This window comes from Oncorhynchus nerka, linkage group LG27 (assembly GCF_034236695.1).
Source record: "Oncorhynchus nerka isolate Pitt River linkage group LG27, Oner_Uvic_2.0, whole genome shotgun sequence".
NCBI lineage: Eukaryota > Metazoa > Chordata > Actinopteri > Salmoniformes > Salmonidae > Oncorhynchus > Oncorhynchus nerka.
Window position 1 is genome coordinate 79,732,396 of NC_088422.1, and position 288,358 is coordinate 80,020,753.

The 288,358-nt window shown below is 44.9% G+C and overlaps 4 protein-coding genes across 13 annotated transcripts; all 4 read right to left on the reverse strand.

The window, feature by feature from the left end:
- Nucleotides 1–14,406: 14,406 nt before the first annotated feature.
- Nucleotides 14,407–18,322, reverse strand: LOC135559573 (retinoblastoma-like protein 2). Its single transcript, XM_065012052.1, has 6 exons — nucleotides 18,240–18,322; nucleotides 17,952–18,128; nucleotides 17,700–17,771; nucleotides 17,524–17,600; nucleotides 16,811–17,420; nucleotides 14,407–16,619 (listed from the first exon to the last, which is right to left on the reverse strand). Exons 2-5 carry the CDS (start codon nucleotides 18,108–18,110, stop codon nucleotides 17,399–17,401), a joined length of 330 nt encoding a protein of 109 aa, XP_064868124.1. The 5' UTR covers nucleotides 18,111–18,128; nucleotides 18,240–18,322; the 3' UTR covers nucleotides 14,407–16,619; nucleotides 16,811–17,398.
- LOC115122163 (retinoblastoma-like protein 2) lies at nucleotides 18,294–33,133 on the reverse strand. Of its 2 annotated transcripts, XM_065012050.1 has the most exons (8): nucleotides 32,714–33,127; nucleotides 20,552–20,677; nucleotides 20,122–20,234; nucleotides 19,939–20,036; nucleotides 19,488–19,625; nucleotides 19,048–19,218; nucleotides 18,546–18,843; nucleotides 18,294–18,381 (listed from the first exon to the last, which is right to left on the reverse strand). In XM_065012050.1, exons 3-7 carry the CDS (start codon nucleotides 20,183–20,185, stop codon nucleotides 18,547–18,549), a joined length of 768 nt encoding a protein of 255 aa, XP_064868122.1. In that variant the 5' UTR covers nucleotides 20,186–20,234; nucleotides 20,552–20,677; nucleotides 32,714–33,127; the 3' UTR covers nucleotides 18,294–18,381; nucleotide 18,546. The 2 variants fall into 2 exon arrangements, with proteins under 2 accessions (XP_064868122.1, XP_064868123.1); XM_065012051.1 differs by lacking the exon at nucleotides 20,552–20,677 and having other exon boundaries at nucleotides 32,714–33,133.
- A 141-nt stretch (nucleotides 33,134–33,274) lies between these two features.
- chd9 (chromodomain helicase DNA binding protein 9) lies at nucleotides 33,275–194,694 on the reverse strand. 8 transcript variants are annotated; one of them, XM_065012043.1, is made up of 40 exons: nucleotides 194,609–194,694; nucleotides 181,969–183,758; nucleotides 153,547–153,995; nucleotides 117,298–117,409; nucleotides 112,009–112,158; nucleotides 111,504–111,572; nucleotides 110,771–110,826; nucleotides 110,222–110,339; nucleotides 107,980–108,066; nucleotides 104,187–104,321; nucleotides 103,964–104,085; nucleotides 97,755–97,998; nucleotides 96,200–96,376; nucleotides 95,726–95,869; nucleotides 93,872–93,970; nucleotides 93,593–93,749; nucleotides 90,676–90,886; nucleotides 89,078–89,273; nucleotides 88,559–88,732; nucleotides 86,393–86,578; nucleotides 86,046–86,156; nucleotides 85,702–85,898; nucleotides 80,690–80,889; nucleotides 80,337–80,496; nucleotides 53,779–53,868; nucleotides 51,830–51,933; nucleotides 51,286–51,403; nucleotides 50,879–50,936; nucleotides 50,661–50,709; nucleotides 47,690–47,948; nucleotides 47,325–47,530; nucleotides 46,126–47,040; nucleotides 45,798–45,964; nucleotides 45,322–45,591; nucleotides 44,249–44,435; nucleotides 43,645–43,793; nucleotides 43,079–43,312; nucleotides 42,660–42,809; nucleotides 42,416–42,520; nucleotides 33,275–38,947 (listed from the first exon to the last, which is right to left on the reverse strand). In XM_065012043.1, the coding sequence occupies exons 2-40, from the start codon at nucleotides 183,619–183,621 to the stop codon at nucleotides 37,955–37,957; spliced, it is 9,261 nt and encodes a 3,086-aa protein (XP_064868115.1). In that variant the 5' UTR covers nucleotides 183,622–183,758; nucleotides 194,609–194,694; the 3' UTR covers nucleotides 33,275–37,954. The 8 variants fall into 8 exon arrangements, with proteins under 8 accessions (XP_064868115.1, XP_064868117.1, XP_064868116.1 ...); XM_065012045.1 differs by having other exon boundaries at nucleotides 44,249–44,432; nucleotides 45,373–45,591; nucleotides 104,187–104,324; XM_065012044.1 differs by having other exon boundaries at nucleotides 45,373–45,591; nucleotides 104,187–104,324.
- A 1,425-nt stretch (nucleotides 194,695–196,119) lies between these two features.
- LOC115112491 (AKT-interacting protein-like) lies at nucleotides 196,120–205,314 on the reverse strand. Of its 2 annotated transcripts, XM_029639588.2 has the most exons (11): nucleotides 205,126–205,314; nucleotides 204,170–204,267; nucleotides 201,807–202,018; nucleotides 201,405–201,469; nucleotides 200,990–201,090; nucleotides 199,370–199,458; nucleotides 198,985–199,032; nucleotides 198,563–198,661; nucleotides 197,759–197,866; nucleotides 197,513–197,573; nucleotides 196,120–197,275 (listed from the first exon to the last, which is right to left on the reverse strand). In XM_029639588.2, the coding sequence occupies exons 2-11, from the start codon at nucleotides 204,215–204,217 to the stop codon at nucleotides 197,168–197,170; spliced, it is 939 nt and encodes a 312-aa protein (XP_029495448.1). In that variant the 5' UTR covers nucleotides 204,218–204,267; nucleotides 205,126–205,314; the 3' UTR covers nucleotides 196,120–197,167. The 2 variants fall into 2 exon arrangements, with proteins under 2 accessions (XP_029495448.1, XP_029495449.1); XM_029639589.2 differs by lacking the exon at nucleotides 198,985–199,032.
- Between the last annotated feature and the right edge of the window lie 83,044 nt (nucleotides 205,315–288,358).

Genomic DNA, 288,358 nt, shown 5'->3' on the forward strand with positions numbered 1-288,358 from the left:
GGAGTAGTACACAGCGTTGTATGAGATCTTCAGTTTCTTGGCAATTTCTCGCATGGAATAGCCTTCATTTCTCAGAATAAGAATAGACTGATGAGTTTCAGAAGAAAGTTCTTTACTTCTGGCCATTTTGAGTCTGTAATCGAACCCACAAATGCTGATGCTCCAGATACTCAACTAGTCTAAAGAAGGACAGTTTTATTGCTTCTTCAATCAGCATAACAGTTTTCAGCTGTGCTAACATAATCTCAAAAGGGTTTTCTAATGGTCAATTAGCCTTTTAAAATTATAAACTTGGATTAGCTAACACAACGTGCCATTGGAACACAGGATTGATGGTTGTACACCTATGTAAGTAGATATTCCATTAAAAATCAGCTGTTTCCAGCTACAATATCTATTTACAACATTAACAATGTCTACACTGTATTTCTGATCAATTTGATGTTATTTTAATGGACAACAAATTGGCTTTTCTTTCAAAACAAGGACATTTCTAAGTGACCCCAAACTTTTGAACGGTAGTATATTTCCCTCTCTCTCATTCTCTCTCTGTGGCTCGATCTCTCTGGCTCTCTATCTGGCTCTCAATCAAATTCAAAGGGCTTTATTGGCACGGGAAACATGTCTCTCTCTCGCTCTCTCTCGGATCACAGTTAACACTCAGCAACAGGAACCTACAGAGAGATTATCACAACACACACACACCTACACACACACACACACACACACACACACACACACACACACACACACACACACACACACACACACACACACACACACACACTGCCCACTGGGCACAAAATGGTTGAATCAACATTGTTTTAACAGAATTTAGCAACAGATTGTGATGTGGAATTTCTGTGTAAAATACATTGGATTTGCAAAAAGTCATCAACGTAAACAATTGTTTTGAGTGTGAAATTTCAACCAAATCAAATCAAATGTATTTATAAAGCCCTTCGTACATCAGCTGATATCTCAAAGTGCTGTACAGAAACCCAGCCTAAAACCCCAAACAGCAAGCAATGCAGGTGTAGAAGCACGGTGGCTAGGAAAAACTCCCTAGAAAGGCCAAAACCTAGCAAGAAACCTAGAGAGGAACCAGGCTATGTGGGGTGGCCAGTCCTCTTCTGGCTGTGCCGGGTGGAGATTATAACAGAACATGGCCAAGATGTTCAAATGTTCATAAATGACCAGCATGGTCCAATAATAATAAGGCAGAACAGTTGAAACTGGAGCAGCAGCACGGCCAGGTGGACTGGGGACAGCAAGGAGTCATCATGTCAGGTAGTCCTGAGGCATGGTCCTATGGCTCAGGTCCTCCGAGAGAGAGAAAGAAAGAGAGAAAGAGAGAATTAGAGAGAGCACACTTAAATTCACACAGGACACCGAATAGGACAGGAGAAGTACTCCAGATATAACAAACTGACCCTAGCCCCCCGACACAAACTACTGCAGCATAAATACTGGAGGCTGAGACAGGAGGGGTCAGGAGACACTGTGATTATGTCATCATGGTTACCAATTTTCAACATAGACAAAACATATAAAATATGTTGATTTTGTACCTTTGAAACGACATCAGATCTTCAACGTTTTATATCCACTATCAGAAAAAAACTAAAGGCTGGGCAGCACCTCCTAATGGATGATTGATCTATATATCCCTTTGGTCTCCCATCCAGAGTTTCAACCAAGCCCAGCCCTGATTAGCTCTGATATTTGTCTCGGACCATTACCCCGTCCCATCGTGAGAATGTGTGTTGAGAGATCTCCACTAAATAGATTCACTGTAAAGTCATTCCAAAGGGAAGGTTTAATTAACAGAGCAACTGAAATGTGACCATACTTTACCACTCATATATCATCAATGATGCTTATAGGACTATATAGCATTTTCAAAATAATCAACAGCTATTGTTTCAATTTAAGCCAGGATTCATCAACAAAAATGTACACTTAACAAAATAAACAAGGCCTAGGGTTTCAAGCTTTGTTTGAGGTCAAATTGAATCTAGAATTTAAGAATGTATATGTTAGATTCACGTCTCAACCAAAAATCTTTGTTAATTAAAGAAGATCAAATTAAACGTTATTTAAAGTGGATTTAAGTTTGATTTATTCTTTAACTTAGATTTTAGGTTGAGATGGAGACATCAGTCTAACATATCAATTATGAATTATTATAGACAAATTGGAATTACAGCTCGACTAAGTTGGAACTATCCAAGCAGAAGATGCATCTCCTTCAAATGTTGATATTTGGTGGCGTTGGCAACCAACCACGATTCAATATCGCTTTTACAATATAGTAAATAGCCTATTAACTTTGACAAGTTAACAAATTATATGTTGGATGCAGAGGTAAAAATAAAGATTCAAAATAAAAAAAAATAGAAATAATGACATGAATAATAAATACACAGTGAATAACAATAACGAGTAAAAAATAACATGGCTACAAATGCCTTCAGAGAGTATTCACACCCCTTGACTTTCTCCCCAAAATTGTTTTTTACAAATTGGAATAAAATAAAAATGTATCTACACGAAACACTCTGTAATGTCAAAATACAAGAAAAATTCTAACATCTTTTAAAAGATAAATGCAATATAAAACACTAATATGACGTCATTAGATAAGTATTCAACCCCCTGAGTCAGTGCATGTTAGAATCAGCTTTGGCAGCGATTACAGCTGTGAGTCTTTTTCAAGCTCTGTCAGATTGGTTGTTGATCATTGCTAGACAACCATTGTCATGTCTTGAGATAGATTTTCAAGAAGATTTATGTCAAAACTGTAACTCAGCCACTCAGCAACATTCACTGTCTTCTTACATCTCCAGTGTAGATTTGGCCTTGAGTTTTAGGTTATTTCCAGCTGAAAGGGGAATTTGTCTCCCAGTGTCTTTTGGAAAGCAGGTTTGCTCAAAGGGATATTCAGTGTCTTTTTATTTATTTATTTTTTACCGATCTACCAATAGGTGCTCTTCTTTGCGAGGCATTGGAAAACCTCCCTGGTCTTTGTGGCTGAAACTGTGCTTGAAATTCACTACTCGACTGAGGGACATTAAAGATAATTGTATGTGTGGGGTACAAAGATGGGGTAATCATGCGCATGTTATGTGTGTATATGTATGTGTTGGGTTGTCAGTGTAAGTATGTGTGAGTGTGTGGGTGAGTCCAGTGTTTGTGCATAGAGTCAGTGCAAGAGAGTAAGTGCAAAAACGGTTCAATGTACACGCCCACAAGAGCGGAGATTCAAATGAAAGACGATGCCTCTAGCTTACCGATGATGTTGCACAACAATTTAAAGGGCATCTCCACCATATTTTCATTATCTCCGGCACAAAAACGGCACATTTCTACGTTTTGTAGAAAAAAATATATTTAAAATTTTTACCCTATGACATCATCTAATGTTTAAACATTTTAAAAACTGTGATTTACAAATTATATGAGATTCGTGGGGATGTGGGGGGCAAGAAAATACCCTCCTTGGGGCTAGAAAGTCATTGCAAGTTTTGATAATCACAGTTTTTTACTTTTAATCCAACCCTGTGATGTCACAGGGAAGCATTTTGTTTTAGGACGTTTCTTTTTATCTTTTGAACCACAGATAGAATTAGAAATGCACTGTTTTACATGTAGACACTGGTTTGGTGCTGGAGATGATGAATAGAAGGTTGAACAGTAGTGGTCGAAAAGTGGATCATTTGTAAATTCTCACTTATTTCAGAGCTAGTTTGTATTTAGAAATATATACAGTACCCGTCAAATGTTTGGACACAACTACTCATTCAAGCGTTTTCTTTATTTTTACTATTTTCTACATCGTAGAATAATAGTGAGGACATCAAAACTATGAAATAACATATGTAATCATGTAGTAACCAAATATAGTGCACTACTTTTGACAAAAGTATTGCGCTATGAAGGGAATAGGGTGCCATTTGGGACGTGAACCACACCCCCTAAGGAACCTACAGCTTGTAGAAAATCTCTCAGGCCCTTCACATGCGATCAGATCCATGCCCCTCTTATGAATAATCTCACTGTATTTGTAGTTATCGGTTGACGGGCCACGGGCTTGGTTTGTATTTAGCGATCCCATTAATATTATTTTCATGAAGAGGAGACATACATATTGAGGGACTAATAGTTGTAGAACAGTGGCTTCTCTGTGTTTAGGTCTGCAGCTGGGAGTGGGGCATTCAGAACACACACACACACACACACACACACACACACACACACACACACACACACACACACACACACACACACACACACACACACACACACACAGGAGCAGCTCTAATTATTTTCACTGAGATGAGGTCAGACCCAGCAGCCAGCGCCCAGTCATGAAGAGAGGCCCAGGCTTGTTATCTTGAATCTGCAAACAAACAAACAAACATGCACTCTAATATACAGCCAGCTCCCTTCAGCCTTCCAGCTCTAGTCATAATCCTATCAAACTAAACACAAATCTAAACATGTTAATATACAAGCACAAAGACCATGAATAGGAGTTATACAAACACGATGATGACTTAAGGCATCCTAGTTTATTTTCCTTCCACAGACCATGCGGTGCTGTTTCTATGGCATGATGACACATGAAGCAGTAAAGCTGTTATTAGGTTGTTTTCCCTCCTCTTGGATGTCTACAAGGAAACCATTATCTAAATGCCTCAGTAATGTTCCCTGATGGTTGGCCCAGTTGTCATGGTGAAAGCTATGAATGTTAAATCCGTGATATGGATGGTTACATATGGGTAGGTTGTTTTTCAGTGAATAGAAAATAAAATACATAACATATTCTAATACAAATCAATGTATGTACATGTAGATCCTTCAAGGACTGGCTTCATAGTGTGGTAAAAGGAAGTCCAAAACATCATATCACATAATCAAACTCTATCATAACTAATATTGCAGGGCATACAGTGAGATGACAGCACTCTCTCAAGGCACATTGAACACAACAACCCTTTGACATACGTAGTAATTTATGATGTAGGGGGATAAGCAGTATGCTCCTGTAGCAGTAATGTATGTCCTGACACTTGGGGGAACAATGTTCGGCTTTTTTCTGCCTCCTGTTGTTTTTTAAATGTGTACAAATTGTCCTTCTATTTGTGCAAATAAACATAGTAAAACATTCAGATGGTCATGACCAGAGAACAGAACAGACTGTTCAACCATAGAGAGGCTCCTGAACCAGTTCACCTCCCCCATATCAGCCACATTCTGCTCACCATCACAAGGCTCCATCACGTGGACTCCCTTTCTTATCAAATTTGATATTTTGCAGAATCCACTTGTCCGCATTTACAAAAGAGAGAGATGATTCTCTTTAAGGTCACCTCGGCACTGGTGCTGAATGAATGACATTTAGACTACATTTTACTATTTTTCTCCATTTGCTTTGAAAGGACTTTCTCTCTCTCTACTCCCGCACACTGCACCAATCAAAACAAATGTGGAAAGATGAATAGCTACACCTGCCACTGTAGCTTTTATATTGTACTTCACTGGGTCTCCCATAATTACACAGCAGCTGCCTGCCTCGGCCTCAGCCCCTCACTCACAATCCACTTCACCTTAAAGAACGTCAGGCTCAACAACATGCTTCTTAGAAACAGAAACAGCTAGAACACAACACAACGTGATTCACAATGCCCACTCTGTTCTCATAATATAGTAAACAACTGTGTAAAGAGTGTAAGTAGGGCCTAGTAAATGTAAACCTCAAATGAGCCCACAGACGCCTTGCTATAATCATGAGCCAATGGGTAAAACAAATGGATTCGAATTATCCCAGTGAACACAATACTGCTTTTCATATCATGTACTCATAGGGGTGTATGTGTTGTGCAAAAATGGATGCTATGTAGGTAGAAGTTCTATAGCACATACTAGTCTTTACAACAGACAACATTGATAACAGCGTACCTACAGTGAACCATATCAACATGGTACCTTGAAATACTGATTTGCCCAGTAACAAAAACAACATGTCTTCTTGTGTTTCCTATCCAGAATAATCCAGTTAGTCCATATGTCCAAGCCTTCCTCCAGCTACCTGACCTTTTCCTCAGGCTAAATCCTATCCGCCTTCAGGATTTCTACTCCTTCATAATCTATTTGTCCTACAGATGTTTCATTGGCATGACATTTAACGAAAACCTAATGGTAAGATCAGCAATATGATTCATTTTGAGGTTGACTTTGACTGGATACTGTAGGATATAGTAGGTTATACCTCTGAGGATATACATGTGAAGTGAATAAGTTCACTCACTCAGGGTCTCAGGCCCCATTTCTCTGTGGGCTAAAGAAATGACCTTCTGGACACAAGCTCCATTAAACAGCACTGACTGACTATGGCTTCTTCTCAAAAAAAACATAAATATGTTCTGTGCAAATAAACTTAGTTTAGTTCCCATTGTTCATTGTCCACTAAAAGCCGTGTCTAATGGACTGCATTAAAGCTGATGAATCACCAGCTAGCTTCAAGTGTTGTCTCTAGCAGGGATTTTCTTTGTCATCTCCATGGTGACCTTTTCTTTTCTACCATTACTTGAGAGAGAGAGAGAGAGAGAGAGAGAGAGAGAGAGAGAGAGAGAGAGAGAGAGAGAGAAGGAAAATTAAGTGCTGTGGATTCAAAGGGGCTAAACACCATTATCAGGTAGAGCATGCACTGCAGTATGTGAGGGATTCATACAGGTTGTATTTGTGTATAGTCAGAGAAAGTATGACACAACCACTTAGAAGCATTAGCTTCTGTTAACAGTTGTTTACTTATTCGTTGGTAGAAATTCCACGTAAAATGAGTCAGAGTTTGTTCTGAATACCATCCTTCCACCGTGCAGACCAAATAAAGATCAGACTCAGAAAAACACAAATATTTCTGTAAGGCAGAAACCTAATGTTTACATCTCAGTCTCCAACTCCTAGATAATACATGACAGCATTTGGGGTGTACACATACGCTTCCAGAATCACAAATAAGGGGGAAAACGCTGTATCTGACTTGACTTCAAATGAAAGTTGACCTCTCTTAGCACACATCTGTTTTTTTGGCGATCAATTATGAATATCTGGGTGATTTCATAGTGAAATAAAGTCCCCAGAAACAATCAGTAGATGTGATCCACACACACACACACACACACACACACACACACACACACACACACACACACACACACACAATGTGGATTTTATCAGCCCTGCTCCCTGCAGTTACAGGGAGATCAGTGACATTCTTCAAGGCCAGAGAAAGATTAAAGATGAGGCCTGTGAAGAACACATCTTTAAAGAGTGGCTTGCAGGAAATAACATGAATACTTATTCTAATGACAGACCATTATACTAATCATAAACTCAGTAAAAAAAACACCAGCTGCATTAAGTGCTGCAGTGCATCTCCTCCTCATGGACTGCACCAGATTTGCCCATTCTTGCTGTGAGATGTTACCCCACTCTTCCACCAAGGTACCCGGACATATCTGGGGGGAATGGCCCTAGACCTCACCCTCCGATCCAACAAGTCCCCGGCGTGCTCAATGGGATTGAGATCCGGGCTTTTCGCTGGCCATGGCAGAACACTGACGTTCCTGTCTTGCAGGAAATCACACACAGAACGAGCAGTATGGCTGGTGGAATTGTCATGCTGGAGGGTCATGTCAGGATGAGCACCACAGGGTACCACATGAGGGAGGGAGGATGTCTTCCCTGCAACGCACAGCGTTGAGATTGCCTGCAATGACAATAAGCTCAGTCCGATGATGCTGTGACACACCGCCCCAGACCATGACGGACCCTCCATCTCCAAATCAATCCCGCTCCAGAGTACAGGCCTCGTTGTAACGCTAATTCCTTTCACGATAAACGTGAATCCGACCATCACCCCTGGTGAGAAACAACCGCGACTCGTCAGTGAAGAGCACTTTTTGCCAGTCCTGTCTGGTCCAGCGACGGTGGGTTTGTGCCCATAGGCAACATTGTTGCCGGTGATGTCTGGTGAGGACCTGCCTTACAACAGGCCTACAAGCCTTCAGTCCAGCCTCTCTCAGCCGATTGCAGACAGTCTGAGGACTGATGGAGGGATTGTGCGTTCCTGGTGAAACTCGGGCAGTTGTTGTTGCCATCCTGTACCTGTCCCGCAGGTGTGATCCTGTGCAGGTGTTGTTACACATGGTCTGCCACTGCGAGGATGATCAGCTGTCCGTCCTGTCTCCCTGTAGCTCTGTCTTAGGCGTCTCACAGTACGGACATTGCAATTTATTGCCCTGGCCACATCTGCAGTCCTCATGCCTTCTTGCAGCTTGCCTAAGGCACGTTCACGCAGATGAGCAGGGCCACTTTCTTTTGGTGTTTTTCAGAGTCAGTAGAAAGGCCTCTTCAGTGTCCTAAGTTTTCATAACTGTGACCTCAATTGCCTACCGTCTGTAAGCTGTTCGTATCTTAACGACCCTTCCACAGGTGCATGTTCATTAATTGTTTATGGTTCATTGAACAAGCATGGGAAACAGTGTTTAAACCCTTTACAATGAAGATCTGTGAAGTTATTTGGATTTTTACTAATTATCTTTGAAAGACAAGGTCCTGAAAAAGGGACGTTTCTTTTTTTGCTGAGTTTATAAATGGCCCATTACAAGAGGAGCAGATTACACCCAAGAGTAGTGTTCAAATGCCCTTTTTTTTTATTTTTAGACCGTCGGGTTAGCCTTTATTGGGTGGAACATCTGTTTGAAAATGATGTTTGTAAACCTAATATTCACAATATTCCCTTATCAACAACAAGACATTTACATTACATTTACATTTAAGTCATTTAGCAGACGCCACTATGGTTTAGTGACATAACCATCCTCTATAATGTCTATAATGTCTGTTTTAGTCATGAAGCATGTAGTATCTCTTTCTAATGTACAATCATACGATCAACCATAACAACATCCACTGCTATGTGAAATTTGACTCAAACCATAAAGATAAAAAGCTAATGACATTGTGTAATGTGCATAATACAGAACACATGCCGAGGGCCATTTGTGCACAACTGCAAAGATATCCAGTCAGAGTAGTTTCTATAGGACTTCATATTTCACTGGTAATACAATATGCACTTATGGCAGTGGAACATTGAAGATCAGGACATAAATGAATTGGACTTTCACCCAGGTTTTGCTTCAGCGGGCCTTGGATTCTCTAATAGCCAAACCCTGGCAGAGTGAGGAATTTCATATCTTATTCCCTTCTGTATGTCTTTCAAGTAAAACATTTCCATATCACTCTTCAATGCATCTCTTTCTTAGGTATCCACAGTGCACCAAATGGCTTGTTTCCTAAAGCTACAGTACCATAGAAAAGCTGCTAACTTAAATACAGCCAATCAAATAAGAGTTGCTGTGTTGATAGATACACCTCCCAGAGGGGAATGGTGATGTCATATTGAATATGATGTAAAGAATTTGTTTTTCCTTTTTATTTTATTTTCATTTAATTTAATTTTACAACAATTAAAGACAATGTCAGTCATGTGTCTTATTTCTCCTTAAAGCAACAGAGAGAGAAGTCATCCAAGGCCATTACAACATCAATGTCTCAATTCTGCTAAATGGCAGAGGAAAGATAATAGACATGTGTGCATGCATATTAATTAACTGATAATGAGAAGATAAGAGCCCTTCTCTCTGCAGGTGTGGAACCACTAATCAATTGCCAGTGAAAATGGAGTAGAAATGTGTTTTGTTTTATCCCACATCTGAAATTAAAAAGCCATTTAGCACCACATTTTCTAACAAAGTGCTTTCCATTTATCTTCTCAAACACATTATTCAATCACAATTTCCATTTGTATAATGGTAATATTTTCATGTAATTTCCCGCTTCCTCTGTGATGGGTATTTGTGATATGGGCTTTGTGAAAAGGCTATTCCCTTCCAGCTCTATTCACTCGCTGGTAATACATTTACAACATATATTTCAGATTAAATGTCTTGAGTAAATGGACCAGGGCCTTGGATAGCCCACCAAATACTGATGGATTGCTTATGCACCCTGGTGGTGACAAACAGAACTGCACTTGTGTTTACATGCCACCTGGTGGCAAAAAAAGGCATTGCAGTATATAGTATTTGTATCTATGGGAACCATTTCCTTTATGGGTAATAACAAGCAGGCTGCTGTCTACCCAAACACAGAGCTGTAACAGCTTCCTGATGCAGTGGTATGTAGTGTTGGAGCCTAGGACTGCTGGAGTGATCAGTAATATGCTGTACAGCTGCAACAAAAACGGCCTTCAAAGCCTACTGATTTGGCTGCTGTTTGGTTTAGCCTGTGGCAGGGCTGGAAGCTTTTGAAGTAACTGATTGTAACTGCCACCCTAGAACAGAGGTGTGTGATAGAGAGTGAGATAGAGATGGAGGTAAGAACAATAAATGACATTAAAAACAATAAAGGACATTAGTCAGATTGAATCTATACATTTACTACCATGTCTCATTGTTGTTACAATGACCATACTGGCACATTAACAGGATATAAACATGGCACTGTGGATACTGAAGGTCCAGTTGAGAGATTGAGAGAGAGAGAGAGTGTTCTGGACCAGCAACAGTAGACAGAGTAAGGAACCTGTGGCTGGTAGGTCTACATCACAGAGCAGAGTGTTTGGCTGATAGTTCTACATCACAGAGTGGAGCAGGGTGTGTAGCTGGTTGGTTACATCACAGAGTGGAGCGGGGCGTGTGGCTGGTTGGTTACATCACAGAGTGGAGCGGGGCGTGTGGCTGGTTGGTTACATCACAGAGTGGAGCGGGGCGTGTGGCTGGTTGGTTACATCACAGAGTGGAGCGGGGCGCGTGGCTGGTTGGTTACATCACAGAGTGGAGTGGGGCGTGTGGCTGGTAGGTTACATCACAGAGTGGAGCGGGGCGTGTGGCTGGTAGGTTACATCACAGATTGGAGTGGGGCGTGTGGCTGGTAGGTTACATCACAGAGTGGAGTGGGGCGTGTGGCTGGTAGGTTACATCACAGAGTGGAGTGGGGCGTGTGGCTGGTTGGTTACATCACAGAGTGGAGTGGGGCGTGTGGCTGGTAGGTTACATCACAGAGTGGAGTGGGGCGTGTGGCTGGTTGGTTACATCACAGAGTGGAGTGGGGCGTGTGGCTGGTAGGTTACATCACAGAGTGGAGTGGGGTGTGTGGCTGGTTGGTTACATCACAGAGTGGAGCGGGGCGTGTGGCTGGTAGGTTACATCACAGATTGGAGTGGGGCTGGTTGGTTACATCACAGAGTGGAGTGGGGCGTGTGGCTGGTAGGTTACATCACAGAGTGGAGTGGGGCGTGTGGCTGGTTGGTTACATCACAGAGTGGAGCGGGGCGTGTGGCTGGTAGGTTACATCACAGATTGGAGTGGGGCGTGTGGCTGGTTGGTTACATCACAGAGTGGAGTGGGGCGTGTGGCTGGTAGGTTACATCACAGAGTGGAGTGGGGCGTGTGGCTGGTTGGTTACATCACAGAGTGGAGCGGGGCGTGTGGCTGGTAGGTTACATCACAGAGTGGAGTGGGGCGTGTGGCTGGTAGGTTACATCACAGAGTGGAGTGGGGCGTGTGGCTGGTAGGTTACATCACAGAGTGGAGCGGGGCGTGTGGCTGGTAGGTTACATCACAGAGTGGAGTGGGGCGTGTGGCTGGTTGGTTACATCACAGAGTGGAGCGGGGCGTGTGGCTGGTAGGTTACATCACAGATTGGAGCGGGGCGTGTGGCTGGTAGGTTACATCACAGAGTGGAGTGGGGCGTGTGGCTGGTAGGTTACATCACAGATTGGAGTGGGGCGTGTGGCTGGTTGGTTACATCACAGAGTGGAGTGGGGTGTGTGGCTGGTTGGTTACATCACAGAGTGGAGCGGGGCGTGTGGCTGGTAGGTTACATCACAGATTGGAGTGGGGCGTGTGGCTGGTTGGTTACATCACAGAGTGGAGTGGGGCGTGTGGCTGGTAGGTTACATCACAGAGTGGAGTGGGGCGTGTGGCTGGTTGGTTACATCACAGAGTGGAGCGGGCGTGTGGCTGGTAGGTTACATCACAGAGTGGAGTGGGGCGTGTGGCTGGTAGGTTACATCACAGAGTGGAGTGGGGGCGTGTGGCTGGTAGGTTACATCACAGAGTGGAGTGGGCGTGTGGCTGGTAGGTTACATCACAGAGTGGAGCGGGGCGTGTGGCTGGTAGGTTACATCACAGAGTGGAGTGGGCGTGTGGCTGGTTGGTTACATCACAGAGTGGAGCGGGGCGTGTGGCTGGTAGGTTACATCACAGATTGGAGCGGGCGTGTGGCTGGTAGGTTACATCACAGAGTGGAGTGGGGCGTGTGGCTGGTAGGTTACATCACAGATTGGAGTGGGGCGTGTGGCTGGTTGGTTACATCACAGAGTGGAGTGGGGCGTGTGGCTGGTAGGTTACATCACAGAGTGGAGTGGGGCGTGTGGCTGGTTGGTTACATCACAGAGTGGAGCGGGGCGTGTGGCTGGTAGGTTACATCACAGAGTGGAGTGGGGCGTGTGGCTGGTTGGTTACATCACAGAGTGGAGCGGGGCGTGTGGCTGGTAGATTACATCACAGAGTGGAGTGGGGCGTGTGGCTGGTAGGTTACATCACAGAGTGGAGTGGGGCGTGTGGCTGGTTGGTTACATCACAGAGTGGAGCGGGGCGTGTGGCTGGTAGGTTACATCACAGAGTGGAGTGGGGTGTGTGGCTGGTTGGTTACATCACAGAGTGGAGCGGGGTGTGTGGCTGGTAGGTTACATCACAGAGTGGAGTGGGGTGTGTGGCTGGTAGGTCTACATCACAGAGTGGAGTGGGGTGTGTGGCTGGTAGGTCTACATCACAGAGTGGAGTGGGGTGTGTGGCTGGTAGGTCTACATCACAGAGTGGAGTGGGGCGTGTGGCTGGTTGGTTACATCACAGAGTGGAGTGGGGTGTGTGGCTGGTAGGTTACATCACAGAGTGGAGTGGGGTGTGTGGCTGGTCTGGTCCCAGATGACACAGGGGTTGATGGACAGTTGTGCAGCATTGCCTTCCTCTGCAGGCAGGTCCTCCACCTGCAGACAGGCCAATCTGTACACACACACACACACACACACACAGAGAGAGAGAGAGACAGAGAGAGACAGAGACAGAGAGAGACCATGTCCTTCACCTGCAGACAGGCCAATCTGTACATACACACACACGCATGCAGAGATAGAGAGCGAGACCATCTCACTAGCTATACATCACATCTGGTCATGTCAAATAGCCACAGACAGACAGAGAAGTAATAGAGGTGATTGTATCATAGTGCTACCCAATGGGATAGTCATCATTTGTTCAACTTGTTTATAGCTTAATCATTAGAATAGTTAACTTCCATTTGATTGACTAAAGAAAGTGACCCAAAACATAATACAGATAATTGTATTTGTCCATATTTGGGTGATGAGATAGCATAAAAGTGTAACTGGCAGAATGACAGATATCTTACTTTGAGGAGTTTGGGTTAAGAAAGATGGAGGTCAGTCGCAGCTTGATATGCCTTCTGTTTCATCTTTGTCTTTCTCTGTAGTTTCTTTAGCCTCCTCAGCGGTGGCCTTACTGGTCGAGCTGGCCGACGCTGGTCTGGTCTCTGGCTTTTTAGAAGGGTCTACCACGACAGCATCCCTGCTGGTGTTGCACCCCATGGTTCAGTCCAGTGGGAGATTGATTAAAACAGACGTCCTGTTGAGGTTGTTGGTTGTTGATGAAGTCTGAAAAGCATCTGAAGTTATTACCAAGCTGACCTTTACCTTAAAACCTCCAGGACTGTTGTGGAAGCAGGTCCCCCTGGTTTCCTGTGTAACCATAGAAATATAATCCCTAGAACGGACATTCCGATTCAAGTTAATGGGTCTGAGGGCCTTCCCCATTCTAGGGATTCCATTTTCTATAATGGCCTCTCAGGGGTTTAGTTGACAGGCCTTTGCTGATTGGTTCTTAGAGGATTATTGTCATTTGCTTGCCAAGCAACATCGGTTAAGAATGAACTTCCCATAGCGTGTCAGGACATAGTTACTGATAAACAGTATGGGTATTGTTACTCAATCACTAGGCCGTCATGGAAACCAATTTTCCCCACTATGAAAGTGAATGGCCATTTGTTCGGATGTTTTTCAAAATATGCCAGTATGAAAATTAACAAAATAACAATTTTACTATATCAACATGAGACTAATATACCAAGACTGATATGTCACATGCTGTTTATGACCTTGTTGTCGCTGAGTGCAAAAATATCCAACATGGAGCTATATTTATTTTCCACAGTGGCTCTCACTATGTTGTGGTAATGTTGACGGTAGGGTAAGGAGATGTTTGAGCTTATTTTATTTTTTACAGGGGCAGTACACATTCATCTACGTTTCAGTAAAAGTGTTTTTTTTTTTTTTTTACCTTTACTTTACTAGTCCAACTAGCTCTAACCACTAGGCTACCCTGCCGTTTTAGTCAGCTGGCTAATTTTCAACCGCAGTCCCTGGGCAGGTTATTAAAAACAATTGCAATACAGACAATCAATGAGCAGTGAGCACACGCAGAGCAACATAGGACAAGCAAAACATAGCATACAGACAGAGCAACATAGGACAAGCAAGACATAGCATACAGACAGAGCAACATAGGACAAGCAAGACAAAGCCTACAGACAGAGCAACATAGGACAAGCAAGACATAGCATACAGACAGAGCAACATAGGACAAGCAAGACAAAGCCTACACGCAGAGCAACATAGGACAAGCAAGACATAGCATACAGACAGAGCAACATAGGACAAGCAAGACAAAGCCTACACGCAGAGCAACATAGGACAAGCAAGACAAAGCCTACAGACAGAGCAACATAGGACAAGCAAGACATAGCATACAGACAGAGCAACATAGGACAAGCAAGACAAAGCCTACACGCAGAGCAACATAGGACAAGCAAGACAAAGCCTACACACAGAGCAACATAGGACAAGCAAGACAAAGCCTACACACAGAGCAACATAGGACAAGCAAGACAAAGCCTACACACAGAGCAACATAGGACAAGCAAGACAAAGCCTACACGCAGAGCAACATAGGACAAGCAAGACAAAGCCTACACGCAGAGCAACATAGGACAAGCAAGACAAAGCCTACACACAGAGCAACATAGGACAAGCAAGACAAAGCCTACACGCAGAGCAACATAGGACAAGCAAGACAAAGCCTACACACAGAGCAACATAGGACAAGCAAGACAAAGCCTACACACAGAGCAACATAGGACAAGCAAGACAAAGCCTACACGCAGAGCAACATAGGACAAGCAAGACAAAGCCTACACACAGAGCAACATAGGACAAGCAAGACAAAGCCTACACACAGAGCAACATAGGACAAGCAAGACAAAGCCTACAGACAGAGCAACATAGGACAAGCAAGACAAAGCCTACAGACAGAGCAACATAGGACAAGCAAGACAAAGCCTACAGACAGAGCAACATAGGACAAGCAAGACAAAGCCTACAGACAGAGCAACATAGGACAAGCAAGACAAAGCCTATAGACAGAGCAACATAGCACAAAAAGCAACAAGACAAATGTAAAAACAGAGTTGTGTTTATCCAACATCACAATACAAAGAAGTAAATTATTTGTACCACAGATCAGTACAAATTCAACGCTGGTAGAGATAAAAACCTGCCAATTAAACAGAATATTATCTAACATCTGGTCCTAACAGATACATGTATAATCATTTTAAAAGGCTCACCTATATGTCATATCTGTGTTTAATTTGTTTTAAATTAGTTATGCTTTTTTTATTTTGAATACTGCACTGTTGGGTAGGGCTTGCAATTTAAGCATTTCACTGTACTTGTGAGGTGACAAATTAAACTTGAAAATTGAAACTAATAACATACTGTATGTTCCAGAGAACATTGTCTCCTCCCTCTCACCAAACACAAACTGTAGACAGTGCTCAGTACCAACACAAATCCTTTACTGCTTCCTTTGGATGAATATATGCTGTATATGATATGATATTTGATACAGAGCCCTAGTTACCCTCAGATTATTTCATTACCCTCATTATTATTATTACAAATCAGCTTTTCTAATCATGAACATTGCTTGCTAAGTGAACTTCGCTGAGTGCTAATGATGCCAATTCTTTCTAACATTGTAGATCCACAGCATCCATTCTCCCATCATCAGTGCCTGTTGTCCATATTCTTCCAATGAGTGTAGACCTGCAAGAAGTATGAAGCATGGCGGTAAGTCACAAAAAGTGAGATGTCATCAATGCGTCCCATTGTGTGCTGTTGCTTGGTGCTGTGCCTTGGCCCCGGTCTGAGCTTGTTGCTGGTTCTGAGCCCTCATCAGTGCCTGGTCGAAGTCCCTGAGCTTTCTCTGCAAGTTTGACGGTCTATCCTGACAGGATCTCTTCGCAAGCGGCCCACCCTCCTCCTCACCGTCCTCCTGAAGCTGGGCTGCACAGCACTTCCTGGTGCGTGACTGAAATGTCTTCATCATGTCGCTGATCTCTCTCAGACTCTGTGGGATACAACGATTAGCAACACACATGACTGTATGTACTGTGTATTTACGATGACCAGGTCTTTTGCTTTTCACAGTTACTGAAGTTAAAATATGTGTATTGATAGTTAGGCTTCAGACAGGAAGTATAGAAGAGGGTCAGTTAGGGAACCGTTAGCAGGGTTTGAGAGGTATGTCCAACCTCTGACCTTTGAGGGGCTTCTGCTGAAGATGTAGAGGACCCCAGTGCGGGGGGAGGGGTGTGTGCTGGGCTTGTGGGGGGAGATGTAGAGGGAATGGTGATTGGAGGGGCGGAGTCTGCGCAAGGATCCAATACGCTGGCAGGGGTACGGCGAAAGAGGAGGGGTTTCAACCTGTGCATGGAAAAATAATCTGAATGTGGTCAGAATCTCTGTTGGACAGTGATGATAGCGCTGGGCCTAGGAACAATGCACTGCATCTGTTCTAGGACTTCTCTTACTTATATTACAGGATCAGATGACCTGTAAGTACCCATGATGTTATACACCAGTTTGGACATATCTGAGACCCCTGGTAAAGTGTTTCCTACGTATCGTGTATGATGACTACTGACTCCATTAGGAAGTATATGAAAATGTCCCCTCACCCCGGCTATGGTCAGAGAGCTGGAGGTGTAGCGCAGGGCAAAGTCCTTCATCTGTTTGACATAGACGGTGTTGTAGAAATAGATGAGGTGTCCTCTCTCCTCCTGGTCCGGTCTACAGGGAGCTCTGGGTCCTGTAGGATGGGTGGGAGGGCTCTGGTAGGTAAGCAAGCTACTGCTGGGGTCTACATCTTCTGGAAAACAGAGCAGCATCACATTCAAAAATGATTTGTTAATTCATGCACATTATGATGCAAACATATCCATGTGAATGTATATATTTTCTATTTGTCTAACTGTTTTCTCTGTTGGATCCTCCAGGAGTTTTGTGAGGTCTTGGTGTTTCTCCCTGAGATCAGAACACTTCTGAATACCTGACAGAAGGACAATACAGACTTCATCAACTACACAATAACAAACCAGCTGGATTTAACTCACACACACAAAAGCAAGCAAAACATTGATCTCCTTACACAGTTGCTTGCTTGAGGCTGAGTCTTGTAGCACTGCATGATGAGCTTGAAGGGCATGTCCACTTTGGTTACCTGCATGAGCAACACACAGCACAAACATGGAAATGAGGTAATATATTACATTATAATCATCAATACACAGCTGAAGAGGTATAGAAGGCTGAATGCCTTGCTGTCGATCACCCAAGTCATAAAACCATCTGCGATAAGGAAGTATAGCAAAACGTCTAGAGACAAAGCAAATAGTGCTACCTTGGCCATGACATAGATGGCACACATGAGTATTTGGTCCAGGTGTCGGTCTAGAATGAGGTCAGTGCAGTGGACCAAAGAGTGTTCAACGCAGGTCCAGATCTTCAGCCGCAGCGCCTCACAGATGTCCAGTTTAACACAGATGTCCCTCAGACGCATGCTCACCAGGTGGTAGACCTGAGACAGAGGGAAGGAGTATGGCCTTTGTCTTGTGGATCTAGTAACTAAATATCTAGGCTCATAGCATTCAGGCCAGCTCAGGTATGTAGGAATCTGAGTAAAGCCTACCTTGCGGAGGAACAGTGAGATGGAGCCCTTACTCTGGGTAGAGGGTAGAGGGTTCTGGGGCTGCTGGGGACTTGCTGTGGAGGAATGGGCTGACCTACAACACTGAGGGTAAATGTGATGGCTCCCCGGTCGTTGGCAATGCCTGGGTGTGGAAGAGGTTTAATTGAACAAATAGCACTGGTTGTTGTGATATGTAAACAAGGTATATAACATGTTTATTATAAGATGTATTACATTATGTCAGTATTCTATTAGGGTTGTCATTTCTATGGCCATATTGGGTTTCATCTGAGGGATAGTCTTTACCTCAAACCGGTATGGTGACTGACTGGCCATTGTTGGTGGTGACAGTGGCTGATGCCATGGTGACTACAGTCTGTCCAGTAACAATGACAGAGGAGGACTGGGATGGGCTGACTGGTGTGGTAGGGCAAGCGGCCATCTTTGAGCCAGCAGGGGGTGAGCTGTAGCGTTCATGGTGGGTAATCGGGGAGTTCAGGTCATTTCCATGGATCCCATTCACAAGGCTTGAGGTCAAGTGTGAAGGGGTGGGAGGGATCTTGGCCATCTTGTCTTTGTCCTCTGAGTATTGGGGGAGCATCACCTTGAACACACATAGAACCATCTGTTACCTTAAGTTTGGGATCATTTTGTTTCCTCTATTGAATGAAACGACAGCCGCCATGCTGCCATATTAGACCAACTTGTTTCGAGTGCGCCAGCGGTGTTGCTCTATATATTTTGAGAGGGTGCACTGTATATTTTGCCCAGTTGACAAACAGGTGAATTTGAACCTTTGCCCACTGACCTGATGGTATGCAGGCAGCTGTCCCTGACCCTTAGCAGCTCTGATCTGGTCCCAGAGTGGTGAGTCTCTCCTCCAGGCCAGACTCTCCAGGACCTGCTCCTCTATATGGGTCAGATACCTGACCACACCCGGCAGCAAGCCCTCCTCAGCCCGCAGCACCAGCTCTATCACCTGGCACACACCACACACAGTAGAGGGTTAAACAGCACCTAAATAGATCACTAAGATTACAGTAGACGTGTTTGAACCCAGGACGTCTGTATGCCCCAAAACTGTGTAAACCCTCTGAGCCCAAGCCTAGGCATTAGCTTGAGGAGCTAACATAATGCTTCAGTTTTCAGGTAAGGTTACTTATCACGTGAAACCTCCTCCTTTACACAAAACCTACGATGTTACACTACAGTATGACATGTACTGCAGGTGTTTTGTGTAGATGTTACCTTGTAGAAGTCGTATGGCGCCAGGCTAAAGATGTCAATGACCAGGGGGAAGCTGCCTGGTGGCTGATGGGAGAAGATTACCATCTCCAGACAACAGGCCACTAGAGAGCGCTGGAACAGATCATGCTCCAGAATGACCTGCCAAGAAACAAGTCAACAAGGACAACCTCTATACTATACATGTCTGTATAACATTTTGTCCTATATTTATATTGTATTTATTTATTTTAATCCCAGGCCTCTGTCCCAGCAGGAGGCCTTTTGCCTTTTGGTGGGCCGTCATTGTAAATAAGAATTTGTTCTTAACTGACTTGCTTAGGTTAAATAAAGGATAAATAAAAAATACATAAATAAAATACAACAGTGCCCCCAGAGGGAATTATAAAGTGAATGCTTAATGACACTAAACAGTGCAGTTCCATTCATACACAACAGAGGGCAGAGGACTCACTAAAATGTCTCCCAGCCTCTTCCTCTCCTGATTGATGACAGCCTCTAGAACCCTGTAGTACAAAGCCTCTGTCTGGCTGGAGAACTTCACTCCACTCTCTACAAACAACAGGAAGTTACTGAAAAGTGCACATTAATGTCAATATATCAACACATGCATACACACAGACACAAACACACACACCTCTGTCTAGGCTGTGGTTCTCTTCCCATGGTTCCTGGTAGTGCTGGATGAAGGTGTGGCGCATGTTTCTCAGTCTAGTGGAGATGACCTCACTAGGGTTTCTGGCACAGGATCTAAACAAAATACACCTTAAAGAACCATACAGCCACTTTCCCACCCCCATAGACTACTGATAGATATTGCCCACCCATAGGTATAGATCTAGGATAAGCTTATCTTCCTCCAAATCAAAACCAACTCCATAATGGGAAGAATGTGTAACATAGTAAAACAATGTGTTTTCTTACTCTTCTACAAACTCAACACTGACCATAGATCACAGTGTACTCTATCATAGGCTACAGGCCCAAATACATTTCCCCTGCGGCACATTACAGTCTACTACAGTTACGTATGAGGCCCACACAGACACATGCCCACCAGAGCTGACCTGAATGTTCTAGCCAGACTGTCACTGGGTACATGTCTCTGGGTTGCCAGACGACCTCCAGCCGCTCACAGCACCTCCGCTGGTAGAGTATAGCTCTGTGTCAGTCAGTGGAGTAGCAGTGGACACCTGTTCATAATGCATACACCAGGCAGAGGTTTGAAAACCCTTTAGAGCGGTAAACCCATGAGACCGTATAAATAGGATCATCATTATACTTCCTTGCGTGAGAAACATGTGAAACAACGGTTTAAATTTACAACACGAACCACACAGTAATGATATTAAGTCATCTCAGGGATAATTGGGCCCTAGTTAATGTGTGTGTGTGTGTGGGAAGGGAGGGAGCTAGTTATGAGATGACAACGATGATGAACTGCCAAAATACAAATATTTCCTGTTGAAGAGGAATATTCCGATTTATGAATCTGTTTCTCTGTTTGTCAAGCAGTTCTACAGTTCTACTGTGGAAGGATTCAGAGAGAGAGAGAGAGACCATATTCCATCCTGGAATATACAAGGTCTGAAGTCATCTGCCTTTGGACTATAGAGCAGGAACCCAGACTTCACCACTATTAAATACATCAAAACAGGAACATTTTACATCTGGTTAGAAATAAATGAAGAAATAACCTCAACAGATAAAAATGTTGTCCTGTGTGCTACATACACTCTTAGAAAAAATGTGCTATAGAACCTTAAAAGGTTCTTCGGCTGTCCCCATAGGAGAACCCTTTTTGGTCCAGGTAGAACCTTTATGGTTCAAGGTAGAAACATTTTGGATTCCATGTAGGACCCTTTCCAGAGAGGGTTCTACATAGAACCCAAAAGGGTTATATGTGGAACCAAAAAGGGTTCTCCTACGGGAACAGCCGAAGAACCGTTTTGGAATGTACAGTACTGTATATCCCCGCACTAGAGTCTCCCATACTTTAATAAAGACAGCTTCTCCATCCTAAAGGGGGATCTCAATCATTTCCAGACCAAGGGACATGTCCTAGTCTGTGGAAGCCTAAACACCAGAACTGGTCAAAACCTGACACACTCAGAACACAGGGGGACAAAAACCTACCTGGAGGTGGCAGCATTCCCTCCCCAATATGCCCAACAACTACGACAAAACAACCAACAAAAAACGGGTCACACAACTCCTGCAGTTCTGTCGCACGCTGGGTCTGTACATAGTCAATGGTAGGCTTCGAGGGGACTCCTACGGTAGGTACACCTACAGCTCATGTCTTGGCAGCAGTACTGTAAACTACTTTATCACCGACCTCAACCCAGAGTCTCTCAGAGCGTTCCCAGTCAGCCCACTGACACCCCTATCAGATCACAGCAAAATCACAGCCTACTTGAACAGAACAAAACGAAATAATGAGGCATCAAAGCCAAGTAAACTGCATACTATTAAGAAATGATATAGATAAAAGGAAAGTAGTGTAGAAACCTACCAGAAAACAATTAGCCAACAACAAATTAAATCCCTTTTAGACAATTTCCTGGACACAACGTTTCACTGCAAAAGTGAAGTTGTAAACTTAGCAGAGGAAAGCCTAAACACTAAACAAACAACAACATGAAGAGCTATCTATCCAAAATGGACATGCATGGATAAATGATTTCTCCCATCTTTTCTGGCACTATAACAAACATCAAAAACAAATACAGTGCCTTCGGAAAGTATTCAGAACTCTTGACTATTTACACATTTCGTTACGTTACACACATAATCTAAAATGGATTTTTTTTTAAAGTATTATCCTCAGCAATCTACACACAATACCCCATAAGGACAAGGCAAAAACAGGTTTTTAGAAATGTTGGCAAATTTATTAAAAAAAAAACAACAGAAATACCTTATTTAAATAAGTATTCAGACCCTTTGCAATGAGACTTGAAATTGAACTCAGGTGCATCCCGTTTCCATTGATCATCCTTGAGATGTTTCTATAACTTGATTGGAGTCCACCTGTGGGAAATTCAATTGAAATTCAATTGATTGGACATGATTTGGAAAGGCACACACCTGTCTATATAAGGTTCCACCGTTGACAGTGCATGTCAGAGCAAAAACCAAGCCATGAGGTCGAAGGAATTGTCCGTAGAGCTCCGAAACAGGATTGTGTCGAGGCACAGATCTGGGGAAGGGTACCAAAACATTTCAGCAGCATTGAAGGTCCCCAAGAACACAGTGGCCTCCATCATTCTTAAACGGAAAAAGTTTGTAACCACCAAGACTCTCCCTAGAGCTGAGCCTAAGCACACAGCCAAGACAACGCAGAAGTGGCTTCGGGGAAAGTCTCTGAATGTCCTTGAGTGGCCCAGCCAGAGCCCGTACTTGAACCCGATCGAACATCTCTGGAGAGACCTGAAAACAGCTGTACAGCGAAGCTCCCAATCCAACCTAATAGAGCTTGAGAGGATCTGCGGAGAAAAATAACCTCCCAAATACAGGTAAATTTGATATTTAATTTGTATCATTTTTTATAAATTAGCAAACATTTATAAAAAATAAAACAGTTTTGGCTTAGTCATTATGTGGTATTGTGTGTAGATTAATGGGGGGTGTAAAAAGTCATTGGGTCAGAATACTTTCCGAAGGCACTGTACATGATCATTAAAACATCTTAGAGTGAGCTATTAAAGAGAACCAAAACCCACTGGATTCTCCAATTACACCGAATTAACCAAATACAAACCTTTCAACCTCTCAAAAGGCTTGTGGTGTTGATGGTATCCTAAATAAAATAATAAAATATACAGACCACAAATTCCAGAGGAATTTCCAGGAAATTCCATTTCAAAAATATAACTTTTTGGCCATAATGACCATAGTTATGTTTGGAGAAATAAGGGGGATGCTTGCAAGCTGAATAACACCATCTCAACCGTGTAGCACTGGGGTGGCAGCATCATGTTGTGGGGGTGCTTTGCTGCAGGAGGGACTGGTGTACTTCACAAAATAGATGGCATCATGAGAAAGGAAAATTATGTGGCTATATTGAAGCAACATCTCAAGACATCAGTCAGGAAGTTAAAGCTTGGTTGCAAGTGGGTCTTCTAAATGAACAATGACCCCAAGCATACATCCAAAGTTGTGGCAAAATGGCTTAAGGACAACAAAGTCAAGTTATTGGAGTGGCCATCACAAAGCCCTGACCTCAATCGTATAGAAAATGTATGGGCAGAACAGAAAAAGCGTGTGCGAGCAAGGAAGCCTACAAACCTGACTCAGTTACACCAGCTCTTTCAGGAGGAATGGGCCAAAATTCACCCAACGTATTATTATTCTGACATTTTACATTCTTAAAATAAAGTGGTGATCCTAACTGACCTTAGACAGGGAATATTTACTAGGATTAAATGTCAGGACTTGTGAGAAACTAAGGTTAAGGTGTATATAAACTTCTGAATTCAACTGTATGCAGCTAAAATTGGCAACAATTTGTTTTTGCCCCACCCTCTTCAACATTTATACCAACAAATTGGTGAGGGCTCAGTCGGCAGGTAGCCTAGTGGTTATTGCATTGGACTAGTAACCGAAAGGTAAAATAATTATAATAATTAAGCAGCACCTAGATCTTCTGCAGATTCTGTCAGACTTGGGCCCTGACAGTTAATTTCAGTAAGGCAAAAATAATGGTTTTCCAAAAAAGGTCCAGTTTCCAGCACTACAAATACAAATTCCACCTAGACACTGTTGCCCTAGATCACACAAAACAATATACCTACCGTGGCCTACACACCAGCACCACAGAAGCCCTCTATGGTTGTGAGGTCTTGGGTCCTCTCACAAACAAATACTTCACTAACCCCAAATTGAGACTCCATGCAGAATTATGAAAAAATGTGTACAATGTAAAACTGCAAATAATGCATTCAGAGCAGAATTGGGACGATTCCTGCTAATTAGAGCAATTAACTTCCACAACCACCTAAAAGGAAGCGATTCTCAAACCTTCCATTACAATGCCCTCACCTACAGAGAGATGAACCTGGAGAAGAGTCCCCTCAGCCAGCTGGTACTGGGACTCTGTTCACAACAGGACAGCAACACAATTAGACCCAACCAAATCATGAGAAAACAAAAAGATAATTACTTGACACATTGGAAAGAATCAACAAAAAACTGAGCAAACAGTAGCAGAATACCACCACTGTGACTGACCCAACATTAAGAAAAGCTTTGACTATGTACAGACTCAGTGAGCATGGCTTTGCTATCGAGAGGTCACCATCGGCAGACCTGGCTTTCAAGAAAAGACAGGCTATGTGCACTGTCATGACATTGGCCTGGGGGTAGGTTTATGACAGTCATAAATACCTCTTCCCCCCTTTTTCCTCTCTCTACCCTACTGATGTTACATTTGCAAAACCCTTGGTTAACATAGAGATTCTGGGAACATCAGAAGGTGGGGGGAAATGAACTATATTCTGGTAATCCGACCAATTGAACATATGCGGTGGTACTTAATGAATATGATGTCAGTTCGGTTGTCATCTGAGACATTCTCATCAATGATAAGATGACATAAACTCTACAGTGGAAAGTCTACACATCAGAGTTATCGGATTCACATGGAATTGTTGTTCAATTTAAATGTTTGAATATGAAATTATTCGTGATGGGATGAAATGTGATTTTAGCTTCTAAAATTTGAGATTTGGGTTTTCTGCTCAATCAGTGGCCCGCCCCTGTGAAGGGACATGGGCTATAAAACTTTTCAAACACGCCCTCCTCTCCCTTCCCATATAAAGCCTTGACGACAATATAACCTCCTGTTCCGAGGACGTGAGGACGACGGTCCGATGTCAGAATGGTTCAGATAATAACTACAGAACGAAGCCAACATCAGCGTGAGCTTTGGTTGCGAATGGTATGAACTTTGAACTCTTATTCACTACAGAAGTGATATCTCCTAGCCGTTGAGTTAGCAACAGCCGCTGCAAACAAGGTTAGGAAGGAACAGACAGAGTATCCCGTCTATCACACAACGACATTACTACAACGTATCCAGTTGACATTCTTCAAAGGACAAAGGACTCGGTTGGGCAACACGGCCTTCCATCTACCACCACCCTACCGAAGCGCAGCTCAGAGTAAATATTTATTGCATTTTCCTTTTCCAAATGGGCGGTCATTTAGAATGCATGAGATACTGTATTTACGATAGCACAGCTTCGGCCTTTGTTCCTCAGTCTTCCCGCTCTTTCACTCAAACCCAGCCCTTTTCTTTTGTGTAACAAGCTGCCATATCTGTTCCGCCCGCTAGGGACGTTTTCCTTTATGGCGTAATTTGTCATCAAGTTATGATTTAATTATGTGTATGTGTAATTCTGTGTGATTAGTTAGGTATTTAGTAAATAAATAATTAAACCCAATTTTGTATTGCTGATTCAACTTGTTAGCCAGGGTTCGTGCAGATAACCAAAATTTACAACTTTCAGATGAGACTGAATTAAGAGGACGATTAATATTGACTGCTATTGATGTAAAATATTACTAGGTCTTTAAGAGTTTATTCGGAAGATAACAGCTCTATAAATATTATTTTGTGATGCCCCGACTCTCTAGTTAATTACATTTACACGATTAGCTCAATCAGGTAATATTAATTACGGATAAATTATTTTATAGAATAGCATGTCATATCACTTAATCCGGCATAGCCAAAGACACGACAGCACACTGCCCACAAAATGAGGTGGAAACCAAGCTGCACTTCCTAACCTCCTGCCAAATGTATGACCATATTGGAGATACATACAGAGCATTCAGAAAGTATTCATGCCCCTTGACTTATTCCACATGATGTGTTACAACTGGAAATGTTTGATGTGTTGCAACCTGAATTCATGGATTAAATTGATTTACACACAATACCCCATAATGAAAACATGTTTTTTGAAACGTTTGCTAATTTATTGAAAATTAAATACAGAAATATCTCAATTCCATAAGTATTCACACACCTGAGTCAATACATGTTAGCGATTACGAGCTGTGAGTCTTTCTGGGAAATCTCTAACAGTTTTCCACATGTTGATTGTATAATATTTGCACATTATTATTTAAAATATTATTCAAGCTCTGTCAAGTTGGTTGATCATGGCTAGACCACCATCTTCCAGTCTTGCCATAGATCTTCAAAATTGTAACTAGGCCACATTTAATGTTGTCTTGGTAAGCAACTCCAGTGTATATTTGGCCTTGTGTTTTAGGTTATTTTCCTGCTGAGAGGTGATATATTATAGGTTATATCCTTCCTGTTTGGCCCTGTCCGGGGGTGTCCTCGGATGGGGCCACAGTGTCTCCTGACCCCTCCTGTCTCAGCCTCCAGTATTTATGCTGCAGTAGTTTATGTGTCGGGGGGCTAGGGTCAGTTTGTTATATCTGGAGTACTTCTCCTGTCCTATTCGGTGTCCTGTGTGAATCTAAGTGTGCGTTCTCTAATTCTCCCCTTCTCTCTTTCTTTCTCTCTCTCGGAGGACCTCAGCCCTAGGACCATGCCCCAGGACTACCTGACACGATGACTCCTTGCTGTCCCCAGTCCACCTGGCCGTGCTGCTGCTCCAGTTTCAACTTCCACCTGACCGTGCTGCTGCTCCAGTTTCAACTGTTCTGCCTTATTATTATTGGACCATGCTGGTCATTTATGAACATTTGAACATCTTGGCCATGTTCTGTTATAATCTCCACCCGGCACAGCCAGAAGAGGACTGGCCACCCCACATAGCCTGGTTCCTCTCTAGGTTTCTTCCTAGGTTTTGGCCTTTCTAGGGAGTTTTTCCTAGCCACCGTGCTTCTACACCTGCATTGCTTGCTGTTTGGGGTTTTAGGCTGGGTTTCTGTACAGCACTTTGAGATATCAGCTGATGTACGAAGGGCTATATAAATAAATTTGATTTGATTTGAATTTGTCTCCCTTTGTCTGGTGGAAAGTAGACTGAACCAGGTTTTCCTCTAGGATTTTGCCTGTGCTTAACTTTATTCCATTCCTTTTTACTCTACAAAACTCCCCAGTCCTTGCCTATGACAAGCATACCCATAACATGATGCACCCACCACCATGCTTGAAAATATGAAGGTGGTACTCAGTGATGTGTTGTGCTGAATTTGCCCCAAACATAATATTCAGGACATAAAGTTAATTTCTTTGCCACGTTTTGCAGTTTTGCTTTAGTGCCTTGCTACAAACTGGATGTATGTTTTGGAATATTTATTTTCTGTACAGGCTTCCCTCTTTTGACTCTGTCCTTTAGGTTAATATTATAGAGTAACTACAATGTTGTTGATCCATTCTCAGTTTTCTCCTATCACAGCCATTAAACTCGAACGGTTTTAAAGTCACCATTGGCCTCATGGTTAAATCCCTGAGCGGTGTCCTTCCTCTCCTGCAACTGAGCTAGGAGGGACGCCTGTATCTTTGTCGTGACTGGGTGTATTGATACAAAGTGTAATTAATAACCATGCTCAAAGAGATATTTAATTTTTAAAATATTTTTAATTTCACCATTATAGGGTATTGTGCGTTGGCCAGTGAAACAAAATATCAATTTATTCCAAATACAAATTCAGGCTGTCACGCAACAAACTGTGGAAAGGTCAAGGGGTGCGAATATTTTCTGAAGGCACTATATTTCCCTCAGATTACAGCCCCACAAAGAATTTGAAAACCAATCCAATCTCCCATATCCATTAGGTGAAATACAACAGTGTGCCACCTCAACAGCAAGATTTGTGACCTGGAGCACAAACACCATTGTAAATACTAATAATATTTATCTGCTTATTTATATGACCTTTCATACCTCAACTATTTGTATTGTTACATAGCACTGTATATAGCCAGCAATATAACATTTGAAATGTCTATATTCTTTTAAAACTTTTGTGAGCGTAATGTTTATTATTCATTTCTGATTGTTTATTTCCCTTTCCATGTTTGTCTATTTCACTTGCTTAGGCAATGTAAACATATTTCCCATGCCAATAATCGCCTTTGAATTGATTTGAAATTGAGGGAGTAAAATAGAGATTGTGCTGATTCAATGCTAACTCAGTCTCCTCTCCACAGCATTAATCATTTGCACGTGTTCTCCATTTCTCTACAATGCCAAGTTACTATCACAGACTGTGTGAGTGTGTGGTGCACAGATGCTGCCTGGGGTAGAGGATCTGTCTCTCTGAGTGTGTGAAAATGAAGAAGTTAAACTGTGGTTTTGAATATAAACCAGATATGTCAGTGAGTGGGGAGGTGGATGCTGATTCCGAACATGTTGTGTACTAGGAATCATCACAGTGAGGAAGAGAGGGAGAGCAACAGAGGTACAGAGAAAGACAAAGACCAACACAGTGAGAGAGACAGCAGGGAGAGGAGCGAGGGAGAGCAACAGAGGACAGAGGGAGTACAGAGAGGTAAGAAAGACAAAGTCCAACACAGTGAGAGAGACAGAGAGGGAGCGAGGGAGAGCAACAGAGGTACAGAGAAAGACAAAGTCCAACACAGTGAGAGAGACAGCGAGGGAGAGCAACAGAGAGGTGAGAGAAAGACAGAGGAGAGACAGAGAGGGAGCGAGGGAGAGCAACAGAGAGGTAAAGACAAAGACCAACACAGAGAAAGACAGAGGGAGTGAGGGAAAGAGAGAGAGAAAAGACAAAGACCAACACAGAGAGAGAGACAGAGGGAGCAAGAGGTAGAGAGAAAGACAAAGACAGAGAGGTAGCAGAGACAAAGACCAACACAGAGAGAGACAGAGAGAGAGCGAGGGAGAGCAGGTAGAGAGAAAGACAAAGACCAACACAGAGAGCAACAGAGAGGTAGAGAGAAAGACAAAGACCAACACAGACCAACACAGAGAGGGAGACCAACACAGAGAGAGAGAGACAGAGGGAGAGGAGAGCAACAGAGAGGTAGAGAGAAAGACAAACCAACACACCAACACAGAGAGGTAGAGAGAGACAGAGAGGGAGCAGAGGGAGAGGGAAGCAGAGAGGTAGAGAGAAACAAAGACAAAGACCAACACAGAGAGAGAGAGAAAGACAGAGAGGAGAGAGAGAGACAAGAGGGAGCAGAGGGAGAAAGACAAAGACCAACAGAGAGGTTTACAGAGAGCGAGGAGAAGACAAAGACCAACACAGAGGGAGGGGAGAGAAACAGAGAGGTTTAGAGAAAGACAAAGACCAACACAGAGAGGAGAGAGACAGGAGAGCAACAGAGAGGTAGAAGACAAAGACCAACACAGAGAGAGAGACAGAGAGGAGCGAGAGCAACAGAGAGCAACAAAGAGGTAGAGAGAAAGACAAAGACCAACACAGAGAGAGAGACAGAGGGAGTAGAGAGAAAGACAAAGACCAACACAGAGAGAGACAGAGAGGAGCGAGGGAGAGCAACAGAGAGGTAGAGAGAAAGACAAAGACCAACACAGAGAGAGAGAGAAAGACAGAGAGGGAGGAGGAGGAGGGAGAAAGACAAAGACCAGAGAGGTAGAGAGAAAGACAAAGACCAACACAGAGAGAGAGACAGAGGGAGCGAGGAGAGCAACAGAGAGGTAGAGAGAAAGACAGAGAGGTAGAGACAGAAAGACAAAAAGAAAGACCAACCAACAGAGAGAGCAGAGAAAGACAAAGACCAACACAGAGAGAGAGACAGAGAGGAGCGAGGGAGAGCAACAGAGAGGTAGAGAGAAAGACAAAGACCAACACAGAGAGACAGAGAGGGAGCGAAAGACAAAGACCAACACAGAGAGAGACAGAGGGGAGCAAAAGAGGGAGAGCAACAGAGAGGTAGAGAGAAAGACAAAGACCAACACAGAGAGAGAGACAGAGAGGGAGCGAGGGAGAGCAACAGAGAGGTAGAGAGAAAGACAAAGACCAACACAGAGAGAGAGACAGAGAGCGAGGGAGAGCAACAGAGAGGTAGAGAGAAAGACAAAGACCAACAGAGAGAGAGAGACAGAGAGGGAGCGAGGGAGAGCAACAGAGAGGTAGAGAGAAAGACAAAGACCAACACAGAGAGAGAGACAGAGGGAGTGAGGGAGAGCAACAGAGGTACAGAGAAAGACAAAGACCAACACAGTGAGAGAGACAGAGAGGGAGCGAGGGAGAGCAACAGAGAGGTAGAGAGAAAGACAAAGACCAACACAGAGAGAGAGACAGAGAGGGAGCGAGGGAGAGCAACAGAGAGGTTTAGAGAAAGACAAAGACCAACACAGAGAGGGAGCGAGGGAGAGCGACAGAGAGGTAGAGAGAAAGACAAAGACCAACACAGAGAGAGAGACAGAGAGGGAGCGAGGGAGAGCAACAGAGAGGTAGAGAGAAAGACAAAGACCAACACAGAGAGAGAGACAGAGAGGGGGCGAGGGAGAGCAACAGAGAGGTAGAAAGAAAGACAAAGACCAACACAGAGAGAGAGACAGAGAGGGAGCGAGGGAGAGCAACAGAGAGGTAGAGATAGAGAGAAAGAGAGGGCTACAATCTAAGATGTAAGGTTATACCAGGTGAAGTTCTCGATATTCTGACGTGACTCATTACTGTACACCTGTAAATTACAGCCAGAGCCAGGCTGAGGCTGGACAGGCCAATGTTGAACCACATCAATTCCTGTGTTCTGTCAGAGTCAAACCTGTACACTGTGTTCCTGGGCACTGTCACACAGTACACCGCTGTCACACAGTACACTGCTGTCACACAGTACACCACTGTCATTGAATCTAATAATACCTTCCATTCATTCCCTACGAGCAAACGTACTGTTCCAACCCCAGACACTGGCCAACAGGCCTGGGTTCAAATACTATTTGACATCTTTCAAACACTTTAGCTGGGCTTGCTTTGCGCAACTGAACAAATAGAATAGTCGTATAAGTGCAAACCCTGCTCATATGGCATTACAGGCTTCTTCTAAAGCAAACGCTAAAAGTATTTGAAAGATTTCAGATAGCATTTGAATCCAGATTTGCTGGCCAACCTATCCCTCTCTCACTCTGCAGTATTGGGACGAAGCCTTGGTTGGCTTGGCTCTACTCCATCCACTACCAGGAAAATTGATTTAGCTCACCTCCCACTGAGTCAATTCAACCTTCCTATCTGTTCTGTGGAAGTTGATGCTTATTTTTTATTTGACCTTTATTTAACTAGGCAAGTCAGTTAAGAACAAATTCTTATTTTCAATGACGGCCTAGGAACAGTGGGTTAACTGCCTGTTCAGGGGCATAACGACAGATTTGTACCTTGTCAGCTCGGGGGTTTGAACTTGCAATCTTCCGGTTACTAGTCCAACTCTCTAACCACTAGGCTACTCTGCCACCCCGCTTATAGTAAGGCTTTAACTCTGTCACTGTAACATCCCTCCTGAGAGCAAGCTACAGTCATAAGGGAGAGGTAGCTACTATGAGACATGTGCTGGGTACTAATATTACTATGCATATATTCTCACCCGTGGGCTACACACCGGATGTGGGCTAGTGGCCCACCAACTGACAACATGCGTCACCAGCTGCCAACTCCTTCAGAATCAGTTTGTCATCTTACCCACCACCACAACCACCACACCTCTCTCTGTTCCCATGTTGGCTCTCTGTCACACTGCAATATCTTTAGAACTGACTGACTGCAGCGTCAGTGACAACCTCCAGAATACTTTTACTTTCTACAGGGGCACACACATCGTTCAAAATACATATGCAACTAAAGTGTTTTGCATCCATTTCAGAGAAATGGAACAGAACAATGTTGCATTTTATCTTGGCAATCTAACAACCACTACCAGCCACAAATCATACATGATCATCATCCATAATAACATCAGTTAGACACACATCAACCCAGGACAAACAACATCCTGTGACATGTTACTTCCTGTAGTGTTACAGAGACAATCTAACAACCCCTACCAGCCACAAATCATACATGATCATCATCTATAATAACATCAGTTAGACACACATCAACCCAGGACAAACAACATCCTGTGACATGTTACTTCCTGTAGTGTTACAGAGACAATCTAACAACCCCTACCAGCCACAAATCATACATGATCATCATCTATAATAACATCAGTTAGACACACATCAACCCAGGACAAACAACATCCTGTGACATGTTACTTCCTGTAGTGTTACAGAGACAAAAGAGCTGCAGTGATGCAACAAGCTACTTACAGAGGCTCGTGAGAAGGATCTGATTCTGTTTTCTAGAGGCTTGGAGACACACTGCCTCTCTGCTTCTCTCTCTGTGGGACTAGCCAGGCTGAACAGCTGTGGGTGTGTGGGTGAGCATCAGAGCAGCACAGAGCAGTGAGCGCTACTATAAGTCTACAGGCAGGCAGCAGCAGGCTGCAGTGCACTGAGACAGAGAGGAAGCTGAAGCTCTGGCTCAGCCCATTGGCTCACAACAGACAAGCCCCAACTTGTCATCTGCAATGGGTTGCTATGATTAGAGGCCTGAGGGCTGAGACTCACAGAGCAACAAGCGCCCCCTGGGGTGGAGTAGGAACATAATAGGGCATAAAGGAAGCAGAAGAATAGCAGTATATTAATCAGTAATGCTTTACAACAATATATACTATATCCGTTTTGAAAATGACTTTTTAGCCACACTATTAACTGAGACATTATCATCCTATATTTATATCACCAGTGAACAATAAACAACATTGTAATTCTGGATACCTTGAAGTGCCTGTAACTGGGTCAATGTGAAAGAATACAGAAAGACAGGCGTCATGGATAGTCAGAATATGTTTAATAAAAATAATTAAACTTCAATTTCCTCTATATAACTTCATAGAAAGTAATCCAATAAATTACACATGACTTTTTAAGATGCTTGTCCTCCCCACTTCATAAGGTATTATTCCACTACACAGACCACAACTTGTCCTCCCCACTTCATAAGGTATTATTCCACTACACAGACCACAACTTGTCCTCCCCACTACACAACATATTATTCCACTACACAGACCACAACTTGCAAATATTGCAACTGTCCAAAAAACAACCAAACAAAAACAAGAACAGACTTGATGACTTTAGGATATTATCAAGCTTGAAACAAAAAATACAATGCCAATAATCTATTTGTCAATTTCAGCAACTACTTTACCGAAAATGAAAATTCTAATTAACGTGTAGTAGTGTGTGCTTTATTCGTCTCTGTCTGTTGCATATTGGTCATTTCATTGTGCCAGTGAGGCGAGTCTATGACTGACCTAATCAGTCAGTTCAGCACTGTAGATGTATGTGACATAGGGAGACCTATAACAAACTACCAGAAATATCTCATCAAAATACATCATAAAAGCAAATATATTGTTCCATCTTTAGTCAAATCCAGCTCTCCCCTCAGTACTAACATTTCAACTTAAACAGAGCTATGGGTCTGTCTATAGCAAATTAAGCAGGCTTCTTGTCACACTAGTAGGAATGAATGCATGCCTGTTGTCTGCCTGTTGGGTCTGAAAATAAAGCCTGCTAAAACAATCATATTTGGGTGAATATTATAACCTGGAGCAGCAAAGGCTGGGCTTCTGCCGAAGGGCACTGGTACATTTAGGGATAGACTAGGTATGAAGGTTGTTCTATTGAATTCACTAGGCTTGTGAGACCTAGTGGTCGGAACCAGCCCAAACTAAAGTGGCAAACTGACAATGTTAAATCTATTTAGGTTGACTTTCAGGAAGAGTAACAACCTGGCTGTCTCTGAGTTTACACACAGAAACCATGGTAAAGGGCATCATAAGTGAATGGGGTAAACAAAACATCTTTAAAGTAAATGTTATTTCAGTGAGTGGAGGTTCTTCATCAGTCTTGGTTTAGACAACAGGGCAGGACTGTCTGTCTGGTGGGCTTGTATACGTTGATGAATGGGTTCAATATAGGCTCAGTGAACAGCTAAATGAAGGCTGAAAGAGACTAAATGAATGTCTCTACCACAGATGTAACCTGTTGTGACGTTTCATTGTCACCATGTAAAATAAAACGTCTCATTCATCTTCAAGATCATTTCCAAATGTGTGCCTGCCTAGCAGTCCAACGTGTACCGACAGTTCTCCTACACGGTGCTGTATCAATCCGGAAAGCACTGTTCCACTAAACATAATTACAACAGGTACTTAGGGTATACTGAATTCCAGTGTCAGTGTCTCCCTTGGTTACCACGAGGATGAGCACAGATGAGCCATGTCATATGGTAATGAAAAAATACACCACCATTGAGCCGTAGAAAATAAGGAACATAAAACATCTATCTGTTAAATCACATCAGATACTGACTGGAAGTTGAGTGAGAAAGTGAGGGTGTGAAATACACAGAGGTACAGCGAGCGTAAGGACACTTCTACATCTATCAGTCTGTCTGCAGATCCAGTCATCAGTGGATTGATCAGTAAGACATATGGAGAAATGAACTAGCCTGGTGAAATCAGACTGAACAATGTGTTTAGTGATGAAACAGCATATCAGTTTGGATTCCAGGCTAGAAATTAACACTTAAAAGCCTCCAATTCCCATGAATCAGAGAGATCAGTCAGCAAAGCAGCTCAGTTCTAAAGGAAGGTCTGGATATTCAGTCTTACTCAAGCCTAAACTTAACCTACCATAGCCAACCCAATACTATTCAAAATCACTGCAATCATTGTATAAACTATGCTTTTAAACAGTCAATTATGAAAATAATTTTGATGACTCAGTAATCTAGTTATATCAGAGACAATACAAACCCCTCTGGTCCCTCAATACACATACGGTGTAGCTACTTCATTACTAGTTTATGATAGCAAGGTAATTCAACACAACAGGGACACACTGTGTTCAGAATGGAAGACTACAGACATCACCCACAGTCAGAGCTCATTGGAGATTCTTCAGCTCATTCGATAGCAGAAGGCGGCACTACGAGTGGAACACAGATACTGATGGGCTTTTAAAGTATTAAAGATGACTCAGGGGGTGTTGAGTATACTATGTCGACTATACCAGCAGTCACTGTTTATGTGACTTCACTTTTGGTTGTAGAACCCAAATCTCAAGCCTTACCAATACACAATGGCCCGATTGATGCTGCACGCATGGGACACAATCAGTACATGGCCTGAAGAACACACTGACTCAGCCAAAACGGAAAGAAATGCCCACGCAAACAAACACACACAGCCAGAACACAGTGAGTGGTAGTCTCGCAGACTCAAGGCACTGGAAGAGACTAAGCGAGTGGAAGCTCTCAAGAGTATGCCATGAAGAACACAGATCCCAGCGGGGACGAGTGAGCCAGCCTTGCCAATACACACACAACAGGATGTATTTGCAGTGAACTCAATCTCTTCTATACTCTGCTGAAATAACGATGCAGTCAAAAACACTGGGGTGGAATTGTGTCTTTTCTGTCCCAGCGAGAGCAGCATTTGGGGAGTAGACCCAACTGGTTATGTGCTAGCGAGTGTAATATGGGAAACTAAAGTGCACCTCGGTGTCAAAAGAACCATGTGTGTTGGTTGTGCGAGACAGGCAGGGGAGACTACATTCCAAAATGTACACTAGCATACTACTTAGAATGAATGTCCAATACATTTCTTCATTTGAATAACTGTGTTAGTGTGGACATTGGAACAGAGACTGAACACCTCTCCCTTGTGTGAGAAGCATGGCTGATGAAGGATCTACAGCATCAGTCACATTCATTAGCTGCCCGAGTTATTGCTGACTTTTCCAAACGTATGATCCGCAAAGTATACTGTAAGTATCAAGAAAAAAACCTGTAAAAGTATTTACAGAGGAAGGCTAAATATTAAAGGTCTTTTCCTCCCACTACAAAATATATTAACAGTAGAGCTCAGCAGAGAGCGCATATTTATTTCCTCTTTTTTAATAAAATTAAATCCCAACATGATAATTACAATAATGCCATTTTGATTTCTTTTTCCCATATTGTTGCAATTGTACATCAATGTGTGTAGGCCTAATACAAGTTCAGAAATCTACTAAAGTTTGACATGCAAAATGTCTCTCAAAATGAGATTGTACCTTTTTGAACAAACACTGAAAGTTCATTTCAGTTTCTCCTAGGTCATGGTTCTTCTTGTCTCACTTTTGTAATCTTTATTACACAACATTTTAGTTTGTTTTCTGTATTTACATGAAAAGAAATCACAATGTAAGTGCAGGGAAATCCATATATATATGTAATATATACAGTACCAGTCAAAAGTTTGGACACACCTATTCATTTCAGGGTTTTTCTTTATTTTAACTATTTTCTACATTGCAGAATAATAGTGAAGACATCAAAACTATGAAATAACACATATGGAATCATGTGGTAACCCAAAAAATTGTTAAACAAATCAAAATATATGAAGGTCAGTCAATCCGGAAATTTTCAAGAACTTTGAAAGTTTTTTTAAGTGCAGTCGCAAAAACCATCAAGCGCTATGATGAAGCTAACTCTCATGAGGACCGCCACAGGAATAGAAGAAACAGAGTTACCTCAGCTGCAGAAGACACGTCCATTAGAGTTAACTGCACCTCAGATTAGAGCCCAAATGAATGCTTCATTCAGACACATCTCAACATCAACTGTTCAGAGGAGACTGCATCAGGCCTTAATGGTCGAATTGCTGAAAAAAAATGAGTCCAAATGTAAGATTTTTGGTTCTAACCGCCGTGTCTTTGTGAGACGCAGAGTAGGTGAACGGATAATCTCTACATGTGTGGTTCCCACAGTGAAGCATGGAGGAGGAGATGTGATGGTATGGGGGTGCTTTGATGGTGACACTGTTTGTGATTTATATAGAATTCAAGGCACACTTAACCAGCATGGCTACGACAGCATTCTGCAGCGATACGCTATCCCATCTGGTTTGCATTTGGTAGACCTATTAGGACCATGACCCAAAATACACCTCCTGGCTGTGTAAGGCCTATTTGACCAAGGAGAGTCACGGAATGCTGCATCAGATGACCTGGCCGATGACCTGGCCTCCACAATCACCCCACCTCAACCCAATTGATATGGTTTGGGATGAGTTGGACTGCAGAGTGAAGGAAGAGCAGCCAACAAGTGATCAGCATATGTGGGAACTCCTTCAAGACCATTGGAAAAGCATTCCAGGAGAAGTTGGTTGAGAGAATGCCAAGAGTGTGCAAAGCTGTCATCAAGTCAAAGTGTGGCTACTTTGAAGAATATAAAATATATTTTAATATGTTGAACAATTGTTTGTTTACGACATGATTCCATATGTGTTATTTCATAGTTTTGATGTCTTCACTATTATTCTACAATGCAGAAAATAGTCAAAATAAAGAAAAACCCTTGAATGAGTAGGTGTGTCCAAACTTTTGACTGGTACTGTATGTGTGTACATTTCTAATAGATCCATAAATAGATTTATATTTTCATTAGGCTCAGTCTTCATCGCTGGAGTCTGATGACCCATCAGATGATGAAGAAGAGCTCCCAGACTCTGATGAAGAAGATGACTCCGCCTTCCCCGAGCCTTCTGGACCACTGTTCTCCTCCTTGTGTTCCCCTGACTCCTCCCTCTTGTCACCAAGACCCTCCTCTTCCTGACACTCTGGTGTTCTCCTTGGCGACAGAGGTTTTGAGGGGGCGGTCTTAGAGGTCTTAGTGGGCTTGTGGTCACTGTTTGAGTCACTGTGTGGTGGCTGTGTGGTGGACACAGGAAGGTTAAGGCCTGGAGTGAGAAGCATCCCTGGGTAAAGCATACTGGAGAGTAACAAGGGGTTAAGAGACAGAGGGTGACTGGAGGCTGCCTGGGCAGCAGAAGCACTTAGTGGGGTGGTGATGGAGGTGGTGGCAGAGGAACTGGAGGGGGAATGGACACTGGGGATGCGGCCATCTCCATCCCTGCTTTGACCTTCTGTCCTTTCACCTTTGGTGTCCGAGGTGTGGGAGGGGCCGTGGGAGTGGGAGGAGGGGGCTTTGGAGGAGGCAGACGAGGGCTCCCCTCCTCCTCCTTCTCTGCTTCCCTTCTTCCTCTTCCTCTGCTCAGCTCCCCCTGTTGCGTCCTGTGAGGGCTTCCCCAGCAGACCCCCCATGCTCAGGAGGTTGGGAAGCCCAGCCATGCCAGAGAGCATCATGGGAAACATGGCGGCCAGGTTGTTAGCATCGGTGGGCAGGCCCATGAGGCCGGCAGTGAGCTGCAGTGACTGGAGACTTTGGAGGTTCTGCTGGAAGGCCTGTAGACTAGATAGATCCATGCCAGAGAGGAGGCCGTTGGCCAGCAGGGGGTTGAGGCCCAGGGATGGGGCCCCCTGGTTGGCTGTAGCTGCAGCCTTGGCCAGGGCGCTCTTGGGCCTCCGTCCACGCCGACTCACCTCCTCTGGTACGATGGGTCCTGTCAGGATCCGGTCAAACATGCTCTCTGGGAGGTAGCCCTGAAGGACAGACAGAGAAACACAGGGTTAGCACTCTAATCAACAACTTCATTAGATAACTACAGTTAGAAACTGGGTAGTTCCAGCCCTGAATGCTGATTGGCAGACATCCATGGTATACCACGGGTATGACAAAACATGTATTTTTACTGCTCTAATTACGTTGGTATCCAGTTTATAATAGCAATAAGGCACCTCAGGGGTTTGTGGTATATGGCAAACCATATTGCGTTGTGCATAAGAACAGCCCTTAGCCCTGGGTAAAGCGTTCTTTGCTTCACGGAAACATGGCTCACTTGAGAGACGCTAACGGAGTCGGTACAGCCAGCTGGTTTCTTCAAGCATCGCACCGACAGAAACAAGCGTCTTTCTGGTAAGAAGAAGGGCGGGGGGTATGCCTTATAATTAACGAGACGTGGTGTGATCATAACAACATACAGGAACTCAAGTCCTCCTGTTCACCTGACTTAGAATTCTTAACAATCAAATGTCGACAGCATTATCTACTAAGGGAATTGTCTTCGATTATAATCACGCCGTATATATTCCCTCCCAAGCAGACACATCGATGGCCCTGAACAAACTTTATTTGACTCTATGTAAACTGGAAACCACATATCCTGAGGCTGCATTCATTGTAGCTGGGGATTTTAACAAGGCTAATCTGAAAACAAGACTCCCTAAATTCTATCAGCATATCGATTGCGCAACCAGGGCTGGTAAAACTCTGGATCATTGTTATTCTAACTTCCGCGACGCGTATAAGGCCCTCCCCCGCCCTCCTTTCAGAAAAGCTGACCACGACTCCATTTTGATGCTTCCAGCCTACGGACAGAAACTAAAACAAGAAGCTCCCGCGCTCAGGTCTGTTCAACGCTGGTCCGACCAATCTGATTCCAGGCTTCAAGACTGCTTCCATCACGTGGATTGGGATATGTTCCGCATTGCGTCACACAACAACATTGACGAATACGCTGATTTGGTGAGCGAGTTCATTAGAAAGTGCATCGGCGATGTTATACCCACAGCAACGATTAAAACATTCCCAAACCAGCAGCATTCGCGTGAAACTTTTAACCAGGGTAAGGTGACCGGAAATATGACCGAATACAAACAGTGTAGCTATTCCCTCCGCGAGGCAATCAAACAAGCTAAGCATCAGTATAGAGACAAAGTAGAGTCGCAATTCAACGGCTCAGACACAAGATGTATGTGACTGGGTCTACAGTCAATCACGGATTACAAAAAGAAAACCAGCCCCGTCGCGGACCAGGATGTCTTGCTCCCAGACAGACTAAATAACTTATTTGCTCGCTTTGAGGACAATACAGTGTCACTGACACGGCCTGCTACCAAAACCTGCGGGCTCTCCTTCACTGCAGCCGACGTGTTAACCCTCGCAAGGCTGCAGGCCCAGACGGCATCCCCAGCCGCGCCCTCAGAGCATGCGCAGACCAGCTGGCTGGTGTGTTTACGGACATATTCAATCAATCCTTATCCCAGTCTGCTGTTCCCACATGCTTCAAGAAGGCCACCATGGTTCCTGTTCCCAAGAAAGCTAAGGTAACTGAGCTAAATGACTACCGCCCCGTAGCACTCACTTCCGTCATCATGAAGTGCTTTGAGAGACTAGTCAAGGACCATATCACCTCCAACCTACCTAACACCCTAGACCCACTCCAATTTACTTACCGCCCCAATAGGTCCACAGACGACACAACCGTAATCACACTGCACACTGCCCTAACCCATCTGGACAAGAGGAATACCTATGTGAGAATGCTGTTCATCGACTACAGCTCAGCATTTAACACCATAGTACCCTCCAAACTCGTCATAAAGCTCGAGACCCTGGGTCTCGACCCCGCCCTGTACAACTGGGTTCTAGACTTCCTGACGGGCCGCCCCCAGGTGGTGAGGGTAGGTAACAACATCTCCACCCCGCTGATCCTCAACACTGGGTCCCCACAAGGGTGCGTTCGGAGCCCTCTCCTGTACTCCCTGTTCACCCATGACTGCATGGCCATGCACGCCTCCAACTCAATCATCAAGTTTGCAGACGACACTACAGCGGTAGGCTTGATTACCAACAACAACGAGACGGCCTACAGGGAGGAGGTGAGGGCCCTCGGAGTGTGATGTCAGGAAAATAACCTCACAATCAACGTCAACAAAACAAAGGAGATGATTGTGGACTTCAGGAAACAGCAGAGGGAGCACCCCCCTATCCACCCTACCCACATCGACGGGACAGTAGTGGAGAGGGTAGTAAGTTAAGTTCCTCAGCGTACACATCACGGACAAACTGAAATGGTCCACCCACACAGACAGCATTGTAAAGAAGGCGCAGCAGCGCCTCTTCAACCTCAGGAGGCTGAAGAAATTTGGCTTGTCACCAAAAGCACTCACAAACTTCTACAGATGCACAATCGAGAGCATCCTGTCGGGCTGATCACCGCCTGGTACGGCAACTGCTCCGCCCACAACCGTAAGGCTCTCCAGAGGGTAGTGAGGTCTGCACAACGCATCACCGGGAGCAAATTATCTGCCATCCAGGACACCTACACCACCCGATGTCACAGGAAGGCCAAAAAGATCATCAAGGACAACAACCACCCGAGCCACTGCCTGTTCACCCCGCTATCATCCAGAAGGCGAAGTCAGTACAGGTGCATCAAAGCTGGGACCGAGAGACTGAAAAACAGCTTCTATCTCAAGGCCATCAGACTGTTAAACAGCCACCACTAACATTGAGTGGCTGCTGCCAACATACTGACTCAACTCCAGCCACTTTAATGATGGGAATTGATGGAAATTGATGTAAAAAAAAAAGTATCACTAGCCACTTTAAACAATGCCACTTAATATAATGTTTACACACCCTACATTACTCATCTCATATGTATATGTATATACTGTACTCTATATCATCTACTGCATCTTGCCATCTTTATGTAATACATATATCACTAGCCACTTTAAACTATGCCACTTTTATGTTTACATACCCTACATTACTCATCTCATATGTATATACTGTACTCGATACCATCTACTGCATCTTGCCTATGCCGTTCTGTGCCATCACTCATTCATATATTTTTATGTACATATTCTTTATCCCTTTACACTTGTGTGTATAAGGTAGTAGTTGTGGAATTGTTAGGTTAGATTACTCGTTGGTTATTACTGCATTGTCGGAACTAGAAGCACAAGCATTTTGCTACACTCGCATTAACATCTGCTAACCGTGTGTATGTGACAAATACAATTTGATTTGATTAGCCGTGGTATATCGGCCATATACCACAGCCCCTCGGGGCTTATTGCTTAACTATACCACAGTCACTGCACTGACAACTAGCCAAGCTAGATACATGTAGTTCTATTATTCCTTTTTTATACACGTGAAGTAGACCTGTGGGGTGTTCTACAGCATATGAAGGAGGTAAAGGCTATCAGACTTACCGACTGCTTGACGACGTCGGCCCACTCTGGTGGAACCCCGTACTCTGGGTTCTCCTGAAGGAACCGACACAGGTCCTTTAGAGGGGGGGCGAAGGCCCCACCAACCTGGGGAGAGGACGGGAGGACAACATGAGACAAAGTAGAAGTTGTACAGCACGCACACACACACACACACAAACAAACACACACACACACACACACACACACACACACACACACACACACACACCTACTGCCGCCTCACCTTGCGTGCATTTCTCCTGTTGATGATCTGGACCCTCTCCTCTCCTGTCAGACTGTTGACATCGATCTTGTTGGGATTCCTGCAGCGATGCCTCTTCTGCTTGGGTCTACCATCCTGCTGGAACTGCTCCAGCTGCCTCTTATTCACTCCCTGAGGAGGAGAAGAGAGGGTCAGGGATTCAGAGGTTCAACTACAGGACTACATCCAAAACAATATCTTCTGTCAATGAAAATTTGATTCAAATTGCAAATGTAATTGCTGTTTATGTCATGAATTGACTGAATGGAAATGGAATTGACCGTAACCCTGACGGATGTCTATTGTAGTTGTACAGTATATTCACAGCCCTTAATAAACCCTGGGTTAGGGATAGAGGAATGGAGAATCAGAGGGTGAGGAAGAGGAAGAGAGGGACTCACAGGGATGAAGGCCCCTGTGTCAGCCACAAAGCCTGGGTGTTCTTTGAGCCACAGCTCCAGCTCCCTCCTCCTGGGGGCATCGTCTCCGGCCAGACGGGTCCCATCTTTCAGGTTGATGACAGAGACCCTGCTCTCTGTGTCCATAGGGCCCTGGGCCCCTAGGGGGTTACCCTGCCCTGAGGCAATAGACAGCCCAGTGCCAGCCTGACTCATACCACCCCACGCCGGGGGCATCTGGAGATGCAGGGTAGACATCATCCCATCAGTGAATATCTAGTAGCTAGTATTTGTATAGGCATGCTAACACACCCTTCATATGGCCTTCTATACTTCAGTACAAACAGTAAATCCTATATTATATTTTCAATTGCTAGGTAAACACATTTAAGCATACTCTTCAAACTTTAAATATCTCTTACAACCATGCAATCACATGTAGCTTTCCAGTAGCCAGTGTTGAAGGACTAAATGCTGAAGGACCTAAGATGGCAAGATCTGAGTGAGAGGATTGACATGGAAGACGTAGAGCCCCAAAGAGAAGAGAGAAAAGTAAATTAAGATCTTACGCTTTCAGGCACGGTTGGTCCTCTTTTCCTGTTCATAAAGAGCAGGTCCATCCCCTCCACATTCTTCCTTCTTCCTCTCCTCCTCTTCACCACCGGCTGGCCATCCATACCTCCGTTCAGCTTCATCTGACCTGCCAGACCTGTAGATGCTGGAAACAACATGTCCCAGATTAAAACAGAAGACTAAAGCAGTACACACCATCACAATCATGAATGTACACCATATGGGAAAATGTATCTTTGCTGTCATCTAGTGGTAGCAAATAAAAAACACACAGTTTAGCTTTGAGATTTCTCATGAAGGGTATTCTTTACCAGACAGGTATTTCAATTGTTTTTACCTTTATTTAACTAGGCAAGTCAGTTAAAAAAAAAATCTTATTTTCAATGACGGCCTAGGAACAGTGGGATAACTGCCTTGTTCAGGAGCAGAACGACAGACTTTTACCTTGTCAGCTCGGGGATTAGATCTTGCAACCTTTCAGTTACTAGTCCAACGATCTAACCACTAGGCTACCTGCCTATTATGAACTATCAATTGTATAAACTAACAATACATTGCTGTAAAAACAGGACTTTGTGGTCAGCCCTAGTCTGTATGTACCCTGTGGGAAGCTGGCAGCCTGGGGCTTGGTGAAGTCAGCCAGACTGGTGTCTGAGGCACTCTGGAGCTCATGGAGCCTTGTAAGGTACTGCTGCTGGCTCAGGGGCCCCTCCTCAGGCTCCAGGGGCCTCTTCAGGGGCTGGCCGGGCCCCTGCTTCTGGAAGGTCAGCTTCAGACCCCCCTCCTGCTGCAGAGAGGGGCAGTCAGTCAATTACACAGAAACACAAGGTCACACTGTCTGATGGCATTGGAGCCCCTTCTACAGAACCCCCCCCCCCCAAAAAAAGAACAGAAAAAAGGGAGGGGGTCTAAGTGCTTGTTTTCACTGCATTGGCACAATACTTTGTTGGCTTGTCATACAGAGCATTCTGTATGCTTGGAAGTTGGGATAGTTATGGGTAGGGAAACAGCATATACTGTAGCATATAGGGTAAGTTGACTATGCAATGTCAGGAGTTTACTGAAGGACTATGTCACAGGGAAAGCTGCGGCTTTCAGCATATTCCTTATAAAGGTCAAGATTCCAGCCAGACTGGTCAGGAAAGCCCCAGCAACACTGTAGCAGCAAGTCAGTGGCCATTTTATAGAATATTTGACACAAATGCTCCTCCCTCTGTTGATATGGCAATGTAGGCTCATAGCTAGCTAGCTACTGTAGTATTAAAGCAAGCAGGAAGCAGGCCTGCATGGTTAATAGCCCAGCTGCTATCAGCCCCATTAGAGTCAGAACGCCCACAGTACTAGAGCCCCATCACAATCCCCCACAATAGCGAGCCAGCCCCATCTCAATCAGATGAACCCTCTCAAACCCCAGTGTTTCTCCACACTAAGCTTCTTATTAGCTTCCCATCCATGAACGACTGATTTATGTAAAAATGTAATTATAGCCTAGATCCCAATCCACATGGAGTGGGTAGAAATTAAAGAGGGTATTACTATTAAACAAATCAGTGCTGTAGGCAGCAGCCAAAACAACAAAATCAAAATCCCCAACAAAACATGCTGAAACACCACAATTAGGCTTTGGAGTAGTGTGGGGTCCTACGAGAGGGGAGTAACGGAAATCAACATACTTCATTCATTTTCACTGAGAACTCCTTTTCTCCTGCAACATGCTTCTTCACCTTTGAACCCTGAGGGGAGGCAGAGGGGTCCTCTGAGGCCGAGGCGGAAGCTGAGCAGAGGTTGCTGCTGTTGTTGGCAGCAGCTGCATTGTCCAGCAACTTGGTGGTGTAGAAGGAGGCTACGGCCCCTCCTGCCTCGTACGACCGCCGGGCCCCCGGCCACTTCCCCTTCAGCACTGCTTGGCAGATACTGTCCAGACGGTTGATCATCACACGGTCCTACAGGGGACATTATAAAACAAGTTGTTTGGATCCTGGATGTTGATTGGCTTTTGTCCGGACTATATCGTCTGGTGGAAGGATGAAATAAAACTGGATTAACATGAACAGCACCCTCCTAAGGGCTGTTTGAACATGGTTGTGATTCTCAGGAAACTAACTCAGGCTAGAAGTGAAACGCAAAGAGGTTTGGTGTGTGTGTTTACCTTGGGCCAGTAGGATGCAGCCAGCATGTATCCTCCCTGGAAGGGGTGGTGGTGTGAGTTGTTGCTACCGTTCTCTGTCACGTGACTGTCCTGCATCTCATCCTGAGTGGTGCTGAGAGACGCCACACTGTCTTCGTCAAATCCCTTCGCGATGGCCACTGTCGGGACTGGAAGAAAATGCAATATAACTCTACTTTAGAAAACCTAAAAATATACAACACAACATCAGACAGCCTAACAACTTTGTCAAAATCACAACATTAATTGCCTCAATGGCACTGTAAAAGTCTTTCACTGCAAGAACCTAAAGAATAATAGCAGCACTCACCCTTGGTCTTTCCTTCCTCTCCCTCACTCTCACTGCCAACAGAGGAAGATGAAGATGAGGAAGAGGAAGATGAGGAGCCTGATGAGCAGGATGAAGACGAAGAGGAGCTGGATCCGGAGCGTGAGGAGGAAGAGGACGACGATGACGATGATGAAGAAGATCGTGATGAAGAGCTGGAGGAGGAGCCGTCCGAGTCGGAGTCTGATGCTGCGGAGGCGGCTCGTCTGGCCTCTCTTCGACTTCTTTTATTAGCTTTCTTCTCTTTCCTGGCGGCTGAGTTGGGTGTGAGTGGCTTGGTCCGTGCCGCCACCATGTGGCTCTCGTTCTCTCCTTTCACCACCCCTAGATCAGGCTTCTCCTCTATCCCTGTAGGGGTGAGAGGGGCAGGCTGGGGACTCCACCTCTCCCCCTCCACCTGACCCCCTCTCTCCATGCGCTCCTCCCCCTCCGAGAGAGGTTCTTCTTTGGGCACTGCCCCCGGGATGTCCTCCCTCTCCCTCTCCATCTGGGCTGGGGTTGGCACTGGGGACTCTGCCAAGGCTGGGTCTCTACTAGCCTGGTACTGGGGGTTCAGGAGCGGAGTAGGGGTCTGGGATGACTGTTGGACTCCTTTATTCTGGCTGTAGTTGCGCTGAGCAGCCATGAAGCAGAGCTCTGGGTCTCGGAGGATGTGGTAGTCTGTGCGGCTGACGCCGTGCTTGGTGGCCCCGATTAGGAGGTCTCGGTCGTGGGTACCGGTCTCCCACCACACGGGCAGGTCCGAGCCCAGCTGGCACAGGGGCAGGCGCTCATAGAGCAAGGGGTGGCGCAGGACCTGTTCCCTGACCTGGCGTAGCAGCTCTACTCTGTAGAGGGTACGAGATGCACGCTCCTCTGTGATGGGCTGAATGGACAGAGAGGGGTCCACCGCTGTGTCTAGAGAGAGGGAGAGAGAGAATAAGGCTGTCCTGCATAATTCATACATCTGTGTTTGCATTTTGTGTGGACTCATTCCACTCGCTGTTTAACTTTCCATTGATCGTTAACCTTATCACTTGCTTGTTTCCCCAGCATTTCCTGAAATCATTAACCTTGACATACTGTAGCACATTATCACCAGGTATTGGTAAGCACACAACACAGTATACAGCTTATAAGTATATTGACTTCCACACCCTTTCTACAGGTGGCACAGCACAGATGAACAGTATCTCTCTCACCTCCTTCTCTTGGTGGCAGGCGACACACTCTCCTGCACATGGCAGTGAAGGCCCACAGGTACTTCTGCAGACTCTCGTCTGTCTTTTTGTGCAGCCGAGCCATGGCTCTGAACTTGGTCCAGTCGAAACGGCCCAGGTCTGGGTCAAACACCACACCAAAGGTAGACACCACACGGTAAAAATCAGCTTCCTCTCGCCTCGTCCATCTGGGGAGAGAGGGAGGGAGAGAGCAACAGAGAGAAATAGGGGTAGAGATAGAGATATACACAGAGGGAGGAGATAAAGAAGAGAGGAGGAGACATTGGTATAAGTTATAGACTGTGGCTAACTTTACGTTTCTGTCCAGGCCTTGCAGCTTCACTCACCTCTGCTGGCGTTCTATCTTGGCGGCCATCTTGGGGTTGATAGTGTCGTTGAGGGTGGGTGGCAGGGGACACAGTGAGGGCGTGACCTGGGTGGTGTGCTGGGTCTGGTGGATGTGGAGGATCTGTCTGGACTTGGTGTAGCGCTGAGAGGCTGTGATCAGACGTCTCAGTCTGGCTGTTAGCACTGAGGAGGAGGGCCAGTAGGCTGCGTCTCCTCCTCCTCCACCACCTAACCCCTCCATCATCACTGGAGCACCCTCTGGAGAGCACACATACACAACACACACATTGTTTAACCAGGGAGAACGCCTTTTAAGTTGTTTTATAGTAGTGGAAGAAGTTGTAGTAGTTTCAGCAGTAGAAGCACTAGTAGTAGTGACTGTTTGTAATAGAAGTGACTGTTGGTAATTAAATATATAGTAGTTGTTGTTGTTGTAATAGTAGTGACTGGTAGTAGTAGTAGTAGTAGTGACTGGTAGTTGTAGTAGTGGTGGTGACTGGTAGTAGTAGCAGTAGTATTAACTAGCTGTAGTAGTAGTGAGTAGTAGTAGTAGTATTAACTGGTAGTAGTAGAAGTATTAACTAGTTGTAGTAGTAGCGAGTGGTAATAGTAGTATTAGTGGTGACTGGTAGTAGTAGTAGCAGCAGTAGCTGGTAGTAGTGGTAGTAAACTCAGCAACAACAAAAAACATCCTCTCACTGTCAACTGCGTTTATTTTCAGCAAGCCTAACATGTGTAAATATTTGTATGAACATATCAAGATTCAACAACTGAGTCATAAACTGAACAAGTTCCACAGACATGTGACTAACAGAAAAGGAATAATGTGTCCCTAAACAAAGGGGGATCAAAATCAAAAGTAACAGTCAGTATCTGGTGTGGCCACCAGCTGCATTAAGTACTGCAGTGCATCTCCTCCTCATGGACTGCACCAGATTTGCCAGTTCTTGGTGTGAGATGTTACCCCAGTCTTCCACCAAGGCACCTGCAAGTTCCCGGACATTTCTGGGGGGAATGGCCCTAGCCCTCACCCTCCGATCCAACAGGTCCCAGATGTACTCAATGGGATTACGAGCCGGGCTCTTTGCTGGCCATGGCAGAACACTGACATTCCTGTCTTGCAGGAAATCACGCACAGAACGAGCATTATGGCTGGTGGCATTGTTATGCTGGATGAGGATGTCAGGATGAGCCTGCAGGAAGGGTACCACATGAGGGAGGAAGATGTCTTCCCTGTAACACACAGCGTTGAGATTGCCTGCAATGACAACAAGCTCAGTCCGATGATGCTGTGACACACTGCCCCAGACCATGACGAACCCACCACCTCCAAATCGATGCCGCTCCAGAGTACAGGCCTTGGTGTAATGCTCATTCCTTCGACGATAAACGCGAATCCGACCATCACCCCTGGTGAGACAAAACCGCGACTCGTGTGAAGAGCACTTTTTGCCAGTCCTGTCTGGTCCAGTGACGGTGGGTTTGTGCCCATAGGCAACGTTGTTGCCAGTGATGTCTGGTGAGGACCTGCCTTACAACAGGCCTACAAGCCCTCAGTCCAGCCTCTCTCAGCTGATTGTGGACAGTCTGAGCACTGATGGAGGGATTGTGTGTTCCTGGTGTAACTCAGGCAGTTGTTGTTAGCATCCTGTACCTGTCCCAGAGGTGTGATGTTCGGATGTACCGATCCTGTGCAGGTGTTGTTACACGTGGTCTGCCACTGCGAGGACGATCAGCTGTCCGTCCTGTCTCCCTGTAGCTCTGTCTTAGGCGTCTCACAGTACGGGCATTGCAATTTATTGCCCTGGCCACATCTGCAGTCCTCATGCCTCCTTGCAGCTTGCCTAAGGCATGTTCACGCAGATGAGCAGGGACCTTGGGTATCTTTCTTTTGGTGTTTTTCAGTCAGTAGAAAGGCCTCTTTAGTGTCCCAAGTTTTCATAACTGTGACCTTTATTGCCTACCGTCTGTAAGCTGTTGTGTGTTAACGACCGTTTCACAGGTGCATGTTCATTAATTGTTTATGGTTCATTGAACAAGCATGGGAAAAAGTGTTTAAACCATTTACAATGAAGATCTGTGAAGTTATTTGGATTTTTACAAATTATCTTTGAAAGACAGGGTCCTGAAAATGGGACGTTTCTTTTTTTGCTGAGTTTAGTAGTAGTAGTAGTGACTTGTAGTAGTAGTAGTAGTAGTAGTGACTGGTAGTATTAGTAGTGACTTGTAGCAGTAGTAGTAGTGACTGGTAGTAGTAGTAGTAGTAGTAGTGACTGGTAGTAGTAGTAGTGACTTGTAGCAGTCGTAGTAGTAGTGACTGGTAGTAGTAGTAGTAGTGACTTGTAGTATTAGTAGTGACTTGTAGCAGTAGTAGTAGTAGTGACTGGTAGTAGTAGTAGTAGTAGTAGTAGTGACTGGTAGTAGTAGTAGTAGTAGTAGTAGTAGTAGTGACTGGTAGTATTAGTAATGACGTGTAGTAGTAGTGACTGGTAGTAGTAGTAGTAGTAGTAGTGACTGGTAGTAGTAGTAGTGACTTGTAGCAGTAGTAGTAGTAGTGACTGGTAGTATTAGTAGTGACTTGTATTAGTAGTAGTAGTAGTTACGGGTAGTAGTAGTGACTGGTAGTATTAGTAGTGACTTGTAGTAGTAGTATTAGTAACTGGTAGTAGTAGTAGTGACTTGTAGTATCAGTATTAGTAGTATTAGTAGTAGTGACTGGTAGTAGTAGTAGTGACTTGTAGTAGCAGTATTAGTAGTAGTAGTAGTAGTAATAGTAGTGACTGGTAGTAGTAGTAGTGACTTGTAGTAGCAGTATTAGTAGTAGTAGTAGTGACTAGTAGTAGTAGTGACTGGTAGTAGTAGTGACTGGTAGTAGTAGTGACTGGTAGTAGATATTGTGATATGATGTGTATTGGTTGTGATAGTACAAAAGCTGAGTAGAAAGAGACTGAATAGAAAGATGTAACTGACCTCCAGGGTTGTCTGTGACAACCAGGTCTCCAGGAGAGGAGGCGTCATCCTATGGAGGAGAGAAGTGTGTGTTAAAACACTGGACACAATAACACTCAAAACAACCTGTATTATCTAGTCTCTACAGGGGCAGAGAATACACATGCCAGTCAGTGTGTACAGCAGCCTTATCTGTTGCTGTGCTGGCTCTGTTCTGCCTCCGTTCACTGTGGCCTCACCTCCATATCGTCCTTCAGCAAGGCTGGGGCAGGCTTGTATTCTGGGTCATCTACGTCCCTGCAAACACAGATAACAACCGTCAGTCAGCCAGCCAGCCAACCAGTAAGCCAGCCAGTTATTCAGTCAGTCAGCAAGGGCCACACAAGGTAACAGACAGGGGAACTTGCAGGCAGCTCCTAAGCTCTGAACTAAACACGGACAGAAAAGGTTTTTACAATAATATAAGTTTCTGGTTTCTTCCTTTTCTATCATAGTTTTATGACTGGTTATAAAAAGTGTTACAACAACTGAAACTTTTTAAGTGTGTCATTGTGTGTCTAAGCCCTGTCTGAGTCAGTGGAGGAGACCGACAAGCTAACTACCTGACTCAGTCAGTCAGTCAGCCATGATGTGTAATGTTACCTACCCATCCATGAAGTCATTGGCTCTCTGTTCAGCAGCGATGGCCTTCTCGTCTGGCCGGCCCACCCGCTCTAGGAAGCAGAGGGCAGGGTCTGCACGCACTGTGTTATACTTCTCATAACCTGTATAGTGGACCACAGTGGAGAGGTAAGCAAACAGAGGTTAGAACTTGGAAATATGAAGAGATAGAAAACAAACATACAGCTGGCCACTTTCCCCCAAAGGTGTGTGTGACAGCTGTCATCCAGTGTTAACTACATCCCGTGGAAGAACATGAAAACACATACAGTACATTTCCCACATGACACTAACTCAGAATTGTACATACTACATCGTATCTGATGAATTCCCCCTGACTCTTTTTCAATCTCTACATTTGTCTAGGCTCTGTTCCTATATCCATTCTAGTAAACCCACTTAGAATACATGCCCAATACATGACTTTATGCTAAGTGTTAAGCTAGTTTCGTAGCCCTAGTATCACACATTCTAGATGTCTCAGGCCTGTGGGTCAGTTAGCACATCCCTGGTCCCTGTTGTTGACTCACCGTGCTTGTAGACCCCCAACAGCAGACACTTGTCAGAGATGTTGTCCCACCACAGGGCTGGTAGCTCAGAGCTGTCGGGCTCAGGAACCCAGATCTTGATCTCACTGATGAGGAGGAGGGAGTGTGGACAGAACACAACATGACAGGAGGAACAGGGACTTATGGGTACAACAGCATGGGGGACTCATGGGTACTATGACAGCTGGGTTTCCATCCCAACATTGATTCTCAGATAAGCAACAGCATGGTACACCCAAAACCATGAGCTTTCAGCATCAAGGCTGAAAATGTGTCTGGAGGCTAGAAATAGTCAATGTTTTACCTCACCCACTTCTGAATACCCTCCTTAATAGTATTGGTTCTGAGAAGCTGCTGATCCATCTTTAAACAGCAGGTGGAGTGACTACTGACTTTCCCCTGAGTCTGACTAGCTGTGCCCTCCGTTATACATGGACCTTCCTTCCCTGAGTCTGACTAGCTGTGCCCTCCTTCAGACATGAACCTTCCTTCCCTGAGTCTGACTAGCTGTGCCCTCCGTTATACATGGACCTTCCTTCCCTGAGTCTGACTGGCTGTGCCCTCCTTCAGACATGGACTTTCCTTCCCTGAGTCTGACTAGCTGTGCCCTCCGTTATACATGGACCTTCCTTCCCTGAGTCTGACTAGCTGTGCCCTCCGTTATACATGGACTTTCCTTCCCTGAGTCTGACTAGCTGTGCCCTCCTTCAGACATGGACCTTCCTTCCCTGAGTCTGACTAGCTGTGCCCTCCTTCAGACATGGACTTTCCTTCCCTGAGTCTGACTAGCTGTGCCCTCCTTCAGACATGGACCTTCCTTCCCTGAGTCTGACTAGCTGTGCCCTCCTTCAGACATGGACCTTCCTTCCCTGAGTCTGACTAGCTGTGCCCTCCGTTATACATGGACCTTCCTTCCCTGAGTCTGACTAGCTGTGCCCTCTGTTATACATGGACCTTCCTTCCCTGAGTCTGACTAGCTGTGCCCTCCTTCAGACATGGACCTTCCTTCCCTGAGTCTGACTAGCTGTGCCCTCCGTTATACATGGACCTTCCTTCCCTGAGTCTGACTAGCTGTGCCCTCCTTCAGACATGGACCTTCCTTCCCTGAGTCTGACTAGCTGTGCCCTCTGTTATACATGGACCTTCCTTCCCTGAGTCTGACTAGCTGTGCCCTTCTTCAGACATGGACCTTCCTTCCCTGAGTCTGACTAGCTGTGCCCTCCTTCAGACATGGACCTTCCTTCCCTGAGTCTGACTAGCTGTGCCCTCTGTTATACATGGACCTTCCTTCCCTGAGTCTGACTAGCTGTGCCCTTCTTCAGACATGGACCTTCCTTCCCTGAGTCTGACTAGCTGTGCCCTCCTTCAGACATGGACCTTCCTTCCCTGAGTCTGACTAGCTGTGCCCTCCTTCAAACATGGACCTTCCTTCCCTGAGTCTGACTAGCTGTGCCCTCCTTCAGACATGGTGATAGATAGAGACAGCTACAGTATGTATGGGAACAACCTGTCATGTATGGTCTATGTCCTTACCATGGAAAACATGAACAACATGGGCCCATGAATGAACAGGTTTTTATTTAAAAAGTTAATGTAAACGGAACCTTCTAAAACGATGTGTCAGCTGAATTTGCGTGCCAGCAGCTTACCAGAAATCCCAAACTTAAACAAATACTGGCATAGTGCTGGCAGCCTGGCTGAACTGGTTGGCATAACATTCAGTCTAGCCTGAATAGCCCCGATCAATCCGACCATCTCAAAATAATGAAGTAAATAGTGTAATCCTCTTCAAATAATCTAATAACTGAAATGACCAATTAGAGGATAGACAGAGAGAGCGCCAGTGAGCTTCGGAAATGTTGTGTTCTCTACTCTAAGGGTGTCAATGTTCAGAGCTGTTTGGTTGTAAAAGAGGTGAAAGTTCAGCTCACCTGGAGTCCACGCCGTCCAGTATCTTCTGTGACTGGCTTCCCATCACCTCTTGTTTCAGGTAGTAGAGCATTCTAACCCGCAGCAACACCCTGCACACAGACACAGCCCCGCCCGCGGTCACCACAAAGCCTCAGCACGCACAAACGCTGAGAGAGCAGAACAGCTTTCACACGCACTCACGTCCGTAAATACACACACACACACACACACACACACACACACACACACACACACACACACACACACAATCAAAATATCACACTCTCTCACACACATTCTCATTTTCCTCCTGGATGACTGAAATGCTGTGCCTAGCTCGTCACGGTACATGACTGAAATGCTGTGCCTAGCTCGTCACGGTAGATGACTGAAATACTGTGCCTAGCTCGTCACGGTAGATGACTAACATACTGTGCCAAGCTCGTCACGGTAGATGACTGAAATACTGTGCCTAGCTCGTCACGGTAGATGACTGAAACACGGTGCCTAGCTCGTCACGGTAGATGACTGACATACTGTGCCTAGCTCGTCACGGTAGATGACTGAAACACGGTGCCTTGCTCGTCACGGTAGATGACTGACATACTGTGCCTAGCTCGTCACGGTAGATGACTGAAACACGGTGCCTAGCTCGTCACGGTAGATGACTGACATACTGTGCCTAGCTCGTCACGGTAGATGACTGAAACACGGTGCCTAGCTCGTCACGGTAGATGACTGACATACTGTGCCTAGCTCGTCACGGTAGATGACTGACATACTGTGCCTAGCTCGTCACGGTAGATGACTGACATACTGTGCCTTGCTCGTCACGGTAGATGACTGACATACTGTGCCTAGCTCATCACGGTAGATGACTGACATACTGTGCCTAGCTCGTCACGGTAGATGACTGAACCACGGTGCCTAGCTCGTCACGGTAGATGACTGAACCACGGTGTCTTGTTCGTCACGGCAGATGACTGACATACTGTGCCTAGCTCATCACGGTAGATGACTGAACCACGGTGCCTAGCTCGTCACGGTAGATGACTGAAATACTGTGCCTAGCTCGTCACGGTAGATGACTGACATACTGTGCCTAGCTCGTCACGGTAGATGACTGAAACACGGTGCCTTGCTCGTCACGGTAGATGACTGACATACTGTGCCTTGCTCGTCACGGTAGATGACTGAAACACGGTGCCTAGCTCGTCACGGCAGATGACTGAAACACGATGCCTAGCTCGTCACGGTAGATGACTGAAACACGGTGCCTAGCTCGTCACGGTAGATGACTGACATACTGTGCCTAGCTCAACACGGTAGATGACTGAAACACGGTGCCTAGCTCGTCACGGTAGATGACTGACATACTGTGCCTTGCTCGTCACGGTAGATGACTGACATACTGTGCCTAGCTCGTCACGGTAGATGACTGAAACACGATGCCTAGCTCGTCACGGCAGATGACTGAAACACGGTGCCTAGCTCGTCACGGTAGATAACTGAACCACGGTGCCTAGCTCGTCACGATAGATGACTGAAACACGGTGCCTAGCTCGTCACGGTAGATGACTGAAACACGATGCCTAGCTCGTCACGGTAGATGACTGACATACTGTGCCTAGCTCGTCACGGTAGATGACTGACATACTGTGTCTAGCTCGTCACGGTAGATGACTGAAACACGGTGCCTAGCTCGTCACGGTAGATGACTGACATAGTGTGCCTAGCTCGTCACGGTAGATGACTGAAACACGGTGCCTAGCTCGTCACGGTAGATGACTGACATACTGTGCCTAGCTCGTCACGGTAGATGACTGACATACTGTGCCTAGCTCGTCACGGTAGATGACTGACATACTGTGCCTTGCTCGTCACGGTAGATGACTGACATACTGTGCCTAGCTCATCACGGTAGATGACTGACATACTGTGCCTAGCTCAACACGGTAGATGACTGAAACACGGTGCCTAGCTCGTCACGGTAGATGACTGACATACTGTGCCTTGCTCGTCACGGTAGATGACTGACATACTGTGCCTAGCTCGTCACGGTAGATGACTGAAACACGATGCCTAGCTCGTCACGGCAGATGACTGAAACACGGTGCCTAGCTCGTCACGATAGATGACTGAAACACGGTGCCTAGCTCGTCACGGTAGATGACTGAAACACGGTGCCTAGCTCGTCACGGTAGATGACTGAAACACGATGCCTAGCTCGTCACGGTAGATGACTGACATACTGTGCCTAGCTCGTCACGGTAGATGACTGACATACTGTGCCTAGCTCGTCACGGTAGATGACTAAAACACGGTGCCTAGCTCGTCACGGTAGATGACTGACATACTGTGCCTAGCTCGTCACTGTAGATGACTGAAACACGGTGCCTAGCTCGTCACGGTAGATGACTGACATACTGTGCCTAGCTCGTCACGGTAGATGACTGACATACTGTGCCTAGCTCGTCACGGTAGATGACTGACATACTGTGCCTTGCTCGTCACGGTAGATGACTGACATACTGTGCCTAGCTCATCACGGTAGATGACTGACATACTGTGCCTAGCTCGTCACGGTAGATGACTGACATACTGTGCCTAGCTCGTCACGGTAGATGACTGAAACACGGTGCCTAGCTCGTCACGGTAGACGACTGAAATGCTGTGCCTAGCTCGTCACGGTAGATGACTGAAACACGGTGCCTAGCTCGTCACGGTAGATGACTGAAACACGATGCCTAGCTCGTCACGGCAGATGACTGAAACACGGTGCCTAGCTCGTCACGGTAGATGACTGACATACTGTGCCTAGATCGTCACGGTAGATGACTGAAACACGGTGCCTAGCTCGTCACGGTAGATGACTGACATACTGTGCCTAGCTCGTCACGGTAGATGACTGAAACACGGTGCCTAGCTCGTCAAGGTAGATGACTGAAACACGATGCCTAGCTCGTCACGGCAGATGACTGAAACACGGTGCCTAGCTCGTCACGGTAGATAACTGAACCACGGTGCCTAGCTCGTCACGATAGATGACTGAAACACGGTGCCTAGCTCGTCACGGTAGATGACTGAAACACGATGCCTAGCTCGTCACGGTAGATGACTGACATACTGTGCCTAGCTCGTCACGGTAGATGACTGACATACTGTGCCTAGCTCGTCACGGTAGATGACTGAAACACGGTGCCTAGCTCGTCACGGTAGATGACTGACATACTGTGCCTAGCTCGTCACGGTAGATGACTGAAACACGGTGCCTAGCTCGTCACGGTAGATGACTGACACGCCTAGTAGATGACTGACATACTGTGCCTAGCTCGTCACGGTAGATGACTGACATACTGTGCCTTGCTCACGGTAGATGACTGACATACTGTGCCTAGCGGTAGATGACTGACATACTGTGCCTAGCTCATCACGGTAGATGACTGACATACTGTGCCTAGCTCGTCACGGTAGATGACTGACATACTCGTCACGGTAGATGACTGAAACACGGTGCCTAGCTCAAGGTAGATGACTGAAACACGATGCCTAGCGGGCAGATGACTGAAACTGCCTAGCTCGTCACGGTAGATAACTGAACCACGGTGACATACTGTGCCTAGCTCGTCACGGTAGATGACTGAAACACGATGCCTAGCTCGTCACGGTAGATGACTGACATACTGTGCCTAGCTGACATACTGTGCCTAGCTCGTCACGGTAGATGACTGAAACATGCTGTGCCTAGATGACTGACATACTGTGCCTGGCGGTAGATGACTGAAACACGGTGCCTGCTGCCGGTAGATGACTGACATACTGTGCCTAGCTCGTCCACGGTAGATGACTGACATACTGTGCCTAGCTCATCACGGTGATGACTGACATACTGTGCCTTGCTCGTCACGGTAGATGACTGACATACTGTGCCTAGCTCATCACGGTAGATGACTGACATACTGTGCCTAGCTCGTCACGGTAGATGACTGACATACTGTGCCTAGCTCGTCACGGTAGATGACTGAAACACGGTGCCTAGCTCGTCACGGTAGACGACTGAAATGCTGTGCCTAGCTCGTCACGGTAGATGACTGAAACACGGTGCCTAGCTCGTCACGGTAGACGACTGAAATGCTGTGCCTAGCTCGTCACGGTAGATGACTGAAACACGGTGCCTAGCTCGTCACGGTAGATGACTGACATACTGTGCCTAGCTCGTCACGGCAGATGACTGAAACACGATGCCTAGCTCGTCACGGCAGATGACTGAAACACGGTGCCTAGCTCGTCACGGTAGATGACTGACATACTGTGCCTAGATCGTCACGGTAGATGACTGAAACACGGTGCCTAGCTCGTCACGGTAGATGACTGACATACTGTGCCTAGCTCGTCACGGTAGATGACTGAAACACGGTGCCTAGCTCGTCACGGTAGATGACTGAAACACGGTGCCTAGCTCGTCACGGTAGATGACTGAAATACTGTGCCTAGCTCGTCACGGTAGATGACTGAAACACGGTGCCTAGCTCGTCACGGCAGATGACTGACATACTGTGCCTAGCTCGTCACGGTAGATGACTGAACCACGGTGCCTAGCTCGTCACGGTAGATCACTGAAATACTGTGCCTAGCTCGTCACGGTAGATGACTGAACCATGGTGCCTTGCTCGTCACGGTAGATGACTGACATACTGTGCCTAGCTCGTCACGGTAGATGACTGACATACTGTGCCTAGCTCGTCACGGTAGATGACTGAACCACGGTGCCTAGCTCGTCACGGTAGATGACTGAAATACTGTGCCTAGCTCGTCACGGTAGATGACTGAAACACGGTGCCTAGCTCGTCACGGCAGATGACTGACATACTGTGCCTAGCTCGTCACGGTAGATGACTGAACCACGGTGCCTAGCTCGTCACGGTAGATCACTGAAATACTGTGCCTAGCTCGTCACGGTAGATGACTGAAACACGGTGCCTAGCTCGTCACGGTAGATGACTGAAATGCTGTGCCTAGCTCGTCACGGTAGATGACTGACATACTGTGCCTAGCTCGTCACGGTAGATGACTGACATACTGTGCCTAGCTCGTCACGGTAGATGACTGAAATGCTGTGCCTAGCTCGTCACGGTAGATGACTGAAACACGATGCCTAGCTCGTCACGGCAGATGACTGAAACACGATGCCTAGCTCGTCACGGCAGATGACTGAAACACGGTGCCTAGCTCGTCACGGTAGATGACTGACATACTGTGCCTAGATCGTCACGGTAGATGACTGAAACACGGTGCCTAGCTCGTCACGGTAGATGACTGACATACTGTGCCTAGCTCGTCACGGTAGATGACTGAAACACGGTGCCTAGCTCGTCACGGTAGATGACTGAAACACGGTGCCTAGCTCGTCACGGTAGATGACTGAAATACTGTGCCTAGCTCGTCACGGTAGATGACTGAAACACGGTGCCTAGCTCGTCACGGCAGATGACTGACATACTGTGCCTAGCTCGTCACGGTAGATGACTGAACCACGGTGCCTGCTCGTCACGGTAGATCACTGAAATACTGTGCCTGCTCGTCCGCGGTAGATGACTGAACCACGGTGCCTTGCTCGTCACGGTAGATGACTGACATACTGTGCCTAGCTCATCACGGTAGATGACTGACATACTGTGCCTAGCTCGTCACGGTAGATGACTGACATACTGTGCCTAGCTCGTCACGGTAGATGACTGAAACACGGTGCCTAGCTGCGTCACGGTGATGAAATGCTGTGCCTAGCTCGTCACGGTAGATGACTGAAACACGGTGCCTAGCTCGTCACGGTAGATGACTGAAATGCTGTGCCTAGCTTGTCACGGTAGATGACTGACATACTGTGCCTAGCTCGTCACGGTAGATGACTGACATACTGTGCCTTGCTCGTCACGGTAGATGACTGACATACTGTGCCTAGCTCATCACGGTAGATGACTGACATACTGTGCCTGGCTCGTCACGGTAGATGACTGAACCACGGTGCCTGTCGTCACGGTAGATGACTGAACCACGGTGCCTTGTTCGTCACGGCAGATGACTGACATACTGTGCCTAGCTCATCACGGTAGATGACTGAACCCGCGTGCCTAGCTCGTCCGCGGTAGATGACTGAAATACTGTGCCTGGCTCGTCACGGTAGATGACTGACATACTGTGCCTGTGTCCGGGTAGATGACTCCTTGCTGCGTCACGGTAGATGACTGACATACTGTGCCTTGCTCGTCACGGTAGATGACTGAAACACGGTGCCCTGCTCGTCACGGCAGATGACTGAAACACGATGCCTAGCTCGTCACGGTAGATGACTGAAACACGGTGCCTAGCTCGTCACGGTAGATGACTGACATACTGTGCCTAGCTCAACACGGTAGATGACTGAACCACGGTGCCTTGCTCGTCACGGTAGATGACTGACATACTGTGCCTAGCTCGTCACGGTAGATGACTGACATACTGTGCCTAGCTCGTCACGGTAGATGACTGAACCACGGTGCCTAGCTCGTCACGGTAGATGACTGAAATACTGTGCCTAGCTCGTCACGGTAGATGACTGAAACACGGTGCCTAGCTCGTCACGGCAGATGACTGACATACTGTGCCTAGCTCGTCACGGTAGATGACTGAACCACGGTGCCTAGCTCGTCACGGTAGATCACTGAAATACTGTGCCTAGCTAATCACGGTAGATGACTGAAACACGGTGCCTAGCTCGTCACGGTAGATGACTGAAATGCTGTGCCTAGCTCGTCACGGTAGATGACTGACATACTGTGCCTAGCTCGTCACGGTAGATGACTGAAACACGATGCCTAGCTCGTCACGGTAGATGACTGAAACACGGTGCCTAGATAGATGACTGACATACTGTGCCTAGCTCAACACGGTAGATGACTGAAACACGGTGCCTAGCTCGTCACGGTAGATGACTGACATACTGTGCCTTGCTCGTCACGGTAGATGACTGACATACTGTGCCTAGCTCGTCACGGTAGATGACTGAAACACGATGCCTAGCTCGTCACGGCAGATGACTGAAACACGGTGCCTAGCTCGTCACGGTAGATAACTGAACCACGGTGCCTGCTCGTCCGATAGATGACTGAAACACGGTGCCTAGCTCGTCACGGTAGATGACTGAAACACGATGCCTAGCTCATCACGGTAGATGACTGGCATACTGTGCCTAGCTCGTCACGGTAGATGACTGACATACTGTGTCTAGCTCGTCACGGTAGATGACTGAAACACGGTGCCTAGCTCGTCACGGTAGATGACTGACATAGTGTGCCTAGCTCGTCACGGTAGATGACTGAAACACGGTGCCTAGCTCGTCACGGTAGATGACTGACATACTGTGCCTAGCTCGTCACGGTAGATGACTGACATACTGTGCCTTGCTCGTCACGGTAGATGACTGACATACTGTGCCTAGCTCATCACGGTAGATGACTGACATACTGTGCCTAGCTCAACACGGTAGATGACTGAAACACGGTGCCTAGCTCGTCACGGTAGATGACTGACATACTGTGCCTTGCTCGTCACGGTAGATGACTGACATACTGTGCCTAGCTCGTCACGGTAGATGAATGAAACACGATGCCTAGCTCGTCACGGCAGATGACTGAAACACGGTGCCTAGCTCGTCACGATAGATGACTGAAACACGGTGCCTAGCTCGTCACGGTAGATGACTGAAACACGGTGCCTAGCTCGTCACGGTAGATGACTGAAACACGATGCCTAGCTCGTCACGGTAGATGACTGACATACTGTGCCTAGCTCGTCACGGTAGATGACTGACATACTGTGCCTAGCTCGTCACGGTAGATGACTGACATACTGTGCCTTGCTCGTCACGGTAGATGACTGACATACTGTGCCTAGCTCGTCACGGTAGATGACTGACATACTGTGCCTAGCTCGTCACGGTAGATGACTGAAATGCTGTGCCTAGCTCGTCACGGTAGATGACTGAAACACGATGCCTAGCTCGTCACGGCAGATGACTGAAACACGATGCCTAGCTCGTCACGGCAGATGACTGAAACACGGTGCCTAGCTCGTCACGGTAGATGACTGACATACTGTGCCTAGATCGTCACGGTAGATGACTGAAACACGGTGCCTAGCTCGTCACGGTAGATGACTGACATACTGTGCCTAGCTCGTCACGGTAGATGACTGAAACACGGTGCCTAGCTCGTCACGGTAGATGACTGAAACACGGTGCCTAGCTCGTCACGGTAGATGACTGAAATACTGTGCCTAGCTCGTCACGGTAGATGACTGAAACACGGTGCCTAGCTCGTCACGGCAGATGACTGACATACTGTGCCTAGCTCGTCACGGTAGATGACTGAACCACGGTGCCTAGCTCGTCACGGTAGATCACTGAAATACTGTGCCTAGCTCGTCACGGTAGATGACTGAACCACGGTGCCTTGCTCGTCACGGTAGATGACTGACATACTGTGCCTAGCTCATCACGGTAGATGACTGACATACTGTGCCTAGCTCGTCACGGTAGATGACTGACATACTGTGCCTAGCTCGTCACGGTAGATGACTGAAACACGGTGCCTAGCTCGTCACGGTAGACGACTGAAATGCTGTGCCTAGCTCGTCACGGTAGATGACTGAAACACGGTGCCTAGCTCGTCACGGTAGATGACTGAAATGCTGTGCCTAGCTTGTCACGGTAGATGACTGACATACTGTGCCTAGCTCGTCACGGTAGATGACTGACATACTGTGCCTTGCTCGTCACGGTAGATGACTGACATACTGTGCCTAGCTCATCACGGTAGATGACTGACATACTGTGCCTAGCTCGTCACGGTAGATGACTGAACCACGGTGCCTAGCTCGTCACGGTAGATGACTGAACCACGGTGCCTTGTTCGTCACGGCAGATGACTGACATACTGTGCCTAGCTCATCACGGTAGATGACTGAACCACGGTGCCTGCTGCCGGTAGATGACTGAAATACTGTGCCCTACTCGTCACGGTAGATGACTGACATACTGTGCCTAGCTCGTCACGGTAGATGACTGAAACACGGTGCCTTGCTCGTCACGGTAGATGACTGACATACTGTGCCTTGCTCGTCACGGTAGATGACTGAAACACGGTGCCTAGCTCGTCACGGCAGATGACTGAAACACGATGCCTAGCTCGTCACGGTAGATGACTGAAACACGGTGCCTAGCTCGTCACGGTAGATGACTGACATACTGTGCCTAGCTCAACACGGTAGATGACTGAACCACGGTGCCTTGCTCGTCACGGTAGATGACTGACATACTGTGCCTAGCTCGTCACGGTAGATGACTGACATACTGTGCCTAGCTCGTCACGGTAGATGACTGAACCACGGTGCCTAGCTCGTCACGGTAGATGACTGAAATACTGTGCCTAGCTCGTCACGGTAGATGACTGAAACACGGTGCCTAGCTCGTCACGGCAGATGACTGACATACTGTGCCTAGCTCGTCACGGTAGATGACTGAACCACGGTGCCTAGCTCGTCACGGTAGATCACTGAAATACTGTGCCTAGCTAATCACGGTAGATGACTGAAACACGGTGCCTAGCTCGTCACGGTAGATGACTGAAATGCTGTGCCTAGCTCGTCACGGTAGATGACTGACATACTGTGCCTAGCTCGTCACGGTAGATGACTGAAACACGATGCCTAGCTCGTCACGGTAGATGACTGAAACACGGTGCCTAGCTCGTCACGGTAGATGACTGACATACTGTGCCTAGCTCAACACGGTAGATGACTGAAACACGGTGCCTAGCTCGTCACGGTAGATGACTGACATACTGTGCCTTGCTCGTCACGGTAGATGACTGACATACTGTGCCTAGCTCGTCACGGTAGATGACTGAAACACGATGCCTAGCTCGTCACGGCAGATGACTGAAACACGGTGCCTAGCTCGTCACGGTAGATAACTGAACCACGGTGCCTAGCTCGTCACGATAGATGACTGAAACACGGTGCCTAGCTCGTCACGGTAGATGACTGAAACACGATGCCTAGCTCATCACGGTAGATGACTGGCATACTGTGCCTAGCTCGTCACGGTAGATGACTGACATACTGTGTCTAGCTCGTCACGGTAGATGACTGAAACACGGTGCCTAGCTCGTCAAGGTAGATGACTGACATAGTGTGCCTAGCTCGTCACGGTAGATGACTGAAACACGGTGCCCTGGCTCGTCACGGTAGATGACTGACATACTGTGCCTAGCTCGTCACGGTAGATGACTGACATACTGTGCCTTGCTCGTCACGGTAGATGACTGACATACTGTGCCTAGCTCATCACGGTAGATGACTGACATACTGTGCCTAGCTCAACACGGTAGATGACTGAAACACGGTGCCTAGCTCGTCACGGTAGATGACTGACATACTGTGCCTTGCTCGTCACGGTAGATGACTGACATACTGTGCCTAGCTCGTCACGGTAGATGAATGAAACACGATGCCTAGCTCGTCACGGCAGATGACTGAAACACGGTGCCTAGCTCGTCACGATAGATGACTGAAACACGGTGCCTAGCTCGTCACGGTAGATGACTGAAACACGGTGCCTAGCTCGTCACGGTAGATGACTGAAACACGATGCCTAGCTCGTCACGGTAGATGACTGACATACTGTGCCTAGCTCGTCACGGTAGATGACTGACATACTGTGCCTAGCTCGTCACGGTAGATGACTGACATACTGTGCCTTGCTCGTCACGGTAGATGACTGACATACTGTGCCTAGCTCATCACGGTAGATGACTGACATACTGTGCCTAGCTCGTCACGGTAGATGACTGACATACTGTGCCTAGCTCGTCACGGTAGATGACTGAAACACAGTGCCTAGCTCGTCACGGTAGACGACTGAAATGCTGTGCCCTGGCTCGTCACGGTAGATGACTGAAACACGGTGCCTAGCTCGTCACGGTAGATGACTGAAACACGATGCCTAGCTCGTCACGGCAGATGACTGAAACACGGTGCCTAGCTCGTCACGGTAGATGACTGACATACTGTGCCTAGATCGTCACGGTAGATGACTGAAACACGGTGCCTAGCTCGTCACGGTAGATGACTGACATACTGTGCCTAGCTCGTCACGGTAGATGACTGAAACACGGTGCCTAGCTCGTCAAGGTAGATGACTGAAACACGATGCCTAGCTCGTCACGGCAGATGACTGAAACACGGTGCCTAGCTGAAGATAACTGAACCACGGTGCCTAGCTCGTCACGATAGATGACTGAAACACGGTGCCTAGCTCGTCACGGTAGATGACTGAAACACGATGCCTAGCTCGTCACGGTAGATGACTGACATACTGTGCCTAGCTCGTCATGGTAGATGACTGACATACTGTGCCTAGCTCGTCACGGTAGATGACTGAAACACGGTGCCTAGCTCGTCACGGTAGATGACTGACATACTGTGCCTAGCTCGTCACGGTAGATGACTGAAACACGGTGCCTAGCTCGTCACGGTAGATGACTGACATACTGTGCCTAGCTCGTCACGGTAGATGACTGACATACTGTGCCTAGCTCGTCACGGTAGATGACTGACATACTGTGCCTTGCTCGTCACGGTAGATGACTGACATACTGTGCCTAGCTCATCACGGTAGATGACTGACATACTGTGCCTGGCTTCAAATCTCGTCCACGGTAGATGACTGACATACTGTGCCTAGCTCGTCACGGTAGATGACTGAAACACGGTAGACGACTGAAATGCTGTGCCTAGCTCGTCACGGTAGATGACTGAAACACGGTGACTGACAGTAGATGACTGAAATGCTGTGCCTAGCTCGTCACGGTAGATGACTGACATACTGTGCCTAGCTCGTCACGGTAGATGACTGACATACTGTGCCTAGCTCGTCACGGTAGATGACTGAAATGCTGTGCCTAGCTCGTCACGGTAGATGACTGAAACACGATGCCTAGCTCGTCACGGCAGATGACTGAAACACGATGCCTAGCTCGTCACGGCAGATGACTGAAACACGGTGCCTAGCTCGTCACGGTAGATGACTGACATACTGTGCCTAGATCGTCACGGTAGATGACTGAAACACGGTGCCTAGCTCGTCACGGTAGATGACTGACATACTGTGCCTAGCTCGTCACGGTAGATGACTGATCCACGGTGCCTTGCTCGTCACGGCAGATGACTGACATACTGTGCCTAGCTCATCACGGTAGATGACTGAAACACGGTGCCTGGCTCGCTAGATGACTGAAATGCTGTGCCTAGCTCGTCACGGTAGATGACTGACAAGCTCGTCACGGTAGATGACTGAAACACGATGCCTAGCTCGTAGATGACTGAAACACGGTGCCTAGAGATGACTGACATACTGTGCCTAGCTCAACACGGTAGATGACTGAGTCACGGTAGATGACTGACATACTGTGCCTTGCTCGTCACGGTAGATGACTGACATACTGTGCCTACTGTCACGGTGATGACCACGATGCCCTGGCTCGTCACGGCAGATGACTGAAATACGATGCCTAGCTCGTCACGGTAGATAACTGAACCACGGTGCCTAGCTCGTCACGATAGATGACTGAAACACGGTGCCTAGCTCGTCACGGTAGATGACTGAAACACGATGCCTAGCTCATCGCGGTAGATGACTGGCATACTGTGCTCGTCACGGTAGATGACTGACATACTGTGTCTAGCTCGTCACGGTAGATGACTGAAACACGGTGCCTAGCTCGTCACGGTAGATGACTGACATAGTGTGCCTGGCTCGTCCGCGGTAGATGACTGAAACACGGTGCCTAGCTCGTCACGGTAGATGACTGACATACTGTGCCTAGCTCGTCACGGTAGATGACTGACATACTGTGCCTTGCTCGTCACGGTAGATGACTGACATACTGTGCCTAGCTCATCACGGTAGATGACTGACATACTGTGCCTAGCTCAACGGTAGATGACTGAAACACGGTGCCTAGCTCGTCACGGTAGATGACTGACATACTGTGCCTTGCTCGTCACGGTAGATGACTGACATACTGTGCCCTGCTTCGTCACGGTAGATGAATGAAACACGATGCCTAGCTCGTCACGGCAGATGACTGAAACCACGGTGCCTGATAGATGCTGAAACTGCCTAGCTCGTCACGGTAGATGACTGAAACACGGTGCCTGCCTAGATGACTGAAACACGATGCCTGCTGTCACGGTAGATGACTGACATACTGTGCCTAGATGTCACGGTAGATGACTGACATACTGTGCCTAGCTCGTCACGGTAGATGACTGACATACTGTGCCTTGCTCGTCACGGTAGATGACTGACATACTGTGCCTAGCTCATCACGGTAGATGACTGACATACTGTGCCTAGCTCGTCACGGTAGATGACTGACATACTGTGCCTAGCTCACACGGTAGATGACTGAAACACAGTGCCTAGCTCGTCCGCGGTAGATGACTGAAATGCTGTGCCTAGCTCGTCACGGTAGATGACTGAAACACGGTGCCTGGCTCGTCACGGTAGATGACTGAAACACGATGCCTAGCTCGTCACGGCAGATGACTGAAACACGGTGCCTAGCTCGTCACGGTAGATGACTGACATACTGTGCCTAGATCGTCCGCGGTAGATGACTGAAACACGGTGCCTAGCTCGTCACGGTAGATGACTGACATACTGTGCCTAGCTCGTCGCGGTAGATGACTGAAACACGGTGCCTAGCTCGTCAAGGTAGATGACTGAAACACGATGCCTAGCTCGTCACGGCAGATGACTGAAACACGGTGCCTAGCTCGTCCGGTAGATAACTGAACCACGGTGCCTAGCTCGTCACGATAGATGACTGAAACACGGTGCCTGGCTCGTCACGGTAGATGACTGAAACACGATGCCTAGCTCGTCACGGTAGATGACTGACATACTGTGCCTAGCTCGTCATGGTAGATGACTGACATACTGTGCCTAGCTCGTCACGGTAGATGACTGAAACACGGTGCCTGGCTCGTCACGGTAGATGACTGACATACTGTGCCTGGCTCGTCACGGTAGATGACTGAAACACGGTGCCTAGCTCGTCACGGTAGATGACTGACATACTGTGCCTGGCGCTGCCACGGTAGATGACTGACATACTGTGCCTAGCTCGTCACGGTAGATGACTGACATACTGTGCCTTGCTCGTCACGGTAGATGACTGACATACTGTGCCTAGCTCATCACGGTAGATGACTGAAACACGGTGCCTAGCTCGTCACGGTAGATGACTGACATACTGTGCCTTGCTCGTCACGGTAGATGACTGACATACTGTGCCTAGCTCGTCACGGTAGATGAATGAAACACGATGCCTAGCTCGTCACGGCAGATGACTGAAACACGGTGCCTAGCTCGTCACGATAGATGACTGAAACACGGTGCCTAGCTCGTCACGGTAGATGACTGAAACACGGTGCCTAGCTCGTCACGGTAGATGACTGAAACACGATGCCTAGCTCGTCACGGTAGATGACTGACATACTGTGCCTAGCTCGTCACGGTAGATGACTGACATACTGTGCCTAGCTCGTCACGGTAGATGACTGACATACTGTGCCTTGCTCGTCACGGTAGATGACTGACATACTGTGCCTAGCTCATCACGGTAGATGACTGACATACTGTGCCTAGCTCGTCACGGTAGATGACTGACATACTGTGCCTAGCTTCGTCACGGTAGATGACTGAAACACAGTGCCTAGCTCGTCACGGTAGACGACTGAAATGCTGTGCCTAGCTCGTCACGGTAGATGACTGAAACACGGTGCCTAGCTCGTCACGGTAGATGACTGAAACACGGTGCCTAGCTCGTCACGGCAGATGACTGAAACACGGTGCCTAGCTCGTCACGGTAGATGACTGACATACTGTGCCTAGATCGTCACGGTAGATGACTGAAACACGGTGCCTAGCTCGTCACGGTAGATGACTGACATACTGTGCCTAGCTCGTCACGGTAGATGACTGAAACACGGTGCCTAGCTCGTCAAGGTAGATGACTGAAACACGATGCCTAGCTCGTCACGGCAGATGACTGAAACACGGTGCCTAGCTCGTCACGGTAGATAACTGAACCACGGTGCCTAGCTCGTCACGATAGATGACTGAAACACGGTGCCTAGCTCGTCACGGTAGATGACTGAAACACGATGCCTAGCTCGTCACGGTAGATGACTGACATACTGTGCCTAGCTCGTCATGGTAGATGACTGACATACTGTGCCTAGCTCGTCACGGTAGATGACTGAAACACGGTGCCTAGCTCGTCACGGTAGATGACTGACATACTGTGCCTAGCTCGTCACGGTAGATGACTGAAACACGGTGCCTAGCTCGTCACGGTAGATGACTGACATACTGTGCCTAGCTCGTCACGGTAGATGACTGACATACTGTGCCTAGCTCGTCACGGTAGATGACTGACATACTGTGCCTTGCTCGTCACGGTAGATGACTGACATACTGTGCCTAGCTCATCACGGTAGATGACTGACATACTGTGCCTAGCTCGTCACGGTAGATGACTGACATACTGTGCCTAGCTCGTCACGGTAGATGACTGAAACACGGTGCCTAGCTCGTCACGGTAGACGACTGAAATGCTGTGCCTAGCTCGTCACGGTAGATGACTGAAACACGGTGCCTAGCTCGTCACAGTAGATGACTGAAATGCTGTGCCTAGCTCGTCACGGTAGATGACTGACATACTGTGCCTAGCTCGTCACGGTAGATGACTGACATACTGTGCCTAGCTCGTCACGGTAGATGACTGAAATGCTGTGCCTAGCTCGTCACGGTAGATGACTGAAACACGATGCCTAGCTCGTCACGGCAGATGACTGAAACACGATGCCTAGCTCGTCACGGCAGATGACTGAAACACGGTGCCTAGCTCGTCACGGTAGATGACTGACATACTGTGCCTAGATCGTCACGGTAGATGACTGAAACACGGTGCCTAGCTCGTCACGGTAGATGACTGACATACTGTGCCTAGCTCGTCACGGTAGATGACTGATCCACGGTGCCTTGCTCGTCACGGCAGATGACTGACATACTGTGCCTAGCTCATCACGGTAGATGACTGAAACACGGTGCCTAGCTCGTCACGGTAGATGACTGAAATGCTGTGCCTAGCTCGTCACGGTAGATGACTGACATACTGTGCCTAGCTCGTCACGGTAGATGACTGAAACACGATGCCTAGCTCGTCACGGTAGATGACTGAAACACGGTGCCTAGCTCGTCACGGTAGATGACTGACATACTGTGCCTAGCTCAACACGGTAGATGACTGAAACACGGTGCCTAGCTCGTCACGGTAGATGACTGACATACTGTGCCTTGCTCGTCACGGTAGATGACTGACATACTGTGCCTAGCTCGTCACGGTAGATGACTGAAACACGATGCCTAGCTCGTCACGGCAGATGACTGAAACACGGTGCCTAGCTCGTCACGGTAGATAACTGAACCACGGTGCCTAGCTCGTCACGATAGATGACTGAAACACGGTGCCTAGCTCGTCACGGTAGATGACTGAAACACGATGCCTAGCTCATCACGGTAGATGACTGGCATACTGTGCCTAGCTCGTCACGGTAGATGACTGACATACTGTGTCTAGCTCGTCACGGTAGATGACTGAAACACGGTGCCTAGCTCGTCACGGTAGATGACTGACATAGTGTGCCTAGCTCGTCACGGTAGATGACTGAAACACGGTGCCTAGCTCGTCACGGTAGATGACTGACATACTGTGCCTAGCTCGTCACGGTAGATGACTGACATACTGTGCCTTGCTCGTCACGGTAGATGACTGACATACTGTGCCTAGCTCATCACGGTAGATGACTGACATACTGTGCCTAGCTCAACACGGTAGATGACTGAAACACGGTGCCTAGCTCGTCACGGTAGATGACTGACATACTGTGCCTTGCTCGTCACGGTAGATGACTGACATACTGTGCCTAGCTCGTCACGGTAGATGAATGAAACACGATGCCTAGCTCGTCACGGCAGATGACTGAAACACGGTGCCTAGCTCGTCCACGATAGATGACTGAAACACGGTGCCTGGCTCGTCACGGTAGATGACTGAAACACGGTGCCTAGCTCGTCACGGTAGATGACTGAAACACGATGCCTAGCTCGTCACGGTAGATGACTGACATACTGTGCCCTGGCTTCGTCCACGGTAGATGACTGACATACTGTGCCTAGCTCGTCACGGTAGATGACTGACATACTGTGCCTTGCTCGTCACGGTAGATGACTGACATACTGTGCCTAGCTCATCACGGTAGATGACTGACATACTGTGCCTAGCTCGTCACGGTAGATGACTGACATACTGTGCCTGGCTCGTCACGGTAGATGACTGAAACACAGTGCCTAGCTCGTCACGGTAGACGACTGAAATGCTGTGCCTTTCAGCTCGTCACGGTAGATGACTGACTGAAACACGGTGCCTAGCTCGTCACGGTAGATGACTGAAACACGATGCCTAGCTCGTCACGGCAGATGACTGAAACACGGTGCCTGGCTCGTCACGGTAGATGACTGACATACTGTGCCTAGATCGTCACGGTAGATGACTGAAACACGGTGCCTGGCTCGTCACGGTAGATGACTGACATACTGTGCCTAGCTCGTCACGGTAGATGACTGAAACACGGTGCCTAGCTCGTCAAGGTAGATGACTGAAACACGATGCCTAGCTCGTCACGGCAGATGACTGAAACACGGTGCCTAGCTCGTCACGGTAGATAACTGAACCACGGTGCCTGGCTTTCGTCACGATAGATGACTGAAACACGGTGCCTAGCTCGTCACGGTAGATGACTGAAACACGATGCCTAGCTCGTCACGGTAGATGACTGACATACTGTGCCTAGCTCGTCATGGTAGATGACTGACATACTGTGCCTAGCTCGTCACGGTAGATGACTGAAACACGGTGCCTAGCTCGTCACGGTAGATGACTGACATACTGTGCCTAGCTCGTCACGGTAGATGACTGAAACACGGTGCCTAGCTCGTCACGGTAGATGACTGACATACTGTGCCTAGCTCGTCACGGTAGATGACTGACATACTGTGCCCTAGCTCGTCACGGTAGATGACTGACATACTGTGCCTTGCTCGTCACGGTAGATGACTGACATACTGTGCCTAGCTCATCACGGTAGATGACTGACATACTGTGCCTAGCTCGTCACGGTAGATGACTGACATACTGTGCCTAGCTCGTCACGGTAGATGACTGAAACACGGTGCCTGGCTGTCACGGTAGCGACTGAAATGCTGTGCCTAGCTCGTCACGGTAGATGACTGAAACACGGTGCCTAGCTCGTCACAGTAGATGACTGAAATGCTGTGCCTAGCTCGTCACGGTAGATGACTGACATACTGTGCCTAGCTCGTCACGGTAGATGACTGACATACTGTGCCTAGCTCGTCACGGTAGATGACTGAAATGCTGTGCCTAGCTCGTCACGGTAGATGACTGAAACACGATGCCTAGCTCGTCACGGCAGATGACTGAAACACGATGCCTAGCTCGTCACGGCAGATGACTGAAACACGGTGCCTAGCTCGTCACGGTAGATGACTGACATACTGTGCCTAGATCGTCACGGTAGATGACTGAAACACGGTGCCTAGCTCGTCACGGTAGATGACTGACATACTGTGCCTAGCTCGTCACGGTAGATGACTGATCCACGGTGCCTTGCTCGTCACGGCAGATGACTGACATACTGTGCCTAGCTCATCACGGTAGATGACTGACATACTGTGCCTAGCTCGTCACGGTAGATGACTGACATACTGTGCCTAGCTCGTCACGGTAGATGACTGAAACACGGTGCCTAGCTCGTCACGGTAGACGACTGAAATGCTGTGCCTAGCTCGTCACGGTAGATGACTGAAACACGGTGCCTAGCTCGTCACGGTAGATGACTGACATACTGTGCCTACAGATGACTGAAACACGGTGCCTAGCTGCGTCACGGTAGATGACTGAAACACGGTGCCTAGCTCGTCACGGTAGATGACTGAAATACTGTGCCTGGCTCGATCACGGTAGATGACTGAAACACGGTGCCTAGCTGTCACGGCAGATGACTGACATACTGTGCCTAGCTCGTCACGGTAGATGACTGAACCACGGTGCCTAGCTCGTCACGGTAGATCACTGAAATACTGTGCCTAGCTCGTCACGGTAGATGACTGAAACACGGTGCCTAGCTCGTCACGGTAGATGACTGAAATGCTGTGCCTAGCTCGTCACGGTAGATGACTGACATACTGTGCCTAGCTCGTCACGGTAGATGACTGACATACTGTGCCTAGCTCGTCACGGTAGATGACTGAAATGCTGTGCCTAGCTCGTCACGGTAGATGACTGAAACACGATGCCTAGCTCGTCACGGCAGATGACTGAAACACGATGCCTAGCTCGTCACGGCAGATGACTGAAACACGGTGCCTAGCTCGTCACGGTAGATGACTGACATACTGTGCCTAGATCGTCACGGTAGATGACTGAAACTCGGTGCCTAGCTCGTCACGGTAGATGACTGACATACTGTGCCTAGCTCGTCACGGTAGATGACTGAAACACGGTGCCTAGCTCGTCACGGTAGATGACTGAAACACGGTGCCTAGCTCGTCACGGTAGATGACTGAAATACTGTGCCTAGCTCGTCACGGTAGATGACTGAAACACGGTGCCTAGCTCGTCACGGCAGATGACTGACATACTGTGCCTAGCTCGTCACGGTAGATGACTGAACCACGGTGCCTAGCTTGTCACGGTAGATCACTGAAATACTGTGCCTAGCTCGTCACGGTAGATGACTGAACCACGGTGCCTTGCTCGTCACGGTAGATGACTGACATACTGTGCCTAGCTCGTCACGGTAGATGACTGACATACTGTGCCTAGCTCGTCACGGTAGATGACTGAACCACGGTGCCTAGCTCGTCACGGTAGATGACTGAACCACGGTGCCTTGCTCGTCACGGCAGATGACTGACATACTGTGCCTAGCTCATCACGGTAGATGACTGACATACTGTGCCTAGCTCGTCACGGTAGATGACTGACATACTGTGCCTAGCTCGTCACGGTAGATGACTGAAACACGGTGCCTAGCTCGTCACGGTAGACGACTGAAATGCTGTGCCTAGCTCGTCACGGTAGATGACTGAAACACGGTGCCTAGCTCGTCACGGTAGATGACTGAAATGCTGTGCCTAGCTTGTCACGGTAGATGACTGACATACTGTGCCTAGCTCGTCACGGTAGATGACTGACATACTGTGCCTAGCTCGTCACGGTAGATGACTGAAATGCTGTGCCTAGCTCGTCACGGTAGATGACTGAAACACGATGCCTAGCTCGTCACGGCAGATGACTGAAACACGATGCCTAGCTCGTCATGGCAGATGACTGAAACACGGTGCCTAGCTCGTCACGGTAGATGACTGACATACTGTGCCTAGATCGTCACGGTAGATGACTGAAACACGGTGCCTAGCTCGTCACGGTAGATGACTGACATACTGTGCCTAGCTCGTCACGGTAGATGACTGAAACACGGTGCCTAGCTCGTCACGGTAGATGACTGAAACACGGTGCCTAGCTCGTCACGGTAGATGACTGAAATACTGTGCCTAGCTCGTCACGGTAGATGACTGAAACACGGTGCCTAGCTCGTCACGGCAGATGACTGACATACTGTGCCTAGCTCGTCACGGTAGATGACTGAACCACGGTGCCTAGCTCGTCACGGTAGATCACTGAAATACTGTGCCTAGCTCGTCACGGTAGATGACTGAACCACGGTGCCTTGCTCGTCACGGTAGATGACTGACATACTGTGCCTAGCTCGTCACGGTAGATGACTGACATACTGTGCCTAGCTCGTCACGGTAGATGACTGAACCACGGTGCCTAGCTCGTCACGGTAGATGACTGAACCACGGTGCCTTGCTCGTCACGGCAGATGACTGACATACTGTGCCTAGCTCGTCACGGTAGATGACTGAACCACGGTGCCTAGCTCGTCACGGTAGATGACTGAAATACTGTGCCTAGCTCGTCACGGTAGATGACTGACATACTGTGCCTAGCTCGTCACGGTAGATGACTGAAACACGGTGCCTTGCTCGTCACGGTAGATGACTGACATACTGTGCCAAGCTCGTCACGGTAGATGACTGAAACACGGTGCCTTGCTCGTCACGGTAGATGACTGACATACTGTGCCTAGCTCGTCACGGTAGATGACTGACATACTGTGCCTAGCTCGTCACGGTAGATGACTGAAACACGGTGCCTTGCTCGTCACGGTAGATGACTGACATACTGTGCCTTGCTCGTCACGGTAGATGACTGAAACATGGTGCCTAGCTCGTCACGGCAGATGACTGAAACACGATGCCTAGCTCGTCACGGTAGATGACTGAAACACGGTGCCTAGCTCGTCACGGTAGATGACTGACATACTGTGCCTAGCTCGACACGGTAGATGACTGAAACACGGTGCCTAGCTCGTCACGGTAGATGACTGACATACTGTGCCTTGCTCGTCACGGTAGATGACTGAAACACGGTGCCTAGCTCGTCACGGTAGATGACTGACATACTGTGCCTAGCTCGTCACGGTAGATGACTGACATACTGTGCCTAGCTCGTCACGGTAGATGACTGACATACTGTGCCTTGCTCATCACGGTAGATGACTGACATACTGTGCCTAGCTCATCACGGTAGATGACTGACATACTGTGCCTAGCTCGTCACGGTAGATGACTGAAACACGGTGCCTAGCTCGTCATGGTAGACGACTGAAATGCTGTGCCTAGCTCGTCACGGTAGATGACTGAAACACGGTGCCTAGCTCGTCACGGTAGATGACTGACATACTGTGCCTAGCTCGTCACGGTAGATGACTGAAACACGGTGCCTGGCTTCGTCAAGATGACTGACATACTGTGCCTAGCTCGTCACGGTAGATGACTGACATACTGTGCCTAGCTCGTCACGGTAGATGACTGACATACTGTGCCTTGCTCGTCACGGTAGATGACTGACATACTGTGCCTAGCTCATCACGGTAGATGACTGACATACTGTGCCTAGCTCGTCACGGTAGATGACTGAAACACGGTGCCTAGCTCGTCACGGTAGACCACTGAAATGCTGTGCCTAGCTCGTCACGGTAGATGACTGAAACACGGTGCCTAGCTCGTCACGGTAGATGACTGAAATGCTGTGCCTAGCTCGTCACGGTAGATGACTGACATACTGTGCCTAGCTCGTCACGGTAGATGACTGACATACTGTGCCTAGCTCGTCACGGTAGATGACTGAAACACGGTGCCTAGCTCGTCACGGTAGATGACTGAAACACGGTGCCTAGCTCGTCACGGTAGATGACTGACATACTGTGCCTAGCTCGTCATGGTACATCAACTGTCCATGCAAAGGGAAACATCTTGTATTGTTGTATATACTGTATAAATGTTGTCTTCAATGATACATACACAGGCCCAAAATGGAGTGGGATAGAAAATATGCAGTCACTGTGTAGTTAGTCCCTCATGCAGTGTCTGTGCCATAGAGAGTGAGACAGTGTCTGTGCCATAGAGAGCGAGACGGTGTCTGTGCCATAGAGAGCGATACAGTGTCTGTGCCATAGAGAGCGATACAGTGTCTGTGCCATAGAGAGCGAGACAGTGTCTGTGCCATAGAGAGCGAGACAGTGTCTGTGCCATAGAGAGCGAGACAGTGTCTGTGCCATAGAGTGAGACAGTGTCTGTGCCAGAGAGTGACAGTGTCTGTGCCATAGAGACTGAGACAGTGTCTGTGCCACAGAGACTGAGACAGTGTCTGTGCCATAGGGAGTGAGACAATGTCTGTGCCATAGGGAGTGAGACAAAGTATGTGCCATAGAGATGAGTGGTGTGATATGATGTGATCTCTGGGCTGGCAGGGAGAGGAGAGAAGAGAGAGGCAGGCTGAGTCAGAGGAGAGATGCTGTTTCCATGACGTACCCAGCCAGGCATAAATTAGGAGGTGGAAGGTGGAGGGTGGTGGGTGGAGTATGGTATGCCTGATCTGTGATAGACTGGCATACATTCTAGTCTCCCTTCCTCTCTTAAGCTAGGGTCTGAGAAAATCTAGTTTAAAAAAAAATCTGTCTAACAGTGTGGCAGGTTAAAAGGTCCAGTGTAGATTTCTTCAGATGGTGTGTGTGGCCCTAGCTTTACACATTCAGTATGACAAAAGTGGAAAGGGAGTGACATGAGAACACCCCCTCTGCAGGCAGAGCTGTGAGCTCCAGTGCTGAGGCTCAGGTCCAGGCCTCTCCCCTCCCTCCCTGCCTCTGAGGGGCTGTGCCCTGGGTCTCCCTGCAGCAGCTGCAGTTTCCTGTGGCTGTCAGCAAGGCCCTACATCACTCTTTCCCTCTCTCTCTTACACTCAGACAGACAGCCTGGAGTGTGGGAGGTATCTGACGGAGAAGGGAACCTCTCTGCCCCAGACATAGAGCTCATACATGCACATGAGTATGAGTACTCACACACACACACACACACAATACAAACAGTCCACATGATACAAACAGTCAGATACATAAAGGTAAACACACACCCACAATCACATGCAGATCATATATACGGCATGTATTAGCGGCAAGTCATACTGAGAATGTTACACATATCCCAACAGAACACAGGCCTCGTCAGTCTTAACCTTACATTCCTAACAGGCCAGTACTAGTAGCTACACAGTATTGAACACACATCTTCTAAATGTCATTATCATAGGACAGGGTTCTGGATCTCTGTGTGGGACAGGGATAGTAGGGGGCCATGCCTGTGCATGCCCCATCCCCACGCCAGTCCACATTCCTCCCTGAGGGGAAAACGCGGAGGTCAGCAAAGCCACAGAGTGTGTCCCCGTTTGACCAGAGAGCCTCCCATCGGACGATGCCTGGCTTCAGCACTACTGCTCTGGGAACAATGCGGAACTTTCTGTGGAAGCCCTGCATGACTCTGTTTAAAGCAGGATGGCAGGAGACAAACCCCCCAAACAACCCCGTTTAGAAAGACAGCAACCGAAATCTATTTACTGTAGTTTAACACATTTCACCATCATCTAGTTGGCTAAGTTTTATATCTCAACAACCATCATCTAGTTGGATAAGTTTTATATCTCAACAACCATTATCTAGTTGGATAAGTTTTATATCTCAACAACCATCATCTAGTTGGATAAGTTTATTATCTCAACAACCATCATCTACATGTATTTGGCTAAGTTTTATATCTCAACAACCATCATCTACATGTATTTGGCTAAGTTTTATATCTCAACAACCATCATCTACATGTATTTGGCTAAGTTTTATATCAACAACCATTATCTATTTGGATAAGTTTTATATCAACAACCATTATCTATTTGGATAAGTTTTATATCTCAACAACCATTATCTATTTGGATAAGTTTTATATCTCAACAACCATTATCTAGTTGGATAAGTTTTATATCTCAACAACCATTATCTAGTTGGATAAGTTTTATATCTCAACAACCATTATCTAGTTGGATAAGTTTTATATCTCAACAACCATTATCTAGTTGGATAAGTTTTATATCTCAACAACCATCATCTAGTTGGATCAGTTTTATATCTCAACAACCATTATCTAGTTGGATAAGTTTTATATCTCAACAACCATCATCTAGTTGGATAAGTTTTATATCTCAACAACCATCATCTAGTTGGATCAGTTTTATATCTCAACAACCATCATCTAGTTGGATAAGTTTTATATCTCAACAACCATCATCTAGTTGGATCAGTTTTATATCTCAACAACCATCATCTAGTTGGATCAGTTTTATATCTCAACAACCATTATCTAGTTGGATAAGTTTTATATCTCAACAACCATTATCTAGTTGGATAAGTTTTATATCTCAACAACCATTATCTATTTGGATAAGTTTTATATCTCAACAACCATTATCTAGTTGGATAAGTTTTATATCTCAACAACCATTATCTGCTAACTTATAGGTTCATATTTCAAACCATTTCATTGGATGTAAGAGTTGTTTTCTTCTCCCCATCATCTATGTAGCTTTATATAAAATATAATACATCCCTGGCTGTAGTGTTTATCACTCCAGTGTTAATCTGCAAAATTGTATTATTCGCCTACCTCCTCATGCCTTTTGCACACATTGTATATAGACTGCCCATTTTTTTTCCTACTGTGTTATTGACTTGTTAATTTTTACTCCATGTGTAACTCTGTGTTGTCTGTTCACTCTGCTATGCTTTATCTTGGCCAGGTCGCAGTTGTAAATGAGAACTTGTTCTCAACTAGCCTACCTGGTTAAATAAAGGTGTTCTCAACTAGCCTACCTGGTTAAATAAAGGTGTTCTCAACTAGCCTACCTGGTTAAATAAAGGTGTTCTCAACTAGCCTACCTGGTTAAATAAAGGTGTTCTCAACTAGCCTACCTGGTTAAATAAAGGTGTTCTCAACTAGCCTACCTGGTTAAATAAAGGTGTTCTCAACTAGCCTACCTGGTTAAATATAAAGGTGTTCTCAACTAGCCTACCTGGTTAAATAAAGGTGTTCTCAACTAGCCTACCTGGTTAAATAAAGGTGTTCTCAACTAGCCTACCTGGTTAAATAAAGGTGTTCTCAACTAGCCTACCTGGTTAAATAAAGGTGTTCTCAACTAGCCTACCTGGTTAAATAAAGGTGTTCTCAACTAGCCTACCTGGTTAAATAAAGGTGTTCTCAACTAGCCTACCTGGTTAAATAAAGGTGTTCTCAACTAGCCTACCTGGTTAAATAAAGGTGTTCTCAACTAGCCTACCTGGTTAAATAAAGGTTAAATAAAAAAAAATAAAAAAAAGTGTAATCAGTTTTTCTATCTGTCAATAAAAGATCAATGACAGCTATTAGTTTGTGTTAAAATCCCATTCAGAGGATTATCATTCAGCAGTGTAATCTATAATCTGATTCACGGTCATTATAGAGGAAAGCCACAGATGGAGAAGATGGCAGCTTCAATTTGTCTTAATTACAGACAGTGGTGTTGACGTGCAGGAGTCAAAACTCTGCTATTGACAAAAACATACAATTATGTTTTCACACAGGCTAGCTTCAACACACTGAAGCAAACTGAGGGCAATACAAAATATGAGACGTTTCAAAAATGTTCTCAACTCTATATACGACAGAGACAAGAACCTATGTTTATTTCCAACATCAATAAAAACCAAGCTAAGACACATTGGAACAAACAACTTGTCTTCGTTAATGTAACTATTAGAAAACAATACCATAAAAAAAATCTAAAAGTGTACTGAATATGTTTAATACTATAGGCCTATTGTACCAAGAGTAGCTTCTTACTTGTTGCAGTGGTGTTTGAGGTGCTTCTTGTATCCCTCGTCCTGCAGCATATGTTCTGGGTTGTGCTTCCTGATCCACTCAGCCTTCTGGATGTCAAATGTGCTGGATTGAGTCTTCATCTTCTTCCCCTTCCTGCCTCTGGGGACCGGGGTCGACAGACCTGAGGGAGGAACACAGATACAATTTGTGGTTATGGACACCGGTTTATAAACCCACATTCAAAACATTAACAGTAAACCAATAGCACAGTGGTAAGGGGAAATGCCCTTTAAAGGTTGAATTCCTTGAGAGGAACCAGATTCTAATTTGTGGTTGGACCCCTGAGCTTTCGTCATTGTGAGCTTGTAACGTACCCAGGTGGTTCTGTAGTTCCTTGGTCTGTCCGTCCTCGGAGGGGGCGATCAGGTCCCACATGAAGCTCTTGATCTTGTCGTCACCGCGGTAGTGAACCAGACAGTAGGCCAGAAGGGCTCTGCAGATAGACTCTACATCACGCTCTGTCAGCTGCTTCTTAAAACGACCATGGAGCAGGATATCCTTCCAACGACCCCACCTGGACGACACAGGAGAGGAGAGGGTCAATGCAGGAGACAAATACTGTACAATATAGATGGACAACACAGGAGAGCATCAGTACAGACACAATACTGTACAATATAGATGGACAACACAGGAGAGCTTCAGTACAGACACAATACTGTACAATATAGATGGACAACACAGGGGAGCTTCAGTACAGACACAATACTGTACAATATAGATGGACAACACAGGAGAGCTTCAGTACAGACACAATACTGTACAATATAGATGGACAACACAGGAGAGCATCAGTACAGACACAATACTGTACAATATAGATGGACAACACAGGAGAGCTTCAGTACAGACACAATACTGTACAATATAGATGGACAACACAGGAGAGCTTCAGTACAGACACAATACTGTACAATATAGATGGACAACACAGGAGAGCTTCAGTACAGACACAATACTGTACAATATAGATGGACAACACAGGAGAGCCTCAATACAGACACAATACTGTACAATATAGATGGCCAACACAGGATAGCCTCAGTACAGACACAATACTGTACAATATAGATGGACAACACAGGAGAGCTTCAGTACAGACACAATACAAAATAGATGGACAACACAGGAGAGCCTCAGTACAGACACAACACTGTACAATATAGATGGACAACACAGGAGAGCCTCAGTACAGACAACACTGTACAATATAGATGGACAACACAGGAGAGCCTCAGTACAGACACAATACTGTACAATATAGATGGACAACACAGGAGAGCCTCAGTACAGACACAATACTGTACAATATAGATGGACAACACAGGAGAGCATCAGTACAGACACAATACTGTACAATATAGATGGACAACACAGGAGAGCTTCAGTACAGACACAATACTGTACAATATAGATGGACAACACAGGAGAGCTTCAGTACAGACACAATACTGTACAATATAGATGGACAACACAGGAGAGCCACAGTACAGACACAATACTGTACAATATAGATGGACAACACAGGAGAGCATCAGTACAGACACAATACTGTACAATATAGATGGACAACACAGGAGAGCTTCAGTACAGACACAATACTGTACAATATAGATGGACAACACAGGAGAGCTTCAGTACAGACACAATACTGTACAATATAGATGGACAACACAGGAGAGCTTCAGTACAGACACAATACTGTACAATATAGATGGACAACACAGGAGAGCCTCAATACAGACACAATACTGTACAATATAGATGGCCAACACAGGATAGCCTCAGTACAGACACAATACTGTACAATATAGATGGCCAACACAGGAGAGCCTCAATACAGACACAATACTGTACAAAATAGATGGACAACACAGGAGAGCCTCAGTACAGACACAATACTGTACAAAATAGATGGACAACACAGGAGAGCTTCAGTACAGACACAATACTGTACAATATAGATGGACAACACAGGAGAGCTTCAGTACAGACACAATACAAAATAGATGGACAACACAGGAGAGCTTCAGTACAGACACAATACTGTACAATATAGATGGACAACACAGGGGAGCTTCAGTACAGACACAATACTGTACAATATAGATGGACAACACAGGAGAGCTTCAGTACAGACACAATACTGTACAATATAGATGGACAACACAGGAGAGCCTCAGTACAGACACAATACTGTACAATATAGATGGACAACACAGGAGAGCCTCAGTACAGACACAATACTGTACAATATAGATGGACAACACAGGAGAGCTTCAGTACAGACACAATACTGTACAATATAGATGGACAACACAGGAGAGCTTCAGTACAGACACAATACTGTACAATATAGATGGACAACACAGGAGAGCCTCAATACAGACACAATACTGTACAATATAGATGGCCAACACAGGATAGCCTCAGTACAGACACAATACTGTACAATATAGATGGACAACACAGGAGAGCTTCAGTACAGACACAATACAAAATAGATGGACAACACAGGAGAGCCTCAGTACAGACACAACACTGTACAATATAGATGGACAACACAGGAGAGCCTCAGTACAGACAACACTGTACAATATAGATGGACAACACAGACACAGACACAATACTGTACAATATAGATGGACAACACAGGAGAGCCTCAGTACAGACACAATACTGTACAATATAGATGGACAACACAGGAGAGCATCAGTACAGACACAATACTGTACAATATAGATGGACAACACAGGAGAGCTTCAGTACAGACACAATACTGTACAATATAGATGGACAACACAGGAGAGCTTCAGTACAGACACAATACTGTACAATATAGATGGACAACACAGGAGAGCCACAGTACAGACACAATACTGTACAATATAGATGGACAACACAGGAGAGCATCAGTACAGACACAATACTGTACAATATAGATGGACAACACAGGAGAGCTTCAGTACAGACACAATACTGTACAATATAGATGGACAACACAGGAGAGCTTCAGTACAGACACAATACTGTACAATATAGATGGACAACACAGGAGAGCTTCAGTACAGACACAATACTGTACAATATAGATGGACAACACAGGAGAGCCTCAATACAGACACAATACTGTACAATATAGATGGCCAACACAGGATAGCCTCAGTACAGACACAATACTGTACAATATAGATGGCCAACACAGGAGAGCCTCAATACAGACACAATACTGTACAAAATAGATGGACAACACAGGAGAGCCTCAGTACAGACACAATACTGTACAAAATAGATGGACAACACAGGAGAGCTTCAGTACAGACACAATACAAAATAGATGGACAACACAGGAGAGCCTCAGTACAGACACAACACTGTACAATATAGATGGACAACACAGGAGAGCCTCAGTACAGACAACACTGTACAATATAGATGGACAACACAGGAGAGCCTCAGTACAGACACAACACTGTACAATATAGATGGACAACACAGGAGAGCCTCAGTACAGACACAATACTGTACAATATAGATGGACAACACAGGAGAGCCTCAGTACAGACACAATACTGTACAATAATGGACAACACAGGAGAGCCTGACAACACTGTACAATATAGATGGACAACACAGGAGAGCAACACTGTACAATATAGATGGACAACACAGGAGAGCCTCAATACAGACACAATGTACAATATAGATGGACAACACAGGAGAGCCTCAGTACAGACACAATACTGTACAATATAGATGGACAACACAGGAGAGCTTCAGTACAGACACAATACTGTACAATATAGATGGACAACACAGGAGAGCCTCAATACAGACAATACTGTACAATATAGATGGACAACACAGGATAGCCTCAGTACAGACACAATACTGTACAATATAGATGGACAACACAGGAGAGCTTCAGTACAGACACAATACAAAATAGATGGACAACACAGGAGAGCCTCAGTACAGACACAACACTGTACAATATAGATGGACAACACAGGAGAGCCTCAGTACAGACAACACTGTACAATATAGATGGACAACACAGGAGAGCCTCAGTACAGACACAATACTGTACAATATAGATGGACAACACAGGAGAGCCTCAGTACAGACACAATACTGTACAATATAGATGGACAACACAGGAGAGCATCAGTACAGACACAATACTGTACAATATAGATGGACAACACAGGAGAGCCTCAGTACAGACACAATACTGTACAATATAGATGGACAACACAGGAGAGCTTCAGTACAGACACAATACTGTACAATATAGATGGACAACAAGGAGAGCCACTGTACAGATATAATACTGTACAATATGGACAACACAGGAGAGCTTCAGTACAGACACAATACTGTACAAAATAGATGGACAACACAGGAGCTTCAGTAGCACAATCTGTACAATATAGATGGACAACACAGGAGAGCTTCAGTACAGACACAATACAAAATAGATGGACAACACAGGAGAGCCTCAGTACAGACACAACACTGTACAATATAGATGGACAACACATGAGAGCCTCAGTACAGACAACACTGTACAATATAGATGGACAACACAGGAGAGCCTCAGTACAGACACAATACTGTACAATATAGATGGACAACACAGGAGAGCCTCAGTACAGACACAATACTGTACAATATAGATGGACAACACAGGAGAGCCTCAATACAGACAACACTGTACAATATAGATGGACAACACAGGAGAGCCTCAATACAGACAACACTGTACAATATAGATGGACAACACAGGAGAGCCTCAATACAGACACAATACTGTACAATATAGATGGACAACACAGGAGAGCTTCAGTACAGACACAATACTGTACAATATAGATGGACAACACAGGAGAGCCTCAATACAGACACAATACTGTACAATATAGATGGACAACACAGGAGAGCCTCAGTACAGACACAATACTGTACAATATAGATGGACAACACAGGAGAGCTTCAGTACAGACACAATACTGTACAATATAGATGGACAACACAGGAGAGCCTCAATACAGACACAATACTGTACAATATAGATGGACAACACAGGAGAGCCTCAATACAGACACAATACTGTACAATATAGATGGACAACACGGGAGAGCCTCAATACAGACACAATACTGTACAGCAGTAACACTAAGAACAAGATGTGGTTGGTCTGGGCTGAAACTCAAGTCTGCACATCCTGTGGGTCCCCAAGATAAGTATTAAAGAACATTGTTATTTAGTATCAATGTTGGTTTGTATATTATCTAGCATAAGTGGTCCAGTCACTGTCACTGACCCGTATACTAGTAGGTTCTTCTCCACTCTGAAGCACTCTGTCCTGCCGTAGCTGTTGAGGCGGTCGTGGGGCCGGCGGAGCTTGGGCTTGTCCTCGTTGTCACTCTCCCCCTCTGACAGCTCTGCCAGCTCGTCCTTAGTGGCACTGAAGGGTCGGGTCTGCTTCCTCACCCTCGGAGTGTCAATTACCAGGCTGTTCTGTTGTGGAATAGGAGAGGAACACACACAGATACTCAGATACTGTTGTAGCAAATTCACACATGGCATTGATCTTATCTCCTATATAACATATCTCATCGCGGCCAGAAAGAGCAGGTTCAGTGTTTAACCTAAAGCATTACTTACTCTGCCATTGGCAGTGTCCATGTCAATCTCAGCCTTCTTGGCCCACTTGTCCCAGAAGTTGGGGTCATCCAGAGAAATGTCTGTGCGGTTTCCGGATGCCACAAAACTGGCCTGAGAGAGAAGGAGATATTATATCACGTTAAACCTTGATAATCAGATTCACTGTTCCTTCCTGAGTCTCCTTCAATGAGAAGTCTGAGTCTCCTAACAGAGCTGAGAGTCTGTGATGAAGAGTGACATGAGAGTAGACAGGAGACACTGGTTACTACTGCTAGTCATGCAGAAAGGAAAAGGATAGCAACATTCAAACAATGACCACTGTGTGGTGCTCTTTCAGTCACTGGTACCTTGGCAAAGGTAGATCCCCGTCCCTCAGACTCGATGGTGATGGTCTTGGTCCTGCGTTGAAGGATCTGGTCGATGTCCTCCTCACAGAACTTGGCCCCCTCATCCTCATCGTCCATCAGAGCTCCATACGCCCCTTTCCTCAGCAGGTCCTCAATCTCCTTCTTAGACAGCTGCTGCTGGGTCGGCTAGAGAGAGGGGAGGGGGAGAAGGAGAAACAGAGGGGGTGTTAGGGGAACTGATGATGGACTACAGTATATCACAGACTGGACTATTTACACATTTACATCCTTGTACACACAAACATGTGCACAACACATGCACACGCATTAACACCACACAAAAACAGACAGACACTCTAGTGTGAGAAACGCAGAGGAGCGAGACAGTTAGTTGAACTGAAGCTGAACAGGATCACATGCCAGACCTTTTTAAATCTTAAAGAGTAGCAGCAACCCCCAGCTGACCCATGGTGTGTTAGTATGCAGCTGGTGGTGATAATGTCTGCTCAACACTTTCTTCCTGATAGTCCAGCTAATCCAGAGAGAGAAACAGCTAAACTCCTCCTACACACTGATGATGCAATAAGAGGATATCTCAAAGCTGTGTTCATTATATTGACTAGTCCATTTTCTACATTCTCATTTTGTAGAATGGACTTAACATTTTGTGCCTTCGGAATATATTCTGTCCCCTTGACTTTTTACACATTTTGTTACATTACAGCCTTATTCTAAAATGGATGAAATCATTTTTTCCCCTCATCAATCTACACACAATACCCCATAATGACAAAGCAAAAATAATATATATACATTTTGCTTTGCAAATGTATTACGCTACAAGTTTGGCACACCTGTATTTGGGGAGTTTCTCCCATTCTTCTCTGCAGATCCTCTCAAGCTCTGTCAGGTTAGATGGGGAGCGTCGCTGCACAGCTACTTTCAGGTCTCTCCAGAGAAGTTTGATCGGGTTCAAGTCCGGGCTCTGGCCGGGCCACTCAAGGACATTCAGAGACTTGTCCCGAAGCCACTCCTGTGTTGTCTTGGCTGGGTGCATAGCGTTGTTGTCCTGTTGGAAGGTGAACCTCCGCCCCAGTCTGAGGTCCTGAGCACTCTGGAGCAGGTTTTAATCAAGGATCTCTGTACTTTGCTCCATTCATCTTTGCATCAATCTTGACTGGTCTCCCAGTCCCTGCCACTGAAAAACATTCCCACAGCATGATGCTGCCACCACCATGCTACACCATAGGGATGGTGCATGGTTTTCTCCAGATGTGACGATTGGCATTTAGACCAAAGAGTTCAATCTTGGTTTCATTAGACCAGATAATCTTGTTTCTCATGATCTGAGAGTTTTAGGTGCCTTTTGGCAAACTCCAAGCGTGCTGTCATGTGGCTTTCACTCTACCATAAAGGCCTGATTGGTGGAGTGCTGTAGAGATGGTTGTCATTCTGGAAGGTTCTCCCATCTCCACAGAGGAACTCTAGAGCTCTGTCAGTGACCATCGGGTTCTTGGTCACCTCTTTGACGAAGGCCTTATTCCCGATTGCTCAGTTTGGCCGGGCGGCCAGCTCTAGGGAGTCTTGGTGGTTCCAAACTTCTTTCATTTAAGAATGATGGAGGCCACTGTGTTCTTGCGGACTTTCAATGCTGTAGAAATGTTTTGGTACCCTTCCCCAGATCTGTGCCTCGACACAATCCTGTCTCGGAGCTCTACGGACAATTCCTTTGACATCTTGCTTGATTTTTGCTCTGATACGCACTGTCAACTGTGGGACCTTATATAGACAGGTGTGTGCTTTTCCACAGGTGGACTCCAATTAGGTTGTAGAAACATCTCAAGGATGATCAATGGAAACAGGATGCACCTGAGCTCAATTTCGAGTCTCATAGCAAATGGTCTGAATACTTATGTAAATAAGGTATTTCTGTTTTTTATTTGTAATACATTTCCAAGAAACTCTGAAAACCTGTTTTTGCTTTGTTATTATGGGTTATTGTGTGTAGATTGCTGAGAAAAAAATAATATTTAATCCATTTTAGAATAAGACTGTAACATAACAAAATGTGGAAAAAGTCAAGGGGTCAGAATACTTTCCGAATGCATAGAGCATGATACAGGAGCTGCAGTGTGTGTGTGTGTGTGACGAACACAGCAGACTCACCCCTCCACCTGGCAAGCTGTTCTCCCTGCCACTCATGCTCTGCAGCACAGCCTTGTCTAGGCCCAGTTTGAGGCTGGCCCGGTCAAACATCTCCCGCTCGTAAGAGTTCCTGGTGATCAGACGGTACACCTTCACCGCCTTGTTCTGACCAATCCTATGGCAGCGAGCCTGGGCCTGAGAATAATAGAAAATAACTTGGTTATGACCAGCCCAATACATTTTATATTTGTCCAATAAAAATTACTTCAGGATCAAGATCGTTGCTCTGCTATAATAATATAATATATGCCATTTAGCAGACGCTTTTATCCAAAGCGACTTAGTCATAAAAACATACATTTGACTATCCAAGCTGTGTCAATTAAAAAGTTAAACTATTATAATAGGATATAAAAGACACTTCTCAATTCAAGGACTTCCTGAATTGACTGAATTGAAATAGAAAGTGACCACACCTTCGTTGCTAATTGTATTACAGTGGAGGCTGAAGTCACTTTAAATGTCTGTGTGTGTCTTTACCTGCAGGTCGTTCTGTGGGTTCCAGTCTGAGTCAAAGATAATACAGGTGTCAGCAGCAGTCAAGTTGATGCCCAGACCTCCAGCCCGGGTACACAGCAGGAACACAAAGCGGTCCGAGTCTGGTTTGCTGAAACGGTCTATAGCTGCCTGACGCAGGTTACCTCTCACTCTGCCATCGATACGCTCATACAGGTACCTGAGGAACACAGGACCATGCAGGGTTGGAGTAGGATCTTCTAGTACACATAATTACAAATGTTCTTGCGTCACATCCAAGTATCATGAATGTCAACATTTACATACAGTACGACACTGAGCTTTACAGTAGCTGATACAACACCAACCATCACACACTAAGAGGCCTCCAATTGCCACACTATATGTCCAGGAGTTTGTTTTTGTCACCCACTGTAAAACAACATTCACTAGTTCTCTCCTTCTTTCCTCCATTCCTGTCTCTCTTTTCCCCTCTCTCTCTATTCTGCTCTCTCTCCCTCCTTTCATCCTTTCTCTGGCAGAGAACAAGGTGGTTTAGCACGCTGATCAAGAGCAGCCTCTTTCCCAGGAGCCCTGGCCTCGCCTCACCCCACATCCTACCCCTCATCTTCCTCACCCCCTCACCTCTACAGTAACCCACTTCTCTCCACCCACCCACATACTCCTCTCCCTCTGTCTGATGTGGGAGTTCCCCGAGGGAGTCTGTGACCTGCTGCTGATCCCTGGCTAAGCCTTGCCTAGCCACTGAGCGGAGCACCGCGCCTTGTGTGTATACACTGGTTTGGTTCGGGGTTTGAGTGCCAGAAAGAAGCAGGGAAGGGAGAAGAACACAGGGCCAGGCACAGGCTAGTGAGAGAGACAAGAGGAGAGGATAGAGAGAGGGAGAAGAAGAGAGAGGACAGAGATATCAGGAGGGAAAGGGAGGAAGATATAGAGAGACCACACAGACCAGGCCAGTCGCCCGCTTTCCTCAGCTTAGACGGGCTGCTGGGATAATATCCTTTTCATTTAGCGTGCAAACAGGAAGCTCATTAAGCCAGGAGATTAAGACCTTGAATGAAAGGGTCTTGGTACATTCTTCTGCTTCTGTTACACAGTCTTTATCATCTCCCTGCTCTGGGTAGCATTATGGAGTGATGAGCACTGGGGGCTTTAAAAGGCTCTTTCTCAGACAGTCACTGAAGAGAGGCTAATGCTTAGATATTCAACATTTCTCTTCAACTACATTCAATTTAATAAGGGAAAGTACTGGAGTGATTCAGCTTTTGTTGCACCGCAAACTGCTAGCTAGCTAACACCAGATAATAAACCATAAATACTTCACTTTGAAAATGGAGCTGAAAAATGGAAATTACAAAGTCTATTACCCTTTTAAGCATGATTCCTGTCTTTTTCCGCATCAGCCTAGCTGAAACTGCAGAGGGCGTTTATTCTACATGCACTGACACAAAGTAATAAACATTATATATCTCATCTCAAACTACCTCGTCTCACAATATGAAATATCTGAGGAGAGAGAACCTTGATTTCCAGGCTTCTATTGGAGTGGAGTACTTTTGAGCATAGTAATACAAGGCGAGAAGAGAGGCAGGCAGCAGTACCTTCTCTGGATGAGGTAGTCCTCCAGGATATCCAGACAGCGGACCATCTGGGAGAAGATGAGGACCTTGTGTCCCCCGGCCTTCATCTTGGGCAGCAGCTTGTCTATGAGGACCAGTTTACCAGCCGACTGCACCATAGCCTGCAGGTGGAAATCAAAGGCAACAGGGCTGTACACCTCTCGGAAGTCCTCCAAGATCTTCTCCTCAGCACCTGGGAGAAATGGACAGGCAAATAAAGTCAGTGATGGTATCAGTGTTTCTGCTACAATTGTATTGTACAAGCAGGGCGGGCCCCCGTCTAATGCTGTTGCCACCAGAGTTTGGCTTCTATTGGGGAAAGACTGGATGACACTTAATCTGGTACCATGCTACCATTTTGACCTAATCTGTATGCAGTTCATATACAGTACCTACTTTAAGACAGACAGGAATAGCAACTCAGTCATGGAATCGATTTTGTACAATATGGTACTGGAAAAAAGAGGGTGGACCTGAGTGAGGTGGCGGTACAAGGAACTCTCTCTCTGGTCACTGGCTAGAAGGATAATGACCAAGCAACTGAATGACCAAAGAGACAGCTCACACACACAGCTCACTGCCTTGAACTCACAAACCAGCATTGATGAAGAAAGGTACCATAACTACACTAATCTGTATGCAGGTCAAAGACAATATGAGAATTAGGACTATAATGCTTATCAAGTCTAACAACCCATATTTTGATTTGACATACTAAAAACTACTGGGTGGTTCGAGCCCTGAATGCTGATTGGCTGACAGCCGTGGTATATCAGACCGTATAACACGGGCATGACAAAACATTTATTTTTACTGCTCTAATTACGTTGGTAATGTCACGACGGGGGGTGCTCGGCGGTCGTCGTCGCCGGTCTACTAGAAGTTGGCTCCCCTGCCTGTTCGGGCGGTGCTCGGCAGTCGTCGTCGCCGGTCTACTAGAAGTTGGCTCCCCTGCCTGTTCGGGCGGTGCTCGGCGGTCGTCGTCGCCGGTCTACTAGAAATTGGCTCCCCTGCCTGTTCGGGCGGTGCTCGGCGGTCGTCGTCGCCGGCCTACTAGAAGTTGGCTCCCCTGCCTGTTCGGGCGGTGCTCGGCGGTCATCGTCGCCGGCCTACTAGAAGTTGGCTCCCCTGCCTGTTCGGGCGGTGCTCGGCGGTCGTCGTCGCCGGTCTACTAGAAGTTGGCTCCCCTGCCTGTTCGGGCGGTGCTCGGCGGTCGTCGTCGCCGGTCTACTAGAAGTTGGCTCCCCTGCCTGTTCGGGCGGTGCTCGGCGGTCGTCGTCGCCGGCCTACTAGAAGTTGGCTCCCCTGCCTGTTCGGGCGGTGCTCGGCGGTCGTCGTCGCCGGTCTACTAGCCACCACCGATCACTTTTCCCTTTTCTGTTAGTTTAGTCTTATGAGTTGCACCTGTTCCTATTTGTGTTTTCTTGATTTGCTTACCTATTTAAGCTTGTGAAGCCCGCCCCTGTTTGTGCGGGATTATATTTTGTTCACGTGTATTGTATCGGAGGTGTTATTGTGCATTTAAAGTGCATTTCTCCGTGAACCCTCTGCGCCTGATTCCCACCTTCCCCTCCTAGTCATCCGTGACAGGTAACCAATTTATAATAGCAATAAGGCATCTCGGGTTTGTGGTATATGGCCAATATACCAAGGCTAAGGTCGTGCCTAAGAACAGCCCTTAGCCGTGGTATATTGTCCATATACCACAAACCCCTGAGGTGCCTTATTGCTATTATAAACTGGTTACCAACGTTTTTATTTTATTTATTTAACCTTTATTTAACTAGGTAAGTCAATTAAGAACAAATTCTTACTTACAATGACGGCCTACACTGGTCAAACCCGGACGACGCTGGGCCAATTGTGAGCTGCCCTATGGGATTCCAAATCACAGCCGGTTGTGATACAGCCTGGATACGAACCAGGGTGTCTGTAGTGATGCCTCTAGCATTGAGATGCAGTGTCCTAGACCGCTGCACCAATATGGAGCCCATATACCGAGTTTATCAACTCTAAAGCTGATCATTTAGTTGTCCTAGCCCTCATTAAAACTCACACACACACACACACACACACACACACACACACACACACACACACACACACAGTCACGTACAGACAGAAGCAGCTGTCAAACCACAGGCAAAGGTTCACTAGGCTGGCCTTGTATGAGAGCACTGTGTCAAACCAGATTAACCAGAGCACAAGTACACCAGTGACATAAGTATATTACAGCTAGGAGGGCAGGGAAGAGGGAGAGGAAGAGGAATGGACAAACACGGCAGCTTTTGGATGTGGGATGAACGGAGGGAGATGTGTCCATTATCTGTTCCATAGCCTCAACCTCCTGGCCTGCTTTCTCTGTTCTAGGAGTTCTGACACAGCTAGGAGAAAGATGGAGGGAGGAGGGTGGGTGAGAGAAACAGACAGCGCCATAGGGAAAGATAGTGAGGAATGAGGACGTCTCTGACTCAGAGGTTTTCATTCTGCCCCGGGCTGCTATAGAGCACTTTACTAAAGGTATGGGCGGGAATTACCCAAATCAGCCCACCCCACACGGCATACACTGTCCTTCCATATATCAAGAGGCTACATACAGCGTTCCACAACCTGGATTGTAGCAATATCACTGTTAGTACCTTTGATGAGGTAATGCTGATTACAGCAGCTTCTCAGCTTCATCATGGTGTTGACCAGGTTGAGTTACAGTCAGGCTTGGGGCAATTCCAGTCAATTAAGGAAGTAAACTGAAATTCCAATTCCAATTCTCTTCAATGCTTTTCAATGGGGAATTGGAATTTGGTTTACCTTCTGAATTGACTGGAATTTCAATGGAATTGACCCCAACCCTGGTTACAGTTAGGGTTAGGTAGGGGTCAGGTAGTGGTGTGTTCAGTACCTTTGATGAGGTAGGGGTGGTTGCAACACTTCCTCAGCTCCATCATGGTGTTGACCAGGTTGGGGACGTTGGCCTGGCCGACTCCTTTAGACAGGAAGGAGAAGTTCTTCTCTAGGATGGCTCTGTAGTACTTCTTCTGGATGTTGGTCAGCTCCACCTGACCACATTATATAGAAACATTCAATTATATAGGACAATACACAGAAACCACATCAGTCAGCAAAACTAAGACAAAAAAACACAATCTCAAGCACACAACGCAAACACGCACATACCCACCTCAATGATGGTTTCCTCCTTAGGAGCCAGCTTCTTCTCCACGTCCTCCTTGAGACGACGCAGCATCATGGGCTTCAGGATGGCCTGCAACTTCTGGACCTGAGAGAGACCGAGATATGCATGTTCATATATGGACGCATACATACACAGACACAGTTTACAGTAATATGTGAAGCTTTTTGACCTGAGACACATAGAGACAGAGAGATGGAAGATACAGGTTAACATGTGGAGAGTCTGGAACGGGAACGCCCACTTTCACACTCACGCACCCACACACGCACCCACACACACATGATTTTAACCAGAGGTGCTGAAGGATTAGCAGGATTAAGAGGGGTTGACCATGGGCCGGTCAGTGGTATGATTGTCAAACCAGTACAATACACTGAGTGTACAAAACGTTAGGTACACCTTAGAAATGCTTCTTTAACATGTCTCCTCCTTCCTCTACACCTGCTTTCTATGACATAGACTGGCCAGGTGAATCCAGGTGAAACCTATGATCCCTTATTAAGTCCACTTCAATCAGTGTAGCTGAAAGGGAGGAGACAGGTTAAAGAAGGATTTTTAAGACTTGAGACGTGAAGTGTATAGGGTGAATGGGCAAGACAAAATATTTAAGTGCCTTTGAACAGGGTATGGTTGTAGGTACCAGGAACACCGGTTTGAGTGTGTCAATAACTGCAACGCTGCTGGGTTTTTCACACTTAATAGACTGATGAAGTCCATGAGGTTGATAATAGGGGTTCTAAATAACTGTAATTACATCAGCATAATGCTAAAGGGCCATTAACATAACTTTCCAAAACAGCACTCACTCGCTCGCTGGCTGGCTGGCTGACTGATTGCTGAGTGGGTGGGGTTATATCCTTCCTGTTTGGCCCTGTCCGGGGGTGTCCTCGGATGGGGCCACAGTGTCTCCTGACCCCTCCTGTCTCAGCCTCCAGTATTTATGCTGCAGTAGTTTATGTGTCGGGGGCTAGGGTAAGTTTGTTATATCTGGAGTACTTCTCCTGTCCTATTCGGTGTCCTGTGTTCTCTCCTTCTCTCTTTCTTTCTCTCTCTCGGAGGACCTGAGCCCTAGGACCATGCCCCAGGACTACCTGACATGATGACTCCTTGCTGTCCCCAGTCCACCTGGCCGTGCTGCTGCTCCAGTTTCAACTGTTCTGCCTTATTATTATTCGACCATGCTGGTCATTTATGAACATTTGAATATTTGAACATCTTGGCCATGTTCTGTTATAATCTCCACCCGGCACAGCCAGAAGAGGACTGGCCACCCCACATAGCCTGGTTCCTCTCTAGGTTTCTTCCTAGGTTTTGGCCTTTCTAGGGAGTTTTTCCTAGCCACCGTGCTTCTACACCTGCATTGCTTGCTGTTTGGGGTTTTAGGCTGGGTTTCTGTACAGCACTTTGAGATATCAGCTGATGTACGAAGAGCTATATAAATAAATTTGATTTGACTGACTGACTGACTGAGTGTGTGTGTGTGTGTGTGTGTGCTCTATTCTCCTTCAGAGTTCCATCTGTACTGACAGGATCATTATCTCCACACACTGACACACTGTTCAAACACCAGGTGGGGTGAGTGGGGGAAAACACACTCATGTCCCTTGATACCATATGAAAACAAATTAGCTTCTGTATTAATAATCATATTCATTATGATCAGTGATGGTAAAGGACACACTCACACACAGGCAAACAGGCAGAGACTAAACTATAACACACAGTATTTCTCACATACACACTATGTTGATAGGAACCCAACAACATAATATTCACACACTCACAGCGACACACTTGATACGAACCCAACAACCACGTGATAGAATCACACAGCCTCACCTGCTCCTCAGTCTTGAGGTCTCCAAACTCCAGCATGAAGGTATTCTCTGAGGGGAAGCTTTGAGGCTCCAGGAAGTGCAGCAGACTGAACAGCTCCTCTACTGTGTTCTGGAGGGGGGTCCCTGTCAGGAGAGCTTTGTGTTCCTGGAGAGAGAGGAGAGGGAAGAGAGAGATGTGAGTTAGAAACAATACAAGACAAACAGCATAGGAACTCCAACCTACAAGCTGTGCCTCCACTGAACACAACTACAGAGAGAGGGGAGACCTCAATCACAAACAATCTTAAGATCCAACCAGATTGGTGTACAGTGATGGTTACCATTAGGGCACGTTTCACTGCTTCTCTCCACACACCAACAAGGTACTGATTGGAGACACACTAGGCCCAGGATCTAAAACATTCAAGCTGTAATGGCTGCATTTCTGCCCTTTGCTCAGTTCTGCCCTACATTATGCTCAGTGACTTGGACATACCAGATTCATGAGCTTGAAGCCCTCTAGCAGCTTGCAGTTCTTGTTCTTGAGGCGATGGGCCTCGTCGATGATGACGCAGCGCCACTCGATGGCGTTGAGCTCTGGACAGCCGCCCAGGATCATCTCAAAGGTGGTGATGAGGGCGTGGAACTTGTAGGCTCCCCGCACCACACGACCCTGGAGGGAAACCAGGAAGAAACACACAGGGAGTCAATACAACTCTTCCATTCAATCAGCTTCTCTCATTCTCAATGGTTGAGTGTATAATGCCTTGTAAAGAAATATCAGTGATTTCAATCATTGGAGAAAGATGGTCCCATTCTCATATCTAGTGAGACATCCTGCACAGTGTGTGATTCCCTGTGTGTTAAGGTGATTCCCTGTGTGTTCTGTGTGTTAAGGTGATTCCCTGTGTGTTAAGGTGATTCCCTGTGTGTTCTGTGTGTTAAGGTGATTCCCTGTGTGTTAAGGGGTGAGCCGTGCTGTAAAAATAAGCTCTGTGGTGCCACAGTGACATCAGAGTCTTCCAGTGAGACAGCCTGGTGGCAGCTCCTCTTTCCTCTCCTCCCTCATTCCGTTCTTCCCTTCCTCCCTTGTTATATTTACATACTAAGATCTCCTAACCGCTGAATGTCATTCCACATTACTCTGCCAACAACTGCAGAAAAAACATTTTCCCAGGGAAAATTCCAAGCTCTAACTCCAACAATGCAGTAATCAATAACAATGTAATAGTAAAAATAAAGGTTGAACAAAGACACACGAGATATGAAATAAGAAGAACAGGATAAAGTAAGTAAGCATACTATATTTGTATTTTTTTATATATTTTTTATATATATATATATATATATTTTTTTTTTTTTACCTTTATTTTACTAGGCAAGTCAGTTAAGAACAAATTCTTATTTACAATGACTGCCTAGTGGGTTAACTGCCTGTTCAGGGGCAGAACGACAGATTTGTACCTTGTCAGCTCGGGGATTTGAACTTGCAACCTTCCGGTTCCTAGTCCAACACTCTAACCACTAGGCTACCCTGCCGCCCCATATACAGGGTCGGTTCCAGTAGCATATTTACAATGTGAAGGGATACTGGATCATTAGGGGTAGATATGTATATAGGTAAGGTGACTAGGCATGCTGGAACATGACAGTCATGCTACTCAATCTCAATATCTCTCTCTCATTATGTGGCCTGCAAGTTCTCCCTGGACAAATCTCATTGTCCGACTGAGTATCTCTGATATCATGTCACTATTCCCTGATACAAATACTGTCATTACTTGAATGGAACAGAGAGACACCTGAGATTCACTTCATCTTTCACAGTTAATGATGTGCATCACATTATCTCCTGTTCTTAGTCCCCATTATGAGATGCTGGCTGCCAGCGGGTTTCAAGGCCCCTTTGCTGTTGTTTTTGACAACCACCACCTCCCCTCATCAGAGAACAACTTTTTGAAACGTCAAGGACCCATCTGTTGTTGACATTGTTGTTCATCTGTGGGACCTTGACTGTACATCTTGTGTTGTTTATTTATGTTGTTGTTTACCTGTGTGTCTCTGGAGTACATCTCGTACTGCTGCAGCATCTGCCTGCTGACCATGGAGCCGTGGTAGACAATGACGTTGAGGTGGGTCCACGTTCTGAACTCCCTCTCCCAGTTGGCGATGGTGGAGAGGGGGGCGATGATGAGGAAGGGGCCCCTGATGCCCACACGCCAGATCTCCTCCAGAAACGTGATGGACTGGATGGTCTTCCCCAGACCCATCTCATCTGCCAGTATACAGTTCCGTCTGTGAGGAAGAGAGGGAGAGAGAGGGGTGGGGGGCAGGGAGGGAGTAAGAAAGGAGTGAGAGGAAGCGAGAGGGGGGTTGGAGGAAGAAAGAGAGAGAGAGAGATTACAGTCACAAAAAAAGGTATAGAGTAGTTGTGGTCCTGTCTGATATTGATACTAAGTGATGAGACTGGGCTGAACAGAATCCTTCCTTTAGTATTCAGGCAGAACATTAATCTGGTTGTCCAGAGGGTGGGGGTGTTACAGTGAATCTTGACATTAATTACAAAGAGCAGATACTCCCACTTGCTTCCTATACTTTTTTCCTTAATCTTAAAGGCTCGGTGCAGTCAAAAACAGGATTTTCCTGTGTTTTATAAATATTTCCACAATATGATGGAATAATACTCTGAAATTGTGAAAATTATGATAATGCCCTTTTAGTGTAAGAGCTGATTGAAAATACCAGCTGAAATTTCAGCCTGTTTTGGTGGGATGTTGTTTTGGCCTGCCTGGTGACATCACAGTAAATTAGTTGATAGACCAATAAAGAGAGTTCTGAACCTTTCTGCCAATAACAGTTAGTTTTCAGTTTTCCCCTCCCCACTTAGACCCATCCCAGACAGTCCTAGCAAAATTCTTGCTTGAGAAATTGCTCTTTGCTAAGAAGCTATTTTTGTTTCTTTCTGACCGTTTTAATTGACAACAATCACAATCAAGGTACTTGATTGTTACCGAGAAATAATTTGATAGAGGTTTTTATTTTATTTTAAGTGTTGCATTGGACCTTTAAGAACTTCACAGCACTCTGAAACACAGTCCCAGTAGCAACACTACAGCCTGGCTACAAACAGATGATTTGGGATGTGTTCCACACTCACTCGCTTTCTCCCTTGATCTTTTTTCTTTCTCTCTCCATCTTTCTCTCTCCCTTGATCGGTCTCTCTATATCTCTGTCTCCCTTGATCTGTCTCTCCATATCTCTGTCTCCCTTGATCTGTCTCTCCATCTTTCTCTCTCCCTTGATCTGTCTTTCCATATCTCTGTCTCCCTTGATCTGTCTCTCCATCTTTCTCTCTCCCTTGATCTGTCTCTCCATCTTTCTCTCTCCCTTGATCTGTCTCTCTATCTTTCTCTCTCCCTTGATCTGTCTCTCCATATCTCTGTCTCCCTTGATCTGTCTCTCCATATTTCTCTCTCCCTTGATCTGTCTCTCCATATCTCTCTCTCCCTTGATCTGTCTCTCCATATCTCTGTCTCCCTTGATCTGTCTCTCCATCTTTCTCTCTCCCTTGATCTGTCTCTCCATATCTCTGTCTCCCTTGATCGGTCTCTCCATATCTCTGTCTCCCTTGATCTGTCTCTCCATATCTCTGTCTCCCTTGATCTGTCTCTCCATCTTTCTCTCTCCCTTGATCTGTCTCTCCATATCTCTGTCTCCCTTGATCTGTCTCTCTATATCTCTGTCTCCCTTGATCTGTCTCTCCATATCTCTGTCTCCCTTGATCTGTCTCTCCATATCTCTGTCTCCCTTGATCTGTCTCTCTATATCTCTGTCTCCCTTGATCTGTCTCTCCATATCTCTGTCTCCCTTGATCTGTCTCTCCATATCTCTGTCTCCCTTTGTCACTCTCCATCTTTCTCTCTCTGTCTTCCTCCTCTTCCCTTTCCCCACCAGCAGCAAGAGAAGGGAAGAGGAGGAAGACAGAGAGAGAAAGATGGAGAGCGACACCCTTTCCCCACCAGCAGCAAGAGAAGGGAAGAGGAGGAAGACAGAGAGAGAAAGATGGAGAGTGACACCCTTTCCCCACCAGCAGCAAGGGAAGGGAAGAGGAGGAAGACAGAGAGAGAAAGCTGGAGAGTGACACCCTTTCCCCACCAGCAGCAAGAGAAGGGAAGAGGAGGAAGACAGAGAGAGAAAGATGGAGAGCGACACCCTTTCCCCACCAGCAGCAAGAGAAGGGAAGAGGAGGAAGACAGAGAGAGAAAGATGGAGAGTGACACCCTTTCCCCACCAGCAGCAAGGGAAGAGGAGGAAGACAGAGAGAGAAAGATGGAGAGCGACACCCTTTCCCCACCAGCAGCAAGAGAAGGGAAGAGGAGGAAGACAGAGAGAGAAAGATGGAGAGTGACACCCTTTCCCCACCAGCAGCAAGAGAAGGGAAGAGGAGGAAGACAGAGAGAGAAAGATGGAGAGCGACAGAGAGAGAAAGATGGAGAGCGACACCCTTTCCCCACCAGCAGCAAGAGAAGGGAAGAGGAGGAAGACAGAGAGAGAAAGATGGAGAGTGACACCCTTTCCCCACCAGCAACAAGAGAAGGGAAGAGGAGGAAGACAGAGAGAGAAAGATGGAGAGTGACACCCTTTCCCCACCAGCAGCAAGGGAAGGGAAGAGGAGGAAGACAGAGAGAGAAAGATGGAGAGCGACACCCTTTCCCCACCAGCAGCAAGGGAAGGGAAGAGGAGGAAGACAGAGAGAGAAAGATGGAGAGTGACACCCTTTCCCCACCAGCAGCAAGAGAAGGGAAGAGGAGGAAGACAGAGAGAGAAAGATGGAGAGTGACACCCTTTCCCCACCAGCAGCAAGAGAAGGGAAGAGGAGGAAGACAGAGAGAGAAAGATGGAGAGCGACACCCTTTCCCCACCAGCAACAAGAGAAGGGAAGAGGAGGAAGACAGAGAGAGAAAGATGGAGAGCGACACCCTTTCCCCACCAGCAGCAAGGGAAGGGAAGAGGAGGAAGACAGAGAGAGAAAGATGGAGAGCGACACCCTTTCCCCACCAGCAGCAAGGGAAGGGAAGAGGAGGAAGACAGAGAGAGAAAGATGGAGAGCGACACCCTTTCCCCACCAGCAACAAGAGAAGGGAAGAGGAGGAAGACAGAGAGAGAAAGATGGAGAGCGACACCCTTTCCCCACCAGCAGCAAGGGAAGGGAAGAGGAGGAAGACAGAGAGAGAAAGATGGAGAGTGACACCCTTTCCCCACCAGCAGCAAGGGAAGGGAAGAGGAGGAAGACAGAGAGAGAAAGATGGAGAGTGACACCCTTTCCCCACCAGCAGCAAGGGAAGGGAAGAGGAGGAAGACAGAGAGAGAAAGATGGAGAGTGACACCCTTTCCCCACCAGCAGCAAGGGAAGGGAAGAGGAGGAAGACAGAGAGAGAAAGATGGAGAGTGACACCCTTTCCCCACCAGCAGCAAGGGAAGGGAAGAGGAGGAAGACAGAGAGAGAAAGATGGAGAGTGACACCCTTTCCCCACCAGCAGCAAGAGAAGGGAAGAGGAGGAAGACAGAGAGAGAAAGATGGAGAGTGACACCCTTTCCCCACCAGCAGCAAGAGAAGGGAAGAGGAGGAAGACAGAGAGAGAAAGATGGAGAGCGACACCCTTTCCCCACCAGCAGCAAGAGAAGGGAAGAGGAGGAAGACAGAGAGAGAAAGATGGAGAGTGACACCCTTTCCCCACCAGCAGCAAGGGAAGAGGAGGAAGACAGAGAGAGAAAGATGGAGAGTGACACCCTTTCCCCACCAGCAGCAAGGGAAGGGAAGAGGAGGAAGACAGAGAGAGAAAGATGGAGAGTGACACCCTTTCCCCACCAGCAGCAAGAGAAGGGAAGAGGAGGAAGACAGAGAGAGAAAGATGGCGAGTGACACCCTTTCCCCACCAGCAGCAAGGGAAGGGAAGAGGAGGAAGACAGAGAGAGAAAGATGGAGAGCGACACCCTTTCCCCACCAGCAGCAAGGGAAGGGAAGAGGAGGAAGACAGAGAGAGAAAGATGGAGAGTGACACCCTTTCCCCACCAGCAGCAAGGGAAGGGAAGAGGAGGAAGACAGAGAGAAAGATGGAGAGTGACACCCTTTCCCCACCAGCAGCAAGAGAAGGGAAGAGGAGGAAGACAGAGAGAGAAAGATGGAGAGTGACACCCTTTCCCCACCAGCAGCAAGGGAAGGGAAGAGGAGGAAGACAGAGAGAGAAAGATGGAGAGCGACACCCTTTCCCCACCAGCAGCAAGGGAAGGGAAGAGGAGGAAGACAGAGAGAGAAAGATGGAGAGTGACACCCTTTCCCCACCAGCAGCAAGGGAAGGGAAGAGGAGGAAGACAGAGAGAAAGATGGAGAGTGACACCCTTTCCCCACCAGCAACAAGAGAAGGGAAGAGGAGGAAGACAGAGAGAGAAAGATGGAGAGCGACACCCTTTCCCCACCAGCAACAAGAGAAGGGAAGAGGAGGAATACAGAGAGAGAAAGATGGAGAGTGACACCCTTTCCCCACCAGCAGCAAGGGAAGGGAAGAGGAGGAAGACAGAGAGAGAAAGATGGAGAGTGACACCCTTTCCCCACCAGCAACAAGAGAAGGGAAGAGGAGGAAGACAGAGAGAGAAAGATGGAGAGCGACACCCTTTCCCCACCAGCAACAAGAGAAGGGAAGAGGAGGAAGACAGAGAGAGAAAGATGGAGAGCGACACCCTTTCCCCACCAGCAGCAAGGGAAGGGAAGAGGAGGAAGACAGAGAGAGAAAGATGGAGAGCGACACCCTTTCCCCACCAGCAACAAGAGAAGGGAAGAGGAGGAAGACAGAGAGAGAAAGATGGAGAGCGACACAATTTCCCCACCAGCAGCAAAAGGCACACAGGCTAATAATGTTAACTCAGCCAAATCACTGCATGCTCTAAACACAACACAGGAAAACCATTTAGAATGTAACATCCACACTACCTCTGTGCAGTGACAAAGTCTATAAACCAAACAAGCTAAACTGAAAGATAAGTGAATGAAAAAGTCCTCATGAAAAACATTTTTAAGATTAAGACACAAATCAAAACAGACAACCAAGAAAACCTTCAGTCAATGAAAGCATCCTCTTTTCAAAGATAGTGTAAAATGCAAGACAGACAACCTTTTGATCTTTTCATATAGCCTATGTGGTGTAGTGCAGTGTTTTCCTGTACTGTTTTGCATGTTTATGCTGTTGTGTTCTTTCCTTTAAAGAAATATTATTAACCACTAGGGTTGGGCAGTATTTTCATACCTTCATACCGTTCCTGTACCATACCAGAGTATATGGTATTACTGGCAGTGCACAAAAAGGGGCGCAATTTATTTCCAAACGTAAAATATATATATATACATACATACACACATGGTGCCACGTTGATGGTGCCATGCTGAAAGTCACTGAGCTCTTCAGTACGGGCTATTCTACTGCCAATGTATACTCAATTTTATAAACCTGTCAGCAACGGGTGTGGCTGAAATAGCCGAATCCACTCATTTGAAGGGGTGTCCACATAATTTTGGTCATGTAGTGTGCGTGTGTATATATATATTTATTATTATTTATTTTTTATTATAACGCACAAAGAAAATTCAAGCAGAAGGGATCTTAACCAAGAAGCGTGATCTTGCAAGCAAGCCACATTGCGAGCAAGTTAGCAAACCAAATGCAAAGCTGGCGCCCTGAGCAGGAGATCATTTATTTGGCACATCTTAGATAGTTACCTGATAGTTATAAGCAGTGGTGTAGCACGCACCCCTCTGAGCTTTAGGGCGCCCCAACCCCCCCCAAAAAAAAATCTAAACTAAAATCATACCGTTGATTTCAAAATATCCCAGTGTATGGTATATACGACATACCGTCCAAACCTATTAACCACATTCTTCACAGGTTTTGCATACTAAACCAAGCTAGAAGTCAGCAGGCTCTGAGCAAGTGTCTCCCTGTCTCGGTACAGACATGCTGTCAGCTCACTGCTTCACTGGCTTCTCTTCTGCACTACTTAGCAATCTGACAGTCCAGCCCTTGTCTCTCTGGCTGGATGCAGTATGCTACAACCACAGAGCTGAAACCTAGGATCTGAAGTCTGGAACAACCCTGTGTTTCTGACTGTCAGAGTCTGTTCAGGGCAGTAGAACACTGTGTGTCTGCTTGTTTGCACATGAATACAGGTACAGTGTGTGTGTGTGTAGCCTTAGGGGGGCCCTACTGACCTGTTGTACCAGTTGAAGAGGAGCCAGTTGACTCCCTCCAGCTGGTAGTCCCTGAGGACGTTACTGTTCCTGTACTCCCTCGACTCATCCCTCTTCTTCCACAGGCTGGCTGGGGGACGCTCCTGTGGGGTAGAGAATGTTAGAGGATGAGAAGATGAGAAGAGAGATGAGAAAAGAAGAGAGAGGAAGAGAAGAGAAAGGAGGTTGAATAAAGGGGGCTTACCATCCTGCGGGAGTCTGGCCTTGCTGCCTGCAGCAGCTCAAACTCCTCTATTTTACTCTGGTCCACATCCCCCTTCAGTTCCCATGTACTGTCTTCATAGGGCAGAGAGCACCACTTCACCAGGTAGTACACCACCTGCTGGGGGAAGAGGGACGGAGAGAGGGGGAGGAGGGAGGGGGAAAGAGAGAGATGTTGTGAGTTAACACAAAAAAACATAGAAACTTCACCTTTTAGTAGCTACTAGTATTGTCACTAGCGTCCTGTTGGCCCAGTCCCCCGTTTTCTAAACCTCCTGCGCATGAGCTACGCAAAAACCTGCCACTGAAATTCAAACTTTTACTCAATACGACACATAATGAATTTAACTTCACACTGTTCAGTGTTTAATAGAATACTGCATAGAATGGCTGATTTGCTCATATTTGCTAAGGCCTAGCTGTGATTTGGCTGGAGGAACGGGGGAAGGAACACACATACATAATGATCTGCATGTCATTGTGTCAGTAAGGAGAAAACACTGCATGAAACCTTCTTTACTCTTCAGTTAAAATAGACACACACACTCTCCATCCCTTCCTCACACTCAATCTCCCTCCCTCTCGTAAAAACACACACACACACAGACACACGCGCACACACATCACTCACTCTCTCCCACAAACACACACTGCTCTCAACTTTTTAAAACGCTGGACACCAAACAGAATTTAAGGAGCACCAGAAAGAAAAGGATTTCTGAACCGTTCAGGCTAGGGACAAGTACGGCTGTGGCAGTCACGAAATTTCGTCAGCCGGTGATTGTCAAGCAAATAACTGTCGGTCTCACGGTAATTGACTGTTAATTAACATAAACACATGTAGCATCTCCTGGCTTCCACACATAGCCTACAAGCCACTGATGCTGACCTTTGGAACATGTACATTTGAAAAAGTCTAATAAATCTATGTAATATAGCCTACACCTTCACAATAAATCCATTATTTATTTTAGACAGGTCTAAAGAAGCACGATATGAAGAAAAAGTAGTCTATTTCAGAAGAACAGAATAGCATACTCTGAGTTGTCCTTATGTTAGGTCCTGATCTGGCTATGCCATATGGCTGTGGGCTACACTAGTTCATTTAGCAGACAAGATTTGCTTAGAATTCTGTATGAAGAATACAATTGAACATAGCTGAATAAAATAGGAAGGATATTTTCTCTATTCTGTGTTGAGCGGTTACAAAGAAAAGGGTACTCCTGTATGCTTCATTTAGAGTTATTAATGTAACTTTAGTTGTGATACAAATGTTGGGCTATATGTTTAGATTTGTAATACATTGTAAGGCTGCATGATGTGACTCTAATGATGATTTGATAAAAGTCACATGAAAGGCCTGAGCTCTGCTTTGTTTGTTTTGCGCAGGCTGAACACACTTCATCAGTCTTTCACTCAAGTAGTTAATAATGCCTCAAATTTCCCGGCTGCATCCCCTTTGTGTGGCCGTAATGCCCCCTAAAAGAATCCATGCCTTTTGCATGGATTAATTATAAATCCCTTCTCCCGGCTGTGTGCTGAAGCATCTCTCACTCACATGGCTCTCCATCACATGAACGGGTCTTTCTCACAGGCTTCAAGTGAAGACAGACACATCGGGGATGCGTGCATCCTTATCCAATACCAAGACGCATATTGAAGATATTGGAAGAACTGTCCACATTTACTTTCGTCAGCCAACAAGATGAGTAGGCCTAACGAACAGCAAAAGCATTAGCATATGTCAATCTACTATTCCCCATAGTACAAATTCCGACCTACTCTATTCTGTGCGAGAAATAAATATTCCAAACATAGTCTTGGACAGTTGTGGGATGCGATAGATCCCAAATTAATATAACCACTAGCATCAAAAAATATGTTATAAGCAATAAGCCTGACGCAACAGATGAGAATGTTTAGCTTAAAATGTTGATAAACTATTAGGCTATTTCTTCACGTTATAAGCGCAGAAATACGCACACTAGGCTATAAGTGTGAATGTTCCATTAGCAGGGAAACACCATTCTCAAAAGTAATCCAAATGCAATTATGCATGTATTGCTTTTATTATAAAGGTGCATTTGTATGGTGAAAATGATCTTCCCCAAACTTGATCTCACACGCTGCATATGTATGTCATTTAGAAGTGGATGAATGTGCTTAGTTTTAAGAAGTTATTTGGCCACTTTAATTATGTGTTATCAAAACATATAGGTCTAGGGGCTAGGCTATATGAGGTGTGCGAATATGATTTGAAAAATTCGCAAAAAAAACAATGCGCTGTTTGCCTGAAGCTGGGTATCATTCACAAGTGATATCATTCACAAGTGATATCATTCACAAGTGATAGGCTAATATTGTCTCCCAGCAGACTATTCTTCATTTAATCTTGTCTTTACATATACTAAATAATATATGTGTGAAATTTGTCTTGATTTAGAATGGACCATTATCATGCACCTGTATCAAAACAGGGGCAGCTATGCACTTAAATAGAGAATGGAGGACGCTTTTCCCGTGGTTCATTTTCATGCCAGCCAGGTAGGCCATACTACTGTTGGAAAGAGAAGCAACGTACTTAATATTAGGAAAGTTGAGAAATAAATATAGTAGGCCTAGTCTATAGAAAGCTGATGGGATCTTCCTCTTTTTAATAGAGGCCATCACTCTGTTCTCACACAATTACATAGCTTATTGAAATGTGCAACATGAGCTCCTCTCATGAAGTGTTTGATTAGATTTTCAACTACATTTGTATTGATGTCAGAGTGATTAGAGGAACAATAGAGTGCTGAGTACCAGGCAGTTAGCAAGTTTGGTAGGCTACTAATGACCATCAGCAGTATCAGAGCTTGGAGAAGCATAATTACCATGACTAAACGGTCATGTGGAATTTGACTGTCTTCGTGACTCGTGACTGCAGGTGTGGCGGTAATATGGTCACCGTAACATCCCTAGGGATGTTAAATAAAATTTGATTTGATTTGACAAGCCATTTTCTTTACTGTAAAGTTGTAAGCATGCCTGTCGTGAAGCGCTGCTCTATTTTCCCTCTCTGACACTCAGAGGCTGCATGACAGTGAACTTGCAAAGTCAGATCAAACTGGCCTGTGCTCTTGGTTATAACAGGTGATGAAATTATATAATGTACAAACTTTTCTGCTCGCTCTGCGTGCTGCTCCAATGTAACAAATGTAACAACAGAGGACTCATCAGGGTCGACATCACGAGCTGATATGGAGGAATAGATGAGCATGATGAGGGGCCGGAGAGAAGCAGGTCAGTGGGGGCTGGTAGGGGATGAGGCTGGCTGATTACAGCTGCCACGTGATATGTTGATGAAAGTGAAGTGGACATTATTGGACCTGCTCATACAACAGACGAGAGGCTTAAATTCAACTGGCACCAGCAGGTTCTATAGATCAAACGGTACTATGGTATTGTAAAATGTTGGTATCATAAGTATCATGAGGTTTTGGTACCGTGGTATTGCCGTGGTGTTACCGTGGTACCGGTACACCAAGCAACACTAGTAGCTACACAGCTAAAGTAGCTGGGACAACAACCATAATACACATGTATGGAATGACCCCATGCTTTACAATAGTATCTTCTACAAATGAGAAGATGAGACACACTCAAGGACATACACACACACACACAATGTACAGACATACACACTCTGTCTCTCTCTCTTTCCAACAAAAGTCAGTCTAATCATCTCTCCATTGGAGGTCATTTGTTGTGAATGAAAGAGCCCCCCCCACTCTTACCTCTCCTGTGTCCTTGTCTTCACAATAGGATACCTCGAGTACTCTGTCTACCTCCACATAGTCAGGGTTAAAGGGATCCTCCTCCATCTAAAACACACAGGAAGACATAGTCAGGGTTAAAGGGACCCTCCTCCATCTAAAACACACAGGAAGACATAGTCAGGGTTAAAGGGATCCTCCTCCATCTAAAACACACAGGAAGACATAGTCAGGGTTAAAGGGATCCTCCTCCATCTAAAACACACAGGAAGACATAGTCAGTGTTAAAGGGATCCTCCTCCATCTAAAACACACAGGAAGACATAGTCAGGGTTAAAGGGATCCTCCTCCATCTAAAACACACAGGAAGACATAGTCAGGGATAAAGGGACCCTCCTCCATCTAAAACACACAGGAAGACATAGTCAGGGTTAAAGGGATCCTCCACCATCTAAAACACACAGGAAGACATAGTCAGGGTTAAAGGGATCCTCCTCCATCTAAAACACACAGGAATACATAGTCAGGGTTAAAGGGACCCTCCTCCATCTAAAACACACAGGAAGACATAGTCAGGGTTAAAGTGATCCTCCACCATCTAAAACACACAGGAAGACATAGTCAGGGTTAAAGGGGTCCTCCACCATCTAAAACACACAGGAAGACAGAGTCAGGGTTAAAGGGACCCTCCTCCATCTAAAACACACAGGAAGACATAGTCAGGGTTAAAGGGATCATCCTCCATCTAAAACACACAGGAAGACAGAGTCAGGGTTAAAGGGATCCTCCTCCATCTAAAACACACAGGAAGACAGAGTCAGGGTTAAAGGGATCCTCCTCCATCTAAAACACAGAGGAAGACATAGTCAGGGTTAAAGGGATCCTCCTCCATCTAAAACACACAGGAAGACAGAGTCAGGGTTAAAGGGACCCTCCTCCATCTAAAACACACAGGAAGACAGAGTCAGGGTTAAAGGGATCCTCATCCATCTAAAACACACAGGAAGACATAGTCAGGGTTAAAGGGATCCTCCTCCATCTAAAACACACAGGAAGACAGAGTCAGGGTTAAAGGGATCCTCCTCCATCTAAAACACACAGGAAGACATAGTCAGGGTTAAAGGGATCCTCCTCCATCTAAAACACACAGGAAGACATAGTCAGGGTTAAAGGGATCCTCCTCCATCTAAAACACACAGGAAGACAGAGTCAGGGTTAAAGGGATCCTCCTCCATCTAAAACACACAGGAAGACATAGTCAGGGTTAAAGGGATCCTCCTCCATCTAAAACACACAGGAAGACATAGTCAGGGTTAAAGGGATCCTCCTCCATCTAAAACACACAGGAAGACATAGTCAGGGTTAAAGGGGTCCTCCACCATCTAAAACACACAGGAAGACAGAGTCAGGGTTAAAGGGATCCTCCTCCATCTAAAACACACAGGAAGACATAGTCAGGGTTAAAGGGATCCTCCTCCATCTAAAACACACAGGAAGACAGAGTCAGGGTTAAAGGGATCCTCCTCCATCTAAAACACACAGGAAGACATAGTCAGGGTTAAAGGGATCCTCCTCCATCTAAAACACACAGGAAGACAGAGTCAGGGTTAAAGGGATCCTCCTCCATCTAAAACACACAGGAAGACAGAGTCAGGGTTAAAGGGACCCTCCTCCATCTAAAACACACAGGAAGACAGAGTCAGGGTTAAAGGGATCCTCCTCCATCTAAAACACACAGGAAGACATAGTCAGGGTTAAAGGGATCCTCCTCCATCTAAAACACACAGGAAGACAGAGTCAGGGTTAAAGGGATCCTCCTCCATCTAAAACACACAGGAAGACATAGTCAGGGTTAAAGGGATCCTCCTCCATCTAAAACACACAGGAAGACATAGTCAGGGTTAAAGGGATCCTCCTCCATCTAAAACACACAGGAAGACAGAGTCAGGGTTAAAGGGATCCTCCTCCATCTAAAACACACAGGAAGACATAGTCAGGGTTAAAGGGAACCTCCTCCATCTAAAACACACAGGAAGACAGAGTCAGGGTTAAAGGGATCCTCCTCCATCTAAAACACACAGGAAGACAGTAAACTGCCATCGTGCCATCTGGAGTCTGGGGGGAAAAACACACTGTATGACTGTATGGGTGGGTGGGATGAACATAAAGCACACTACAGAGATGCATGCAAACATGCCTGCGCAAAACAGGCAAACACACACACACTGACGCGCACACACAAACTGGTGTGAAAGGGTCTTACATCTGCAAAGAAGTGGGCTCTCTGTGCCTGTTTAATCTTGAAACGTTTGATCTTCTGCTGAATCCTCTTGTCTTTCTCCAGCTGCTGCTCTACGGCCCACTCACAGTGGAGGTAGGAGCTGAGAGAGACCGAGGGACAACACACAGAGTCAGGAACGCACGAGAACACACACGTATAGTACAAACTAAACCTTGAATGTCTTTTATGACGTCGTACATCTTTCAAATGGATATATGTTTACTTTATGTTTAAATTTTCCATTTGTGTGCTATTTTGTACATTTTACATTTGTATAGGATTTACAATCTACTACACACCAAATTAGTCTTCATTTCAGACTGGCCTGGATTTTGTTCTAGTGAAACTACAATGAGGTCACATGTGAGTTCAGTCAAAGGCATCTCAAAGTGGTAGTGCAAGAACTAGTAATGACAAGCTGTGTCTTACATCGCTCTGTTTAACATACTGTATTTGGCTTTTTTGGTTGAATACAAACATTTAAAAATGTGCATGCAATTATCTTAGCCGGAATGAAAAAGAATGCCTTACTAGTTTTTGTATTTTACAAAGAACTCCTCCACTTCTACGATAACTCCTGGAGCGACCTAGAAGAGGAACCAATATTATAGAACAGAATACAGACTAAAAGCTCTTCATACACGGAGTGTACAAAACATTAAGAACACCTTCTATTTTCATGACATAGACTGACCAGGTGAATCCAGGTGAAAGCTGTGATCCCTTATTGATGTCACTTGTTAAATCCACTCCAATCAGTGTAGATGAAGGGGAGGAGACAGGTTAATTAAGTAAGGATTTTTAAGCCTTGAGACATGGATTGTCTACGTGTGCCATTCAGAGAGTGAATGGGCAGACTAAATATTTAATTTCCTTTGAACGGGGTGTGGTAATACGTGCCAGGCGCAGCGGTTTGTGTCAAGAACTGCAACGCTGCTGGGTTTTTCATGCTCAACAGCCAACTGTGGGAAGCATTGGAGTCAACATGGGCCAGCATTCCTGTGGAATGCTTTTGACACCTTGTAGAGTCCATGCTACAACGAATTGATGCTGTTCTGAGGGCAAAAGGGGGATGCAATAATAGGAAGGTGTTCTTAATGTTTTGTACACTCGGTGTATGGTAGGAAAAGACAGAGGGTTGAATTCAATCAAACCCACATTGCAGATGGTAAGCAGATGTACGACTAAGTAAACTAAAATACTATAGAACTACAAAGAGTGGTATGAGTGAGTGTGGCATTAAAGATAATGATTGTAATCCTACCTCGTTCTTGACTATTCGAGATGACATGATCTTGTCAACAACCGCAGCATCCTCCTCACTGGGGTTTTCCTGCAGCATTGGAAACAAACCACTTTAACAGCTCCATGTACAACCTTCATACTCCACACAGCAGGTTCATGTATGTTCAATGTATATCAGAATGAAGTATGGCCTTGAGATGCATTGTACTGCTATAACACACATATTAGACTAGATAGGGCTATGCTAGAGCAATGAAGAATGTAATCTTGAGATGTTTTGGTACTGTAGAACCTATCAGTCTTACAGTGTTTCCCAACTCCAGTCCTCCAGTACCCCCAACAGTACACATTGTTGTTGTGGCCCCAGACAAACTCACTCGTTGAGGGATTGACGATTACGCTACAGCAAAAATGTGTACTTTTGGGGGTACTGGAGGACTGGAGTTGGAAACAACTGGTCTAGAACAACTGAATGTTATTGAGAGTTATTGATTGCTGCCTGGGCCAGGCCAGTATCTCCTCACCACAAACAGCTGCTGTGCTGGCTCTTTGCGTGCTGCAGCAGTGCTGGTCTTCTTGGTTTTAACCATGACCTTCACCTCCTCATCAGACACCCTGGCCTCTCCCTCCTCTGCATACTTCTTCCTCTTCACCTGGCGGTTCGACCGACGCGTCTACGGGGGTAAGGGAAAGACGTTTAGTATTACGGAGGTTCTGTATTGTACAAATCAGCACAGCCAAAATATCAGTATAACTCTTTTCCTATGTTTTACTGGGTTAATATGTAGGCAGCCATCAAAGGCAGTCCTGTCTATTCTCAATAGTGTGTGTGCATGTGTCTGTGTGTTGTATGCACTCCGCAGCAATATGTGTGCTTATTATTAGGGAAACACATCAGAGAGACCCTGCTAATGACAGCCACAGTTTAATGAGGTACTAAATACCATTCAGTTGAAACTAATAACGTGCCTGTGGATGAGAATAACCCAGGCTGACCATAAAAGACTCAGGCCTGCCAGGCTGAGTGGTCCCTCCTTCCCTGCCTGTCAGGCTGCCTCCCAGGCTGAGTGGTCCCTCCTTCCCTGCCTGTCAGGTTACCTCCGAGGCTGAGGGGTCCCCTGTGGTGATGATGCTGTAGCTGTTCTCAGAGCTGTCTGTCTACTAACTCCACCACTTATAGTGCAACAGACAGGACTGGAGGATCATTCTAAATGACATCTTCAAACAGCTCTAATTAAGACTGGGTGGGGGGGATAATGAGGATAATTATACATACACATGGGCGGGGGGGGGGGGGGTAATCCCCAGTCGATCCATACTATGACACAGCCAGGGGGAGAGGGGAGTTAGGGGAGAGAGTAGTCTTTCATCCCCACTCACTGAATACTCCGTCAACTGGAACAGAGCAGATCGTCCCCCTCACTCAACACCAGTGTCTATGGATAAGGACTGTCCTCAATGTATAGAATAGGCCTACCCCTACAGAATCCTCAGCTCTACCAACAACAACAGTAAATTACACTGGAGCTATTCATTCTTGAGTTGGTAAGGCCCTGAACTAACTCTGAACCACCCGGTGTACTTTGACTCCATACCACAGCTGTGACTCCTGTATTCCACTCAGTATCAGCATGGCCAACAAGAGAGCCCAAGGACAGGGACTCTCCATGGCTTTAACTATCACAACAACACTGTCATAAGAACTGGTCTATATGACATGAATCTTTAAACATAAAGGCCTGCGTTCTGCAGACTGAGGAAATGGCCTCTCCATGCCTTTTAATAATAATACTACAATAGATAAATAGATAAATATAAATAAATATATTTGCCTACCCCTGCCTTAAACATAACAAAAACACTATCATAAGAGTTCTGCAGCCATAAAGAGCCTGCATACTGTAGCCTTGGAGACATGGGGAGAGACTCCATGCCTTAAACATCATCAAAAACACTATCATAAGAGTTCTGCAGCCATAAAGAGCCTGCATACTGTAGCCTTGGAGACACGGAGAGGGACTCCATGCCTATAATAATCACAATAACACCGTCATAAGAGTTCTGCAGCCATAAAGAGCCTGCATACTGTAGCCTTGGAGACACGGGGAGGGACTCCATGCCTTAAACATCATCAAAAACACTATCATAAGAGTTCTGCAGCCATAAAGAGCCTGCATACTGTAGCCTTGGAGACACGGGGAGGGACTCCATGCCTTTAATAATCACAATAACACCGTCATAAGAGTTCTGCAGCCATAAAGAGCCTGCATACTGTAGCCTTGGAGACATGGGGAGGGACTCCATGCCTTAAACATCACAATAACACCGTCATAAGAGTTCTGCAGCCATAAAGAGCCTGCATACTGTAGCCTTGGAGACACGGGGAGGGACTCCATGCCTATAATAATCACAATAACACCGTCAGAAGAGTTCTGCAGCCATAAAGAGCCTGCATACTGTAGCCTTGGAGACACGGGGAGGGACTCCATGCCTTTAATAATCACAATAACACCGTCATAAGAGTTCTGCAGCCATAAAGAGCCTGCATACTGTAGCCTTGGAGACACGGGGAGGGACTCCATGCCTTAAACATCATCAAAAACACTATCATAAGAGTTCTGCAGCCATAAAGAGCCTGCATACTGTAGCCTTGGAGACACGGGGAGGGACTCCATGCCTTAAACATCATCAAAAACACTATCATAAGAGTTCTGCAGCCATAAAGAGCCTGCATACTGTAGCCTTGGAGACACGGGGAGGGACTCCATGCCTTTAATAATCACAATAACACCGTCATAAGAGTTCTGCAGCCATAACGGGCCTGCATACTGTAGCCTTGGAGACACGGGGAGGGACTCCATGCCTTTAATAATCACAATAACACCGTCATAAGAGTTCTGCAGCCATAACGGGCCTGCATACTGTAGCCTTGGAGACACGGGGAGGGACTCCATGCCTTAAACATCATCAAAAACACTATCATAAGAGTTCTGCAGCCATAACGGGCCTGCATACTGTAGCCTTGGAGACACGGGGAGGGACTCCATGCCTTTAATAATCACAATAACACCGTCATAAGAGTTCTGCAGCCATAAAGAGCCTGCATACTGTAGCCTTGGAGACATGGGGAGGGACTCCATGCCTGTAATAATCACAATAACACCGTCATAAGAGTTCTGCAGCCATAAAGAGCCTGCATACTGTAGCCTTGGAGACACGGGGAGGGACTCCATGCCTGTAATAATCACAATAACACCGTCATAAGAGTTCTGCAGCCATAAAGAGCCTGCATACTGTAGCCTTGGAGACATGGGGAGGGACTCCATGCCTATAATAATCACAATAACACCGTCAGAAGAGTTCTGCAGCCATAAAGAGCCTGCATACTGTAGCCTTGGAGACATGGGGAGGGACTCCATGCCTTAAACATCATCAAAAACACTATCATAAGAGTTCTGCAGCCATAAAGAGCCTGCATACTGTAGCCTTGGAGACATGGGGAGGGACTCCATGCCTATAATAATCACAATAACACCGTCATAAGAGTTCTGCAGCCATAAAGAGCCTGCATACTGTAGCCTTGGAGACACGGGGAGGGACTCCATGCCTTAAACATCATCAAAAACACTATCATAAGAGTTCTGCAGCCATAAAGAGCCAGCATACTGTAGCCTTGGAGACATGTGGAGGGACTCCATGCCTTTAATAATCACAATAACACCGTCATAAGAGTTCTGCAGCCATAAAGAGCCTGCATACTGTAGCCTTGGAGACACGGGGAGGGACTCCGTGCCTTAAACATCACAAAAACACTATCATAAGAGTTCTGCAGCCATAAAGAGCCTGCATACTGTAGCCTTGGAGACATGGGGAGGGACTCCATGCCTATAATAATCACAATAACACCGTCATAAGAGTTCTGCAGCCATAAAGAGCCTGCATACTGTAGCCTTGGAGACATGGGGAGGGACTCCATGCCTATAATAATCACAATAACACCGTCATAAGAGTTCTGCAGCCATAAAGAGCCTGCATACTGTAGCCTTGGAGACACGGGGAGGGACTCCATGCCTATAATAATCACAATAACACCGTCATAAGAGTTCTGCAGCCATAAAGAGCCTGCATACTGTAGCCTTGGAGACACGGGGAGGGACTCCATGCCTATAATAATCACAATAACACCGTCATAAGAGTTCTGCAGCCATAAAGAGCCTGCATACTGTAGCCTTGGAGACATGGGGAGGGACTCCATGCCTATAATAATCACAATAACACCGTCATAAGAGTTCTGCAGCCATAAAGAGCCTGCATACTGTAGCCTTGGAGACACGGGGAGGGACTCCATGCCTATAATAATCACAATAACACCGTCATAAGAGTTCTGCAGCCATAAAGAGCCTGCATACTGTAGCCTTGGAGACACGGGGAGGGACTCCATGCCTTTAATAATCACAATAACACCGTCATAAGAGTTCTGCAGCCATAAAGAGCCTGCATACTGTAGCCTTGGAGACATGGGGAGGGACTCCATGCCTATAATAATCACAATAACACCGTCATAAGAGTTCTGCAGCCATAAAGAGCCTGCATACTGTAGCCTTGGAGACACGGGGAGGGACTCCATGCCTTAAACATCACAAAAACACTATCATAAGAGTTCTGCAGCCATAAAGAGCCTGCATACTGTAGCCTTGGAGACATGGGGAGGGACTCCATGCCTATAATAATCACAATAACACCGTCATAAGACTTCTGCAGCCATAAAGAGCCTGCATACTGTAGCCTTGGAGACACGGGGAGGGACTCCATGCCTGTAATAATCACAATAACACCGTCATAAGAGTTCTGCAGCCATAAAGTGCCTGCATACTGTAGCCTTGGAGACACGGGGAGGGATTCCATGCCTTAAACATCACAAAAACACTTTCATAAGAGTTCTGCAGCCATAAAGAGCCTGCATACTGTAGCCTTGGAGACACGGGGAGGGACTCCATGCCTATAATAATCACAATAACACCGTCATAAGAGTTCTGCAGCCATAAAGAGCCTGCATACTGTAGCCTTGGAGACACGGGGAGGGACTCCATGCCTGTAATAATCACAATAACACCGTCATAAGAGTTCTGCAGCCATAAAGTGCCTGCATACTGTAGCCTTGGAGACACGGGAGGGATTCCATGCCTTAAACATCACAAAAACACTTTCATAAGAGTTCTGCAGCCATAAAGAGCCTGCATACTGTAGCCTTGGAGACACGGGGAGGGACTCCATGCCTATAATAATCACAATAACACCGTCATAAGAGTTCTGCAGCCATAAAGAGCCTGCATACTGTAGCCTTGGAGACATGGGGAGGGACTCCATGCCTATAATAATCACAATAACACCGTCATAAGAGTTCTGCAGCCATAAAGAGCCTGCATACTGTAGCCTTGGAGACATGGGGAGGGACTCCATGCCTATAATAATCACAATAACACAGTCATAAGAGTTCTGCAGCCATAAAGAGCCTGCATACTGTAGCCTTGGAGACATGGGGAGGGACTCCATGCCTATAATAATCACAATAACACCGTCATAAGAGTTCTGCAGCCATAAAGAGCCTGCATACTGTAGCCTTGGAGACATGGGGAGGGACTCCATGCCTATAATAATCACAATAACACCGTCATAAGAGTTCTGCAGCAATAAAGAGCCTGCATACTGTAGCCTTGGAGACATGGGGAGGGACTCCATTCCTATAATAATCACAATAACACCGTCATAAGGCTTTTGCGAGCTACAGCTTGGAGACTGGGGGAGGGACTCACCGAGTCATCGTCTTTAAAGGATCTTCGAGGCGGACGTTCTTCATCAGACTCCTCCTCTGAAGACTCTGTCTCCCTCTTCTTCTTCATCCCTCCAAATTTAATGACGATTTTCCTGAAATAAAGATAACAGGACAAACATTAAGGATCATCGTCTGTTAAACGAGAGACAAAATAGGAAAACTGGACTCTATTTTCTCCTCTTTCCCTCTATGTTTCATGGAAACTGTCTCTGAATAATTGATGAACGATAATATAAAGATTGTCCTTGCTGTGCTAAATAAATTACCTCAGGAGTGTGTGCTGCCGTGTGCTGCGGTGCAGTATATGCCGTGTTCCTCACTGCAGTAAGCCAAGCTAAGTTACTAGCTAGCATTAAACTTATCTTATAAAAAAAACAATCAATCAACGACTGTCATTGCTCCAATGTGTACTTTCCATAAACATCAATGCCTTTCTTAAAATCAATGCACAAGTATATATTTTTAAACCTGCATATTTAGCTAAAAAAAAATCCAGGTTAGCAGGCAATATTAACCAGGTGAAATTGTGTCACCTCTTGCGTTCATTGCGTGCAGAGTCAGGGTATATGCAACAGCTTGGGCTGCCTGGCTCTTTGCGAACTAATTTGCCAGAATTTTACGTAATTATGACATAACATTGAAGGTTGTGCAATGTAACAGGCATATTTAGACTCATGGATGCCACCCGTTAGATAAAATACAGAACGGAATAAACGTTTTGTTTTCGAGGTGATAGTTTCCGGATTTGACCTAAGGCTCGTATTTCTGTGTGTTTATTATAGTTAAGTCTATGATTTGATAGAGCAGTCTGACTGAGGGGTGGTGGGCAGCAGCAGGCTCGTAATAGTCAAAGGTATATGGTTTAGAGAGAAATAGTCGACGCGTTATAATTCCTGTAATAACTTGCGGCTGAACGTGAAAGGGGTTCCTTCGTTATTTTACCGTTCATGTCTTCCATAGAGAATGTCTTGATCTACTTCAAATAAGGTCTGTGTTTCGTGCTTAAACCACCTTGGCGTTTTGATACCCGTGTAAATCTCACTAGGATAAGGTAACGTGTGTCAACATATTTTCATAAATCCATTCTACAAAAAAAAAAATGATCTTCGCTTATATTTAGCCAATATTGATCAGTGTTACCTTGTCCTATGGATATCTACACCGTTATAAAATTGGCAAGGTGGTGTAAGCCTACATGAAACACAGACCTTATTTTAAGTTAATCTAAAAATATCCTATGGAATAAATTAATGAAGGAACCGCTTTTCAGATTTTGCTAGGTGTCATGGGAATTATGGATCGCACTTTGGTAGTCAATTCTTACCATGCCCATTATTAAAATAGGATTTCCTGCATATGGAAATTACAGTTTTTGTTTTCAACACATCACAGGTAACTTAAACTCAATTTTTATTCAAACAGTTGAGAGTATTTGTCTCCTAAGCAGACTATTCAGTATCATTGTCACTTCAGAGCTGTGTGTGTGTGTGTGTGTTTTACAGATGGCAGAGAAAAGCAGAGCACCAGTGTGGGACTATTACATGGAATTGGCACCAGGGAAAACAAGGTGTCTTATTTGTGATAAAGATGTAAGCATGGAGTCAGCAACGGCTAAATCAAAAAATACAACCAACCTGTGGAATCACCTTAAGAACACCCATCCAAAAGCACATAATATGTATTATATTAAGTTAAAATAAAAGTGTTCTTTGTTCATTCAGTATTGTTGCAATTGTCATTATTACAAAAATGTGTGTGTGTATATATATATATATTGTCCTCCAATAATCGGTATCGGTATTGAAAAATCATAATCGGTCGACCTCTAGTGAGAATCAGCTTCTAATATGTCCATGACTGTGGTGACTCAATATCTCATCACGTGCAGAATGCAGAGATATTTTTCAGGGAGAAAATATGTAGTGTGTGTGTGTGCTTGTGCGTGTGTGTCAGAGTGTCTGCAGACAGGGAAGATATGAACCAGTAGACTGATACAATAGATCTCTGCTATGTACAGTTTGAGAGAGAGACACAAATATAGTCTGTCTCTCTCTCTCTTGTGTTCGCCTGCCTGCCTATCTGTCTGTCCGCCCCAGCCTGCTGTGTTCTTATCAACATGTAAGTGTCACGCCCTGACCTTAGAGATCCTTATTATTCTCTATGTGTGGTTAGGTCAGGGTGGGAAAATCTGTTTTCTATTTCTGTGTGTTTTTGGCTGAGTATGGTTCCCAATATGAGGCAGCTGTCTATCGTTGTCTCTGATTGGGGATCATATATAAGTTGTCATTTTCCTTTTGGGTTTTGTGGGATCTTGTTTTCTGTATAGTTTATTTTGTCTGACAGAACTGTGCGCTTTCATTTTTGTCATTGTTATTTTGCTTTTGGTGTCATCAATAAAAAGAACGACGTACGCCTACCACGCTGCACCTTGGTCCGGTCATTCCACAAACGAGAGTCGTAACAGTAAGACTGGACTTCCACAGCTCCATTTGTCAAGCTATTTATTGGATCAAAACAGAGAGATATAGTGACTGAGCCTCCTCCCTTCTCCGTCTCTAGCTCTCTGTCTTGCAATAGATTATCCATTATATTGACCAGATACTCAAGTGGTCGATCTAACAATGAAAATAAATGTCTTCAAAAATAGAAGGCAGTCGGGAGGAGGCAAGATCAGGTGGGACCATTCTAGCCAATGAGAGGGCAGATACGTGTGTAAACAACAGACAAAACTCCGATAAAGTGTTTCTCAAAGATGCCGAGATGTCACATGTCCTACTAATATCATTAAACTGGTATGCCGAGATGTCACATGTCCTACTAATATCATTAAACTGGTAAGAACCTAAGCATTACCAAACTTCTATCAGATCAAATAAGCCACATCTAATACATTTTTATTTATCTTGGCAAGTCAGTTAAAAACAAATTCTTATTTACAATAACAGCCCGTAAATAAGCCATTACATTTTTAGTTAAACTAAATTCAACACTCATTGACCTCCATACAAAAACTCCTCTCTTGGTGAGCGATATATTTTTTTTTAAATGTACCGCCACCTGCTGGAGAAGACTGGTTTTAGACCCAGTTATCCCCCTCACTTCTTCCTCTCTGGTCTCGCTCTCTTTCTCAGTCACTGCCACCTCTCTCTCTCTCTCTCTCTCTCAGTCACTGCCACCTCTCTCTCTCTCTCAATCCCTCCATCCCTCTCCACTCCCCCCCCCCCCCCTCTATGGCTGGCTCAGAAAACAGATAAACATAGATACAGTGGGGCAAAAAAGTGTTTAGTCAGCCAACAATTGTGCAAGTTCTCCCACTTAAAAAGATGAGAGAGGCCTGTAATGTTCATCATAGGTACACTTCAACTATGATAGACAAAATGAGAAAAAAAAATTGCCGCTTTGATGACTTCTGATTGGCTAACAACAACAGCAAGCTATACGTGCCACTCTCGTTAAAAGTCCTCAGCCGAGACATACCGTATGGACTAGTAAACGGAAGGTTGCAAGTTCAAACCCCCGAGCTGACAGGGTACAAAATCTGTCGTTCTGCCCCTGAACAGGCAGTTAACCCACTGTTCCTAGGCCGTCATTGAAAATAAGAATGCTGCTCTGACAGCTGATGCTTAAAGTTAGTGAGGGAGATATGAGTCTCCAGCTTCAGTGATTTTTGCAATTCGTTCCAGTCATTGACAGCAGAGAACTTAAAGGAAAGGCAGCCAAAGGAGGAATTGGCTTATGGGGTGACCAGTGAAATATACCTGCTGGAGCGAGTGCAATGGGTGGGTGCTGCTATGGTGACCAGTGAGCTGAGATAAGGCGGGGCTTTACCTAGCAAAGACTTATAGATGACCTGGAGCCAGTGGGTTTGGCAATGAATATGAAGCGAGGGCAATGTCTGTTATATGTCAGTATTGTACAGGCCTATGTCTGTACTGTATGTCTGTTCTCTCGTATCTGAAGATGGAGATAGAGGAGACAGAGGAACCCTCCATCAGATAAAGTTTAGAGGTTTGGTGTAAAGTGCTCTAAATACCATACATAGCCTGAGGTCTTCTCTCTGTGTGTGCTCCTGATCAGTCCTCCCTCATTCCCTCTGTCATGCACATTATCTCTCACCTTGTCTTCCTCCACCCCTCTCCCCTCCCTGTACTCCCTCACACAGTAACAGGAACAGAAGCTCTCTAGCTCTATCTTATTCGCTCCAAAACACGGCAACGCTCACACGAGCAGACACGCAGTAAGTCGATTCCTTCTCACACAACACCAACTACTCTGAAAGAGGTACTCACACATACACAGGCACACAGAGCTAACTACAGTGCCCTCCGTAATTATTGGGACAGGGAAGCATTTTTTATTATTTTGGTTCTATACTGCAACAGTTTGGATTTGTAATCAAACAATGACTATGAGGTGAAAGTGCAGACTGTCAGCTTTAATTTAAGGGTATTTTCATCCATATCAGGCAAACAGTTTAGAAATTACAGGCAAAAAAAGTTTTACCCCCTTTTCTCACCAATTTCATGGTATCCAATTGTTAGTAGATACTATCTTGTCTCATCGCTACAACTCCCGTACGGGCTCAGGAGAGACGAAGGTCGAAAGCCATGCGTCCTCCGAATCACAACCCAACCAAGCTGCACTGCTTCTTAACTTCTTCGAGATAGGGGGCGCTCTTTTAATTTTTGGATAAAAAACGTTCCCGTTTTAAAAAATATATTTTGTCAAATCAAAAAATCAAATCAAATTTTATTTGTCACATACACATGGTTAGCAGATGTTAATGCGAGTGTAGCGAAATGCTTGTGCTTCTAGTTCCGACAATGCAGTGATAACCAACAAGTAATCTAACTAACAATTCCAAAACTACTGTCTTATACACAGTGTAAGGGGATAAGGAATATGTACATAAGGATATATGAATGAGTGATGGTACAGAGCAGCATACAGTAGATGGTATCGAGTACAGTATATACATATGAGATGAGTATGTAGACAAAGTAAACAAAGTGGCATAGTTAAAGTGGCTAGTGACATAAGAATGCAGTCGATGATCTAGAGTACAGTATATACATATGCATATGAGATGAATAATGTAGGGTAAGTAACATTATATAAGGTAGCATTGTTTAAAGTGGCTAGTGATATATTTACATCATTTCCCATTATTAAAGTGGCTGGAGTTGGGTCAGTGTCAATGACAGTGTGTTGGCAGCAGCCACTCAATGTTAGTGGTGGCTGTTTAACAGTCTGATGGCCTTGAGATAGAAGCTGTTTTTCAGTCTCTCGGTCCCAGCTTTGATGCACCTGTACTGACCTCGCCTTCTGGATGATAGCGGGGTGAACAGGCAGTGGTTCGGGTGGTTGATGTCTTTGATGATCTTTATGGCCTTCCTGTAACATCGGGTGGTGTAGGTGTCCTGGAGGGCAGGTAGTTTGCCCCCGGTGATGCGTTGTGCAGACCTCACTACCATCTGGAGAGCCTTACGGTTGAGGGCGGAGCAGTTGCCGTACCAGGCGGTGATACAGCCCGCCAGGATGCTCTCGATTGTGCATCTGTAGAAGTTTGTGAGTGCTTTTGGTGACAAGCCGAATTTCTTCAGCCTCCTGAGGTTGAAGAGGCGCTGCTGCGCCTTCTTCACGACGCTGTCAGTGTGAGTGGACCAATTCAGTTTGTCTGTGATGTGTATGCCGAGGAACTTAAAACTTGCTACCCTCTCCACTACTGATCCATCGATGTGGATAGGGGGGTGTTCCCTCTGCTGTTTCCTGAAGTCCACAATCATCTCCTTAGTTTTGTTGACGTTGAGTGTGAGGTTATTTTCCTGACACCACACTCCGAGGGCCCTCACCTCCTCCCTGTAGGCTGTCTCGTCGTTGTTGGTAATCAAGCCTACCACTGTTGTGTCGTCCGCAAACTTGATGATTGAGTTGGAGGCGTGCATGGCCACGCAGTCGTGGGTGAACAGGGAGTACAGGAGAGGGCTCAGAACGCACCCTTGTGGGGCCCCCGTGTTGAGGATCAGCGGGGAGGAGATGTTGTTGCCTACCCTCACCACCTGGGGGCGGCCCGTCAGGAAGTCCAGAACCCAGTTGCACAGGGCGGGGTCGAGACCCAGGGTCTCGAGCTTGATGACGAGCTTGGAGGGTACTATGGTGTTGAATGCCGAGCTGTAGTCGATGAACAGCATTCTCACATATGTCACGAAAAGATGCTCGACTATGCATGTAATTGACAGCTTTGGAAAGAAAAAACTCTGACGTTTCCAAAGCGGCAAAGATATTATCTGTGAGTGCCACAGAACTAATGCTACAGGCGAAACCAAGATGAAGTTTCATACAGGAAATGCCCCAGATTCTGAAGGCGCTGTGTTCCAATGTCTCCTTATATGGCTGTGAATGCGCCAGGAATGAGCCTGCCCTTTGTGTCGTTTCTCCAAGGTGTCTGCAGCATTGTGACGTATTTGTAGGCATATCATTGGAAGATTGACCATAAGAGACTACATTTACCAGGTGTCCGCCCGGTGTCGAAATTATTGCGTAATCTTTAGGTCCATGCGCCGTTCCATTTCTTCAGAAGAGAAAGTCAACTACCACGAATGATTTATCGTCGATAGATATGTGAAAAACACCTTGAGGATTGATTCTAAACATCGGTTTGCCATGTTTCTGTCAATATTATGGAGTTAATTTGGAAAAAAGTTTGCATTTAATGACTTAATTTTCGGGGGTTTTCTTACCCAAACGTGATGAAGAAAACGGAGCGATTTGTCAACACAAATAATATTTTTGTAAAAACTGAACATTTGCTATCTAACTGAGAGTCTCCTCATTGAAAACATCTGAAGTTTTTCAAAGGTAAATTATTTTATTTGAATGTTTTTCTGTTTTTTGTGAAAATGTTGCATGCTGAATGCTAACGCTAAATGCTACGCTAAATGCTACGCTAGCTATCAATACTGTTACACAAATGCTTGTTTTGCTATGGTTGAGAAGCATATTTTGAAAATCTGAGATGACAGTGTTGTTAACAAAAATCTAAGCTTGAGAGCTAGCATATTGATTTAATTTCATTTGCGATTTTCATGAATAGTTAATGTTGCGTTATGGTAATGAGCTTGAGGCTGTATTCACGATCCCGGATCCGGGATGGCTCGTCGCAACAGGTTAACACAGCGCGCATCCAACCCGGCAGCCAGCCGCACCAATGTGTCGGAGGAAACACTGTGCACCTGGCGACCTGGTTAGCGCCCACTGCTCCCGCCCCGCCACAGGAGTCGCTAGTGCGCGATGAGACAGGTATATCCCTCCCGGCCAAACCCTCCCTAACCCGGAAGACGCTAGGCCAATTGTGTGTCGCCCCATGGACCTCCCGGTCGCGGCCGGCTGCGACAGAGCCTGGGCTCAAACCCAGAGTCTCTGGTGGCACAGCTAGCACTGTAGACCACACGGGAGGGCCCAGAAATGACAGCATTTTTGTACATAGTCCCCCCATTTTAGGGGACTAAAAGTATTGGTAAAAATTAACATATGTGTATTAAAGTTAAGTATTTGGTCCCCTATTCATAGCACGCAATAACTACATCAAGCTTGTGACTCTAGACACTTGTTGGATGCATTTGGTGTTTGTTTTGGTTGTGTTTCTGATTATTTTGTGCTCATTAGAAATGGAATGGTAAATAATGTATTGTGTCATTTTGGAGTCACTTTAATTGTAAATTAAGAATAGAATATGTTTCTAAATACTTCTAAATTAATATGGCTGCTACCATGATTATGGATAATCCTGAATGAATCGTGAATAATGAAATTAATAATGGAAAGTTACAGAAAAATGCTAACCTCCCGTTATTATAATGGTGAGAGGTTCTTATGTTGGGGGTATGATATTTGTGAGTCTAACTTTCTCACTTTAATACACATAAGTGAATTTGTCTCAATACTTTTGGTCACCTAAAATGGGGGGACTATTACAAAAAGTGCTGTAATTTCTAAACGTTCCACCTAATATGGATGAAAATACCTTCAAATTAAAGCTGACAGTCTGCACTTCAACCTCGTTGTCATTGTTCGATGTCAAATCCAAACTTTTGGAGTATAGAGCCAAAGAAGAAATGCTTCACTGTCCTAATAATTACAGAGGGTACTGTATGTGCTGTGACAGTGCTAGCCTGTCTCTAGTTAAGCGATAGAAGACTCCTTCTGGGCCTATGCTCCAATACAGTATAGTGGAACCAGGAAAACCAGCCAGCCAGTCCTCCAGCCAGTCATTCAACCAGCCAGGCAGGCATTCATCCTGCCTAGTGCTTACAGCCATTACCACAGCCTTGCCTGTCTCAGTCACACTAAGCTGGCCTCGGCCTCACACACTAGTTCTCGGCCACACGTCAGGCTAGGTCTAGGATAGGACACACACTATGCTAGGTATAGGATACACTATCCCCTCTGGACATTTCCCACTAAATCAGGACTGATATTGGCTGTGATGGTTTAGATGGAGACAAAGGGAGAGAGAGCGTGCTAGAGAGAAGGCACGAAACATACACACACAACCACAGAGCACACACAGTTATCTATACAAATAACCATGCATTTATGTGTACACACACACACACACACACACACACACACACACACACACACACACACACACTGTGGTCTGTAGGAGGCTGAACATTTCTCCCACTGTCTGTCAATACTAGAGCTTTCATGGTCTCCTTGAACATGTTGTGTTGTTGTAGGGACTAAAGCTATGTTTCTCACTTTACTCCTCCGGATGATATTACACTTCCATAATCCTATCCACAATGACACTTTGGGGTTGCCTGGCAACCCGCCCCAGGGAGTATAGTTGGCAGCGTGGGCGGTGGATGTGACATCACTTCCTATGAGTGGCAATGGAGCAAATGCTCTACTCTGCTATGCAATGAGCAGCTGAGGAGAATGTGAAACGGCAACAAGACCGCTCTAATATTAACCAGTCCATGAAATATGGACACAACAGAATGTTCTCCCACACGGGCAGGACTGAAATAGAGAAATCCGGCAGTTTCATCTCCTATTATCAAACAATAGGCCATACTATATTCTCTCCTATAGACATGTTGGTTGTTTAGCAACAAAACCAACGGTTGCGCAACAATGGTGCAAATCAGACAGGGTTGGCTTAGATTGTTGACAACACGTAACTACATTTCATTTCCAATGTTTATTGAAAACATTTAAAAAATTGCACAAAGAGCACGTGTTGTCTCTCAAATACATTGTTACAGATGTGTGTTAGCTAGCTAGCTAGCTCATTTTAGCAGCGCATAAAATCAGTCAAAACAAGACATGGTATCAAGAACAAGATGAAACTAGCTGAAACGAGTCATCAACGAATCCCCACATGGCAGTTTATTTTCATTGTTGCTAGCTATCTAGCCTAGAGGTCGACCGATTAATTAGGGCCGATTTCAAGTTTTACATAACAATCGGAAATCGGTATTTTTGGACACCAATTAGGCCGATTTTTATTTAATTATTCCCCCCCTTATTTAATCTTTATTTAACTAGGCAAGTCAATTAAGAACACATTCTTATTTGCAATGATGGCCTAGGAACGGTGGGTTAACCTCTTGAAACTCTGGGGGCAGTATTTCATTTTTGGATGAAAAACGTTCCCGTTTTAAACAAGATATTTTGTCTCGAAAAGATGCTCGACTATGCATATAATTGACAGCTTTGGAAAGAAAACACTCTGACGTTTCCAAAACTGCAAAGATATTATCTGTGAGTGCCACAGAACTGATGCTACAGGCGAAACCAAGATGAAATTTCAAACAGGAAATGCCCCAGATTTTGGAGGCGCTGTGTTCCAATGTCTCCTTATATGGCTGTGAATGCGCAAGGTATGAGCCTACACTTTCTGTCGTTTCCCCAAGGTGTCTGCAGCATTGTGACGTATTTGTAGGCATATCATTGGAAGATTGACCATAAGAGACTACATTTACCATGTGTCCGCTTGGTGTCCTCCGTCGAAATTATTGCGTAATCTCCAGCTGCATGCATTTTTCCATTTGGTTCAGAGGAGAAACCAAACTGCCACGAATGATTGATCATCGAATAGATATGTGAAAAACACCTTGAGGATTGATTCTAAACAACGTTTGCCATGTTTCTGTCGATATTATGGAGTTCATTTGGAAAAAAGTTCAGCGTTGTAATGACTGAATTTTCGGGGGTTTTTCTTAGCCAAACGTGATGAACAAAACGGAGCGATTTCTCCTACACAAATAATCTTTTTGGAAAAACTGAACATTTGCTATCTAACTGAGAGTCTCCTCATTGAAAACATCCGAAGTTCTTCAAAGGTAAATGTCAAAGGTAAATGATTTTATTTGAATGCTTTTCTTGTTTTTGTGAAAATGTTGCCTGCTGAATGCTAGGCTTAATGCTATGCTAGCTATCATTACTCTTATACAAATGCTTGTGTAGCTATGGTTGAAAAGCATATTTTGAAAATCTGAGATGACAGTGTTGTTAACAAAAGGCTAAGCTTGTGAGCCAATATATTTATTTCATTTCATTTGCAATTTTCATTAATAGTTAACGTTGCGTTATGGTAATGAGCTTGAGGCTATAATTACGCTCCCGGATACGTGATTGCTCGTCGCAAGAGGTTAACTGCCTTGTCAGCTCGGGGGTCAAGCTCGGGGAGCTCGGGGAGATTTTTACCTTGTCAGCTCGGGGAGTCAATCTTGCAACCTTACAGTTAACTCGTCCAACACTCTAACCACCTGATTACATTGCCTGCCTGTTACGCAAATGCAGTAAGCCAAGGTAAGTTGCTAGCTAGCATTAAACTTATCTTATAAAAAACAATCAATCAATCAATCATAGTCACTAGTTAACTACGCGAATGCAGTAAGCCAAGGTAAGTTGCTAGCTAGCATTAAACTTATCTTATAAAAAACAATCAATCAATCAATCATAGTCACTAGTTAACTACACATGGTTGATGATATTACTAGTTTATCTAGCATGCCCTAGTTGCATACAATCGATGCGGTGCGTATTCCCGAAAAAGGACTGTCGTTGCTCCAATGTGTACCTAACCATAAACATCAATGCCTTTCTTAAAATCAATACACAGAAGTATATATTTTTAAACCTGCAGATTTTGCTAAAAGAAATCCAGGTTATATTAACCAGGAGAAATTGTGTCACTTCTCTTGCGTTCATTGCACGCAGAGTCCGTGTATATGCAACAGTTTGGGCCGCCTAATTTGCCAGAATTTTATGTAATTATGACATAACATTGAATAGTAGTCAAAGGTATATGAAATACAAATGGTATAGAGAGAAATAGTCCTATAATTCCTATAATAACTACAACCTAAAACATCTTACCTGGGAATTTTGAAGACTCATGTTAAAAGGAACCACCAGCTTTCATATGTTCTCATGTTCTGAGCAAGGAACTTAAATGTTAGCTTTCTTACATGGCACATATTGCACTTTTACTTTCTTCTCCAACACTCTGTTTTTGCATTATTTAACTTCTTGACGTACCCATCCCGTTAGCGGGATCATTTTCATCAACACCCGCTGAATTGCAGCCGCCAAATTCAAATTAAATTACTAAAAATATTTCATTTTCATTAAATAACAAGTGCAATATAGCAAAACAAAGCTTAGCTTGTTGTTAATCCACCTGGCGTGTCAGATTTCAATACAGCTTTTCGGCGAAAGCATAACAAGCGTTTATGTAAGAACACCTCTCTCAGTAGACAAAATATTACAAACACCTAGCAGCCAAGTAGATTGGTCACGAAAGTCAGAAAAGCAATAGATTAAATCGCTTACATTTGATGATCTTCGGATGTTTACACTCACGAGACTCCCAGTTACACAATAAATGTTCCTTTTGTTCCAAAAATATTATTTTTATTGGTGCGTTATGTTCAGATATCCACAGGCTCGAGCGGTCACGACATCGCAGAAGAAATTTCCAAATAGTATCCGTAATGTCCACAGACACATGTTAAACGTTTTTTATAATCAATCCTCAGGTTGTTTTTAAAATATATAATCGATAATATATCAACCGGGACTGTCGCTTTTTCAATAGGAGAGGGAGAGACAATGGCTGCCCCACTCTGTTGCGCAAGCAAAACTCTGCGAACACCCAGCTATCCACTGACGCAATGTTATCTTTCTCGCTTGTTTTTCAAAATAAAAGCCTGAAACTATGTCTAAAGACTGTTGACACCTTGAGGAAGCCATATGAAAAGGAATCTGGTTGATATCCCTTTAAATGGAGGCAAGGCATCCAATGGAACAGAGAGCTTTCAGGAAAAACAGGACTTCCTGGTTTGATTTTCCTCAGGTTTTCGCCTGCAATACCAGTTCTGTTTTACTCACAGACAATATTTTGACCGTTTTGGAAACCTTAGAGTGTTTTCTATCCTAATCTGACAATTATATGCATATTCTAGTTTCTGGGCCTGAGAAAAAGGCAGTTTCAAATGGGTACATTTTTTTGCCAAAAACTAAAATCCTACCCCCTACACTCAAGAAGTTAAACCAAATTGAACGTTTCATTATTTATTTGAGGCTAAATTGATTTTATTGATGTATTATATTAAGTTAAAATAAGTGTTCGTTCAGTATTGTTGTAATTGTCATTATTTGTCATCCACGAACGATATATCATCGAAGAGATATGTGAAAAACACCTTGAGGATTGATTCTAAACAATGTTTGCCATGTTTCAGTCGATATTATGGAGTTAATTTGGAAAAAAGTTTGGCGTTTTGATGACTGAATTTTCGGGTTTTTTTGGTAGCCAAAAGTGATGAACAAAATGGAGCGATTTCTCCTACACAAAGAATCTTTTTGGAAACACTGAACATTTGCTATCTAACTGAGAGTCTCCTCATTGAAAACATCCGAAGTTCTTCAAAGGTAAATGATTTTATTTGAATGCTTTTCTTGTTTTTGTGAAAATGTTGCCCGCTAAATGCTACGCTAGCTATCAATACTGTTACACAAATGCTTGTTTTGCTATGGTTGAAAAGCATATTTTGAAAATCTGAGATGACAGTGTTGTTAACAAAAGGCTAAGCTTGAGAGCTAGCATATTTATTTCATTTAATTTGCGATTTTCATGAATAGTTAACGTTGCGTTATGGTAATGAGCTTGAGGCTGTATTCACGATCCCGGATCCGGGATGGCTAGTATCAAAACCAGATGCCACCATTTTCTTTTTTCTTTATGGATAGCAAGGGGCACACTCCACACATAATTTACAAACAAAGCATTTGTGTTTAGTGAGTCCTCCAGATCAGAGGCAGTAGATGACCAGGGATGTTCTCTTGACAAGTGCGTGAATTGGACCATTTTACTGTCTTGCTAAGCATTCAAAATGTAACGAGTACTTTTAGCTGTCAGCGAAAATGTTTAGAGTAAAAAGTACAGTATTTTCTTTAGGAATGTAGTGAAGTAAAAGTAAAAGTAGTCAAAAATAAAAAATAAGTACAGATACCAAAAAAAACGACTTAAGTAAAAATACTTTTAAGTACTACTTAAGTACTTTACACCACTGCTCAATTAAGATAATTCCCACACTGCCACGTAGGGCTGCACGATATGGGCAAATAATCTAGGACTTATTTTTAACCAAATGTTGCAATTGCGATTTGACTTGTGAATTAGAGCAAAACTGTTGGAATCATGGAAATATAATGACTATTCTAAATCTATAGTTAGAATAAAATAGTGGGAACTTTGAATACAGTGTTGTTTGATATGACAACAAATTAAAATGTCAGGGAGGAGTTATTGTGACAGAGTAGGAACTAAAGTGTTGATATGTGTTTCCTAGGGGACCCTATAAGCTTTGGCTACATTGCGTGTTCTCTCTTACGCTACTTCATGTAGCTAACATATTCTTGCATTGCATATCCCTCTGATTTAATGACTTCCGGCGCCAAAAGAGATGGCCGCCTCGCTTCGCGTTCCTAGGAAACTATGCAGTATTTTGTTTTTTTTACCCCAGGTAATCTTAGGTTTTATTACATAAGGTCGGGAGGAACTATTGGAAATAAGAGCAACGTCAACTCCCCATCATTACGACCAGGAATACGACTTTTCCGATCCTCTGTTTTGCCCACCACTCAAGGCAATGGATCGGATCCCAGCCGGCGAAACAAAACAACGACGCCGTAAAAGAGGCAGAAGAAGCGGTCTTCTGGTCAGGCTCCGGAGACAGGCATATTGCACTTTGCTCCCGAGCATACTACTCGCCAATGTCCAGTCTCTTGACAACAAGGTAGATGAAATCCGAGCAAGGGTAGCATTCCAGAGAGACATAAGAGACTAACATTTTTTTGCTTCACGGAAACATGTCTCACTCGAGACATGCTATCGGAGTCAGTACTGCCAGCTGTATTCTTCACGTATCGCACCAACAGAAACAAGCATCATTCTGGTAAGAAGAAGGGCAGGGGGTATACCTTATGATTAACGAGACGTGGTGTGATCATAACAACATACGGGAACTCAAGTCCTTTGGTTCACCTGACTGAATTCCTCACAATCAAATGTCGACCGCATTATCTACCAAGAGAATTCTCTTTGATTATAATCACAGCCACATATGGGGAGATACATCGATGGCCCTGAACAAACTTCATTTGACTCTAAGTAAACTGGAAACCACATATCCTGAGGCTGCATTCATTGTACCTGGGGATTTTAACAAGGCCAATCTGAAAACAACACTCCCTATCAGCATATCGATTGTGCAACCAGGGCTGGTAAAACCCTGGATCATTTTTATTCTAACTTCCGCGATGGATATAAGGCCCTCCCCCGCCCTCCCTTCAGAAAAGCTGACCACGACTCTATTTTGTTGCTTCCAGCCTATAGACAGAGACTCCCGCGCTCAGGTCTGTTCAACGCTGGTCTGACCAATCTGATTCCACCCTTCAAGATTGCTTCGATCACGTGGACTGGGATATGTTAAGCATTGTGTCAAACAACAACATTGACGAATACGCTGATTCGGTGAGCGAGTTTATTAGCAAGTGCATCGGCGATGTCGTACCCACAGTAACTATTAAAACATTCCCAAACTAGAAACCGTGGATTGATGGCAGCATTCACGCGAAAGCGCGAACCACTGCTTTTAATCAGGGCAAGGTGACCAGAAACATAACCGTATACAAACAGTGTAGCTATTCCCTCCGCAAGGCAATCAAACAAGCTAAGCGTCAGTATAGAGACAAAGTAGAGTCGCAATTCAACGGCTCAGACACAAGAGGTATGTGGCAGGGTCTACAGTCAATCACGGAATATAAAAAGAAAACCAGCCCCGTCTAGGACCAGGATGTCTTGCTCCCAGACAGACTAAACAACTTCTTTGCCCGCTTTGAGGACAATACAGTGCCACTGACACGGCCCACTACGAAAACCTGCGGACTCTCCTTCACTGTGGCCGACGTGAGGCCGACGTGAGTAAAACATTTAAACGTGTTAGCCCTCACAAGGCTGCAGGTTCAGACGGTATCCCCAGCAGCGTCCTCAGTGCATGCGCAGACCAGCTGGCTGGTGTGTTTACGGATTTATTCAATCAATCCTTATCCCAGTCTGCTGTCCCCACATGCTTCAAGAGGGCCACCATTGTTCCTGTTCCCAAGAAAGCTAAGGTAACTGAGCTAAACGACAGCGTCGTGAAGAAGGCTCAGCAGTGCCTCTTCAACCTCAGGAGGCTGAAGAAATTCAGCTTGTCACCAAAAGCACTCACAAACTTTTACAGATGCACAATCGAGAGCATCCTGTCGGGCTGTATCACCGTCTGGTATGGCAACTGCTCCGCCCACAACGGTAAGGCTCTCCAGAGGGTAGTGAGGTCTGCACAACGCGTCACCGTGGGCAAACTACCTACCCTCCAGGACACCTACACCACCCGATGTCACAGGAAGGTCATAAAGATCATCAAGGACAACAAAACAACCACCTGAGTCACTGCCTGTTCACCCCGCTATCATCCAGAAGGCGAGGTCAGTACAGGTGCATCAAAGCAGGGACCGAGACTGAAAAACAGCTTCCATCACAAGGCCATCAGACTGATAAACAGCCACCACTAACATTGAATGGCTGCTGCCAAAATACTGACTCAACTCCAGCCACTTTAACAATGGAAAAATTTATAGAAAAATGTATCACTAGCCACTTTAAACAATGCCACTTCATATAATGTTTACATACCCTACATTACTCATCTCATATGTATATACTGTACTCTATATCATCTACTGCATCTTGCCATCTTGATGTAATACATGTATCACTAGCCACTTTAAATAATGCCACTTTTATATGTTTACATACCCTACATTACTCATCTCATATGTATATACTGTACTCGATACCATCTACTGCATCTTGCCTATGCCGTTTTGTACCATCACTCATTCATATATTTTTATGTACATATTCTTTATTCCTTTACACTTGTGTGTATAATGTAGTTGTTGTGAAATTGTTAGGTTAGATTACTCGTTGGTTATTTACTGCATTGTCGGAACTAGACGCACAAGCATTTTGCTACACTCACATCTGCTAACCATGTGTATGTGACAAATAAAATGTGATTTGATTTGATTTAGAAGACACTGTTGCACAAACAACATGCTGATTTAGCTCTACATTATCACTGGTATTATTAGGCTGTATTAGCTAGCTACGTTTGCGCTTACTCAGTACGTTTATTAGCTAGCTAGCATTTAGCATTATTGGCTAACAATTAGCATCTCACAAGATTTAGGGCAACTTGCTAAGAAAAGACAAACTTAGCTGTTTGCTTATGTAAGAAACACAAACTAATAGTGCCATTATAGATCGCTGGTGGATTTATATTAAGAAGCAAAGTGAAACATCATTGTTGTCATCAACATTGTTGCATGTGCTGCATTGACCATGCCGAAGGAACGCAAGTATCTCGTGGTTGAGGAACATCAAATGCGCTCCTTGAGTGACAGGGGGCGTGGCTAGGTCTGTGTGGAAAGTGCCACAGAGAGAAAGAGCGGAGAGAGATGACTCAAGTAGCAAAGTAAACTATAAAAATTGACATTACACATGGCGTATCACATTTAACAAACCAACTATTCAAATACCGGTAAAAACCCAAACCGGTCCCTGCATCAATACCGGTATATCATGAAATACGGTATTCTGCCCAGCCCTAGGAGGAAGCATCCTACGGGTTGGCAGCTGTGATGTGCGTCATTGTTGTTGGAATGTGTACGGAGGTTTAGCAAGCCCTTCGAGGGTAAAACAGAGAGCATGATGGGAGGACGAGGAGGAACGGAGGAGGCGTGACGCAGATACACATGTGGAGGACATCCAACATCACACAGGCTTTACAGCCTCAGAACGCAACCAAGACCACAGACTGGCTTTATACATTCCCACCCACAGTTTACTACTAATACCACCACTACAGACGTTTCATAGGTATTACAGTTGATACATACACAGGGACGCACCAACACACGCACATAGAGTAAATAACAGACCAATAGCACTATTACTGAAACCACACAGGCACCGATCAGGCACCCAATACTTAACTACAGCGGTGCCGTCTCTCATCTTCTTTCTCTCTACATGTCCTTCTCCTCTCAAGTCCAGCTGTCCCCTCTATGGTAGGTGAGTTTGGCCTTCACTCCAGCAGACAGGCTAGATAGTCTGATGGAGTGTTACAGTGATTCCCAGAGAGAGCTGTACTTCTAGTTCTGGCAGTGGCCCCGTTTGGCTCCCATGAGCAGATCCTCATCCTGCCTGGTGCCTAATAACCCAGCATTCTCCTCTCCATGCTCAGCCCCCCAGCACTGCCCTGTCCTAGTTGGCACACCACCCACCATTCTGTGTGTTTGGAGGGAGAACAGTGTGACAGCATTTTGTAGGCCGAGGGCACACTGACGTGTTCCAGGGTCCCCCGTGAGGAATGAGAACTTGGGACAGACCAGCCTACACAAGGTGCCAGTGTTACCCCCAAGTTCACTGTAGCCAGGGCCGTACCTACATAACAAGACACAGAGGTCCTCAACATGTAAAGTGTTGGTCCCATGTTTCATGGGATGAAATAAAAGATCCCAGAAAGGTTCCATACGCACAAAAAGCTTATTTCTCTCAAATGTTTACATCCCTGTTCGTGAGCATTTCTCTTTGCCAAGATAATCCATCCACCTGACAGGTGTGGCATATCAAGAAGCTGATTAAAAGGCACGATCATTATACAAGTGCACCTTGTGCTGGTGACAATAAAAGGCCACTCTAAAATGTGCAGTTTTGTCACACAACACAATGCCATCTAGTAGGAATGTCCACGAGAGCTATTGTCAGAGAATTTAATGTTAATTTTTCTACCATAAGTCGCCATCAACATTGTTTTAGAGAAGTTGGCGGTACGCCCAACCAGCCTCACAACCGCAGACCACGTGTAACCCCACCACCCCAGGACCTCCACATCCAGCTTCTTCACCTGCAGGATCGTCTTGAGGCACATTGTTGTGCCATTCATCTGCTGCCATCACCTCAAAGATCACAACACTTATATTCTTGATCTGACTGAGTTCTAATCGCGCCTGCCTCTTTGCGAACGAGTGGAATCATGAACAGTGGTTTGTTTGTTATGTTTCCCTGCATCCTCCTGATTTTCCTCCCTGGTTTGCCTTTTGAACAGCATTATTCACCACTTTCTCAAACGGCTAACTCCGCCCTCCCTCGGCACAGGCCCGACGGCGTGAGACGTGAAACAAACTACCCCAGCTCAGAGTCGGCTCAAATGGGCAACGAGAGACACTGCTGACAGTGTGTTTGCGAGATGCAAAAACAGACTCTGGGAGAATGAGTGCCCGACTGATAAATAGTCGCTCAGTCAGTCAGGTGGCTAGATGCCAGCAGAGACTTCTATTGCAGTAACGTTGAAGGGCTCTGGCTAGTGTTACTTACCCAGCTAGAAGGATGAAGTGAGAAGCGAACATTAAAAGGAGCCTACCTAAATAGGCTACTAAGTTCTCATATTAACTTTGCTGTACAGAGAGTAGGCTACTTAGACAGACAGTGAGGTGGTACTCAGTGGTGAAGCTGAGGCAGCCTGAAATGCATGCAGGAGGAAGCAGATGAGACAAAGAGAGAAAGAGGAAGCAAACAGAGCGAGAGATTACTGTGGTGGTTCCCAAACTTGGGGTCGGGGCCCCACGTAGGGTACCCTAAAATCTATACTAATTAGGGGTGTAACGATTCATCGATACACATCGTCCTTGATTCAAATGTTTAAGATAGGACAGCATTGGTCGGTGTAGCCCAAACCGATCCACATATAATACGCATCGGTCAGAAAATCAATTCAAACATTACAAATCACTAATTCACTTACATTTTTTGGTCATATTACTTCCTTTCTACCTTCCGAAAACACCTAATATTTTGTGACAACTGATGCGTCGTCTCCTTCAGTGTGGAACTAAGCATGTAACTGTGTTGACAGTTATTGATCTACAAGTCATTTTGCATTCCAAACAACCCTAGGGAATGTCAGTAGCCTAGTCAAACGGCGCACTGCAAGTTAGGCGGCATGTTCCTGTTCTTGCACATCTGCACCTTCAGTATTCAAATGCTAAAATGGCTTGCGGGATATTAGGCTTTATTAGTTGAGTGACAGCCTATGTAATTTGCTATCTATGCTCTGTTGAAAATGGTGTTTTACTGGAATAAAAGTAAGCTACTGGAAACAACACTCATCTGGCTATATCGGCTTACAATTGATTTTATTTTGATTGTTCAGGTTCACCATCAGCAATAGTTTTGGTAGTTTTGCTTTAAAACAGTCAGTGTGTGTGTATATATATATATATATATATATATATATATATATATATATATATATATATATATATATATATATATTATATACAGAATAAAGTTGACAATTTCATAACGAGGAATCACTTTTGTGAGGCGCACTGCATGCCAAAGCGGGAGGAGATAAGAAGCAAACTAAAAACTTTCAAATGGTCAAAAACATTCAAATTTGAGATGGGGTGAAATCCAAAGTTGTGCTATATATTCATTAGCAATGTCACTGCTAATTTGTAAACAATGAATATTGATAGATTACTAGCTCAAACACTTAATCTGTATAAATTACAAGTTAATTAGTGGGTTATGGTGATTTCAGAACCAAAGGGTGGACAAAAAACACTCCTCTAATCTGATAGTGGGGTGGTAGATGCCTAGTCTCCATTATGGCTCAGATCAGGTCCCTGCATATACAGCCCTCAAACTCAACTCTGAATGTCGAAGCCAGTTCCACTGAATTTTTTTCATTGTTCCCTTCTAAACAGGGACTGATGTAGACCTGGGACACCAAGTGTGTGCAATTCATTATCAGGTAGAACAGAAAACCATCAGGCTCCGGACTTCGTAGGGTAAGAGTTGAGTACCCCTGGTATACACCATAGACATACATCATTCACACACACACACTTTCATATGTTCTCATGTTCTGAGCAAGGAACTGAAAAGTTAGCTTTCTTACTTACATAGCACATATTGCACTTTTACTTTCTTCTCCAACACTTTGTTTTTGCATTATTTAAACCAAATTGAACATGTTTCATTATTTACTTGAGGCTAAATTGATTTTATTGATGTATTATATTACGTTTAAATAAGTGTTCATTCAGTATTGTTGTAATTGTCATTATAACAAATAAATAAAAAATATTTAAAAAACGACCGATTAATCGGTATCGGCTTTTTTAGTCCTCCAATAATCGGCATCGGTATTGAAAAATCATAATCGGTCGACCTCTAGTAAAGAGTTGATGATTTTATGTCATTGGTCATTAGAACTGACTGAACAGTCACTGATGCTACGTGTCAGTGTGAATCAGTTCTCATATTCCCCCTTTCAGGGTATAACATTACAACTGTATAGCTAAAAGGCTACGTGTCAGTGTGAATCAGTTCTCATATTCCCCCTTTCAGGGTATAACATTACAACTGTATAGCTAAAAGGCTACGTGTCAGTGTGAATCAGTTCTCATATTCCCCCTTTCAGGGTATAACATTACAACTGTATAGCTAAAAGGCTACGTGTCAGTGTGAATCAGTTCTCATATTCCCCCTTTCAGGGTATAACATTACAACTGTATAGCTAAAAGGCTACGTGTCAGTGTGAATCAGTTCTCATATCCCCCCTTTCAGGGTATAACATTACAACTGTATAGCTAAAAGGCTACGTGTCAGTGTGAATCAGTTCTCATATCCCCCTTTCAGGGTATAACATTACAACTGTATAGCTAAAAGGCTACGTGTCAGTGTGAATCAGTTCTCATATCCCCCTTTCAGGGTATAACATTACAACTGTATAGCTAAAAGGCTACGTGTCAGTGTGAATCAGTTCTCATATCCCCTTTCAGGGTATAACATTACAACTGTATAGCTAAAAGGCTACGTGTCAGTGTGAATCTGTTCTCATATCCCCTTTCAGGGTATAACATTACAACTGTATAGCTAAAAGGCTACGTGTCAGTGTGAATCAGTTCTCATATCCCCCTTTCAGGGTATAACATTACAACTGTATAGCTAAAAGGCTACGTGTCAGTGTGAATCAGTTCTCATATCCCCCTTTCAGGGTATAACATTACAACTGTATAGCTAAAAGGCTACGTGTCAGTGTGAATCAGTTCTCATATCCCCCTTTCAGGGTATAACATTACAACTGTATAGCTAAAAGGCTACGTGTCAGTGTGAATCAGTTCTCATATTCCCCCTTTCAGGGTATAACATTACAACTGTATAGCTAAAAGGCTACGTGTCAGTGTGAATCAGTTCTCATATTCCCCCTTTCAGGGTATAACATTACAACTGTATAGCTAAAAGGCTACGTGTCAGTGTGAATCAGTTCTCATATTCCCCCTTTCAGGGTATAACATTACAACTGTATAGCTAAAAGGCTACGTGTCAGTGTGAATCAGTTCTCATATCCCCCTTTCAGGGTATAACATTACAACTGTATAGCTAAAAGGCTACGTGTCAGTGTGAATCAGTTCTCATATCCCCCTTTCAGGGTATAACATTACAACTGTATAGCTAAAAGGCTACGTGTCAGTGTGAATCAGTTCTCATATCCCCCTTTCAGGGTATAACATTACAACTGTATAGCTAAAAGGCTACGTGTCAGTGTGAATCAGTTCTCATATCCCCCTTTCAGGGTATAACATTACAACTGTATAGCTAAAAGGCTACGTGTCAGTGTGAATCTGTTCTCATATCCCCTTTCAGGGTATAACATTACAACTGTATAGCTAAAAGGCTACGTGTCAGTGTGAATCAGTTCTCATATCCCCCTTTCAGGGTATAACATTACAACTGTATAGCTAAAAGGCTACGTGTCAGTGTGAATCTGTTCTCATATCCCCCTTTCAGGGTATAACATTACAACTGTATAGCTAAAAGGCTACGTGTCAGTGTGAATCAGTATCCCCCTTTCAGGGTATAACATTACAACTGTATCCCGTGTCAGTGTGAATCAGGGTATAACATTACAACTGTATAGCTAAAAGGCTACGTGTCAGTGTGAATCAGTTCTCATATCCCCCTTTCAGGGTATAACATTACAACTGTATAGCTAAAAGGCTACGTGTCAGTGTGAATCAGTTCTCATATTCCCCCTTTCAGGGTATAACATTACAACTGTATAGCTAAAAGGCTACGTGTCAGTGTGAATCAGTTCTCATATTCCCCCTTTCAGGGTATAACATTACAACTGTATAGCTAAAAGGCTACGTGTCAGTGTGAATCAGTTCTCATATTCCCCCTTTCAGGGTATAACATTACAACTGTATAGCTAAAAGGCTACGTGTCAGTGTGAATCAGTTCTCATATTCCCCCTTTCAGGGTATAACATTACAACTGTATAGCTAAAAGGCTACGTGTCAGTGTGAATCAGTTCTCATATTCCCCCTTTCAGGGTATAACATTACAACTGTATAGCTAAAAGGCTACGTGTCAGTGTGAATCAGTTCTCATATTCCCCCTTTCAGGGTATAACATTACAACTGTGTCAGTGTGAATCATAGCTAAAAGGCTACGTGTCAGTGTGAATCAGTTCTCATATCCCCCCTTTCAGGGTATAACATTACAACTGTATAGCTAAAAGGCTACGTGTCAGTGTGAATCAGTTCTCATATCCCCCTTTCAGGGTATAACATTACAACTGTATAGCTAAAAGGCTACGTGTCAGTGTGAATCAGTTCTCATATCCCCCTTTCAGGGTATAACATTACAACTGTATAGCTAAAAGGCTACGTGTCAGTGTGAATCAGTTCTCATATCCCCCTTTCAGGGTATAACATTACAACTGTATAGCTAAAAGGCTACGTGTCAGTGTGAATCAGTTCTCATATCCCCCTTTCAGGGTATAACATTACAACTGTATAGCTAAAAGGCTACGTGTCAGTGTGAATCAGTTCTCATATCCCCCTTTCAGGGTATAACATTACAACTGTATAGCTAAAAGGCTACGTGTCAGTGTGAATCAGTTCTCATATCCCCTTTCAGGGTATAACATTACAACTGTATAGCTAAAAGGCTACGTGTCAGTGTGAATCAGTTCTCATATCCCCCTTTCAGGGTATAACATTACAACTGTATAGCTAAAAGGCTACGTGTCAGTGTGAATCAGTTCTCATATTCCCCCTTTCAGGGTATAACATTACAACTGTATAGCTAAAAGGCTACGTGTCAGTGTGAATCAGTTCTCATATTCCCCTTTCAGGGTATAACATTACAACTGTATAGCTAAAAGGCTACGTGTCAGTGTGAATCAGTTCTCATATTCCCCCTTTCAGGGTATAACATTACAACTGTATAGCTAAAAGGCTACAACTGTCAGTGTGAATCAGTTCTCATATTCCCCCTTTCAGGGTATAACATTACAACTGTATAGCTAAAAGGCTACGTGTCAGTGTGAATCAGTTCTCATATTCCCCTTTCAGGGTATAACATTACAACTGTATAGCTAAAAGGCTACAGTGTGAATCAGTTCTCATATTCCCCTTTCAGGGTATAACATTACAACTGTATAGCTAAAAGGCTACGTGTCAGTGTGAATCAGTTCTCATATTCCCCTTTCAGGGTATAACATTACAACTGTATAGCTAAAAGGCTACGTGTCAGTGTGAATCAGTTCTCATATTCCCCCTTTCAGGGTATAACATTACAACTGTATAGCTAAAAGGCTACGTGTCAGTGTGAATCAGTTCTCATATTCCCCCTTTCAGGGTATAACATTACAACTGTATAGCTAAAAGGCTACGTGTCAGTGTGAATCAGTTCTCATATCCCCCTTTCAGGGTATAACATTACAACTGTATAGCTAAAAGGCTACGTGTCAGTGTGAATCAGTTCTCATATCCCCCTTTCAGGGTATAACATTACAACTGTATAGCTAAAAGGCTACGTGTCAGTGTGAATCAGTTCTCATATCCCCCTTTCAGGGTATAACATTACAACTGTATAGCTAAAAGGCTACGTGTCAGTGTGAATCAGTTCTCATATCCCCTTTCAGGGTATAACATTACAACTGTATAGCTAAAAGGCTACGTGTCAGTGTGAATCAGTTCTCATATCCCCCTTTCAGGGTATAACATTACAACTGTATAGCTAAAAGGCTACGTGTCAGTGTGAATCAGTTCTCATATTCCCCTTTCAGGGTATAACATTACAACTGTATAGCTAAAGGCTACGTGTCAGTGTGAATCAGTTCTCATATTCCCCCTTTCAGGGTATAACATTACAACTGTATAGCTAAAAGGCTACGTGTCAGTGTGAATCAGTTCTCATATTCCCCCTTTCAGGGTATAACATTACAACTGTATAGCTAAAAGGCTACGTGTCAGTGTGAATCAGTTCTCATATTCCCCCTTTCAGGGTATAACATTACAACTGTATAGCTAAAAGGCTACGTGTCAGTGTGAATCAGTTCTCATATTCCCCCTTTCAGGGTATAACATTACAACTGTATAGCTAAAAGGCTACGTGTCAGTGTGAATCAGTTCTCATATCCCCCTTTCAGGGTATAACATTACAACTGTATAGCTAAAAGGCTACGTGTCAGTGTGAATCAGTTCTCATATCCCCCTTTCAGGGTATAACATTACAACTGTATAGCTAAAAGGCTACGTGTCAGTGTGAATCAGTTCTCATATCCCCCTTTCAGGGTATAACATTACAACTGTATAGCTAAAAGGCTACGTGTCAGTGTGAATCAGTTCTCATATCCCCCTTTCAGGGTATAACATTACAACTGTATAGCTAAAAGGCTACGTGTCAGTGTGAATCAGTTCTCATATCCCCCTTTCAGGGTATAACATTACAACTGTATAGCTAAAAGGCTACGTGTCAGTGTGAATCAGTTCTCATATCCCCCTTTCAGGGTATAACATTACAACTGTATAGCTAAAAGGCTACGTGTCAGTGTGAATCAGTTCTCATATCCCCCTTTCAGGGTATAACATTACAACTGTATAGCTAAAAGGCTACGTGTCAGTGTGAATCAGTTGTCATATCCCCCTTTCAGGGTATAACATTACAACTGTATAGCTAAAAGGCTACGTGTTTGTAGATGGACTGAGATGAATGAACCTCCGGCAGAGGATGGAGTGTGTAGAATGTGTGTTGTGTGTGTGTGCGTGTAACACAGTGGAACCTATCCTGAGGGGATTACAGTGACAATGGTGCTGCTGGCCCTGTGCTGCCTGGGCTCCGTGAGAAAATCCCCCTCCTTATGAATGGCCGTGTAATCTTCCCCCTCTCCAACACTCACACACACACACACACACACACAGCTTGGTGATGGAAAATATCAGCAGAGTGCAGGAACCTGCACAAGGGATTTATGCTTTGTTCTGCATGCAGTCGACATATGAGCTCTCACACACACTAACATATTGACAAAACACGCACACACATACACACGCACGCATACACACAAGTCAAAGCATTCACACACACACACAACATTCGCATGCCCACACACACACGCACGCACACACACACACAAAGGATTATAAAAAACACTTAATTAAGAAAACAGCTTTGGGATTTTCTAATCAGAGTGTGAGTGAAGAGGATTAGATAGGAAGACTATGCTGCGTGGCAGGCAGGCATGGAGATATGAACCCAACCCGCTCTATACTGACTCTTCTGTAGTCTATAGGCCTACCCTAAACCCCCATTTTATATTGTGTAATTGATCTCGCTTGCACCATTTTGTTAGATGTTTCACAGTAGACAACAGTCTAGTATCAGCACATTCAGATCACGCCTGCTGCCCTGCACACACACACACACACACACACACATACGGAGGAAGCTTTCTGCTCACAGCCCCCAGCATGTTAGGAAGAAACCAAAACTGGGGAGGAATATTTAGGAAAATGTACTAGGGAGAGAGGGAGGGAGGAGGAGAGGAGAATAGGAATAAAGAGCAAGGTGCTTTACAATAATGGTTTCATCTCCTGATGAGCTTGTTTTTCACCAGGTAGGTAGCTATAAAAACACCATGCAATTTCAAAAACGAGTGTGTGATCAGCCAAACCTGACTTCTAGCTGTAACCCCCTCAGGACATTTGATTTGAGGCTTTCCCCTCCATCCCCTCCCTATCCCTCCATCCCCTCCCTACCCTCCATCCCCACCCTATCCCTCCATCCCCTACCTATCCCTCCATCCCCTCCATCCCCTCCCTATCCCTCCATCCCCTCCATATCCCTCCATCCCCTCCCTATCCCTCCATCCCCTCCCTACCCTCCATCCCCTCCCTATGCCCTCCATCCCCTCCCTACCCTCCATCCCCTCCCTATGCCTCCACCCCCTCCCTATCCCTCCCTACCCTCCATCCCCTCCCTATCCCTCCATCCCCTCCCTACCTACCCTCCATCCCCTCTCTATCCCTCCATCCCCTCCATTCCCCCTAGCCTACTTCCTATCCCTACATCCCCTCCCTATCACTCCATCACCTTACTACCCTCCATCCCCTCCTCCCTACCATCCATCCCTCCCTACCTACCCTCCATCCCTTCCCTACCTACCCTCCATCCCCTCCCCCTACCTACCTACCCTCCATCCCCTCCCTACCTACCCTCCATCCCCTCCCTACATACCTACCCTCCATCCCTTCCATCCCCTCCCTACCTACCCTCCATCCCCTCCCTGCAACTCCTCCCTGCCCCCACCCCCATTTTACTGACCCTTGTGTAACACTGCACATGGAGACTGACATGTCCTCTAGTCCCATACCCCTCCCTCACCTTGTCCTCTGGTCCCAAACCCCTCCCTCACCTTGTCCTCTGGTCCCAAACCCCTCCCTCACCTTGTCCTCTGGTCCCATACCCCTCCCTCACCTTGTCCTCTGGTCCCAAACCCCTCCCTCACCTTGTCCTCTGGTCCCAAACCCCTCCCTCACCTTGTCTTCTGGTCCCAAACCCCTCCCTCACCTTGTCCTCTGGTCCCATACCCCTCCCTCACCTTGTCCTCTGGTCCCAAACCCCTCCCTCACCTTGTCCTCTGGTCCCAAACCTCTCCCTCACCTTGTCCTCTGGTCCCATACCCCTCCCTCACCTTGTCCTCTGGTCCCATACCCCTCCCTCACCTTGTCCTCTGGTCCCATACCCCTCCCTCACCTTGTCCTCTGGTCCCAAACCCCTCCCTCACCTTGTCCTCTGGTCCCAAACCCCTCCCTCACCTTGTCCTCTGGTCCCAAACCCCTCCCTCACCTTGTCCTCTGGTCCCAAACCCCTCCCTCACCTTGTCCTCTGGTCCCAAACCCCTCCCTCACCTTGTCCTCTGGTCCCAAACCCCTCCCTCACCTTGTCCTCTGGTCCCATACCCCTCCCTCACCTTGTCCTCTGGTCCCATACCCCTCCCTCACCTTGTCCTCTGGTCCCATACCCCTCCCTCACATTGTCTTCTGGTCCCAAACCCCTCCCTCACCTTGTCCTCTGGTCCCATACCCCTCCCTCACCTTGTCCTCTGGTCCCATACCCCTCCCTCACCTTGTCCTCTGGTCCCATACCCCTCCCTCACCTTGTCCTCTGGTCCCATACCCCTCCCTCACCTTGTCCTCTGGTCCCAAACCCCTCCCTCACCTTGTCCTCTGGTCCCAAACCCCTCCCTCACCTTGTCCTCTGGTCCCAAACCCCTCCCTCACCGTGTCCTCTGGTCCCAAACCCCTCCCTCACCTTGTCCTCTGGTCCCATACCCCTCCCTCACCTTGTCCTCTGGTCCCAAACCCCTCCCTCACCTTGTCCTCTGGTCCCATACCCCTCCCTCACCTTGTCCTCTGGTCCCATACCCCTCCCTCACCTTGTCCTCTGGTCCCAAACCCATGTCTAAAGGCATCCGCATGCTTCCCATCCGAAACAGTTCGCAACAGTTTGTGCATATATTACGACAACATTTTGTGATGTTTATGTTTGTTTTGGTCTTTCGGCAAGGGTTTTTCGGCTGTTTGTGCACATGACATTTTTTCTTGAGGCAAGCTGAAGTCGGTGGCTGAAATCTATGCCCCTTCGTCAATGATTGGTCAACAGTAGACTCTTCAATTAAGAGACAACTTGTTTACATACCAAAAGATTTACTGGAGAAATACTGCACCAAGCATCTTAGTTAGATGTCAAATTACTGGAGAAATACTGCACCAAACATCTTAGTTAGATGTAAAATTACTGGAGAAATACTGCACCAAAGATCTTAGTTAGATATAAAATTACTGGAGAAATACTGCACCAAACATTATAGTTAGATGTCAAACTACTGGAGAAATACTGCACCAAACATCATAGTTAGATGTCAAATTACTGGAGAAATACTGCACCAAACATCTTAGATGTAGAATGACTGGAGAAATACTGCACCAAACATCTTAGATGTAAAATTACTGGAGAAATACTGCACCAAACATCCTAGTTAGACTGCGTGACTAAGATCTATCTCCTCTGCAAAAACGTCTAAATTAATGACAGATGTCATGAGTTATCTTAGTTTAATACTATTTTCAGGAAGTGTATACTGGCTACGGCATCTCAAAATGGACAAACAGTACTATTGCGTTTTTTTCTTGTTTTTCAACCGAAGGTCTTTTAAGGGAGTATGTGAGCACACTCGTTCTGTTCAGCTAGCCAAGTTCAGCTAGAAGCCAGCCGAGCTGAAGCATGCTGACACCTTAACAATCATTGTGCTGGGGTGGTCTTACAGACACAGGCTACTCCCCCCTGCAGGCTCCTACAGCCAGCCTGATAATACTATTAGCTCAGTCCCAACCCCCCACTCAGACAAGCATGCTAGTCACATGGTAGAGAAACATGTAGGCACATATGCATGCACACAGACACACACACACGCTTATGTTGTGGACTCACACACACACGGTCCCACACAATCACGTACATACACCCTTATATTATACTGTATAACTACCATATAAACACACACATTCAAGAACACATCTAGAAACAATTACGAGCGCGCGCGCACGCACACACACACACACACACACACACACACACACACACACACACACACACTGTTGTGGAAGGTAAGTGCCTCTGCAGCGGTGTGGGTGCTGACAGGGAGAAGGCTGAGCGTTAATATTACATGAGAAGACCCTGGGAGGGCAGAACACACACACTGTGGTTCCTCTGTCTGCATGAAACCTCCCCAGAGCGCCATGTACTCCTGCTGTCTTCATTACCCTGCACGAGGATGATCCCTCACACTGTACTGCACCGCACCTCACACACACACACTGTGGTTCCTCTGTCTGCATGAAACCTCCCCAGAGCACCATGTACTCCTGCTGTCTTCATTACCCTGCACAAGGATGATCCCTCACACTGTACTGCACCGCACCTCACACACACACACTGTGGTTCCTCTGTCTGCATGAAACCTCCCCAGAGCGCCATGTACTCCTGCTGTCTTCATTACCCTGCACGAGGATGATCCCTCACACTGTACTGCACCGCACCTCACACACACACACTGTGGTTCTTCTGTCTGCATGAAACCTCCCCAGAGCACCATGTACTCCTGCTGTCTTCATTACCCTGCACAAGGATGATCCCTCACACTGTACTGCAACGCACCTCACACACACACACTGTGGTTCCTCTGTCTGCATGAAACCTCCCCAGAGCACCATGTACTCCTACTGTCTTCATTACCCTGCACGAGGATGATCCCTCACACTGTACTGCACCGCACCTCACACACACACACTGTGGTTCCTCTCTCTGCATGAAACCTCCCCAGAGCACCATGTACTCCTGCTGTCTTCATTACCCTGCACGAGGATGATCCCTCACACTGTACTGCAACGCACCTCACACACACACACTGTGGTTCCTCTGTCTGCATGAAACCTCCCCAGAGCACCCTGTACTCCTGCTGTCTTCATTACCCTGCACGAGGATGATCCCTCACACTGTACTGCAACGCACCTCACACACACACACACACACACTGCACTGGCACACACATGTACACTAGCCACATTGGCACACAGTGACAACAGAAAGCACAAACACAAACTCAACACATAACATATAGGCCTACAGGTACGTAGCAACGACGACAGAACAGAGGACACAAACATACAAGCACATGCTATGCTACTGTGCCAACCCACTCAAAGCAACGAAAACATCCTTTCATATAGACACACTGTAGAACATTTACATTTAAGTCATTTAGCAGACGCTCTTATCCAGAGCGACTTACAAATTGGTGCTTTCACCTTAGAACAACAGTCTTCAACACACACACACATATAAACAAAGGCAAAAGCCTTGCGAGAGGGGTCGGTGATAGTAAAACATCCTCTTCTCTCCTCTACATTGAGACAACATCCCTACAGTGACCATCCCTCCCTATAGCGGACAGAGTCCATGCCTGGTTTTCTAGTGTATGGCCTGGCACTGGGGTGTCAGCCCCTCTCTGCTCTCCCTGCTCTGGACAGATCTCCACAGACACTACTGTAAATCAGACACCTGGGGAGGAAGGCTTTGGGACTGTCTCATAGGATCACTAGCACAGTCCTACAAGTCAGAGAGGAGACTGAGGAACTCTGGGATGGATCAACCTGCACTGAAGGAAGTTCATTCTTTAGATGCAGGACAGGACTAAATGTGTTTTTCATTTAGCAACATTATGTACGGGCCAAAACACTTAACTATAATGAATTTAGGCCAAGGTATGTAAGAGATGACGCTGCATGTTAAAAGAAAGAGTAAGGAGCTTTGATATACCTTGATATTTCAAAATGGCTGGAATGTATGACGTAACAAGCTTCATGAAAGAAGCATTGAAACAATAGTGGAAAGACTAGGTTTAATTCTGTGTTTAGCCTAGTTTCACAAATCAGACCTTTGCTTTACAAGTTCTACATTGTGTAAAAATAGGTTAGGTTATATCATATAAAGTAAGGCTAGGGCATATTACTAACTTAGTGATGTTAGTAATAATCTCAGATGTGACAAATAAATAACACCTTTCAATATGAGAAAAGGGAAAAGTTCAAATAAATAACACCTTTCAATATGAGAATAGGGAAAAGTTCAAATAAATAACACCTTTCAATATGAGAATAGGGAAAAGTTCAAATAAATAGGCCTTAAGTCAGCTTCCAGTGATACAACAAATACTGTGGGTTTAAATGCTAATACTGTAGCTTCACTTCCTTGGTACATTTTGAAAATGTATGCTCAGTTTGTCGCGCGTGGCATTGGGGTACAGCTAGCAAGCAGCATTTTAGCCAAAGACTGTTATACTAGCTGTCTAGTCTGTGTTTTATATATGTGCAATAAGCGTAAAACACAATTATATATAGAACTGTCAACTCAACCTCATTCTGAGAATTAAGGTAGACCACTTGATTTCAACATCTGAATAAAAACAGTTGGAGACAGAAGGGTGTGTTCATAACAATTCACTAACACATGGACTTGAGAGATTGTTGATGAGACCTGTGTTAATTATCTATAGCCTAAAGCCTGCTACAACAAGTTAGTCATTATTAGTGAATGTGCATTAGTCATGGTTTTAGTTAAACTTTTAACAAAAAATAGCCTTTTCATAGACGGACTTGAAAGCCAGATCATTGATTATTGCAAAAAAAATAGCAGGTTAAACTATTTTGATAAAATAATTAAATTATTATTGGGTCTTATGCTTGTGGAAGGCTTACATTTAGCCTAAGTACAACTTCACAATCCCATTAGATTATTGCTGACTGTTTGAAATTAAGTGTCAAATTGTACAACAATGCTTATTCAGAGAAAACATGAGGGTAGGCAACAACACATCCGCCATGCTGACCCTCAACACGGGGCCCCTCAGGGGTGCATGCTTAGTTCCCTTCTGTACTCCCTGTTCACACGACTGTGTGGCCACACACGACTCCAACACCATCATTAAGTTTGCCGATGACACAACTGCTGGCCTGATCACCAATGACGATGAGACAGCCTATATTTAGGAGGTCAGAGACCTGCCAGTGTGGTGCCAGGACAATAACCTCTCCCTCAATGCGGGCAAGACAAAGGAGCTTATTGTGGACTACAGAAAACTGAAGGCCGAACACTCCCATTCACATAAACGGGGCTGTAGTGGAGTGGGTCAAAAGCTTGAAGTTCCTCTGTGTCAACATTTCTAAGGACCTATCATGGTCCAAACACACCAACACTGTCATGAAGAGGGCAAGACAACGCCTCTTCCCTCAGGACGCTGAAAAGAGTTGGCATGGGCCATCAGATCCTCAAAACGTTCTACAGCTGTACCATTGAGAGCATCTCGACAAGCTGCATCACCTCTTGCTATGGCATCTGCTTGGCATACGACCGCAAAGCACTACATAGGGTAGTGCTAACGGCCCAGTACATCACTAGGGTCGAACTCCCTGCCACCCAGGACCTCTATACCAGGTGGTGTCAGAGGAAGGCCCAAGAAATTGTCAAAGACCCAGCCACCCCAGTTCTGTTCCCTCTGCTACCGCACGGCAAACGGTAGTGGAGCGCTAAGTCTGGGACCAAAACATTCCTGAACAGCTTCTACCCCCAAGCCATTAGAGTGCTAAATAGTTACCCAGACTATCTACATTGACCCTCTTTGCACTAACTCTTTTTGACTCTGTATACACACACTGGACTCTACCCACACATTCACACTGACACTCCAACACATACACATGAACACACACACTTACTCACACAACACGTATACACAGGCACATTGTCGCCACACAAACACTTACACACTCATCACAGTCACTGCTGCTACTGTCTGTTATCTATCCTGTTGCATAGTCACTTTAACCCTACCTACATGTACATATTTACCTCAATTTCCTCATACACCTGCACAGACTCGGTACTGGTACCCCATGTATATAGCCAAGCTATAATTAGTCATTGTGTATTTATTAAATATTATATTAATTTTTTATCCTGCATTGTTAGGAAGAGCCCGTAAGTAAGCATTTCACTGTTAGTCTACACCTGTTGTTTAAAATGTGATTTCATTTTGATTTGATTTGTTGTTTATGTTGACCAATCAAAGCGGCATATAGGCTCAATGTTTAGCAAGTGGAGTGAGTTCACTAATGCAATGCAAGATGGAATACAAATGACATAATTAAAAGAGCAAAATGGGAAGTAGTAGGCTACAAGGAGCAACCAACAGATATGTAGGCTGTTGTTTGATCTGAATGGGGTTGGGGAGAAAGCACAGCATGTGGCCTCAATTAGCCCAGCTAGCTAGCTTCTCTAGGCTACTCCAGTCAAGACCGGCACTGTTATATGGGATGATGAATAACATTGTGGCTGCTACAAGTTAGCTAGTCTTGGCTGTAACCGAGTTGGCGCCTTGACGTCTCGTTCTTTCAGTCCGTCTACTCACTCCCATTTCACAAACACCGCCCCCTCTGCAGCTGCAGCTATAGAGCACCAGCCTCTCTCCCTCACGCAGCAGTACTCAGGTTAAAAACTTTAAAATATATATAATAATAATGAATATCTGACAAACATTCAATATACTATTCTAATAGTGAAATGATTTCAAACCTCCATCTATAGTGTTCAACATCAGGCCCATTGGGTTTCCTGAGTATGAACCATACAGACCCGGTTCAGCCCAACCCTCCTGACAGATGTCTATTCTCCCTCATTAACATCTGCAACACACTATCTCTCACAAACAGAGCAAAATCCATTATCTGTTACTGCCATTTCCACATGCAGCAACCGAGCTCATATAATCATTAATCATGAAGCAGGGAAGCAGGCAGGGAGACAATATAGTCGGCCATTATGTTGTTCTCAGCCCTGCTCGCTTAATGAGATTATGAAACTAGTGTCTCTCTCTATCCCTGGTTGGTTCAATTCACAGCTTCCATAACAGTCCTGGTGATGACCTGAGTGACAATATACACATTCCTCCTCCCTGCCTCCCAGCTTGTCTGCATGTCTCCCTGCCTCCCAGCTTGCCTGCATGTCTCCCTGCCTCCCAGCTTGTCTGCATGTCTCCCTGCCTCAAAGCTTGTCTGCATGTCTCCCTGCCTCCCAGCTTGCCTGCATGTCTTCCTGCCTCCCAGCTTGCCTGCATGTCTCCCTGCCTCCTAGCTTGTCTGCATGTCTCCCTGCCTCCCAGCTTGCCTACATGTCTCCCTGCCTCCCAGCTTGCCTGCATGTCTTCCTGCCTCCCAGCTTGCCTGCATGTCTCCCTGCCTCCCAGCTTGTCTGCATGTCTCCCTGCCTCCCAGCTTGTCTGCATGTCTCCCTGCCTCCCAGCTTGCCTGCATGTCTTTCTGCCTCCCAGCTTGCCTGCATGTCTCCCTGCCTCCCAGCTTGCCTGCATGTCTCCCAGCTTGCCTGCATGTCTTCCTGCCTCCCAGCTTGCCTGCATGTCTTTCTGCCTCCCAGCTTGCCTGCATGTCTCCCTGCCTCCCAGCTTGCCTGCATGTCTTTCTGACTCCCAGCTTGCCTGCATGTCTCCCTGCCTCCCAGCTTGCCTGCATGTCTCCCTGCCTCCCAGCTTGTCTGCATGTCTCCCTGCCTCCCAGCTTGCCTGCATGTCTCCCTGCCTCAAAGCTTGTCTGCATGTCTCCCTGCCTCCCAGCTTGCCTGCATGTCTCCCTGCCTCCCAGCTTGTCTGCATGTCTCCCTGCCTCCCAGCTTGCCTGCATGTCTCCCTGCCTCAAAGCTTGTCTGCACGTCTCCCTGCCTCCCAGCTTGCCTGCATGTCTTCCTGCCTCAAAGCTTGCATGTATGTCTTCCTGCCTCCCAGCTTGCCTGCATGTCTTTCTGCCTCCCAGCTTGCCTGCATGTCTCCCTGTCTCCCAGCTTGCCTGCATGTCTCCCTGCCTCCCAGCTTGCCTGCATGTCTCCCTGCCTCCCAGGTTGCCTGCATGTCTCCCTGCCTCAAAGCTTGTCTGCATGTCTCCCTGCCTCCCAGCTTGCCTGTATGTCTTTCTGCCTCCCAGCCAGTCAGCTTGCCAGTCTTCCTGACTCCCAGCCTGCCTGCCTTCTTCCTGTCTCCAAGCCTGGCTGCCTGTCTTTCTCCGCCTCAGATATTACATGAGCTCACACTGGGTGTGGCTTACAGTATAACAACACAGTTTCATTGTACAGGGGGAAGGGAACTGCATACAGTATATACTAAATCCCTATAATCACTAGTATCTGTCATAACCTGGCTGTCCGATTTTCAACAAGCTAGCCGAAATGCTAACAGGAGCAGTTGTTGCTCCTTCTTGTCTGTATGTGTCGTGAATTTTAAAATGAACTTTGAGCTGCCATCTTGGCAGCTACTATTTTATGAGCAGCTATGTCTGTCAAGCTGGCAGCTGCTAGCAGATAGTCAACGAGCTATTCTATTGTGCTCCAGAAATGAATGGGCAGTAAGGAAGCCAAGCCGTAAAGGAGAATTGACAGTGTGACACAACTTGCTTTAGACAGGATGCAGAGCAAAAACAAAATGGTAGATTTAATGTGGAAGGCCACTGAAATTACTTTTCAAAAGAAATACAACACCGTGGCCCTATATCATGCCATACAGGTAGTGGTGTTATAAGGGCATAGTGAGGCATATGAGAACAAGGTCAGTGAGACACCTACCCGATCTTGGCCTTCTGTTTGGGCTTGGACGAGGGCACAATGCGGGCCTTCTTGGAGGCCTTGGTCCTGGTCTTGTTGCCACGGTCCCTCTCCCTATCTCTGTCTCTGTCCCTCTCCCTCTCTCTCCTGTGGGCCGAGGAGCTCCCAGAGGGGAAGCTCTCTGGACTCATAACCCTGGGGATGTTCTTCTCTCCTCTCTCCCGGGCCTTAGCAATGGCCTCATGGATGATCCTGTTAGCCTTCTGCTGCTTGTCCTCCCCAGCCTCCTCCATCAGTTGCTGCTGCTGCTGCTCCCTCTGCTCCTTCACCAGCCTCCGCTGGGCCCGCTTCTCCAACGACGAGCTGTAGGAGGACGAAGACGAGGAGGATGAGCTGCTCTTCATCGGGGGGCTGAGGACCCGCGCTGCTGTGTGGCTGTTGGGACCATTAGCATTCTTGTTCTTGGGAGGCTGAAGAGGAGAGAGAGGAGGGGGGATATTAATCAGACTGAGGGAACATATATACCAACAGGATGATGTCATTATAACATACATACATCTGCATTAATAGCAAGACTGGAAAGAGCTGTGTATTACAAAGGACTCTCGCCCTGATCTTAATGTCATTTCCTGCAAAGTGGATGATCTTGTGGTCGTTAACACACACACACACTAATCACCCCCACTAAGCTCATGTTCTCATGTTGCCAAACCAAACCTACATTCCTGAATCTCAAGACTGAATAGTTAGATCATTTAGCTCCTAGTTCTCACATTCCCCTTCAGTTAACCCTCCACAGCCTCTCTCACACATTATCTTCCCCTTCAGTTAACCCCCCACAGCCTCTCTAACACATCATCTTCCCCTTCAGTTAACCCTCCACAGCCTCTCTCACACATCATCTTCCCCTTCAGTTAACCCTCCACAGCCTCTCTCACACATTATCTTCCCCTTCAGTTAACCCCCACAGCCTCTCTAACACATCATCTTCCCCTTCAGTTAACCCTCCACAGCCTCTCTCACACATCATCTTCCCCTTCAGTTAACCCTCCACAGCCTCTCTCACACATTATCTTCCCCTTCAGTTAACCCCCCACAGCCTCTCTAACACATCATCTTCCCCTTCAGTTAACCCTTCACAGCCTCTCTCACACACCATCTTCCCCTTCAGTTAACCCTCCATAGCCTCTCTCACACATCATCTTCCCCCTGAGTTAACCCTCCACAGCCTCTCTCACACATCATCTTCCCCCTCAGTTAACCCTCAACAGCCTCTTCTCACACATCATCTTCCCCCTGAGTTAACCCTCCACAGCCTCTCTCACACATCATCTTCCCCCTCAGTTAACCCTCCACAGCCTCTCTCACACATCATCTTCCCCCTCAGGAACAGAAGTGTGAAATGTACCATATCAGCTTTTCTGCCTGGAATGAGAGTCAAGTCACCCAGTCAGGCTCAATAAGGAAATGTTGTAAACACAAAGGAATGGGATTACAAAAGTGAATCAGTGAAGCGCTGAAAAACCCCATGTGCATAACAATCAAGCTGTATACTTACACTGCTGCTTAGTGACGTGGGGAGAGAGACATTGACAGAGAAAGACTAGAAATGATGAAGCAACATGCTATGAGCTATGTGTAGTTTGTAGTCGTAGCCTATAGCAGTAGCTGACAGAGGAGAGACATACTCAGAAATCAGCCTTCTCAGGAAGCTTAATAACTCATAATTTCCAAGAAATGGCAGATGAGGAAAAGTACGCATTTTCATTGCACTCTCAGGCCGTATGATATCAATGTGATTGTCGAAAGGGAAGTTACACTGATCGATCTAGAAAACAGAACACTGAAAACAACAGCCAGCTGGTCTAGAAAACACACACAGCAGAAGTCACAACAACACTGTTAGCTAGTTGGGTGTACCTCTCTTATTAGACCCTCTAAGCCTTGATAATGATATAGCCTTGACATAGGTTTGATAATGACATAGCCTTGACATAGGCTTGATAATGATATAGCCTTGACATAGGCTTGATAATGATATAGCCTTGACATAGGCTTGATAATGATATAGCCTTGACATAGGCTTGATAATGATATAGCCGTGACATAGGTTTGATAATGATATAGCCTTGACATAGGCTTGATAATGATATAGCCTTGACATAGGCTTGATATTGATATAGTCGTGACATAGGTTTGATAATGATATAGCCTTGACATAGGCTTGATAATGATATAGTCTTGACATAGGCTTGATAATGATATAGCCTTGACATAGGATTGATAATGATATAGTCTTGACATAGGATTGATAATGATATAGCCTTGACATAGGATTGATAATGATATAGTCTTGACATAGGCTTGATAATGATATAGCCTTGACATAGGATTGATAATGATATAGCCTTGACATAGGTTTGATAATGATATAGTCTTGACATAGGCTTGATAATGATATAGCCTTGACATAGGATTGATAATGATATAGCCTTGACATAGGTTTGATAATGATATAGTCTTGACATAGGCTTGATAATGATATAGCCTTGACATAGGATTGATAATGATATAGTCTTGACATAGGCTTGATAATGATATAGCCTTGACATAGGATTGATAATGATATAGCCTTGACATAGGTTTGATAATGATATAGTCTTGACATAGGCTTGATAATGATATAGCCTTGACATAGGATTGATAATGATATAGTCTTGACATAGGCTTGATAATGATATAGCCTTGACATAGGATTGATAATGATATAGCCTTGACATAGGTTTGATAATGATATAGTCTTGACATAGGCTTGATAATGATATAGCCTTGACATAGGCTTGATAATGATATAGTCTTGACATAGGCTTGATAATGATATAGTCTTGACATAGGCTTGATAATGATATAGTCTTGACATAGGCTTGATAATGATATAGTCTTGACATAGGATTGATAATGATATAGTCTTGACATAGGATTGATAATGATATAGTCTTGACATAGGCTTGATAATGACATAGCCTTGACATAGGCTTGATAATGACATAGTCTTGACATAGGATTGATAATGATATAGTCTTGACATAGGATTGATAATGATATAGCCTTGACATAGGATTGATAATGACATAGCCTTGACATAGGTTTGATAATGATATAGCCTTGACATAGGTTTGATAGCCTTTTAAATACAAACAACCAGTCCCCAGAATATCCCATTCTGCTGCTGTGTCTCTACCCCACTACCTCACAGACATACTGAAAGTGTTGCTCTCTGAACTTTCTGCTAGCCACACATTTTTCCCCCTAGTCACATAGATTGCAGCAGCACAAACTTTCATTAAGACAGGAAGAAAGAAACAAGAGACAGGCAGGACCGGCACATGGGCTGAGGTTTATTCCCTTCGGGTGGGCCCAGAGCCTATAAATGGATGAGCTAATCTCAACGTGTTGCAGTCAGAGTGGATGGCTACATGACCCGAGACCGAGCCACAGCACGGCACAGCCAGTTGCTTTTCTGACTGCTAAATAAAGAGAATTATCTTGAACTGCCACAAACAAAGCAGGGGGAGGGGAGAAATAAATGACAGTTCATTTGGAAGATAAACATATAATTCTGTAGCTACAGCTCTTGTTTAACGTGTGCTGTGATGCCCAGGCTATTAGTGGAAATCATTGCCCAGAACTGAAATATTCTCATTATTCAAGTTCAAGGTAAAAAAAAAAAGAGGGTGAGGAAAGAGAAAGTCAAGGTAAAGAACAAGGGAAAAGAGGGAAGGAGCAAAGGGGAGCAAGGGCAGAGGGCGGGAATGAGAGTTTGTATAAAAAGTGAGTGAGAAAGGGAGAGAGAAGAAAAATGCACCAAAACCAAGTGCTCTGCAGCTGTGTAATACGACTATAAATAACTGAAATTACAGGCTGCCAGCACTGCAGTGATTTCAATCTCTCTCTCTGCCACCACACGCTTCCATGAAAACACTTTGCACTATTACAGTAAGGAAAGACTACAGAGAGATAGAGATAGCCAGGACATTTGGGCCAGTAAGTCCGCTCACTCACTCACTCACTAACCCCTTACTTCCTTCAGTCCTTCATGCAGGACGCTGTGTGACTGATGTACTCATCTTATGTGACACACACACACACACACACACACACACACACACACACACACACACATCGCCTTTTGCATCGAACCAGAGATGGGGAGGAATCTATGGAGATGAGAGAAAACGAAGGATAAAGTGAAAGGAGGGGTGTAGTGAAGAGAGAGCATAGCTAGCACAGCTAAGCAAATTAATATGGGAAAGAGCAGCAACAAGGAGTTCAAGATGGCGACAGTGGAGCTGCATCAGGCAGGCAGCATGAGCCAGTAGCAGAGGAGGTTGTTCAGTTCCTGTCGTCCGGCCCCTCCTCTCTCTCTGTGCAGCTCACTTACCCTTCCTCTCCTCTCTCTCTGTGCAGCTCACTTACCCTTCCTCTCCTCTCTCTCTGTGCAGCTCACTTACCCTTCCTCTTGGCCTCTTCACTGTAGACATGTTTTTTTCAATTTTTTTGTTCTTCCTCCCCCTCTCTCTCCAACCACCTAACAAAAGCCTTGCCCTTTTGCCGGGTTTTTTCTCTCTCTTTCTCCCTCGCTCACTCTCTCTTTCGTTCGATGGTCTGTCTTGCTTGAGCTGCGTGTCCACCCCCTCCCCCCTCCACAGGCAGCGTACAAGCGGGCGGTGGAGCCTCCTCTCCTTCACCTCCTCTCCACTCCACTCCTCTCCTCCCCTAGCGGGCAGGGCTCAGGCTCAGTAGGAGTGCATGGGGCTGGGCTGTTAGATCACTGGGAGAGCTGGGAGCAGGGCTGGTTGCGCCAGAAGAGGTGCGAGGCAGTGGCAGTCCAGGAAGCTCGTGTCATTCTGCTGCTACTGCGTGCGGTTTGTGGTGTGAGTGTCTCTCGCTCTACCCTCCTCTCTTCCCTCCCTTCTCATTGATTCCCCTCCGCCAGCAATCGCGTGCTCTCTCCGTCCGCTCGCTCTACTCGTTCCGTTTTCTTGCTCCCTTCGTTCGTGCCTCTTTCTCTTACATCCCAGGGTAAGGTAGGCTACTCCTTTGTACACAAAAAGGGTTTTGAGCTAGCTAGCGGGCTTGGTTGTTTTCCTTTTTCCACTAGTTTTCCTCTCCTCTTCCCTCTCTGCCCTCCCTCTCCCGTGTTGGGGTGTGTATGGCGAGGAGCTGGAGTCTCCAGCAGCAGAGCGGTGGAAAATGAAAGCAGCACAAAGCAGCAAAATGCATCAGCATGAATATTAGAGATGTCGTTAAAATCCAGACTCGTTCTCTCTCTCTCACTCACTCTCTCTCTCTTTGTGAGGAAGTAGGCCAGCAGATGGTGCTAGCAGTTATTACATTAACTTTCACAACTTAACCCCAAAAGCACTGAATTTCTACACAAGCAGAGAGATTAACATAAATGGAATGCAGTCTCGCATGTTGCACATTGCTCTATACATAAAAAACAGTATACACAAGAAACTGAATGACATCATTTTATGTTGTACAGAATCATAACATGAAAATCCACTATGAGATAAAACTAAACAATACAATATTAAAAGTCCAAACAGCAAACAACCAACGTGTGCAAAACCCTGAAACCATGAGGCTAAAAAGCCACAGCACCGTCCCTAGTACAGCACACTAACACTCCCAGAGACGGTCAGTAAAGCAGTGATCTCAGACACACTCTGGTGGGGAAAGAGAGACGCAGATAGATGCTGGCCACCCAGCCACACAGGAAGAGAATCGCTCTCGAAAGAGGTGACAGGATAGCCCCCCACAAACACAAATGTTTGCGAGATGTGAAAGGATAGGCCATGACGAGCCTTCTCTCCCTTCCATGACTGACAGTCACTGGAGGGGCAATGGAAGAGAGGGAGGTGGCTCCCTGGAACATGACGCAAGGGTCATGTGCTCCAGCAGGCACATGGTGCTGGGAGGGGAACACACGGACATGCCTGGCTGGCCTGGAGCCTGCCTGGCACAGGGTTAGGTCCCAGAGTGGAGACACACACATCACCAGACAGACATGCACGCGCTCACACACACTCACAAACTTAAGGAGACATACATCTTGCTCTAAAGCACATGACTGTGTTTTCACAGTGAGCTCTCGTTTGAAACCTTGTGCACAACATATAAGCCCCTTCTCAGGTTACACAAAGGGCTACATAGCCTGGGGGTTGACTGTTAGCTCCCTGGTAGTCAGAAGTAACTGGGAACAGGTTGGTAAGCAACAGGCTATGGCTAGCCTCAATGGCTATATGGCTAGGGGGAGGCCAAGTACCTGGAGATGGATAGTTAGCTCCCTGCTAGTCAGAAATAACAGTAACCGGTCTGAAGCTACAGACTAGTAAACTACAGGCTAAAGGCTACATTGCTATGTGGCTAAGGGAAGGACATTAGCAGCAGAGCATCAGCTCTCTCCCTGGCTGAAATGTAACACTGTTTAATGATATTAGAGCAGAATTATCTCACATGGATAATAGCTGAAAGGGGCACTGAGCTCTTAAGGAGAAAGGCCTACTTCACTTAGCTGATCTGTGTTGCTTTATCGGTTTAATAAGTAGACTAGTATGATTAGTAGGCCTTAAGTAAGTCAGAATCTATGTCAATATTCCTAACTTTCCGTTAGGCGTTGGGGAATCTACAGAGAAAGAGAAGGGGAGAGAGAGGTAGGAAATAAAGAGAGACTGACTGATGTATTTAACCTCTCATCAGTAGTGGCAAACAAAGGTGAAAGCTAAAAGGAAAGCCCTCCTTCCTGACTGGCTAAATAAACAACAGCTTAGCTGCAATATCATTTGCCTCTGCTATCTCCAGCCAATGTCTGAGCACAACTCTCTTAAAAAACCTGCCAGACACCTAACTCTGTGGAAGAACATTGGAACTACAAACACAACAAAACATTGAACTGTACAACTGTAGGAATAACATAAGACTGGTCAAAGTCCAATGTAGAGTATGTGTGGGACGTCACAATGTACACAGTAGGTTGTGTTAACTCCAATCTAGTGCTCATGTGTTTGTCCCCATGCCCATCTCTAGATAAATAAGCCTGTGCTGTGTGTGTGTGTGTGTGTGTGTGTGTGTGCATTCATGTGTCTGTGTATGTGCTTACTAGTGTTAGGCTATATGTGTGTTCTCCCCATGTTTGAGTGGGCATCTGATATAGGCTAGCTGTCAGGCTAGGCCTCGGGAGTTTGGACTCCTGTTCTAGGAGAGACGGAACGAAGGGAACTAAATGACACAACATGTCAATTACCGTCCCTGCAGTGGAGCAAGAACATGTCACATGCCAGAGGGGAGCATCCCATACAACATGAATAAACAATAGGATAGTGGCAGTGGGCCTCACTCTCACAGAAACAGAGCCTCACTCTCACAGAAACAGAGCCTCACTCTCACAGAGACAGAGCCTCACTCTCACAGAGACAGAGCCTCACTCTCACAGAGACAGAGCCTCACTCTCACAGAGACAGAGCCTCACTCTCACAGAGACAGAGCCTCACACTCACAGAGACAGAGCCTCACTCTCACAGAGACAGAGCCTCACTCTCACAGAGACAGAGCCTCACTCTCACAGAGACAGAGCCTCACTCTCACAGAGCCCCTGAAAAAGATCAATGCACAGCTGTAGAACACTGTCAAGAACACAGGTAAAAAATACTGTATGTATAGTGTAAATCAGGGAGCTATTTTAACAACAGTTCTTTCAGAGACTTGGCCTAAACAGTATGCAGCCATGTTATGTACTGCATGTTGAGCTTGAACACCTGATCACCTGATATGGAGTACAGTGCGCTGATGTATAGTACACTAAGGGGTTCACTGGGACGGACAGACAGCATCCTTTAAGTCTGGGACGACATCATAATGCAAAAGACGAGAGAGAGAGAGAGAGAGAGAGAGAGAGAGAGAGAGAGAGAGAGAGATAGGTAGGTAGGAGCAACAGATAGAGAAAGCTAGGAAGAGATTCAATAACACCCATGTATATGTAGATTCATACACAGGAAGGCTTTTAGCTGCCAGCGACTGGCTCTGCACAGGGTGTATTGTCTCTCTAGGCTGATGATGTGTTGGTGAAAACAAGGAAGAAATAGGAACAGTGAACACAGGCAGGCAGCCAGGCACACATGCTTAAATGGTCACATGGCTTGGTGGAGCTGTGGCGCTTTGGCAACCCAACGGTTAACATGCAAATAGGCCTCCCGGCAGAGAAATTAGTGTGCTGGGGGGGCTTCCCTCAAAGTGTGAGTGAGTGAGTGAGTGAGTGAGTGAGTGAGTGAGTGAGTGAGTGAGTGAGTGAGTGAGTGAGTGAGTGAGTGAGTGAGTGAGTGAGTGAGTGAGTGAATGAGTGAGTGAGAGAGAGAGAGAGAGAAAAAGAAAGAAAGAGATACTGAGGGAGCCAGAGGCACAGGTGTGAGTCTAAACAGTCCATTATAACATCATCACAGACTCAGAGCCTGTATTAGTGTGCCTGCCACTCTTACTTCTGCCTCCCCCTGAGGGCCTTTGAGTAGGACTCCACTAAAACGCTGTTAGGGAAATTGACATTTATCATCCTAGGGCAGGATGGAACTCGCACTATAATTGTGCACACACATAGCCAATCATAGAGCCCACAAAACTAACCATATCAACAGTTAGCCTATATTTTCACCCACTAGGTAGTGCTGTAATGCTGGATGTATAAGCTAGTAGGAGACAGTTGTAACAGAGAGCTGAGCAAGTGAACAGTGTTCCTTCAGAGAACATATAGGAGACAGTGTGTGGTACTGGTCCCTAGAACTTTAATCAATGACAGCCTACTTTTCTTTTTATGAGTAATAAAGTGCATAGTGCAGGAATAATAGAGATGACCCACTGCTTCTCTCTCACTTCAGCCTTTGCCTAAACGTTTTCCCTTTTAAAATATCTGAAGTCTACCTAGAAGTCAACCTTTGACGTCGACTCTTCCTTAAAATCACTCCTCACAGCAAAGTGTGTTGCGTCTTTGTGCGTAACGTCCCTAAAAATAGTTATTGGCCTTGTGTTGTGAGAGGGATAATACCAGCAGTATACAACACTACTCACCTTCCCAGTTCCCAACCATAGCCTAATCAGAGATCAAACCTACTGCCTGGTTAATGGAATATAGATTAGTCTGTCAGGAGGTGGGGAAGAGATTAGGCCTGTTAATTAGGCCTATGGCTGTGGACCAATTTAAAGTCATGCATGGAGAGTGAGGAAAGAGGTAGAGAGGAGAGAGAGGAGAGAGATGGAGTGTGTGTATGAGAGAAAGAGATAGAGAGGGGGAGGTAGAGAGGTGTAGTTGATAAATGAAAGGGGGCACACTGCACGGCGATGCTTCCTGAACCAATTAAAAAGAGCATCAGGCCTTAATGATCCTTCACAGGGTAGGAGAGGAAATGTAAGGTGTGCTGGCGCTAACCTCTTGTCCCGGGGAGAGGCTAATAACAGAAGTGACACTCAGTGGGCTAACAGGGCTTACAGGTCCTCCGTCCTCACTCTCTGACCTGGTCCACTTTGACCTGTGCTGTCACAGCCTGGCTGGCACACAGCTCTAGCAGGTCACATGGCAGCAGGGCCTTAGGCAGAGCTGCAGTAGTACAATATATGGCATTTAACTGGGCTGTATTCACATAGGGTTGACCCAAACCATACTGTCTGGCTCTGATAGAATAAGAAAATAGTGGAATGTTGGATGTGTAACCAGGCAAATGGCCAGCCCAGTACAGCTCAGATTAGTTTGGCTCAGTGTGAAAAGGGTACTGCTTGCCTGTATCTGGATGGAGGAGCGGAGGTGGAGAAATGTGGTTGGCAGAAGGACAGACATGTTACAGAGTTAAGTCTAATACCATAGCCTAATTAGGCTAATGTTCTGCAGACCATGTGTGGTAGGCTAGGCCTACAGATTAGGAAGAGGGAAACGACAGGGAATTATCCATTCTGTATAGAAACACTATCAATAAAGTTGTATTGAATTTAAAAATCTAGTGTTCTTATTCCTTATGTGAGGGATAATCGAGGGGCTATGCGTTCTATGGAAAATAATGGATGACGTGAAAGGTGTGGTGTGTTCCAAAATGCACCAGGGGAGTGAAACTGACCTTCAACAGAGTTGCATTACTTTCCTGAGAACGCATAGCCCCTCTTCAATTATCTCTTTTATACCACGGCTATAATTTAACACATTTGCCGCTCAAAGAAACTTGTTAGTTTAGCTAACCAAACCATCAGTCATAGCTTGCCATTATGAAAATCTGATTCAACAATGCCAGTAAAGTTTTCAATTCAAGTTTTGCTTTAAAAAGCAGCTCAAACATAGAACATGTAAGAATGAACTATAGCCATTGAGTTCTACCGCGCTAATATAAGGAATTATACAACGGGTGGGTCTAATCCTGAATGCTGATTGGTTAAAACCGCATTCCATTTGGTGTCTATTCCACAAGTTACCACCGGTTAAATCTATGAAGTTAAACTGCCTAATTACTCTGTTCCATCTGACTGCGCAATTCACTGTCTCGTCAACCCAGCCAAGCAATTTATAAACTTAATCTCCACTATGAAAAGCATCTAGACATTCTCACATTTATTTTAAACTAACATTTAGTTTTCAACAGTGGAGATTTGTATAAACCTTGCTGTCTGTCTCTCCGACATTTGCAACATTGCTTCAATATTAAAATTCAATCTCCAGCTGTCCCATAATAATGAACGTGTCGGGAGTCGGGACGAGACAGACAGACAGGCAGCGTTTTTCAGCCAGTCGAAATCATGAGGCAGCTGGCATCATTTTATGGATATATACAAAAGAAAAGTAAATTGAAAAAATGTAAAAAGTGAAGCTAGTTCGCAGTCTTTCCAGATTCAATTTGAAGTGATTGTGTTAGCTGTGTTGTTGGCTAGCTCCTCTGAACAACAGTTCGCTGACGAGTGAGCACATTTTCTATGCCAGGAAAAATCCCGCCTCATTAGCTCATTGTTATGGATGTGTTCAAATAAATGTCACTAGAAAACAGTGTAAACAAATGCAAATGCAGCTACTTTGCTGTTATTCTGGCTGCACTTTTTGACATGACTGTAAGTTAGCCGTAGTTGGCTAACTAGCAAGCAAGAGATAAGAACTTTACCAGCCATTATGGCAATGGAACATTTAGAACGAACGACTGGGTCGCGTCCATACTGTAGATACAGAACAAAAAGACAGAACGACTGAGTCGCGTCTCTGGCAACCGAACCGATAGAACAAACGACCAGCCGGCATGAGTAGCAACCCTAGATTTGTGTCGGGACTATATCTTGTGGAAGGATGAAATAGTATGAATAAAATCATTTAAATGTTTTTAATTAAAATTGGTCAATCATTATATGAATATGTTGGTAACTGGTTGTATAAAAGTGATAATGCCTAAGAAGCCGGTGTTTAGAGGATATATTGGCTTGGTCTCGGGCCTGACAACACCAGTGCAAATATATCCTCCAAACACCGGCTTCTCAGCATTATTACTAAAATAACTCACACTCTAGAATGCCCTTCAAGCCAATCAGAAACAAGTATTCAACAATGCCATGGTATAAACATGAATAACATTATGTTCCCAGTCCAAAGTTACATATTATACTGTATAAGCCTAGGCCTCATTTCCTAAGAAATGCACTTACACTACTAGGTGGTATAATGGTATTAAACACTGTAGATCTATACACAGGAGAACTATAGCTTCAACCAAGTACACACTCCTAGTATGCTAGGCTGTGTGTGTTGGCTTTCCTCTCTGGTCTGTTGGAGATATTTATAGTTATTACCCAGAAAGCTCTAAGGCCCAGGCCAAGACACACACACACACACACACACACACACACACACACACACACACACACACACACACACACACACACGCAGGCACTTGCACACATACACACAGCTTGGCATGTTAATTCCTTGCAAATGCAGCGATTAGCAATTCACATAGGTTATGATATCATTAGCCGTACCTGCCATGGCAGAGGGCTGCACCATCACACCCATTACACATCCTCAAATAGCTCCCAATGAAGAAGCTTTACTAACAGCCACCTATTAGCTTTCCATTAGTCATTCAGTTAACTGACTCCTTCATTTCATTAAGAGAGGCATGCGATGGCCATTTGCATCTCTGAGAGGGATGGTGATAGGAGTGGTTCATGGATGGACTGGGACTGGGCAGGGTAAGGTAGTTTGGGCCTGGTCGTTAGGGATTCTATAGGATAGCAGAGGGGTGACAGAGGGAAGAGGGCAGTCTGGGGTCATTGAAGATGATGCTGTATCTCTCATTAGCACAGTATGAGCAGCCTACTTACCGGGGAGGGGATTCTAACAACAGTGGTTCCCTTAGGGCTTAGACCAGCGATTCTCAACTCATTTGGGCAGAGGTTTTGAATGGGTCTCGCACAGGATGTCTGAGCAAAAAATTTAATATAAATGAAAAAGATTGTCCAGTCTGAACTTCACCAATTTAAACCAGGTAGAAAGTGTGTAGAAATTATAATGAACTTACATTTTAAAATAATCTCTGAACAAATTGTCTTCAATCACAGCATTTTCAATATAGAGCTATTAGCAGCGGTATTTGGGTCTCAAACCAGTGAGTTTATTAACATTCTTCAACATTCTGTTTTCAACATATTTATTAACATTCTGTCCATGTAATTATTGACAATGAAAGAGGTGGGAATGTTGTTTCCTTTTCATATAATTGATACATGTACCGTAATTTCTGGACTATTAAGCGCACCTGAATATAAGCCGCACCCACTGAATTAAAAAAATATATGTATTTTGTACATAAATAAGCCGCACATGTCTATAAGCCGCAGTTGCCTACCGGTACATTGAAACAAATGAACTTTACACAGCCTTTAAACGAAACACAGCTTGTGACAAAAATAAATAGGCTTTTAAAAGAAACACGGCTTGTAACAAAAATAAATGGGCTTTTAAACGAAACACGGCTTGTAACAAAAATAAATAGGCTTTTAAACGAAACACAGCTTGTAACAAAAAATGTAAAAATAGCAGTAAACAGTAGCCTACCAAGAAAGTCATTGGTCACTATCTTCCTCCTCCTGTGCACTGAAACCACTGAAGTCATCTCCTTCGGTGTCGGAGTTGAATAGCCTCAGAATTGCTTTATCCGATGTTGGATCGTTTTCATTGTCGCTCTCTTCACTTTCATCCGGAGGCAAATTCCCAGCTGAGCTCATGCTGCCCTCTTCAACACGCAGCAGTCCAGCCTTTTGAAACCCGTTGATGATAGTGGATTTTTTGACAATGCTCCACGCTGTCAGGACCCACTGGCAGACTTGACCATAAGTTGCTCTTCGCATGCGGCCCATTTTAGTGAAGGATTTCTCCCCACTTGTCATCCAAGCCTCCCACTGAACACCGTCAGTTCCTCACGCTGCCGTTTCCAACGTCTTATCATCGACTCATTAAGGCCAAGCTCCCGTGCAGCAGCTCTATTTCCTTTTCCAACAGCCAGATCGATCGCCTTCAACTTAAAAGCTGCATCATATGCATTTCTCCGTGTCTTTGCCATGATGAGGGTGACAAAATGACTACCGTAATCAGAATGATGGGAAGTTTGAGCGCGCTCGATTTACGTCACATTATGTGACGGTGCTCAGTTTTTTGGCGGCATGAATCTTGTGAAAGCGGGAAAAATTCATAAATTAGCATTGTATAAGCCGCGAGGTTCAAAGCGTGGGAAAAAAGAAGCGGCTTATAGTCCGGAAATTACGGTACTATCAATAGAGCATTCAAAATTGTTTCCCATATTATATTTTGGATATTCTTTTTCATGATGCGAATGTTGGCTCGTAACTGAGACAACCTGGTTCAATTTGGGTCCCGAGGCAAAACCAACTGTGAACAACTGGCTTAGACCAACTCATCTTTACTGCTTGTTCAGAGAGAGAGAGAGCGGTGCAGTCAAGCAAATTTAAGAGGGCATTTTAAGGCTGGCTTAGACAGGTCTGTGTGTGTGTGTGTGTGTGTGTGTGTGTGTGTGTGAAAAATGAGAGAGAAACTGAGAGCCAATTCATCTAGAGGATTTCTCCTCCACAATCACTAGATGTAACAGTGTAACCACAGCCACATCATCTGTCAGCCTGACCGACAGGTTCATTTCAGCACAGCTCCCAGCAGACTGCATGGCCCTCTATGATGGACTGAGCTGATTCAGGAGAACATAAGAATGAAAACATCTATCAATGGGTGTTCCCCCACAATTGTCAAATATATGGTCATAGGCACCCACAGGCGATGTTGGGCACCCCCAAGACTCAATGTATAATTGGAACTATGAGCCTCAGAGCGCAGAGCCAGGGTGGAGATCCCTATGGGTCTACAACGTTAGGCACAGGTGGTTGGTGGCACCATAAATGGGGAGTACGGACTCGTGGTTTCATAGGAACCATTGGCTCCGTTCCAGCCATTATTATGAGCCGTCCTCCCCTCAGCAGCCTCCACTGGCGTTTGGCTATGATGGAGTAGAGAGGTGTAGGTGGGGGAAACAGCAGGGGGCTCACATCACTGTTAGACCTTTACAGTTCCTTCATTATTGAAGCTCTGGAAAGAAGGAGTATAGCTGCTGGCTAGGAGATACACACACGCACACAGGCACACACACAAGTACATACTGAGACAGCTGTGCATGCATACACATGAGTGTTGTGCACGCACACACAGATCATAAGCACATTTACACACACGTCACAAACAGTGAGAGAGAGAAAGGCTGGGTTTAACTTCCTCCTCCAGAGCAGGACAGAGCAGAGGGAGACAGGGGCCTGTGCGAAGGGACGGCTGTGTGGGGGGCGAGGAAGAGACAGGAAGGATGAAAACCATCCCAGAAACACAGGCAGGGGCACGAGAGGGAAAGGATTTTCAAATTTCCTCTATCACATAATTTAGACAAAAAGGATTTTCACAAATTTCTAAACATAGGCCTATTCCTTGCTTGAGAACTGAGAAATGAACCAGCATTGTCTGGAGGTAATATACAAAATAGTATGATTTATGCATGCAAATTAGCAATTGGTGGGTTCATTGCCATCCTATAGTTCTCCATAATAAAAGGTTAAATCAGGAGAAGGCAGGTTGCTAGCAGCAAAAAAAGCAGACATCAGTGCTGCAACTGAGCAATTGCACCCCAACGTAGGCAGAAAATATTTTTGCTATCTCAGATTGTTCTGACGATTCTCACATACAAATGGGGCAAAAAATTATTTAGACAGCCACCAATTGTGCAAGTTCTCCCACTTAAAAAGATGAGAAAGGCCTGTAATTTTCATCATAGGTACACTTCAACTATGACAGACAAAATGAGAAAAGTTTATGAATTTATTTGCAAATTATGGTGGAAAATAAGTATTTGGTCAATATCAAAAGTTTCTCAATAGTTTGTTATATACCCTTTGTTGGCAATGACAGAGGTCAAATGTTTTCTGTAAGTCTTCACAAGGTTTTCACACACTGTTGCTGGTATTTTGTCCCATTCCTCCATGCAGATCTCCTCTAGAGCAGTGATGTTTTGGGGCTGTTGCTGGGCAACACAGACTTTCAACTCCCTCCAAAGATTTTCTATGGGGTTGAGATCTGGAGACTGGCTAGGCCACACCAGGACCTTGAAATGCTTCTTACGAAGCCACTCCTTCGTTGCCCGGGCAGTGTGTTTGGGATCATTGTCATGCTGAAAGACCCAGCCACGTTTCACCTTCAATGCCCTTGCTAATGGTAGGCTTTGTTACTTTGGTCCCAGCTCTCTGCAGGTCATTCCCTAGGTCCCCCCATGTGGTTCTGGGATTTTTGCTCATCGTTCTTGTGATCATTTTGACCCCACGGGTGAGATCTTGCGTGGAGCCCCAGATCGAGGGAGATTATCAGTGGTCTTGTATGTCTTCCATTTCCTAATAATTGCTCCCACAGTTGATTTCTTCAAACCAAGCTGCTTACCTATTGCAGATTCAGTCTTCCCAGCCTGGTGCAGGTCTACAATTTTGTTTCTGGTGTCCTTTGACAGCTCTTTGGTCTTGGCCATAGTGGAGTTTGGAGTGTGACTGTTTGAGGTTGTGGACAGGTGTCTTTTATACTGATAACAAGTTCAAACAAGTGCCATTAATACAGGTAACGAGTGGAGTACAGAGGAGCCTCTTAAAGAAGAAGTTACAGGTCTGTGAGAGCCAGAAATCTTGCTTGTTTGTAGGTGACCAAATACTTATTTTCCACCATAATTTGCAAATAAATTCATTAAAAAATCCTACAATGTGATTTTCTGGATTTTTTTTCTAATTTTGTCTGTCATAGTTGAAGTGTATCAATGATGAAAATTACAGGCCTCTCTCATATTTTTAAGTGGGAGAACTTGCACAATTGGTGGCTGACTAAATACTTTTTTGCCCCACTGTATAAACTTTATTGGGAGGAAGGATGTTTGACATGCTTTTTACTTTTTACATTTAAATCATGATGAAAGTGGACATTTTAGGACCCCTTTTTAGACCTATAAATGCCTCCTGTAAAACCTTATGATCCTTGAACCGTACATGATACAGACAACAAATTGGTTCATTATACTCCTTATAGAGGCTCTAACAAATGGGGAATGTCTAGATTCTGAAATACACATTTTCACATTAATTCATTCAATATAAAAAACATGCATATGAACATCTCAAAAGTACCCTTTACAAGTACATGACATTTCCAGTGGGTTCTGTGCTAATTCTGAAGTTGTGATACATTTTATGAGCACCGCCAACAGAGTGAATGGGAAAATGGATTGAAAGGGCTGTGATTGGTTAATGATCTATTCTATAATGTACATTTCTACGTATAAAATTGATCATATCTACAAAAGTACCAGAGAGCTCTCTCTGGAAATTTGACATTTTTGACAAGTACATTGTTCTAAACAATATGTTTTAAAAAATAAGCAAAATCAAAAATAATAAATGAATGTGATTTTTTTTTTTCAGAATCTAGGGGCGGCATGTAACCTAGTGGTTAGAGCGTTGGGACAGTTACCGAAATGTTGCAGGTTCGAATCCCCAAGCTGACAAGGTACAAATCTCTCCTTCTGCCCCTGAACGAGGCAGTTCCCCGGTAGGCCGTCCTTGTAAAAAATTATTTGTTCTTAACTGACTTGCCTAGTTAAATAAAGGTTACACACATACTCCACATTTGAGATAACACTATAAGAAGTATAATGACAGCAAGATGTTGTCTGTATCATGTACAGATCATAAGGTCTTACGGGCATGTATAGGTCTAAAAAAGGGCCTAAAATTGCCAATTTTCTAGAAAATGGTTTGTGGTACAAATGTTAAAAGCATGTCCTGCATCCTTCCTCCCAATTAAGTTTCTATTTGAGAATTGACAGAACAATCAGATCGTTGGGAGAAAGGAAATCCGCCTAAGCTGGCTTGGAATCGCCCAACTATGGCCACACACATTCAACTGAGGACAACAGACAGACATGTAGTTCTGTTCTGAGCAGGAATGTTAAGAAAGTCTATAAATAAAATGAATGATCCACGCCACAACACTAAGCATTTCATACTGACAACTCAGCAGACAGGACAGTCTTGAGGTGAGGGCATTCAAAATAACAGCAGCTTCGTGGCAGTATAGCAAGAGCAACCATGTGATTCAACATTCCACAGAGATTGATTTAATTTATATGAAGGCCAAATGCCACAGACCAATAGGCCAGTGAAAACATTGAAACCTGTAGCCTAGTAATTGCACTGAGCAACAGAGGATTGAGTTATATAGGAAGGAATTCACAGGATTCTTCCAACATATTCACCTCAGTCATCCAAGCAGGACGTATGCCTACAACATTCTGAGAGAAAAGAGCAACCCTCCATTTTGTACACTGAAATGTTAAAACATTAACTTAATGGTGGCAGCAGTCTCTGTAAACATGAGTCATAGTGTGCATGGTTAGTGACAGTAGGCCAACTGCATGTGTTGTAGACTAGAGGTATAAAACTCAACTTTATCCAAGGCAGACAGAGGATAGTGTTAGCCTACATTTTGTCCCCTTCCACAGAGTCAGTGTAATGTTGTGAAATAAAGTGTTTCTCTGTGTAAACAAACCCTTGACTCAGGGCCCAGCGCCATGGAAACCAGTGAACATACCCGGCTAGGAACCAGCAGCTACCTGACAAACCTGTCTGATCGCTTTGAGACTCCTGTGTGAAAAATTACAAACTAACTAACTATCACACACACACACACACAAAGCAACTGTCATCTCCGTGGAATAGTTAAGCTAACACAAACACAAACCAACAAGTGTTCCTTAGACATAAAAGCAAAAGAGGCACACTGTGTGAAGTATAGCCGACACATAAAGCACAATTAGCCAGAAGATCCGACCTGCTTACTTATAGCTGCACTAGGGTCGGACAGCACGACCGTGTAGATCAGGACACCGTAGAGCCGGCTTGGAAAATGTACTTCAATCCAGGGGTGAGAAACGAGTTGTATTCCTAGTTGTGCTATTATCCCAACTGTTACAAGATTGAATAACTGCTACTTTTCCAGAACGCTTCCCTTTCCTCCTCATGCTAGGTAGCAGAAGCCACATGCGTTGAGCAACAAAGGATAGTCAGCCTACGTCGTCGCGCTGTTATAATGTCAAAATAAAAGTTGTGTGGGGAATGGCTTTGTACATGTTAAACTCTCCCAAAACTATGGCTGTACCATAATATAATTAATTGGTAATAATTTATTGATAATTGGCAATGAAAATTATGTTAACAAAGGCAAAATTGTTGGAACAAATAAATAAATTATTGAAAGACAAACACAACAACTTCTAGTGTGTGGCTGTTTATTGCCTTTGCTGTCAAGGGTGGATTAACAATGACATGGACTACCAATTAATTATTGTACTTCAGAAAAGCATCTATAGTTTTGGTAAAGTTTGACCTATGGTCCTTTCAAAACAACTTGGAACTCTAGAAAGATGCCCGAGTTTCCGACTTGGAATTACAATTGGATGACCACTCAAAAAACAGTTGTGAGTTCCCAGTTGTCTTGAACGCAGTGAATTCTGAAATGTCAGAATTTCCAGTGTTTTTGAATGTGGCAATATACTAAACCATTCCCCACCCGCAACTTTTCATTTTTTGTTTGTTATTTATTTATTTAAATTTTACCCCCTTTTCGTGGTATCCAGTTGTTAGTAGTTACTATCTTGTCTCATCGCTACAACTCCCGTACGGGCTTGGGAGAGACGACGGTCGAAAGCGATGCGTCCCCCGAAACACAACCCAACCACGCCGCACTGCTTCTTAACTGCTTCTTAACACAGCGCGCATCCAACCCGCATCCAACACAGAAGCCAGCCGCACCAATATGTCGGAGGAAACACCGTGCACCCGGCGACCTGGTTAGCGCGCACTGCGCCCGGCCCGACACAGGAGTTGCTGGTGCGCGATGAGACAAGGATATCCCAACCGGCCAAACCCTCCGTAACCCGGAACGCTAGGCCAATTGTACGTCGCCCCATGGACCTCCCGGGTCGCGGCCGGCTCCGACAGAACCTGGGCGCGAACCCAGAGTCTCTGGTGGCACAGCTAGCACTGCGATGCAGTGCCCTAGACCACTGAGCCACCCAACTGTTATTTTGACATTTCCACAGCATGGGGACGAAACGGGCAGCTTTCCAGAAAAACTAGCAGTCGTTCAAACTTCCCGGTGTAACAGTTGGGTAAATGGGACAATTTTGAGTGCACTGCATTTCTCACCCCTATATTGAGGTAGGTTTTCTGAGCCATATATCACGCTAGCTCCCCAGTGTCTTGATCTACACAGTCATGCTGTCCGACCCTAGCACAGCTGTAAGCAAGCGGGCCGGTTCTGCTGGCTAAAAGCATAATGTCATGATCCACAGTCCAAATGCCTTTCCCCATTTAGTGCTGGGTTCCCTATTTAGAGCTAAACTAAGTCTAACTGAATGAGAGCCTCTGAAAGTCTCATTAGAGTCCCTGTAGAGTAGACTGTGTAAATCTGTTCTCCACTTTCTCTCCCCAGAGACAGATTATGCTAGGCAGGCTAGCGTTCAGCGGGCTGTCTGGTGGTTGAGCTGAATTCATTCCTGTCAGCCAGTGAAAGGTTAACCTGACTGCAGCTCAAGGAAGAGGTTATGTTGGGTTGTGTCACCCCTCACATTCCTCTCACACAAAACCTCATGTTAGCACTGAACCCGCTGGCTATCGCACGCTCCTCTCCAAACCCCTAGCCAGCCAACATAGTCAAAGCTATTTAATCCCCTGTGAGCGGGGGAGAGAGAGAAAAAAATGCAGAATAAAAGAGAATGGGTTTTTATTCAGACCTACTGTGCAGTTTGGGGCTGGCAAGGCTCCCACATGCTCCTCACAGTCTAGGCTAAATCCAAGTACAACACTCTCACCCCTCCCACTACAAACTAGCCACCCATTTCCTCCTCTAGTGTCCCCCCACAGCCCGCCCCTTCCGTCCACAGCCAAGACCTCCCCACTTTAAATAGAGTTGACTTCCTGTTCACCTTTGACCCCCCACTAGATCCCACCCACTCCTGGCAGGCCTCCACTACCAGCAGGCAGTGGTAGAGGCCGGATGAGGCCGGATGACTGGGGGAACAGAGAGAGACAGTCATAAAGAGAGAGATAGGCAGTCAGAAAGAGAGAGAGGCAGTCAGAAAGAGCTAGGGAGAGAAAGAGAGAGAGGCTATGTGCACACTGCCCACAAAATGAGGTAGAAACTGAGCTGCACTTCCTAACCTCCTGCCAAATGTATGACCATACTAGAGACACATTTTCCCTCAGATTACACAGACCTAAAAATAATTTGAAAACAAATACATTTTTGATAAACTCCCATATCTATTGGGTGAAATACCACAGTTTAAAATCACAGCGGCAAGATTTGTGACCTGTTGCCACAAGAAAAGGGCAACCAGTGAAGAATAAACACTATTGTAAATACATCCTATATTTATGTTTATTTATTTTCCCTTTTGTACTTTAACTATTTGCACATTATTACAACACTGTATATAGAGATAATATGACATTTCAAATATATTTTTTCTTTTGGAACTTTTGGAGTGTAATGTTTACTGTCAATTTGTTATTGTTAATTTCACTTTTGATTATTATCTATTTCACTTGCTTCAGCAATGTAAACATATGTTTCCCATGCCAATAAAGCCCCATAAATTGAACATTGAATTGAGAGATCAAGAGAGACTGATAGACCTACAGACCAGAGAGAGAGCCAGCCGCAGCCAGAGAAACAGCCAATCATATCTCAGCCTCATGGAGGGCAGGTTTCCCGTGGCAGGAACCCCTCCCCCTTCGGAGAGTAGAGCAGTGACTTGGTGTCAGGTTTCAAGGCTGACTGCAGCACTCTCTGCCTGGCTGGCTGACTGGCTGGGAGTTACATAAACTTCACCCAGGAAGGTCAGGAAGCAACAAAGACAGCAATTCAGTGGGGCCCACAGCCACAGACACCCTCAGCTGAGTCGCCCCCCCCACCACCACTCTAGTTTCAACGCCCCCAGAGGCCAGAGGAGGGGGTGAGGGGAGAGTCACAGAATAAACCTAAACCACTGATGCACTGAGTCAGACAGGAGGCACCTGCTGTACTGCACAGCAGCTCATCATCATGTTTTGCTTTTTTCCCTCACACTACACAGCTGATTCAAATAATCAAAGCTTGATGATGACTTGGTTATTTGAATCAGCGGTGTAGTGCTGTGGGCAAAAACCAAAACATGCACCCGGGCAGTGCCCAGGACCGAGTTTGTGAAACCCTGGTCTATAAAATTGTCTCTATTTATAAAAATAGTGAATCAGGTTATTACTACCCTAAAGGGTTGTGCCTGTCCCATCGATAACCCTATGGCAGTGTGCTGTACATAGGCACACTGAGTACATCTTCCAACAGACCAAGCAAAGACTAATTCATATTGCCTTGGTATGACCATATCCAACCAGGCCCTTTCATATCCAGCTCCAACACCCTTTATCATACTGCTGTCTTCACAATGATTGGGAACAAAGGCCCTCTGTCTAGAAGTCACTCTCTGTGTGTCTAACAGTGAACAGAACCAGCCCATGTCACAGCCAAGCACTAGCTCCCAAGGTCTAGGCCTACAACTGGCAGGAGACTAGGGATGGGTGGTATACTATATTTTATTATATACCGGTATTGATGCACGGACCGGTTTGGGTTTTTACTTTACCTTGTAAAGCTATATATTATTGTTTGGTTTGTTAAATATGTTACGCCACTCCGCCGCGTGTAATAATGGCAGTTTACTCCGTTTGCTACTTGAGTCATTTCTCTCCCTCTCTACTTCCACACACACCAAGCACCACATCTTGTCACTCAAGCAGAACAGTTTTTTGCGCTACTACGAGTCACAACAACAAAAGTGACAGTCTGCATATATCTTACTGTCTGCAAACAGCTAGTTTCTCTTTTCTTAGCAAGTTGTGGCTAAAATAAATTATGTTAGCTGCTAATACTAATTGCTAGTTAGTTGGCTAGTTAGCCAGCTAAATGTACTTAGTCAGAGCAAACGTAGCTAGAAAGCTAGCTAATACAGCCTGATACCAGTGCTGGTGTAGGCCTACATCAGCACGTTGTTTGTGCAACGGTGTATTCTAAATCAGAAGAATTGGTAAAGCATGAATATTTTAGCTATATCAAAACTACAGTAAGAGAAAACATTTAATGTAACATTAATTGGGGTCCAGTAGGAAACACTGACCAACACTTTGGTTCCTCCCATGTGTCACAATAACCACTCCCTGGCTTTTTCATTTGTTGTTATGTCAAACAACACTGTTTTCAAAGTGCCCACTACATTCCAACATTCAAAAACCTCAAATATCGTCAAAAATGTGAAACATATTGTGAAATGATATTTTGGCCATATCGCCCAGCCCTACTTTATAGTACTGGGGTGAAAAAACATATTATCCATTAGTAGTGATAATGTGTAATGCAAAACATTTGCTTGCTATCTCGGCAAGCGGACCAGAGCAGCATTGATCATGGCTGGGCCTCAAGAACAAGACAGAATCCATCCAGGTCTCCATCATTAAAGACAGACGGAAATCCTAATTAGCCACATGCAGTGCAGGCTAGGGACAGACACAGTGATTAATTTGTCAATCGGGAGGTGCCAGAACAAAATGTGAGCGCGAGAGGGTGGTGATCTAGGGACCTCTGAGGTACCAGAACGCATTACAGAAAGAAGAAAATCACTTATAGTAAAGCATTGCATGCATCTCACCACATTTGCGTAGTGGTATAGATCAGTAGAGTAGAGGCACTTACAGAAGAAGTTGCACACATGGATAACATTTTTAGTGGCCTAGGATCTGGGAATAAAATGTACTTTTATAAACGCATTTCATGCAATTCTACATCATTTTACGTGACTGGAGATTTTGGCAGAATCTTTTTAATGCCTCATTCAAAACATGGGAATTCGGGATTGGGAAATCTCTGACTTCCGACTTCAGTGTGTTCAAGACAACTGGGAAATTGGGGAAAAAACAAGCTCCGAATGGGAAAATTTGATTTGAAAGGTCATCCAACTCGGAATTCCAAGTTGGGAACTCAGGCCTCTTTCTAGAGCTCCGACTTTCCGACCTGAAAAAGTCATGATTTGACTTAGTTTTTTCCCCAGAGTTCCCAGTTGTCATGAAAGCACCATAATACCGCACAAATGACGGAAATGACAGGCTACTTTGACACTGACAAACTGAAATCAATAAAAATGACCTTGTCTTGAATCCATCAATAGTCCAGGCCTAGGTGTGTGGAGACACATATTGTAGGTTACAATGTGAGAAAGAAATTATAGTCCTAAAAATGGTTTCCCGTTTCACTGACTCACCCAATGATGCGCAGCTCACTGGCTGGTGATGGCCGATGCGCTCGTGCCAAAAGCCTCTCTCTCTTGTTTTACTTTGTAAACAATAGGTCTATTTGGAGTCTTCTCTTTTCAGCAGTAGCCATTTGCTTTCCAATCTGTGTTTTCCAGCGATTCTATTTGAATTATTGCAAAAGGCATTTTTTTGTCTGCATGCTGTTTATTAACTGACCGATTTCCCGCACGTTCAAACTGTAGGCTATGCCTTGTTATTGGGCTACATATCACAGTTAGGCACATTTTTTTTAAAGACGCTGATGTTCCTCTGTGGCTAAATGATATGCTTTCTCATGGTGTACTAGGCTATTCTGAATTGTTTTATTTATTTCTGAACAGACAGCAGTAACTCTATAACTTTGGCAAATGTATTTAAATGTATCAGGGGTGCTGCAGCTCCTCCAGAACCCTTCGCACGGCTATGATTCTATAAGGAAATAAATGATGAAGTGCAACACTGGAGAGATCAGCGTTGCAGGCTCATTCATGTCTATCAGAGCAGAGAGGGAGAGAGATCATAGAAAGTGAATCTCGCTCCAGTTCTGTGAGAGACACAGGCGCGCATCTCACACAGGCACAGCCACGCGTTGGTCTCAAACATGGGTTACAATTTTGCACAAACCATAAGCCCAACCCAAATCAGGCCCGGGCTGGGGGGTCCGGGGGGTAGGATAACTATCGAAGAGACAACTTGAATTAACTTTGATCGCTTTTATTCAAATTTTTACATTGCAAAAAGTGAAAATAATTTTTCATCCCATGAGACCTCTCCTTTTTGGACTGTTTCGTTGGATTATGGTTTGCATATTAATCGCTGGACAAACACAGGGCCATGGGGTGAGACAGGGCCAGACACAGGACCAGTAGTGAGACAGGGCCAGAGACAGGGAGTGAGACAGGGACAGACACAGGATCAGGGAGTGAGACAGGGCCAGAGACAGGGAGTGAGACAGGGACAGACACAGGATCAGGGAGTGAGACAGGGCCAGAGACAGGGCCAGGGACAGACACAGGATCAGGGAGTGGGCCAGAGACAGGGAGACAGACACAGGACCCGTAGTGAGACAGGGCCAGAGACAGGGAGTGAGACAGGGCCAGACACAGGACCAGTAGTGAGACAGGGCCAGAAACAGGGAGTGAGACAGGGCCAGACACAGGATCAGGGAGTGAGACAGGGCCAGAGACAGGGAGTGAGACAGGGACAGACACAGGATCAGGGAGTGAGACAGGGCCAGAGACAGGGAGTGAGACAGGGCCAGACACAGGACCAGTAGTGAGACAGGGCCAGACACAGGGAGTGAGACAGGGCCAGAGAGTGAGACAGGGCCAGACACAGGGAGTGAGACAGGGTCAGAGACGGGACCAGGGAGTGAGACAGGGCCAGACACAGGACCAGGGAGTGAGACAGGGCCAGACACAGGGAGTGAGACAGGGCCAGAGTCGGGACCAGGGAGTGAGACAGGGCCAGAGATGGGACCAGGGAGTGAGACAGGGCCAGAGACGGGACCAGGGAGTGAGACAGGGCCAGACACGGGACCAGGGAGTGAGACAGGGCCAGCGACGGGACCAGGGAGTGAGACAGGGCCAGCGACGGGACCAGGGAGTGAGACAGGACCAGAGACAGGCAGTGAGACAGGGCCAGAGACAGGCAGTGAGACTAGGACAGGGGGGTGGGCACCACTCTATCCCCTGATGCCCTGCCTGTTCAGCAAATACAGTATCTGTTGGCTCTTCACACACCAGTGGACATGAATAGAGCAGTCTACCCATAAGCATCAACACATGGGTGGATGTTGACACAGACTGTAGGGAAGCTGGGCCTGTTCGCTGGTGTTCCATGTCCCATTTCAATTAGCGGGTGGACAAATTGGACAAATTGGCTGCTGGGTCAAAACACCAGTCTGTGCTTGAGTATTTCTACTTGCACATCGTCATCTATCACTCCAGTGTTAGTGCTAAATTGTAATAATTTCGCCTCTATGGCCTATTTATTGCCTTACTTCCCTAATCTTACTACATTTGCACACACTGTTCATAGATTTTTCTATTTTTTTTCTATTGGGTTATTGTCTGTACGTTTGTTTATTGGCCATGTCGCAGTTGTAAATGAGAACTTGTTCTCAACTGGCCTACCTGGTTAAATAAAGGTCAAATAAAATAAAAATTCAGCCTACCTGTTAGTCTAAGTGGTAGAGTTGAGAGAAGCAGAGCTATGCTGTCGAGATGGGGTAAAGACCTAGCGACTTTGGGAATCACCACTCACCACAGAGTAGCTGTGTGTGTGTGTGTGTGTGTGTGTGTGTGTGTGTGTGTGTGTGTATGTGTGTGTGTGCACTTGTTTACAATTTACAGAGCCAGTCAGAGAGAGTTCTGATGAGTGCTGAGCTGCATGTGCCAGCACCAGGGCCATGGAAGGGAACTGACACACTGTGCTGCTGCTGATCAGACATGGGTTCAAACACCATTTGAAGTCTTTAGCCTGCCTGGAGTTCCAGATGGGTGGGGTTAGTAGTTTTGGGACTATTCTATTGGTTCCATTAATCAAGCAAAGTTTAAGTATTTGACATAATATCAAATAGTATTTGAACCCAGGTCTGACATACAGTACAGACTGCTGCTGACGGTCCTCTTTGCCTGGCTGTCTGCGTCACTGTGGAGCCAGGCTAAGAGAGGTGTGTGGATGGATGTTGCTATGCTACTGGCCAGCTCTGCCCCAGGATCCACCTTGTGCCTGTCAGAGCCAGAGCAACACACTAATGCACTCTCTACCTCTCTCTGTGTCTGTCATTAGCCTCCCTCCTTCTCTCTCGCTCTCTCCTTCCCAAGCTGTCCCTCACTCACTCTCTCTGTCCATCTCTATCCCCTCTCCCTCCCTCCCCCTCCTCTCTCTCTGTCCATCTCTATCCCCTCTCCCTCCCCCTCCTCTCCCTCTGTCCATCTCTATCCCCTCTCCCTCCCTCCCCCTCCTCTCTCTCTCACTCACTCACTCACTCACTCCATCCATCTCTATCCGCTCTCCCTCCCCCTCTCTCACATACTCCCTCTGTCCATCTCTATCCTCTCTCCCCCCTCCTCTCCCTCTCTCTCACTCAAAGACACACACACACAGAAAACCACAACAGCAACCACCCCCACACTCTATCTAGCCATGTAGTGAGTGCAGTGCGCAGCAGCAAGACAGACAGACAGTCAGGCAGTGTCTCTAGCCTCTAGCCTGCCCTGACCCACATCTATAGCCTTGAGTACGCTTAGTTACTGTAAGTCCTGGAGACACAGCTGCCACTATTAATCAGGCCCTGGGACACAGCTAGGCTACGGTAATTACCTGTTGTCTGTCTATGTCCCAAAATGGCACCCTATTCTCTATTTAGTGCACTACTTTTGACCAGGGCTTTGGTCAAATATAGGGAAAAGCGTGTCATTTGGGACACAATACTGGAAGGATAGCTAGAATAGGCTGTATTATTATAATTTAAAGGAGGGCTGAGCCTCCTTCCCCTCCCTCCCTCACTCCCTCCCTCCACCTCCCCCTGATTGCAGGTGCACCAAATATGCTCATGCTCTTCCAGGGCTAGTTAAACATTACATGGGTGGGTGGCTGGCTGGTGTCTGGCTGCTGAGAGGAGTGAAAGCATGGCAAGGCTCTCTCTAGTCTCTCTGTCAGTGCAAGAGATGTATCCATTAACGTAGCTGTCACAAATACATGTCTCACTGTCAATTCTTACCATTAATTTCCAACATAGTTGGAACTGAATAGATAAAACATCCTGGATAACCAGATCTAGATTTAAATGGGAATGAACTGAGAAATCATTTGACATTTGACAATTCGCTTCATCAATCCCCTCCTGCCCATGTGGTCAAGGGGAAGGACAACTATTAGCACCAACAACCACAACTATTCTATACATCTGCAATGTGTATTTCTTCCCCTGTAGTAATACATTAAAGCTGCAAAATGTAACTTTTTGAATGACCTGACCAAATTCACATAGAAATGTGACATAGATCTGTCATTCTCAATGAAAGCAAGAAGTCGTAGATCTGTTCTATGTGGGCTATTTCTAAGTTTCATTTTGCGTCTTTTACTTACGTTTTTGTACACCAGCTTCAAACAGCTGAAAATACAATATTTTAGGTTATGGGAAATATATTTCACAGTGGTTTAGATGGTACAGTGACTATACTTGCTTGTTTTGTCACATAAACTGAAATTAGAATTGTAGCATCCAGGAAATGGCGGAGCGATTTATGCATAGTGCATCTTTAAATAGATGAATGAAGGAGAACTCTGCAGAATCTGGATAACTAGGTACTTCATCCATATCATCCTTTCTGAGTCTGTCAGCATATGTCAGCCTAGCCAGCCTCAGACTGAAAGCAAGTGTTAATGGCCCAATGGGTTTACCTGTATCTTGTAGTCCATGGATATGGAGATCCTTTCTTCCTCCTTCATCTCTTCTTCTTCCTCTCCCTTTCCATTCCTTTCTCCATCCTCACCATTGGTCCACGAACAGTTGGAGTCGTGGTGGTCGTGCTGACTAAGGGCAGCCTCCAGCTGAGGCAGCAGCTCATCAGCCAGCAGGTCCGGAGCCTCCAAGCCTTCAAAGCCCCCTCCTTGGGCCTCCACCTCCCCTTGCAGCCCTGCCAGGCTAACCTCTAGAGACACGTAGCCGTTAGTGGTAGTGGTGCTGGCCGGAGGTCTGGTAACTTCCAAGTTAGATCCACAGTTCTGGGGCTGGTGCTGGTCTGGAACGAGCTGGCTGACTGCACTGGGGTAGCAGCTCATGGCCTGGCCAAACATCTCAGATGAGTCGTAGTTCCCTAAGGTCTGCCTGGAGCAGCGCAGAGCCCGGAAGGGACATTCGTCCTCAGCCTGGCTGACTGGGACCTGTTTGGGCTGATGATGCTGAGTCATCCCTGGAGCAGACGAAAACGCACATCCAGCTCCCACGAGAGAGAGTTCAGGCACTGAGGAGGGCAGGGGAGTGGTGGTGGGGATCATGGACACTGGGGCTAAAGAGAGAGGCTGGCTCAGGCTGGAGATGCCAGGCTGTCCCTGGCCAGGGAAGGAGTACTGGGAGGGAGGGTAGGTGGTGGTGGAGCTCACTGAGCAGGAGGACAGGGTGTGAGCCATGGGGGAGCAGGTCTGCATGGAGAAGGACATGCTAGAGTCCTCTGGCCCTACCCCAGGAAAGGCCCCCTGCACCAGCTGGTAGCCACCCTGCTGTGGTGAATTTCCAGCCAGCGAGGCATTGGGGGTTTCCACATTAGCTGTGGCCAGAGCCCCTGAGTTAGGCACAGCCCTGGAGTGGAACTGGGTCCCCCCGGTGGTACGCTGCTGGTTGTGTGATGCTGGCTGTTGGTTGGCCTGGTGGAAGGGGAAGCTGTGGTGCTGCTGGGGCAGAGACTGAGGGTTCACTACCTGTTGACGAAGGTGCTGCTGCTGCCGCTGGTTCAGAAGCTGGTGTTGCTGCTGTAACTGCTGCACTTGTTGTTGCTGAAGTTGTTGTTGACAAGGGTGATGCTGCTGCTGTGGCTGTTGCTGTCGGAGGTGATGCTGTTGGTTGTGGAGTTGCTGCTGCTGTTGTTGATGTAGTTGTTGCTGTTGCTGGGGCACTGAGTGGTAGAGGTTCCCGTTCTGGTCCTGGTTGCCCCACATGGGGCTGCTGTTGGAAAACAACGCGTTGGATTGGGGTGCCTGACCAATTGAGCGTCCATGGAACTGGGTATGCTGTGCTGCTATCATCCCTCCACCACCCACACCCTCAGAGCCAGCGAAGGGCTGTCCCATGGAGTTCTGGGCCTTCATGCCCGGAAAATGCCCCATCTGCTGCCCATAAGCCATGCTCTGTTGGGTGGAGGAGGGCATGGAGGTGGGTATCATCCCGGGGTGTTTCCCTGCCCCTATCGGCTCCACCTGTAGGGGCTCAAAGCCTGCGCTGAGGTTGAGCTCATCCACCAGCGAGGGTCCAGGGGAGAAGCCCTCCTCAGCCAACCCGTCCAGCCCTCCCACAAACAGGTTGGGGTCGTCAAAGAAGTCCATGATGGGATCTGTCATGGCCCACGGACCAGGGTCAGTCTTCCGGAGACCAGTCCCTCACGTTGGACCTCTGCTGGTTTCTAGCTGGTGCTGAGGAGCGCCACGTGTTACTGAGCTACAGTATGTCCATCACAGACTGGCTCTGGAGAGAAAAACTAAGACAAAACCTCAAGTCAGATTTAACAGAGAGAAGAAAAACATGCATCTTTAAACATGTCTCGTTCATACTGAGCTGTGTGTGGGCTGCACAATAAAGAGATTTTCAGTTGTCAAATAGATTTTATTTAGCCTGTCTCTTTTTGATGTTCATCCTGTTTTTCAAATCAATAAACTTCTAGTTGTTTTCAATATCTCCATACACCTCTACCTCATATACACTACAATAAGCAATTTATTACCATAACAGACGCTCTCAGCCACATAAACGTCATCAGTGAAAACAGCGGCTGCCAAAAAGCCAAGTAATGGCTAGGTCAGACAGGCCTGGGATAAATTTGGCACTGTCAATTATCTCTGGTTGGCAGCAGGTAGTTGTGTGGTAACGCATCTGATCTGATCTAAACTGAATCAACTGCCAGACAGACCAACAGCCAGGTGCCTCTAGTCTTCCTCGGTTCAAAGCCCCCTGATGCGATCAGCCTCAGCCCAGTGACTGTGCTGTGGCTGCTATCTACCGAGCCGTCTGTCTGCTAGTAGCTACTGAATGTGTGGGAGGAAGGTGCAGACAGACAGATAGACAGCTGATGCTGTTTGTGTCAACAGCCAAGGAGGTTGGCTCAGGATGCATCTAACCACAGACCAATGACCAATAGAAGATGAAGGAACACTTGTGTTAGTCAAGACCTGCTGACTCATACTCACCACACACACTCACCTCACTACAAACACTTTGACATGCCTTCCTGAATGTACAGTCATGGCTCTCACAAGTCTTCTGATACAGAGGGGGGGGGCATACAACTGAGATCCAATGCTTCAACCACAACTCGTCAACCTCTGCTAAGGTTAAGTGGGGTAGTGGGTAGGCTTGGGCAGTATACCGTATATACCGTATACCGGGGTATTTGGAAATAGCCACGTGATGGGTTTTCAATACTATTAACTATTTGTTTCAAATTTCACGTGTTTGTTTGTAAATGGCACAAAGCGGGAGCAGGTGAGTCCAGCTGTGTATTGACAGGGGTTGAGTTTTATATTGAAAGGCAAGTGTTTTGTTGCTTCAATAGAGTGATCAGGGATGTGCAACTATAGTTTTCCTTCACAGAAAATACATTAGTGCAACACATTCGGCAGAATATAGCTTCATTTTCATCAGATGACAACAGAAGCGCAACGCTATTAGGCTGGCAGTCACACAAGTAGGCTAAATGAGCTTACAATGAACATGCAAGGTATTTTTTTGCAAAAACAATGCATGGCCATCATATTTCTGTTTATTATAGAAAGAATGTGGCTAGCTACATTTCCTAATGTTTTTCTTCAAGTTAATCTGGAGAAAAGTAGGCTGGCTACACTGAGAAAAGCACCACAGAAAAGTAGCTACATCAGAACGCTGTCTGCTGATTGAACGCTCTTAGCGAATTCTCTTCCAAGTGCAACTGAAGCACAAAATGAGTCTGATGCCATGTAGAAATTATGGAGCATTTTAAATTTGCGTTTACAAAATGCAGCAATATATTTCTTATGCGTTTTATCTTTTCTTCCTGCATGGAAAAGTGAAGAATTCTGCATTAATGTGACCCCTACGTTTAACTTGATGGTTATCTAAGTAAGTGGCAAAATGAATAAGGTGACATGGCATCCATCACGGCTTTCTGCCGTGTTTGAAAAGTCAAAGCCCTTTGGATGAGTTATCTGTACAGCTGCCACTGCTGTCTTTTGATTTCCTTGTGTTTTTTTCTCCTCTCAGTTCTCAGCCTGTCTTCTTCCTCTAAGCAGAGCAAGCAGGCCTGTTGCCCTAGAGACTCCAGACTCCAGACAGATACAGCACGTACACATGCTGCTCCAGAGCCAGTACTGTTTATTGCACAATGTCTCTCGTTCACATTCGTTTGTAAATGTCCAAACTCACAAAAAATTACATTCAGTAGCTCTTACATATAGATGTATAACTTTATAGCTGGGCTGCCTGTCTTTGCAATATTATTTTTTTCCATTTGCGCTTGTTAGCATATTTAGCTAGCAGCCTCCATGGTAAAACCGTACATCTCGGGATGAGAGAAGGATGATATGAAGATATGAAAATCTGCATACTGCCCAGCCCTAGTAGTGGGGCTGTCCTTGGCTATGATGAAACCTTACTTTTTACTCATTGTTACAAAGGCCAAGTATGCCATATGACACAAGCACACAACCAAGACAATACACACGATTCATACAGGAAGCATCAAGACTTAACCCTAACATGGTTACTGTGAATCATTAATGTAGCCTTACTCATCTTCATAAATGACAGATGTTATGGAATGGAGGTTCAGCACAACATGGACAGCTATAGCAGTTAGAACTGTGTTTAACAGGAGCACCAGATAGCAGGGGCCAGATCATATCCCATGCCCAGCTCTTGGCTATACTAGAGCTCTGTTCTCATGTGACTAGCAGCCAGCCCAGGAGTAGGAGAGTATTATTTTCTCTTGCAACACAGACCTACAGCTGAGGGCAGGCTAGGCATGAAAAGAGAACTCCCATCGCTCTCAGTCACTTAGCAGGGCTCCATTGTAACTGACAATGAGCAGAATGGCCAGGCCTAATTCTCCCAAACAGACAGGAAAATCTGATCACTCAATTAGAGGTAACATCAGACCAGAATCCTACCTGGGCCGCTCAACAAACTGAATGAGTAATCAGGGGTAGGTTAAGTAGCTTATCTGAGCCGCATAGAGTTTTTCCTGCTGCTGATTCTTCGTCTTGTATTAGTTGGGACCAATGATGAACTGTAGAACCTAAGCTATATGATGTACAATACAACCAGTTATAGGCTGTCTATGGTTGAGACTAGGGCTGTCCCACACTAAATAATAGCTTGGTAGACCGAAAGTCGTCATTTTTAAATGTGTATTCTTCCATATATAGACACACCCAATGTATTTTAATACAATCAACTATATATGCATTGAGCTTGTATGATGCTTTAAGAGTAGTTTTTGATTAAATAAGACACAAATGACCCAAGAGGGAGCCAGAGATGAAGATAATCAGAAGAAGAAAAACTTAACCTGACCATCCTCCTCCCGCTCCTACTGGCTTTTGCAGATTCTGCAGCTACTCTCCTGAAGTTGCCGGTAATAGGTTACACGAGTCGGTAACCTTTCTGAAGTGAAATGTTATTTTATCTTACAATTTCTACTGACCTGCATGCCAGTTATGGTTTATTGATGGCGCCAGAGGAGATGGCCGCCGTTTTACGGTCTCCTAACAAATTGTGCTATTATGTGGGGGGTTTTCATGATATTTGTAAATTATTTTGTACATATTGTTTCTGCAACCGTATCTTACAACAGAAAAGAGCTTCTGGATATCAGGACAGCGATCACTCACCTCGGATTAGATTAGATTTATTCAACACCAACAACAACAACAAGCAGGACTCACACGATATTCTCCAAACACCACACAGGGCAGACATCCCAATTATTCTCAAAAGGAAGCGACGCAGAGGACGAAGAGCCGGATGCCTCGCCCGGACCCGCAGAAGACAACTAGGAAAGCTGCCATTACCGTCAATATTACTCGCCAACGAGCAATCATTGGACAATAAACTAGATGAGGTACTATCACGAATATCCTACCAACGGGACATCAAAAACTGCAATATCCTATGTTTCACAAAATCGTGGCTGAATGAAGACATGGATATTCAGCTAGCGGGATACACGCTGCACCGGCAGGATAGAACAGCATACTCCGGTAAGACGAGGGGGGGGCGGTCTGTGCATGTTTGTAAACAAGAGCTGGTGCACGAAATCTAAGGAAGTCTCTAGATTTTGCTCACCTGAAGATAGTATATTGTGATAAATTGCAGGCCACACTACTTACCTAGAGAGTTCTCAGCTAAACTTTTCGTGGCTGTTTATTTACCACCACAAACAGATGATGGCACTAAGACCGCACTCAGTCAGCTGTATAAGGAAATAAGCAAACAGGAAACCACTCACCCAGAGGCGGCGCTCCTAGTGGCCGGAGACTTTAACTTCTTGAGTGCAGGTGGCAGGATTTTTGTTTTTGGCAAAAAAAACGTACCCATTTGAAACTGCCTATTTCTCAGGCCCAGAAACTAGAATATGCATATACTCAGTCAGAGTAGGATAGAAAACACTCTAAAGTTTCCAAAACTGTCAAAATATTGTCTGTGAGTATAACAGAACTGATATTGCAGGCAAAAACCTGAGGAAAATCCAACAAGAAAGTGCTGTTTTTCCTGAAAGCTCTCTGTTCCATTGAATGCCTTGCCTCCATTTAAAGGGATATCAACCAGATTCATTTTCCTATGTTTTCCTCAAGGTGTCAACAGTCTTTAGACATAGTTTCAGGCTTTTATTTTGAAAAATGAGCGAGAAAGATCACCATCAGTGGATAGCTGGGTGTTCGCAGAGTTTTGCTTGCGCAACAAAGTGGGGCAGCCATTGTCTCTATCTCTCCTATTGAAAAGCTACAGTCCCAGTTGATATATTATTGATTATATATTTTAAAAACAACCTGAGGGTTGATTATAAAAAAACGTTTGACATGTTTCTGTGGACATTACGGATACTATTTGGAATTTTCGTCTGCGATGTAGTGACTGCTCGAGCCTGTGGATTTCTGAATATAACGCGCCAAACAAATGGAGGTATTTTGGATATAAAAATAATATTTTTGGAACAAAAGGAACACATATTGTGTAACTGGGAGTCTCGTGAGTGTAAACATCCGAAGATCGTCAAAGGTAAGCAATTTAATTTAATGCTTTTCTGACCAATCTACTTGGCTGCTAGCTGTTTGTAATATTTTGTCTACTGAGAGAGATGTTCTTACATAAACGCTTGTTATGCTTTCGCTGAAAAGCTGTATTGAAATCTGACACGCCAGGTGGATTAACAACAAGCTAAGCTTTGTTTTGCTATATTGCACTCATGAAAATTAAATATTTTTAATTTGAATTTGGTGCGCTGCAATTCAGCGGGTGTTGATGAAATGATCCCGCTAACGGGATGGGTGCATCAAGAAGTTGATGTAGGGAAACTTAAATCAATTCTACCAAATCTCTATCAACATGTTAAATGTGCAATCAGAGGGAAAAAAATTCTAGATCACCCGTACTCCACACACAGAGACGCGAACAAAGCTCTCCCTCGCCCTCCACTCTATCCTCCTGATTCCTGCTTACAAGCAAATATTAAAGCAGGAAGCACCAGTGACTCTGTCTATAAAAAAACGGTCAGATGAAGCAGATGCTAAACTACAGGAAAGTTGGAGACTTTTATCTCCCTCACCAACTTTAAACATCTGCTATCTGAGCAGCTAACCGATCGCTGCAGCTGTACATAGTCCATCGTAAATAGCCCACCCAATTTACCTACCTCATCCCCATACTGTTTTTATTTATGTACTTTTCTGCTCTTTTGCACACCAGTATCTCTACCTGCACATGACCATCTGATCATGTATCACTCCAGTATTAATCTGCTAAATTGTAATTATTCGCCTACCTCCTCATGCCTTTTGCACACAATGTATATAGACTCTTTTTTTTTCTTTTTCTACTGTGTTATTGACTTGTTTATTGTTTACTCCATGTGTAACTCTGTGTTGTCCTCTGTTCACACTGCTATGCTTTATCTTGGCCAGGTCAGTTGTAAATGAGAACTTGTTCTCAACTAGCCTACCTGGTTAAAAAAAGGTGAAATAAAAAAATAAAAAATAAAAATGGCACTGTAAAGTTGTATTCAGCGCACGTGACAAATAAACTTTGATTTGAACAAATACAAGTAACAATGGAGGTGAAGGCATGGTTGGAACCTGTAGGCTAAATGCTTTAGGCATAAAGAGAGACAACAGGTTAGAGAACAAATGTAGCTGTCAGTCAGACCTGTCTGCCAGCTCAAGCGAATGAGATCACTTGTGACAATGTACAACGTTAACAGATGAAGCAAGCAGGCTGCTTATAACTTTAATTTTGGGCAACAGGGTTCGGTAGCTGGCCAGCTAGTTTTTTCAATAGGAGAACAACAAGGATTCCTTAATCATTGTTAAGAATATTGAAAATGACTGCAGTTTATACTGGTCATTCTTTTCAGGCTGGTTAGATTGGTGCTAGCTAGGTACCAAGCTAAAGCTAGCTAGCTAACCCAGAAGTTGCTAATAACGTCTGTATCTAAGAAACAGTTGAAGTCTGAAGTTTACAAACGCCTTAGCCAAATACATTTAAACTCAGTTTTTCACAATTCCTGCCATTTAATCCAAGTACAAATTACCTGTCTAAGGTCAGTTAGGATCACCACTTTATTTTAAGAATTTGAAATGTCAGAATAATAGTAGAGAAATATTTATTTCAGCTTTGATTTCTTTCATCACATTCCCAGTGGGTCAGAAGTTTACATACACTCAATTAGTATTTGGTAGCAGCATTGCCTTTAAAATGTTTAACTTGGGTCAAACGTTTTGGGTAGCCTTCCACAAACTTCCCACAATAAGTTGGGTGAATTTTGGTCCATTCCTCCTGACAGAGCTGGTGTAACTGACTTCAATATATCCACAATTTCCCTACCTCGTGATGCCATCTATTTTGTGAAGTGCACCAGTCCCTCCTGCAGCAAAGCATCCCCACAACAAGACGCTGCCACCCTCGTGCTTCACGGTTGGGATGGTGTTCTTCGCCTTGCAAGCATCCCCATTTTTCCTCCATACATAACGATGGTCATTATGGCCAAACAGTTCTATATTGTTTTTCATCAGATCCCAGAGGACATTTCTCCAAAAAGTATGATCTTTGTCCCCATGTGCACTTGCAAACCGTAGTCTGGCTTGTTTATGGCGGTTTTGGAGCAGTGGCTTCTTCCTTGCTGAGTGGCCTCTCAGGTTATGTCTATATAGGACTCGTTTTACTGTTGATATAGATACTTTTGTACCCGTTTCCTCCAGCATCTTCACAAGGTCCTTTGCTGTTGTTCCGGGATTGATTTGCACTTTTCGCACCAAAGTATGTTCATCTCTAGGAGACAGAACGAGTCTCCTTCCTGAGCGATATGACGGCTGCATGGTCCCATGGTGTTTATACTTGCGTACTGTTGTTTGTACAGATAAACGTGGTACCTTCAGGCGTTTGGAAATTGCTCCCAAGGATGAACCAGACTTGTGGAGGTCTACAATTTTTCTTCTGAGGTCTTGGCTGATTTCTTTTGATTTTCCCATGATGTCAAGCAAAGAGGCACTGAGTTTGAAGGTAGGCCTTGAAATACATCCACATGTACACCTCCAATTGACTCAAATTGTCAATTAGCCTATCAGAAGCTTCTAAAGCCATGACATAATTTTCTGGAATTTTCCAAGCTGTTTAAAGGCACAGTCAACTTAGTGTAAGTAAACTTCTGACCCACTGGAACTGTGATACTGTGAATTATAAGTGAAATAATCTGTCTGTAAACAATTGCTGGGAAAATTACTTGTGTCATTCACAAAGCAGATGTCCTCACCGACTTGCCAAAACTATTGTTTGTTAACAAGAAATTTGTGGAGTGGTTGAAAAACTAGTTTTAATGACTCCAAACGAAGTGTATGTAAACTTCCGACTTCCACTGTATTTGCAAACATTTTTGATCCTGCTCATTTGATTCTGATCTAATTTCAAATGTTCACACAGATATTTTCTCATTCGGTCAAACAAATAATGCCTTATTACCAATGCAGTATTGTACAGCTTTGACAGTAATGGTGGCGGTTGGCTTGCACGTGCAAATTCAGCACACATAGAATTGTTTTATTTGACGTGTCAAATTAAAATCTTGTGACGCAAAAACCCAAACGGCGATCCATAATTTATTCACATTGCTTTACAAAATTGTTTTGCTTATTGTGTATATTACATTTGTTTTATTTGATGACTTTTTTATTTTACTCAAAGTCATCATCTCATCTCTATAGAGCTGCAACCTATGCTGTCTGACAAAATCACTATTTTGTAGTTCTTCAAAGTAAATAAGACATACTTTATGACTGCTGAACACCAACTATCAATCACTTTGATCATGTATTTTCAGGTAGAGATACTGCACAAAGCAACAGCTGCTCTCTATATCACCTCACGATTGTGCATTCTTCTGTCTCTACAGTAGCTGGCGTGAAAGAAACACAGACCGGACTAGTAGATGCGCAATGGATTATGGTCACTGTAGTTAATTACCACATTTTATGCACTAAACTATGTAGAATATTGGCCTGTTGGAAACAACAACTCCCTACTACATTGAACAGTTCAGGCTAGATCTGATGTATCTCTAGAGAAACTGTGCAATGTGCGCATTAAGCTCACCGAAGAAGAAAAAAATTAGAAATGCAATGAACCAACGTCTGTCAATCAGTTATTTTGCTTAATCGCTCAGCACTACCATTAGGTGTAGCTTTAGCAGAGATGCCAAGAACCGTAAATTCCGGTTTTCAGGGGAAATGGAAGAGAGCGTGCGTCTGTGACACGACTTCCCTTCAATTAACAAGGAGACAATCCATCTTAACTCTTCCTTCACATTTACTAGATTGATTGAACAGTGCAGAAGGGAACATCGAGACATTTATTTTATTTTTATTCTCATCAAGACCAGAATCTTCAGGATCTAGTTTCAGACATTGTTTTTTTAAATTGCATGTAGTAGGTAGGCTATGACTTTGCTTATAAATGCTGGGTTTGTGAAGCATCTATGTAGTTCTTATGAAGACTTTATGCAGTCTAGAAAGTCTTTATAAATTGACGTTGAACCCAGATCTGCAGTGAAACTAGCTCTAGTTAATCTCTGGAGTTAAGATTTAGCTACAGTGAAACCCACTTTAAAATGTAAAACATAATTCATAGCCAAATCGAATGTCGACTATTTTTTGGCTGGTTTATCTGTAGGCTCTACCCTCAAAGTATTGGGTAATAACCGGTTCACCAATAACAAAACCCCCACCTGAATCAACTTTTCTTTTGTTAAAAAAGCATAATTGGACAATGGAGATTAATTTAACTCTCCAAGAAAACGGATCAAGGCCATTCCTCTAAGTTTCTTCCTAGGTTTTGGCCTTTCTATGGAGTTTTTCCTAGCCACCGTGCTTCTACACCTGCATTGCTTGCCGTTTGGGGTTTTAGGCTGGGTTTCTGTACAGCACTTTGAGATATCAGCTGATGTAAGAAGGGCTATATAAATAAATTCGATTTGATTCCAGAGCACATTCAACAGGTCCCATCATAGTCTGTGCAATATAAATGCATTCGTGTTTGTGCTGCGCTTCCTGCTTACATTTAGTCTCCAACTGGTCACACATTGGTTGAATCAACGTTGTTTACACGTCATTTCAATTAAATTACATTGAACCAACGTGGAATAGACGTTGAATTGAAGTCTGTGCCCAGTGGGCTAGCTACCTCTGCAAGCTGCTTGCTTCTTTGTTTGTTTACCATGAGTCTATGCCTCTTTGCCTCAAGTAGCATGATATCGCCAACCCACTATACACAACAAACAAATAGGCGTTGTCAATTTCAGAGTCCTGGTGACTTATCTAAGCACCCTAAACAAAAAAATACAGATAACAAGTGCAGCGACAACAACGAAATAGAGACAGAAACGATGTAGCATCAAACTGTCCAAACTCACAAACCCGTCGTCTGTCGACGATCCAACTCCATGGATTCAGGAATCAAAATATTATTTGCACAACACTACATCTACGTGCAACGGACATCCATGATGATCATCAATCGGCTTTAATCAACTGTCTGCTGATTACACTAGTTTGTAATGACGCGAAATAGGAATAATCCCAAGAATTTCGGTATTATTACGAAGTAAGAAAGGTTAATAAGTATCGTATTGCATTGTTGAATTTTACTTTAGAATAGGTTCTAGAATCCCTCAATTAACCACACCTGGTTTATGTGGCACAGCGAGAATCTGTAACAATGAACCCATGATAGAATAAGCCAGTCTGTAATGGCCACTAACCTCAGCATCCTCTGAGTGCAGCTATTATGGCTCGTGGCTATCTGAGCATCGAATCTTCACAATAGCCTTGCTGCACCTCCTAGTAAAAGGCTGTTTGGCACTCGATGTGTTTCCCTGTCACAACAGGTAGCTAGCTACCTAGTTAGAGAAATTAGCTGAATCTTAACTTTCTGAATCTGAAAGACAGGTGGCAAGCCTTAGGGATTTTTCCCACCATCTGTTCTTCTCGAGACTCGAATCGTACACGTGTCTTTCATCCACTTGTCTTTCATCCAAGCCCCTCTCCTCTCGACTTCAGTGGTGTCGTGACGCCTCTGCTGAGTAGGAGAGGAGGGAAGAGCTGGATGGGGGTCGACAGTCATTCATTAGGAACAATACAATAGATTGACCACAGACAATCAAACCAGCTGTTCATGGACCCGATCGAGTTTCGTTGAGACTCCCGACTTATATCACTTTACCCTCTGCATGCACATTCATTGCAACGATGCTGAGCTGGCTCGAGGCTCGTACCCTCACACCGGGTCGCTGTCAGTTCAGGACCACCATAACGAAGCGCCGTCAATAACTTTAGTAACACGAGCGCAATATTTAGAACTCTGAGAAACCACTATGGAAATGGTATAATTTACAACGTTCCGCGAGCCATTTTATTGATATTGTAGCTAGTTGGGCGCTTTTCAGACCGGGATTCCCACTGCTAAGGTAACGTTAGTGACCACAGCTGAGCGTCACTGTCTCTCAGTCATTAGAATTACAGTTTGCTCTCAGAGTTAAAAGCTCTGTGTGGAGCCAATACTTTCTATTTATGACGAGAAAATTATTTTATTACTTACCGAAGTGAAGCAAAATCCGTTGACTGAAAATTATAAGAGCGAAGTTAACTAGTTGACCACAGCGGGTCTACTGCTGCTGGCGTGACGAATCGATGATGACATAATTTGCATATCAGTTACTTGCTCTCTGATTGGACAGTTGAGGACTCGTTCAATTTTTATCATCTCAGATTACATTTGGAGCCGGTTCCACATGGACAACATTTCATATTCAAATTTGTCATAATAACTCCTCATATGTAAAATAAAATAAGAAATATTAGACTAAATTGGTTATAAAGGCATGACACACAAGATGGCCGCGGTAGGGTTGAAGCCAATCCGCGGAGGTTTTACTTTGATTACACAAACCTGTAGTCTCCCGAATAATACTGTTGACTCTGACAGGCGAGATAGTGAGAAAAAAAACATGGCAAGCTGTCGGTGTGTGGTGACCCCCAATGGCTCTTGACGGTACTGCTAAACCAAGTCACTATGGTCCTGACGTGGAACCGTAAATCTATGCATGACAGCATGAGACCAGAAATAGTGAAAAGGTTTTCTAAAATCTATGAGATCCAACCAGATTTTTCACACATGCGCTCCTTTTTATTAATCCGAAAGTAAAATCAAAGCACATGCATTAATTCTGAAAGAATTACTGGGGAAAGTTAATCAACTTTTTTGGCCTCTGCGTGCCTCTGTTGGCCTCGAAATTGCGTCACCCTCCAAACACATTTTTAGATGAAGCATAAATTGTGTCATAGCAAACGTGTCAGTTCATTTTTCAACACTAACATATTTTAGTATGTTCACCCCTGGTTATCAACCTCTCCAGTTAATTTACTTAGAGCAAATGTATGCTTGATCTGAAAATGTGGTTGATGGATGGTGTGACGCATTTGCGGAGTCACGTAGAGGCCAAGTTGAGTTCTGTACCACATTGCCCTGCGGCTCAAATTTTGTAACAATGAAGTGGGCTCCATATAGCTCCGCATTGACATGATCGGTTGACCGTAGGTCGGGCGGGAGGTCCTGTATTAAATACAACTCGCTTCCTTGACATCAGCTCTGGAAGTATGAATGCCCTGGCTTCTGGGGAGGCATATCACCATAAATGCTACATGACCAATGCAGACATCAGATTGACCATTCAGTGCCTTTAAGAGTTGAATACCCCTGGTCTATAAGTAACCCATCTACCGTTTAAATCACTCAGTGAGGAAATCCAACATGACCCACACACCCTTATGTGATTAATAAAGGCTACTTAGATCGCCACAGCTAGTCCAATGAAAACCGTGCTTAGCTCAAACCTAAATCACAACATACATGTACATCGCAGCAGTCTAAGGCACTACATCTGTGCTTGAGGCGTCACTAGACACCCTGGTTCGATTCCAGGTTGTACCATAGGACAGCGTACAATTGGCCCAGCGTCGTCCCGGGTTTGGCCATCATAGTTAAGAACCAATTCTTATTTACAGACTTGCCTAGTTAAAGGGTTAAACAAATAAAAATATATACAGTCATTGGTATGCATTGTCGTGTTTATTTCCTTTCAAAGAAAAGCGTTCAAAACTCATTGCCTATACAGCACAAACTGTTCACTGAGGTTTGGGTTCCATATAAGAAAGGTAAAATGAAAAGTATAGTACACATTGTTTTGCCAAATTCAACAGTCCAGACGGCAGCATGTGTTTACATCATTTCCCAGCTATATAAATTGTGCCAAGTATCCAACAGCTTTGAGCAAAACAATGTTGTCTGTGGAGGGCTGCCATTCCCATAGACATTTTTTATATTTACACAAACCTTTAAATCAGCTCAATAAGGCTAAATAGAACATTCAAAATGAATTAAAAGCAACGTAAAGATGGATATGATTATTTAACTTAGCATATTAATTAAAACCACACTTGCCTGCTGCTCAGTCTGCAATATATATTATCCATCTTACCTATAGTTTACACAGTAAAGAGAAATAGAAGACACTAACCCGTAATCCAAAAGAACGCACATTTCCCTTACCCCAAAAATGTAGTGTTGCTCTAATTTGATTTCAGTCAAATGTTTTGGGGAAAAAGAACACCCAAGGTCAGAGTCCATTGTCAGTCCCAATAATAAACAATAACTGTCCTGAGCCCACCTTAACAAGCAGTTATGAATCCATAGTCCACCCATACAGTATACCTATAATTAATGCTGATTTTTATTCTCACCTTTCAACCAGCTTTGAGTAGTTTATCTTCATAGACCAAACCCAAGCATGTGCAAAGAGCAGAGAGGAAAATAAAGGGAAAAGCTCTGATTGCATTGTAGTCTGTGTTACTAAGACAACCAGTTATCATTGTTGATTTACTTACATAATATACACATTTTTAGTTCTATAGCTGTTTGAGCACAAGATGCCTATAATGCTTTTAAAGCTGAGCGCAAGTGTTGCAACGTAAAATTAAGTCCATTCAACTTGTTCAGTTCCTATTCACACGACTGAACGGCTGCTGAAGCTAGTCTGTGGTGTGGCATTCTGCTCTGCATCTTCCTCTAGTGGCTGCTGACTAGGACTGTAGGATTAGCTCAGCTCAGGGGAGGGTTGTCGTCTTTGCTGAAGGGTTGTGTGGATCCGGGCTTCACCCAAGACAGTCCTGACACCTGCAGCCCCTTGTGGTGATCCTCAGGCCGTCTCTAGAATAACAGACACGCATTACCACACTGGTCAACTAGCACCATGGAAACAAATGGCAGCTCACACAGCTTCACCAATCACAGCCCTGCTGGTTCTCATTGGGGTAAAACAAGCCTCTTTTGGGAGAGTGAGCTCAGAGGGAACCTGACTCCTTGGGCCATAGCAGACAAGACTCAGAGCTTTGTGTCCTTTTACATTAGTCTGAAAAGCACACTACTGGGGTTTAGAAAACTCACTTTGTGTGAGAACATCCGTTCCTTCGCCTCGTCGTGGATTGCTGGGTTCCATGAAGAGAAACTGGAAAATTAAGCACAAAAACCCCCAAAAGGAAACAATTCTCAACCCTTTATTGCATCTCCTTTCATATGCTGCAGGTTTCTTATAAAAACAAAAAAATGTAAAGACTGAATGTTCAGATTGTTCATGAGCTATGAGAATGAGTAATGGAATTCCAGGAATGAGGAGCATTTCCTACTACCAACCTTATTGCATAAGGATCGTCCATCTTGGGCTGGTCGAAGAGGTGACTGTTGCATAGTTTGACGCTGTCTATCACCTTGCTTTTGAACAACTGCACATCCTTGTCGTACCTGAAAAAAACATGATTACACAAACAATTCGCCAGTCAATACAGTGTGGAGTGTTAATTGCCCCCACCTGGCCAATCTAATTAATTAGCTCAGGGAATTAAGATTTTGTTTTACTCCTAACAGAATACCTCAACATTTCAATTAAACAGAGTCTCAAACAGCCGCCTGTCCCTTTTAGTAGCTGGGCATCGGGACGCATTTCAGCAAATAAACAATGGGTCTAAATTCATTGTTTATGAAGTTACCATGGACACAGCTCTGATAATCCCAGTCACGTGCATTAAAAACATTGCTCGCCATCAAAAATAAACATCAAATTCAAGCTCTCCATGGTGCCGAAGTGCCAAATCGGGGGGTGCATGATCTGCGATAGATTTGTTATGTTTATACTGGTCACAATTAAGTGTGGTAGTCTTCAACATTTTGTGCAAAAGCGGTGTGCATTAAAGAAATACACACCTGGCTCAAATAAACAGAAGCCCGTCTCTAATAAGCACTGGTTGGGTTCAGTGATTAAAGCAAATAAATGTGTGGACTATTAATTTAAGTTTTACAGTACACAATAGGAACACAACTAGCTTGCTTGTTGACCTATATAAACTGACCCAGGTCACATACGTATGCGTGGCCCAGTTTCCATGTACAGAAGGAAGAGAAGGAAGGCTGTGAGGATAAAGTGAACAAGTACAGACTTACAGCACAGCAGCTTCTGGGTTGAGTGGTTCCATAGTGTTGATCTTGTAGAACACCGTGCGTGCATACATCAGGACTTGCCAGATGTGGTTGTGATTACGCCTTCATGTCCACAGGGAGACATTTATGATTCTCTCAACATAATGGCAAACCAAATACAACTCCAGTCACAGTAAATACACAAGTATCATAAAGGAATTCCATGGTGCATAGGTTCATCTCAGACTAGTGAAATACCCAACAGTGGCACTGCTCAAACACCAGTAGTGCACAGCCAAAGTGTGACATATACACCATAATGACAAACAGGTTTCCAATGAGAATGTCATGGACAACTTTCCCATTCATTAAAAGGTATAGTGCCAAGCTCCTATAAATCCACCTTCAGCTGATAGAGACTGAGGTTTAAGAGGAGAAGACCTTACAAGGCTGTGTCACTGTCCAGCTGAAGAAACAGGCCATGAGGAACAGAGCTGGAACAGCAGAGTAAACACTGGGCCTTGATGTAACGCATGTCAGTTCTAACCAAGGCACACTACAGACAGCCCCACAGTTCAACTCTCAGGGACAGCACTGTATCACACATATCAATCACAACATGATGCAGTAATATCATAGATCAAAAGGTAGTAACTGCATTTAGCCTATCATGGGATGTGTAAGGCTGTGTAGTAGTGGCTAGTACATGGTGGAGCAGACAGTACACTAACGGGAAAAATATCAAGCCACATGTACCAGACAAACACTCATTTCCAAATCGCCCTCATTAATTTGGATGTAATGATCTGGGCATAGAAGCCATGTACCGACCTCCACTTGGTGAAGGCTCTCCTGACATCAAGCTCTCCTGAAACAGGGTCCACTAGTGGGTGGAAGACTGGGATATCAAACACCACTCTCTAAATGGTGGTACAGGAGAGAACATGGTATTTATGCAATATTCTAACAGTACTAAAACACCACATTTCAATGTACCACCATATAGTGCATTCAGAAAGAATTCAAATCCCTTAACTTTTCACATTTTGTTACGTTAGCCTTAATCTAAACTTGATTAAATAACTATACACAATACCTCAATGAAAAAGCGAAAACAGGTTTAGAAAAATAAAACAGAAATACCTTTACAGACCCTTTGCTATGACACTCGAAATTGAGCTTTCCACAACCGCATTGGAGTCCACCTGTAGTAAATTAAATTGATTGAAAATGATTTGGAAAGGCACACACCAGTCTATATAAGGTCCCACAGTTGACGTCAGAGCAAAAACCAAGCCATGGGAGGAGGGGGAGGGGGGGGGGGGGTCGAAGGAATTGTCCATATAACTCTGAGAAAGGATTGTTTCGACGCATAGATCTGGTGAAGGGTACCAAAAAAATGTCTGCAGCATTGAAGGTCCCCAAGAACAGTGTCCTCCATTCTTAAAATGGAAGTTTGGTGGGTGGTTCCAAGACTATTCCTGGCGATGGCCGCCCAGCCAAACAGGAAATCGAGGAGAATGGCCTTGGTCAGGGAGGTGGGAGAACCTTCCAGAAGGAAAACCATTTCTGCAGCGCTCCATCAATTAGTTTTTCTGGTCTGCTGAAATCAAGATTGAACTTTTTGGCCTGAATGCCAAGCATCATGTCTGGAGGAAACCAGGCACCGTTCTTCACTTGGCCAATACCATCCCTACCTTGAAGCATGGTGGTGGCAGACATGCTGTGGGGATGTTTTTCCAGAGGCAGGGACTGGGAAACTAGTCAGGATCGAGGGAAAGATGAACAGAGCAAAATAAAGAGGTCCTTGATGAAAGCCTGCTCCAGAGCGCTCAGGACCTCAGATTGGGACGAAGGTTCACCTTCCAACAGGACAATGACACAGCCAAAACACAGGAGTGGCTTCAGGACAAGTCTCTGTCCTTGTGTGGCCCAGCCAGAGCATCTCTGGAGAGACCTGAAAATATTTGTGCAGTGACACTCCATCAAATCTGACAAAGCTAGAGAGGATCTGCAGAGAATTGGAGAAACTCCCCAAATACAGGTGTACGAAGCTTGTAGCATCACACCCAGGAAGAACTGGGGCTGTAATCGCTGCCAAAGGTACTTCAACAAAATATTGAGTAAAGGGTCTGAATAATTATGTCAATGTGATTTGCAATTTGCACAAAAAAATTTAAACCTGTTTTGTATTGATGAGGGAAAAAAACTAAAACTATATTTTAGAATAAGGCTGTAACGCAACAATGTGGAAAAAGTCAAGGGGTCTGAATACTTTCCGAATGCACTGTATGACGGTCACAAACCAATCAGTCTCAGCCTTTGCCACCAAAGCAGGAAATGCCGAACACAATAACCTTTGAAATGTTGTGTAAAGCAAATAAATTGCTTTATTTTGTGTAAACAGCTGTGTTGTAGTGTTACAGCAAGCAGGTCCACAAAAGTACTCACAGGACATTCACCATCAGGATAGTTATCTGGAATATACACAGTGAACTTGAAGACTCCATCCTGGTACAAGCCATGTCTGATGAAAATGACCCCAAACCACACTGGAAAGAAGAGAAAATCATGAATTTTGTAAAGGTTATGTATAGATTATGCAGTCAAACAGGATGACAGATTTGGGCTCCCGAGTGGCACAGCGGTCAAAGGCACTGCATCTCAGTACAAGAGGTGTCACTGCAGTCTCTGGTTCGAATCCAGACTGCATCACATCCGGCCGTGATTGGGAGTCCCATAGGGAGGTGCACAATTGGCCTAGCGTCGCCTGGAGTTTGGCCGTCATTGTAAATAAGAATTTGCTCTTAACTGACTTGCCTAGTTAAATAAAGGTTAAATAATTTTTTTTAAATTAGGCTCTTACTCAATGCTGATTTGTAGGATGGCTGCACATAGATTCCAGGCAGTTTTTGCTTGATCACTAGCGTGCTGTGGGTCACAAGGTAACATGGAATTAAATCAATGCAGCAGAAAATAGACATGGAAATTGTGTGGTTTCGTCAACAGCTTCTCTAAATTAATTACATAAGTGGTTCAAATATATCAAAGATGCATGCTTCCTTTCCTTCAGGTAGGCTAATCAATGATCTGACATGGTTGGACTGGTGAAAACAAATCTTACCTTCACTTATCCAGTCACAAAGATCAGTGATTACCGTTAGCAAAGGAGGGAGGAATGACGCATTTTAAAAGCTATTCAAACAGAGCCAGTGTGTCTACTACATCCACTACCCAAAATAAAGTCGGATCTGGGGCCAGTACTTACAACTCAGCCAGCAGCGAGTACTCCAGGTAGAATGGACCGTAGGAGGCATGTGTTCCGTTGGCCAACTGTGCCGTGGCGGCAGGAGAGGCAGGCTTGGTGATGGGGACTGCATTCTTGGGGATGGAGGGAAGCTGCTTCTTCCCAAAGCTAGGACGGGCTGGACTGGCTCTTTGTTGCTGCTGCTCTCCACTCTGTTCCTCACAGTCAGATCTCTGCTCAGCAGAAGAGTGAACAAAGAGCATTTAACAACTCAATATATATGTCAAGGAAATAAAAACTGGTAGCATTGATTATTACAAGGAGGGGAGTATGTTTAGATTGAAACCACTTTGCCAAACTTTATTCATCATGTTGCAGAATCACAAGAGACAAGGCAGACTACTAATTTCAAGCAAGTCTGTTAGTTCTCTATGCAGATAGATGTAGAGGCAAGCTCTGTTGTCAAACTACAAAACACAGAAAGCAGTGGGAGCACATATTGAGCCCTGGGCAATAAATAGGCATGAGGTGACGACCTCTCAGGTTTCATAGTTGACTGGCATCAAATTCCTCGTTCCACAGGAGGTGAGAGAGAGCATCCCTAAATACAGCCTGCATCATATCCTGCCAATGCTAGCTCAGTGGGAAGCACAGGGGAGGATAGGCTAGTTCACAGCAGGAGGGATGCCTGTAAGCAAAAGAACACCTCAGCAACAAACCCTCAAGGACCATCTCTGCAACTACAGAAAGAATTCAGGTTCACAGTGTGTGCCATTAAACAAACCACGCTGTAGAAGTATTAAAGTTGAGGCACAGAGCAATGAGTGAACCATTCATCTGACAAGGCAGGACAGAGAGTAGTCACACCTATGTTACTACGGGCAGAGCTACTTCTCCAATGTGACGCCTGTATGCTAAACTAAAGTTGGTGACTCCCTTTCTCGCCGAAGTCATTGAGGTATGCAGGCAACAGACAATGGCAATAACAAACAGCAGATGCCTGGCAAACAGCTTTTCACCCAACTGAATCTTAGCAATTAGCAAACAAAACAAAATGCACTGCACAGTTGAGAAGTTCACCATTGCTCTGGTCAATATTTTACATATAGCAGGTTAAAGGACCAAAGAGTTCAGTCGACTCTTCTCATCAAACTGGATGCAGTTTATCACAGTGCCATCCGTTTTGTCACTAAAGCACCTTATACTACCCACCACTGCGACTTGTATGCTCTAGTCGGCTGGCCCTCGCTACATATTCGTCGCCAGACCCACTGGATCCAGGTCATCTACAAGGCCATGCTAGGCAAAGCTCCGCCTTATCTCAGCTCACTGGTCACGATGACAACACCCATCCGTAGCACGCGCTCCAGCAGGTGTATCTCATTGAGCATCCCCAAAGCCAACACCTCATTCGGCCGCCTTTCGTTCCAGTACTCTGCTGCCTGTGACTGGAACGATTTGCAAACATCGCTGAAGTTGGAGACTTTTATCTCCCTCACCAACTTCAAACATCAGCTATCTGAGCAGCTAACCGATCGCTGCAGCTGTACATAATCTATTGGTAAATAGCCCACCCATTCTCACCTACCTCATCCCCACAGTTTTTATTTATTTACCTTTCTGCTCTTTTGCACACAAATATCTCTACCTGTACATGATCATCTGATCATTTATCACTCCAGTGTTAATCTGCAATATTGTAATTATTCGCCTACCTCCTCATGCCTTTTGCACACATTGTATATAGACTCCCCTTTTTTTTCTCTACTGTGTTATTGACTTGTTAATTGTTTACTCCATGTGTAACTCTGTGTTGTCTGTTCACTCTGCTATGCTTTATCTTGGCCAGGTCGCAGTTGCAAATGAGAACCTGTTCTCAACTAGCCTACCTGGTTAAATAAAGGTGAAATAAAATAAAATAAAATTTGTGTCTTCATTTTTCAAATATTGCGATAATGGTATCGCCACAGCACTACAGAGCACCAGGTAGTAAAAGGCGACCCTGAAACAGCCCTCTTTCGGGATGAGATTGCAAAGGAGTGTCCCTGGCAAGGAGTTGGCGAAAAGGCATGAGTAGGCCTAATGCATTATTAGAGGACACCACAAGTCAAACATTCCCATGCCACAATTCCAGTCCTCCAAGATTACTCTCAAACTAAAGACAGATGGTAACAGGTGTAAAATGCACAAAGCTTCAAGGAAGCCATGCTGTCTTTGTGGGAAAATGTTAGGGAGACAGGCCACACTAGGCTTACTCTCAATGTGTGGGGGTCTCTTTGGGAACTTTTGAAGATCCTGTTTTTTTGTCTTTCAGCTCGCTTGTGTGTTGGGTGAACTTGACAGAAGTTGGCTTTCAGTGCAGAAGAGGAAGAGCGCTCCCTTACCTTACGACCAGTATTGGTAGACATGCTCCAGAATGGGTTCAGGTTCATTAAATTGTCCGTCCCACAACAAGTGTTGCCTGTGCCATTCGCTAGCGTCACTGGGGGTAGAATTAACAGAACAAACGTTACGTTTTGATTCATTTAGGGCCATTTTCGTACTGGTCTCCCATGACAAATCGAACCCACAACCCTGGCGTTGAAAGCACCATGCTCTACCAACTGAGCCACACGAGACCAAATGACTGATGGGGCAACCTGAACTCAATGACAGCTGCTGACTCTCTGATCTACGGACCATGTTGCTGCTCAGACAGACGTGCCGCATTCATGTCATGACGTCAAACAGGCCTGTTACGTCTCTGCCAGGCCAAGCACTTTAAACCTCACCGGGAAATAATCCAAACTGGTGTTAATGGTTGTTTAACATAGAGGTTGAATGTTAGCCTAGTTAGATTCATTATTTTATTCACATATCACCAAAGCGCATTGTTATTGCCGTTGGCTACAGCAGTTGACAAGTTAGTAAACTAAGATCTTTGCTTAGCTAACTACTATGCCAACTAGCAATGTTGACATTGTATCAGTGTTGGTTCACGTGTTTCTACGCAGGCAACTCATGATGCAAAATTACTTTGAACACATAGCTAGTTAGTTGAGCTATATATAGTTACAGTAACTAGCTAGATCGTTAACAAGATACGTCCAGTTTGTTAGCTGAACGTCAGGTTTGCAATAACAAATCAAGCATACATATTCATTTGCAATGGGATCTAGCATTGTTGCATATTTTCCATAATGAAAAATGCATACTTTACGACTCGATAAACGAATGAAAGGAACGTTATTCACAACAAACTTAGCAAACTAACCAGTTATACTACCTTGCAAACTAACCAGCTAACGTTACATAGCTTGAAAGCTAACGGTAGCTAGCTAGTATCCAGTTGCCAGCTTACCTTCCCTGAACGAAAATTCCAACAAGTTCCTGTTCAAAACTTGCCCATTTATGTGAACAAATTCAAAATGTGCGTTTTAAAGGACGTTGTTACAATCACCACTGGTCAAAACAAAAAAAGGTGCACCGCAATTATTTGGGTAACTGGCTAGCTAAGCAATCTCACAGACACCGGAAATCAACCTAAGGGCTCATGATGGGCGTTTCCTATTCACCAGGGATATTTCTATTGGCTTTTAACAATGCGTGGATAAAGTGTCTGAAATATGATTCGCTGACGTTCTATCACTTTTTAAGTCATGCTGTTATGCCGCATTCAGGTACTAGTCGGAACTAGGCGCTCTATTCAATTAAATTCAAGGGGCTTTATTGGCATGGGAACATGTGTTAACATTGCCAAAGCAAGTGAGGTAGATAATATACAAAAGTGAAATAAACAATCAAAATTAACAGTAATCATTACACATACAGAAGTTTCAAAACAATAAAGACATTACAAATGTTTACTCAGTTATAAGGAATTCTTATCACTTATCATATACAAGGTCCCTGTAACACCTAAAGATTTTGCAATTGTTTTAGACGCCATTTGCTCAGGTGTTGCTCTGTTATTCAGGAACGTGTCAAGACCTGACCCTCAGAGCCTACCTTCTATTGACCCTGTTGACTCATCAGAAGGAAAAATGTGTTTCTCTTTTGGTCCATTCAATAACAGAGCGATACAAACCTTGTTTCAGCAGGATGTTGTATCTATCTATACCTTATGTCATGCCTTATTGGAATGGATTTATTGATAATATCTTTTGGGGAAAAGTTTGGATGTTGCCACACACATACCTAATTGTTAACAAAATTAAGGAAGTTTCCTTTAAAATTATTCATAAATATTATCCTGCCAACCACTATATGAAGAAGTTTAAGAAAAACATCAACTCAAATTGCTCCTTTTGTAATGACCACCCAGAAACAGTGTTGTATCTTTTTTGGCATTGTATTCATGTAACAAAATTGTGGCAAGACATCAGTAGATTTATAATTGAACACATTTATGAAGATTTTACACTATTGTGGAGAGATGTACTTGGATTCTTGGATTCTTTACATACGATAGAAATAAGCTGAAACATTTTTATGTAATTCATTTCATTATTCTTTTGGCCAAATTTCATATACACAAATGTAAATTTACAAACAAAAAAACACATTTTCTTACCCTACAAAAAGAAATTGTATTTTTAGACAGTTCAATACTCTACTAACAAAAAAGCTGTTATAATTGTAAGTATGTCCCTTAATGTCCTTGTGTAATTGTGTAATGTGATATTGTACCCCCTAGCTCGATTGTCCATTGTTTATAATCTATATATACTTGTGTTCCCTTATGTACTTTCTGTATTGGTTTGTTGTTAATAAAAATAAAATAAAATAAAAAACTAGTCGGAACTAGGAAACTCAGAAATTTCCGAGTTGCGCAGAACATAGAATGTGTATAGATGGGTTGGTTTGTTTAGAATGCGCAACTATTGGGAAAAACAGACGGGTTGGCTTTGATTGTTGACAACATGTTAACTATATTTCGTCTCCAATGTTTATTAAAAACATAAATGTGATAAATAAGCGCTTGTTGTCTCTCAAATACAAATCGGTCACATACACATGTTTAGCAGATGTTATTGCAGGTGTAGCGAAATGATTGTGTTTCTAGCTCCAACAGTGCAGTAATATCTAACAAGTAACGTCTAACAATACACACAAATGTAAAGAAAAGGAATGGATTATATAAATATTAAGATGAGCAATGTCGGCACGGCATAGACTAAAATACAGTAGAATAGAATAGAATACAGTATATACATATGAGATGAGTAGCACAAAATATGTAAACATTAAAGTGACTAGTGTTCCAATTATGAAAGTGGCCAGTGATTTCAAGTCTATGTATATGGGGCAACAGCCTCTAAGGTGCTAGTGACGCCTATTTAACAGTCTGATGGCCTTGAGGTAGAAGCTGTTTCTCAGTCTCTCGGTCCCAGCTTTGATGCGCCTGTACTGACTGACCTTACCTCCTGGATTATAGCGGGGTGAACAGGCAGTGGCTCGGGTGGGTGTTGTCCTTGATTATCTTTTTGGCCTTCCTGTGACATCGGGTGCTGTAGATGTCCTGGATGGCAGGTAGTTTGCCCCCAGTGATGTTTTGGTCAGACGGCACCACCGTCTGGAGAGCACTGTGGTTGCAGGCGGTGCAGTTGCCATACCAGGCGGTGATAGTGCCCGACAGGATTCTCTCAATTGTGCATCTGTCAAAGTTTGTGAGGGTTTTAGGTGCCAATACAAATTTCTTCAGCCTCTAGAGGTTATTTTCCCTCACCTCCTCCCTGTAGACTGCCTCATCATTGTTGGTAATCAGGCCTACTACTTTTGCGTCATCTGCAAACTTGATGATTGAGTTGGAGGCGTGCATGGCCATGCAATCATGGGTGAACAGGGAGTACAGGAGGGGACTGAGCACACACACTTATGGGGCCCCTGTGTTGAGGATCAGCAAAGTGGAGTTGTTGTTTCCTACCTTCACCACCTGTGGGCGGCCCGTCACGAAGTCCAGGAACCAGTTGCACAGTATGGGTCCCTGGGCCCCAATCATAATCATGAGCTTGGAGTGTACAATGGTGTTGAATGCTGAGCTATAGTCAATGAACAGCATTCTTACATAGGTATTCCTCTTGTCCAGATGGGATAGGGCAGTGTGCAGTGCGATAGGGATTGCATCGTCTGTGGATCTATTGGGGCAGTAAGCAAATTGAAGTGGGTCTAGGGTGTCAGGTAAGGTAGATGTGATATGATCCTTGACTAGTCTCTCAAAGCACTTAATGATGACTGAAGTGAGTGCTACAGGGCAATAGTCGTGTAGTTCAGTTAACTTTGCTTTCTTGGGTACAGGAACAATGGTGGACATTTTGAAGCATGTGGGGACAGCAGACTGGAATAGGGAGAGATTGAATATGTCCATAAACACTCCAGCCAGCTGGTCTGCACATGCTCTGAGGACGTGACTAGGGGCAACTAGGGATGCCATCTGGGGCCGGAAGCCTTGCAAGGGTAACAATGGTTAAATACGTTGTACAATTGTTGGTTAGTTAGTGAATTTTTGCCATATTAGCATAGAAGTGACACATCAGTCAAAACACCTCAAAACAAGACAAGAACAAGACAAGAACAAGATAAAACTAGTTGAAACGGCACTAGTAACAGACCAGATATCAACCCAGTGAAACCCTTTGGCTATCATCACAAAGAAAAGCAAAGGTAAAGGTATCCAACAATGATTTATTTCTGAGGTATAACCATAGACATTAAAAACAGTATATCGTGATAATGACGTCATACATAATTCCTACGTAAAATTCCCGATTGCGTGATATTGCTGAGTGGCACCAAAGATTATGGATATACTGACATTGGGAGTCGTTGACCACAAAGTGGCACAGCGGGCTGTCTCGCGCCCGCCTATCCTTTCTTTGGATTGGATTGGTGGATACATCAGATTGTTGAATGTTTTGAATATTCGATGAGGGTTGTTGACACCACCCGCTTGTATTCAATGGCAAGAGATGATATGCTACTAGTCTCAAGTAATTTAATTGTTTTATTTAACTAGGAAAGTCAGTTAAGAACAAATTCTTATTTACCATGACAGCCTAACCCAGCCAAACCCTAACCCGGACGACGCTGGGCCAGTTGCGTGCCACCCTATGGCACTCTCAATCATGGCCGGTTATGATACAGCCTGGAATCGATCCAGGGTCTGTAGTGATGCCTCTAGCACTGAGATGCATTGCCTTAGACCGCTGCGCCACTTGGGAACACTGTATATGCATAGCCAAAGTAGCCTGGATCTCACGTGTCCTACTTAAATCAGTACACTTGTAACACCTTAAGCATTATGAAACTTCTATTCGATCAAATAAACGTCACGTCGCAAATAAGCAATTATTTTTTTGGTTGACCAAATTCGTTGACCTCCAAACAAACACTCCTTGCTTGGGGGGGGGGGGGGCGAAAGAGCGCAACAACAAAAAACACCTACAACAGGGAGACAGATTTTCCACCGAGTCAGCTTCTCTATTCCACCTCCTCTGCGATGGCATCAAAACAACGCTATTGATCATGGTGAAAGTGGCCGTAACTAGCAAAGGTTCATGGTCAATGTAGTCGTTTTCATCCTGCATTAAAGAGTCAACCGGGAGCCTCGTAATAGCCTGTCGGCTGGTGTCAGCACATGGTGCTGTGTGACGACAAATGCATTCGTCAGAATGGATCGCTACTTATTTAAAAATTTAGATTTGTAGTTAACTTTAAAATAATTTACATTTGAGATCATGTTGGCAATCATCAGAAAAGCAGTCTTCCATAGGAATGAATGGAATTTTCAGTATTTCCTTTAATAGTTTCAAGGACAAAATATTAAGTATTTTTTGTGTTGTAGTCACAACAGTAGTGGGGACAGTAGGATTAGTACTTTCTAAAAATGATACTGTAAGGATTTAAAAATATATATATATATTATTTGTATGTTTAGCTCACAATATCATTTAAAATTATGCATTAAGGCTAAAACAAATGAATGCATTAGTACATACATTTCTATAGCTTCCAAAATATGTTTTACAATGGTGGGGGAGTGCCAAGATGGTGTGTTTGCTTCCAAACAGCAGCATCTGTCTGTTAGCTAATGTATATATAAACTAGTAGTTGCTATGCAGTAGCCCAAACTGGTCTTAGAGCATTTCATATTATTATGTATGTGATTCAGAGAAACTACATTTAGTATAATAACATTTAACCAACCTTCTTTAGTTTTTGCCATAAGTAATGACTTGTTTTATGTAACCATACAAACTTAACATATCATACGAATTTGACTGTCCCCAATATACATCTACTATGTTACTTTCAGTTTATGAGACCAGGCTGGGTTTATAGAGCAAAAACTATTTTAGGTGCAGCAGTACCATTATTGTAGGGAATACTCAGTAGGTTTTGTAGAATATATACAGTGCCTACTGAAAGTATTTTGTTAGGTTACAGCAGTCATGACGTTGGCCTTTTTGGGTATAGCAAGCCCATCCCCCTCTCCCTGCCTCCCCCTTTCCTCCTTCAACTAGGCTGCTGTGGTCAGAGGTCATAAATTCCTGAGAAGACCTCATGGACACACAGTTATAGAGAGTAGTTTTTCATGGAGACAAAGGAAATCCTTCCACCTCACAGAACTAGAGGTACGAACAAATTTCATGTTCCGGAGAAAGTGTGGTCCGTTTGTCACAACTTGGGAAGCTCATGGGAGACGGTGTGGCCACATTACCATAACGTTGTTTATATAATAGCCCCAGATATAAGGTTTACATCTAATTGTTGTATAAGATGAATGAGTGAGTATGATACTGTTAACACAATTTTACAATGTGATTTTGGACTGTTTAATGAAGGAAAACTCAAAAAGGGAATTGGATTTGAACTAAATCAGAGGACCGCCCCTGAGCCCAGTTAGGGTCAGACATCCTGGGACAGCTCTTTTCTGCCATTCCGAATAAAATCACCAGACCATGTTTTTCTCCATTAGGAGGGGGACAAAGGTTGTAGACCATTGCTGAATCTTTTAACAATACCACGTGGTTAAACTCTTAGACTATCGATACTGACAGAATGAGAACAAGTCTTTGATATTAATTACTAGTCTGCAGCTAGGAATTCGGTATCATTGAACGCGAAGAACGACAACCGCCGAAACATCCATTCTATAACGAATGTCACTTTGAACTATCCCCTCTATCCAAGACAGAGAGAGAGAGAGGGAGAGAGACGGACAATTCTACGAAAGACACAAACATTTCACCAGCGATCAAGACGACACACTGAGTGTAAAAATATATATTGATTGCAATTGTTCCCGAATGAGTGAGTGTTCATGTGTAAAGGATTAACATTTTAATTGTTATAATTAACTCTGTAGTGACTTCTTAGTCGACCACCCCCCATTTCCCCTTTGTCTAACAAGCCGCCATGCCGGTTCAGCCCACTAGGGCACATCCTCCTATCATTACATTTACATTTGTTTGTTTGTTTATGCATTTCTGTGAATTACTTAGTTAGTAATAAATAAATGACTTAAGACAATTGATGTATGGATGACTCATAGTGAAGACTGGGTTCGTGCAGATAACCAACAATTTACGACGTTTGGAATGAGACTAACGTGAGGTAAAGTAAATAATTCATTAATTCGAAGACTAATTGATCAGATAAAATATCTGAAAAGTTATTTTAGGAAATGATAACTTTGTAATCTGAATATTTTTCATTGGTGCCCTGATTTCCTAGTTAATTAGTTACGTGATTAATCAGTTGATCGCATAGTAACTAATTACAGATAATCTTTGATAAAAACTATCAGTCTTCAGTTAATAATCGTAAAGACACGACACAGCCTTATTCTAAAATTGATTAAATAGTTTTTCCCCCTCATCAATCTACACACAATACCCCATAATGACAAAGCTCAAATATTTTTTGACATTTTTGCTAATTTATTAAAAATTAAAATCTGAAATATCACATTAACAAAAGTATTCAGACCACTTACTCAGTCAGCTATTACAGCCTCGTGTCTTCTTGGGTATGACACTACAAGCTTGGCACACCTGTATTTTGGGGTGTTTCTTCCATTCTTCTCTGCAGATCCTCTTAAGTTCTATCAGGTTTGATGGGGAATGTTTCTGCACAGCTATTTTCAGGTCTCTCCAGAGATGTTCGATCGAGTTAAAGTCCGGGCTCTGTCTGGGCCACTCAAGGACATTTAGAGACTTGTCCCGAATCCACTCCTGTGTTGTCCTGTTGGAAGGTGAACCTTCGCCCCAGTCTGAGGTCCTGAACACTCTGGAGACGGTTTTCATTCAGGATCTTTCTGTACTTTGCTCTGTTCATCTTTGCCTCGATCCTGACTAGTCTCCCAGTCCCTGCCGCTGAAAAACATCCCACAGCATGATGCTATCACCACCATGCTTCACCGTAGGGTTGTGGTACCAGGTTTCCTCTAGACTTGACGCTTGGTGTTCAGGCCAAAGAGTTCAATCTTGGTTTCATTAGACCAGATAATCTTGTTTATTATGGTTTGAGAGTCTTTAGATACCTTTTGGAAAACTACAAGCAGACTGTCATGTGCCTTTTAACAAGGAGTGGCTTCTGTCTGGCCACTCTACCATGAAGGCCTAATTGGTGGAGTGCTGCAGAGATGGTTGTCCTTCTGGAAGGTTCTCCCATCTCCACAGAGGAACTCTAGAGCTCTGTTAGAGTGACCATCGGGTTTTTGGTCACCTCCCTGACCAAGGCCCTTCTCCCACGATTGCTCAGCTCTTGGAAGAGTCTTCGTGGTTCCAAACTTCTTCAATTTAAGAATTATGGAGGCCACCGTGTTCTTAGGGACCTTCAATGATGCAGCATTTTTTTGGTACCTTTCCCAAGATCTGTGCCTCGACACAATTCCTTTGACTTCACGGCTTGATTTTTGCTCTGACATGCACTGTCAACTGTGGGGCTTTATACGGACGTGTGTGCCTTTCCAAATCATGTCCAATCAATTACATTTACCACAGGTGGCCTCCAATCAAGTTGTAGAAACATTTCAAGGACAGTCAATGGAAACAGGATGCATCTGAGCTCAATTTCGAGTCTCATAGCAAAGGGCCTGAATACTTATGTAAATAAGCTATTTCTGTTTTTTAATTTTTCATACATTTGCAAAAAAATTCTAAAAACCTGTTTTTACTTTATCCTTATGGGGTATTGTGTGTAGATTGCTGAGGATTTTTATGTATTTAATCAATTTTAGAATATGCTGTAACGTAACAGAATGTGGAAAAAGTCAAGGAGTCTGAATACTTTCCGAAGGCACTGTATATGGTGTCATTTCATAGGGCACTGAATAATACTGAGTGTTGCTGGCTTTTTACTCCACCATTGGCCACTATGCAAATCACTATATATGGATTACACATTGGTTTATAGAGCAAAAACTATTCTAGGTGCCACAGTAAAAGTATTGTATGGAATACTCAGTAGGGTCTGTAGAATGTATGCTGTATATGGTGTCTTTTCATGGGGCACTGAATAGTATGGAGTGTTGCTAGCCTTTTATTCCACCCATTCAATTGGCCACGATGAGAATAACTTTATATGGAATACATATTGACTTATAGAGCAATATGTATTCCATATACACTACCGTTCAAAAGTTTGGGGTCACTTAGAAATGCCCTTTTTTTAACAAAAAGCACATTTTGTGTACATTAAAATCACACCAGAATGATCATAGATACAGTGTAGACATTGTTTAATGTTGTAAATGACTATTGTATCTGAAAACAGCTGATTTGTTACGGAATATCTACATAGGCGTACAGAGGACCATTATCAGCAACCATCACTCCTGTGTTCCAATGGCACGTTGTGTTAGCTAATGCATTTTAAAAGGCTAATTGATCATTAGAGAGCCCTTTTGCAATTATGTCAGCACAGCTGAAAACTGCTATTCTGATTAAATAAGCAATAAAACTGTCCTTCTTTAGACTAGTCGAGTATCTGGAGCATAGCCTTGGTTTCAGGTCCCGACAGCGAGTACAGTTCGTACAATCAGGTATGAAGGTAAGCCCCAGATGCAGACCACGTCAAATAAACAATGGTTTAATATTTCAACAGGGGAAGGGGATAGACAGGTCAAGGCAGGCAGAGGTCAGTAAACCAGAGGTGGGGCAACGGTACCGGATGGCGGGCAGGGGATAGTGGGGAAGATGGGCGACTCCATGAGGGGGGTGGAGACAATCACAAAGACAGGTGAAACAGATCAGGGTGTGACAGAAAAGTCTTGGTTGTAGAGCCTTTCTCCTTTCTAAAATCCACCCTGAATGCACCCTTCCAGTGCAATTAAAACAATCCTTATTCACCTTTGAAAAATGCAAACACAACATTTGATCCTGATTTAAAGGTCAGATTGGAATACCAGATCCAAATCCCTATCCTCCTATTATTCAGTAAAAAAAAAAACTCAGTTCTAACATTTTAATCCTATCCGATTGACAAAATCTGATCAGATATCTTTTGAAAAACTGGGCCTTGAGGATCACGTTATCCAACTTTCTAAAATAATGGTGGACAACAGTGTGGCAGCAGTTAGGCAGTGTAAGTAGTAACCAACCAAAGTATTATTGTACTACTTCACTAGCTCAATAAAAAACACATATTTATAAACAACAAAGGAATTGAACATGTATTGATGTCAATCAGTTTGTTTAGTCAGAGAGTATAGAGTATAATATTTTATTTACCTGAATGTTAGAAGCTAGCAAACTAGCTAACCTAATGTTAGTTAGCAAACGTTGTGGGAGGCCATAGCTAGCTAAATTATAAACAATGTAATGCAAAAAATATAAATGTGGATAGTGCACGTAATCTCAAATGAATCTGTTGATAAGTGAGAGAACTCTGCACAGAACACGAGAATAGCTCATTTTGCATTTTGATTTGTTTCACAAGGTAGAGGAGCAGACATTGTTGTTTAGCTAGCTAGCTGGTTTATGTCCATAAGGCCAAGTTTCCTGTGATGAGGAACCTAGACTGTAGTCCTACTATCTTTGCCAACATGACTCCAACAGTCCATTGCCCCCGAGAATGGATCTTTCTGTATCATTGACCTTTTGATGGACTACAGGATAATTGAATGTGTGTTTTACAGGTCAGCCATAGTAGTACGGCACCCCTGGAGCAAATTAGTGCCTTGCTCAAGAGCCCATCGAAAGGTGTTTCACCGTGTCGGCTCAGGTAATCAAACCAGATACCTTTCTGTTACTGGCCCAACACTCTGCTGCCCAAATTTCACTTAATTTAATTTCATATTTCACATTTGGAGCACATTTCACTGCACCTATCCGGTACTCAGTCTGTGACTTCTTATCCTGTTAAATCCTTTAATGAAGTCTCAGTGATTGACAACTGACATTGAGTGTGGAGTCGGACAGGGACAAATTGATGTTTCCAGAAATGAAACAAACAAATGAAATAAAAGTCCATAGGAGAAAGTATTTTGTCCTAGTGTGATGCACAGACTTGGTCCAGAGAGGTTGACACATCCAAGCCTCTTGTTTGTAATCACATTGTTTTATTTTTAGTCTGCGCTTCAGTAGCCATTGCTGCATGATGATGATTGATTGATTTGCTGACAATTAAGCTTAATTATGATTCAGAAGAGAAAAACTAATTTAATGCATCAACGATTGAATTAATTAGAGGAAATGACATTGTCCAAGTTTGAAACTAAAAACGAATTATTGACTTCATTATTGCTATATTATCTGATTCTATTTTGTCCTCAAGTTCACTTCAGTGCCAAAGGTAATTAGCGTCCAGTTTCTTTATTGGGGCAGTCAACAACACGAGCTCACTGACTCCTTTGACTCATACAAATCATAGACCAGAGCAACTACATAAATAACTTGATGTCTGTTTCGCCTTCACCCAACATTGAGATAATCTCAGACACGGAGAAAGTCACACAACATCCTAATGACTTTTTGTCTTTGGCATTGATTATTTTTTATAATCAACTATTGTGACCTTTGCATGGTTAGACAAACACATTAAAACAATCAGAGAAGAAAGATTGGGCTTAATCATTTCCTGAAATGTCCCTTAAAAGTATGATCTCCCCGACTGATAATAATGTGTATGGTAATAGTCATTGCGTAATTATCTCAAACCGACCCTCACTACCAGGTCGATGGTTATTCTCTAGAAGTGTTGCCCTTCATTAGTAACGACATGAAAGACTGGAGAGTGCTGCTATGGTCAGTGTTATTTAGATGACATTTGATAGATTGAAAATGGTTACACAATGATTAGTCCAGTGACCTGTCTACTACTTTGATATCAAATTAATCTTGACTACAGATATAGATTTCAACATCACTTTAACCCATTATTTGCCTTTCAGTCTTATGTAAGAAACAATTACAGCAACAAAACAATTAATCTAAAGTTAGTCTGTAGAGCTAATGTTATCCTTTCACATTAGTGATTCATTAATCAAGTACCATGAAATCCCCCTGTCTACTATGGCAACCATGAGTAGCCTATTCTGATCCCCTTTTCACAGTGGTTTAAAGTGCAGCTGTGAGTTAGGCTACAGACACACAGTGCAAAGACATGCATCAGATCTGACGACCCAACATCACAGAACCATTTAAATCGGACTATTCAATACAGCTGTTTGAGACAGGTCCATTGGCAAGTGTCAGTAACTATTTGTCAAATTTGACAAACATATTTGGTTCTATTGAGGAATCTATTAATTGTGTTTTTATAAAACATTTAGTGTTAACATGGTCATGGTCAGTCTATATACATAAACTTCCAATAAGAGGAGGAACAGTATAAATAAGCCCCTGAATTTGAACCGAGGTGAAATATGTCCTGTAGTTATGCCTCCTGTCAGTCCATTCCTTCAGAGAGTTTGAGACCCGCCAATTCAGATCTGCAATTTGGTTTAAATGACAGTTAAAAATTGCAATAGTCAGCCACCGGTGAAATTTGCCTTGACAGCACAGACATAAAAAAGTGAGAACGGATGACTCCACGTCCAGATAATAAGTAATAACAATGTTAGTTTAAATAAGAAAAGCCAGAGCTGGATTCAAATGCAATATTCATTTTAGGAAGGTGAGCGGAAAAGGCACACACACACAAAAAAATCTACCAGATCCTTCATATAGCAATAGTCTTGTCTTATCCCTCAGGCTAGGGCCAGGCTAACATCTCAATGCAGCAATTATCTGCTGTAATGACTGCAGTTCAAATAAGCCTGGAGATTTTATTAAACCAAATGAGAGAATCATCTGTGTATTATCACCTTGTGATTGACAGTGACAAGTGTTGGGCAGACACGGATGTGAGCATGATGAAGAAGCTCCCGGCAAAGCTCTCGATAATGTTACCCCTGATAAAGTTGCCCAGGCAGCAAGAGCCTCAGCCAGCAAATGAAGGAGAAGGATCTCCATGCATGTTAATTCCAATTGTCAGATCCTGCCGTGACAGTGGGGACGAGATGGGGGAAGGGGGTTAGTGTAATCTGCTGGGTCAACCCCTGATACCTAACACTCACTGACTGGCATTTTACACAACTAATGAAAAAGAAATCCATTGTGCTGATCATGTGCATAGATTTCACTATATAATAATGAAAATAAATATTCATAATAAAGGTAAAGGTCACTTTGTGAAACTGCTAAGCTTCCTAAGCTGCAACCTTTACATGAGCAGTTGTCTGATTCCTCTGGTAAAATGGGAGGGGGAGAAGCATGTCAATGCTTTAACCCTGAAGGGGCAAAGAGGAGAGCCAACATTCTACAGTCATCCTTCTTTGCTCCGAGGGGGGTATATGTCTCACCTTAGCAAGCAGTAGGCCTACTGATGTTCAGTTGATGCCACTCAGTACAGAGCAGAGGCACATAGTGACATTTTTATTGTCCTGAAATAAATGATCCACTCGGTGTTGTTTTTCCAAATGCCAATACAACAGGTCTCAAAGGTCAGCAGACATATATTGAAAAGGAGAGGATCAAAGCCACTGTCTTCTCTCTGGGTGTAAAAACCATGTCCAGAGCCATATCCAGCCAAATCAATATGGGAAAAAGACTGGTCAGGTCACCTGGTCTTCCTCAGACCTATAGGAGAGGGGGACGGAGGGGTGGAGGGAGACGTCAGCCCAGCACGATCACTCTGAAGGACACTCTGAGTATTATTGCCTGCTGTGACTCAAGCGAGTGAGACCCTTCTGCATATGCATCACAGCTAGGCTGGCATTTATTAGTGCCATGCACTAAGTACAGGCCGTGTTATTGGATTTGAATATCAGCTCCCAGCCACATTCCTCGGCCCTAGAAATATATTAAGATGAAGCAATCTCATTTAATAACACCCAAACTAATAAAAGGAGAGCGGATTGGAAATTAAATGTATGAATATTGCTCGGCAGCAGGAGTGATCCAAAAAGCCCAGCTTCAGTGGTCTGTCATCTCCAATGCAGACAGTTCTTGCGCTGTCATAAGCCCAGGCACTAAAAATATTTGAGTTTGAGTGTCTGTTGAGATTCCGAAAAAAGTGATGTCTGAGATTCTCAGAAATCATACATTTACTCTAATATGAGGTTTATAAAGGAAATCCATACCTGTGGACTAGCTGTTTTCATGTCATAAACAATGTAGATCTGTCTGGACAGAACTTTTCACTACAGGCCAAGTCACAAGAATATGCATCCAAAGAAAAAGTGCAATACGGCATGTTCTAAACACATCTGTCAATGTAGAATAATGGTCTATAGTCCAAGATCACTGTTATTTTTACTGTCATTAGGCTATGGTCCAATCCTGGAAGACAGCTGGGTGAACAGGAGATGAACATGACATTTCCACAATACTTTTTATCAATTAGATCATACCTTTGACCTGTAATTATCAGTCTATTCCAGTGGCATGAAACCTGCTTCTCCTCGCTGTGTTGGATGGACATTCTGCCAATGTATTTCCTTGCTTGTGTGTCATGGGGAAATTGAGTGACATCTGTTTGTGATGTTGTGCACACTATGCATTCAAATGCCAAGAAGTCTGCTAGTCTGTTTGGGTAATAGTTGTGTCCCGGTGGAGCGGTGACTGTCACTCATTATACGGGCAGTCGAACTGCCAGGCATCGATATCTTACTCTGCACTTCCACAAACTTTCATCAACAGATGCAGCCACTACGATTGATTAGGTAGCAGCAGCAGGCAAGTCATTGAGCTATTCTCTTTGGAAACATTTATTTATATGTGTATGTCGATAACTTAGAAGTCCATTACTGTGATTACCTTTGAGGGTTGGCTGAACAGCAGATGTTCAAGGACAACTCATTCCATTTTACTCAGTTAAGAGTGAGTAGTGACTGGTGCCAATATAGAGAACACTGGAGAGAAAGAGAGCGAGAGAGAGAGAGAGACTCAAATAAAATATGTTATAATAACACACAGATTATCAAGATATAGTTTGGTAAATCAACCGGTGCCTAGTGGTGGACAGTTTCCATTTTGATAATCAAGCCATTTTATGAAATGTAGCTATATCCAATATCACTGGAGGGCGCCCTAAGACAACGATATGCAAAGCTGTAGTTATGACGGGACCGGCGTTTCCATAAATACCCAGTTGTACAATCAGCTATAGTGAACAGAGGATAGTAGAGAGTGGACGATGGCCTCTAAATGAGTAATACATATATAAAGTATGCCCATATTCTCACATCTCTGTTTTTAGGCCTAATTTACAAATGGCCGTGTTTTACAATGTAATTTACTAAAATGAAAATACTACAAATTGACCTTTTTAATTGGGCTATTTAATTCGGAATTAAATGTGTTTCTTTCATAGTTGTTTTGCCATTGTTATATGCATGCACTTGTCTAAATCGATGTTAAGAGAAGGATGATTTTGGACAATACATTTTATGTGAGAAAATTCATGCGTAAATAAAATACATTATTGAAATATCCGTTTGATAAGGTTATTTCTATAGTTGAAATAATATCAATTCAGCACAAACTGTATTATTCTTTTACTGAGGAGATCATAACACTGTTATTTCTTTTTTAATTAACTAATTGTCTCTCTTGAATCAATATATCACAAGTACATGTCTGTTGCGGATACAGACAGTCTGCCCATTAACTTCACGCCTCATGCTTCTTATCTAAAAACTGTTTTATTAAAATGAAGTCAGAACACAAAATGGTATTTAAAAAGTTTAAGTGAAACAATTTGCATTGGGAGTGGGTGAAATGCTAATTCATTCTCTCACTAAGCCCCACAATCATTCTCATCCATTTTGGTGCCTGATTGTTTTCCACATGGTTGCCTTCATTCATTAAAGCAAATTTATAAACATAAAGAATATCTCAGTATTAATATTTCTGCTTTTTGTAAAAGCTCAATCAACCATAATGTCCTAATTTTTTCTATGTGAACCTCATTTCACATGATCTCACTACTCAAGAAATGAGTGTCCCATAAGGGATTTATTTCATCTAGGCCTATTGGGATTATTGAATTAAATTAAACCAGACACTTACCGCAGGCGGAACAGGGCTACACTATCCACTTAAAGGTAGGCCTACTCTTGAGTATGATTTAGGCAAACACATTAGGCAGCAAATGCTTTTCATTTGTAGAGGCTACTCCATAATTCATTCATTAAGAAAGAGCCTATAGGTAAACAGAAAGGTCACGTGTTGAAGGGAACTTTAGTAATTACTTTACAACCATGTTTACACGCAGACGACATGGCCAATGTGTTGTTTGTGGATGAGGCTATATAGCATTTTTAAATAGAAAATGAGGCCAATGCCTTATAAACAACAGGAACATAACAATGTAATTACACTGCCCGTGGGGTAACAGTGGTTGACTGACTTAAAACAACATAACATAGAAATTGGGATTTTAGAATACAATACTGTCAGAGCAAAGTCATTTCTTTCAAACAGAATAGGAAATAACCTACTCTCAGTGGGTACATCAACATTATCCATAGCATACAGTAACTATTTTACATAGGTCTATAATAGACTACTAGACAATAATTGTCTTTTCCATGCAACAGATACACAATATTATAATATCTATAATGAACTATAATATAACAATGCACTGAAATGTGCTAATGGTGATAATTATCAAGTCAACAAATGCCTCTCCTGATAATCCTCTCGATCACCAGTAGGTGGCAGGCTTTCTCCACGGTTGGAGGCTCCATCAGTCTGAGCTGAACTCCTGTGCCCGTGGTGCTGTGATGTTGGTTTCCTGAAACCTTGCTGCGCTCGCCTGTGAAATGCATGCCCATTAAAAGGCCCTTTAAAAGCCAACACCAGTGCTATAACGATCATCTCCCTGTTTCCCAAGCCTGGGAATGCAGGCAGGCAGTACAGTGCCACACAGGCAGACATGTGGTGACTGCCACAAACAAAGGCATGGCACTCTCCTCTCCCCTAACCCATGTTACAGGCCTGCCAGAGGCAATTACACCCACAGCCCAGTGTGAGGTCTGAGAGACCCCAATCACCACTAACAAGATCAAGGGTAACACTCACCCTCATTTTCTCCTCTCCTCTCCTCTCCTCTCCTCTCCTCTCCTCTCCTCTCCTCTCCTCTCCTCTCCTCTCCTCTCCTCTCCTCTCCTCTCTCTCTCTCTGTCTCTCTGTCTCTCTCTGTCTGTCTCTGTCTCTGTCTCTGTCTCTGTCTCTGTCTCTGTGTCTCTCTCTCATGGGAACATTGAAATTATGACACCTTTTGGGTAGCTGTGAAAAATATATTGCTTGGTTCAAGTCACTGAGTGCTGCAGAAATAACATCACAGACGGGTGACTATTATACTTCTCTAGAAATGCCATCTGATTTCACCCTTTTGTCACTTGATTAAGTTCTAAGCAATGATTGCTACATCGACAGCAGAAACGGACTAAAAGGATGTGTTATTACTAGTCAACAACACCCGATGTTGGTCTGTCTTACTCCACCTGTTTACCTCACAAATTAGTCTGGTGTTTAGAAACATAGTGACCTAATGAACCTAATGGAAAACACCTACATGCAGCTTTTCCACCTCTTAAAAGTAACGGGTAACCAGTAAAAGTCACACTACTATCTGAACTCAGTGGCAAAGGCTATAAGGTCAGCATCCCTCACAGAGCAGGTCTTTCGAGGTCTCAGCTTCAGTTGCGTCTGGATTCTGGTTTCTAAAAACACTAATTTTGTCACTGATGCTAACAAACAAGCTGTTCAATTATACCCTACTCAACTCATCTAATTGTGTGTGTGTCTGGACATTGGCCAGGGAGGGAAACCATACCCTTGTACCCTGATCTGATCCTGCCATGAATACACTCTCTTTGTCACGCAGCAGCTCAGTGTGTGTGTGTGTGTGTGTGTGTGTGTGTGTGTCTGTGTCTGCTTGCCTGTGTGTGTCTGCCTTAAGCAGGGCTCACATGCCTCCTCTGACACCTCAGTCAGTGGGAACGGATGCTTCGTGCCCTCACACCAAACGCCGATCTGGCAGCTCGCTAAATAATTTGTGCTTCTTTACTGGGGTCATTGGATAGAGAAGCCAACGCCGTGAATAATTAATCCATAGACACAATCTGAGCAGCCTGCTCCTATTTCCTTTCCTCCAGGTTTTAGCAGGATTGTCTGGCTGCACTGTTCTGTTCTGTTCCCTTCATTCATACGCCTTGTGTCTAATTCATTTGGATGGGAATAATCACAATAAAAAGACAGGGAAGGCTGGTGGTGGTGGTGGTGGTGGTGGTGGTGGTGGTGGTGCTGGTGATGTGTCCTGAGCATGACCCACAGAGGAACCAGAAAAAGAACACAGACAGACATGCTGCTCAGCCACAAAATGTATTTTCATTTCAAGTTAAATAATAAAACAAAGGCCCATTACCGTGGGGCTTGTATAGCTACATAATTACCTTTCATTATTCAGTACACAGTTGATACCCACCACAGTGTAGGTTGAAAGAAGTACAGTTGTTCGTGTTAAGGTTTAAATTAGGTATTTTATTGATATTGTTGTGTCGTCTCAGATCTGATGCTTACAAACACTGAGTGCTGGAACCGAGCCTGATGGTCTGTCTGTCTCAAAGAATACTAATGCCATTTTGCGTGCTGTTATAGAGGGAGTTGTAGACAGTCTTACACAGAGCAGGGTAAATGGTTAGATGGCTGGAACACAAGTAGAACCATGCCCTGCAGGGTTAACTACATTGTTTTGGCAGCCCAGAGCTAAGTCTAATTTTTGCTTTCCCATCATCATAAAACCCCAACTCACATTTGGCTGTCCACTAGCTCACGGATATGATTCCACATGTACTTAATGTGTCACATTGACTTATACTCTTATTTTGTCAGTCCACAGTTGTGACTAGGAGCAGTGTTATTTAACAGGGGCCAGGACCTGATAAGCCCATAGCATGGCTGTCACAACATCCAGGAAATAAGTGGAGAAAATCACACAACCCTGAGTCCACTCGTGGAAGTTCATGGACGACCTACTGTATGCTACCCAGAGAGAGAGTCATGTAAGCCATGGCTGTCAGAGTGTATGACCCTTTAGGATAGAGAACAGTAGGGGCTAGGTGTAAAGGACACTAAGATATTATTGAGTCATTTATAGAAGTAGGCCTATGATGCCAAGGCATGAGGGACACCATTCAGCCCTTAATCATCTTCATGCCAACTGGCAGTTCTGACACTTGTGTATACTGCAGATAATGGTCTTTTCATTATCTATGACGTAAAGCTCTGTAACAAATGTATCATTATGTGACATTATGTTGCTAGATGGTGGTGTCATGGCACATCATATACTGACAGCTATCATGGCTTCTACTTGATATGGATAGAGAGCTTTATGATCAAACTCTCTCACTGGTAGTTGGGGTATAGCACATCTTGGGCATTAACACCATGCAATACAGTCTACTAAGTAAGAAAGTCTGAGAGGAGACGTAGGCGTTTGTGGACATCTTGGACCATATGAAAATGAGTCTTGGACCATAGTCTGTATAACATTTGTTAATAATGTTGAATGGCCTCAATATTAGGATCACCTCATTCATTGCCTCCATCACACTGTGGGATATGTCTTTGACTGGTTAGGATCTCTAGCAGGCTGTCCAAGCCAGTTGCATAGTACAATAAGAGAGAGAGAAACAGAGGAGTGAGAGAGAGAGAGAAAATATCCTTCCCTACCGTCAGATAACCACACCAGCTTGGATCTGTCCAATCGCATCAGCCGTTACCCATTATCCTCCCTGAGGAGACCCGGCCCTCGCCACATCCTCCACTGGTTTAGGGGACTTCCTGTTTGTTGGAAAACAGCACAGACAAATGACATAATTATAAATGGCTGCCCCAGAACAACATGAGAGGGTGCTGTCCCTGTCGTTCCCCGGACCTCAAAACTCTGAAGCTGCTAATTTTGTTTCAACCCAAAACAAGCTGAACAACATGACAATGACCAGGCTTTGTCTGTCTCCACACTAAATGGTCTCAGGGGTTTGGCTCATTCTGAGAGACTGCAGATTTATACTTATCCACGTTCTGTTCCGTTATTGTCAAGCAGTTATGAGAATAAACTGGATATAATATAAGAATGTAGCTATGAGAATAAACTGGATGTAATATAAGAATGTAGTTATGAGAATAAACTGGATGTAATATAAGAATGTAGCTATGAGAATAAACTGGATGTAATATAAGAATGTAGTTATGAGAATAAACTGGATGTAATATAAGAATGTAGTTATGAGAATAAACTGGATGTAATATAAGAATGTAGTTATGAGAATAAACTGGATGTAATATAAGAATGAAGTTATGAGAATAAACTGGATGCAATATAAGAATGTAGTTATGAGAATAAACTGGATGTAATATAAGAATGTAGTTATGAGAATAAACTGGATGTAATATAAGAATAAACTGGATGTAATATAAGAATGTAGCTTATGTAAACTGGATATATGAGAATAAACTGGATGTAATATAAGAATGTAGTTATGAGAATAAACTGGATGTAATATAAGAATGAGAATAAACTGTATAATATAAGAGAATAAACTGGATGTAATATAAGAATGTAGTTATGAGAATAAACTGGATGTAATATAAGAATGTAGTTATGAGAATAAACTGGATGTAATATAAGAATGTAGTTATGAGAATAAACTGGATATAATATAAGAATGTAGTTATGAGAATAAACTGGATGTAATATAAGAATGTAGTTATGAGAATAAACTGGATGTAATATAAGAATGTAGTTATGAGAATAAACTGGATGTAATATAAGAATGTAGTTATGAGAATAACCTGGATGTCCATGAATGTGCATTTATTTGGAGCAACTTTGTCCTCTTTTGTACCTTACATGTTGGGGTGCAGGCAGCAGGATGGTGCTAGGTTTGGCTTTTGACAGCCTTTATCCTGACTTCCTCAGTCTAGGGTCTAGCTTAAGGACATCTAATGAGGAAAAGGCCAGTCAGATAGAGAAAGCTGGGCTTGGCCACACTTTAGAGGGCTGGGATGGGATATGCCAGTTCTACCCAACTGTATCAAACAAGATATTGTTCACTGGATTTACCATGGACAAGTTTGCCAGTGTACTGTTCTGACATTTGGGTTGCCATCATCTTGGGCTGCTGTGGTAGTAGGAATGTCATATCATTTACCATGGACAAGGCCTCCAGTGTACTGATGCTGCAACAGGGTTGTTGGTGTGAATCTAAAGATGCTAGGGTTGTAGGATTGTCATAGCACTAACACTGATGTTATTCTGTAGGTACACCTAGTGCATACCTAGTTTAAAAAGATACAAATTAGAAAAGTGTCAACGGTCACCTTGGTAGATTGTCGCCTAGACACTATCCTTCTCCCTCCCAGTACATCAACACATCAATATTGGATGGAGATGATGGAGACCTCCAGAGCCCTCATATGTGTGGAGGCTGTTACACAGATGGCACTCTGACCATGCACACATATTTGGGTGCTCAGTTTTGCCAGTGAACTGTAATGAATTGTCTGGTGATCTATTCAGTCTCCTGACCATTAGCGGCCTGTGAACACTCACTAATACGAGACGCAGGCTTAATTTTCCAGGCCTCTGATCTCACAAAGCAGTGGGCGCCTAATTCACTACAATGAAATGAGCCATGATTACTGAGGCAGAGATTTAATATATCATGGAAAATTAGGTTGATTTTAATAAATGACCCATCCAGTTGAATAGCCCACATATGCTTACCATGGAGGAGGGGATGTGCCAATGGGGAGGGCGGGCTATTTTAACATGCGTGTTAGAAGATAGGGTTGAGGAGGGTATAGAGGGACAACAGTCAGCAAACCCCCCAGGAAACAACCTGATAGAAGTCAGCACTGCCTGATATGCTTCTGTTTGGTGCCGGGTGTGTCTTCATAAGCAATGGAGGGACAATTTAAGCAATGGGGTTTGCTTCAGTCTTCTCAATGGCTTCTATGGACTATTACTTTTAGGAATTTATCTGGTTGAAATTCCGTATATAACCCCCTGCCCTCCCAAACCCACCATACCCACCCACCCCCCCTCTAAGTTGGAACACTCATGTCAAAATAGCACACAGTAAGTAAAAGATGGTTTGGTGCATTTGCTTATGATGGAGGGTGAGGTAGAGAGAAGTAGAAATGCCTTCATAAATCATTCTTCATGGTCAACTCAAAATAGTGCTCACATGATAAACGCTCCCAGTTTACTGGAACCTAGTTGAACTGTGAACAATGATCCTGTGTGTGTGTCTGTGAGTGTGTATGTGTTTGTGTGTGTGTGTACTGTGTGTGTGTGACAAATCTGGAAGCAGTTTATGGCTAGCCACACCGCACTCTGTGATTTGACAAACCGTGTCAATCCTAGTCTTTAAAGGACTGCACAACATGGAGGGCATCCGAGAGTCATGGTTCCGACGTTCTATTGTTCCATCTGTGAGTTCCATTGTTCCATCTGTGGGACGGTAACATTCCACAGCATCCATCACACCATTCACTTCTCTCCAAGTACTTATTCTTTCTCTCCCTGCTGCCTGCTATAGTCAGACACATGAAAGGTCTGGTTAATTTGTGACTGTGGCGGTACACATGATCAATATCTGTGACTTACTGTACTGGCGCTAACCCCAGACAAACACAATCACCTGGAAATGGATTATTTAAATGATAGGAAGATATCTCTAAATCACATATTTCCTCTTTAATGTTTGTCTGGCAATGTGACTGTGGTGAATTATAAAATGTAGACTATGTCAAGAATTGTTATTTTCTTTGAGAAATAGAATGAAAGAATAAAGTGAATTTGATATTGTGATGTTGATATGATGTACAGTATATTTATTTTCTTCATAACAGCTCTGCTGCAGAACTTTAGTCAAATGTATTAGCTGTGATATTGCATAGCACTGTGCATAAAATAAAGACAAATCCAGTGTTTGTAAAACCATAAAACTTCATTGAAATCCATTTGTCAAATACATGACATTTAAAGTGAAACCTGGTGGTATACTGCTGTAGTCAACATCAAAATGAATTGACCAACATACAGTACAGTTCTCACATACAAGGAGGAAGTTGATCAATCATATAAAACATTAGTCTGTACATGTTGTACTATATTTACTGATACATTATTTTCAGTGTTTGTCTTTCAACTGAGCAAAGCAGAAATCCCAAAACAGAGTGTAATAAAATCACAGCATTACTCAGTCATATTCCACACGACCCATTCTAAACATCCCCCCTCTGTTCTCTATACTTCCATTCCAGATAAATATGAAACCATCCAAATGGAGAAATTCATGCTTGAAGCAAAGGAACTAATCTCCCTTCTGCCTGTTTCACTCCTCTGTATTTAATTGATAGAAATTGCACGCATCAAAGAAAACGCACACTGAGATTTAATGGGCATAAAATGGACATTAGCATTTTAAAGAGTTGGATTAACACATTAATCCAGGCAATTTTCATCCAGCTCCTTCCAATGAGATGGTCACAGCCACACAGGCCCCTAATGGGGTTTAACTGGCGTTCTCATTTAGCTCCGCTTACGGGGATAACGCCAAACTTTTAGTTTTTAGGAAGGGGAACGAAGGACTTAATTCCTCCTCTGACTCTTTGAAAAGCAAGGTTTTATTAGAAATGAACAGACGTTCACATGACACATTACACAAGTGGTACAGGAGTGAGTGATGTGGGACATGCTGAAGGTTCGTAGCTGTGGCTGAGACGTGAAGGCACCAGATTCAGATGGTCTATTTGCTGCTTAGGGAAACTGAGATGTGGTCGGTGTAACAGAAGAACACTCTGGAGTAGGTTTGCCATACTGTGCACGCTGCTAACATCTGTGGTTGTTGTGTTGGTCTTGTGGAAAGGCTCAGTGCATTGTTGAGTACAGAAGTGAGTACGTGAAGACTGGTAGGCCTACATGAAGTACAGTAGGGCTGTCCAAGAGCAGCACCGTATTCTTACTCTGCTCACCACGAGACACACAGATGAGACTCATTTTCATCGATTTGCTGCGGATGTCGTTGTAGAGATGGGACAGCAGCAGTAGATCAGTGCTCTTCAATGCTCTACCAGTGAGACATGCTTATGTGTTTGTGGTGTTGAGGAGAGGATCGAGCAGAAAGTGACTGCTGGGAGGTCCCTGAGGGGTGCGGGATGTGTTTCATGTGTGAGGGACAGAGTCATCACTATCGCGCACGCAGCAGCAGCATAGCACCCATGCTACGATCCAACATCAATAACATGAAGTCCCTCCATGGTGGTGTTTAGACGACACGCAGCGTCTCGTGATGCAACATGTCCCCCACAATGGTACACGCTTTCATTTCCCTTCCCAACACAGACGCTCTTCCCTTTTGTTCTAGTCATTTACACCACATTTTATGCACACACAACATGTAAGCCTTGGTGTACCTCCATGCTAAGAGAATGTAATATGTGGGTCATCAAACAGAGAGACTCGACTGGGAAGAGGAGGGAGATGTTGTTTGTGAGAAGGGAGGAAGCCTCCGGAGAGGAGGACTGGGGGGGGACAAGAGAACGAACAAACAAGAGCTCCTTCTTTCCACAAACTGTTCAAACGTCCTTACAGTGAGTGGGCTGTTGTCACCAGGTAGAAGTACAGAAATACCCCCATCTTCCTCTCCGGTGAATACTTGATGTTATACCTTCCATTCACCTCCTCGATCCTCCCTGTGCCATTATCGCTCCTACATGAGATTGCACTCAAGACAATGTCAGGAATTCTTTATTACATGGATTGTGAAAATTAAACACGGTTTCTGAATGAATAAACAAGTCTGTAGCTTTTTAGAGTGAATCCCCCTTTTTGGGGCACACATTATTAGAACAGTATTATTACTATTTAATCTTGAGGAGTCGTCACTGACATCCCTGATCACACACAGCATATAGACCAACACTAGGGACAGAGAGCTCTCAACTCCTCCTGACTGGTCCTGGGCTGAGTGCTTCTACAAACACCTTTTTTTAGAAGGATGTTGTGACGTAAATGACCTTTGGAAGGCAACACGGATGACATGTGAACAGACAGGGAACACATCCTGAGTGATTTTAAACATTACCTCTGCATAACTCTGTCTGGAAGTGTGGAAGTCAGCACTTTACCCTCGAGGGACGGGATCACCACAGCATGCCATTGAGGTGTATTCATATCTTACATATCTTAAAGTATTTTAATAGGATGGTCATGAAAATAGACCCAGTGGCTGGACATGAGCACTTTTAAACCATAATGAATAAGAAGGGGGGCCTGATCCTAGATCAGCACTGCTACTCCGAGACGCTTTGTGAATACAGGCCCTGATCAACATGATGGCCGTCTTGTCCCTAAATGCTCCCACTCTGCTGACAGTGACAAACACCTCAGTTGTCTATCTACAGTACATACCATTCACACACATGTTATACAGACAATGGGCTTAAGAGGAACAGGAGAGACCCTAGTCCTCCACTATGAGGGATGAGTGTTCACATTCCAATGGTAATCACTCTGTCACGGTCAGCACTTTGACTGCAGCCAGAAAAACACCTTAGCTTGGCTCAACCCCCATCCAAAACATCAAAAACAAATCGACAACACCACCCACCACTACCATTCCATGCTCAATGGATAAATCACAAATGCTTAGCCGTGATCCAATATTTTTCATCCCCTCTCTCCCTTGTTAAACCTACAACTGAAATAAAAAATCTGGTACAAATTTACTAAAAGAAGAAAAATAGTGATAAAGGAAAATGTTCACCCAGGGGGCAAACAATGGGCTGGATATTTCAAACCATATCCAAGCTCTGTTTGCCTTTCCGTCATTATGTGTATAATTACAGCCATCTACTCTGTCTGATGTGCATTAGCAGCTTGAGCAATAGCCAAGGCACTTGAACAGACTAAAGGACCAAAAATGTATTGCAAAGTGCTCGTCTTTTGACATGCCTTGGCCGGGGTTCCAACAGCGTGGAAACATGGGTAAGCTCTGACGCTTTCAGCCACTGGATAAGGATCAACTTAAGTCAGTCAGACACTAGGATAAGTGGAATCGAGTTGTACATAACAGCCCTCAAAGAACTCTCTCTTCCAGTAATTGAATATATACAACTATTAAAGCCCTGTGCTTGTAAAGTTAATGGAAATAAATAAAGTAAAATCACATTTGTCATTAGTACTGACAAAAAACATCTCAAATGATGCTGTTACACTGTTTTATAGCATTGATGTGTCTTTTTAATCAGGATCATAGTCAAGATAGATAGGTTTCCTTCCAGCAGAAATCACAAGGCTGTGAACAGGTCTGAATGGTGGAAACAGATTAGTAATATCCTGTTTAATATAACTAAGCATGGTGTGTGTGTGTATATGTGCATGCGTGGAATAGATCCATCCAGCCAGCCCAGGTCTGATGTGGCTTGCCGGCAGCAGTTGACTCGACAGCCCTGCCAACCGTTGTCATTTCCTGGCAGCTAGATTACTCTTGGAGTGGCATTTTCACAGTTGTCAAGTAAGGATTTAATGGCCAATTATCCTCAGATAAATATATCTCTGCAGAGATGAGGGAACCATCAGACGATTGGGAGAATATGGGTTCTTCTAATTGTTGGGCTAAATAAAGAGGAGAAAAGAGGGACAACATGTCTGGTCAGAGCCCCAGGAGACTGGCTCCCCTTCCTACTACCCATCAACCACCACTTCATCAGACCCGAGACAGAGACGGCTGTGGAACTAGCCTGTAATAAACATCAATGTCTGTACTGTAAATCATGTGTTACACTCCTACAGTACAAAGTTACATGGCTTCATTAAAAAGGGTGTCAACACCGTTCTCAGAGAGAGAAAGAGACGCCGCTGGTCTTTTATTTCCTCTGGCATCGTCTGTGACAGGGAGGGAAAGAAACTGCTCACTCAGAGGTGACAGAGGTGACATCCAGGTCAGTATGACTGTACCACAGGAGCCATTTAGAAAGTCACTGAGTTCACGAGCAGGCCAGTGTAGGGTTACAGAAATGACATACAACAAAAGCCCAAACAATTTCCCTCTCGATGCCCAACTTCACCACCTTTACTCGCCCCCTCCCAAACCCTACCACTCTGAGCCTGCTAGTAGAGCCAGGGAAACACGAAGGCTAGCTAGCCTAGCGGTGACAGAAAAAGGCTGGTTTAAGATCCATGTAGGTGGACGTCTATGTCGCTAGCAGGTTTGCAGTGTATTGCTGTCTGTCAGTGGGGATCTGGGGTGGCGGGCTGAGTGGCCTGCAGAAATGTCAGCTCAGGTTAATGACAGTGGCAGTCTCAATCGCTGTGGCGGGGGAAGGTGTATGTGTGCAGGGTGGTGCAGGAGATTTAATGCCTTTGGAACCAGGAGGCTCTGATAATGATGCTGGGTGGCAGGGAGCACGTGTCCTCTGACTGCAGTGATGATTTAACCCCCTGCTACAAACACAAACACACACAAACTCAGTGAGCCACTGTACCACTGACATGTGTTACACATGACGAGCCAACATGGGCAGTGGGGCTTATCTGTGTCACTGTGTCATCTCCTCCCAGCCAAGAGTACAAGTATAGCTGGTATGACTCTGAGCTTACTGTAACACTGAACCTTGTGCTCTGGGGTTGAACATCACTGACAATGGCTATGTCTGTCCCTCCACAGTTTCAAACTTAATAAGGAACCTCACTGTCCCTCTGCAGGATTAATGAGTGTGATGCTAGTGCTGTGTTTTATGAACAATACAAATGTGATGTTACATACCCAACACTACTGATGCAGGTAATGACAAATTACATCAACGGAGAAAGAGAGCAGTCATCATAATCTCTGTGACTGATTCATAGATTTTATCAGAGCTGGCATATGCAAATAGCAACCTTCCAAAAAATACATTTTTATTATGTTGCAAAAAAATCTGAGTACAGAGTTTCAACTGAGACATGACAATAAGCGATGGATTTAGCAGAATGATTAAGTTCTCCCTCTCATCGGCTCTATCATCATCTTTGTTGTGTACAGTCACGGCTCAACCCTGCCACTCTATTAATTATGCCGCAGGCCGCCCTTCAGGTAAATCTCATTTTTATTAAAGATAATATTCTGCTATTCAACCTGAATCATACCACCAAGACATGACTGATTATACCCTCCTGACACGCAGAGGAAACCACCAAAAGATAGCGAGAGAGAGATAGATAGAGAGAGTGAGAAAGAGAGAGAGAAAGAGAGAGAGAGAGTGAGAAAGAGAGAGAGACTAAGAAAGAGAGAGATACTGTCACGTTCTGACCTTAGTTTCTTTTTATGTCTTTGTGTTAGGTTGGTCAGGGTGTGAGTTGGGGTGGGTAGTCTATGTTCTTTTTTCTATGTTATATTTCTATGTCTTTGTAATGAATTTCCTCCTCTTCCTCTGAAGAGGAGAGGCGAAACGGATCTGAGGACCAATATGCGTCGTGGTAAGTGTCCATGGTTCTTTTTAATACGTTAAGGTACACATGAACAACTGACTACAAAAAACAAGAAATGTGAAACCTCAAAACAGTCCTATCTGGTGCAAACACAGAGACAGGAACAATCACCCACCAACACACAGTGAAACCCAGGCTACCTAAGTATGATTCTCAATCAGAGACAACTAATGACACCTGCCTCTGATTGAGAACCATACTAGGCCGAAACATAGAAATACTAAAATCATAGAAAAACAAACATAGACTGCCCACCCAACTCACGCCCTGACCATACTAACTAATTACAAAACACAGGAAATAAAGGTCAGAACGTGACAGTCTTGGCCTGGTATGGTTCTCAATCAGGGACAGCTGTCTATCGTGGTCTCTGATTGAGAACCATACTTAGGTACCCTTTCCCCCACCTGTTTTGTGGGAAGTTAACTTTGTCTTTGTTCAGGGCACATAGCCCAAAGCTTCGCGGTTTGGTTTTTGTTCTTTGTTTTGTCGGCCTCATTTTTGAATAAAGAGAAAATGTACTCTAACCATGCTGCACCTTGGTCCAGTCCTTCAACCAGCCGTGGCAGATACTCTGGGAGAAAGGGACCGGAAATCTGTTTGTCTGACTGTGGTCCTATGAGTCCACATTTGTCCAACTTGTCTCAGTAAGTCTTAATGTATTGTAATCACAATCATGTACAGTATCTAGATCACCATTATACTCCATGTCTTCACTGTCGTCGTCTTCTTCATCAACACCATTATCTGCTAACTCTTCCTCCCATCCCTGCCCCTCGTCTCCTCTCTCCTCCCCTCCTCCCCCAGTAGTGGTGGTGGGTAAAATGACTGGGGAAGCCAAGCCAGGAAAAATAGCCATGTTACAACCTATGTGTTGTGATAAATGCATTGCTTGGTCTATAACCTGTTAGTTCATATGCCTTGACACCGTGATATATGCCAAAGACCGAGACAATAAGAAGACACAGTGGCAGAATAAATTCAACCACATCTTTGTTTTATCACAAAACCGGAGAGCAACCTCTGTCCTGTGAAGTCCACAAAGCACATGTCATGTAAACGTTTGTTACATACAATATGCTTTCACAGGACAGAGGTCAAGCAAGTTAATGTTGCCAAACTTTTCGGACTAGTAAACAACTATTGATTTAGAACCACGGAGAGTTAGGCTACCACAAGTCACACAAAAAACAGGAGATGTCTCCACTACTACATCTAGTTACATATTGAACTTCCATCCTCTCAGACCAGGGGCACAATGTATGAATTAATGGATGGATCAGAATAGACGTTATAATCATTGGCCAGTAGGCCTATGGAGAATTAAATAAAACCTCACATCCAAATAACTATCTCCATCTATGGCTAATTTAGGAAAGAGACCATTTTAGCTAGCTAGCCACCGGAGGACAACAACACAACGAGATGCAACAATTCAATGTTCTTCTGTCAATGACATTTAGCTTTGATGTGATTAGTGTGAAGCCAAATCCAAACTGACTTCCCCTATTACTTTTCTTAGATGCACCAGGGCCATTCACAGTTGAGCTCACTCAGTTTAGCGCAACGCAGATTTTTATTATTTTTTTAAATCAAAGAAGGCCAAATGCTCGCTGCTTCAATGCTATGGATGGCAACAATATCATTGTCTTTTTGACCAGACAGCATCAGATAGATGGACTACACATACAGAGACAGAGGGGCGCTGTTTCTCTCGCTCAGATGCTTTCTCTGGTGAGATAAAATAAAGTGGCTGAATGTATGTTTTCTTCTTGGTACTATTTTTGGGGAAGCCTGGCATCCCTTGGCATCCATGAATACACGTCACTGTCCTCCCCAGTCCCCACCATCTCACTTGTCCTATTTACATGATCACCGTTGACATTGTAATGATTTGTCCCATTATGCATGCAGAGTTGGACTGAACAGGTCTGAACAGCCAACAGCCGTGTTGACACAATCCTGACAGCCTGGCACGCTCGGTCACATCCCTCCCAGCCTGTCTCAGGTGGGATCTCTGGTTCCCTGGTTCTGCATAGCCCTTCATTTACATTGGATTACGGTAATGTGCAGCCTTATGGGTGTCACTTCCTCTCCTCTTCACAATTTGGGGAGCGGGTGCAGTCGAGCCAGGGTGTACAGGCCTAATTGTGGTGCTGCTGCTACCTGGGCTGGCTGCTCACTGAGCCCTGCTGGTAAATCAAGTGGGGCAGGCAGAGGCTACATCCCAAATTGCACCCTACTCCCTATATAGTGCACTACTTTTGATCAGAGCCCTATGTGCCCTGGGTCAAAAGTAGTGTACTATGTAGGGGATAGGGTGCCATTTGGAACACAGACAGAGAGTGGTACTGAGCATGGCTGGCGGTTGGTGTCTGGTGGCTGCCTCCCATCCTGTCTCACTACCTTCCCCAGGCTCATTGTTTGCCTCCAGTTGTCAAGCGTGAATATCACTGTGTGCAAATTACCTGCCTGCGCCTTCAAGGAGACCCCTCCTCCACACCCACCCTGCTCAACTGACGCCTGTTATGTCCAATTAGACTCCCAACAGCTCTGATCAGCTTCCTCCAACTAGGACTGCCTGCACTACAACTCTCTCTCTCTCTCTCTCTCTCTCTCTCTCTCTCTCTCTCTCTCTCTCAAAATCTAATCAAATCAAATGTATTTATATAGCCCTTCGTACATCAGCTGATATCTCAAAGTGCTGTACAGAAACCCAGCCTAAAACCCCAAACAGCAAGCAATGCAGGTGTTGAAGCACGTTGGCTAGGAAAAACTACCTTGGAAGAAACCTAGAGAGGAATCAGGCTATGAGGGGTGGCCAGTCCTCTTCTGGCTGTGCCGGGTGGAGATTATAACAGAACATGGCCAAGATGCAAACAAGTTCTCTCTCTCTCGCTCTCTCGCTCTCTCTCTCTGCTGATAGGGCCCTCTTACCTACACTCTAAAAATTAGGGTTTCAACAAGGGTTCTTCTAAGATTCTCAAGGTTCTTCAAAGTACCTTAGGGTTCTTGGCACTGAAAATTGCCCCCCAAAAGGTTCTTCCAAAAACCCCATAGTAGGTGGAGTTCATTGAGGAACCTCCTTAGTTGGTGTTTTTTTTTGTAGGAACCTAACTGCCCAACTGAAACATTTGGATTTGAATTTGAAAGGACAGCAGGAGCAGGCTCTTACTGTAACTGAAACATGTAAAGATCTCCTCAATGTAAGGTAAGGTTTCTCCCTTGTATGATCTAAATTGATATTGTGTTGTGGTGATACTATCTATCTTTTCATACTTGTGCAAATCTTTCTAAAACAGAAAATGGACACAATTCAATTGATATCAATCAACAAAGAGGTACAAATATGTACTGTAGGCTAGAAGAATATCTTGAAGGCTAGCTGTATTCAGATGACTGAACTGATCACTTTTGTGTCTGTAGGTATCTGAACAAAATCTGAACAAAATCCAAGGTATGAATACTGTCATGTGCACGTTTTGTTAATCAACTGTATAATATATATTCTTGTATTCCCAGATTTCACCCTCCCTCTACCGCTGATAAATATAACAGGAAACCTGTTTGATCACCATGCACTGCAAAATCATTGTGGCTGTGGATACGGAGAACATCAACACATCAGAGGATAAACCCATTGGACTTGGGGCTCTGCTGGGAGTTTGCCTCATATTTAGATTTTTTTTATCCTGCTTTGACATTTAAATCATAATAAACACATAATAAACACTAAAATATAGTGTTATTGTTGTTATTGTTATGCATATTATTATGAATCATAATATGGGGGGGGGGGGGATAAAAAATGAACCCCAAAAGGTTCTTCAAAAGGTTATTTGAGGATCCATTAAAAGGGGTTCTTTGAAGAAAGGTCTATTGGAAGAACTTATAGGGGTTCCCCCACAGTTTCAATTTGAAGAACCCCTAAAGGATACTCCAGGAACCTTTCCTTTTAGAGTGTAGACTCTGCTGGGTTTCTGCCGTTTCCTACACACAGCTTCTAGGGATGAGTTACTCAGCGATAGGATCTCGAGAAGAGAGAGGGACAGACACTATTTTAGAGCCAATGCATCCCTAAGCACACACTGTACATTAACTTTTTGATCCTGACTCTGAGGGCATACGTTTGTGATCATACACACTGATATGACAAGTGCCACTGATACAGTATGTCCACTGTTCTCAGAGTAAAGAGAGAACTGTACAGTCAAGACACTCTCTATCACAGGTTTAACAATGCCTCTGGTATTTACTGTATCATGTTTATAGTGTATTGGTGTATTGTATAAAGACTATGGGGGTGTATTATCTGGGACTGAGCACACTGGCTGGATTGGGTTTACTGTTTTACTGTTGCTGTTGTTGTTTCAGTCTTTGGATAGTTGTGGTTCTTGACATAGTCCAATTGTAGAGGCAGCATTACTCAGACTGTGGCCACGTGTGATACCCACATTACGATGAGCAGCATCTCTAGGCTCAGACCACCCCTGGCCTTTAGCTGTACCAAACAAAGGGAGGCAGAGAGAGTTCAAAGATGGTTTTGTTATGTGTGCTGTCATGGTGGCCCAGGCTGGATGCTTTCATCTTATCTCTCAACGATGCCTCTCTGCCCAGAGGGATGATGTCACAGTGGGGTCAAGCTATACATATAAGGATATGAAAGAGAAGGCAAGATGGCTGCCAAGAGGCTTGTGGGAAGAAACACATTTACCTCAGCTATGCCCTGAGAGTGCAAGCAGCTAGACACCATGTGGCACACACAGGCTGACACGCCCACAGAGCCTGAACATAGGCCTTCAGTAGGCGCTGTGGAGTGGCCATAGGCCTGAGTACAGAGCACTGTCTCTCATCAATAACAAGCGTTATAATTCTAGATTTCCAGTTTGTGAATAGAATGGATGCAATCAAGGAACATGAGAACGTTTAAAAAAAAAGATATACAGTACAATCATACAGGTATTGACTGTACAGACTTTTGAAGGAAAAAGGGCAAAGACAGGCGTGCTCAGTATGGTGTTCGGTGTCTAGCTGTTGGATGCCAAACATGGCCGTAAATGTCAGTGTTGAGCTGAGTGGCGTGTCGAGGAAAGGATAAAACTGCTGAAACTAGATTCCCATTTCTTTTGATTTCTTAAGCCACTTGTGTATGAAACATTGTGACACATGTCTTTCATCGCTTGTACTTTTGCCTCCACATCGCATAAAATCACAACACATGCAATCATGCAAACTAGCTACTCCTTGTGAGACATTCGTTCTGCCTGGGTAGCTAGCATGCCCTTTGTTTTAAAGAATCCCCAATGTTTTCTACCCACACCCACTTTAGAGAGGAGCGCAGAGGAAAACCCAGGTACTCAGACTGGCGCTAGACTCCATGTGTGAGTGTGTTGTGATTGCTGTCTACACTATCTCCCTGTTCCTTTCTTCTGGAAACTGTACATGTACGTAAATCTCATGTTTTAAAGATTCTTTTAATGGGAATCAAAGTCTAAATATTTCAATAAGGCTGTTGTATTATTCAGTAGAGTCATCTGACAGAGGTAGAAATCCATGCGCCACACTCCACTGCCATGCAGGTACATGGCTTCAGCCGGCAATATTACAAGGATTAGCATGGCATATGAAATATTTAGTGGATTTCTCTTCCTTCTAAAAACCTAATAAATCAAATGACTGCCAAATGTCATTAAAGTGATGGTCCTTTGACTGCGTAAGAAAAGAAGGCTTTTCATATTCAAATGTGGGGAGAAAGAAATGAAAAGGAGGAAAGGTTACTTGGTTTAGCTGACAACCCCCAGTGCCCTACATTGGCGGGTAAGGGGTAGAGGAGCGATAGGAGGAGAGGGGGGTGGTGATGGAGAAGGTATTGTCTGACGTGCCACTCGCTGGCATCTTACTGGCACGTCGTCCCCCCTCTCTCCCGGCGCGGTGCAGGTTGGGCGTCTGGCTTGTTGTTTTGATTAGTCAAGCACTCCTTTAGTGAGGTGTCACCGCCCGGAGCGGCGGGTGAATCACATGTGGGAATAGTGGGACGACCAGCTGTCCCTCTGGGTGTGTCTCAAATTACACCCTATTCCTTATATAGTGCACTACTTTTGACCAGGACCCATAGAGCTCTGGTCAAACATAGTGCACTATGTAGGAAATAGGATGCCATTTGGGAGACAGCCTCTGTCACCCCCTGTCACCGCCATTGTCTGCTCTCCTCCGCTGGATGAACAGATGATGGACAGATGAATGGCATGTCCCTTTCTTACTCTCCGCCCGCTCTCTCGCTCCGCCAATACAGAGGATTCATCGATATTCAGCCCGTCACCCAACCTTCCCTTATGTGTTCTCTGTCATTATGATTCATTCATATGTAAACACAGAGATAAAACATATGGGACTCATTTCCAACAAATCATCGGTGACCCAGGCAAACTTCACTCAACGATATCCATTGTGAAGGATGTAAGACACTTGGCATCTGTCTGCACTTCAACTATTATTGCCTTATTCATTACCAAAGTGTGTCACAGAACAATAACCAACAAATGAAAATGGATGTTTCTTTGTAATTTCTTTGTATTCCTTGTGTCATAATACTCATCAAGGAAAGTAATGCTATGAAGATGAGGTTATGATTATGCTCCTGGTCCAGGTCTCTTGAGACAATGGGGGGAGATGATCTGATTACAGGAACATTAGACAGTGTTTGTTATAGGAGGTCTACAGGGAAAGAGGCTTCACCTTTCACTACATCTGAGCACCTTGACTGACACCTGTCCTAGTTAAGAACATCGTCAACAATGACATGAATTTAAAAAGAATGCACTGAACCAACACCAACGTATATACTGTACCTTTGCCTGTACATGATAAGACTCCCAAGGTATGGAAATCAAAGTGATAATCAGAAGAAAACACACATCTGGTTGGAGGAGAAAAGAAAAGCCTAGCTAGCTCCAGGACAAAACAAATGTCAATTTTTGATGTCGTAAAACAGGAACTAGGGGAGCTCTTTCTTAATCAATGCATTATACATCAAATTGTTAATGTTAACTCCAGATAACTTGAATATGTAAAATATTCATGCAGAGCTGTCCAAAGTTTTTTTCTTTCTTCTCTTCTTCATGTTAACTTGACTTTTTTTCTCCATTAATTATCATGCCCAGGAGGTTTTCAGGGAGAGCAGGGAGAGGAGAGGAGCAGCCATCAGCCTGAATCATCTTGACAAGGCAGCATGGCCCAATTACACCAGAGCTCCATCCAGCTTTGATGTGGCGGAAAAGCAGAGAGATAGGGGCAAATCACACAGCCATATTATGGTAATGATGCGATTTAATCCTGCCACTAAACTTTATGTAGCTTGTTTAAAGAAATATGCTTACACTAATTACAGAGACTGGGAGAGAGAGGGGTTGGGTGAGATTGGGTGGGTCGGAGGGTAGGGTTGCTGGTGATGGTGATGGGGGGGGTGTTTCGACTCTAAAAAGTACAGCTCATAAATGTTGCAAACGAAAATGAGACAAAGTGAACTTATCGCAGTTTAATTATACATCCAACATCAGTGAAAAGGTGAGGGGGGGGGGGGGGGGGGGGTGTACATATGCAGACTCAGAACCTATTGGGTGATCATCTTTAATTAACTCATCACAGGTAGAGAGGGAGTAGTAGAAGATAGAGAGATACAAAGAGAAAGGGAAAGAGGGATCCAGAGAGAGAGAGGGAGAGAGAGAGAGAGAGGGAGAGAGAGAGAGAGACTGTGGGAAAAAGAGAAAATGGACGAGTGTGTAAACGAGGGAGAGATCCAGAGAGATATGAGAGAGTGGGAAAAGAGGGGGAAAGGGGGAGAAGGGGGGCTACAATGAAAGCATGATAATAATCAGGCTGTAATTAACTTGTCACTTCAATTACAGCTCTTCAGATTGGAATTGTCTTGGGTTGCGGCACAGAGCCCTGTCTATACGCCTGGTTAATTAGTCCAGCGAGTGGCCGTGCTCGCTGCCGCTGCATCTCTCCCCACGCCGCCGTCAGCACATTCGTTTATTGTTACAGGTGATTGGTCATTGGCTAGCATGGAGCCGCCATACACACACACATCAAATACATTATGAAGCTGTGTGCTGATCGCTCATCAGAGAGAAGCCATCAGAATCACCTAGACATCCTCCAACAGAAACTAACTGAGACGTCAGTCTTGATAGGTTAGAATATAGACACTGAAGATGATGACTGAAATCCACTGAATTATGAATAAATAGATCAGAGAATATCCACACAGCTACAAGTGCAAGAGGAGGAGTTGAGAAATCAACCCTGACTGGCTAAGCTAGCAATGAACACACCTGGCTGGCTAAGCTAGCAATGAACACACCTGACTGGCTAAGCTAGCAATGAACACACCTGGCTGGCTAAGCTAGCAATGAACACACCTGGCTGGCTAAGCTAGCAATGAACACACCTGACTGGCTAAGCTAGCAATGAACACACCTGGCTGGCTAAGCTAGCAATGAACACACCTGGCTGGCTAAGCTAGCAATGAACACACCTGACTGGCTAAGCTAGCAATGAACACACCTGGCTGGCTAAGCTAGCAATGAACACACCTGGCTGGCTAGCAATGAACACACCTGGCTGGCTAAGCTAGCAATGAACACACCTGGCTGGCTAAGCTAGCAATGAACACACCTGGCTGGCACGTCTGATATTTATTCTGGTCATCATAGGTCAACACTGAGAAGTGCAATGAGATCCGTGAACCACCTCCACAGGTATCTGTACACCGCAGCGGGGTGGCCACCATTACAGCTAAAGTTACATAGAGCAAATGACCTGAATAATGGAAGCCATGTTACATCAACATGACACCAAACACATGTGTCTTTGATCTCAAAACATTGACCAAATTTGAACATATCTTTTACTTTGATAATAATGTTCCCTTGTCCTTTATCCCAGGGCTTGATGTCCTCATTTATGACCATTCCACCTGGTTGGTCAATCAATCTCCAAAGCAGCAGGCCTCAACCCATATGTTCAAAAGGTGACAAGGTACATCACATGGAATCCCAGACGGTGTCAGCATTCAGACTCTCTCATCTAAAGTAGCAACAATAGGAGTTAGGGGTTAAAAGCCCATATGAATATCACTAAAAACAACACAAACACATTACAGAATAGACATCTATCTGTATGCTTTCTAGGGATACAAGTGTGCCTTTAGTAGTATCTGCTGTATATTCATGTATTACTATGGTAAACATCAACTGGTATCAAGAGGTACAAAAGGCAACATCAGGAACTGTTTTGCATCTTTCTTAGAAGTGCAACAAAGAGATGAAGGATTCTAAGAAATACTTAACTACATGAAAGTGCAGTGATAAAAATACACTATTTAGACAAATAGTACAATCTCTAGAACATTCTGTCCTCTGTGTTACCTCTCTTTCTCTTTTTCGTTGTAGAGAGACGTTTCTCCAGGGACTGAAGAATTCTTCTCACTTTGTTAGGATTCCTATCCAACAGAGCACATTGTTATGACTGCATGTACAGTTGAAGTCTGAAGTTTACATACACTTAGGTTTGAGTCATTAAAACTATTTTTTGACAAGTACTTTTTCCAACAATTGTTTACAGGCAGATTATTTCACTTATAATTCACTGTATCACAATTCCAGTGGGCCCGAAGTTTATATACACTAAGTTGACTGTGTCTTTGAACTGCTTGGAAAATTCCAGAAAATTATGTAATGGCTTTATAGGCTTCTGATAGGCTAATTGACATAATTTGAGCCAATTGGAGCTGTACCTGTGGATGTATTTCAAGGCCTATCATCAAACTCGGTGCCTCTTTGCTTGAGAAAATCAAAAGAAATCAGCCAAGACCAAGAAAACAATTGTAGACGTCCACAAGTCTGTTTCATCCTTGGGAGCAATTTCCAAATGCCTGAAGGCACCACGTTCATCTGTACAAACAATAGTACGCAAGTATAAACACCATGGGACCACGCAGCCATCATACAGCTCAGGAAGGAGACGCGTTCTGTCTCCTAGAGATGAACGTACTTTGGTGAGAAAAGTGCAAATCAAGCCCAGAACAACCGCAAAGGACCTTGTGAAGATGCTGGAGCAAACAGGTACAAAAGTATTTATAGCCACAGTAAAACGAGTCCTGTATCGACACAACCTGAAAGGCCGCTCAGCAAGGAAGAAGCCACTGCTCCAAAACCGCCATAAACAAGCCAGACTACGGTTGCAAATGCATATGGGGACAAAGATCATACTTTTTTGGAGAAATGTTCTCTGGTCTGATGAAACAAACAAAACTGTTTAGCCATAATGACCATCGTTATGTTTGGAGGAAAAAGGGGGAGGCTTGCAAGCCAAAGTACACCATCCCAACCGTGAAGCATGAGGGTGGCAGCATCATGTTGTGGGGGTGCTTTGCTGCAGCCCCACAAGGGACTGGTGCACATCACAAAATAGATGGTTTCATGAGGTAGGGAAATTATGTTGATATATGGAAGCAACATCTCAAGACATCAGTTAAAGCTTGGTTGCAAATTAGTCTTAAAATGGACAATGACCCCAAGCATACTTCCAAAGTTGTGGCAAAATGGCTTAAGGACAACAAAGTCAAGGTATTGGAGTTGCCATCACAAAGCCCTGACCTCAATCCTATAGAACATTTGTGGACAGAACTGAAAAAGCGTGTGCGAGCAAGGAGGCCTAAAAACCTGACTCAGTTACACCAGCTTGTGGAAGGCTACCTGAAACGTTTGACCCAAGTTATAAAATTTAACGGCAATGCTACCAAATACTAATTGAGTGTATGTAACCTTCTGACCCACTGGGAATGTGATGAAAGAAATAAAAGCTGAACTAAATCAGTCTCTTTACTATTATTCTGACGTTTCACATTCTTAAAATAAAGTGGTGATCCTAACTGACAGGGAATTTTTACAAGGATTAAATGTCAGGAATTGTGAAAAACTTGGTTTAAATGTATTTGGCTAAGGTGTATGTAATCGTCCGTATTATCACATCATCACTGTATTATCACAGCTCTCTGTGAATGTCCCCAGGTAGGCTAAGCAGAACTTCCACTACTGTTATACATTATTTATAGTGTGTTAAGCTTTCTGGGCAAGGTAATGCACGCAATGGGGCTCATTATACTTTATTAATGTGTCTGTCTACATTCAGGCACAAGCACAAACAAGTCGATATAAACAAGGTGTTGTGCTTCCACTTAACCCCAAAATAGCTTCACGTTTTATGTTTTCTGAAGCAATATGCTCTTAAAACATTTGTTGGTGCATCCACCCCAAACCACTGCGGTAACCCACCTGGCATGGGGCAGCCCAATGTGAATGGGCCAGTGTTGGCAGATGGAGAGTATTGATTTATCCAGCTCAGTTGTTGCCAGAGCATCTTCACCATCAGAGGAAGAATCCTGAACCAGCCTGCTATTTCCTGTCTTTTTGATCCATTAGCTGCTGCCTGGGAACACCGCTGCAGGCAGGCACATGAGAGATGTGTGTTACAGCCGAGCTTGAAAGCAGACAGCTTATATGAGGCTGGCCAACGTAAGCTCTGGCGATTGTTGTCCTGAGCTAAACAGTCGACTTCAGAAACGGACAGTAACAATTTACCATGGGAAAGTTATGGAGGCAGGGGATTTCAGAACGGGCAGTAACATTTTACCATGGGAAAGTTATGGAGGCAGGGGATTTCAGAACGGGCAGTAACATTTTACCATGGGAAAGTTATGGAGGCAGGGGATTTCAGAACGGGCAGTAACATTTTACCATGGGAAAGTTATGGAGGCAGGGGATTTCAGAACGGGCAGTAACATTTTACCATGGGAAAGTTATGGAGGCAGGGGATTTCTGAAACCAGGGGTCAGACAATAAAGTTCATAGCCAACGTGGCAGAACTTTGTAAAAATCAAGCTGAACAATAGATTTGATCAACATAGCAATGTATTATTACAGTCAGTATTGATCAAGCTGATGTCAGAGTAAAGGTTAGCTTCATTAACACAATGATTGATGGTTTAGAGGGAGTCCTAGGGGAATGGTAGGTCTCTGGTTAGAAGTTACACCCTTGTACGAAAACATTGTTCCTCTGTGAATGTCTGCCATTAGAAATATGTCATCCACTTGAGGTCATGCTGTCTTGGTCACTGGAGAGGACTGGAGAGGACTTGGCTATGAGCTGCTGGTTGGTGGTTTGAGAGGAACTTGATGACACAAACAAATGGCTGCTGGACTGAAGTTGTGTCTCAAATGGTGTCCCAAATGGCACCCTATTCTCTGCATAGTGCCCTATGGACCCTGGTCAAAAGGACCCTGACCCTGCCCTATGGACCCTGGTCACTGCATATGGAATAAGGTGCCATTTGGGACACAGCCTGTGAGTCAAGCCGATTCTTATTCACAGTGGACATCTGTCTGACAGTGGTTGCGCTCCGACCTCAAGCCTAGCTAGGCTTCTGAAGTGGTATTGTCTGATATTGTCATTGCTGGACAACATGCAAATCTAGTGGTGATCTGTTTATAGTTAGCGGTTTAAAGTCTCCAAAACAGCACACCTTCCCCTTTCTTTAGTGGGCCTCTGGTGCGTTTCAGATACTGGGAGAGGCAAGTGATAATTTCTAGAGCAATCTGTTTTTAATATTGATATAATCATCCATGTGAAAGACACCTAACACCAGGGATGACAACAGAGAAGGGAAATGCATACCTCATGTATAACCTGGCATGAAAAACCTGATGGGAGTCGAGAAGAGAGAGAAGATTCAAATTAGCCCTGTAATCATATTAGCTCTTCCACGGTGACTAGCCGACAGAGTTGGGTTCAAATAATATGTGACATCATTCAAATACTGTTAGCGTTTGCTCTAGCATGCCTGGACTGCCAGATGGGCGGGTTTACAGTTTTGGGGCTATTCTGTGGATAAATGTAGCCAGGGAAGTTCAATCAAGAACAGATAAGGTACTTAAAAATATTTTTTAAGTATTTGAACCCAGGTCTGCTAGCCAATGGACCTGACCCAACCCTACAGTAGATGGAGGCTCTCTGCTGTGTCTCAGATCTTTTGGACAATTTTAGCCAATAGCAACATACCATACTGCACTATGTTCGCATAGTCCCCACGATATGCAACTTTTCAGGGAAGTCAGGAACCAATACACACAGTCAGTTAGGAAAGCAAAGGCTAGCTTTTTCAAACAGAAATTTGCATCCTGCAGCTCTAACTCCAAAAGTTAATGGAGAATAAGAGCACCAAGTTAACAAACAGATCACCGACCATTTCGAATACCACCGTACCTTCTCCACTATTCAATCTGGTTTCCGAGCTGGTCATGGGTGCACCTCAGCCACGCTCAAGGTCCTAAACAATATCATAACCGCCATCAATAAAAGACAGTTCTGTGCAGCCGTCTTCATCGACCTGCTAAGGCTTTCGACTCTGTCAATCACTGCATTCTTATCGGCAGACTCAATAGCCTTGATTTCTCAAATGACTGCCTCGCCTGGTTCACCAACTACTTCTCAGATAGAGTTCAGTGTGTCAAATCGGAGAGCCTGTTGTCCGGACCTCTGGCAGTCTCTATGGGGGTACCGCAGGGTTCAATTCTCGGGCTGACTTTTTTCTCTGTATATATCAATGCAGTGATTGACAGAGCTCTTGCTGCGGGTGATTCCTTGATCCACCTCTATGCAGACGACACCATTCTGTATACATCTGGCCCTTCTTTGGACACTGTGTTAACAAACCTCCAAACGAGCTTCAATTTCATACAACACCCCTTCCATGGCCTCCAACTGCTCTTAAATGCTAGTAAAACTAAATGCATGCTCTTTAACCGATTGCTGCCCGCACACGCCCGCTCGACTAGCATCACTACTCTGGACGGTTTTGACTTAGAATATGTGGATATATACAAATACATAGGTGTCTTCCAGACTCATATTAAGCATCTCCAATTCAAAATTAAATCTAGAATCTGCTTCCTATTTCGCAACAAAGCCTCCTTCACTTACGCTGCCAAACATACCCTCGTAAAACTGACTATCCTACCGATCCTCGACTTCGGCGATGTCATTTACAAAATAGCCTCCAACACTCTACTCAGCAAACTGGAGGCAGTCTATCACAGTGCCATCCGTTTTGTCACCAAGCCCCACATACCACCCATCACTGCGACCTGTATGCTCTCATCGGCTGGCCCTCGCTACATATTCATCGCCAGACCCACTGGCTCCAGGTCATCTATACGTCTTTGCTAGGTAAATCTCCGCCTTATCTCGGCTCACTGGTCACCATAACAACACCCACCCGTAGCAGGCGCTCAAGCAGGTATATCTCACTGGTCATCCCCAAAGCCAACACCTCCTTTGGCCGCCTTTCCTTCCAGTTCTCTGCTGCCAATGACTGGAACGAATTTCAAAAATCGCTTTAAGCATAATCTATGTGAGCAGCTCACCGATTGCTGCAGCTGTACACAGCCCATCTGTAAATAGCCCATCCAACTACCTACCTCATCCCCATATTTTTTTTATTTACTTTTTTTGCTCTTTTGCACACTAGTATTTTTACTTGCACATCATCATCTGCACATCTATCACGTCAGTATTAATTTGCTAAATTGTAATTACTTTTCTACTATGGCCTATTTATTTCCATACCGCCTTACTCCATTTGCACACACTGTATAGATGTTTATATTGTTATTGACTGTGTGTTTGTTTACTCCATGTGTAACTCTGTGTTGTTGTTTTTTGTCGCACTGCTTTGCTTTATCTTGGCCAGGTCGCAGTTGTAAATGAGAACTTGTTCTCAATTGGCCTACCTGGTTAAATAAAGGTGAAATAAATAAAAAAATCATCAATCTAGCTCACTATTGCCACATGAAGTTGTAACCCTACTTACAAGTCATTATGGTCATTAAGGAGGATCCACCTAGCTAACTCTTCATAGCTGTCAGTCTGTGTCATCATTGATGGGGGTTGTTTTGGCCTACTAGCTACACGGGGGATATCACATTAACAAAGAAAACTTTGGAAATCAGTCATTTACCAGGGTTTGGTTTTAGGTTAAAAGACACAAGAATCAAGTCTGACAATAACTTGGTGATAGCAGCTGTTATGTTGAGCCACATCGAATCAAAGCATTCCACGTGTTTCTTTCTGGGAGGGTAAGATATGGAAGAAGCACAGCCAACATGTTTTAAAGTTGCCATAAAAACAAGACTCTCTCCTCACACGGTCATTACGTGGGAGGGGGAGAGTTCAGAACCCTCACAGAAACACATTGTTAAAAGCTGGAGCAATAAACGCTGAAAACTGCAAACAACAACAGCATACACGGCCATGTTGGAGAGGAGAGATGCAGGAATGTGAGAGGTGACTGTTCCCAGATTGATTTATGAGATAATGCTGATGATCTCCCACCACTTAACACATCTGTACATGTACCCAAACACATACACACGTGCAGACACACGCATGCGCACACACACACAACAAGAAACACTGACACAAACACACAAGTAGTATTTCCACATAATCAGCATCACAATCAATTAAACTACATTGAATTTATAGAGCACATCTCAAACCAGGCCTAAAAATGACATTAGAGTGATGTAGAGGGACCACTCCCTATCTACCTCACCAAGTACATTCCACATGACAGTTGGTGCATCTGAGCTCATCTTGTGTGAATTGTGGTCTGGCACATGGCAAGTATGGCAAGGAAGAGCTACAGTCATGGATACAGATGCTCTCATACCTAGCTTGGAAATAAGGCATCAGATAGATCAGATACACCGAACATAACGGTCAAGCAAAAAATGTCCACGTTCAACATCCTTCAATCTGTCATTGCAGTAGTTTGTGAAAGTCAAAAAGTGATGCTAAAGAAAGTAAAATACAACCATAAAGTTATCACAGTCCTCAGATGGCGTTGAGTTTAGTTTACGAGAATGACGCCATACCAATACCAGATCTGTGTGTTATTAGAAGTGACATTGTCATCATACACTGACACAGCATCCCTGATCCAGTGAGGCATAAAAATGTCCTACTAAAACGGCAACATAAACACGCTGATAAATTACATTTATATGCCATCAAGCTGCGACATTGGCTGACACTAGAATGTTTCTTTCTGGGCTCTGAGCTCTGCTGAGGAGAGGAGGCCATGGTTCTCATTATCCACTCCGGGAGAACGAGCGCTGCAGAGATGCTAATGAAATATACACAGACAGCGACCTTTGTTCAGCAAATTAGAGACTGAACCAACTCTAGTCAGGAAGAGGCTGGAGAAGAGAGGAAGTGATAAGAGGAAGCTAGTGATAAAGCTATACTGGTGTATACCTCGCTGAGGTTTCACTGTAAAGAGATGGGATGGTAGAGGGTCAGTTGTGATTCTTCCCTTGACCTGTCTGATATCAACATTTTCAAATTGTATACAGTGATCTAAAAACAAAATATTTACTGAAAGAACTCAACCTGTTATCAAGGTGATATGGACTCTGGGTCAAGCACTGTCTGACATGCAAGCTAGCCGTCTGCATTGGAAGCTGATGGGGGTAAACAGTTCACAAAGGTCACTCGATCCTGTCTCTCTTCCTGTCAAGCCCTGACTATAGAGAGCCCTTCTTTCTCTATGATGTAGTAGGTCAGGGCGTGACTGGGGTTATTCTAGTTTATTTTTTCTATGTTGGTGATTTGTATGATTCCCAATTAGAGGCAGCTGGTAATCGTTGTCTCTAATTGGGGATCATATTTAAGTAGCATTTTTCCCACCTGTGTTTGTGGGATATTATTTTGTGTTTTGTGCATGTGCACCACATAGTCACGTTTCGTTGTTAGTTTATTAATTTATTTGTTTTGTTTTTTGCTAAGTTTCACTTTATAATAAATATGTGGAACTCAACATCCGCTGCGCCTTGGTCCGTCTCTCCTCACGTACGTGAAAGAATATCCCACCAACCAAGGACCAAGCAGCGTGCTACGATGGGGAAAATAAGTTGGACCTGGGAGGAAATAATGGAAGGACAGGAGATCCTTCCTTGGCAGGAGTCACAGAGGACACAAGGTGAGAAGGGTGGACAGCGACGACACCGGGATTCGTGGCCACAGAGAAAGCCAAAAAACAGGCTGAAAATATTTTTTGGGGGGGCACAAGGGGTGGTCAGCAGAGCCGAGGAGTGAACCAGAGCCAGTCTGGGAGAAGAGGGAGATCTCTTCCAAAGATCTCAGAAAGAAAGCGGTCTGTAATGTAATGGAACAAACCCTTGGGGCCTGAGCAGTGAGCACAGATGCACTGACCTGGGAGTTGGAACAACACAAAAGACAAGGGCTTGAATCCACTGGGAGTGTTGGAGGAATTTCTATAATGGCTAATGTCTTAATTAGGCCATAAGAAATAATACAACACAGAGCATGACCACATGATGCCAAAAGATGAGAAAATGGTCTAAATAACAGTTTCACTCTGGATTTCTGAAAAATAAGCAACTCATTAACCATTGAGGTAATAGGCTAATTTCCTATTTTGCAGACTTAGGTTTATGGGACAAATTTCAAACATACGTTTTTATTAAAAATAGGTGTGTCCAGCAGACAGTGCCATAAAAATAATATTTGGTTTCCTTTAATGTATCACCAGAATAAGCTTGTATTCTTGTGGTATTATTCTACAACTGTAAAGGCACATTCAACAACAATTATAGAAATGGTCCAGATTTATTGCCAAGACCAATTAATTTGTGTTTGACCTCCGGGTTCACTCAAGCAGTCATTTTCATAAATCCATGCTTGATCTGATTTATTGAAAAACCATAAGCAGGGTTCTCCAGACGATCTGTGAATTTGCTGACAGAGTTGGTGATGGCTCTATGTGTTTTAGACCATGGTATATTACGGTTCTTTGAAGCTTAACTGGTCATTAGCAATGGAAGGGTCAGAATATAAAACTCTGACGGTTATGACTCTCACAAGGGCCTGTAGCCCTTAATAGTAGTATGATTATAATAGCCTCTAGTCTATAGTCATCTAAAATCAGTCAGAAAATAAAATATCCAGAGGTGGTAATGAGAAAGTTACCTCAAAGTCTTTGAGGAATAATTTCGGCACTTTGTTCAGCGTCTTTTTGCCTATGGCAGGTGCCCTTTCTCACGCTCTCACTGTGAGCATATGGACCTGTCCAGGAGAGGCCCTAGTTGAAGCCAGAACCAACCGCAAGCTGCCAAAGCACTGTCACACCTGAGTACAGAAGATCAAAGAGACTAACAGTGCCTACAACCGCACAGCTGCTGCACGGGCCAAGCTTTCATCACTACTGCTGCTCCCTGCACCTTCACACATGTGTTTCCAAGGTCGGCCACTAACACTGCTGTTTACCTGTTATAGCTGGATCTGGGGAACCAGTGACTGAAGGACGGAAGGACGGACAGACAGACAAACTGACTGACGGACGGTCATGGGAACGTTCACCCATGTCTCCATGCTGTTATATGGGGTTTCACATTTCAGACCTCTGGTTTGTGTAACTTTTTGTTTGTTTGTTTTCTTGTTTAATCGTGGAAAGCCACAAGCAGAGGGAGAATGCCAGGAGAGAGCTCCTGCCATCTTGCTCAGCCAAACCAACCCAGTGGGGTTTAATTGCAGTGGGGTTTCCACTTGTAAAACAACAGCTTTGGCTGGCAATAGAGAGAGAGAGACAGGCAGCTTTTCCTAGCAGCGAGCGGAGGAGCAAGGCGGAGGAGGAGTAGAGAGTTGTCGGCTCGGCACCAAGCTCGGCGGTGCTCCACATTGGGACCGTCGTTAAGAGAATTCCGCAGGGACTTCTGGGGGATTAAATACTGAGTTAAACCAGGCAGCAACCTCTCTCCACACCACAAAACATCCCCGAAAAAACTGTGAATTCATCCGAGCAACAACTAACGAACAAACAAACAAACAAATAAACAAAGAAGTTGACAGATATTGATAATGGTTTTGGCGAGAACAGTGTTTTGGAAATGTGTGTGTCATTATGGTTCTGTAAGATATTTGGGGTCGTGGAGGTTAGAGGGAGAAAGACAGGTCTGTATAGGTCTGCTGCAACGCAATCCCCATTTAACAAACATCATTTAGGTAATGTTATTGACTTCTCAAACTAACTCAACCTTTTTAGCCTGGATTGATCTGTAAAAAATCACCAAGGGTTCTCGTAATGCTATAAGCCCTTTCGTTTCCTGAGGGGAATTTATCTTAGTTCCTCTACAGAGAACAGACAGTGAAATGTGGGGCGCTGTTCTTTACACGGTGTACTTTTCTTTTGCTTTAATCAAACCCACCTCTTAGAGAGAAAGAACATGTTGAAAAAAACACAGAGGCCTACAAAATAAAAAACTATTATCAACCGTTCTTCGCAGTCTTCTTTTGTGACTGTCAACTTGTAACAGTGCATTGGCCTTTTAGCCATATTGCTTGAATGTAACTGTGGCCCTTTGGCCATGTTGCTTTGGCCATGTTGCTTTGGCCATGTTGCTTTGGCCATGTTGCTTTGGCCATGTTGCTTTGGCCATGTTGCTTTGGCCATGTTGCTTTGGCCATGTTGCTTTGGCCATGTTACTGTGGCCCTTTGGCCATGTTGCTTTGGCCATGTTACTGTGGCACTTTGCCCATGTTGCTTTTGCTTTGTCCCTTTGGCCATGTTGCTTTGGCCATGTTGCTTTGTTGTTTTTGGCTGTCCTTTGGCCATGTTGCTTGTTTGGCCATGTTGCTTTGGCCATGTTACTGTGGCCCTTTGTTGTTGCTTTGGCCATGTTACTGTGGCCTTTGCCATGTTGCTTGGCCATGTTGCTTTGTTGCCATGTTGTTTGGCCCTTTACTATGTTGTTTGGCCATGTTATCTGGTTTTGGCCATGTTGCTTTGGCCATGTTACTGTGGCCCTTTGGCCATGTTGCTTTGGCCATGTTGCTTTGGCCATGTTACTGTGGCCCTTTGGCCATGTTGCTTTGGCCATGTTGCTTTGGCCATGTTGCTTTGGCTATGTTGCTTTGGCCATGTTACTGTGGCCCTTTGCCATGTTGCTTTGGCCATGTTACTGTGGCCCTTTGGCCATGTTGCTTTGGCCATGTTGCTGTGGCCCTTTGGCCATGTTGCTTTGGCCATGTTACTGTGGCCCTTTGGCCATGTTGCTTTGGCCATGTTGCTTTGGCCATGTTACTGTGGCCCTTTGGCCATGTTACTGTGGCCCTTTGGCCATGTTGCTTTGGCCATGTTGCTTTGGCCATGTTGCTTTGGCCATGTTACTGTGGCCCTTTGGCCATGTTTCTTTGGCCATGTTGCCATGGCCATGTTACTGTGGCCCTTTGGCCATGTTGCTTTGGCCATGTTACTGTGGCCCTTTGGCCATGTTACTGTGGCCCTTTGGCCATGTTGCTTTGGCCATGTTGCTTTGGCCAAAATTGAGTTTGGCATTCAGATCAATACCAATAATCTAACTTGCTCCATACTATTATGGGTCTGAAGACAATAACAATTAGGGACATTAGATTATTACAATGATATTACTAATCAGTACATAGTACAATATGGAAACTGTGAATGAGCTCACCCAGTCTGCACCCAATACATCACACTACAGTACAATATGCTTTTGATCTTCTCCCTCATATTCCTCAGACAAATGGCTTGGTTGCATTACTGATATTCAAAGTATCATAACCGAGGAGAGGGGAGCAAGGCCACTCTTTTATGATGCAGATGTTTATCAAAAATGAGTCACTCTACTTGAGTTAGATCTCAAAGAGAAGCAGCCATGATGTAACAGCATCTCCGTTGAAGAACTGTGACTGCCAGATGCACCAGTTTCAACTAAATGCTTTTATGACAGCAATAAAACTCCAGTACAGGCCCAGAGGATTAGTGTTTGCCCCTGGTCATATCTAGACATGGTCTTTTAATGGAAATATTGATTCCAAGAAGATTACAATATCTAAAACTGTGTTAAGGTTATGACTTGTGACTGTACAGACTTATAACCGTACATGTCCATTATATCTACCTACAGTACTACATTTGAGACATCCTGCAAATGCCATCATCACTATTACCCATTCGGTCTATTGACCAGAACCATAGACTAAAAATCCCAAACAGCCCTGGTCTGAAATTCCCTCTGGTGTGAATTCTCTCCAGGTACCAGTTGTATTCCTACAGCCATTTAGCCTTTTCAAATAATCAACTAATGGAAGGTTAATGGTCTCAACAAAAAAGTGAAAGTGTTTGATGGCAATGAGCAGAGGGTTTATGAGGGATTATACTTTTCTATAAACAGTCTGTCCCCCCTACATGGCAATGTCCAGGACCACAAACTGTTCTGGAAGGACTGGCTACAATTTTATGTGGTGGGGGAGCTAATTAAATACCCACTATTCCCTATATAATGCACTACTTTTGACTAGGGCCTGGTCCAAGTAGTGCACTGTGTAGGGAATAGGGAGAATGTTGTTCCCCCAGGAAGACCTACAACATGTAAATGTTAACACTACAACTTCTGCAAGGTAAGGAGAATGACAAACAAATAGCTCAGGAACAGGAATGTGCCTGTGGGAGTATTAGGAAAATACTTATTCTTTCCATCTACTGTAATATACTGTAACATTAGGGAATGTAGATTCAATGTATATATGGCGACCCAGAGAGATATGGAGTATAATACTGTTCTATTTAATTCTATTGGGCAGCCACTCTGTGATACTGTGTATGGAAGGGATGTTGTTCCAATGAGAAACATACTTCTAAGTCGTTATACGGGTCAGTTGGGAAGTAGTGACAATATGCCGCTCACTAAGTCACCTCTAGTCTGTGTGCTGTAAAAAATTAACTGTTTCCTTTATCCCTACCACAGCGGATTTGAGAGTGGCTGTGCAACATGGTCATGTGATGTCTAATTCAGAACTCAAGAAGGGTCCATTTCGCTCCAGAGAGTTGAACTGGCGACTAGGAAGAGATGTATTTCTTACTGTGAGAAGAAAGAAGAAATTAAGTGTAAATGTTGAACCTCTCCGAAAGATTTCGATTTTGGTTTGTCAGGCCCTCCGTGTTAGTCGAACGAAAGGGTTTGGTTTAACGCCTAATGTGTTCGTGTTGGCGCGCGTCTGTTTCTATGGGAATGGGCGCCAGATGTCTTTTGTGGGCCGAGGACACAGGCAGAAAGCGGTGGGTGACTTACAGGGCCCTCACACCGTTCCAAAACCACTTTGTACACGCAAACGGGCACCATTTAATGAGTCACACAGTCTCTTCAAAGCCAAATTACACCCATTTAAACCTGTCTTACACGTCACCCAAAAGTAGAGGGAAAAAAGAGTGTCTACCTTCAATTTATAGCTGAATGAAAACCACAAAGACAAAAGCAAGACATGTGCTAGTTATTATGGATATGGGCCTTTTTCATTGATGAGAGCAGCATGTATAAACTAGAGGAGTACATCATCCCTCCCTTTGTCTATTTATGATACCAGACTTCCAAATGGGAAAATCAAAGGAAAGCCTTTTCTAACAAAATGTTCAGCTTTCTCTCTGTCCTTTGTTTCTCATTTCTTACTTCATCTTCTGATTCTTAGAACATAAATGACCTTTTCAACTGGTGGTGATATTATAGTCCTGAGCCATGTTGGAGTGAGGAGAACCAGCAGGTAGTGACTGGGAGAGAGATAGGTAATGCCTGGGAGAGAGAGTTGGGTAGTGACTGATATAAATAATTAGGTAGTGAATGATAGAAAGAGTTAGGTAATGCCTGGGTGAGAGAGTTGGGTTGTGACTGATAGAAAGAGTTAGGTAGTGACTGATAGAAAGAGTTAGGTAGTGACTGGGAGATAGAGATAGGTCGTGACTGGGAGAGAGAGTTGGATAGTGACTGAGAGAAAGAGTTAGGTAGTGACTGGGAGAGAGAGATAGGTCGTGACTGGGAGAGAGAGTTGGATAGTGACTGAGAGAAAGAGTTAGACAGTGGCTGGGAGAGCGAGTTGGATAGTGACTGATAGAAAGAGTTAGGTAGTGACTGGGAGAGAGAGTTAGGTAGTGACTGGGAAAGAGAGTTAGCTAGTGACTGGGAGAGAGAATTTGGTAGTGACTGGAAGAGAGAGTTAGGTAGTGACTTGGATAGAGAGTTAGTGAGTGGGTGAGAGAGAGAGTTAGGTAGTGACTGGGAGAGAGAGTTATGCAGTGTCTGGGAGAGAGATTTGGGTAGTGACTGGAAGAGTTTTGTAGTGACTGGGAGAGAGAGTTAGGTAGTGACTGGGAGAGAGAGTTAGTTAGTGACTGGGTGAGAGAGTTAGGTAGTGACTGGGAGAGTTTTGTAGTGACTGGGAGAGAGAGTTAGGTAGTGACTGGGAAAGAGAGTTAGCTATTGACTGGGAGAGAGAGTTATGTAGTGACTGGGAGAGAGAGATAGGTAGTGACTGGTAGAGAGAGATAGGTAGTGACTGGGAGAGAGAGATGGGTAATAACTGGGAGAGAGAGTTAGGTAGTGACTGGGAGAGAGAGTTATGTAGTGACTGGGAGAGAGAGTTAGGTAGTGACTGGGAAAGAGAGTTAGCTAGTGACTGGGAGAGAGAGTTAGATAGTGACTGGGTGAGAGAGTTAGGTAGTGACTGGGAGAGTTTTGTAGTGACTGGGAGAGAGAGTTAGGTAGTGACTGGGAAAGAGAGTTAGCTATTGACTGGGAGAGAGAGTTATGTAGTGACTGGGAGAGAGAGATAGGTAGTGACTGGTAGAGAGAGATAGGTAGTGACTGGGAGAGAGAGATGGGTAATAACTGGGAGAGAGAGTTAGGTAGTGACTGTGAGAGAGAGTTATGTAGTGACTGGGAGAGAGAGTTAGGTAGTGACTGGGAAAGAGAGTTAGCTAGTGACTGGGAGAGAGAGTTAGATAGTGACTGGGAGAGATTGTTAGGTAGCGACTGGGAAAAAGAGTTAGGTAGTGACTGGGAGAGAGAGTTAGGTAGTGACTGGGAAAGAGAGTTAGCTAGTGACTGGGAGAGAGAGTTATGTAGTGACTGGGAGAGAGAGATAGGTAGTGACTGGTAGAGAGAGTTAGGTAGTGACTGGGAGAGAGAGTCAGATAGGGACTGGAAGCGAGAATTTGGTAGTGACTGGAAGAGAGAGTTAGGTAGTGACTTGTAGAGAGTGTTAGATCATGACTTGGATAGAGAGTTAGTGAGTGGGTGAGAGAGAGAGTTAGGTAGTGACTGGGAGAGAGAGTTATGCAGTGTCTGGGAGAGAGATTTGGGTAGTGACTGGAAGAGTTTTGTAGTGACTGGGAGTGAGAGAGTTAGGTATTGACTGGGAGAGAGAGTTAGGTTGTGACTTGTAGAGAGAGTTAGGTAGTGACTGGGAGAGAGAGTTAGTTAGTGACTGGGTGAGAGAGTTAGGTAGTGACTGGGAGAGTTTTGTAGTGACTGGGAGAGAGAGTTAGGTAGTGACTGGGAGAGAGAGTTAGGTAGTGACTGGGAGAGAGGGATAGGTAGTGACTGGGAGAGAAAGATAGGTAGTGACTGGGAGAGAGAGTTAGGTAGTGACTGGGAGAGAGGGATAGGTAGTGACTGGGAGAGAGAGATAGGTAGTGACTGGGAGAGAGAGTTAGATAGTGTCTGGGATAGAGAGTTAGATAGTGACTGGGAGAGATTGTTAGGTAGTGACTGGGAAAGAGAGTTAGGTAGTGACTGGGTGAGAGAGATAGGTGGTGACTGGGAGAGAGAGTTAGCTAGTGACTGGGAGAGAGAGTCAGGTAGGGACTGGAAGCGGGAATTTGGTAGTGACTGGTAGAGAGAGTTAGGTAGTGACTTGTAGAGAGTGTTAGATCATGACTTGGAGAGAGAGAGTTAGTGAGTGGGTGAGAGAGAGAGTTAGGCAGTGACTGGGAGAGAGAGTTATGTAGTGACTGGGAGAGAGAGCTAGGTAGTGACTGGGAAAGAGAGTTAGCTAGTGACTGGGAGAGAGAGTTAGATAGTGACTGGGAGAGATTGTTAGGTAGTGACTGGGAAAGAGAGTTAGCTAGTGACTGGGAGAGAGAGTTATGTAGTGACTGGGAGAGAGAGATAGGTAGTGACTGGTAGAGAGAGTTCTTTAGTGACTGTGAGAGAGAGATAGGTAGTGACTGGTAGAGAGAGTTAGGTAGTGACTGGGAGAGAGAGATAGGTAGTGACTGGGAGAGAGAGTTAGATAGTGACTGGGAGAGATTGTTAGGTAGTGACTGGGAAAGAGAGTTAGCTAGTGACTGGGAGAGAGAGTTATGTAGTGACTGGGAGAGAGAGATAGGTAGTGACTGGTAGAGAGAGTTAGGTAGTGACTGGGAGAGAGAGTCAGATAGGGACTGGAAGCGAGAATTTGGTAGTGACTGGAAGAGAGAGTTAGGTAGTGACTTGTAGAGAGTGTTAGATCATGACTTGGATAGAGAGTTAGTGAGTGGGTGAGAGAGAGAGTTAGGTAGTGACTGGGAGAGAGAGTTATGCAGTGTCTGGGAGAGAGATTTGGGTAGTGACTGGAAGAGTTTTGTAGTGACTGGGAGTGAGAGAGTTAGGTATTGACTGGGAGAGAGAGTTAGGTTGTGACTTGTAGAGAGAGTTAGGTAGTGACTGGGAGAGAGAGTTAGTTAGTGACTGGGTGAGAGAGTTAGGTAGTGACTGGGAGAGTTTTGTAGTGACTGGGAGAGAGAGTTAGGTAGTGACTGGGAGAGAGAGTTAGGTAGTGACTGGGAGAGAGAGTTAGGTAGTGACTGGGAGAGAGGGATAGGTAGTGACTGGGAGAGAAAGATAGGTAGTGACTGGGAGAGAGAGTTAGGTAGTGACTGGGAGAGAGGGGTAGGTAGTGACTGGGAGAGAGAGATAGGTAGTGACTGGGAGAGAGAGTTAGATAGTGTCTGGGATAGAGAGTTAGATAGTGACTGGGAGAGATTGTTAGGTAGTGACTGGGAAAGAGAGTTAGGTAGTGACTGGGTGAGAGAGATAGGTGGTGACTGGGAGAGAGAGTTAGCTAGTGACTGGGAGAGAGAGTCAGGTAGGGACTGGAAGCGGGAATTTGGTAGTGACTGGTAGAGAGAGTTAGGTAGTGACTTGTAGAGAGTGTTAGATCATGACTTGGAGAGAGAGAGTTAGTGAGTGGGTGAGAGAGAGAGTTAGGTAGTGACTGGGAGAGAGAGTTATGTAGTGACTGGGAGAGAGAGCTAGGTAGTGACTGGGAAAGAGAGTTAGCTAGTGACTGGGAGAGAGAGTTAGATAGTGATGGGAGAGATTGTTAGGTAGTGACTGGGAAAGAGAGTTAGCTAGTGACTGGGAGAGAGAGTTATGTAGTGACTGGGAGAGAGAGATAGGTAGTGACTGGTAGAGAGAGTTAGGTAGTGACTGTGAGAGAGAGATAGGTAGTGACTGGTAGAGAGAGTTAGGTAGTGACTGGGAGAGAGAGATAGGTAGTGACTGGGAGAGAGAGTTAGATAGTGACTGGGAGAGATTGTTAGGTAGTGACTGGGAAAGAGAGTTAGCTAGTGACTGGGAGAGAGAGTTATGTAGTGACTGGGAGAGAGAGATAGGTAGTGACTGGTAGAGAGAGTTAGGTAGTGACTGGGAGAGAGAGATAGGTAGTGACTGGGAGAGAGAGATAGGTCATAACTGGGAGAGAGAGTTAGGTAGTGACGGAGAGAGAGTTAGGTAGTGACTGGGAGAGAGAGATAGGTAGTGACTGGGTGAGAGAGATAGGTAATAACTGGGAGAGAGAGTTAGATGGTGACTTGTAGAGAGAGTTAGGTAGTGACTGGGAGAGAGAGATAGGTAGTGACTGTTAGAGAGAGTTAGGTAGTGACTGTGAGAGAGAGATAGGTAGTGACTGGTAGAGAGAGTTAGGTAGTGACTGGGAGAGAGAGATAGGTAGTGACTGGGAGAGAGAGTTAGATAGTGACTGGGAGAGATTGTTAGGTAGTGACTGGGAAAGAGAGTTAGCTAGTGACTGGGAGAGAGAGTTATGTAGTGACTGGGAGAGAGAGATAGGTAGTGACTGGTAGAGAGAGTTAGGTAGTGACTGGGAGAGAGAGATAGGTAGTGACTGGGAGAGAGAGATAGGTCATAACTGGGAGAGAGAGTTAGGTAGTGACGGAGAGAGAGTTAGGTAGTGACTGGGAGAGAGAGATAGGTAGTGACTGGGAGAGAGAGATAGGTAATAACTGGGAGAGAGAGTTAGATGGTGACTTGTAGAGAGAGTTAGGTAGTGACTGGGAGAGAGAGTTAGTTAGTGACTGGGTGAGAGAGTTAGAGTTAGAGAGAGACAGTAGTGACTGGGAGAGAGAGTTAGGTAGTGACTGGGAGAGAGAGTTAGGTAGTGACTGGGAGAGAGAGATAGGTAGTGACTGGGAGAGAGAGAGGTAGTGACTGGAGAGAGAGTAGGTAGACTGAGAGAGAGTTAGGTAGTGACTGGGAGAGAGAGTTAGGTAGTGACTGGGAGAGAGAGACTGGGAGAGAGAGTTAGGTAGTGACTGGGAGAGAGTTAGGTAGTGACTGGGAAAGAGAGTTAGCTAGTGACTGGGAGAGAGAGATAGGTAGTGACTGGGAGAGAGAGTTAGAGTAGTGACTGGGAGAGATTGTGACTGGGAGGTAGTGACTGGCAAAGAGAGTTAGGTAGTGACTGGGAGAGAGAGTTAGGTAGTGACTGGGAGAGAGAGTTAGGTAGTGACTGGGAGAGAGAGATAGGTAGTGACTGGGAGAGAGTTAGGTAGTAGGGAGAGAGAGTTAGGTAGTGACTGGGAGAGAGAGTTAGGTAGTGACTGGGAGAGAGAGTTAGGTAGTGACTGGGAGAGAGAGAGTTAGGTAGTGACTGGGAGAGAGAGTTAGGTAGTGACTGGGAGAGAGAGGATTAGGTAGTGACTGGGAGAGAGAGTTAGGTAGTGACTGGAGAGAGAGTTGGAGAGAGAGAGTTAGTAGTGACTGGGAGAGAGAGAGTTAGGTAGTGACTGGGAGAGAGAGTTAGGTAGTGACTGGGAGAGAGAGTTAGATAGTGACTGGGAGAGAGTTAGGTAGTGACTGGGAGAGAGAGAGTTAGGTAGTGACTGGGAGAGAGATAGGTAGTGACTGGGAGAGAGAGATAGGTAGTGACTGGGAGAGAGAGGTAGACTGGGAGAGAGAGTTAGGTAGTGGCTGGGAGAGAGAGTTGTGTAGTGACTGGGAGAGCGAGTTAGGTAGTGACTGGGAAAGAGAGTTAGCTAGTGACTGGGAGAGAGGGATAGGTAGTGACTGGGAGAGAGAGTTAGATAGTGACTGGGAGAGATTGTTAGGTAGTGACTGGCAAAGAGAGTTAGCTAGTGACTGGGAGAGAGAGTTATGTAGTGACTGGGAGAGAGAGATAGGTAGTGACTGGTAGAGAGAGATAGGTAGTGACTGGGAGAGAGAGATGGGTAATAACTGGGAGAGAGAGTTAGGTAGTGACGGAGAGAGAGTTAGGTAGTGACTGGGAGAGAGATGGGTAGTGACTGGTAGAGAGAGTTAGGTAGTGACTGGGAGAGATTGTTAGGTAGTGACTGGGAGAGAGAGTTAGGTAGTGACTTGTAGAGAGTGTTAGATCATGACTTGGAGAGAGAGAGTTAGTGACTGGGTGAGAGAGAGAGAGTTAGGTAGTGACTGGGAGAGAGAGTTAGGTAGTGACTGGGAGAGAGAGTTAGGTAGTGACTGGGAGAGAGAGTTAGGTAGTGACTGGTAGAGAGAGTTAGGTAGTGACTGGGAGAGAGTTTAGGTGACTGGGAGAGAGAGTTAGGTAGTGACTGGGAGAGAGAGATAGGTAGTGACTGGGAGAGAGAGAGTAGTGACTGGGAGAGAGTTAGGTAGTGACTGGGAAAGAGAGTTAGTAGTGACTGGAGAGAGAGTAGGTAGTGACTGGGAGAGAGAGATAGGTAATAACTGGGAGAGAGAGTTAGGTAGTGACTTAGGTAGTGACTGGGAGAGAGAGATAGGTAGTGACTGGGAGAGAGAGATAGGTAATAACTGGGAGAGAGAGTTAGATGGTGACTTGTAGAGAGAGTTAGGTAGTGACTGGGAGAGAGAATTGGATAGTGACTGAGAGAAAGAGTTAGGTAGTGGCTGGGAGAGAGAGTTGTGTAGTGACTGGGAGAGCGAGTTAGGTAGTGACTGGGAAAGAGAGTTAGCTAGTGACTGGGAGAGAGGGATAGGTAGTGACTGGGAGAGAGAGTTAGATAGTGACTGGGAGAGATTGTTAGGTAGTGACTGGCAAAGAGAGTTAGCTAGTGACTGGGAGAGAGAGTTATGTAGTGACTGGTAGAGAGAGATAGGTAGTGACTGGGAGAGAGAGATGGGTAATAACTGGGAGAGAGAGTTAGGTAGTGACGGAGAGAGAGTTAGGTAGTGACTGGGAGAGAGATGGGTAGTGACTGGTAGAGAGAGTTAGGTAGTGACTGGGAGAGATTGTTAGGTAGTGACTGGGAGAGAGAGTTAGGTAGTGACTTGTAGAGAGTGTTAGATCATGACTTGGAGAGAGAGAGTTAGGTAGTGACTGGGAGAGAGAGTTAGGTCGTGACTTGTAGAGAGAGTTAGGTAGTGACTGGGAGAGAGAGTTAGTTAGTGACTGGGTGAGAGAGTTAGGTAGTGACTGGGAGAGAGAGTTAGGTAGTGACTGGGAGAGAGAGTTAGGTAGTGACTGGGAGAGAGAGATAGGTAGTGACTGGGAGAGAGAGTTAGGTAGTGACTGGGAGAGAGAGTTAGGTAGTGACTGGGAGAGAGAGAGGTAGTGACTGGGAGAGAGAGTTAGTGACTGGGAGAGAGAGTTAGTAGTGACTGGGAGAGAGAGATAGGTAGTGACTGGGAGAGAGAGTTAGGTAGTGACTGGGAGAGATTGTTAGGTAGTGACTGGGAAGAGAGTTAGTAGTGACTGGGAGAGAGAGTTAGGTAGTGACTGGGAGAGAGATAGGTAGTGACTGGTAGAGAGAGTTAGGTAGTGACTGGGAGAGAGAGATAGGTAGTGACTGGGAGAGAGAGATAGGTAGTGACTGGGAGAGAGAGTTAGGTAGTGACTGGGAGAGAGAGATAGGTAGTGACTGGGAGAGAGATTAGGTAGTGACTGGGAGAGAGAGGTAGTGACTGGGAGAGAGAGTAGGTAGTGACTGGGAGAGAGAGTGACTGGAGAGAGTTATGACTAGGACTGGGAGAGAGTTAGGTAGTGACTGGTAGAGAGAGTTAGGTAGTGACTGGGAGAGAGAGTTAGGTAGTGACTGGGAGAGAGAGTTAGGTAGTGACTGGGAGAGAGAGTTAGGTAGTGACTGGGAGAGAGAGTTAGTTAGTGACTGGGAGAGAGTTAGGTAGTGACTGGGAGAGAGAGTTAGGTAGTGACTGGGAGAGAGAGTTAGATAGTGACTGGGAGAGAGTTAGGTAGTGACTGGGAAAGAGAGTTAGTAGTGACTGGGAGAGAGAGTTAGAGAGAGTTAGGTAGTGACTGGGAGAGAGAGTTAGGTAGTGACTGGGAGAGAGAGATAGGTAGTGACTGGGAGAGAGAGATAGGTAATAACTGGGAGAGAGAGTTAGGTAGTGACGGAGAGAGAGTTAGGTAGTGACTGGGAGAGAGAGATAGGTAGTGACTGGGAGAGAGAGTTAGATGGTGACTTGTAGAGAGAGTTAGGTAGTGACTGGGAGAGAGAGTTAGTTAGTGACTGGGTGAGAGAGTTATGTAGTGACTGGGAGAGAGAGACAGGTAGTGACTTGGAGAGAGAGTTAGGTAGTGACTGGGAGAGAGAGATAGGTAGTGACTGGGAGAGAGAGAGGTAATAACTGTGAGAGAGAGTTAGGTAGTGACGGAGAGAGAGTTAGGTAGTGACTGGGAGAGAGAGATAGGTATTGACTGGGCGAGAGAGTTAGGTAGTGACTGGGAAAGAGAGTTAGCTAGTGACTGGGAGAGAGGGATAGGTAGTGACTGGGAGAGAGAGTTAGATAGTGACTGGGAGAGATTGTTAGGTAGTGACTGGCAAAGAGAGTTAGCTAGTGACTGGGAGAGAGAGTTATGTAGTGACTGGGAGAGAGAGATAGGTAGTGACTGGGAGAGAGAGATGGGTAATAACTGGGAGAGAGAGTTAGGTAGTGACGGAGAGAGAGTTAGGTAGTGACTGGGAGAGAGATGGGTAGTGACTGGTAGAGAGAGTTAGGTAGTGACTGGGAGAGATTGTTAGGTAGTGACTGGGAGAGAGAGTTAGGTAGTGACTGGGAGAGAGAGTTAGGTAGTGACTGGGAGAGAGAGTTAGGTAGTGACTGGGAGAGAGAGTTAGGTCGTGACTTGTAGAGAGAGTTAGGTAGTGACTGGGAGAGAGAGTTAGTTAGTGACTGGGTGAGAGAGTTTTGTAGTGACTGGGAAAGTTTTGTAGTGACTGGGAGAGAGAGTTAGGTAGTGACTGGGAGAGAGAGATAGGTAGTGACTGGGATAGAGAGTTAGATAGTGACTGGGAGAGATTCTTAGGTAGTGACTGGTAGAGAGAGTTAGGTAGTGACTGGGAGAGAGAGTTAGGTAGTGACTGGGAGAGAGAGTTAGGTAGTGACTGGGAGAGAGAGTTAGGTAGTGACTGGGATGGTTTTGTAGTGACTGGGAGAGAGAGTTAGGTAGTGACTGGGAGAGAGAGATAGGTAGTGACTGGGAAAGAGAGATAGGTAATAACTGGGAGAGAGAGTTAGATGGTGACTTGTAGAGAGAGTTATGTAGTGACTGGGAGAGAGAGTTAGGTAGTGACTGGGAAAGAGAGATAGGTAGTAACTGGGAGAGAGAGTTAGATAGTGACTGAGAGAGAGTTAGGTAGTGACTGGGAGAGAGAGTTAGAGGGAGAGAGAGTTAGGTAGTGACTGGGAGAGAGAGTTAGGTAGTGACTGGGAGAGAGAGTTAGGTAGTGACTGGAGAGAGAGTTAGGTAGTGACTGGGAGAGAGAGATAGGTAGTGACTGGGAGAGAGAGATTAGGTAGTGACTGGGAGAGAGAGTTAGGTAGTGACTGGGAGAGAGAGTTAGGTAGTGACTGGGAGAGAGAGTTAGGTAGTGACTGGGAGAGAGAGTTAGGTAGTGACTGGGAGAGAGAGTTAGGTAGTGACTGGGAGAGAGAGTTAGGTAGTGACTGGAGAGAGTTAGAGTGACTGGGAGAGAGATAGGTAGTGACTGGGAGAGAGAGATAGGTGGTGACTGGGAGAGAGAGTTAGCTATTGACTGGGAGAGAGAGTTAGCTAGTGACTGGGAGAGAGAGTTAGGTAGTGACTGGGAGAGAGAGATAGGTAGTGACTGGGAGAGAGTTAGGTAGTGACTGGGAAAGAGAGTTAGGTAGTGACTGGGAGAGAGAGAGTAGTGACTGGGAGAGAGAGATAGGTAGTGACTGGGAGAGAGAGTTAGGTAGTGACTGGGAGAGAGATTAGGTAGTGACTGGGAGAGAGATAGTGACTGGTAGTGACTGAGAGTTAGGTAGTGACTGGGAGAGAGATAGGTAGTGACTGGGAGAGAGTTAGAGTAGTGACTGGAGAGAGAGAGTTAGGTAGTGACTGGGAGAGAGAGATAGGTAGTGACTGGGAGAGAGAGTTAGGTAGTGACTGGAGAGAGTTAGGTAGTGACTGGGAGAGAGAGTTAGGTAGTGACTGGGAGAGAGTTAGATAGTGACTGGGAGAGAGAGTTAGGTAGTGACTGGGAGAGAGAGTTAGGTAGTGACTGGGAGAGAGAGTTAGATAGTGACTGGGAGAGAGAGTTGGTAGTGACTGAGAGAAAGAGTTAGGTAGTGACTGGGAGAGAGAGTTAGGTAGTGACTGGGAGAGAGAGAGTAGGTAATAACTGGGAGAGAGAGTTAGGTAGTGACGGGAGAGAGAGTTAGGTAGTGACTGGGAGAGAGAGATAGGTATTGACTGGGAGAGAGATAGGTAGTGACTGGGAGAGAGAGTTGGATAGTGACTGGGAGAAAGAGTTAGGTAGTGACTGGGAGAGAGAGTTAGATAGTGACTTGGAGAGAGAGTTAGTAGTGACTGGGAGAGAGTTAGGTAGTGACTGGGAGAGAGAGTTAGCTAGTGACTGGGAGAGAGAGGTTATGTTGTGACTGGGAGAGAGAGAGGTAGTGACTGGTAGAGAGAGTTAGGTAGTGACTGGGAAAGAGAGTTAGGTAGTGACTGGGAGAGAGATTTAGGTAGTGACTGGGAGAGTTTTGTAGTGACTGGGAGAGAGAGTTAGGTAGTGACTGGGAGAGAGAGTTAGGTAGTGACTGGGAGAGAGAGTTAGGTAGTGACTGGGAGAGAGAGTTACTAGTGACTGGGGGAGAGAGAGATTAGGTAGTGACTGGGAGAGAGAGTTAGATGGTGACTTGTAGAGAGAGTTAGGTAGTGACTGGGAGAGAGAGTTAGGTAGTGACTGGGAGAGAGAGTTAGGTAGTGACTGGGAGAGAGAGTTAGGTAGTGACTGGGAGAGAGAGTTATGTAGTGACTGGGAGAGAGAGACGGGTAGTGACTGGTAGAGAGAGTTAGGTAGTGACTGGGAAAGAGAGTTAGGTAGTGACTGGGAGAGAGAGTTAAGTAGTGACTGGGAGAGAGAGTTATGTAGTGACTGGAAGAGAGAGTAAGCTAGTGACTGGGAGAGAGAGATAGTAGTGACTGGGTGAGAGAGAGTAAGTGGTAATTGGGAGAGAGAGTTAGCCATTGACTGGGAAAGAGAGTTAGCTAGTGACTGGGAGAGAGAGTTAGATAGTGACTGGGAGAGAGAGTTAGGTAGTGACTGGGAAAGAGAGTTAGGTAGTGACTGGGAGAGAGAGTTAGATAGTGACTGGGAGAGAGAGTTAGGTAGTGACTGGGAGAGAGTTAGGTAGTGACTGGGAGAGAGAGATAGGTAAAGACTGGGAGAGAGAGTTAGGTAGTGACTGGGAAAGAGAGTTAGGTAGTGACTGGGAGAGAGAGTTAGGTAGTGACTGGGAAAGAGAGATAGGTAATAACTGGGAGAGAGAGTTAGATGGTGACTTGTAGAGAGAGTTATGTAGTGACTGGGAGAGAGAGTTAGGTAGTGACTGGGAGAGAGAGTCATGTAGTGACTGGGAGAGAGAGACGGGTAGTGACTGGTAGAGAGAGTTAGGTAGTGACTGGGAGAGAGAGTTAGGTAGTGACTGGGAAAGAGAGTTAGCTAGTGACTGGGAGAGAGAGTTAGGTAGTGACTGGGAAAGAGAGATAGGTAGTGACTGGTAGAGAGAGTTAGGTAGTGACTGGGAGAGAGAGATAGGTAGTGACTGGGAGAGAGAGATAGGTAATGACTGGGAGAGAGAGATAGGTAATGACTGGGAGAGAGAGTTAGGTAGTGACGGAGAGAGAGTTAGGTAGTGACTGGGAGAGAGATAGGTAGTGACTGGGAGAGAGAGATAGGTAGTTACTGGGAGAGAGAGTTGGATAGTGACTGAGAGAAAGAGTTAGGTAGTGACTTGTAGAGAGTGTTAGATCATGACTGGAGAGAGAGTTAGGAGTGGGTGAGAGAGTTAGGTAGTGACTGGGAGAGAGAGTTAGCTAGTGACTGGGAAAGAGTTAGGTAGTGACTGGGAGAGAGAGACAGGTAGTGACTGGTAGAGAGAGTTAGGTAGTGACTGGGAAAGAGAGTTATGTAGTGACTGGGAGAGAGATTTAGGAAGTGACTGGGAGAGTTTTGTAGTGACTGGGGGAGAGAGAGTTAGGTATTGACTGGGAGAGAGAGTTAGATGGTGACTTGTAGAGAGAGTTAGGTAGTGACTGGGAGAGAGAGTTATGTAGTGACTGGGGGAGAGAGAGTTAGGTATTGACTGGGAGAGAGAGTTAGATGGTGACTTGTAGAGAGAGTTAGGTAGTGACTGGGAGAGAGAGTTAGTTAGTGACTGGGTGAGAGAGTTAGGTAGTGACTGGGAGAGAGAGTTAGGTAGTGACTGGGAGAGAGAGTTATGTAGTGACTGGGAGAGAGAGACGGGTAGTGACTGGTAGAGAGAGTTAGGTAGTGACTGGGAAAGAGAGTTAGGTAGTGACTGGGAGAGAGAGTTAGCTAGTGACTGGGAGAGAGAGTTATGTAGTGACTGGAAGAGAGAGTAAGCTAGTGACTGGGAGAGAGAGATAGTAGTGACTGGGTGAGAGAGATAAGTGGTGACTGGGAGAGAGAGTTAGCCATTGACTGGGAAAGAGAGTTAGCTAGTGACTGGGAGAGAGAGTTAGATAGTGACTGGGAGAGAGAGTTAGGTAGTGACTGGGAGAGAGTTAGGTAGTGACTGGGAGAGAGAGATAGGCAATGACTGGGAGAGAGAGTTAGGTAGTGACTGGGAGAGAGAGATAGGTAGTGACTGGGAGAGAGAGTTATGTAGTGACTGGGAGAGAGAGTTAGGTAGTGACTGGGAAAGAGAGTTAGCTAGTGACTGGGAGAGAGAGTTAGGTAGTGACTGGGAAAGAGAGAGGTAATAACTGGGAGAGAGAGTTAGATGGTGACTTGTAGAGAGAGTTATGTAGTGACTGGGAGAGAGTTAGATAGTGACTGGGAGAGAGAGATAGGTAGTGACTGGGAGAGAGAGATAGGTAGTGACTGGGAGAGAGAGTTAGAGTGACTTGTAGAGAGAGTTATGTAGTGACTGGGAGAGAGAGTTAGATAGTGACTGGGAGAGAGAGATAGGTAGTGACTGGGAGAGAGAGTTAGATAGTGACTGGGAGAGAGAGATAGGTAGTGACTGGGAGAGAGAGATAGGTAGTGACTGGGAGAGAGAGTTAGATAGTGACTGGGAGAGAGAGTTAGGTAGTGACTGGGAGAGAGAGTTAGGTAGTGACTGGGAAAGAGAGTTAGGTAGTGACTGGGAGAGAGAGTTAGGTAGGGACTGGGAGAGAGAGTTAGCTAGTGACTAGGAGAGAGAGATAGGTAGTGACTGGGTGAGAGAGATAGGTGGTGACTGGGAGAGAGAGTTAGCTATTGACTGGGAGAGAGAGTTAGCTAGTGACTGGGAGAGAGAGATAGGTGGTGACTGGGAGAGATAGATAGGTGGTGACTGGGTGAGAGAGTTAGGTAGTGACTGGGAAAGAGAGTTAGCTAGTGACTGGGAGAGAGAGTTAGGTAGTGACTGGGAAAGAGAGATAGGTAGTGACTGGGAGAGAGAGATAGGTAATGACTGGGAGAGAGAGTTAGGTAGTGACGGAGAGAGAGTTAGGTAGTGACTGGGAGAGAGATAGGTAGTGACTGGGAGAGAGAGAGAGGTAATAACTGGACGAGAGAGATAGGTAGTGACTGGTAGAGAGAGATAGGTAGTGACTGGGAGAGAGAGATAGGTAGTGACTGGGAGAGAGAGATAGGTAGTGACTGGGAGAGAGAGTTAGGTAGTGACTGGGAGAGAGATTAGATCATGACTTGGAGAGAGAGTTAGGGAGTGACTGGAGAGAGAGGTAGTGACTGGGAGAGAGAGTTAGGTAGTGACTGGGAAAGAGGGTATGTAGTGACTGGGAGAGAGAGACAGGTAGTGACTGGTAGAGAGAGTTAGAGTGACTGGGAAAGAGAGTTAGTAGTGACTGGGAGAGAGTTTAGGAAGTGACTGGGAGAGTTTTGTAGTGACTGGGAGAGAGAGTTAGGTATTGACTGGGAGAGAGAGTTAGGTAGTGACTGGAGAGAGTTAGGTAGTGACTGGGAGAGAGAGTTATGTAGTGACTGGGGGAGAGAGAGTTAGGTATTGACTGGGAGAGAGAGTTAGATGGTGACTTGGAGAGAGTTAGGTAGTGACTGGGAGAGAGAGTTAGGTAGTGACTGGGTGAGAGAGTTAGGTAGTGACTGGGAGAGAGAGTTAGGTAGTGACTGGGAGAGAGAGTTAGTAGTGACTGGGAGAGAGAGACGGTAGTGACTGGTAGAGAGAGTTAGGTAGTGACTGGGAAAGAGAGTTAGGTAGTGACTGGGAGAGAGAGTTAGGTAGTGACTGGGAGAGAGAGTTAGGTAGTGACTGGGAGAGAGTTAGCTAGTGACTGGGAGAGAGAGATAGTAGTGACTGGGAGAGAGATAGGTGGTACTGGGAGAGAGAGTTAGCCATTGACTGGGAAAGAGAGTTAGGTAGTGACTGGGAGAGAGAGTTAGATAGTGACTGGGAGAGAGAGTTAGGTAGTGACTGGGAAGAGAGTTAGGTAGTGACTGGGAGAGAGAGTTAGATAGTGACTGGGAGAGAGAGTTAGGTAGTGACTGGGAGAGAGTTAGGTAGTGACTGGGAGAGAGAGTTAGGTAGTGACTGGGAGAGAGAGTTAGGTAGTGACTGGGAGAGAGAGTTAGGTAGTGACTGGGAGAGAGAGTTAGGTAGTGACTGGGAGAGAGAGAGATAGGTGACTGGGAGAGAGAGTTAGATAGTGACTGGGAGAGAGAGTTATGTAGTGACTGGGAGAGAGAGTTAGGTAGTGACTGGGAGAGAGAGTTAGTAGTGACTGGGAGAGAGAGAGGTAGTGACTGGGAGAGAGAGTTAGGTAGTGACTGGGAGAGAGAGTTAGGTAGTGACTGGGAGAGAGAGTTAGATAGTGACTGGGAGAGAGAGTTAGGTAGTGACTGGGAAAGAGAGATAGGTAGTGACTGGGAGAGAGTTAGGTAGTGACTGGGAGAGAGAGATAGGTAGTGACTGGGAGAGAGAGATAGGTAGTGACTGGGAGAGAGAGATAGGTAATGACTGGGAGAGAGAGTTAGGTAGTGACTTAGGTAGTGACTGGGAGAGAGAGTTAGGTAGTGACTGGGAGAGAGAGTTAGGTAGTGACTGGGAGAGAGAGTTGGATAGTGACTGGAGAGAGAGTTAGGTAGTGACTTGGAGAGAGTGTTAGATCATGACTTGACTTAGGGAGAGAGAGTTAGGTAGTGACTGGGAGAGAGAGTTAGGTAGTGACTGGGAAAGAGAGTGACTGGGAGAGTAGTGACTGGGAGAGAGAGACAGGTAGTGACTGGGAGAGAGTTAGGTAGTGACTGGGAAAGAGAGTTAGTAGTGACTGGGAGAGAGATTTAGGAAGTGACTGGGAGAGTTTTGAGTGACTGGGAGAGAGAGTTAGGTATTGACTGGGAGAGAGAGTTAGATGGTGACTGGGAGAGAGAGTTAGGTAGTGACTGGGAGAGAGAGTTAGTAGTGACTGGGGAGAGAGAGTTAGGTATTGACTGGGAGAGAGAGTTAGATGGTGACTTGTAGAGAGAGTTAGGTAGTGACTGGGAGAGAGAGTTAGTTAGTGACTGGGAGAGAGAGAGTTAGGTAGTGACTGGGAGAGAGAGTTAGGTAGTGACTGGGAGAGAGAGTTAGGTAGTGACTGGGAGAGAGAGTAGGTAGTGACTGGGAGAGAGAGTTAGGTAGTGACTGGGAAAGAGAGTTAGGTAGTGACTGGGAGAGAGAGTTAGCTAGTGACTGGGAGAGAGAGTTATGTAGTGACTGGGAGAGAGAGTTAGCTAGTGACTGGGAGAGAGAGATAGTAGTGACTGGGAGAGAGAGAGTAAGTGTGACTGGGAGAGAGAGTTAGGTATTGACTGGGAAAGAGAGTTAGCTGTGACTGGGAGAGAGAGTTAGATAGTGACTGGGAGAGAGAGTTAGGTAGTGACTGGGAGAGAGTTAGGTAGTGACTGGGAGTGACTGGGGAGAGAGATAGGTAATGACTGGGAGAGAGAGTTAGGTAGTGACTGGGAGAGAGAGATAGGTAGTGACTGGGAGAGAGAGTTAGGTAGTGACTGGGAGAGAGAGTTAGGTAGTGACTGGGAAAGAGAGTTAGTAGTGACTGGGAGAGAGAGTTAGGTAGTGACTGGGAGAGAGAGGTAATGACTGGGAGAGAGAGTTAGATGGTGACTGGGAGAGAGAGTTATGTAGTGACTGGGAGAGAGAGTTAGGTAGTGACTGGGAGAGAGAGATAGGTAGTGACTGGGAGAGAGAGTTAGGTAATAACTGGGAGAGAGAGTTAGATGGTGACTTGTAGAGAGAGTTAGGTAGTGACTGGGAGAGAGTTAGATAGTGACTGGGAGAGAGAGTTAGGTAGTGACTGGGAGAGAGAGTTAGGTAGTGACTGGGAGAGAGAGATTAGGTAGTGACTGGGAGAGAGAGTTAGGTAGTGACTGGGAGAGAGAGTTAGGTGACTGGGAGAGAGTTAGGTAGTGACTGGGAGAGAGAGTTAGGTAGTGACTGGGAAAGAGAGTTAGGTAGTGACTGGGAGAGAGAGTTAGGTAGTGACTGGGAGAGAGAGTTAGCTAGTGACTGGGAGAGAGAGATAGGTAGTACTGGGTAGAGACTGGGAGAGAGAGTTAGGTAGTGACTGGGAGAGAGAGTTAGGTAGTGACTGGGAGAGAGAGATAGGTAGTGACTGGGAGAGAGAGATAGGTAATGACTGGGTGAGAGAGTTAGGTAGTGACTGGGAGGTTAGCTAGTGACTGGGAGAGAGAGATAGGTAGTGACTGGGAAAGAGAGATTAGGTAGTGACTGGGAGAGAGAGTTAGGTAGTGACTGGGAGAGAGAGTTAGGTAGTGACTGGAGAGAGAGTTAGGTAGTGACTGGGAGAGAGATAGGTAGTGACTGGGAGAGAGAGTAATAACTGGGAGAGAGAGTTAAGACTGATGACGGAGAGAGAGTTAGGTAGTGACTGGGAGAGAGAGTAGGTATTGACTGGGCGAGAGAGATAGGTAGTTACTGGGAGAGAGAGTTGGTAGTGACTTGTAGAGAGTGTTAGATCATGACTTGGAGAGAGAGTTAGGGAGTGGGTGAGAGAGTTAGGTAGTGACTGGGAGAGAGAGTTAGCTAGTGACTGGGAAAGAGAGGTATGTAGTGACTGGGAGAGAGAGACAGGTAGTGACTGGTAGAGAGAGTTAGGTAGTGACTGGGAAAGAGAGTTATGTAGTGACTGGGAGAGAGATTTAGGAAGTGACTGGGAGAGTTTTGTAGTGACTGGGGAGAGAGAGAGTTAGGCATTGACTGGGAGAGAGAGTTAGATGGTGACTTGTAGAGAGAGTTAGGTAGTGACTGGGAGAGAGAGTTAGTTAGTGACTGGGTGAGAGAGTTAGGTAGTGACTGGGAGAGAGAGTTAGGTAGTGACTGGGAAAGAGAGTTAGGTAGTGACTGGGTGACTGGAGGAGAGTTATGTAGTGACTGGGAGAGAGAGTTAGGTAGGGACTGGAAGTTAGGTAGTGACTGGGAGAGTTAGGTAGTGACTTGTAGAGAGTGTTAGATCATGACTTGGAGAGAGAGTTAGGGAGTTGAGAGAGAGAGTTAGTAGTGACTGGGTGAGAGAGTTAGGTAGTGACTGGGAGAGAGAGTTAGCTAGTGACTGGGAGAGAGAGTTATGTAGTGACTGGGAGAGAGAGACAGGTAGTGACTGGTAGAGAGAGAGTTAGGTAGTGACTGGGAGAGAGAGTTATGTAGTGACTGGGAGAGAGAGTTAGGTAGTGACTGGGAGAGAGAGTTAGATGGTGACTTGTAGAGAGAGTTAGGTAGTGACTGGGAGAGAGAGAGTTAGTGACTGGGTGAGAGAGTTAGGTAGTGACTGGGAGAGAGAGTTAGGTAGTGACTGGGAGAGAGAGTTATGTAGTGACTGGGAGAGAGAGACGGGTAGTGACTGGTAGAGAGAGTTAGGTAGTGACTGGGAGAGAGAGTTAGGTAGTGACTGGGAGAGAGAGTTAGGTAGTGACTTGGAGAGAGTGTTAGATCAGTGACTGGGAGAGAGAGTTAGGTAGTGACTGGGAGAGAGAGTTAGGTAGTGACTGGGAGAGATTGTTAGGTAGTGACTGGGAGAGAGAGTTATGTAGTGACTGGGAGAGAGAGATAGGTAGTGACTGGTAGAGAGAGTTAGGTAGTGACTGGGAGAGAGAGTTAGGTAGTGACTGGGAGAGAGAGTTAGGTATTGACTGGGAGAGAGAGTTAGGTAGTGACTTGTAGAGAGAGTTAGGTAGTGACTGGGAGAGAGAGTTAGTTAGTGACTGGGTGAGAGAGTTAGGTAGTGACTGGGAGACAGAGTTAGGTAGTGACTGGGAGAGAGAGTTATGTAGTGACTGGGAGAGAGAGACGGGTAGTGACTGGTAGAGAGAGTTAGGTAGTGACTGGGAAAGAGAGTTAGGTAGTGACTGGGAGAGAGAGTTAGCTAGTGACTGGGAGAGAGAGTTATGTAGTGACTGGAAGAGAGAGTTAGCTAGTGACTGGGAGAGAGAGATAGTAGTGACTGGGAGAGAGATAAGTGGTGACTGGGAGAGAGAGTTAGCTATTGACTGGGAAAGAGAGTTAGCTAGTGACTGGGAGAGAGAGTTAGATAGTGACTGGGAGAGAGAGTTAGGTAGTGACTGGGAAAGAGAGTTAGGTAGTGACTGGGAGAGAGAGTTAGATGGTGACTGGTAGAGAGAGTTAGGTAGTGACTGGGAGAGAGAGTTAGTTAGTGACTGGGTGAGAGAGTTAGGTAGTGACTGGGAGAGAGAGTTAGGTAGTGACTGGGAGAGAGTTAGGTAGTGACTGGGAGAGAGAGATAGGTAATGACTGGGAGAGAGAGTTAGGTAGTGACTGGGAGAGAGATAGGTAGTGACTGGGAGAGAGAGTTATGTAGTGACTGGGAGAGAGAGTTAGGTAGTGACTGGGAAAGAGAGTTAGCTAGTGACTGGGAGAGAGAGTTAGGTAGTGACTGGGAAAGAGAGATAGGTAGTGACTGGTAGAAAGAGTTAGGTAGTGACTGGGAGAGAGAGATAGGTAGTGACTGGGAGAGAGAGATAGGTAATGACTGGGAGAGAGAGATGGTAATGACTGGGAGAGAGAGTTAGGTAGTGACGGAGAGAGAGAGTTAGGTAGTGACTGGGAGAGAGATAGGTAGTGACTGGGAGAGAGAGAGAGGTAACTGGGAGAGAGAGTTAGTAGTGACTGGAGAGAGAGTTAGGTAGTGACTGGGAGAGAGAGTTAGACTGGGGAGAGAGAGTTAGGTAGATAGTGACTGGGAGAGAGAGTTAGTAGTGACTGGGGAGAGAGAGTTAGGTATTGACTGGGAGAGAGAGTTAGATGGTGACTGGGAGAGAGTTAGGTAGTGACTGGGAGAGAGAGTTAGTTAGTGACTGGGAGAGAGAGTTAGGTAGTGACTGGGAGAGAGAGTTAGGTAGTGACTGGGAGAGAGAGTTATGTAGTGACTGGGAGAGAGAGACGGTAGTGACTGGTAGAGAGAGTTAGGTAGTGACTGGGAAAGAGAGTTAGGTAGTGACTGGGAGAGAGAGTTAGCTAGTGACTGGGAGAGAGAGTTATGTAGTGACTGGAAGAGAGAGTAAGCTAGTGACTGGGAGAGAGAGATAGTAGTGACTGGGTGAGAGAGATAAGTGGTGACTGGGAGAGAGAGTTAGCCATTGACTGGGAAAGAGAGTTAGCTAGTGACTGGGAGAGAGAGTTAGATAGTGACTGGGAGAGAGAGTTAGGTAGTGACTGGGAGAGAGTTAGGTAGTGACTGGGAGAGAGAGTAGGCAATGACTGGGAGAGAGAGTTAGGTAGTGACTGGGAGAGAGAGATAGGTAGTGACTGGGAGAGAGAGTTATGTAGTGACTGGGAGAGAGAGTTAGGTAGTGACTGGGAAAGAGAGTTAGCTAGTGACTGGGAGAGAGAGTTAGGTAGTGACTGGGAAAGAGAGAGGTAATAACTGGGAGAGAGAGTTAGATGGTGACTTGAGAGAGAGTTATGTAGTGACTGGGAGAGAGAGTTAGATAGTGACTGGGAGAGAGAGATAGGTAGTGACTGGGAGAGAGAGATAGGTTAACTGGGAGAGAGAGTTAGATGGTGACTGGAGAGAGTTATGTGGTGACTGGGAGAGAGAGTTAGATAGTGACTGGGAGAGAGAGATAGGTAGTGACTGGGAGAGAGAGTTAGATAGTGACTGGGAGAGAGAGATAGGTAGTGACTGGGAGAGAGAGATAGGTAGTGACTGGGAGAGAGAGTTAGATAGTGACTGGGAGAGAGAGTTAGGTAGTGACTGGGAGAGAGAGTTAGGTAGTGACTGGGAAAGAGAGTTAGGTAGTGACTGGGAGAGAGAGTTAGGTAGGGACTGGGAGAGAGAGTTAGCTAGTGACTGGGAGAGAGAGATAGGTAGTGACTGGGTGAGAGAGATAGGTGGTGACTGGGAGAGAGAGTTAGCTATTGACTGGGAGAGAGAGTTAGCTAGTGACTGGGAGAGAGAGTTAGGTGGTGACTGGGAGAGAGAGATAGGTGGACTGGGTGAGAGAGTTAGGTAGTGACTGGGAAAGAGAGTTAGCTAGTGACTGGGAGAGAGAGTTAGGTAGTGACTGGGAAGAGAGAGATAGGTAGTGACTGGGAGAGAGAGAGAGGTAATGACTGGGAGAGAGAGTTAGGTAGTGACGGAGAGAGTTAGGTAGTGACTGGGAGAGAGATAGGTAGTGACTGGGAGAGAGAGAGAGAGAGAGAGAGTAATAACTGGGAGAGAGAGTTAAGTAGTGACTGGGAGAGAGAGTTAGGTAGTGACTGGGAGAGAGAGATAGGTATTGACTGGGAGAGAGAGATAGGTAGTTACTGGGAGAGAGAGAGTTGGATAGTGACTTGTAGAGAGTGTTAGATCATGACTTGGAGAGAGAGTTAGGGAGTGGGTGAGAGAGTTAGGTAGTGACTGGGAGAGAGAGTTAGCTAGTGACTGGGAAAGAGAGGTATGTAGTGACTGGGAGAGAGAGACAGGTAGTGACTGGTAGAGAGAGTTAGGTAGTGACTGGGAAAGAGAGTTATGTAGTGACTGGGAGAGAGATTTAGGAAGTGACTGGGAGAGTTTTGTAGTGACTGGGGAGAGAGAGTTAGGCATTGACTGGGAGAGAGAGTTAGATGGTGACTTGTAGAGAGAGTTAGGTAGTGACTGGGAGAGAGAGTTAGTTAGTGACTGGGTGAGAGAGTTAGGTAGTGACTGGGAGAGAGAGTTAGGTAGTGACTGGGAAAGAGAGTTAGGTAGTGACTGGGTGAGAGAGTTATGTAGTGACTGGGAGAGAGAGTCAGGTAGGGACTGGAAGCGAGAATTAGGTAGTGACTGGTAGAGCGAGTTAGGTAGTGACTTGTAGAGAGTGTTAGATCATGACTTGGAGAGAGAGTTAGGGAGTAGGTGAGAGAGAGAGTTAGGTAGTGACTGGGTGAGAGAGTTAGGTAGTGACTGGGAGAGAGAGTTAGCTAGTGACTGGGAGAGAGAGTTATGTAGTGACTGGGAGAGAGAGACAGGTAGTGACTGGTAGAGAGAGTTAGGTAGTGACTGGGAGAGAGAGTTATGTAGTGACTGGGGGAGAGAGAGTTAGGTATGGACTGGGAGAGAGAGTTAGATGGTGACTTGTAGAGAGAGTTAGGTAGTGACTGGGAGAGAGAGTTAGTTAGTGACTGGGTGAGAGAGTTAGGTAGTGACTGGGAGAGAGAGTTAGGTAGTGACTGGGAGAGAGAGTTAGGTAGTGACTGGGAGAGAGAGAGGGTAGTGACTGGGAGAGAGAGTTAGGTAGTGACTGGGAGAGAGAGTTAGGTAGTGACTGGGAGAGAGAGTTAGGTAGTGACTTGTAGAGAGTGTTAGATCATGACTTGGAGAGAGAGATAGGTAGTGACTGGGAGAGAGAGTTGGGTAGTGACTGGGAGAGAGAGTTAGCTAGTGACTGGGAGAGAGAGTTATGTAGTGACTGGGAGAGAGAGACAGGTAGTGACTGGTAGAGAGAGTTAGGTAGTGACTGGGAGAGAGAGTTATGTAGTGACTGGGGGAGAGAGAGTTAGGTATTGACTGGGAGAGAGAGTTAGATGGTGACTTGTAGAGAGAGTTAGGTAGTGACTGGGAGAGAGAGTTAGTTAGTGACTGGGTGAGAGAGTTAGGTAGTGACTGGGAGACAGAGTTAGGTAGTGACTGGGAGAGAGAGTTATGTAGTGACTGGGAGAGAGAGACGGGTAGTGACTGGGAGAGAGAGTTAGGTAGTGACTGGGAAAGAGAGTTAGGTAGTGACTGGGAGAGAGAGTTAGCTAGTGACTGGGAGAGAGAGTTATGTAGTGACTGGAAGAGAGAGAGTAAGCTAGTGACTGGGAGAGAGAGATAGTAGTGACTGGGAGAGAGATAAGTGGTGACTGACTGAGAGAGAGTTAGCTATTGACTGGGAAAGAGAGTTAGCTAGTGACTGGGAGAGAGAGTTAGATAGTGACTGGGAGAGAGAGTTAGGTAGTGACTGGGAAAGAGAGTTAGGTAGTGACTGGGAGAGAGAGTTAGATGGTGACTTGTAGAGAGAGTTAGGTAGTGACTGGGAGAGAGAGTTAGTTAGTGACTGGGTGAGAGAGTTAGGTAGTGACTGGGAGAGAGAGTTAGGTAGTGACTGGGAGAGAGTTAGGTAGTGACTGGGAGAGAGAGATAGGTAATGACTGGGAGAGAGAGTTAGGTAGTGACTGGGAGGGAGAGATAGGTAGTGACTGGGAGAGAGAGTTATGTAGTGACTGGGAGAGAGAGTTAGGTAGTGACTGGGAAAGAGAGTTAGCTAGTGACTGGGAGAGAGAGTTAGGTAGTGACTGGGAAAGAGAGATAGGTAGTGACTGGTAGAAAGAGTTAGGTAGTGACTGGGAGAGAGAGATAGGTAGTGACTGGGAGAGAGAGATAGGTAATGACTGGGAGAGAGAGATAGGTAATGACTGGGAGAGAGAGTTAGGTAGTGACGGAGAGAGAGTTAGGTAGTGACTGGGAGAGAGATAGGTAGTGACTGGGAGAGAGAGAGAGAGGTAATAACTGGGAGAGAGAGTTAAGTAGTGACGGAGAGAGAGTTAGGTAGTGACTGGGAGAGAGAGATAGGTATTGACTGGGCGAGAGAGATAGGTAGTTACTGGGAGAGAGAGTTATGTAGTGACTGGGGGAGAGAGAGTTAGGTATTGACTGGGAGAGAGAGTTAGATGGTGACTTGTAGAGAGAGTTAGGTAGTGACTGGGAGAGAGAGTTAGTTAGTGACTGGGTGAGAGAGTTAGGTAGTGACTGGGAGAGAGAGTTAGGTAGTGACTGGGAGAGAGAGTTATGTAGTGACTGGGAGAGAGAGACGGGTAGTGACTGGTAGAGAGAGTTAGGTAGTGACTGGGAAAGAGAGTTAGGTAGTGACTGGGAGAGAGAGTTAGCTAGTGACTGGGAGAGAGAGTTATGTAGTGACTGGAAGAGAGAGTAAGCTAGTGACTGGGAGAGAGAGATAGTAGTGACTGGGTGAGAGAGATAAGTGGTGACTGGGAGAGAGAGTTAGCCATTGACTGGGAAAGAGAGTTAGCTAGTGACTGGGAGAGAGAGTTAGATAGTGACTGGGAGAGAGAGTTAGGTAGTGACTGGGAGAGAGTTAGGTAGTGACTGGGAGAGAGAGATAGGCAATGACTGGGAGAGAGAGTTAGGTAGTGACTGGGAGAGAGAGATAGGTAGTGACTGGGAGAGAGAGTTATGTAGTGACTGGGAGAGAGAGTTAGGTAGTGACTGGGAAAGAGAGTTAGCTAGTGACTGGGAGAGAGAGTTAGGTAGTGACTGGGAAAGAGAGAGGTAATAACTGGGAGAGAGAGTTAGATGGTGACTTGTAGAGAGAGTTATGTAGTGACTGGGAGAGAGAGTTAGATAGTGACTGGGAGAGAGAGATAGGTAGTGACTGGGAGAGAGAGATAGGTAATAACTGGGAGAGAGAGTTAGATGGTGACTTGTAGAGAGAGTTATGTGGTGACTGGGAGAGAGAGTTAGATAGTGACTGGGAGAGAGAGATAGGTAGTGACTGGGAGAGAGAGTTAGATAGTGACTGGGAGAGAGAGATAGGTAGTGACTGGGAGAGAGAGATAGGTAGTGACTGGGAGAGAGAGTTAGATAGTGACTGGGAGAGAGAGTTAGGTAGTGACTGGGAGAGAGAGTTAGGTAGTGACTGGGAAAGAGAGTTAGGTAGTGACTGGGAGAGAGAGTTAGGTAGGGACTGGGAGAGAGAGTTAGCTAGTGACTAGGAGAGAGAGATAGGTAGTGACTGGGTGAGAGAGATAGGTGGTGACTGGGAGAGAGAGTTAGCTATTGACTGGGAGAGAGAGTTAGCTAGTGACTGGGAGAGAGAGATAGGTGGTGACTGGGAGAGAGATAGGTGGTGCGACTGGGAGAGAGAGTTAGGTAGTGACTGGGAAAGAGAGTTAGCTAGTGACTGGGAGAGAGAGTTAGGTAGTGACTGGGAAAGAGAGATAGGTAGTGACTGGGAAAGAGAGATAGGTAGTGACTGGGAGAGAGATAGGTAGTGACTGGGAGAGAGAGAGAGGTAATAACTGGACGAGAGAGATAGGTAGTGACTGGTAGAGAGAGATAGGTAGTGACTGGGAGAGAGAGATAGGTAATGACTGGGAGAGAGAGATAGGTAATGACTGGGAGAGAGAGTTAGGTAGTGACGGAGAGAGAGTTAGGTAGTGACTGGGAGAGAGATAGGTAGTGACTGGGAGAGAGAGAGAGAGAGAGAATAACTGGGAGAGAGAGTTAAGTAGTGACGGAGAGAGAGTTAGGTAGTGACTGGGAGAGAGAGATAGGTATTGACTGGGCGAGAGAGATAGGTAGTTACTGGGAGAGAGAGTTGGATAGTGACTTGTAGAGAGTGTTAGATCATGACTTGGAGAGAGAGTTAGGGAGTGGGTGAGAGAGTTAGGTAGTGACTGGGAGAGAGAGTTAGCTAGTGACTGGGAAAGAGAGGTATGTAGTGACTGGGAGAGAGAGACAGGTAGTGACTGGTAGAGAGAGTTAGGTAGTGACTGGGAAAGAGAGTTATGTAGTGACTGGGAGAGAGATTTAGGAAGTGACTGGGAGAGTTTTGTAGTGACTGGGGGAGAGAGAGTTAGGCATTGACTGGGAGAGAGAGTTAGATGGTGACTTGTAGAGAGAGTTAGGTAGTGACTGGGAGAGAGAGTTAGTTAGTGACTGGGTGAGAGAGTTAGGTAGTGACTGGGAGAGAGTTAGGTAGTGACTGGGAAAGAGAGTTAGGTAGTGACTGGGTGAGAGAGTTATGTAGTGACTGGGAGAGAGAGTCAGGTAGGGACTGGAAGCGAGAATTAGGTAGTGACTGGTAGAGCGAGTTAGGTAGTGACTTGTAGAGAGTGTTAGATCATGACTTGGAGAGAGAGTTAGGGAGTAGGTGAGAGAGAGAGTTAGGTAGTGACTGGGTGAGAGAGTTAGGTAGTGACTGGGAGAGAGAGTTAGCTAGTGACTGGGAGAGAGAGTTATGTAGTGACTGGGAGAGAGAGACAGGTAGTGACTGGTAGAGAGAGTTAGGTAGTGACTGGGAGAGAGAGTTATGTAGTGACTGGGGGAGAGAGAGTTAGGTATGGACTGGGAGAGAGAGTTAGATGGTGACTTGTAGAGAGAGTTAGGTAGTGACTGGGAGAGAGAGTTAGTTAGTGACTGGGTGAGAGAGTTAGGTAGTGACTGGGAGAGAGAGTTAGGTAGTGACTGGGAGAGAGAGTTATGTAGTGACTGGGAGAGAGAGACGGGTAGTGACTGGTAGAGAGAGTTAGGTAGTGACTGGGAGAGAGAGTTAGGTAGTGACTGGGAGAGAGAGTTAGGTAGTGACTTGTAGAGAGTGTTAGATCATGACTGGGAGAGAGAGATAGGTAGTAACTGGGAGAGAGAGTTGGGTAGTGACTGGGAGAGAGAGTTAGCTAGTGACTGGGAGAGAGAGTTATGTAGTGACTGGGAGAGAGAGACAGGTAGTGACTGGTAGAGAGAGTTAGGTAGTGACTGGGAGAGAGAGTTATGTAGTGACTGGGGGAGAGAGAGTTAGGTATTGACTGGGAGAGAGAGTTAGATGGTGACTTGTAGAGAGAGTTAGGTAGTGACTGGGAGAGAGAGTTAGTTAGTGACTGGGTGAGAGAGTTAGGTAGTGACTGGGAGACAGAGTTAGGTAGTGACTGGGAGAGAGAGTTATGTAGTGACTGGGAGAGAGAGACGGGTAGTGACTGGTAGAGAGAGTTAGGTAGTGACTGGGAAAGAGAGTTAGGTAGTGACTGGGAGAGAGAGTTAGCTAGTGACTGGGAGAGAGAGTTATGTAGTGACTGGAAGAGAGAGTAAGCTAGTGACTGGGAGAGAGAGATAGTAGTGACTGGGAGAGAGATAAGTGGTGACTGGGAGAGAGAGTTAGCTATTGACTGGGAAAGAGAGTTAGCTAGTGACTGGGAGAGAGAGTTAGATAGTGACTGGGAGAGAGAGTTAGGTAGTGACTGGGAAAGAGAGTTAGGTAGTGACTGGGAGAGAGAGTTAGATGGTGACTTGTAGAGAGAGTTAGGTAGTGACTGGGAGAGAGAGTTAGTTAGTGACTGGGTGAGAGAGTTAGGTAGTGACTGGGAGAGAGAGTTAGGTAGTGACTGGGAGAGAGTTAGGTAGTGACTGGGAGAGAGAGATAGGTAATGACTGGGAGAGAGAGTTAGGTAGTGACTGGGAGGGAGAGATAGGTAGTGACTGGGAGAGAGAGTTATGTAGTGACTGGGAGAGAGAGTTAGGTAGTGACTGGGAAAGAGAGTTAGCTAGTGACTGGGAGAGAGAGTTAGGTAGTGACTGGGAAAGAGAGATAGGTAGTGACTGGTAGAAAGAGTTAGGTAGTGACTGGGAGAGAGAGATAGGTAGTGACTGGGAGAGAGAGATAGGTAATGACTGGGAGAGAGAGATAGGTAATGACTGGGAGAGAGAGTTAGGTAGTGACGGAGAGAGAGTTAGGTAGTGACTGGGAGAGAGATAGGTAGTGACTGGGAGAGAGAGAGAGAGAGAGGTAATAACTGGGAGAGAGAGTTAAGTAGTGACGGAGAGAGAGTTAGGTAGTGACTGGGAGAGAGAGATAGGTATTGACTGGGCGAGAGAGATAGGTAGTTACTGGGAGAGAGAGTTGGATAGTGACTTGTAGAGAGTGTTAGATCATGACTTGGAGAGAGAGTTAGGGAGTGGGTGAGAGAGTTAGGTAGTGACTGGGAGAGAGAGTTAGCTAGTGACTGGGAAAGAGAGGTATGTAGTGACTGGGAGAGAGAGACAGGTAGTGACTGGTAGAGAGAGTTAGGTAGTGACTGGGAAAGAGAGTTATGTAGTGACTGGGAGAGAGATTTAGGAAGTGACTGGGAGAGTTTTGTAGTGACTGGGGGAGAGAGAGTTAGGCATTGACTGGGAGAGAGAGTTAGATGGTGACTTGTAGAGAGAGTTAGGTAGTGACTGGGAGAGAGAGTTAGTTAGTGACTGGGTGAGAGAGTTAGGTAGTGACTGGGAGAGAGAGTTAGGTAGTGACTGGGAAAGAGAGTTAGGTAGTGACTGGGTGAGAGAGTTATGTAGTGACTGGGAGAGAGAGTCAGGTAGGGACTGGAAGAGAATTAGGTAGTGACTGGTAGAGCGAGTTAGGTAGTGACTTGTAGAGAGTGTTAGATCATGACTTGGAGAGAGAGTTAGGGAGTGGTGAGAGAGAGAGTTAGGTAGTGACTGGGTGAGAGAGTTAGGTAGTGACTGGGAGAGAGAGTTAGCTAGTGACTGGGAGAGAGAGTTATGTAGTGACTGGGAGAGAGAGACAGGTAGTGACTGGTAGAGAGAGTTAGGTAGTGACTGGGAGAGAGAGTTATGTAGTGACTGGGGGAGAGAGAGTTAGGTATGGACTGGGAGAGAGAGTTAGATGGTGACTTGTAGAGAGAGTTAGGTAGTGACTGGGAGAGAGAGTTAGTTAGTGACTGGGAGAGAGTTAGGTAGTGACTGGGAGAGAGAGTGACTGGGAGGTTAGTGTGACTGGGAGAGAGAGTTAGGTAGTGACTGGGAGAGAGAGTTAGGTAGTGACTTGTAGAGAGTGTTAGATCATGACTTGGAGAGAGAGATAGGTAGTGACTGGGAGAGAGAGATAGGTAGTAACTGGGAGAGAGAGTTGGGTAGTGACTGGGAGAGAGAGTTAGCTAGTGACTGGGAGAGAGAGTTATGTAGTGACTGGGAGAGAGAGACAGGTAGTGACTGGTAGAGAGAGTTAGGTAGTGACTGGGAGAGAGAGTTATGTAGTGACTGGGGGAGAGAGAGTTAGGTATTGACTGGGAGAGAGAGTTAGATGGTGACTTGTAGAGAGAGTTAGGTAGTGACTGGGAGAGAGAGTTAGTTAGTGACTGGGTGAGAGAGTTAGGTAGTGACTGGGAGAGAGAGTTAGGTAGTGACTGGGAGAGAGAGTTATGTAGTGACTGGGAGAGAGAGACGGGTAGTGACTGGTAGAGAGAGTTAGGTAGTGACTGGGAAAGAGAGTTAGGTAGTGACTGGGAGAGAGAGTTAGCTAGTGACTGGGAGAGAGAGTTATGTAGTGACTGGAAGAGAGAGTAAGCTAGTGACTGGGGGAGAGAGATAGTAGTGACTGGGAGAGAGATAAGTGGTGACTGGGAGAGAGAGTTAGCTATTGACTGGGAAAGAGAGTTAGCTAGTGACTGGGAGAGAGAGTTAGATAGTGACTGGGAGAGAGAGTTAGGTAGTGACTGGGAAAGAGAGTTAGGTAGTGACTGGGAGAGAGAGTTAGATGGTGACTTGTAGAGAGAGTTAGGTAGTGACTGGGAGAGAGAGTTAGTTAGTGACTGGGTGAGAGAGTTAGGTAGTGACTGGGAGAGAGAGTTAGGTAGTGACTGGGAGAGAGTTAGGTAGTGACTGGGAGAGAGAGATAGGTAATGACTGGGAGAGAGAGTTAGGTAGTGACTGGGAGAGAGAGATAGGTAGTGACTGGGAGAGAGAGTTATGTAGTGACTGGGAGAGAGAGTTAGGTAGTGACTGGGAAAGAGAGTTAGCTAGTGACTGGGAGAGAGAGTTAGGTAGTGACTGGGAAAGAGAGATAGGTAGTGACTGGTAGAGAGAGTTAGGTAGTGACTGGGAGAGAGAGATAGGTAGTGACTGGGAGAGAGAGATAGGTAATGACTGGGAGAGAGAGATAGGTAATGACTGGGAGAGAGAGTTAGGTAGTGACGGAGAGAGAGTTAGGTAGTGACTGGGAGAGAGATAGGTAGTGACTGGGAGAGAGAGAGAGAGAGAGAGAGGTAATAACTGGGAGAGAGAGTTAAGTAGTGACGGAGAGAGAGTTAGGTAGTGACTGGGAGAGAGAGATAGGTATTGACTGGGCGAGAGAGATAGGTAGTTACTGGGAGAGAGAGTTGGATAGTGACTTGTAGAGAGTGTTAGATCATGACTGGGAGAGAGAGTTAGGGAGTAGAGAGTTAGGTAGTGACTGGGAGAGAGAGTTAGCTAGTGACTGGGAAAGAGAGGTATGTAGTGACTGGGAGAGAGAGACAGGTAGTGACTGGTAGAGAGAGTTAGGTAGTGACTGGGAAAGAGAGTTATGTAGTGACTGGGAGAGAGATTTAGGAAGTGACTGGGAGAGTTTTGTAGTGACTGGGGGAGAGAGAGTTAGGCATTGACTGGGAGAGAGAGTTAGATGGTGACTTGTAGAGAGAGTTAGGTAGTGACTGGGAGAGAGAGTTAGTTAGTGACTGGGTGAGAGAGTTAGGTAGTGACTGGGAGAGAGAGTTAGGTAGTGACTGGGAAAGAGAGTTAGGTAGTGACTGGGTGAGAGAGTTATGTAGTGACTGGGAGAGAGAGTCAGGTAGGGACTGGAAGCGAGAATTAGGTAGTGACTGGTAGAGCGAGTTAGGTAGTGACTTGTAGAGAGTGTTAGATCATGACTTGGAGAGAGAGTTAGGGAGTAGGTGAAAGAGAGAGTTAGTTAGTGACTGGGTGAGAGAGTTAGGTAGTGACTGGGAGAGAGAGTTAGCTAGTGACTGGGAGAGAGAGTTATGTAGTGACTGGGAGAGAGAGACAGGTAGTGACTGGTAGGAAGAGTTAGGTAGTGACTGGGAGAGAGAGTTATGTAGTGACTGGGGGAGAGAGAGTTAGGTATTGACTGGGAGAGAGAGTTAGATGGTGACTTGTAGAGAGAGTTAGGTAGTGACTGGGAGAGAGAGTTAGTTAGTGACTGGGTGAGAGAGTTAGGTAGTGACTGGGAGAGAGAGTTAGGTAGTGACTGGGAGAGAGAGTTATGTAGTGACTGGGAGAGAGAGACGGGTAGTGACTGGTAGAGAGAGTTAGGTAGTGACTGGGAGAGAGAGTTAGGTAGAGACTGGGAGAGAGAGTTAGGTAGTGACTTGTAGAGAGTGTTAGATCATGACTTGGAGAGAGAGATAGGTAGTGACTGGGAGAGAAATAGGTAGTAACTGGGAGAGAGAGTTGGGTAGTGACTCTCTCCCCCAGTCACTACAAAACTATCCCAGTCACTTCCTAAATCTCTCTCCCAGTCACTACATAACTATCTTTCCCAGTCCCTACCTGTCTCTCTCTCCCAGTCACTACATAGACTTCCCAGTCCCAGTCACTAGTGACTCCCAGTCACTACCTAACTCTCTCCCTAACTAATCTCAAGTCATGATCTAACACTCTCTACAGTCACTACCTAACTCTTTCTCTCAGTCACTATCCAACTCTCTCTCCAATAACTACTTCTATCTCTCGCCCAGTCAATACCTATCTCTCCCAGTCACTGGGACTCCTCTCCGTCACTACCTAACTCTCTCTCCCAGTTATTACCTCTCTCTCTCTCCCAGTCACTAGTTAGGTATTGACTGGGAGAGAGAGTTAGGTAGTGACTGGGAGAGAGAGATAGGTAATGACTGGGAGAGAGAGTTAGGTAGTGACTGGGAGAGAAAGAAAGGTAGTGACTGGGAGAGAGAGATAGGTAGTGACTGGGAGAGAGAGTTAGGTAGTGACGGAGAGAGAGTTAGGTAGTGACTGGGAGAGAGAGATAGGTAGTGACTGGGAGAGAGAGTTAGATAGTGACTGGGAGAGAGAGTTAGGTAGTGACTGGGGGAGAGAAATAGGTAATGACTGGGAGAGAGAGTTAGGTAGTGACTGGGAGAGAGAGTTGGGTAGTGACTGGGAAAGAGAGTTAGGTAGTGACTGGGAGAGAGAGTTAGGTAGTGACTGGGAAAGAGAGTTAGCTAGTCACTGGGAGAGAGAGTTATGTAGTGACTGGGAGAGAGAGTTAGGTAGTGACTGGGAGAGAGAGTTAGGTAGTGACTGGGAGAGAAAGATAGGTAGTGACTGGGAGAGAGAGATAGGTAGTGACTGGGAGAGAGATTTAGATAGTGACTGGGAGAGAGAGTTAGGTAGTGACGGAGAGAGAGTTAGGTAGTGACTGGGAGAGAGAGATAGGTAGTGACTGGGAGAGAGAGTTAGATAGTGACTGGAAGAGAGAGTTAGGTAGTGACTGGGAGAGAGAGTTAGGTAGTGACTGGGGGAGAGAAATAGGTAATGACTGGGAGAGAGAGTTAGGTAGTGACTGGGAGAGAGAGTTGGGTAGTGACTGGGAAAGAGAGTTAGGTAGTGACTGGGAGAGAGAGTTAGGTAGTCACTGGGAGAGAGAGTTATGTAGTGACTGGGAGAGAGAGTTAGGTATTGACTGGGAGAGAGAGTTAGGTAGTGACTGGGAGAGAGAGTTAGGTAGTGACTGGGAGAGAGAGATAGGTAATGACTGGGAGAGAGAGTTAGGTAGTGACTGGGAGAGAGAGATAGGTAGTGACTGGGAGAGAGAGATAGGTAGTGACTGGGAGAGAGAGTTAGATCGTGACTGGGAGAGATTGTTAGGTAGTGACTGGGAAAGAGAGTTAGGTAGTGACTGGGAGAGAGAGTTAGGTAGTGACTGGGAAAGAGAGTTAGCTAGTCACTGGGAGAGAGAGTTATGTAGTGACAGGGAGAGAGAGATAGGTAGTGACTGGTAGAGAGAGTTAGGTAGTGACTGGGAGAGAGAGTTAGGTAGTGACTTGTAGAGAGTGTTAGATCATGACTTGGAGAGAGATATAGGTAGTGACTGGGAGAGAGAGTTAGGTGATGACTGGGGGAGAGAAATAGGTAATGACTGGGAGAGAGAGTTAGGTAGTGACTGGGAGAGAGAGTTGGGTAGTGACTGGGAAAGAGAGTTAGGTAGTGACTGGGAGAGAGAGTTAGGTAGTGACTGGGAAAGAGAGTTAGCTAGTCACTGGGAGAGAGAGTTATGTAGTGACTGGGAGAGAGAGTTAGGTATTGACTGGGAGAGAGAGTTAGGTAGTGACTGGGAGAGAGAGATAGGTAATGACTGGGAGAGAGAGTTAGGTAGTGACTGGGAGAGAAAGAAAGGTAGTGACTGGGAGAGAGAGATAGGTAGTGACTGGGAGAGAGAGTTAGGTAGTGACGGAGAGAGAGTTAGGTAGTGACTGGGAGAGAGAGATAGGTAGTGACTGGGAGAGAGAGTTAGATAGTGACTGGGAGAGAGAGTTAGGTAGTGACTGGGGGAGAGAAATAGGTAATGACTGGGAGAGAGAGTTAGGTAGTGACTGGGAGAGAGAGTTGGGTAGTGACTGGGAAAGAGAGTTAGGTAGTGACTGGGAGAGAGAGTTAGGTAGTGACTGGGAAAGAGAGTTAGCTAGTGACTGGGAGAGAGAGTTAGGTAGTGACTGGGAAAGAGAGATAGGTAGTGACTGGTAGAGAGAGTTAGGTAGTGACTGGGAGAGAGAGATAGGTAGTGACTGGGAGAGAGAGATAGGTAATGACTGGGAGAGAGAGATAGGTAATGACTGGGAGAGAGAGTTAGGTAGTGACGGAGAGAGAGTTAGGTA

Coding starts and splice junctions, on each gene's coding strand:
- LOC135559573 (XM_065012052.1), bottom strand. CDS start 18,110: ATGCGTCTGAGGGACATCTGTGTTAAACTGGACATCTGTGAGGCGCTG. Junction 17,772..17,951: donor CCATCTATGTCATGGCCAAG/GTAGCACTATTT, acceptor TTGCTCATGCAG/GTAACCAAAGTGGACATGCC. Junction 17,601..17,699: donor AGCCTCAAGCAAGCAACTGT/GTAAGGAGATCA, acceptor TCCTTCTGTCAG/GTATTCAGAAGTGTTCTGAT.
- chd9 (XM_065012042.1), bottom strand. CDS start 183,621: ATGACAGATCCCATCATGGACTTCTTTGACGACCCCAACCTGTTTGTG. Junction 50,710..50,878: donor TGCTGAAGGACGATATGGAG/GTGAGGCCACAG, acceptor TCTCCTCCATAG/GATGACGCCTCCTCTCCTGG. Junction 47,041..47,324: donor CCTGCCACCAAGAGAAGGAG/GTGAGAGAGATA, acceptor CCCTCTCTCTAG/ACACAGCGGTGGACCCCTCT.
- LOC115122163 (XM_065012051.1), bottom strand. CDS start 20,185: ATGCGCCACACCTTCATCCAGCACTACCAGGAACCATGGGAAGAGAAC. Junction 19,219..19,487: donor CGCCATACGACTTCTACAAG/GTAACATCTACA, acceptor GGTGTGTGCCAG/GTGATAGAGCTGGTGCTGCG. Junction 18,844..19,047: donor AGCTGCCTGCATACCATCAG/GTCAGTGGGCAA, acceptor TGTGTGTTCAAG/GTGATGCTCCCCCAATACTC.
- LOC115112491 (XM_029639588.2), bottom strand. CDS start 204,217: ATGAACCTGAACCCATTCTGGAGCATGTCTACCAATACTGGTCGTAAG. Junction 201,470..201,806: donor TACTCGCTGCTGGCTGAGTT/GTAAGTACTGGC, acceptor TGTGACCCACAG/CACGCTAGTGATCAAGCAAA. Junction 197,867..198,562: donor AACCCAGAAGCTGCTGTGCT/GTAAGTCTGTAC, acceptor TGTTTTTTTCAG/GTACGACAAGGATGTGCAGT.